The sequence below is a fragment of the Myxine glutinosa genome, chromosome 10 (genome assembly GCF_964187855.1).
Source record: "Myxine glutinosa chromosome 10, kmMyxGlut1.1, whole genome shotgun sequence".
NCBI lineage: Eukaryota > Metazoa > Chordata > Myxini > Myxiniformes > Myxinidae > Myxine > Myxine glutinosa.
Genome location: NC_136270.1, coordinates 100,675,132 through 100,963,489, shown reverse-complemented (window position 1 = coordinate 100,963,489; position 288,358 = coordinate 100,675,132). Strand labels below are relative to the sequence as shown.

At 44.8% G+C, this 288,358-nt stretch overlaps 1 protein-coding gene across 1 annotated transcript; it reads left to right on the top strand.

The window, feature by feature from the left end:
* Window positions 1–158,021: 158,021 nt before the first annotated feature.
* LOC137433392 (sodium channel protein type 8 subunit alpha-like) lies at window positions 158,022–286,884 on the top strand. Its single transcript, XM_078785219.1, has 15 exons — window positions 158,022–158,144; window positions 165,631–165,804; window positions 168,866–169,228; window positions 193,489–193,863; window positions 217,131–217,233; window positions 219,863–220,020; window positions 232,399–232,572; window positions 237,462–237,584; window positions 237,905–237,907; window positions 245,248–245,514; window positions 260,963–261,016; window positions 270,210–270,347; window positions 272,199–272,303; window positions 272,574–272,844; window positions 285,338–286,884. The coding sequence occupies exons 1-15, from the start codon at window positions 158,037–158,039 to the stop codon at window positions 286,882–286,884; spliced, it is 3,963 nt and encodes a 1,320-aa protein (XP_078641345.1). The 5' UTR covers window positions 158,022–158,036.
* Window positions 286,885–288,358: the final 1,474 nt, after the last annotated feature.

Sequence of the window (288,358 nt, the reverse complement as noted above, 5' to 3'; positions counted from 1 at the left end):
TCTGTCGTGCCCACCAGACAAGTGGTTTTAGCCAGCACACATGTGTATCAGGTAAGCTTGTGCTGAGTACATCATACCTGAACAACTCAGTGAGGCAGAACACAGCAGTGCACACCAGGGTGACCCCTTCAGTGCATAAACCAATTAACCTGTCCACTGCAGGGCATATAGAAATGAAGTTATTTTCTGCATATAATAATAATATAAGTTCAGTTCTATATAACAATTTCTGTTATCACCACTACCACTACAACTACCACTACTACAACTACCACTACTACAAGCTTTGTCTGGAATTTTGTGGACTAACAGACAAACAGACATACAGACAAGCTGGGATCAAAACATTACCTCCTTCCACCATTGAGTGTAGAGGTAAACATCATGGAAATTATATCATGCCCTAGATTTAATTCATGCTTACCCGTGTATTTGCTTCACTGGTTCACAAGGTCTTTTGCATACATGTAATTCAGACTCTCGTCTTCATTGCTGACCACACAATGTTGTCTAGCTGAGCCCAGATTGTATGTAATTAACTCATTTATGTGGAGTCACAAGGTGATTTAAACACAGCCACACACAAAGAACACAGTTGATGTGGGTCAACACACATGCAGCCTCTCTACTCTTTTATTTGGGTCAGGGCTGTGATTAAAGACATGTAGTGGAGTCATGTTTGTAAACATTGTTAAAGACATGCTACAGTGCATTGTTAAGGAAACAAGACAGATGGAAGCCTATACAAGAAATTTCTGTACTCTAGAAACACAAAAGATGGCTTAAAGGGTCTAGGAAAAGGGGATTATGCATGTTTGGTATTTATTGACAATATGAATGTAATGTTACATAAAATATGCATATGAAAAACACAAATGAATGGGTCACTTTGTTTCCTAATGGGATATGAATTTATATTTTAGACTGCCAGTAAATGGGATATGAGCTTGTCTGAGTTGTTACTAGTGATTTAGTATAGTTTTATTTATTTATTTATATTTACAGAACTAAGACATTCTTTTCAAAGTATTGTGTTGAATCCAATATTTGCCTAGATAATTTCCAAATAAAATTATATAACAGACTGTGATAGATAATATTAAGTTGAAATTGGTACCATTGGATTCCTTGCCCCCAAAAACATACATTTAGATACCAGAATCAAGTCAATAGCTGCATTACGTCCAGAGATAATAGCAAATGTAGATTTCAAGTGGCGGCCATTTTGAAATCCAATATGGCGGACATAAAGAGAGAATTTCAAGTGGCCCAATATCTGAAAATGTTCGCAACATATTGTTACAGACGCGGTTGTGGATGTTAGTTTACCGAGCGGTTTGGTATGACCGCGTCTGCACAGTTTACCCGATTATGCTCGAACGTTGACTAAGTCGCGCTATGCTAAATCAATGATGGAAAAGACACAACGGCTGGATTAAAATGACATGACACCAAGGGTTCAGTTCTCAAGACCTCCGGAGGAGGTTATATTAGGGCGGAAGGTCAGATTACAACGACAAGAGGGACAGCATAGGAAGATAGGCACTTAGACACAGTCTTATCTAGCCCCGACAGACGACAGATAAACGGGACAAAACTGACTCACACGGGGATTGATGGCAAGGAGGGGCAGGTCTTCGATGGCTCAAGGTGCACCTTGGCTCAGGGGCAAAATCGACCCGGTCCAGTCCAAAGATGCGGGAGGTCTCACTCAGCGCTCGGAGGTGGTGACTTGTCTTCTCAAGCTGGGGGCGCATCTCACGTCACGTCCGGTAAGTCGCTGCGTATATCCGGCGGGGAGTGACACGCCCTCGGCTAGTTAGCTCCGCCCCAGATGGAATCGGTCCGCCCTTCTTATTGGGTGCGGGGGGGTTACCGGCTCCGCCCCTGACGAGGAGCTGACAGCCGGCCCCTTCGTGGTAACCCCGTGGAGCGCATGGGCAATGGCGGCTAACCACGCCGCAGTGAGGACGCACACTCCCCGCGCCGCGCCGCCCCCAATCTCCTCTGTTGTTGTAGTTGTAGTTGTTGTTGTTGTTGTAGTTGTTGTTGTTGTTGTTGTAGTTGTTGTTTCATGGGGAAGATGGGAGGAGGTATGGGGAGGTCCTAAACTCACTACTGGTGCCATACAATCACATTCTGGTGCAACGAAGAGTCAGAATTAATGGAAACGAGTCCTTAACTGACATAGACTAAGAATAACTAGCAAGATGTCCGAAAGTTGTCTACGTGAGATGCGGTGGACCTGGGCACGACATTTAATGGGGGAAAAAGGGGAAGGTCGGTTCTACAGAGTGTTATTTACAGGCAATGGGACTAGGGAATGGGGGATTGGGGATAGTTGGGGAGTATTGGGGAAATAGGGGAGTATTTACAAGCGGATATTGAGGCCAAGTCCCATATCCGCAACATTGCACCCTTCTCTACCCTCGGGGCGTCCCGACCCGATAAATTTTTACCTATTTTAGTGTGGCACTCAGATGTAGTTCCCTCTACTATTAACTCTACCCTGAGTGCGACAGTTTTACAGATATTCACAAATGAGTAAATATGTCCCCCTGCGACGTTGCACCCTTCTCCTCACAGAAACACACCCACAGGATAACCGAATCCGGAAAGAATTCGCAAACTAAACATACAGCCGGTAGGGAGCATTATTTACAAGACTACGCTGATATTTACACTACGATCCAGGACCTGTTTTTGGAGGAACACATGCAGATGTTATGCATAGAGAGAGCACGCATGCCAGCATCGATACACCAACCCACGAGTGCTCTGTGGCCTACGGCCTTTAATAATGTGCAGAGCACCCCTTCCCAGCACCAAAAGCACCACCCCATCACACAGTCAGCACCACCCGGTGCAGTCACCATTGTTCAATGAATAAAAATAAATTCAACAACCCCTAACCCTGCAGGTGTCTCTTGCTCTTCGTGTGGTGCACTTGGCCTTCTTACTTTCTTAGAAAATAAAGAAAGGCGCCAACCGCGTCCATTTCCTTATTGTGGCCGTCAGGGGGCCAACTATTAGTGGTTCACCTGTTTGGCATAGGTGCCACGTTGACCCAGAGGTCCATCAATGGGTGGTGCTTGGCCGCAAAAAAAACTGCGGTCCATGGTGGGCGGCCACAAACATTGCGGTCCATATGGTGTATCGATCCAGGCAGCAAGCAGCGAAAGTGCAGGCCCACAACTGCGTAGCCAGCACCTCTCTCTCCTCTCTCTCTACCCCAAAGCCAGATCCTCGGAGGTGGGAGACAAAAGAAGAAGACAAGTGAGTAAGGTGGTAAGGGCGCAAAAGTGCACGCAATGCAAGGTAATGCACACTGGGGGCACATGGGAACCAGGTGAGACAGGTACGTTCCTACCGTACGCCCCCCCCCCCCCCACCAGGTAACCTACATGGCCCCTCCCTTACCCCTTACTGTATCCACAAAACACAACACTACCCATAAACATCTACTTTACAAATCAACAAACATCCCTACTGTCTTCCCCGTTCCTCCCATAAACCAAATTCGTCTTCTCTCCCTCCTAACCAATCAAATTTGCCATTTTCAACTTTCATCAAAATTTGCCATCTCCAACTGAACATCAAAATTTGCCATTACCAATTCATCATCAGTCCCTCCTAAGGAGGGAGAGATGGAATCACCCCAATGTCTCATCCACGTCGTGATGCGTCTCACAAATCCTCACAGCAATTCTCATTTCCTGCACACAGAACAAAGAAAACACAGGTGTGGAGTCATCATCATCACCTCAGGTAAGTGGCTGCGTATGGTGCGACAGGTTCATCAATCCTAACTATTTCCTAAATGACTTTAACAACTTTACACTACCCGGGGTCTTTCTCCGGCCAAACCATTGGCCCTCTTACACTATGGGTTCTAAAAACCAATTCCCATTGACCAAACTGTGGTGCTTTTCAATTTGGGGTCTCACTCCCCCGATTCATCTCCCGGTGCCCTCGCACAATTTCTGGGCTGTGGCGTGTACCTCTCCCAGCGGGTCTACCCACCTGCACACCTCCACCACTGCAGTTGCCTCCGAGCTTACCTGCTCCTTACCCTAACCTAACTACCTGGGGAAGGCCCTCTGGCGCTCTCCCCACTCGGTGCCCTCTCTGGCACTGGGCTACCCGGGTCCGTCCTCCGGATCCTCGGGCCCCACTGACACTAACGGCTCCCAGAGCCCACCTGCGGCCTCACCTGGCCGACATCCTCACAGTGGTGGAGTGCCCAACCAACTACACACACTAACAGGCTACACGCCCAGCCATTTCCACAACACTAATGCACCCATCCACAATACCATTCTGCAACCGCACCACAAATGCCAATATCCAACCACAATTTACCTATACCCTCTACCTAACACTTACACTACCCGCCCCGGGTATTCGTGAAAGGGGTCCACTCTTCCCCCATCCACACCTTCGCACCATGCACACCACTCCGTACCACTTACTCCAACTCTCTCCACACCACTCATTCCAATACTCCATGTATTCCACACACCTGTGCTCTCACACCTGGTGCCACCTGCACCCTTCTCTCCCCAAGCGCATTCGCGCTGATCCACACACTCATTACTCACACACTGCTCCACACACCTGTCCAGTTGCACACCTGTGCAATCACACCTGTTCAATTCTCACACACGGCATCATCTCAGCTAACTACTCCCTTCTGACACTTGCGCTTCCCAGTCGTCCCTTTAAACTATTGCGCTCCCACGTCATTATCATCCACACTAATCTACCTGCGTCCCCACTACAGGTATCAGTCACTTACTAAACTTAACGTCACCTAATGTCATCTTTCTAGATCCCTACAATATAACCTAACCCACCCGGGCTAGTTTTCACTGCCATACACCCCATAAGCTATTGCGCATTTGCCCCACATGGGAAGGGCGGCAGGGATGCCAGCCTTACCCACCGGGCCCATCGCTCACTACCAATTTTGCACATCAAATTTCAACAAATTAAAAATTTGCCAATCACTACCCATCATCTGCCAATCACTACTGCCAATCCTTTGCCAATCACCAAATTTTGTTTTTTTTCTAATTTTGGGGCCAAAACACTATCCTCATCACCCGTCTACTCACTAATACCTCTCGGTGCGCCAATTCCTGTCCAAAGCCCGGCTTCGTAAAGCCAAGCCATGAATGCGGGTTGTTCTGTGCCAGCGGCTGGATGCGTCCGGCACTCGGTGCAGGGACGGGGGCTTACCCGGGCCGAGATCCCACGCACCATCTCGGCGTGGAGCCATCCAATGTCCCGATCTCGACCTGCCGGACTGCCTCAACAAAAAGTGGTCGCCATGACGACCCTTTCTATCGGGCTGCCCGCTCCGCCTAGTGGAGCACGGACGCAGCCGTTCAAAACGAGGCCCAGCACGCACCGAGGGCCCGATTCGGCTAAAAGTCGCTCTAACCTCTAAACCAGTTACCGTCGATGCTTCACCTGGACGCTTACACCCCGCAGCCCGTTCCTTGCTCACACATCCAGCCGTTTCCATGCTCCTCGTACCTTTCCTTCCACACCCAGGTACACCCATTCCACTCACAGCCTTGGTCACACACCTGACCACCGAACACTTTGGCACACATTCGTTGGTCGCACACCTCACCAACACACCTCTTCGCGCCCCCTCCTCGGTCACCTCCTCTGTGACAATCACAGGTGTGCTCTCATTCGCACACCCAACCACGTGCCTCACTACCAACTCCAGCGTGCATTCCCACTCACGCTCTACCATTCCAGGTGTGCATCCTTCCATCCCAGGTGTACATCCTCGCTCACCTGTCACAACCAACTCACTCTCCTTGTCACTCTCACTACTCTCACCTCCATTCTTGACAGCGCACTCACCCTTACTCTTGACAGCGCACTCTTTCCTCATGCACCTGTCCGTCACACACCTTTCTCGCGCACACTCTCCCGTTACACCCTCTGTAACACTCACCACAGGTGGACACTCTTCCTTACTTCTGACAGCGCACTCTTTCCTCATGCACCTGTCCGTCACACACCTTTCTCGCGCACACTCTTGCGCACACTCTCCCGTCACACCCTCTGTAACACTCACCACACCGCGCTTCCACGTGCTCCCTCGCACACGCGCTACGACCGACTCACTCTCGCCAGCACCCTCACTCCTTGGCACGCACTTTTTCCTCACACACCCCAGAGTCGGACTTTCTCGCACACCTCCTCTTTCGCACACCAGACCTGTCGCACACTTCACCAACGGCCTCTCACGAACACCCGGGTCCATCTCGACCCCCAAGCTTCTTAAATCCCCTGGCGCATCATACGCACGACCATATTGGTCACCACTTACACCGGGTCCTCTTCCTCTTCGCTTCTCCTCCATCACCTGCGAATCCCTCATCCGGTTAATGAGCACATCATCACGATTTGAACACAGACTTTGGACCAATTCTTTTACTTCCTCCTTTATCTCTTTCTTATCCTCTCTCCGTCGCTTCTTAATTTCGCTCACCCCTTCTTCCACTTCTTCTAATTTCTGCTTCACCTCTTTTATTCCCCGGTACGTCTCCTCAAGCTCGTCCTCCAAGGCTACCTTGACCGTTTCCATGTGCGTCCTCACCTGCCGGTCCTTCGTCTCCATTACCTCTATCACCTCGTCCAACCTCGTTGTCAATCCCTCACGTACCATCTGACATTCCCTCTTCGTCGCTATCAAGTCATCTTTTAGTTCTTTCTGTGTCGCCTTTAACCCTCCTAATACCGCAGTGTTCCTTTGAACCTGCTCCGTTAGTCCTTTTTGTCCCTCCGTCAGCTGTTCCACCTCCTGCGTCAGGTCCTCTATGCCCCCTTGTAACTTTACAGTCCCCTTTCTCACCTCCTTCTCCATGTGCTCCTTACAGTGCCTCACCTCCTCGCGCACTCCTCCGACCTCCTCACTCACACCTCTTCTGATCTCTTCTCCCATCACTTGCATCTCCTGCCCAGATGCCACCCTCATCTGCTCCATTTCCTCCCTGTGAGCATCCAGTTTGGTTTCTACCCCCATTCTGACCCCCTCTATCTGCTGCCCCATTTGGTTAACTTCCCTTTCCGCTTGGTCCCTCATGTCCCTCAATTTGCCTTCCATACTGTTTTCTAACCCCTCTAACCCCTTTTGCATCACTTCCATTTGATTCTCTTGAGCGGCCATTCTGTTTTCTACCCCCTTTAACCCATTTCTCACCTCTTTTATCCCGTTGTCTAACCCCTCAAAATTATTGTCTAACTTCCCAAATTTCTTGTCTAACTCCTCAAAATTAGTGTCTAACTTCCCAAATTTCTTGTCTAACTCCTCAAAATTATTGTCTAACTTCCCAAATTTCTTGTCTAATCCCTTAAAATTATTGTCTAACCCCTCACCGGTACCCCTCGCTTCGTCCCTCATTACTCCCATTTGGCCCTCCAATCGCTCATTCTGAGCCTCCATCCGGTTCCCCATTTGTCCCATACTGCTTTTCAAACCTCTAATTTGGTCTCCCAATTGCTCACCCATTTGTTCCGTAAGGGCCCTCATTTGCAGGAGGAAAAGGTTCGAATCCACCAGGGGTGCTGCCACGGTCGCGGGCGCGGTGACCAGCGAGGCGCCATTTTGCGCTCCCGCAACGTCGGGCGCAACGACGCTATTTTGTGCGTCTGCTACCCTCACTGCTTCACTCTCCTCGCGTCCCTCAATTTGGTCCTGGACCGACCCTGCCTCACTCTCCTCTACCGGAACCCAGCTGTCTTGATCCGCCATAGCGCGACTTTCAAAATTCGGGTTTTTATATTTGGTAAAACACAATCGAATTTCGTCGTTATAATTTCGAGCGCGGGAAACGCGCTCCGGATCGAATTCTACCTCCCAACACCAATTGTTACCCTAGTGGTACAATTGGTGTTCCAAAATTTGGGCCTAATAAATTTAGTCCCAGGTCCGAATCCGACACTCCTGACACCAATTGTTACAGACGCGGTTGTGGATGTTAGTTTACCGAGCAGTTTGGTATGACCGCGTCTGCACAGTTTACCCGATTATGCTCGAACGTTGACTAAGTCGCGCTATGCTAAATCAATGATGGAAAAGACACAACGGCTGGATTAAAATGACACGACACCAAGGGTTCAGTTCTCAAGACCTCCGGAGGAGGTTATATTAGGGCGGAAGGTCAGATTACAACGACAAGAGGGACAGCATAGGAAGATAGGCACTTAGACACAGTCTTATCTAGCCCCGACAGACGACAGATAAACGGGACAAAACTGACTCACACGGGGATTGATGGCAAGGAGGGGCAGGTCATCGATGGCTCAAGGTGCACCTTGGCTCAGGGGCAAAATCGACCCGGTCCAGTCCAAAGATGCGGGAGGTCTCACTCAGCGCTCGGAGGTGGTGACTTGTCTTCTCAAGCTGGGGGCGCATCTCACGTCACGTCCGGTAAGTCGCTGCGTATATCCGGCGGGGAGTGACACGCCCTCGGCTAGTTAGCTCCGCCCCAGATGGAATCGGTCCGCCCTTCTTATTGGGTGCGGGGGGGTTACCGGCTCCGCCCCTGACGAGGAGCTGACAGCCGGCCCCTTCGTGGTAACCCCGTGGAGCGCATGGGCAATGGCGGCTAACCACGCCGCAGTGAGGACGCACGCACACTCCGCGCCGCCCCCAATCTCCTCTGTTGTTGTAGTTGTAGTTGTTGTTGTTGTTGTTGTAGTTGTTGTTGTTGTTGTTGTAGTTGTTGTTTCATGGGGAAGATGGGAGGAGGTATGGGGAGGTCCTAAACTCACTACTGGTGCCATACAATCACATTCTGGTGCAACGAAGAGTCAGAATTAATGGAAACGAGTCCTTAACTGACATAGACTAAGAATAACTAGCAAGATGTCCGAAAGTTGTCTACGTGAGATGCGGTGGACCTGGGCACGACATTTAATGGGGGAAAAAGGGGAAGGTCGGTTCTACAGAGTGTTATTTACAGGCAATGGGACTAGGGAATGGGGGATTGGGGATAGTTGGGGAGTATTGGGGAAATAGGGGAGTATTTACAAGCGGATATTGAGGCCAAGTCCCATATCCGCAACAATATTAATGTACATTTGTGCCAAATTTGGTGCTTGTATCACAAAATGCACAATTATTTTGAATATTTGGGCTAAGCCGCCCCACTATATAGTCTTATAAACAAGAACCATGCTATTAGAGGTCATAGAAGTACCCCTAATTATTGTTATCTTTACACGCAATTTACAAGAAATATAATATTTTGCATGAAATTTGTTATAACTTTAAATTTGCATCATTCTTTTGGGCTGAAATTTGGACAGGATATTCAGAATATCACTTCCTTTAAAATGATGAAGGCTTTTGTTTATAGGAGTAGCCATTGTGGATTTATTGAAGGACAACCAAGTTTTATCTGGTAATTGGCATAATTAGCTAATTAGTGAACATTTGACATAATTTCACAAAATCCTCTCATCAGGTAGTAGAGTAACACATGTATAATACATGTACCAAGTTTTGTGTGAAAAGAATGATAGGTGACATAGAAGATAGAAGTAGAAATGTGTTCTTTGTTTTTGCTTGTTTTTTATTGACGGTCTAATTTATGCAAATTATATGCATGTAATATGACAAAGAAGCGTTGAAACTGGTCTGAGTTAAAGCCAAGATTATATCTTTCAAGAAAAACTGAAAATTAGATATTAACTTGACTTTGTTTTTGTGTGAAGGCCTCTCAAAGGTACCTATGTAGTTTTCTCAATTTTTCACCAGTACTACACCCTTAAGCACTCAAGCAAGCACTCCAACGAAATGGGTGATAAGGAACGGCTGGCTTGGCAGGCGATAGCAAGCCGATTGCTTCTGGTTGAAATGGCCAAGGAATTTTAAAAACAGATCACAGGTACAGTGGAGTGACACACTATTCAATGGAAGTATGAATTAAGTTCAAATTATTATTAAATTAAATAAATAAATAACTAACCCCAAAAGGAGAATGACAGTCTCGCTTAAATAAATGCATATATACACTTAGTTATAAAATCATTAAATATGGTACATTTTGTCAGATTTCACTCCAGATTTGCATATTTATTTAGTCTACAGAATCCAATCCTCATATCCGAATCCAGATTTTCATGATATGCTTCAATTATGTAGTAATTAATCGATCGTGTTTCCAAGACGAGGCACGTTTGAGTAGGCCGAAACAAAATGGCGGCTTAAGAACCCAGCGATGCGATTGGCAGTGGGCTGACCAAGATGGCGGACTATCATATTGGTAAGCCACCACATCGGTTTTTTTTGTTGTTATGAGCACCTCATTAATCATCTTCAAAAAAGGTGTTATTGAAGGAGCAGCGCTCCTGCTTGAGACGGACGAAGTGACGGACAAGACACAAACTCGTCCGAGAAGATGTTTATTGTATAATCATCTCGGGAACTCTGAAAGCCCATTTATCGGGTTCGCATATATATATCCAAACCAAAAAGCATACATCAGAACCAAAGCCCCGCCTCTCAGGCGAGGCACGCTTTGGTGGTCATGTGACCGACAGGTGCAAAGGATTATAACCTCGGCGCCGCGGTTTGGCCGCCGGTTACGTCACCGGCTTGGGCCAGGAGATTCTGTTGCTGGTCTCGAGCTTTGGGGGACCCATGGGTCGCTACACACGCCCCCCCAGAATCGACTTGGTCCAGGAAGGTCAACCTGAGGGGGTCCGGATGACCCGACCGAAACGACCCCTGGCTGGTCGCGGGGGGGGGGGGGGGGGGGAGGGTCCGGTGTGGTGGCGGGTGGCCGGACGGGGGGTGCAGTGTGCAGTGGACGAGGGGCGGCCGCGCCGCGGTGGGAGAGCCAGCCGTGGCGGCTGGCCGACGTCCATGTGGGCCGGCTTGAGGCGGTCCACCGAAATCCGGTCCGCCCGGCCGCCGATGCTGACGACGAAGGACTTGTTGTCCCATTGTAGGACCCGGAAGGGTCCGTCGTATGGTGGCCGGAGCGGCCCCCGGTGCGCGTCGTGGCGCACAAAGACGTACTCCGCCATGCGGAGTGCTGGGGGGACGTAGGATTGGGGGTCGCCATGGCGGGACGTGGGCACCGGGGCGAAACGTTGGGCGGCCTCCTGGAAGTCCATGCGCTGGCGCGCGGCGGACCAGGGGCTGGTGGCGTCGGGCACGAACTCGCCCGGGACGCGGAGGGCCTGGCCGTACACCAGCTCGGCGGTGGACGCCTGGAGGTCCTCCTTTGGAGCCGTGCGGAGGCCCAAAAGGACCCACGGGAGCCGGTCGGCCCAGCCGGCGTCCTGGAGGCCGGCCATGAGTGCGGCCTTCAAGGAGCGGTGGAACCGCTCACACAACCCGTTGGCCTGTGGGTGGTAGGCCGTGGTGTGGTGCAGGGTAACGCCTAACATGCGGGCGACCGCGCCCCACAGTTCGGATGTGAACTGTGGGCCGCGGTCCGACGAGATGTCCGCCGGTGCACCGAAACACACGACCCAGGTGGCGATGAACGCCTGGGCCACGTCGGCGGTGGTGGTGGAGGCGAGGGGCATGGCCTCCGGCCACCTGGTGGTCCTGTCCACCATGGTAAGCAGGTGGGTGAACCCCTGCGATGGGGGCAGGGGACCCACCAGGTCCACGTGGACGTGGTCGAAACGTCGCTCGGGCACGGTGAAAGGAGCCAGCGGAGCCTGGGTGTGATGGTGGACCTTGGCCCGCTGGCAGGGTGTGCAGGCGTTGGCCCAGTCGCGGACGTCCCGTCGCAACCTGTGCCAGACGAAACGTGCCGACACCAGCCTCTGGGACGCCTTCCGGCCCGGGTGTGAGAGGCCGTGGAGCGAAGCAAAAATGCGCCGCCGCCAGGTGACCGGCACAACGGGGCGAGGTCGGCCTTGGGAGACGTCACAAAGCAGGACCGTGTCCGCGAAGGGGACGTCAGCCAAGCGGAGGCCCGTGTCCGCCGCCCGGAGCGCCTGCACCGTGCCGTCGGTGGCCTGGTCCGTCGCCATCAGGGCGAAATCGACGCCGAGGTGGATGGCGTTGGCGCCGGCTCGAGAAAGGCAGTCGGCCATGGCGTTGTCCTTTCCGGCGACGTGCCGGATGTCCGTGGTGTATTCCGACACGGCGGAGAGGTGGCGCTGCTGGCGGGCCGACCACGGCTCCGTGACCTTGGCCATGGCGAAAATCTATGGCTTGTGGTCGACAAAGGCCGTGAACGGGCGGCCCTCCAGGAGGTGGCGAAAATGGCGGACGGCCAGGTACAGCCCGAGGAGCTCGCGGTCGAAAGTGCTGTACTTCAACTTGTTGGGCAGGAGTTGCCAGCTGAAGAACGCGAGCGGCTGCCAGGCCCCGTTTACCCATTGCTCATGAACCGCGCCTACGGCGTAGTCGGAGGCGTCCGTGGTGAGGGCGATGGGAGCATGGGGTACCGGGTGGGCCAGCAGCGTGGCGTTGGCGAGGGCCCGTTTCGTGCCGGTGAAAGCAGCGTCCATGTCCGTGGACCAGACGACGTCGCGCTTCGCCGGCTGTCTGCGGAGGGCGGTGTACAAGGGCCGCATGAGTTGCGCAGCTCAGGGCACGAAGCGGTGGTAAAAGTTCACCATCCCGAGGAACTCCTGCAGCGCCTTGACGGAGCGGGGGCGCGGGAAAGCGGCGATGGCCTCGACTTTGGCCGGTAGCGGTACGGCGCCGTTCCGGGTGATGTGGTGGCCCAAAAAGTCGATCGTCGCCGCACCAAAGTGACATTTAGCCGGGTTGACGATCAGGCCGTGCTCGCTGAGGCGGCCGAACAGCGTCCGGAGGTGGAGGAGGTGCTCGGCTCTGGACGTGCTGGCGACGAGGATGTCATCCAGGTAGGTAAAGAGGAACAGCAAGTCGCGCAGCACGCCGTCCATCAGGCGCTGGAACGCCTGTGCCGCGTTTTTGAGGCCGAAGGGCATCCGGAGGAATTCGAAGAGGCCGAAAGGTGTAATAACGGCCGTCTTCGGGATGTCGGCCGGGCGGACGGGCACCTGGTGGTACCCCCGAATCAGGTCCACTTTTGAAAAAATGGTCCGCCCCGCCAACTGGGCGGAAAAATCCTGGATGTGCGGGACGGGGTACCTGTCGGGAGTAGTGGCATCGTTGAGGCGGCGGTAGTCGCCGCATGGCCGCCATCCGCCCCCCGGCTTCGGGACGATGTGCAGCGGCGAGGCCCAGGCGCTGTCGGAGCGCCGCACGATGCCGAGGCGCTCCAGCGCGGCGAACTCGGCCTTGGCGACGGCGAGTTTGGCTGGGTCGAGACGGCGAGCTCGGGCGTACACCGGCGGGCCCGTAGTGGGAATGTGATGCTCGATGCCGTGACGCACCACGACGGCTGAAAACGTCGGTCGCGTGAGGGCCGGGAACTCCGCGAGGAGACGCGCGACGTCATCTGCCAACGGGAGGATGCAGGAAAGCTCGGTGGGCGCGGAACGGCTCAAGGCGCCCGCCAGCGAGCTGAAAGTTTTGGCGTTGACGAGACGCCGACGTTTAACGTCGACCAGCAGCCCATGGGCGCAAAGGAAATCGGCCCCGAGCAAAGCCATGGGGACGTCCGCCGTCACGAACTCCCAGCGAAAGAGCTGGCTGCCGAAGCGGAGGGCGACGGTGCGTGGGCCGAAGGTGCGGATGGCGGAGCCGTTGGCCGCGATTAAGGAGGGGCCGCAAATGGCGGCCTGCCTGTCCTCCGCCGAAGCGGGAATGATGCTCAGCTAAGCGCCGGTGTCGCAGAGAAAACGCCGCCCCGACGCTTGGTCCGCGATGAATAGCAGGTTTCCGGAACGGCCGGTGCTCATGGCTGGTAGTGAGCGCCGGCCCGACCGTTTCCCGACTTGCCGAACGTGCACGGGGGTCGACATGATCGGGCCTGCCGCCCGAACCTGGCGTGGAAATAGCACCAGGCCGGGTCTGGCGGGGGCTCCGGTCGACGCGTCGGGACCGGGTGACGCGGCGTCGCCGCTGCCAGTCGCGCCGGCCCGGCGGCCTCCGGGAAGGAAGCTGCGTCGCGGGCGTCGGGCGGGTGGGCGGGAAACTGCGCCGCGGGCGCCGACTGGGCGGCGGGCGGGCTCCCGGCAGCCACCCCGACGAGCTGGCTCGCCGCTCCGATGAGCTGGCTTGCCGAATCGATCTTGTCGGCCTCCCTGGCGAGGTCGCGGGGGTTCGTGATGGTCGTGCTTGCTAGGGCGACCCGGACCTGGGCCGGGAGCTGGCGGAGAAAAAGCTCTTGGAAAAGGAAATCCGAGGGATGCTCGCCGAGCAACGCGAGCATGTAGTCCATACGTTCGGATGGGCGCGTATCGCCGAGCTCAGGAAGGTCGAGCAGGCGTCGTGCGCGTTCAGCCGGGGAGAGGGCGAAAGCGCCCAGAAGAAGTGCCTTGATGGCGTCGTACTTGCCGTCAGCGGGCGGGCTCTGGAGGAGGCTCAGGCAGCAGGCGGCGGTCACGGAGCCGAGTGCGGCGACCACGTAATGGTATTTCGTGGTGTCCTCCGTAATGCCACGCAGGGCGAACTGGGAGTCCGCCTGAGCGAACCAGACGGCGGCATGTGCTTCCCAGAAAGTGGGCAGTTTGAGGGACACTGCCGTGTCCATCGCGTGTCGTAAACTCGGGGTCACCAGTGAAGGAGCACCGCTCCTGCTTGAGACGGACGAAGTGACGGACAAGACACAAACTCGTCCGAGAAGATGTTTATTGTATAATCATCTCGGGAACTCTGAAAGCCCGTTTATCGGGTTCGCATATATATATCCAAACCAAAAAGCATACATCATAACCAAAGCCCCGCCTCTCAGGCGAGGCACGCTTTGGTGGTCATGTGACCGACAGGTGCAAAGGATTATAACCTCGGCGCCACGGTTTGGCCGCCGGTTACGTCACCGGCTTGGGCCAGGAGATTCTGTTGCTGGTCTCGAGCTTTGGGGGACCCATGGGTCGCTACATTATAACACACCCAAACACCCAGTTTTCATCATTGCAATCTGTTGGAGGTCCAGGTGTATGCAAGCAAAGTTTGGGGCCGCTAGGTTTCATGATTTTGGAGTTATGGAGTAGACGGATGGACGGACACCGCCTGGGGGTTGGTGTGTGTGTGTGTGTGTTTGGAGGGGTGTGTGTTTGGGGGGAGGGGTGTGGGTGGGGGTAGGGGGGATGTGTGTGTGTGTGTGTGTGTGTGTATGTGTGTGTATGTGTGTGTGTGTGTGTGTGTGTGTGTGTGTGTGTGTGTGTGTGTGTGTGTTGGGGGTTGGGGTGGGAGGATGTGTGCATGTGTTTGTGTGTGTGTATGTGGGTGGGGTGTGCACGTGTTTGTGTGTGTGTCTGTATGTGTGTGTATGTTGGTGGGGGGCAGGGGGAATGTGTGTGTGTGTGTGTGGGGGGGGGATGTGTGTGTGTGTGTGGGGGGGGGGGGGGCGGGGGGGATGTGCGTTTGTCTGGATATGTATGTGCGTGTGGGGGAAGGGGTGTGCAGGTCTTTGTGTGTGTGTGTGTGTGTGTGTGTGGATATGTGTGTGTGTTGGGTGTGGGGTGTGTGTGTGTGTGTGTGTGTGTGTGTGTGTGGGGGGGGTGTTGGTGTGTGTGTGTGTGTGTGTGTAGGGGGGATGTGTGTGTGTGTGGGGGGGGGTGTGTGGGGGGTTGGTGTGTGTGTTTGGAGGGGTGTGCGTGTGGGGGGAGGGGTGTGGGGGGTGTGGGGGTGGGGGTAGGGGGGATGTGTGTGTGTGTGTGTGTGTGTGTGTGTGTGTGTGTGTGTGTGTGTGTGTGTGTATATCGGGGTTGTATCCAAGGGGGTTGTGTCAAAGCATGTCCAATGAAAGTGGGGTTGTATGAAAAGTGGGGTTGTATCAAAAGTGGGGTTGTATCAAAAGTGGGGTTGTATCAAAAGTGGGTGCGAGTAAACCGGTCATCACTGCCAGCAGTTTTAAAGTGGCAGTTCTAGTTATTATAGATTGTTGTATTACTGTAATATGTTATTATTACTCTTGTTATGTATAACTGTTATTATCATACTCGTCAGTCGTCGTCCTCGGGCACACTGGAACTGTGCGGGCGACAGTCCCTGACCGAGCTTGCCGCCCGGGCTTCCAAAGCTCGGGGGTGCCCCGGCGGCCGGCAGGTGTGCCCCGGCGGCCGGCAGGTGTGCTTGCGGGCCCTGTCGGGCGGTGATTCTCATTGGCACACTGATTCAGGGAGCCGGTGCCTTCCTCGTCGGTGCATACGACAACAGAAGAATCTCGAGGGCCACAGTATGTCAATAATTCCACAGTAAAGGAATGGCTTCCGCTGGCTTCTGCTTCCGGTCCAGTATGAAGAGGACGCAGGCGTCACATGCTCGCCGCTTCTTCGACCGGGCCACTGTCAGTTGCTTTCTTTTTTGGTGGTCGTGCGGATTTTTTGGCCATTGAGTCTGCCCTCTGCATAGCCCCGGCTCTGCTCCCTACTTCGCCTGCCCCGCTCCTTCGCCTGCTCGCTGTTTCCTCGGGCACGCTCTCGTGGGTTGTGACCATCGCAGCGGTTTGGTGGCGGTTTCCCACCGTGATCTAGATTTGTAGCGGCGGCGATCGATTGCCGCTGCATTTGCCGCTTTGCCGTGATCAACCTTGGCCTCGTGATCGTCTCTTTGCTCCTGCCTGCCCTCTGCTTGGTCCCGGCTCTGCTCCTGGCTTCACCTACCTGGCTCCTTCGTTTCCTCGGGCCCGCTCTCGTGGGTTGGGACCATTGTTTCACCTCCTCAACCTTGGCCTCGTCTCGTCTCTCTGCTCCTACCTGGCATGGCTCTGCGGTACTCCGCCGCAAGGCTCCTTCTGCTCAATACCCGCTCCACCCCATCATGCATCTCTGCCATCAAATCAAATGGACTCCTCCGACGACCCAGGTACATTCACCGTGGCTCCGGTCGTAAGTTTGTTTATTTGCAATCAGCTCACTCCATCCCCGTCCTCTGGTCGGCTCAGCGCACTCTCACTCTTCGTCCCAGCGCACCTGGTCACAGCAACGCACACGATCGCACCTCCTGCCTACGAACCCTGGCTAAATCACCTGAATTCATCCCTGCTGTTCAAAACAACATCAAGCTCACCCTGTTCAACACCCGGTCCCTCAACAACAAATGCCTCATCCTGAACGAATACATCCTGGATAACAAACTGGACTTTCTCTGTCTCACCGAAACCTGGCAACAACCACTGGACTACTACACACTCAACCTCACCACACCCAATGGATATTCCTACGTCAATAAACCACGCTCGGAGGGCCGAGGTGGTGGAATTGCCGTTATCCACCGTCAAGACATCAAGACCAACCTCATCTCCATCTCATCTGCTCCATCATTTGAACACCTGGCTTTTAAACTCTCTGGTCGCACGCAGTCAGTCATGGCTGTCGTCTACCGCCCTCCCAAACCACACCCATCATTCCTGTCTGACTTCTCCTACTTTCTGACCCAGCTATGTTCCCTCTCCCCCTCAATCCTCCTCCTTGGTGATTTCAATAGCCACATGGACTCCACTGACTCCACAATAACCACTGACTTCACTGATTTACTCACCTGCTTTAACCTCACTCAACATGTCGACTTTCCTACCCATATCCGTGGTCACATTTTGGACCTTGTCTGCTCCACTGGATTAAATTTGCACCATCTCTCTGGCTCCGACCTCACCCTCTCTGACCACTTAGCCATCACTCTGACCATCAACATCCCCGCCCCAACACCAAGGCGTTATCGCACTATCAACTTCCGTAAGCTAAACGCTCTTTCACCTACCTCATTCTCATCCACCCTCTCTGAAAAAATGTCCACTTCTCCCTTCATTGACCTCCACACCCCTTCCGACCTCACTGACTACTACAACCACACTCTCTCCTCCTGCCTTGACCAGCTTGCGCCTGTAAAAACCAAAACAGTTTCTTTCACCCATTCTGCTCCCTGGTTTACCCCTGAACTCCGCCTGATGAAAACTCGTGCTCGCCAACTTGAAAGACTCCGCAATAAAACGGGTCTCACAGTTCACTCCCAAGCCTACAAGGACCACCTACAACACTACAAAGATGCCCTCTCCCGCGCCCGCTCCGCCTACTACTCTCAAATTATCCACTCTGGCTCCGGAAACCCAAAAGCACTCTTCTCGACAATAAACAAACTCCTCCGGCCCCTGAACACCACCACCCAGTCATTCACAGTAGACAACTGCATCTCCTTCCTCTCTTTCTTCCAACGCAAAATTGACAACATCTACAAATGAAGACAAATGAAGACAAATGATGAATTGCGAAAGATGATGGGAATATTGCCTGTGATTGATGCTGTGAAGAGGAACAGGCTGAGATGATTTGGTCATGTGTTGAGGAAGGATGAAAGTGACTGGTTGAGAAGAGTGATGGAAATTGATGTAGAAGGAAGTAGAGGACGGGGAAGACCGAGAAAGACTTGGCTAAAGATGGTGGAAGAAGAAATGCGGGCAAGGGGGTTAACAAGGAGAGATGCAGAAAATAGGGCAAAATGGAGAAGATTGTCATGGGGACCGCAAGGCTAACCCCCACTCTAGCAGGGAAAATGGCCTTAAAATGCATGTTGTTGTACAACAGCTTGACCACCGCCGCACCCGCTCCCCCTCCAACCACCTGCCCCCCCTTGTCCTGCCATCCCCTGTCTCGGTTCTCCCCAATCTCCCCTACTGACCTCTCTGAACTCCTCATAGGAATGAAAACTGCCACCTGCACTCTTGACCCCATCCCCTCCAGCTTTGTCAAGGCCTCCCTCCCTGCTCTCTCTCCACTTATCATTGCAACAATAAACTCCTCCCTGTCTACAGGCATCGTCCCACCTTCCCTCAAAATTGCTGCTGTTACCCCCATTCTAAAAAAACCTGGTCGAAACCCTGACACCCTAAACAACTTCAGACCCATCTCCAACCTACCCTTTCTGTCAAAAGTTTTGGAACGCGCTGTAGCCACTCAACTCAAACATCATCTCTCTGCCAATAACCTGTATGAAACATTCCAATCCGGATTCCGCTCCAACCACAGTACGGAAACTGCTCTCCTCAAAATCACCAACGACTTTCTCCTCTCCTCTGACGCTGGCAACCTCAACATTCTCGTCCTCCTCGACCTCAGCGCTGCCTTTGACACCATCGATCACACCATCCTCCTCACCCGACTTGAATCCACCTTTAATGTTACCGGCACTGCCCTCTCTTGGATTAAATCATACCTCTCTGACAGACGCCAGTTCATCTCCATCAATAACTGCAAATCCCCCACTGCTCCCCTCCCCCAAGGTGTCCCCCAAGGTTCAGTTCTTGGCCCCCTCCCCTTCATCCTTTACCTGTCCCCCCTCGGTCACTTAATCCGCCGTCATGGTCTCCAATTCCACTGCTTCGCCGATGACATCCAGCTTTTCATCTCCACCAAGTCCGTCTCCACCGACACCCACTCTATCCTGACAAACTGCATCACTGAAATAAAATCCTGGCTTCAAATCAACTTCCTCAAGCTTAACTGTGATAAATCTGAAATAATCATCATTGGCCCAAAAACGCTCACAAAATCAACCCATAACTTTGCCCTCAACATCGACGGTATCCCAGTATCCACCTCCCCTCACATCCGGAATCTTGGCGTCATCTTTGACCAAACCCTTTCCTTCGACAAATACACTAAACAGATCACAAAGTCAGCCTTCTTTCACCTGAAAAACATTGCCCGTCTCCGCTCATCCCTCTCCTCCACGGCTGCAGAAACCCTCAACCACGCCTTCATCACCTCCCGTCTGGACTACTGCAATAGCCTCCTCTATGGTTCACCCTCAAAAATCACCAATAAACTCCAATACATTCAGAACTCCGCTGCCCGTCTACTCACCCATTCCCGGACCCGTGACCACATCACCCCCGTCCTTTACAAGCTTCACTGGCTCCCCATCCCCCAGAGAATCCAGTACGAAATCCTCCTCTTGACATACAAAGCCCTCCATAAACTGGCCCCATCCTACCTGGCTGACCTCCTCTCCAGACACACTCCCACCCGCAACCTCCGCTCTGCTGGTACCAACCTCCTGACTCCCTCCATCCGGACCAAATTCAGATCCTGGGGGGACAGGGCCTTCTCCATCGCTGCTCCCACCCTCTGGAACTCACTACCTCACACCATCAGAGACTCCTCCTCACTCACCACATTCAAAACATCACTAAAGACCCACCTGTTCAACACTGCATTCAACATTCAACCCACAGCATTTAATAATAATAATAATAATTCATTTATTTTGTATAGCGCTTTTCCAGAAGCCCAAAGGCACTTTGACAGAGTGGCAAACATAATGCATAACAATACATGAAAACAACAATTGCAAAAAGACAAGAATCAATAGGGAAATATTTAAAGCAAAAGGAGGGAGAAGGAGAAGAGATAGTCAGGGGTTAAATGCTGTGGGTTGAATGTTGAATGCAGTGTTGAACAGGTGGGTCTTTAGTGATGTTTTGAATGTGGTGAGTGAGCCACATTCAACCCACAGCATTTAACCCCTGACTATCTCTTCTCCTTCTCCCTCCTTTTGCTTTAAATATTTCCCTATTGATTCTTGTCTTTTTGCAATTGTTGTTTTCATGTATTGTTATGCATTATGTTTTCCACTCTGTCAAAGCGCCTTTGGGCTTCTGGAAAAGCGCTATACAAAATAAATGAATTATTATTATTATTATTATCATAATATGTTATTATTCCTGGGGACTGTGGCTCACCCTGGTGAATGGTATGAACAAATCTTGTGTAAACAGTGAAATCGTGACCTCAGACTTATGATGACTCACCCCAGGTATAACTGAGTTTCTCCATAATCCTTTCCGATTTTGAAGAAAATTTTCAGTGGCTGAGTTTCTCTGTAATGTTTTCTGAGTTTGAAGAAGAAGAAGAAGAATTATCAGATGCAGAGTCTGTGTAATGTTTTCCGAGTTTGAATAAAAAGTTTCTCGTTGAGTTTGAAGAAGATCTGCGCGGAATATTTTGCCAAAACGCAGGGAATGAGAAAATGTTTTTGTTTTTTTGCAACTTGAAAAAATACCCTGTCTTATGGAGGTGTGAATTGGAGGACAACAGTGCAAAAGGAGAACTGCCTTGCTTACATAAATACAGTTAGTTATAAGAATGGCTAATGTTTTTACCTTTTTCAGATTTCATTCCAGATTTCGATACTTATTTAGTCTACAGGATCCGAATCTCAAATCCGAATACAGATTTTGAATATATGCTTTAATTAGTCCGTGAGAGTAAATAGTGTTTCCATGCCAAGGCACATTTCAATAGGCCAAAATAAAATGGCGGCTTAAGAACCCAACAATGTCACAGATGGCTGACCAAGATGACACACCACCATTTTTGGAAGGGGTTTTTTTTTGTTTGTTTTTGTTCTGAGCACCCCATTGATCATCTTCAAAAAGGGTGTTCCAACACACCCAAACACCCAGTTTTCATCTATGCACTACCTTGGAGTTTGAGAAGTATGCATGTAAAGCTGTATAGTTCAAGACGTATCCATGCGGATGCTGGATGGGGCAACTAGATCTAGCAGGGTCATCACGCCCAGTGTTGCGTTACCTTACCTGGTGACCTAGTTATCTCAACTGGGGGACTGCGCTCTCGAATCCCCACCCTGTCTACTTATTATGTACGGTCGAGTAAAACTGTGGTGGGAGGTCGGCTATCTAATGGAGTGAATAAATACGGCACAACTTTCCGTCTATTTGTTACACACGCTATGTCTAACCAATGGAGAAGAAGTAGGCAGAGACACAAAAAAGCAATTATTCCATAGCATGTAAAGATTCCCTTAAGCATTCTTATTTAGCTATGCACAGGACACACGTGCCACAATCATACCGGGAATGTAGAAGAAAGAGGGTGAGAGAGAGAAAGAGAGAAGAGAGAGGGAGATGGACAGAAGCGAACCATTTGTTTAACCCCACATTTCACTTTGCGTGTGTAGGGTAATTATGGACATAAACGTCATGGGTAGACAGGATAACAGATCGTAAACAAGAACGCCACTTGGTGGAGATCATACTTCCGCCAGGCTGAACAGCTTACGTTTTGTATCCCACTGATGGGGGATCTGGATCCAGACCTGAACCAAAATCTAATTTGCTTGTTCTTGTCACGTAACTAACTCATCCCAAATAGTGTTGTCATAAGTCATTCATAACTTTTTGAAATATCATGCTATATATCGTTTTTAGTGATATCAATCAATGGTGAAGAATCACTAAAATAAATTAAAATTCTCGTATCCAGATGCGTATTCGAATATTCATCAAAATTGAATCGATGTGTCCTTCACATACACCCAACCTTTCCACCAACTTTCGTCTGAATCTGTCCACAACATTTTGAGATATCGTGCTGTATATAGTTTTGCCCTATTTCTCAATGGTGAAGCATCACATAAACCATTATCGTATTAATATCCGAATCTTCACCAAAATCTAATAATTTCGCCCTTGTCACACACCCAACCTCTCCACCAAATTTTGTCAGAATCCATCCACCACTTTTTGAGATATACTGTTAACAAACAAACAAGACCAACCAATATACTTGAAGAATCTTCGATTTTGCAAGTAACAGACAGACAGGGGTGACGACATCACCTCCCCGTTTTTTGCCTCATATCTCAATGGTGAAGAATCATTTAAAAATTATTGGATCCAGATCCGGATCTGGATCTTCACCAAAATCGAATCATTCAATCCTTGTCACATACCCAACCTCTCCACCAAATTTCATCCGAATCCGTCCACAACCTTTTGAGATATCCTGTTCACAGACAGACAGACAGACAGACAGATAGGGTTGAAAACAACCACTGTCCACCTTTGGAGTCAGAGATAAAAGCACAACTGTCGGATGTGGGCTTCAGAAAACCCATGGAGTGTACACCAGTGTGCTCTGTGGAATTATGGCAAACAAATCATTGATCCGTACTTTTTGCGAGGATGATGAAGGTGAAACTCCAACAATGAATGGCGAAAGATCCCGTGACATGATCCAAAACATCCTCAGACTATCTTTGCCGGAAATGAATCAATGGCAATTGTGGTTTCAACAACATGGAGCCACCTGTCATACAGCAAGAGCAAAATAGCAATGTTGTGGGAACGGTTCCCAAACAAGGGTGCCTTTGTAATGGAGACATAAACGGGCTTCCATGATCATCACTGGGACAAACAGTTTAACATGGAAACAAAAACCAATGATGTGTGTGCAGCTAAAAGCTTCACAAATTACAATAAAATGAAAGAGTCTCGTAAACTACGATCAACCTAACACATCTCGTCAACTCTCGAGTCAGAGGTAGCGCACTCAATTGTCTTTGAGTGTTCTCAAGTTGCAACCTAATATTATATACTGTATTAGCCAAAGGTTGCATCAATCTTGTTATTTAATGGCCGCAACTATTCCCACGTTCTTGTGGCTTATGTCAGAGCAGGGTATACCATTTACATGCACTCAATGGTGGATGTTAATGAACCCATGAGGTCTTTTTACGAATAGGCCATCACATGCCAACACCCTCTAAAATTTCCTGCAAAGAAAGCTCTGCCCAAGAAACAAAATCAAAGCATTAAACCAACTCGCAGTACCGGTGTTCCAATATAGCTGCAGAATAATAAACTGTCCACAAGTGGAAAACAAACTATATATCAAAAGAAGGTAACTCCTCCACCAATCCACAAAATGTTCTTCAAAAATCAATGCATCCCGAGAATGTACCTGCCGAGATGAGAAGGAGGTGCGGCCTGATGGATCTCAACCAAGTGTACAGAATGACAACAGTACGATTGGCCGAATAAGTGAAAAGCTCAACAGACTACCGAATCCAATTTGAAAGCGAATACGAAGACAACAGAAAAGAAAAGGGATTCCTAGCCCACCTAGCAAAATAAATCCAAAGACATGTGTGAATAGAAGATGTCGAACATGAAACCGAAACAGCAACGAATACAGCCGCAACGATTTTTAAAAAGGCAAAATAAAAATATAAAACGAAATATCAACAGATATACACAAACAACTGGGAAAATGACAAAAGTGCAGGACAATATAAACGAGAACGACACTCGGTAGAGCACATACCTCCGCCAGGCTGAACAGTTTGTTTTGTATCCCAATGATATGCCGGATCTGGATTCGGACCTGAATCAAAATCTAATCAGCGTGTTCTTGTCACCGAACCAACTCATTCACCTAGTTTAGTAATGTCATCCATAACTTTTTTAAATATCATGCTATATATCGCTTTTCGCCAGATCCCTCAATGGTGAAGTATCACTTTAAAATTAAATAATTCTCGTATCCGAATTCATATTCAGATCTTCACCAAAATCGAATCGATTAGTCCTTGTCAAACACACAACCTGTCCAACAAATTTCGTCCAAATCCCTCCATAACTTTTTAAGATATCCTGCTATGTATCGTTTTTGGCATAATGTCGTAATGGTGAAGAATCCCCTTTAAAAATTAGACTAGCCGGATCCGAATCCAGATCTTCACCAAAATCTAATAATTTCGTCCTTGTCACATACTCTGCCTCCCTGACAAATTTCATCCGATTCTGTCCACAACTTTTTGAGATATCTTGTTCAATGACAGACAAACAGACACACAAACAGGGGTGAAAACATAACCTCCATCCACCTTCGGTGGCTGAGGTAAAAAGAGTTGGACAGATTGGGTATAGACAAAGAAGGATCACTGGAATGGCAAAGAAGAGGTCAGCTCAACTGGGACAGAGAAGAATCATTATTAATGGCCAATACCAAGGACAATACACCAATAGGTTTAAAAATATGGCGGAATTGAGTCAATCGGACCAGTGTAGGTTGTGCAAGGTAGAAGCAGAAAGTACGAGCCACCTCCTGTCGGAACCTATAATAAACCATTGACAAACTCAGGTTATCAGAGCAGATAAGCATAATGTTACATATGTCAACATCATGCCGAGCTGCTCTGACATCTTCAATATTCTCAGATATGTATCCGGTCCCAACACTCTTTCTTGTTTCATCAATTCCAAGAAAGACACCAACTAATGTGAAAGAAAACTAAAGAACAAATACCGGCAGATGGAGCACCCAATTTAACATCCACCTGAGGAATGACACACACACACACACACACATTAATGAATCACCCAGCCTGTGAAACATATGACACACACACATGTGGAACACATATGACATATGACATATGACACACACACACATTGATGAATCACCCAGCCTGTGAAACACCAGCATGACAGTTTTTTTTAACTGGGTCTGGATTCGATTCTAATCCAGACCAGACACCTTACAGACAAGTGTGCATACAGTCACGTGAAAAAGTAAGTACACCCCATGTAAAGTTTTGACTTTTTCAACATATTTCAACATACAGCTACTTGATCTTCATTTCAACAATATTGATAGATAAAGGTGATATAATATAACAAATATCATGAAACATTTACATTTTATAGTCCATTGTATAATTTAAATAAACATAAATGCAAATTTCGCATGTGGAAAAAGTAAGTACACCCCGACATTTATCACTACTTCAAATACCTAAAATTAGAATCTGGTGCACCAGCTCAGGTGCAAATGATTAAAACATCGTTAGAGAGGATCTTGGAGGAACATGTCTTATTTAAAACTCAGACATTTAGTTTGGTTTGCTCTTTGTTGTTGAAGTGTGCAGCGTCACCATGCCTAGATCAAAAGACCTCTCTGAGGCCTTCAGAAAGATGGTTATAGATGCCTACGAGTCTGGGAAGGGATTTAAAAAGATCTCCAAACAATTTGAAATCAATCATTCGACTGTCCGGAAGATCATCTACAAGTGGAGAAGATTCCAAACAACTGCCAACTTGTTCAGGCCAGGCTGCCCCAGCAAGTTTGGCCCGAGAGCAGACCACAATATGCTGAAAGAAGTCTCTAAGAACCCCAGAATGTCATCACGGGACCTCCAGGTAGCTCTTGCCACGGTTGATGTCAAAGTGCATGAGTCTACCATTAGAAAGAGGCTACACAAATTTGATCTACTTGGGAGGTGTGCCAGGAGGAAACCTTTGCTGTCCAGAAAGAACATCAGGGCAAGACTAAAGTTTGCCAATGAACACCTCGGCAAGGCCAGCACTTCTGGAACAATGTGCTCTGGACAGATGAGTCAAAGGTAGAGCTATTTGGCCACAGTACCAGAGACATGTTTGGCGAAAACCAAAGACAGCATTTGACCACAATAACCTGATACCAACTGTAAAGCATGGTGTTGGAAATATTATGGTTTGGGGCAGCTTTGCTGCATCAGGGCCTGGGCAGCTCACCGTCATATAATCCACTATGAATTCTTCATTGTACCAGAGGGTGCTTGAGGATAATGTGAGGCCATCTGTTGGAAAGTTGAAGGTCAACCAAAAGTGGACCTTGCAACATGACAATGACCCTAAACATACCAGTAAATCCACCAAGGAATGGCTAAAAAGAAAGAAATGGAGGGTTCTGGAATGGCCAAGTCAAAGCCCGGATCTAAATCCCATCGAGATGCTGTGGGGGGATTTGAAACGAGCTGTGCATGCAAGAAACCCCTCAAACATCGCGCAGCTGAAAGAATTCTGCATGGAGGAGTGGGCAAAAATTTCTCCCAGGCGATGTCAGAGACTCGTAGACAGTTATAAGAAATGCCTACTTGAGGTTGTTTCTGCCATAGCGGGCAATACCACCTATTGCAGCCAAGGGTGTACTTACTTTTTCCACATGCGAAATTTGCATTCATGTTTATTTAAATTATACAATGGACTACAAAATGTAAATGTTTCATGATATTTGTTATATTATATCACCTTTATCTATCAATATTGTTGAAATGAAGATGAAATAGCTGTATGTTGAAATATGTTGAAAAAGTCAAAACTTTACATGGGGTGTACTTACTTTTTCACGTGACCGTATCTCAAAGCCATCATATCAGCCATTACCACATCATACTAAAATACGCAATTTGGTGTCTGTCTGTCTGATGAATTTTTTGACCGCGATACATTCCGTCGTTACTTATCCAATCTCAACCAAACTTGGCAGGATGACTAAGGGTTACACAATGAAGGTTGTCGCGCATTCATTTGCCCCCCTCCCCAAAGGTTTTTTTTTCTCCCGAGCGGGTTTTACCCGCCATTGCCATCAATTGGGTTGTATGTTGAGGTGGATATCGATGTTAAGTTAGCTTTATTGTGGCATTTTCCAAGGCCGCTTCTAATAGCAAAACTAATGATAATAGCATAATATTAATGTTATTACAAAACAATATTAATTCCAATAATATCCCACCTCCCCAAAGGGTTTTTCCTACTTGAACAAACGTCAAGGCAACGTTGAAAATAGCTTATCATGGCGTTTTCGTGGGAGCAACGACCTCGACCGGAGGTAAAAATATTATAAACCACAAACACGTATGATTAGCTTTTTAAGCAGTCGCTAATGCTGTTTATAACACTAAATGAAGAAATTTGGAGGAATCCATACATCCGTGAGGTAAGTTTTACTTCCAGAACTGAGCGAAGATCTACAGTACTCTCTATACCCCGCAAGGGTTGGGTTAATAACACGGCCCTTCCTGCCGCTAACGTGGCGTTTTTCGTAGTGAACTTTTGAAACTTGCTCCTGCTGTTTAACATGAAACTGAAAGGGAGGAAGCCCAGATTGTGCTCATTTACCAAGCAGCTAGCTAGCGCTTGCCAAGCGAGCAGTTCCTCAAGGGTTTTGAATGGAGTCCATGCTCGAATGCTTTAACCACTTGGCGATCTCTCCACAAGAAACTTGGTAAACAAGCATTCTGAGTATTGCGCTACAATACATGTCCCCTACTGGCAGTCTGTCGTCCGGAAAACTGTTGGGGAAATTACCAAAGTTCAAAGTGCCATAATTTTGTCAAAAATTATCGAAACGTTGTGAAGTTCGAACTTGATCTGTAACTTATCATGAGGAAACCATGTACCAAGTTTGAAATCATTAGCATTAAGAGTTTAGAAAAAAAGTCCGGAAAACTGTTCTTTGCGTGACGGACGGACAGACTGACAGACTGACAGACTGACTGACAGACTGACAGACTGACAGACTGACAGACTGACTGACAGACGGAGGGACGGAGTGCAAACCTATAGTCCCCTCCGGTGTACACTGGGAGGGGACTAATAAATACACACCCAATGTTCTTGATACCCAACCATAGATCGTCTGTAATCTATATACCCCAAAGAGGAATGACCCTTCCTGCCGCTCCTTTAGTGAGCGGGTGTACTAGTGGTATTAAATACAAAAAAACATTAAACTTCTCTTTATTTCTTAAATTATACATAGCTTTGTCGAAAAACGGTGGTTAGACTGCAGAGACTAAGTAACTTGACTTTTTCTTAAAAAGGGGATTCTGAATTGTGAGATTACGTATGAGTGTTACTGTACGGCTTTCATTTATCATGGTAAAATGTGTATTTTTCATGCCACTCATTTTGGGAACTCAAATGGTTAGTGTCATGTTAAAACTTGATGTGAAGGTAGATCTGGTGATGATGTCAAGGCCGCCATTTTTACAGGGTTCCAGTGCCTCAAAATTTGGCATTACACGACAGCGTTGCTACAAACGAACTGCAGTTGGAGGCTGCAGTCCGGGGCTCGGTGATAATTCTCAATAGAGCGCTCGAAACAAAACTTTGAGAACAAGAAAACTTCACAACTTGGTCCATGAATCATGATCAGATCCCTCATCAAATCGGAGATGGATACTACGAGACATGGAGAGACTCAGTTCCACCTTCTGAGACCCGGATATATAGATAACGACACACACACACACACACACACACACACACACACACACACACACACACACACACACACACACACACACTTAATTAATTGTACAGTATCGGTTGTTCCTAGACTTAAATATAAATAATTTTGAGGATTGCTGTAAATGATGTTAATTTCACAACATCCCATATTCAACTTTATTGAAATTGTAAACCTCAAACATAGTTCCTCTACCCAAAGCAAGAAGCTTAACCTGGAAGCAATTGATTAGTTTCCCGACTGCACGGATCATCAGCTGGGCACCGTTCTTCCTCGAGGTTTCGATCCTTTCAGCCCAGGACCTCTCCCAACGGCGGATCCACAACCTCGATCATGGATCCACATCAATAGATGGTACACGGTAGATCCACAACCTCAGTTGTGTCCAGGCAGTCAGTCAACCCATCAATGCTACATCATTTATTCCTACTTTACTTGCTATAGGATTTAATGTATTATCATATATTTATAACTTTCCTTACACACTCGATAATTGCCAATGACACACACACACACACATACACACACACACACACACACACACACACACACACACACACACACACACACACACACATACACAAACGCACACACATACACATACACATACGCACAAACACATGCACACACACGCCACACACACACACACACACACACACACACACACATACGCACACACATACACATACGCACACACATACACATACACATACACATACGCACAAACACATGCACACACACACACACACACCAAATGCACACACACACACACACACACACACACACACACACACACACACACACACACACACACACACAAATATTCATATATATATATATACACACACACACACACACACACACACACCAAATACACACACACACACCAAATACACACACACACACACACTTTTCTAGTGCAATTTATTAAGCAAGGGTCGGTTTTATTTATTTATTTAAGAGTCCCCAATAGATATGACTTCGTGAATTTAACCGGCCCGTGGATGGCAGGCCATTTACATTTTACATTCAATTAATATCCCACAGGAGGGAAGAACAGCGTTTGGTTTCCGCCATTTATCATTAGCAAGAGTTGTTTATCACATGTCGTCTGACTTCGGAAGCTTCCTTCACACTTCACATCTGGTGGTCTCTATATGCAATGTAAAAGTTTACACTACTTACTGGTTACCGCTTGTTTAAAATGGTTTCATATTTCCCATCAATGAGGAAGGAACACACCTGAGAGACTGAAGTCTGGCATGATTTTAAGAGTCCGATAATAAAGCCCCGCCCCTTTCCAGCTGTGCCCCGCCCTTCCCTCGCAGTGCATTGCGCTCCTCCCTCAGCTTGCTCCAATCATTTCCCCCCTCCCTTCCCCCCCACCATCTCTCAACCCCCTTAATTTCCCAAGCGAGATATCTCGTTTTGTTCACCATTGCTTGTCCACATTTCACTTCGTGTTCCCGCCCTTCCATCATTTATCGGTGTGTGACGAAGACCCGCTGTGGTGCGCTTTAGGTGGAGACAACGAACGTCTGCAGCGCTCCCATCTCCTGCGCTGCATGGAGTGTCCGCCGAACCGGCGGGAAGACACCCACAGGTCCTTCATTCCCACCGGTACCAGTACCTGCACATCTTTCATGTCTTTAACTTGATCTGTCTGTGTGAATCCCGTCCGCGCTTCGTCTTCACTCTATTTTTTTTTTTTCCTCCGAGCGCAGATTTCCTCTCAGAGCTTTGCCTCGCTGTTCCGAACCTCTACCGCTCGTGAATCTCCTCGACAGATTTGACGTCCTCCTAACGAACGTAACGTCCATCCATATCTGAATCGAGGCTTTTGTTAACCATCATGAGTAAAACCACGCATTTCCAAGTGCCCGACGTCTCAGAGGATCCCCCGGGGCAGTCTAAGGCCCCCAACGCTCATGCGATGCCCCCAGGGCAGTCTAAGGCGCCCGACGCTCATGCGATGCCCCCGGGGCAATCCAAGGCGTCCCGTCTCCTGGGCCAACCTTGGGTGCCGGGTGTTTTCTTCCGCCGTTTTACCCCAGAGTTTCTCGTGTCATCCGAGGTGATGGACGTCGATGAGGAGTCTAAAATTGACGTCGAACCGCAACATCCACTCAGGTTCTTGGAGAACGGGCGTAAGCTACCAAAACTCTACGGAGACTTGCCCAAAAAGCTCGTTGGAGAACCCTTGGAAGACCTGGACCCTTTCTACCGTGACCACGAGGTGCTTCTTCCTGCCTTATTTCCTGTCACTTTCCTTCATTAAAAAAATCATTGAAATAGATAATTATATGATGCTAATTTTAGGCAGCTTCATCACCTTCAGGTTTGAGGTTACCTGGCAGGGTCCCACGTGGCACATATAGTCCACCACGTTTCTGGGATCATTCTTGGGATGAGGGGCCATATGTTTATTAATTACGTCAAAAGCAGAATTTCTAACCACCATTCCCTCTTTCCCCCTTCCGATCCCACACTATTCCTCATTTGCTCCATACACATCTCTCCGCTTACTCCGATCTAATCTCTCCATTCCCTCCCAACTCTTCACCATACTACTCCCATCCTCCTTCCCATTTACCATCTATTACTCGCAATTTTTTTTTTCTTCTCGGGTCAAGGCTCATACACAAGCTTATAAAGGCCGCCAGCTTCAGAAAGGGTATTGGGGATGGACATTCACAAAGAGGAAAGGAGGGATAACAAAGACTAGAAACAATAATGGCTCGGAGAGGAACGGAATGGGAAAAAATCACATAAAGATCACACCCACTTGCTGCTGATTGGAGAGTGACAATCCTTAGATATCCACTTCTTGCCTTGAGATGCCAATGGTGAAGGATTTAGTTCCCCCCTGTCCCCCGCCCCACAACCACACCACCTTGCATATGAGAAAGTATTCACACCCCGTGACTTTTTCACATTTATTTGCATTACAGTCTGGTGGAATATTTTTTTTCAAAAATTTTACAAATTAATTAAGAATGAAAAGCCCAAATATTTTGAGTCGATAAGTATTCAGCCCTTTTGCTATGACACTCCAGATTGAGCTCAGGTGCATCCAGTTTCCTTTGATCACCATTGAGATGTCTCTACAACTTCATTGGAGACCAGCTGTGTCCAATTCAATTGATTGGACATGATTTAGAAAGAAACACACCTTTCTGTATAAAGGTTTCACAGTTCACAGTTGACAGTGCATGTCGGAGGAGAAACTCTACCATGAAGTCCAAAGAACTGTACGTAGAACTCCGAGATAGAATTGTGAGGAGGCGTAGGTCTGTGGAAGGGTATAAAACAATTTATAGAGTGGTGAAAGTTCCAACGGGCACAGTGACCTCCATCATTAGGAAATGGATAGAATAGATATCTACCCAGACTCTTCCTAGAGTTGGCCATACGACCAAACTGAGCAACCGGGCAAGAAGGACCTTAGTCAGAGAGTTGACCAAGAACCCAATGACCGCTCTGACAAAACTACAGAGTTCCTTGGCTGAGGTGGGAGAACCTGCCAGATGTACAACATACACTGCAACACTTCACAAATCTAGGCGCTATGGGAGAGCCAGACAAAAGCCACTCCTGAGAAAAAAACACATGACAGCACACCTGGAGTTTTCAAATTGGCACGTGAAAGACTGAGAGCATGCGGCAAAAGGTTCATTGGTCTGATGAGCCTAAATTTGAACTCTTTGTCCTGAATGCAAAGTGCTACGTCTGGCAGAAACCGAGCACAGCTCATCACCCATCTAACACCATTTCTGCCATGAAGCATGTTGGTGGTAACATCATGCTATGGCGATGATTTTCAGTGGCAGGGACTGGGAGACTTGTAAGGATAGAGGAAACAATTAATGGAGCCAAATACAGGCAAATCCTTGAGGAGAACCTGCTTCAGAGTGCAAAAGACCTTAGATGGTGGCAAAGATGTACATTTCAACAGGACAATGACTCATTGACTCAACCATACAGCCAAAGCAACACTGGATTCTAGTCCAAACAACAAAAACAACAAAGCAACTCTAGCTTCAGAACAAGAACGTGAAAGTCCTTGAGTGGCCCAGTGAAAGCCCAGATTTGAATCCCATTGTGAATCTGTGGAAAGACTTGACGATTGCTGTTCACCGACACTCCCCATCCAACTTGACAGAGCTTGAGCAAATCTGCAAGGAAGAATGGGGGAAACTCATAAACGATCTAAATCCAGATGTGCAAAGCTGATACAGACGTACCCAAGTAGATTTGAAGCTGTAATCGCTTCCAAAGGCACTTATACGAAGTATTCACACAAGGGGTTGAATACTTATGTCAATTATATATTTCTGCATTTCATTTTCAATCATTTTGTAAAAAATATCGAAAATAAAATTCCACTTTCACATTGTGGGATATTTTGTGGAGATTAGTGAAAAAAAATCTCAATGAAACCCATTTTAAATTGCAGCTGGAACAACAAAATGTTTAAAAAAATAATGAATACTTTCTGAAATCACTAGCTCCTGAGAAAATGTGTTTTCAACGTGGCATTTGACTGAAAATGAGCAATTTGCATCTATGTTGGCTAAAATGGCTCTTATTAGGCTTGCTTAAAAAATAATTCCACAGGCAGGGGATTTTTTTCTTGTGGCCTTGGGGGTGTTGTTTGGGGGACAGGAATAGTAAATTGGAGATTCTGTATAAATGTGTAACATTGCCTGCATTTTGTGTAGAAATGGACAAATACACGCAGTGAGTTTACTCTTCGAATGCCAATATACCTATTTGCACCCAGTAGAAACTCAACGCTTTCATTGTCATCAACGAGGTAAAGACCATATACCGGATGAATTCGGATCGTGCTCTGTTCCTCTTTGATCCCTTCAATCCTCTCCGTCGCATCGCCATCAAACTCTTCACTCACTTATATCCTTTGTGGCTGTTTGACTATAAGAATTAGGGTGCATATGATTGATGAGTAGAGCTGTCCAAATATAAGAACTGCAGGCATGTATGTGACCGGCCAATGACAATTTCAACGGTTAATATTTAATACTGTATGTATATTATTTATAATATACACATAATATTATTAATATAACATCATTAATAAGGCTATATTGTTTGTTTATATAATATTAGCTGAAATACCCGGCGTTGCCCAAGGAGGAGGGAGGGGCGAGGGAGAGGAGAGGTATACTGCATATACATCTTTTGGGGGCTTTGACAGCCCCCTTCGTTTTATTTGGCTGGAGGGGGGAGAATGGATGGAGGACAAATTTACCCGTGCAAATAGCGATTTAACCTCAGCGTTGCCCAGGTAAAAAAAGGAAATTTTAACACCAGGTGGCACTACACGGTGCTTACGTGTACAATATACATATACATATGTATATCTATCTATAATTCCAGTAATCTCTGTATGTCTGTGTGTATGTCTGTGTGTCTGTGACCGCTGTTTCTCGACAACCACGGGTCCGATATACTTGAAACTTGCCAGGTATATTGCTGGGGACCCGAGGATGTGCCTTTTCAAGGTTTCATATTAATCGGAGAAGTAGTTACCGAGCTATGGCGATTTAGCCGTTCGCCGTTCGCTTTGGCTTTGCGAATGGACCAAACCATTTCATGTAAATAGAGGGGGGGGTTCTGTGGTCGTTGCGAATGGACCAAACCATTCATGTAAATAGAGGGGGGGGGGTTCTGTGGTCGTTACTGCCACGTGGTTTCAAAGTTTTTTTTTGTTGCTGTTGTTTGCACGCATGTTTTTTTGCACCCACGTACGGGCACGCCCTAGGATGTTTACACACACACACCCCTACACAATTTTTTTTTTTTTTTTTTTTTTGGCAAGGAACGGGCACCCACGTACGGGCACGTCCTAGTCTATCTATAATTCCAGTAATCTCTGTGTGTATGTGTGTGTGTCTGTGTGTCGTTTGTCTGTGACCGCTGTTTCTCGACAACCACGGGTCCGATATACTTGAAACTTGCCATGTATATTGCTGGGGACCCGAGGATGTGCCTTTTCAAGGTTTCATATTAATCGGAGAAGTAGTTACCGAGCTATGGCGATTTATTTACCAAACTCCGCAAGCCGTTCGCTTTGGACCAAACCATTTCATGCAAATAGAGGGGGGGGATTGTCACCGTACTCGCAAGCCGTTCGCTTTGGCTTTGCGAATGGACCAAACCATTTCATGTAAATAGAGGGGGGGGGATTGTCACCGTACTCGCAAGCCGTTCGCTTTGGCTTTGCGAATGGACCAAACCATTTCATGTAAATAGAGGGGGGGGGGATATAATTTTAGATATATATATAGTACGGGCATGCCCTAGTATATACAATATACATATACATACGTGTACACATTACACACGGCACACACCAGGTGGTGCATGGAGAACTTACACCCGCCTGCCCCCCAACCCCGCATGAGGCCACGGTCACAGAGCCTATGTTACCCCCACATAAAGTTGTATTTGTACCCGAGTTTGGAGTTTGTAACTCAATAGATGTGGCAATGCATAGCGAACAAAGCCACAGAGAGAGAGAAAGAGAGAGAATGGCGTTTATATATATATATATATATATATATATATATATATATATATATATATATATATATATATATATATATATGTATGTATGTATGTATGTATGTATGTATATATATATATATATATATATTCTACGTATATATATACGTAGAATGAATACTTTCGAAAGCAATATATCTAGCGATACTTTCAATACTGAAAGTATCTAGCAATACTTTCTAAGAATGAATACTTTCTTTGGACACACAGTTGTCACGAGTACATATATACATATATATATATATATATATACATTGTTACGGATCTCGGTTTCGGCACTCCCCTTACCGAAGGGGGTTCAATCCCCTCGTCTTTTAAGCTGGCCCTCCGAGTCCTGAAGCTACCCCGCTCCCCTGTGGGGGTGGGATTGGCCGAGGTGATTGGTCAAGGGATTCCCGTACACCTCCACCAATCCCTCCACAAAGCAGGTGGGTAACTCCGCTCGAATCCCGGACAAGATGGAGTTTGCCAAGCGGTTTAGCAATCCGGAATCCGAGCCGTTTAGCAATGGACTAAACCCGATTGTAAGCGGTCCGGCCAAAATCGCGCCACAGGAACTCAATGGGGAAATCTCTAAAGCGATCGGATGAGAAAGAAGAAATCAAAGAATGGAGGAACAGGTATTTATTAACTACTATTTACACAAACCAAAGAAGAGAAGAGATAAAAGTAATTTACAGGGAAAATGAAAAAGCAGATACACAGTGCAAATCCTTCACTTAAACAGGCTTACTTATACCCCAGACAACACAAAGGACAGACGACCGGCAGACTCACACGAATGGGGAATTGAAGGCAGGAATGACGGGAGGAAGGAGAAGGTTCAGCTGGTCCACAGAACGGCAGCAGGGAGGATGCGAGCGGCCGCCGACTTCCCCGCAATCGGGTTCGCACAGCAGGTTTTCCTCGAAGCAGCGCGTAAAAGCTTCACGCGGCTGGTCGAAGCGGGCTGGTTGAAACAGGGTCCCTCTTTTGTACCTCTTCACAGAACTGCCTCGTTCGTGCTCCCTCACTCATCTGCCTCTTTCAGCTGGATCACTCCTCACTCGTCTGGCTCCCTCAATCATCTGCCTCTTTCAATCATCTCCCGGTGGGGGCTTCCCGTAACGGGTTATATAGCCACGCCCTACCAAGCCATGCCCACCGATTCCTGGTTGGTCGTAAGGGCCTCCTGGCTCCACCTTTTGATGACGATGGGCGGGCCACGCCCTTCTTCTCCGAGCTGACCACGTGCGTAATGGAGTCTGAATGCTGTTGGAAATGTAGGCTTTGGGGCCATCAAAAAGGGGATCTATCTTATTTGATTTGATGCAACGCAAAATCAGCTCGTGGAAACAGATCCTTATACTGAACACATAATAAAGAAATAACTATTGAGAGATCCTAAGATTTGCTGCGTGTGTGCGATGGACTAACTAAAGGACGACCTTTGATCTTTACAACGAATGGAGGTATTTACAAGAATCATTACATTATTTACAAGGGGGTATATTTACAATCATTACACCGAGTGCACGGTTTCCCAAATCCGTTACACTGCCCCTCTTCCTCCTCCAGGCACGGCCCGGGCCGATAAAACTTTACTTAATGTGGCACGCAGGTGTAACACCCTCTATAATTAACCTGACCCTGAGTGCGACAGTTTTAAAACATAAATAAATATGTCCCTCCTATTGCGCTGCACCCTACCTAACAGATTCACACCCACAAAATAACCGAATTGTGGAATTAATTTTCAAAGTAAACATTGACGGTGGGGAGCATTATTTACAAGTGACATTATTTTGACTATTTACAAAAACGCAACCCAGGACCTGTTATTGTTTTTGGGAGACACAAAAAGAGAATCCTGTGGGAGGGAGGATAGAGACAGCATGCACTGCATCGATAGACCAGCACCAATAAACACCAAGAGCACCAAAGCACCAAAATGCACAGTCACGCACCATCCAGTGCGACATCACACAATAATAAAACAAAAGAAACACACTGATGGTCTTCTTCTTCTCTGCTCCGCTCCCTCTGCTGGCCGATGTTCTTCCTGATGTTGTCTTTTCTTGGTCTTCTGGCTTGCCGCCTATTTGCAATGATAATAAATAAAAAAGGCACACAACGTGTCCGTTTTTTAAAATTATGGCCAGCAGGGGCCGACTATGGTGGTCCACCTGCATGGCAAAAAGGGGCCACCTGACCGTGGTCCGCAAGCAAGATCTTTCTTGGGCCATCGTGGCTGGTCCCAGCAGAGGGGCTAGGCCCCAACACTTGGGGTCCATCAGTGGTGCTCGCCCACAGTACTGTGGTCCATAAAGTGGTGCATCGATGCAGGCAGCTAGCAGCGCACGCTCCCCCTCAGTGCCCAGAGAGCACGATCCATAGGTGTGGAAGGAAGACAAAGCAGAGTTAGCGGGGGTAAGGTCACAAGGGTACACATCAATAAAGGTAAGGCAGAGTGAGGCGCGTCTGGAGAGCGAGCGGAGAAAGCTCGTCCCTAACGTACGTCACCCCCCCTGTCACGTACTCTACCCCTGCCCTTACCCCATATTTACACAATTTACAATTCGTCACTCGGTCCTGTTTTCCCATATCTCCCCTAATCCAAATTCGTCACAATCCCAATGTCTAACCAAATTTGCCATCACCAATTCATCATCAATCCTCATAAGGAGGGAGAGATGGAACATCAAGCACAATGTCTCACCCACGTCATGATGCGTCTCACAATCCAAAACATTTGCACAGAAAAATAAAACAACAACACATGGCACGGTGTGGAGTTCTGTCATCACCTCAGGTGAGTGGGTGTAGATGGTGCGAGGAGATTTCAATCCTAACTACTTCCTAAATGACTAACATGCTTTACACTACCCGGGGTCTTTTCCTTGCCAAACCATTGGCCATCTTACACTCTATGCGGTTTTAAGAACCAAACTCCCATTGACCATCTGTGGCACTCACCAATTTGGGGTCTCACTCCCCCGGTTCAACTCGCCGTGCCTTTGCACAATTTCGGGGCTGAGTCCTGTGGCTCCCCTAACAGGTCTACTTACCTGTGCGCCTCCGCCACTGAAGTTGCCTCCCGAGCTTGCCTAGCTCCTCACCCTACCTATCTAATTGGGGAAGGCCCTCCCTGGCACTTACCCCCTCGGTGCCCTCTCTGGCACTGGGCTACCTGGGTCCGTCCTCCGGATCCTCGGGCCCCACTCACAACTCTACTGGATTCCAGAGCCTACCTGCGGCCTCACCTGGCCGACATCCTAACAGTGGCGGAGCGCTCAACCAACCATCCCTCTAACAGGCCACACGCCCAGCCATTTCCACGTCACTAATGCACCCATCCAAACACCATTCTTCCACACGCACCACAGATGCCAATATCCAACCACAATTTACCTATACCCTCTACCTAACTCTTAAACTACCCTCCCCGGGTATTCGTGATGGGGGTCCATCCTCCCCATCCACTGCCTTCGCACCAACCACACCACTCCACAGTTTCCACCATACTCACTCCACACCATCCATTCCATACTCCATGTATTCCATACCATTCATTCAACCATTCTCCATACACCTGTTCACCCACTTGCACACCTGTGCTCACACACCTGGTGCTTCCTGCACCCTCCTTCCTCCCAGGCTTCTTCATTCATTCAATACAATGCACAATCACCTCACACTTTTCACATTACGCTGCTGAATACTCTTTCTACACACACACACGGCATCATCTGATCTAACTACTCCCTTCTGAAACTCGCGCTTCCCAGTCGCCCCTTATACTATTACGCTCCCCCGTCATTATAATCCACCTAATCTATTCTACATCCCCTCTACAGGTACATGTCGCTACTTAATTCTCATGTCACCTATGGTCATGTCTAAGTCCCTATACATTTATCCAAACTCTCCCTCGGCGAGCTTGCACTGCCAAAAACCCCATAAATAGTGCTCATGTGCCCGGGTGATGTGAGGGATGGCAAAGTTGCCATCCCACCACATCGGAAATCTCTCACTATCATTCTTGCCCATCAATTTTGCCAATCATATTTGCCAATCATATTCCCTATTCCCAATTTCGAATCCAAAACACTGTCATCATCACAGTCCGTTATAACTGAGCCTCTCGGTACGTCATGACATCATTAAAACTCTGCTTCGCAAAGCCGAGCAATGAATTCGGGTGGTTTGGTCGCCTGCAGGTTGAGTCCGTCCGGCATTCGGTTCAGGGGAGGCGGCATGCTCGGGCCGAGATTCCACGCACCATCTCGGCGCGGAGGCTTTCGGTCTCCGGCCCGATGGCTCAATCTCGCCCGGCCGGAACGCCGCAACCACAAGGGGTCGCCGTCCTGACCCTTCCTACCTGTCCTAGAACCGGGCCGGTCGCCTTGCCCGGCAAGGCCCGGACTCGACCGTGCGGGGCGGGGCCAGGCCAGAATCGTGCACGACGCTCTGAAGAGAAGCGACGCAGCACCGATCCCCGCCGGCTCCCGCAATACCCACAGCCCGGCACGGACCAGGGGCTCGCGTTGGCTAACCGTTGGGCTAACCGCTATCCCGTTTAACGTCGATGCCTTACTCGCATGCTCACACGCATACGCGGCCCCTTTCACACTCGCAAAACCCGGCGTCTCGGCGCCCCCCGTGCAACCCACACACTCCGTCCATTCCACCACCGCACTCCCTGTAACACACCACACCTCTCGCGCACCTTCTTGCGCACACACGTCGTTCGCACACTTCCTTAACACACCTCCTCGCGCCCACTCCTCGGTCACATCCTCTGTGACAACCATGGGTGTGCACTCTTTTGCACACCCGATCACGCGCTTCGGTGCGCCCTCCCGCACACGCGCCACCACTAACTCAGGTGTACACTCTCGCACACGTTCCACCACCAACTCACTCTCCGGGTCACACTCCGTACACTCTGTTTCACAAAGACCCTCCGACGTGCATTCGCTCTCGCACTCGGTATCACTCCCACACTTTGTAACACACTCACTCTTCGTCGCACTTTTTTTCCTTACACGCGCGCCATTCTTCCTCACACCACACACCACAGACCTTCCACAAACGCCCAGGTGCCATGTCGACCCCAATCGCGCGACAAACCCACTCGCGCCAAGCACTTTTCCGAAAAAACCTTTTCGCACCAGACACAGTCCGTCTCACCTTCGGGGTTCTTCTTCTTCGCTCCACACACACCTGCAAATCTTTATAAGGATTATGCAGCACATCATGATGTGAGCACGGACTTTGTACATTATCCATCACTTTCCCCGATTTCATTCCTATCTCTGCCGTCTCTTCAATTTCAACTATTTCTTTATTCACCTCGACGACCGCTGGCTTTAATAAAATTCCTTCTTCTACCTCAGCGGTCGCCGGCTTCCCCAAACCCCGGGTTGCGATCTCTATACATGTCCAGTTACCCGCGCTTTGCTCCAACTCGCTCAACCGGCGCTTCTCAACCCGCTTTACCTCGTCGCGTACCCCCGCGACCTCTTCGCTCAACCCGCGGTCAACCTTCCTCTCAACCTCCTTTACCTCATATGGGGCCTTGTCCCTCGCCAACCCCTCATTTATGCCCTCCAATTTGCCTCCGAGCCTCCCTAATTTGGTTTTCCCATCATTTCCCATTTCCCCAATTTGATTTTCCATATCATGTCTCAATTCCCCAAATTGACTTCCCAATTGCTCACCCTGAGCCCTCGTCTCGTCCTTCTGGGTGTCTAACTTGGCCATTATCTGCATCATAAATACTCGCATGTACTCTGGCATCTCGGGCTCGGCTGCCGCGACCACGTGCGAGGCGCCGCCACCTCGTGCACCTGAAACCTCTGCTACCACATCCTCATTGCCTTCCTCCCGCATTACTCCCACCTCCTCCCTGGGGTCCTGGGTTGACTCTAAACCCTCTTCTTCTATCCCCACAGGCATCCGGTCGCCTTGATTATCCATGGCACGATTTAATTTGGAATATTAATACTAAATTTTGGCCGCTCGTAATTTTAACCAATTTTTTTTTTTAGATATTAAAATTTGGTTCGGGCCTCAAATCCCACTCCCCGACACCAATTGTTACGGATCTCGGTTTCGGCACTCCCCTTACCGAGGGGGGTTCAATCCCCTCGTCTTTTAAGCTGGTCGTCCGAGTCCTGAAGCTACCCCGCTCCCCTGTGGGGGTGGGATTGGCCGAGGTGATTGGTCAAGGGATTCCCGTACACCTCTGCCAATCCCTCCACAAAGCAGGTGGGTAACTCCGCTCGAATCCTGGACAAGATGGAGTTTGCCGAGCGGTTTAGCAATCCGGAATCCGAGCCGTTTAGCAAGAGACTAAACCCGATTGTAAGCGGTGCGGCCAAAATCGCGCCACAGGAACTCAATGGGGAAATCTCTAAAGCGATCGGATGAGAAAGAAGACATCAAAGAATGGAGGAACAGGTATTTATTAACTACTATTTACACAAACCAAAGAAGAGAAGAGATAAAAGTAATTTACAGGGAAAATGAAAAAGCAGATACACAGTGCAAATCCTTCACTTAAACAGGCTTATTTATACCCCAGACAACACAAAGGACAGACGACGGGCAGACTCACACGAATGGGGAATTGAAGGCAGGAATGACGGGAGGAAGGAGAAGGTTCAGCTGGTCCACAGAACGGCAGCAGGAAGGATGCGAGCAGCCTCCGACTTCCCCGCAATCGGGTTCGCACAGCAGGTTTTCCTCAAAGCAGCGCGTAAAAGCTTCACGCGGCTGGTCGAAGCGGGCTGGTTGAAACGGGGTCCCTCTTTTGTACCTCTTCACAGAACTGCCTCGTTCGTGCTCCCTCACTGATCTGCCTCTTTCAGCTGGATCACTCCTCACTCGTCTGGCTCCCTCAATCATCTGCCTCTTTCAATCATCTCCCGGTGGGGGCTTCCCATAACGGGTTATATAGCCACGCCCTACCAAGCCATGCCCACCGATTCCTGGTTGGTCGTAAGGGCCTCCTGGCTCCACCTTTTGATGACGATGGGCGGGCCACGCCCTTCTTCTCCGAGCTGACCGCGTGCGTAATGGAGTCTGAATGCTGTCGGAAATGTAGGCTTTGGGGCCATCGAAAAGGGGATCTATCTTATTTGATTTGATGCAACGCAAAATCAGCTAGTGGAAACAGATCCTTATACTGAACACATAATAAAGAAATAACTATTGAGAGATCCTATGATTTGCTGCGTGTGTGCGATGGACTAACTAAAGGACGACCTTTGATCTTTACAACGAATGGAGGTATTTACAAGAATCATTACATTATTTACAAGGGGGTATATTTACAATCATTACACCAAGTGCACAGTTTCCCAAATCCGTTACAATATATATATATATATACATATACATACATATATATATACATATATATATATATATATATATATATATAGGAGGAGTGTGTGTGTGTGTGTGTGTGTGTGTGTGTGTGTGTGTGTGTGTGTGTGTGTGTGTGTGTCTGTCTGGATGTCCGCTTATAACTCAAGAACTACACATCGGAGAAAAGTTTTAGACACAGATTCGGAATCAGCATAAAATCCCGGTGGTTTTAGGCTACGTTTTATTTTAATATCAATGGTTTAAAAAAACCGCACCACCTGCAATTCCATGGTGGTTTGTGGCGGCGCTAGACGTTTGGGGTGTATTGCAATGGTTTGTCGGGTTTGGCTGTGGGTCCAGAATAGCTCCCATTTCCTTATGTTCTGCCACTTTTATTTTGAAGCTTCTGTTACAACGCCTTCCTTATCTACCTTATATCCCCCCGACGAGGCCTCTACATAATTTAATGCGGCAGAATTTCGTGCATTTTGAGTGAAAGAAGTGAGACGAAGTTGTAGGAGGAAGAAGAGGCGCGGTCACTGTGGAGGGCCTCGATCGTGAGTGGAAATGGCGGGAATTGCGTTTGTATCGCAAAGTAAAGGATCTGCATTCATTTCTGAACTTGCATTGGTGGATTGTTATACATCTGCATTATTTTTCATTAAAAAAACTTTATGTTGAACTTGAAGGCTCCAAGCACAGACAATATATTGTTACAGACGCGGTTGTAGATGTTAGTTTACCGAGCGGTTTGGTATTACCGCGTCCGCACAGTTACTCCCCGATTAGAACCCTATCCCGCCCGATTCCACTCGACGTTGACCAAGTCGCGCTATGCTAAATCAATGAAGGAAAGGACACAACGGCTGGGATAAATGCAACGACACAAGGGGTACAGTTCTCAAGACCTCCGGAGGAGGATATAATATTGGTGATGCAGAAACGGGTAGATTACACGGTAAGAGGTAAAGCACAGAAAAGATGGGCACTTAGACACATTCTTATCTTATCCCCGACAGACCACAGACAAACGGGACAAGACTGACTTACACAGGGATTGATGGCAAGGAAGGGCAGGCAGTCGATAGCTCAAGGTGCACCTTGGCTCAGGGACAGGATACAGCTCGGTCCAGTCCAGAGATGCGGGGAGGTATTCAGCGCTTGGAGGTGGCGTCTTCTCTCTCCGTGGTGTGGGCGCATCTGACGTCACCTCCCTCTTCCTGCGCATGTCCAGCGGGGAGTGACACGCCCTCGGCTCGTTAGCTCCGCCCCAGATGGAATCGGTCCGCCGCTTCTATTGGGTGCGGGGGTTACCGGGCTCCGCCCTTGACGAGGAGCTGACAGCGAGCCCCTGCGTGGTAACCCCGTCGGAGCACATGTTCAATGGCGGCTAACCAAGCCGGAGTGAGGACGCACACTCCCCGCGCCGCCGCCGCTGTTGTTGTTGTTGTTGTTGTTGTTGTACCATGAGGAAGAGCTGCGGGGAGGTATTGGGAGGTCCTAAACTTTCTAACGGTGCCATACAATCACATTCTGGTGCAACGAAGAGTCAGAATTAATGGAAACGAGTCCTTAACTGACATAGACTAAGAATAACTAGCAAGATGTCCTATAGTTGTCTACGTGAGATGCGGTGAACCTGGGTGCGACATTTAATGGGGGAAATAGGGGAAGGTCGGGGCTACAGAGTGTTGTTTACAGAAAATGGGACTAGGGAATGGGGGATTGGGGATAGTTGGGAAGTATTGGGGAAATAGGGGAATATTTACAAGCGGATATGGATGGAGGCCAATCTCATATCCGCAACATTGCACCCTTCTCTACCTCGGGGCGTCCCGACCCGATAAATTTTTACTTACTTTAGTGTGGCACTCAGATGTAGTTCCCTCTACTATTAACTCAACCCTGAGTGCGACAGTTTTACAGATGTTCACAAATGAGTAAATATGTCCCCCCTGCGACGTTGCACCCTTCTCCTCACAGAAACACACCCACAGGATAACCGAATCGCGGAAAGAATCCTCAAACTAAACATACAGCCGGTAGGGAGCATTATTTACACAAGACTGCACTGATATTTACACTACGATCCAGGACCTGTTTTTGGAGGAACACATGCAGATGTTATGCATAGAGAGAGCACGCATGCCAGCATCGATACACCAACCCACGAGTGCCCTGTGGCCCTACGGCCTTTAATAATGTGCAGAGCACCCCGTCCAAGCACCAAAAGCACCACCCCATAACACAGTCAGCACCATCCGGTGCACCAATAAAATGTTCATAGTCACCGGTGGTGTCGCAGCCGGCCGATGTTCTGCCGCTGGTCTTGCCTTCTTGAAGCACTTGGCCTTCTAGCTTCCTTAAAAAATAAAGAAAGGCGCCAACCGCGTCCATTTCTGAATTGTGGCCGTCAGGGGGCCAACTAAAAGTGGTTCACCTGTATGGCATAGGTGCCACGTTGACCCATAGGTCCATCCACGGGTGGTGCTTGACCGCAAAAGAACTGCGGTCCATGGTGGGCGGCCACAAAAATTGCGGTCCATATGGTGTATCGATCCAGGCAGCAAGCAGCGAAAGTACAGGCCCACAACTGTGGAGCCAGCACCTCTCTCTCCTCTCTCTCTGCCCCAAAGCCAGATCCTCGGAGGTGGGAGACAAAAAAAGAAGACAAGTGAGTAAGGTGGTAAGGGCGCAAAAGTGCACGCAATACAAGATGATGCACACTGGGGGCACATGGGAACCAGGTGAGACAGGTACGTTCCTACCGTACGCCCCCCCCCCCCCCCACCAGGTAACCTACATTGCCCCTCCCTTACCCCTTACTGTATCCACAAAACACAACACTACCCATAAACATCTACTTTACACATCAACAAACGTCCCTACTGTCTACCCCGTTCCTCCCATAAACCAAATTCGTCTTCTCTCCCTCCTAACCAATCAAATTTGCCATTTCCAACTCTCATCAAAATTTGCCATCTCCAACTCAACATCAAAATTTGCCATCACCAATTCATCATCAGTCCCTCCTAAGGAGGGAGAGATGGAATCACCCCAATGTCTCATCCACGTCGTGATGCGTCTCACCAATCCAACCAGCAATTCTTATTTCCTGCAACACAGAACAAAGGAACACAGGTGTGGAGTCATCATCATCACCTCAGGTAAGTGGCTGCGTATGGTGCGACAGGTTCATCAATCCTAACTATTTCCTAAATGACTTTAACAACTTTACATTACCCGGTGTCTTTCCCTGCCAATCCATTGGCCAACTTACACTATGGGTTCTAAAAAACCAATTCCCATTGACCAAACTGTGGTGTTTCTCAATTTGGGGTCTCACTCCCCCGATTCATCTCCCGGTGCCCTTGCACAATTTCTGGGCTGTGACGTGTAGCTCTCCCAGCAGGTCTACCCACCTGCACACCTCCACCACTGTAGTTGCCACCCGAGCTTACCTGCTCCTCACCCTAACCTAACTAACTGGGGAAGGCGCTCTCGCACTCTCACCCCCTCAGTGCCCTCTCTGGCACGGGCTGCCCGATCCACACCCGGGATCCTCAGGCACCCACTGACACTAACGGCTCCCAGAGCCCACCTGCGGCCTCACCTGGCCGACATCCTCACAGTGGTGGAGTGCCCAAACCAACTACACACACTAACAGGCTACACGCCCAGCCATTTCCACAACACTAATGCACCCATCCACAATACCATTCTGCAACCGCACCACAAATGCCAATATCCAACCACAATTTACCTATACCCTCTACCTAACACTTACACTACCCGCCCCGGGTACTCGTGAAAGGGGTCCACTCTTCCCCCATCCACACCTTCGCACCATGCACACCACTCCGTACCACTTACTCCATGTATTCCACACACCTGTACTTGCACACCTGTGCTCTCACACCTGGTGCCACCTGCACCCTTCTCTCCCCAAGCGCATTCGCGCTGATCCACAACACTCACTACTCATACACTGCTCCATACACCTGTTCAGTTGCACACCTGTGCAATCACACCTGTTCAATTCTCAACCACACGGCATCATCTCATCTAACTACTCCCCTCTGAAACTTGCGCTTCCCAGTCGTCCCTTTAAACTATTGCGCTCCCTCGTCATTATCATCCATACTAATCTACCTGCGTCCCCACTACAGGTATCAGTCACTAACTAATCTTAGCGTCACCTAATGTCATCTTCGCTAGATCCCTATCAATATAACCTAACCCACCCGGGCTAGTTTTCACTGCCATACACCCCCATAAACTATAGCTCCTTTGCCCCCCCATCTGGGAAGGGTGGCAGGGATGCCACCCTTACCCACCGTCATACGGCGCGAGTGGGACCTTGTGGGACCACCTCGTATGTGAGTCGTTGCCCGCCTGCCGGACCCCGTGCGTCGCCCCTTGCGGGGTCAGCGCGGGGCCGAACCGGCCGGGCCCCCACAGTACATTACCCCCAAGGGGCTCTCGTGCCTCCCCTGTCCCTCTAAAAACTATGCCTGTTGGTGTCGATGCATGGGTCACACTTCCGCAACCCGCTACCCATTCCATACCACCACAACCTTGCTCACCCACACCTCGCACCTCTCCCATCACCGGACCTTCTCGCTCGCACCCTCGTTCCATACCCTCCGGACCAGCCATACACCTCACTCTTGGCCTCTCACGAACATCCGGGTCTATCTCGACCCCCAAGCTTATTAAATCACCTGGCGCATCATACGCACGACCATATTGGTCACCACTTACACCGGGTCCTCTTTCTCTTCGCTTCTCCTCCATCACCTGCGAATCCCTCATCCGGTTAATGAGCACATCATCACGATCCGAACACAGACTTTGGACCAATTCTTTTACTTCCTCCTTTATCTCTTTCTTATCCTCTCTCCGTCGCTTCTTAATTTCGCTCACCCCTTCTTCCACTTCTTCTAATTCTGCTTCACCTCCTTCATCTCCTCATGCGCCCCTTTAAGTTCTTCCTCTAACTCCACTTAATTTTTTTCTATGTGCTCCCGCACCTCCCGCTCTTTAACCTCCATCACCTCTACCACCTTGTCCATTTTCCTCGTCAGGTCCTCATGTACCGTCTGACACTCTTTTTTAATTACCCCTACGTCCTTTTTCATCTCCTTCTGTGTCGATTTTAAACCCTCTATTACCGCTGTGTTCTTCTTTACCTGTTCCCCCAACTCCTTTTGTCCCACTGTCAGTTGTTCTACTCCCAGCGTCAACTCCTCTATACCACCTTGCAATTTTACAGTCCCCTTTCTCACCTCCTTCTCCATGCGCTCCTTATAGTGCCTCACCTCCTCGCGCACTCCTCCGACCTCCTCACTCACACCTCTTCTGATCTCTTCTCCCATCACTTGCATCTCCTGCCCAGATGCCACCCTCATCTGCTCCATTTCCTCCCTGTGAGCATCCAATTTAGTTTCTACCCCCATTCTGACCCCCTCTATCTGCTGCCCCATTTGTTTAACTTCCCTTTCCGCTTGGTCCCTCATGTCCCTCAATTTGCCTTCCATACTGTTTTCTAACCCCTCTAACCCCTTTTTCATCCCTTCCATTTGATTCTCCTGAACGGCCATTCTGTTTTCTACCCCCATTAACCCCTCCTGTATTTCCCCTAATCTATTGTCTAATCCCTCTATTCTACTCCCTAACCCTCCGATCTGGGCCCCCATGTCCTCCCTCAATTTCTCGCTATTGGCCCCCATGTCCTCCCTCAATTTCTCGCTATTGGACCCCATGTCCTCCCTCAATTTCTCGCTATTGGACCCCATCCTTTGTTCTAACCATTGGCTATTGGCCCCCATGTCCTCCCTCATTGCCCCCATACTGTTTTTCAAACCTCCAATTTGGTCTCCCATTTGTCCCATAAGGGCCCCCATCATTCTGTTTTCCATTTCTTCATTATTCTTGTCCATAAGGGCCTTCATCTGCATAAAAAAAGGTTCAAATCCACCGGTGGGGCTACTACGGTCGCGGGCGCGGTCGCCGTGGCCATGTGCGAGGCGCCATTTTGCGCGCCCGTAACCTCGTGCGCGACGACGCTATTTTGCGAACCTGCCACCCTCACTGCTTCGCTCTCCTCATGTCCCTCAATTTGGTCCTGGATCGACCCTGCCTCACTCTCCTCTACCGGAACCCAGCCGTCTTGATCCGCCATAGCGCGACTTTCAAAATCGGGTTTTTATTTTTGTAAAACACAATCAAATTTCGCCGTTAACAATTTCGAGCGTGTGAAGCGCGCTTCGGGTCCGATCTCACTCCTCGACACCAATTGTTACAGACGCGGTTGTAAATGTTAGTTTACCGAGCGGTTTGGTATTACCGCGTCCGCACAGTTACTCCCCGATTAGAACCCTATCCCGCCCGATTCCACTCGACGTTGACCAAGTCGCGCTATGCTAAATCAATGAAGGAAAGGACACAATGGCTGGGATAAATGCAACGACACAAGGGGTACAGTTCTCAAGACCTCCGGAGGAGGATATAATATTGGTGATGCAGAAACGGGTAGATTACACGGTAAGAGGTAAAGCACAGAAAAGATGGGCACTTAGACACAGTCTTATCTTAGCCCCGACAGACCACAGACAAACGGGACAAGACTGACTTACACAGGGATTGATGGCAAGGAAGGGCAGGCAGTCGATAGCTCAAGGTGCACCTTGGCTCAGGGACAGGATACAGCTCGGTCCAGTCCAGAGATGCGGGGAGGTATTCAGCGCTTGGAGGTGGCGTCTTCTCTCTCCGTGGTGTGGGCGCATCTGACGTCACCTCCCTCTTCCTGCGCATGTCCAGCGGGGAGTGACACGCCCTCGGCTCGTTAGCTCCGCCCCAGATGGAATCGGTCCGCCGCTTCTATTGGGTGCGGGGGTTACCGGGCTCCGCCCTTAACGAGGAGCTGACAGCGAGCCCCTGCGTGGTAACCCCGTCGGAGCACATGTTCAATGGCGGCTAACCAAGCCGGAGTGAGGACGCACACTCCCCGCGCCGCCGCCGCTGTTGTTATTGTTGTTGTTGTACCATGAGGAAGAGCTGCGGGGAGGTATTGGGAGGTCCTAAACTTTCTAACGGTGCCATACAATCACATTCTGGTGCAACGAAAAAAAACAAAAAACATTTCCTTCTCTGTTCTCATTCGTTTATTCATTCTTATTCGTTCGTTCGTTCTTCGACCACGTGTTTCTCCCCCATTTCCCCAGATAGTTTTCACTCATTAACCTTCAATGTTTACACTTTCCCCTCAAGTTATGTATTCCGTCATATTTTATAACACCTTTTTCTTCTTCTTCTTTAAAAGGCTGCTTTCGACTTGCTCACCAAATCAATTCATCCCCAAAAAAATATCCATCTCCTATAGTGCCTTTTTTCTACATTCCCTAAACTCTCCTGCACTCCATCCTCCATCCAGCGTCCTTAAACGTATTTTTAACTCGAAGGTCACAAGAAACTCATTTTGCAATAAATGTTCGTTTCCCATAAATCGTACACTTTCAAAAATCCAATCTCACCCCTCCCCTCCAAATCTTCCCCATAACCCCTCCCCTCCAAATCTTCCCCATCACCCCTCCCCTCCAAATCTTCCCCATCACCCATCCCTTTCAAATCTCCCCCCTTGCCCCCTCCCTCCTAAACTACCCCCTCACCCCTCCCCGCCAAGACGCCCCCTCGCCCCTCCCCTCCTAGACTCCTGCCTCACCCCTCCCCTCCAAATCTCCCCCATATCCCATCCCTTTCAAATCCCTCCCCTTGTCCCTTCCCTCCCAAACTCCCCCCTCACCCCTCCCCTTCAAATCTCCCCACCCTCATTGCTTCTCAATTTCCCCCCTCTCACTCCCCCTCCTCAAAGCGTCCTCCCCGCTTCTTCCCCCTTCAAACTCTCACCTCCATCTCCCCCAACCTTCTGCCTCGCTCTTCCCCCTCCTCAAATAACACCTCATTGTGGCTCACCCAATCACCATCAAACCTTTTGTCCGCCCCATCCTTCCCTTTCTCCGAGCTATTCTGAAATCTCTGACACACCTTCAACAGCTCTCCCTACCTCTTCCACCTCTTCCACATCTTACCCTACCCCTCCTTCCCCCTGTTCTGTATCTGATGCTCCCCCTTCCTCTTCATTAACGGTATGGACCTCAAACATCCGGGGCCTTCGTTCAAACTTAACTGATCTCTCCATACAGGTTGCTTCTGTCAAACCAGACGTGATCTGCTTAACAGAAACTTTCCTCCTTTATGATGTCTCTGATTCCATAGTATCTCTCCCGGGCTACTCCCTCCTCCGGTATGATAGACCTGAGCCTCGTCCTGGAGGCGGGGTTGCTATCTTTATCAAAAACTCTCTTCCTCACTCGCCCTGCACTGCACTCTCTCCACCTCACCCCCAGGAATACCTCTGGCTACGGCTTCCCCTTCGCTCCCACCTCTTGTTCATATGTGTGTTGTACCGTCCACCAAACAGTGATGACTCCATCTACATCTCGCTGTCTGATGATATGGACCAACTTCTATCTACTCATCCCAACTCTCTCTTCCTCATATGTGGTGATTTCAACTGTCATCATGCCAGTTGGCTGGGTGTGGGTACCTCTCTCACCAGCCATGGCTCCTCAGCAAAGGACTTCTGCGACTCACTGGGACTGACACAATCTGTCAATTTCCCGACCCGGATCTCAGTCAACGGAACATCGTCTCTTCTGGACTTGGTTATGACTAACTTCCCTGAAAATGTCTGCTGCTCTTCTTCTGCTCCGATCGGATCATCTGATCATGTCCTTGTTAAAGTGGACATCTCTCTGACCATCCTCAGGGAGCCTGCTCAGCGTCGACGAGTCTGGCATTTCACTCAGGCCAACTGGCACGGTCTTCAAGCAGCCATCAATCATCTGGACTGGTCTCCCATCTCTACCACCTCTGACATCAACTCATCCTGGGAATTCTTCCAAAGTAAATTGCTCTCTCTCATGCACAGATTTATCCCATCTCGTCTTCAGTTGTCATACCCTTCCTCCCGTCCATGGTACACGGAATCTTGTGGTGAGGCTGTTGCCCAGAAACAACTTGCCTTCGTCTCCTGGAAAGCAAATCCAACGGAAGGAAATCTCATTTCCTTTCACAAAGCCCGAAACAAGTGTGTGTCCACCCTCAGGAGAGCCAGGAAACAATATCTCTCCGTTCTCAAGACCGAACTCTCTTATCTGTCTCCCTCTTCCAAATCCTGGTGGCGTCTGGTCAAAGCCGTTTCTGGTGTTTGTTCCCCCTCCATCCCCTCCCTTACCTCAAACGGCTACACAGCTGACTCCGCACGTGAAAAAGCTGATGCCTCAACTCTGTGTTTGCCTCTAAATCTTGTGTCCCAAACCCATCCCTCTCTGTACCCACCATACCCAGTCATACCCTGCTGCTCCTGGACTCCGTGTCCTTTCCTCCTGACAAGGTGGAAAAGTTTCTGTCAACCCTCGACTCTGATTCTGCAACTGGACCCGACGGCATCAGCCCACGGGTCCTAAAATCCTGCTCTGCTGCTCTATCTCACCCTCTCTCTGTTCTCTTCACCCTCTCATTTGCTCAAGGTCAACTGCCATCTGCTTGGAAATCAGCCAACATCACCGCTTTGCACAAAAAAGGTGCAAAAACAGATCCTAGCAACTACAGACCAATCAGCCTTCTCCCAATTATCAGCAAAGTCATGGAATCCATCATTGCTTCGGATATGAAATCTTTCCTCTTCTCCAATGGCTTGATCTCTGATCATCAATTTGGTTTCAGACCAGGTCACTCTACTCTGGACATGCTGCTTCTGCTGTCTCAACAATGGATGGAGGTCCTCAATGCCAAACAGGAAATTAGAGCTGTCTCCCTCGACATATCACGTGCCTTCGACACGGTCTGGCACCCCGCTCTGCTCACCAAACTCTACTCCTTTGGTATCCATGGAAATCTCCACGCATGGCTGGCGGACTTCCTCTCTAGTCGTAGTCAACATGTGGCCCTGAATGGGTTTCTCTCATCTCCTCTTCCTGTTCAGGCTGGAGTTCCCCAAGGCAGTGTTCTGGGCCCTGTGCTTTTTCTGGTCTTCATCAATGATCTCTCTGACTCTCTCGAAAATCCTCTCTATCTCTTTGCTGATGACTCCACTCTCTGCCGCTCCATTCCTCTTCCCTCAGATCGGCAGTCTGCTGCCTCCTCACTCTCTGAAGACCTGGACAAAATCACAGACTGGTCAAACAAGTGGAACATGTCTTTCAATCCTGACAAATCTCACACTCTTACTATGTCTCTCCGAAAAGATCGACTGGACAACCCTCCCATCTACTTTCTCAACAATCCTCTCCAAGAAGTTCTGTCGCTCAAGATTTTGGGTCTCACTATCTGCCATGATCTTTCTTGGGAAAACCACATTTCCAAGCTGGCCTCCAAAGCCAGTCGCCGACTGGGCATCCTCCGTCGTGCGAAGTCCTTCCTCGGCACACCTGAGCTCCTCACCACATACAAGGCTTTCATCCGCAGCTCAATGGAATACTGTTCTCCCCTATGGGCCGGTGCTCCTGCCTCACACCTAGCTCGGCTTCACGCTGTTGAAACCAAAGCTTTCAGAATTATTGGAATCTCCCGCGATGAAGCTATCTCTGAGGGCCTTTCACTCACTCACCGCAGGCAGGTAGGTGGTCTTTCTGTCTTCTACCGACTCCTCTCCGGCCTTGCACCCCCAGCTCTCTCTGTGCTCTGTCCCCCAAATATTCCTACAGGTCGCACAAGATCTGCCAGCAACCCTCTGATGGTTAAACTGCCGAAATCTCGGCTCTCTGCTCACCTTCACTCTTTCATTCCTCTTTTCTCCCGCCTCTGGAACAAACTCCCTCACTCCCTTCAATCCCACTCCTCCCTCCAGGTCTTTAAAACAGCTGTTCACCACCATCTCTTATCTTCCCCCATCCAAAACCTTGATCTTTCTACCCCCGCTAATTCACCCCAGATCCACCTTGTTTGAAATTCCAACTTCTTTCCTGGAAGTCCTGGCAGTGTCCATATGTTTTATACCTCTCCCACCGCCCCCTTCCATGCCCCCCCCCCCCCAAAGCCCTCGCCCTCTCTCAGATCTCTCGATGTCTCCATGTCTCTCGGTCCCTGCTCTCAAATGTTGTGTTTGTGTCCTTCCCCCTCTCTCCCCATCTTGTCTACCGCTCCCGATGTTATATGTTTTATGTGTCGGTTTGTCTTTCTGTGTGATTAATGTTCGCTCTTTCACGAGCCTCGATCTTGTATACAAAAAACAAAACAAAAAAAAAACAAAAAAAAACAAAAAAAAACGAAGAGTCAGAATTAATGGAAACGAGTCCTTAACTGACATAGACTAAGAATAACTAGCAAGATGTCCTATAGTTGTCTACGTGAGATGCGGTGAACCTGGGTGCGACATTTAATGGGGGAAATAGGGGAAGGTCGGGGCTACAGAGTGTTGTTTACAGAAAATGGGACTAGGGAATGGGGGATTGGGGATAGTTGGGAAGTATTGGGGAAATAGGGGAATATTTACAAGCGGATATGGATGGAGGCCAATCTCATATCCGCAACATTGTGGCGGCGCTCGACGTTTGGGGTGTATTGCAATGGTTTGTCGGGTTTGGCTGTGGGTCCAGAATAGCTCCCATTTCCTTATGTTCTTCCACTTTTATTTTGAATCTTCTGTTACAACGCCTTCCTTATCTACCTTATATCCCCCCGACGAGGCCTCTACATAATTTAATGCGGCAGAATTTCGTGCATTTTGAGTGAAAGAAGTGAGACGAAGTTGTAGGAGGAAGAAGAGGCGCGGTCACTGTGGAGGGCCTCGATCGTGAGTGGAAATGGCGGGAATTGCGTTTGTATCGCAAAGTAAAGGATCTGCATTCATTTCTGAACTTGCATTGGTGGATTGTTATACATCTGCATTATTTTTCATAAAAAAAACTTTATGTTGAACTTGAAGGCTCCAAGCACAGACAATATATATAGCCCTCATTGAGGTAAAAATAAAAGTAAAAATCCTGCTATCGCTTGCCAAGCTAGCCGTCCCCCCCCCCCTCCCACTTCACTCCCCCCTCCCCTCCCTCCTCCCCTCTCCTCCTCCCCCTCCCTCCTCTTCTCCCCTCTCCTCCTCCCCCTCCCTCCTCTTCTCCCCTCCCCCCCTCTTCTCCCCTCCCCCCCTCTTCTCCCCTCCCCACCCTCTCCTCCCCTCCCCCCCCGTTCCCCTCCCCTCCCCCCCCCATTCCCCTCCCCTCCCCTTCCTCCTCCCCCCCCCCTTCCCCCGCCCGGCAATGCCGGGTACTTCCCATGGCCAGCTGTACGTGGGCTGCTCGAGGGTTGGAAAACCAAGCAATCTTTATGTCTTGGCACCAAGTAAGAAAACCAGAAATGTTGTATACCAAGAGGTTTTGAGAAATTGAAAATTGACTGTGATATTTGACTGTGTATGACTGTGTTTGGGAATTGACTGTGAAATTGACTGTGAAAAAAATGGGAATTGACTGTGATTTCAATTGAAATTGAAAAGGAAATGTACTGTGATATTGCTCTAAAATATACATGTTCTTTTCATCATATATTTGTATTATTCTTATTCAACCCGGGTGAAGCCGGGTACCTCAGCTAGTGTATATATATATATATATATATATATATATATATATATATATATATATATATATATATACGTATATGTTTATATATATATATATATATATATATATATATGTTTATATATATATATATATATATATATATATATATATATATATATATATATGTATATATATATAAATATATATATATATATATATATATATATATATATATATATATATATATATATATATATATATATATAGTGTTGTGGTTTTTAGAACCCTCCACTTTGTAAATATTTGTAATATTCCCTTATAAATAATCCCCTGTAAATATTCCCATTTTTGGTGTAAAAGGTCAAAGGTCGCACACTAGTTAGGCCACGAGCAACACGTAGCACACCATAGGCTTCTTCTTTAGTTATTTCATGAGTATGTGTTTCATGTAAGGATCTGTTCCCAATAGTTGAATCTGCGTTGTATTAATTAAATAAGAGTAGGCCCCCTTGTCAATTCATATTGCAGCGTAGCCTTCCTCCAAATTGTGTTCCTGGGCTTGCCAGTAGCGTTCGCTGCCTGGCTCAGCCGCCATTGAACACTAGGTCAGGCTTGGAGAAGAAGGGGGCGGGGCGGCAAGAACGAGGTGTGGCCACGTCAACTCACCACCAGGGCGTGGCCGGTAAGCCCCCATCAGCCAACCAGAGCAGAGGTGAGCTTGTTAATAGGCGTGGCTCGATGAAGTGTGGCTTGATTTCTAAGCGGGTTATAAAAGCGCAAGCGCCAATCCCTCTCAGGGAGATGCGCGGAGGGAGGCCATTGATGACGGACTGCGCTGGGGGATGCTGATTGTGAACGAACTGCGCGGGGAGCGCTCAATTGATTGTCACGTTGTTGGAGCGACCTGCGCGAGGGTACCCTCTGAGACGAACGTTGGGAGAGAGAGAGTTGGCACAAAGATTACGTACGCGGCATCCCAGTCCCCCGCATAATTATAAGGTCGGTCGCGCGCCAACGACACGCGAAGCTGCCTGCCATTCTCCGCGGCGGACCCGGAGCCTGGAACCATCTGCTGGACCCTTCTCTTCCTTCCCACCATCACCACCCCATTCGTGTAAGTGTGTTTGTATTGTCCTGGGCGTGTGATAATATAAGACTGTTTAAGGCTGCCCTGTGTCACTGCTTCTTCTTCTTCTTCTTGTATATCCCCTTCTTTCATTTCCTCTTCGGGTTCTTGTACATAATTAATAAATTCTATTTGTTCTTGCCTTTACTTTGGTTCCTCTCATCCGATCGCTTGCGTCCTCTCCCCAATTGAATATCGGTGGCACGATATAGGAACCGCTCAGAATCGGGTTAGTCTTTCTGCTAACGGCTCAAGCTTCGGATTGCTAAACCGCTCGGCAAAATTCCATCTTGTCCGTGGCTCGGGCAGAAGTAGCGCCCTGCTTTGCGGCGAGGTTGGCGAAGGTATCTGGGAACCCATTGACCAGTCACCCTGGTCAATCTCAACCCCCCAAAGGAGCGCGATATCTTCTATGACTCGGATGGCCAGCTTAATAGACGAGGGGATTAACCCCCCCTCGGTAAGGGGAGCGCCGTAATCCGAGAGCCGCAACAACAATATGTATATATTGTTACTGATCGCGGTTTAGGATGTTGTTTGCCGAGCGAAGGCTCCGCGACCGAACAGTTGTTCCCCGACTCACCCGATTCACCCAGAACTTTGGCCGTATCGCACCGCAGCTGCCCAATCTGGAAAAGACTAAAACGACGAAATGCAAAGAGGAAAAGGAATAAGACGAGAAGACGGACAGAAGAGTAATTGGATTTATTATACACACAAGCAAAAAGACAGCAGTCACGTTTATTTACAACACATAAGACGCAGGTGACACAGTGCAAATACTAGCTTATACAGACTTAATTAAATACCCAGGGACAAGACACACAGAACAAACTCACGTACACAAGAAGGGTGGAAAGGCAGGAGGTGGATGGCTGGAGGGAGAGGAAGGTCCAAGGGGGTCCTGCAGCACGATCGGCGCGTTTAGCAGCCGCCGTTCCTTCGTGGCCCTGCTCAAAACCGCCGTCCAGGCCCCAAGCGGCTGTTGGGTGTTGTTGCTGCTGTGGCCGCCGCTTGCTTTGCCAGGACTCGTCTGACTCGTCTGGTCCAAACCCTCAGCTCAACAACACTCTTGCACGTCTCCCTGTCCAACCACTCTTTCTCTCTTGGTCCAACCACTCTTTCTCTTTCTTGGTCCAACCACTCTTTCTCTCTCTTGGTCCACTCACTCCTCACCACCGACCACCCCACGCTTCTTGCGCGCGCGCGCCTTTATAGCGCCTCCGGCGATCAAGCCGCCGGCCTTCAGGACACGCCCATCGGTGTGCTCACCTCGGCCCTGGTTGGTCACGCGACCCTCTGGCTCCGCCCTTGATGACGACGGGCGAGCACGCCCCTCTTCCCCGACCCGAGCACATGTTCAATGGTGGTTTTGGAGGGGATGTAATTGGCAATCGAGGCTTGGCAATGACGAAAGGGGATGTGAAAGGAAATGGAGATTTTGGGGATGGGAATGAAAGGGGATCTAGTCTCTTTCACTGGTGCAATGGAGTACTTCAATTAATGGGAGACACAGCCTTACCCTAAAACACAGAATAAGATATAACTATCGAACAGGGGTATTCTATTATTGGCTGACGTGTATGCTTGTGGACTAATTATGGGATGCCCTTTTACCTTTACACAGCTCCGGAGGCAGGGGGCGCAGAATAAACAATAATAATAATAATAAAGCACACAATCAAAAAAATACAGTCCTCATATCCGCAACACTGCACCCTCCTCCTCTTAGGCACCACCGGGCCTACAACTTTTATTTAGTGTGACACGTAGGTGTAGTTCCCTCTACTTTTAACCTGACCCTGAGTGCGACAGTTTTAAAACATAAATAAATGTGTCCCGCTGCTCCATTGCACCCTGCCTAACAGACTTACGCCCACAGTTAACCGAATTGCGGAATGGTCTTCAAACTATACACTGACGGTGGGGAGCATTATTTACAATGACGCTATTTTTATTTACAAGACTAACCCAGGACCTGTGATTGTTCTTTCTGGGGGGGAGACAGTCTGCTCTGCATCAATGCACCATGAACGCACCCAAAAACGCACCAATACACACCCAAGCACCAATCGGTGCAGTCACCATTGTTCATCAATGTTCAATCAAAATAAAATCAACAACCCCTAACCCTGCAGGTGGTCTCTTGCTCTTCGGCTCCCTCTGCTGGTTATTATTATTGTCTTCCAGATGTTGTCTTTCTTTCATTTTCTTACTGGCGGCCTATTTGCAATAAAGTGTGCCCAACGTGTCCATTTTATTTTCTTTATTTATGGCCCACAGGGCCGACTACGTGTGGTTCACCTGTGGGGCATCGGTGCCCTGTGGCCAAGGTCCGCCAGCAAGATTTCGGGCCCTCATGGCCGGTTCCAGCAGAGGGGCCATGCCCCAACCCATGGGGTCCATAAGTGGTGCTCGGCCACAGACATGTGGTCCATAATGTGGTGCATCGATGCAGACAGCTGGTTCTGAGAGTTCCGGGCGCACAATGGCCGACTCACGCACGCTCCCCTCGGCGCCCCACGGCGCACAGGTCATGTGGGAGACAAAAGGGGGACAAGAGAAATGAGCGAGGGGTAAGGTCACAAGGGTACACGTCAATAAGGCAATGCAAGGTGAAATGCGTACGGAGAGCGAAATGAGAAAGCTCGTCCCTACCGTACGTCACCCCCCTGTCACCTACACTACCCTTGCCCTTACCCCATATGTACAAAAATCTACACATTACCAATCCGTCGCTACCGTCATGTCTTCCCCTTATTTCCCTTATACCAAATTCGTCTTCACTCCCCCACTATCCAAAATTTGCCATCACCCAATTCGTCATCAATCCTCATAAGGAGGGAGAGATGGAATTACGCACAATGTCACACCCACGTCATGATGCGTCTCACAATCCAAAACATTTGCATTAATGAAAAATAATAAAACATGGCATGGTGTGGAGTTACCTCATCTCAGGTGAGTGGATGCAGATGGTGCGAGGAGACTCCAATCCTAACTATCCTCTAAATGACCTTAACACTCTTTACACTACCCGGGGTCTTTCCCTGCCAATCCATTGGCCACTTACACTATGGGTTCTAAAAACCAATTCCCATTGACCAAACTGTGGTGCTTCTCAATTTGGGGTCTCACTCCCCCGATTCATCTCCCGGTGCCCTTGCACAATTTCTGGGCTGTGACGTGTAGCTCTCCCAGCAGGTCTACCCACCTGCACACCTCCACCACTGTAGTTGCCACCCGAGCTTACCTAGCTCCTCACCCTAACCTAACTAACTGGGGAAGACCCCTCCTGGTTCTGTCACCCCTTGGTGCCCTCTGGCACTGGGCTACCCGGGTCCGTCCTCCGGATCCTCGGGCCCCATCCACAACAACTACCGGCTCCCAGAGCCCACCTGCGGCCTCACCTGGCCGACAACCTCACAGTGGTGGAGTGCCCAAACCAACTACACACACTAACAGGCTACACGCCCAGCCATTTCCACAACACTAATGCACCCATCCAATCACCATTCTTCCACCCGCACCACAGATGCCAATATCCAACCACAATTTACCTATACCCTCTACCTAACACTTACACTACCCGCCCCGGGTATCCGTGATGGGGGTCCACTCTTCCCCCATTCACACCTTCGCACCATCCACTCCACTCCACAATTTCCACCATACTCACTCCACGACCATCCATTCCAATACTCCATACCATTTATTCCATACACCTGTCCTCCATTCACCTGTCGTTGCACACCTGTGCAATCATACCTGGTGCCACCTGCACCCTCCTCCTCTTCCTGGACCAGTTGGTCAACACAACACACATCACCATCACTCACTCATACACTGCTCCACACACCTGTTCAGTTGCACACCTGTGCAATCACACCTGTTCAATCCTCAAACACACGGCATCATCTCAGCTAACTACTCCCCTCTGAAACTTGCGCTTCCCAGTCGTCCCTTTAAACTATTGCGCTCCCACGTCATTATCATCCACACTAAACTACCTGCGTCCCCACTACAGGTATCAGTCACTAACTAATCTTAGCGTCACCTAATGTCATCTTCGCTAGATCCCTACACACAATATCCTAACCCACCCAGGCTAGTTTTCACTGCCATACACCCCATAACTAGTGCTCCTTTGCCCCCCTCCGTGAGGGATGGTGGAGTTGCCATCCCACCACATCGGGGAGGTCCTACTATCAATTTGGCACACCAAATTTCAGCCAATTCAAAAATTTTCCCTTTACTGCCAATTCTACCCACTATTATAAATTTCGTATCAAATCACTACCATCATCATCACAGTCCGCTATATCCTAGCCTCGGTGCGTCATGACATCATTAAACTCGGTTCGTAAAGCCGAGCAATGAATTCGGGTGGTTTGGTCGCCTGCAGGTTGAATCCGTCCGGCTTTCGGTTCAAGGGAGGTGGTTTGGTTGGACCGAGGTTCCACGCACCATCTCGGCGCGGCACCTTGCGGTCCCGGGCCCGATGGCTCAATCTCCCCCGGTCGGAACCCCGTCCCCACGAGGGGGAACCGTTCCGCTTCCTCCCACTCGCCCTTGAACCGGACCGGTCGCCTCGCCCGCCAAGGCCCGGACTCGACCGTGCGGGGCGGGGCCAAGCCCGAATCGGCAACGACGCTTCGAAGAGAAACGACGCAGCTTCGATCCGCGCCGGGCCCTGCATCCAACAAAGCACGCCGCGCCCGGAGCGCTCGCATCGGCTATCCGTCGCCCTAACCGCTAACCCGGTTACCGTCGATGCTTCACTTGCATGCTCACACGCATACGCTACCCCTTTCACCCTCACAACACCCGGCGTTCCAACGCCGTCCGTACATTCCACCAACGCTCTCTCTGTTACACACCACACCTCTCGCGCACACTCTTGCGCACACTTCGGTCCACACCTCTCCTCCGTTACGTCCTCCGTAACACTCACCATGGGCGTGCACTCTTGCATCCACCCACTAACGCGCTCAGATGGGCTCTCCCACACTCGCGCTACCACCAACTCAGGTGTGCTTCCTCGCACACGTTCCACCACCACCTCACTCTCCGTGTCACACTCCGTACACCCCGACGTGCATTCTCGCTCGCACTCGGTTTCACACTCGTGCTCCGATGTGCCCTCCCGCACCTGCGCCATCACCAACTCACTCTCCGTGTCACACTCCGTACACCCCGACGTGCATTCTCGCTCGCACTCGGTTTCACTCCCACACTTTATAACACACCCACTCGCCGACGCACACTTTTTCCTCACACGCGTGCCATTTCCACTCACACGGGACCCCTCACCAACGCCCGGATGCTTCCTCGATCCCAAGCGCGTGAAAATTCTTTTGTCGCCAAACATCCTCTTACAAAATCTCCCCGCACAATATACAGCACGTCTCACCTTCGGGGTTCTTCTTCCTCCCTGCACCAAAACCTGCAAACTTCCATTCGGGTTAAGCACAGCATCGTGATGTGAGCAGGGACTTTGTACATAATCCATTTCTCCCTGCAATTCCCGGGCTACCTCCGTCATCTCTTCAATTTTAATTCCCAGCATTGCTTTTTCTTTATTCACCTCGACGACCGCTGGCTTTAATAAAACACCTTCCTCTACCTCAGCGGTCGCCGGCTTTTCCAAACCCCGTGTTGCGATTTCTACCCCCGTCATTGTACCCGTGCTTTCCTCCGCTTCGCTCAACCAGCGCTTTTCGACCCGCGTTACCTCCTCGTGCACCCCTGGGACCCTCTCGCCCACCATGCGATCCATGGTCTCCCCACATTTTTGCATGCGGTCACCCATTCTGTTGGTTATTGCTTCAATTTGGTTTCCCCATCGCTCACTGTTAGCCCTCCTTTTGTCCCTCATTACTCCCAATTGCTCACTATTCTTCTCCATCCGGTTCCCCATTACCCCCATTTGGTTTCCCAAGTCATTCCTCAGGTCTTCACTTGTCTGGACCATGAGCGCCTTTATTTGTTCCATAAATAGGCCCCAATCCATCGGCGGCGCTGCTACGGTCACGGGCGCGGCTAAATTTGGCGCCACAATAACCATGTGCGCGAGGCCGCCATTTTGTGCGTCTGATACTCCCTCAACCGCCTCCTCATTGCTCCCCTCCATTTGATCCTGGATTACTCCTAACCCCTCCTCTAGCTCACCCACCGGCATCCGATCGCCTTGACCAGCCATGGCGCGATTTCAAAATTCGGGTTTTCCTTTAAAACAAAATCAAATTTCGGTGACTTTATAATTTTGACCAAATTTTTTTCTAGATGTTTTAAAAAAAATTTGGTTCGGGCCTCGAATCTCACTCCTCGACACCAATTGTTACTGTAATAACACAATTGGTGTCCAAAATTTGGGCTAAATAAATTTAGTCCCAGGTTTGAATCCCACTCCTGACACCAATTGTTACTGATCACGGTTTAGGATGTTGTTTGCCGAGCGAAGGCTCCGCGACCGAACAGTTGTTCCCCGACTCACCCGATTCACCCAGAACTTTGGCCGTATCGCACCGCAGCTGCCCAATCTGGAAAAGACTAAAACGATGAAATGCAAAGAGGAAAAGGAATAAGACGAGAAGACGGACAGAAGAGTAATTGGATTTATTATACACACAAGCAAAAAGACAGCAGTCACATTTATTTACAACACATAAGACGCAGGTGACACAGTGCAAATACTAGCTTATACAGACTTAATTAAATACCCAGGGACAAGACACACAGAACAAACTCACGTACACAAGAAGGGTGGAAAGGCAGGAGGTGGATGGCTGGAGGGAGAGGAAGGTCCAAGGGGGTCCTGCAGCACGATCGGCGCGTTTAGCAGCCGCCGTTCCTTCGCGGCCCTGCTCAAAACCGCCGTCCAGGCCCCAAGCGGCTGTTGGGTGTTGTTGCTGCTGTGGCCGCCGCTTGCTTTGCCAGGACTCGTCTGACTCGTCTGGTCCAAACCCTCAACTCAACAACACTCTTGCACGTCTCCCTGTCCAACCACTCTTTCTCTTTCTTGGTCCAACCACTCTTTCTCTCTCTTGGTCCACTCACTCCTCACCACCGACCACCCCACGCTTCTTGCGTGCGCGCCTTTATAGCGCCTCCGGCGATCAAGCCGCCGGCCTTCAGGACACGCCCATCGGTGTGCTCACCTCGGCCCTGGTTGGTCACGCGACCCTCTGGCTCCGCCCTTGATGACGACGGGCGGGCACGCCCCTCTTCCCCGACCCGAGCACATGTTCAATGGTGGTTTTGGAGGGGATGTAATTGACAATCGAGGCTTGGCAATGACGAAAGGGGATGTGAAAGGAAATGGAGATTTTGGGGATGGGAATGAAAGGGGATCTAGTCTCTTTCACTGGTGCAATGGAGTACTTCAATTAATGGGAGACACAGCCTTACCCTAAAACACAGAATAAGATATAACTATCGAACAGGGGTATTCTATTATTGGCTGACGTGTATGCTTGTGGACTAATTATGGGATGCCCTTTTACCTTTACACAGCTCCGGAGGCAGGGGGCGCAGAATAAACAATAATAATAATAATAAAGCACACAATCAAAAAAATACAGTCCTCATATCCGCAACAATATATATATGTACTCGTTGGGTGTGCTCTTACACATTGTGTAAGCAATAACAAGTCATGCTTCGTACGTAGGTTCATAATAAATAGAAGATTTCTGATTGTAGGCAAGCATCACCGACCTACTGTTAGATATCAATTTAGCTTTTTCTTCTTGTTGTTTTTTTTTACGGACACGTTTACTGTTTGTACGTACATTTTCATTGAGATTTTTATTTCACAGTTTACAGTTGTAGAAATTACAATTTTCAAATGCCAGATATTGATTGAGGTTTTATTATTTTTTTACTTCATTTTTTTACACATGCATTTACGGTTTTTTTACATTGATGTTAATTTACGGACACTTTCCGTCATTTCTGGGATTTTCTGGGATTCCTGGCGGACCAGCTTCAATGTCCATCGGCACACCAAATTTTAGCTTTCTACGACATCCGGAAGGTACCGAACATTAATAAGTCATATATATATATATATATACATATATATATATATATATATATATATATATATATATATATATATATATATATATATATATATATATATATATATATATATATATATACATATATATATATACACATACATACATATATATACACATACATACATATATACATATATATACGAGGATAAAATAGAATCGATTACTGGGATGAAGGTTTTTATGTCTGTTGTTTCAAGTTCTTACACAATATACATATACATACAGTTTAATGTGTGTATTTTAATTTAAGGGTTACAAAATATGGAAATTCTAGTGTTATGCTTCTTCCTCAGCACTGTGTACTTTTCTTCCTGGGATTTCAGGAATCATTTATTTTCAGTAAATGTTGTATTTTATTTAATAATTTATTTAATAATGCTGTACGTAGTACGTTCACACAGACAATACATGTGTGCAGGAAACTGGAATATAAATTACATTCTGTCATCCTGCAGCGCAACAAGTGTATGGTGGGGGCAACGCAGAACTTTTATTCAATTGAAAGCTTCTTTTCTTCCCTTCTGATGCTCTGCCTGAAGGCATGACTGAACGTTCCAGTACTGCCGAATCAGCAGCATGGCTCGGAATACGCCGGGTTGTTTGCTTTTGCTTTCCCAGTGGCAATCAAGACAGGAATCTGGAAGTTAGCCAGGGTGCCGGCGATATCTCACCGACTCTTCATGAAAAACATCGTGGGATCTTTGACGCCCATGAACTAATGTCGGCAGACGGGACGCGCAGTTTAACGTTCACACAAGGGACGGAACACACATTGATGAATCTCTTTGCCAGTGAAACACCGGGATGACCGTTCATACCTGTGCTGAGATTCGAACCTAGGCTAGACAGTTCAAAGGTGAATGTGCATAACTCTAGGCAATCCTTACAGCTCTTATTCAAAGCTTAAGTGATGACATATTCATGATATGGGTTTGTAGACCAGCAAAGTTTTCAAGAAGCGCATTATAAAAGGTACTCTGAACAAATTGACGATTTCCAGTAAGCACTCTGCTTGCGACGCCGGCACACTTAGCAATTAACTACAATGGTGCCTCAAATTTGACCAGAATTCTTGTTTAACCTCGACCCTTGTAAGCTTGTACATCCCGTATATTACAAGAATGATCCGCGTATTACATTTCAAAGGATTCTCCCGGCTTTGGCTTTGGACACGCAGTTGTCACATCAGGGTGAAAGCTTTCGTATGTTTTTCTTTTTTTAGTGTACCAGTCTTTCAGGAATACGGGGCACAATTTCGTCAAAAACCATGGCCTTTAATACTGATGTTATTGACATGCAGTGATGGTATAAATCTGATCAGGCTTGATGTTCTCATTGACCTCGAAATTTTAGAATGAATCACTTCTTCTTCTTCTTCTTTTGTATGCAGCACAGGACTGCAGATAGCATCATTGGCGGAGGGTGCAGTTGTGCCACAGATGCAGTGCCCCTATTACCAGTACAACAGTACTTATTTCGCCGACCTTGGAAGGATAAGAGGCTGAGTCAATCCCACCTGATGTTGATTCAACGGCACGACAGAGGCTCAAACTCAGGCCCCGAGGCTCCCAAGCCAGTCAGCTTTACCATTAAGCCAACACCAGGCTTAATTAATCACTGTTTCGCTCTCTTTGTTATCTCATTGCCTTATTGATTTTCAGCACATGCATTAAAGGGATTATGAGTATTTAGTTCCAGCTCCATAAAAAGTTATTCCCCTCGAAAATGATTCATCTGCACACATTAAAACAAAAGTGCAGGTGGATATTTTGTACCTCCCTCGTTTGAAGAGCATGAAATAATTGCTCCAGAATCTAGAGTGTGCTTCAGCTCAGCAAAACGTCTCTCAATCACTGACGATTGTACTGATGGTTTGATAATAAAACTAGAACGGCACTCGGTAGAGCGCATACATCTGCCAGGCTGAACAGTTTATGTTTTGTATCCCACTAATAGGCTGGATCTGGATTCGGACCTGAACCAAGATCTGATCAGCTTGTTCTTGTCACCTAACCAACTCGTCCACCAAGTTTAGTTATAACTCGTCCATAACTTTTTGAGATATCGTGTTATGTATCGGTTTTAGCCCTATCACTCAATGGTGAAGAATCACTTAAAAATTAAATAAAACTCGTATCCGAACCCATATTCAGATCGTCAGTAAAATCGAAATGATTAGTCCTGGTCACACACCCAACCTCTGCACCAAATTTTGTCCGAATCCGTCCACAACTTTTTGAAATATCCTGCTATATATCGTGTTTGGCCCCATCTGCCAATGGTTAAGAATCGCCTAAAAAATTATACTAGCTGGATCCAGATACGGATCTTCACAAAAATCGAATAATTTCGTCCTTGTCACATACGCTACCTCTCTGCCAAATATCGTCCGAATCCGTCCACAGCTTTTTGAGATATTGTACACCACTCCTTTCCTATGCCATCCCCAGGTGCTGTATATCGATATTGCCGGGCACCGAAGGGGGCTCGGCAATGACGCACACTGAAAGGGAGTACTCAGTTTTCACTCTGTTTGTTGTACACCGCTCCTTTCCTATGCCATCTCCAGGCATTGCAAATCGTCATTGCTGGGCACCGAAGGGGGCTCGGCAGTGACGCACGCTGAAAGAGAGTACTCAGTTTTTACTCTGGTTGTTTGTTTTCTTGCTTTCTTTCTTTCTTGTTGTACACCGCTCCTTTCCTATGCCATCTCCAGGCATTGCAAATCGTCATTGCCGGGCACCAAAGGGGGCTCGGCAGTGACGCACGCTGAAAGAGAGTACTCAGTTTTCACTCTGGTTTCTTGTTGTACACCGCTCCTTTCCTATGCCATCTGCAGGCATTGCAAATCGTCATTGCCGGGCACCAAGGGGGGCTCGGCAGTGACGCACGCTGAAAGAGAGTACTCAGTTTTCACTCTGGTTTCTTGTTTTCTTGTTGTACACCGCTCCTTTCCTATGCCATCTCCAGGCATTGCAAATCGTCATTGCCGGGCACCAAAGGGGGCTCGGCAGTGACGCACGCTGAAAGAGAGTACTCAGTTTTCACTCTGGTTTCTTGTTGTACACCGCTCCTTTCCTATGCCATCTCCAGGCATTGCAAATCGTCATTGCCGGGCACCAAAGGGGGCTCGGCAGTGACGCACGCTGAAAGAGAGTACTCAGTTTTCACTCTGGTTTCTTTCTTGTTTGTTGTACACCGCTCCTTTCCTATGCCATCTCCAGGCATTGCAAATCGTCATTGCCGGGCACCAAAGGGGGCTCGGCAGTGACGCACGCTGAAAGAGAGTACTCAGTTTTCACTCTGGTTTCTTGTTTGTTGTACACCGCTCCTTTCCTATACCATCTCCAGGCATTGCAAATCGTCATTGCCGGGCACCAAAGGGGGCTCGGCAGTGACGCACGCTGAAAGAGAGTACTCAGTTTTCACTCTGGTTTCTTTCTTACTTTCTTGGTTGTCCGGGCGATATCTCAGCCATCCTTTGAGCTAGGAAGCTGAAATTTCGGCACAGTAGTGAGCAAGTCCTTTGTCAAATACGGTATTTTTTGTTTTTTGAATAATCAATTAATTGAGGAGTTATTTAATTATTAGCGTTTAATTAAGTACTTATTTAATTAATTAAATTTCATTTCTCTTCTGACCATTATTAACTCAAGCACCTTTTGAGTTAGGAAGCTGATATTTGGACATGCCAATGACCGGGTGATTTGGCTGCAAAGGATATTTTTGATTTATTAATTAATCAATTAATCGATTAATTATTTAATTATTCGATTAATGACAAAAAAATTTTTTTTTTTTAAGTTACAGATTCTGATGAAATAGTGGTAGTTTATGTGTTCTCTGACCAAATTGATTAATAATTTAATTTTTTTATGATTATTATTTATTTATTTTCATTATTAATCATTTATTTATTTTCTTTCTCATTTGGCCAATATCTCAGGCACCTTTTGAGCTGGGAAGCTAATATTTGGACATGAGTGACCAAGTGATGTGGCTATCAAGGATATTTTTGATTTATTGATTAATCATTTCATCTATTAAGTATTTATTGATTAATCGATTAATTATTTATTGAGTAATCAATTATTTAATTTTTTATAAATGACTTATTTAATTAAATTTCTAAAAGATACATCTTCGGATGAAGCACTACTGGTTTAGTTATGCGATTAGCCAATTGATTATGAAAATATTTTGTGATAATCTTTTATTGATTTTAATTATACAATTAATCAATCAATTAGTGTACACCTCTCCCTCCCAATGCAGCCTCAATGAGCTGCACTGCGGTATTGCCGGGTGCCGGAGGCGCCCCGGCAATGCCGCGCTGCAGCATATTTAATTATTTGGCATGGGGCGGTGTACTTTGAATGTATGTGTACTTGTTTGTTTTCTTTCTTGGTTGTCCGGACGATATCTCAGCCATCCTTTGAGCTAGGAAGCTGAAATTTCGGCACAGTCGTGAGCAAGTCCTTTGTCAAATACGGTATTTTTTGTTTTTTGAATAATCAATTAATTGAGGAGTTATTTAATTATTAGCGTTTAATTAAGTACTTATTTAATTAATTAAATTTCATTTCTCTTCTGACCATTATTAACTCAGGCACCTTTTGAGTTAGGAAGCTGATATTTGGACATGCCAATGACCAGGTGATTTGGCTGCAAAGGATATTTTTGATTTATTAATTAATCAATTAATCGATTAATTATTTAATTATTCGATTAATGACCCAAAAAAAAATGTTTTTTAAGTTACAGATTCTGATGAAATAGTGGTAGTTTATGTGTTCTCTGACCAAATTGATTACCAATTTAATTTTTTTATGATTATTATTTATTTATTTTCATTATTAATCATTTATTTATTTTCTTTCTCATTTGGCCAATATCTCAGGCACCTTTTGAGCTGGGAAGCTAATATTTGGACATAAGTGACCAAGTGATGTGGCTATCAAGGATATTTTTGATTTATTGATTAATCATTTCATCTATTAATTATTTATTGATTAATCGATTAATTATTTATTGAGTAATCAATTAATTATTTAATTTTTTATAAATGACTTATTTAATTAAATTTCTAAAAGATACATCTTCGGATGAAGCACTAGTGGTTTAGTTATGCGATTAGCCAATTGATTATGAAAATATTTTGTGATAATCTTTTATTGATTTTAATTATACAATTAATCAATCAATTAGTGTACACCTCTCCCTCCCAATGCAGCCTTAATGAGCTGCACTGCGGTATTGCCGGGCGCCGGAGGCGCCCCGGCAATGCCGCGCTGCAGCATATTTAATTATTTGGCATGGGGCGGTGTACTTTGAATGTATGTGTACTTGTTGTACACCGCTCCTTTCCTATGCCATCTCCAGGCATTGCAAATCGTCATTGCCGGGCACCAAAGGGGGCTCGGCAGTGACGCACGCTGAAAGAGAGTACTCAGTTTTCACTCTGGTTTCTTGCTTTCTTGTTTGTTTGGTTGTCCGGGCGATATCTCAGCCATCCTTTGAGCTAGGAAGCTGAAATTTCGGCACAGTAGTGAGCAAGTCCTTTGTCAAATACGGTATTTTTTGTTTTTTGAATAATCAATTAATTGAGGAGTTATTTAATTATTAGCGTTTAATTAAGTACTTATTTAATTAATTAAATTTCATTTCTCTTCTGACCATTATTAACTCAGGCACCTTTTGAGTTAGGAAGCTGATATTTGGACAGGCCAATGACCAGGTGATTTGGCTGCAAAGGATATTTGTGATTTATTAATTAATCAATTAATCAATGTATCGATTAATTATTTAATTATTCGATTAGTTACTAAAAAAAATTTTTTTCCCCCAGTTACAGATTCTGATGAAATGGTGGTGGTTTATGTGTTCTGTGACCGAATTGATTGATAATTTAATTTTTTAATGATTATTATTTATTTATTTTCATTATTAATCATTTATTTATTTTCTTTCTCATTTGGCCAATATCTCAGGCACCTTTTGAGCTGGGAAGCTAATATTTGGACATGACAGTGATCAAGTGATGTGGCTATCAAGGATATTTTTGATTAATTGATTAATCATTGAATCGATTCATTATTTATTGATTAATCGATGAATTACTTATTGATTAATCAATTGATTATTTAATTTTTTATTAATGACTTATTTGATTAAATTTCTAAAAGATACATCTTCGGATGAAGCACGAGTGGTTTTGTTATGGTATTAGCCAATTGATTAAGAAAATATTTTGTGATAATCTTTTATTGATTTTAATTATACAATTAATCAATCAATTAGTGTACACCTCTCCCTCCCAATGCAGCCTCTATGAGCTGCACTGCGGTATTGCCGGGCGCCAGAGGCGCCCCGGCAATGCCGCGCTGTAGGATATTTAATTATTTGGCATGGGGGCGGTGTACTTTGAATGTATGTGTACTTGTTTGTTTTCTTTCTTGTTGTACACCGCTCCTTTCCTATGCCACCTCCAGGCATTGCAAATCGTCATTGCCGGGCACCGAAGGGGGCTCGGCAGTGACGCACGCTGAAAGAGAGTACTCAGTTTTCACTCTGGTTTCTTGTTGTACACCGCTCCTTTCCTATGCCATCTCCAGGCATTGCAAATCGTCATTGCCGGGCACCAAAGGGGGCTCGGCAGTGACGCACGCTGAAAGAGAGTACTCAGTTTTCACTCTGGTTTCTTGTTGTACACCGCTCCTTTCCTATGCCATCTCCAGGCATTGCAAATCGTCATTGCCGGGCACCAAAGGGGGCTCTGCAGTGACGCACGCTGAAAGAGAGTACTCAGTTTTCACTCTGGTTGTTTGTTTTCTTGGTTGTCCGGGCGATATCTCAGCCATCCTTTGAGCTAGGAAGCTGAAATTTCGGCACAGTAGTGAGCAAGTCCTTTGTCAAATACGGTATTTTTTGTTTTTTGAATAATCAATTAATTGAGGAGTTATTTAATTATTAGCGTTTAATTAAGTACTTATTTAATTAATTAAATTTCATTTCTCTTCTGACCATTATTAACTCAGGCACCTTTTCAGTTAGGAAGCTGATATTTGGACATGCCAATGACCAGGTGATTTGGCTGCAAAGGATATTTTTGATTTATTAATTAATCAATTAATCGATTAATTATTTAATTATTCGATTAATGACAAAAAAAAATTTTTTTTTTAAGTTACAGATTCTGATGAAATAGTGGTAGTTTATGTGTTCTCTGACCAAATTGATTAATAATTTAATTTTTTTATGATTATTATTTATTTATTTTCATTATTAATCATTTATTTATTTTCTTTCTCATTTGGCCAATATCTCAGGCACCTTTTGAGCTGGGAAGCTAATATTTGGACATGAGTGACCAAGTGATGTGGCTATCAAGGATATTTTTGATTTATTGATTAATCATTTCATCTATTAAGTATTTATTGATTAATCGATTAATTATTTATTGAGTAATCAATTAATTATTTAATTTTTTATAAATGACTTATTTAATTAAATTTCTAAAAGATACATCTTCAGATGAAGCACTAGTGGTTTAGTTATGCGATTAGCCAATTGATTATGAAAATATTTTGTGATAATCTTTTATTGATTTTAATTATACAATTAATCAATCAATTAGTGTACACCTCTCCCTCCCAATGCAGCCTCAATGAGCTGCACTGCGGTATTGCCGGGCGCCGGAGGCGCCCCGGCAATGCCGCGCTGCAGCATATTTAATTATTTGGCATGGGGCGGTGTACTTTGAATGTATGTGTACTTGTTTTCTTTCTTGGTTGTCCGGACGATATCTCAGCCATCCTTTGAGCTAGGAAGCTGAAATTTCGGCACAGTAGTGAGCAAGTCCTTTGTCAAATACGGTATTTTTTGTTTTTTGAATAATCAATTAATTGAGGAGTTATTTAATTATTAGCGTTTAATTAAGTACTTATTTAATTAATTAAATTTCATTTATCTTCTGACCATTATTAACTCAGGCACCTTTTGAGTTAGGAAGCTGATATTTGGACATGCCAATGACCAGGTGATTTGGCTGCAAAGGATATTTTTGATTTATTAATTAATCAATTAATCGATTAATTATTTAATTATTCGATTAATGACAAAAAAAATTTTTTTTTTTAAGTTACAGATTCTGATGAAATAGTGGTAGTTTATGTGTTCTCTGACCAAATTGATTAATAATTTAATTTTTTTATGATTATTATTTATTTATTTTCATTATTAATCATTTATTTATTTTCTTTCTCATTTGGCCAATATCTCAGGCACCTTTTGAGCTGGGAAGCTAATATTTGGACATGAGTGACCAAGTGATGTGGCTATCAAGGATATTTTTGATTTATTGATTAATCATTTCATCTATTAAGTATTTATTGATTAATCGATTAATTATTTATTGAGTAATCAATTAATTATTTAATTTTTTATAAATGACTTATTTAATTAAATTTCTAAAAGATACATCTTCGGATGAAGCACTACTGGTTTAGTTATGCGATTAGCCAATTGATTATGAAAATATTTTGTGATAATCTTTTATTGATTTTAATTATACAATTAATCAATCAATTAGTGGACACCTCTCCCTCCCAATGCAGCCTCAATGAGCTGCACTGCGGTATTGCCGGGCGCCGGAGGCGCCCCGGCAATGCCGCGCTGCAGCATATTTAATTATTTGGCATGGGGCGGTGTACTTTGAATGTATGTGTACTTGTTTGTTTTCTTGTTTGTTTTCTTTCTTGTTTTCTTGGTTGTCCGGGCGATATCTCAGCCATCCTTTGAGCTAGGAAGCTGAAATTTCGGCACAGTAGTGAGCAAGTCCTTTGTCAAATACGGTATTTTTTGTTTTTTGAATAATCAATTAATTGAGGAGTTATTTAATTATTAGCGTTTAATTAAGTACTTATTTAATTAATTAAATTTCATTTCTCTTCTGACCATTATTAACTCAGGCACCTTTTGAGTTAGGAAGCTGATATTTGGACATGCCAATGACCAGGTGATTTGGCTGCAAAGGATATTTTTGATTTATTAATTAATCAATTAATCGATTAATTATTTAATTATTCGATTAATGACAAAAAAATTTTTTTTTTTAAAGTTACAGATTCTGATGAAATAGTGGTAGTTTATGTGTTCTCTGACCAAATTGATTAATAATTTAATTTTTTTATGATTATTATTTATTTATTTTCATTATTAATCATTTATTTATTTTCTTTCTCATTTGGCCAATATCTCAGGCACCTTTTGAGCTGGGAAGCTAATATTTGGACATGAGTGACCAAGTGATGTGGCTATCAAGGATATTTTTGATTTATTGATTAATCATTTCATCTATTAATTATTTATTGATTAATCGATTAATTATTTATTGAGTAATCAATTAATTATTTAATTTTTTATAAATGACTTATTTAATTAAATTTCTAAAAGATACATCTTCGGATGAAGCACTAGTGGTTTAGTTATGCGATTAGCCAATTGATTATGAAAATATTTTGTGATAATCTTTTATTGATTTTAATTATACAATTAATCAATCAATTAGTGTACACCTCTCCCTCCCAATGCAGCCTCAATGAGCTGCACTGCGGTATTGCCGGGCGCCAGAGGCGCCCCGGCAATGCCGCGCTGCAGCATATTTAATTATTTGGCATGGGGCGGTGTACTTTGAATGTATTTGTACTTGTTTGTTTTCTTTCTTGTTTGTTTGTCCGGGCGATATCTCAGCCATCCTTTGAGCTAGGAAGCTGAAATTTTGGCACAATAGTGAGAAAGTGCTTTGTCAAAAACGGTATTTTTTTTTTTTGATTAATCAATAAATTGAGGAGTTATTTAATTATTAGCGATTAATTAAGTACTTATTTAATTAATCAAATTTCCTTTCTCTTCTGACCATTAACTCAGGCACCTTTTGAGTTAGGAAGCTGATATTTGGACATGCCAATGACCAGGTGATTTGGCTTTAAAGGATATTTTTGATTTATTAATTAATCAATTAATCGATTAATTATTTAATTATTCGACTAATGACAAAAATTTTTTTTTTTTTTTAAGTTACAGATTCTGATGAAATAGTGGTAGTTTATGTGTTCTCTGACCAAATTGATTAATAATTTAATTTTTTTATGATTATTATTTATTTATTTTCATTATTAATCATTTATTTATTTTCTTTCTCATTTGGCCAATATCTCAGGCACCTTTTGAGCTGGGAAGCTAATATTTGGACATGAGTGACCAAGTGATGTGGCTATCAAGGATATTTTTGATTTATTGATTAATCATTTCATCTATTAATTATTTATTGATTAATCGATTAATTATTTATTGAGTAATCAATTAATTATTTAATTTTTTATAAATGACTTATTTAATTAAATTTCTAAAAGATACATCTTCGGATGAAGCACTAGTGCTTTAGGTATGCTATTAGCCAATTGATTATGAAAATATTTTGTGATAATCTTTTATTGATTTTAATTATACAATTAATCAATCAATTAGTGTACACCTCTCCCTCCCAATGCAGCCTCAATGAGCTGCACTGCGGTATTGCCGGGCGCCGGAGGTGCCCCGGCAATGCCGCGCTGCAGCATATTTAATTATTTGGCATGGGGCGGTGTACTTTGAATGTATGTGTACTTGTTGTACACCGCTCCTTTCCTATGCCATCTCCAGGCATTGCAAATCGTCATTGCCGGGCACCAAAGGGGGCTCGGCAGTGACGCACACTGAAAGAGAGTACTCAGTTTTCACTCTGGTTTCTTTGTTTCTTGTTTGTTTTCTTTCTTGTTTTCTTTCTTTCTTGTTTGTCCGGGCGATATCTCAGCCATCCTTTGAGCTAGGAAGCTGAAATTTCGGCACAATAGTGAGCAAGTCTTTTGTCAAAAACGGTATTTTTTTTTGATTAATCAATAAATTGAGGAGTTATTTAATTATTAGCGATTAATTAAGTACTTATTTAATTAATCAAATTTCCTTTCTCTTCTGACCATTAACTCAGGCACCTTTTGAGTTAGGAAGCTGATATTTGGACATGCCAATGACCAGGTGATTTGGCTGCAAAGGATATTTTTGATTTATTAATTAATCAATTAATCGATTAATTATTTAATTATTCGATTAATTACAAAAAAAAAATTTTTTTGTAAGTTACAGATTCTGATGAAATAGTGGTAGTTTATGTGTTCTCTGACCAAATTGATTAATAATTTAATTTTTTTATGATTATTATTTTTTTCTTTTCATTATTAATCATTTATTTATTTTCTTTCTCATTTGGCCAATATCTCAGGCACCTTTTGAGCTGGGAAGCTAATATTTGGACATGAGTGACCAAGTGATGTGGCTATCAAGGATATTTTTGATTTATTGATTAATCATTTCATCTATTAATTATTTATTGATTAATCGATTAATTATTTATTGAGTAATCAATTAATTATTTAATTTTTTATAAATGACTTATTTAATTAAATTTCTAAAAGTTACATCTTCGGATGAAGCACTAGTGGTTTAGTTATGCGATTAGCCAAATGATTATGAAAATATTTTGTGATAATCTTTTATTGATTTTAATTATACAATTAATCAATCAATTAGTGTACACCTCTCCCTCCCAATGCAGCCTCAATGAGCTGCACTGCGGTATTGCCGGGCGCCCGAGGCGCCCCGGCAATGCCGCGCTGCAGCATATTTAATTATTTGGCATGGGGCGGTGTACTTTGAATGTATGTGTACTTGTTTGTTTGTTTGTTTGTTTGTTTGTCCGGGCGATATCTCAGCCATCCTTTGAGCTAGGAAGCTGAAATTTCGGCACAATAGTGAGCAAGTCCTTTGTCAAAAACGGTATTTTTTGTTTTTTGATTAATCAATTAATTGATGAGTTATTTAATTATTAGCGATTAATTAAGTACTTATTTAATTAATTACATTTCATTTCTCTTCTGACCATTAACTCAGGCACCTTTTGAGTTAGGAAGCTGATATTTGGACATGCCAATGACCCGGTGATTTGGCTGCAAAGGCTATTTTTGATTTATTAATTAATCAATTAATCAATTAATCGATTAATTATTTGATTAATGACAAAAATTTTTTTTTTTTTAAAGTTACAGATTCTGATGAAATGGTGGTGGTTTATGTGTTCTCTGACCGAATTGATTAATAATTTAATTTTTTTATGATTATTATTTATTTATTTTCATTATTTAATCATTTATTTATCTTCTTTAGTGGGGCGGCTTAGCCCAAATATTCAAAAGAATTGTGCATTTTGTGATACAAGCACCAAATTTGGCACAAATGTACATTAATATGTTGTGAACATTTTCAGATATTGGGCCACTTGAAATTCCGTAATTTTTTTTTTCAAATTTTTTCAAATTTCGTAATTTCAAATTTTTCGGGTGACACCGTCACAATTTCGGTCTTCGAGGCCGGCCGATAGGCAAAGTGTGACCGGAAGGGACGAGGTTCTCCTGACCACGTGGCCCTCGATCTGGGAAGCGAGAGGCGTTCCATTAGTGGACGCGCCCCTCACGCCCGACTTTTGGGCGGCCCCGGCAGGCCGTTTGTTTTGACGTTCCGTGACAGGCCCCGCACCCCCACCTCCGGGCCGACCGGAAGCTTGTGCTGAGTACATCATACCTGAACAACTCAGTGAGGCAGAACACAGCAGTGCACACCAGGGTGACCCCTTCAGTGCATAAACCAATTAACCTGTCCACTGCAGGGCATATAGAAATGAAGTTATTTTCTGCATATAATAATAATATAAGTTCAGTTCTATATAACAATTTCTGTTATCACCACTACCACTACAACTACCACTACTACAAGCTTTGTCTGGAATTTTGTGGACTAACAGACAAACAGACATACAGACAAGCTGGGATCAAAACATTACCTCCTTCCACCATTGAGTGTAGAGGTAAACATCATGGAAATTATATCATGCCCTAGATTTAATTCATGCTTACCCGTGTATTTGCTTCACTGGTTCACAAGGTCTTTTGCATACATGTAATTCAGACTCTCGTCTTCATTGCTGACCACACAATATTCGCAACATATTAATGTACATTTGTGCCAAATTTGGTGCTTGTATCACAAAATGCACAATTCTTTTGAATATTTGGGCTAAGACGCCCCACTATATCGGCCGGCCTCGAAGACCGAAATTGTGACGGTGTCACCCGAAAAATTTGAAATTACGAAATTTGAAAAAAATTGAAAAAAAAAATTACGGAATTTCAAGTGGCCCAATATCTGAAAATGTTCGCAACATATTAATGTACATTTGTGCCAAATTTGGTGCTTGTATCACAAAATGCACAACAGGTTTGCTATGCTGCTACACTACTTTCTCATTTGGCCAATATCTCAGGCACCTTTTGAGCTCAGAAGCTAATATTTGGACATGAGTGACCAGGTGATGTGGCTATCAAGGATATTTTTGATTTATTGATTAATCAATTAATCAATGTATCGATTAATTATTTAATTATTCGATTAATTACTAAAAAATTTTTTTTTCCCCCAGTTACAGATTCTGATGAAATGGTGGTGGTTTATGTGTTCTGTGACCGAATTGATTGATAATTTAATTTTTTAATGATTATTATTTATTTATTTTCATTATTAATCATTTATTTCTTTTCTTTCTCATTTGGTCAATATCTCAGGCACCTTTTGAGCTGGGAAGCTAATATTTGGACATGACAGTGACCAAGTGATGTGGCTATCAAGGATATTTTTGAATAATTGATTAAATCATTTCATCGATTCATTATTTATTGATTAATCGATGAATTACTTATTGATTAATCAATTAATTATTTAATTTTTTATTAATGACTTATTTGATTAAATTTCTAAAAGATACATCTTCGGATGAAGCACAAGTGGTTTTGTTATGGTATTAGCCAATTGATTAAGAAAATATTTTGTGATAATCTTTTATTGATTTTAATTATACAATTAATCAATCAATTAGATGTACATCTCTCCCTCCCAATGCAGCCTCTATGAGCTGCACTGCGGTATTGCCGGGCGCCGGAGGCGCCCCGGCAATGCCGGGCTGTAGGATATTTAATTATTTGGCATGGGGGCGGTGTACTTTGAATGTATGTGTACTTGTTTGTTTTCTTGCTTTCTTGTTTTCTTGGTTGTCCGGGTGATATCTCAGCCATCCTTTGAGCTGGGAAGCTGAAATTTCGGCACAATAGTGAGCAAGTACTTTGTCAAAAACGGTATTTTTTGTTTTTTGATTAATCAATTTATTGATGAGTTATTTAATTATTAGCGATTAATTAAGTACTTCTTTATTTCCTTTCTCTTCTGGCCATGATCTCAGGCACCTTTTGAGTTGGGAAGATATTTGGACATGCCAATGACAATGATTTGGCTGTAAAATATATTTTTGATTTATTGATTAATCAATTAATAGATTAATTATTTTATTATTTGATTAATGACTAATTTTTTTTTTTTTTTAAGTTACAGATTCTGATGAAATGGTGGTAGTTTACATGTTATATTAGCGAATTGATTAATTATTTCATTTTTTATGATTATTATTTCTTTATTTTCATTATTAATTATTTCTTTATTTTATTTCTCATCTGGGCAATATCTCAGGCACCTTTTGAGCTTGGGAGCTGATATTTGGACATGACAATGACCAAGTGATTTGGCTGTAAAGGGGATTTTTGATTTATCAATTAATTAAATAATCGATTAATTATTTAATCGCAAATTGTTTGTCGTTAAAGGCGGCAAAAAGGGTTGGCGTCAGGAAGGGCATCCGGCCGTAAAACATTGCTTCAAAAAAAAGGGGACCGAAAAACAACAACAACCACGGTTCCCGAAAAAGGCCGACCCCTGCTTTGCGGGGAAAAATGGCCTCTAAAGGTGGTTTTTATTCGATGAATGACTTAATTAATTTTTTTTTTTAAGTTACAGATTCGGATGAAATGGTGGTGGTTTGTGTATTCTATCAGACAATTGATGAACTATTAATTTTTTTATGATTATTATTTATTTATTTTCATTATTAATCATTTATTTTTTATTAATCATTATTTATTTATTTTTTATTAATCATTATGGCCTCTAAAGGTGTGTACTTGTTTATGGCCTCTAAAGGTGGTTTTATTAATCATTTATTTATTTTCTTTCTCATCTGGGCAATATCTCAGGCACCTTTTGAGGTAGGAAGCTAATATTTGGACATGACAGTGACCAAGTAATGTGACTATGAAGGATATTTTTGATTTATTGATTAATCATTTAATCGATTAATTATTTATTGATTAATCAATTAATTTTTTTATTTTTTATTAATGACTTACTTAATTAAATTTCTAAAAGATACATCTTCGGATGAAGCACTAGTGGTTTAGTTATGCTATTAGCCAATTGATTAAGAAAATATTTTATGATAATCTTTTATTGATTTTAATTATGCAATTAATCGATCAATTATTGTACACCTCTCCCTCCCAATGCACTCTCTATGAGCTGCACTCGGTATTGCCAGGCCCCTCAGGCGCCCCGGCAATGCCGCGCTTTAGGATATTTAATTATTTGGCATAGGGGCGGTGTATTTTGAATGTCTCTGTATCTGTCTTGTTTTATTTTTTAGACAAACAAACAGGGGTGAAAACATAACTTCCATCCACCTTCAGTGGCGGAAGTAATAATAATGCTAACAAGAGGGAGAATTGCTTTACAATACATGTCCTCTACCAAGTTACAGTTGAATATGTCAAAGAGTAATGGGGAAAATTTTGGAAAAACTGACTTGTATAAAATGTGAAATTTTCTAAGTCCAAAACGGCCATAACTATGAAAAATTGGTGAAATGCCCCAAAACTCAAATTTGTTCTGCAACTTGTCATAATAAAGCCATGTACCAAGTTTCAGTTGAATATGTTAAAAGGTATGGAAAAAAGTCTGGAAAATCACAGAGACGGACAGATAGATGGAAAATTGGTAGGTCAGGCAGCTGGCTGTCTCTTCAAGCATCACATGAAACATGAAGAACGATACATGATGGGTAAAACTGAACAATAAATCCGTTCCTACGAATATAAACGCATAAATCAGAACTCTTTGGGTTTGTAAATACTGCCAAGGTATCCTCTATTTCTCTCTGTCTCTCTCTCTGATTTCCCAAGTTTCTTTGGCTAGAGAGCACAATCCTGGTCAGGTCGCCACTCCGATGCAGGTAGACAGGGCAGGGATTTGGAATTTGGCCAAAGCGCCGGTGATAGCTCGATAGGATATTTAACGTTCACCACCATCGAATGCGGGCAGATGGAATGCCCAGCTTACCATCCATAAAATGGACGATGCACACGTTGATGAATCACCTTGCCATGATGACAGTCTATAGCTAGCTGGGCTGAGATTCAAACCCAGGTTAGACAGCTTATAGACGAGTGTACGTACCTCTAGGCCAACCTGCCAGCCATAACGTACCCTCTATAATGGTGCATTGTTTCGGTGTTTTTTTTCTGTTTTCCTTAACAGGTTTTGTACGTTCTTCACATTCGTCATAATGTGCACCATTATCATCAACTGCGGTTTGATGGCGATTCAGTCTGAATATGCAATTTGGGAGTGAGTGTCCACTGCCATTTTTTGGTTCTCTTTACAATGGCATTGACTTCTGCTGTGTGCACCATGAAATGATTTGCAAAGATGCACTTTCTTATTACACACAATTACAATCTGTGCTCTTGTGCCAAGCCAGAAAAATTGAGTACTGTACTGCTGTTTTCCCTCCAATAGTCCATGTGGTGCAATGATAAAAATGGCTAATTCTGTTTTTCCTCTTTCCCCTCTTTTCATATAGGCACATCTTCACCGCAATCTATACATTCGAGCTCTGCATCAAGGTGCTGGCAAGAGGCTTTTTCATCGGAAAGTTCACTTTCCTGCGAGATCCTTGGAACTGGATAGACCTACTTGTCGTTCTCATAACGTATGTTTGATGAGCTTCTGTGTGGGGCGTGTCGGGGCTCCTGTGTATAATTTCTGCACCAGCCTGACGTGGCAGGGATATCCGGCACCATGGTTACAAAATGGGCCATCTGGAAATCGCCGAATATGGCATGATTAAAACGAGATAATCTTGCTTTTTTATTTCTACTCCATTCAGGGAATTCTTTGAGTGGCATTCCATTTTCATTGGTGGAATTTCATTACCCATCCTGACTTGCCCTGAGGGCATTGTGAGTCTACCATCAATCAATCAATATGGGCAGGGAGGATAACCTAGAGAAACGCACACACACCTATAAGCTGTCTACGCTGGGTTTGAATCTCGACCCAGCTATAAATGGTCATCCTCGTGTTTCGCATGCAGGGTGAAACATCAGTGTGTGTGTGTGTGCGTGTTGTCCCTCGGAAGGGATCTCACGCTATCCTTATCGCAGCCAAATTCTAAAAGAGTAAGCGAGCTATGGGCGGCACTCTCATGAAATTTCAAATTCCTCCTTGAACTATTACAAATTGAATTACAAAACTGAATTACAAATTCCTGCCTCACACCTAGCTCGGCTTCACGCTGTTGAAACCAAAGCTTTCAGCATCATTGGAATCTCCCGCGATGAAGCTAACTCCGAGGGCCTTTCACTCACTCACCGAGGCAGGTTGGTGGTCTTTCTGTCTTCTACCGACTCCTCTCCGGCCTTGCTCCCCCAGCTCTCTCTGTGCTCTGTCCCCCAAATATTCCTACAGGTCGCACAAGATCTGCCAGCAACCCTCTTATGGTTATGGTTAAACTGCCAAAATCAAGACTCTCTGCTCACATTCACTCTTTCATTCTCCTTTTCTCCCGCCTCTGGAACAAACTCCCCCACTCCCTTCGATCCCACTCCTCCCTCCAGGTCTTTAAAACAGCTGTTCACCACCATTTCTCGATTGTAAATCATCGATCATCATCATCTCGATCTTGTATACAAAAAAACCCAAAAAACTTACAGGGGCACTCCATCAGTGGCACAGCCAGGTCCCTGTAAGAACGGATGCAAACCCACAGGCATGCGCTGCATTTAAACAAACTAATCAATCCAGATGTTCTTCGTGACAATGAAAAGCTATTCAATTAAACATAACGTTTGGTGGGAGGGGAGGGGTCTTAGAAAGGGGGTGGAATTTTACTTCCAAAATCATAGTGCTGTACTTTTCAAGTGCCATTCCAGTCGCAAAATTCAGAAGCAAAGGTTTGGGACAAGGTACGCTGTCCGTTATTGTCATTTTTATCTTGCCAAAACGAAGTTTTTGCAAGATGTATTAGTCAGCTTGTATGTTTGTTTGTTTTTTTGTTTGTGGTTAATCATTTTTTTTTCACGTTTAGATCACTCTGTAGACCACAGTTATTATTGGAAACTCCTGTAACTTCGCATATCAGAGTCCTATAGAGATACCCTTCAGCACACAAAATTTTGAAGGTCAAGGTCAAAGGTCAAGGTCACTTTGTGGTCAATCATGGAGGTCGACGAAACACTAATTTTTTGAGTAACTTTGATCGGATCGTCTCCAAACTTCATGGGAATCTAGTATATGGTCCGGCGCTCAGCTGATTAGTTTTTGGTGGCGATCGGCCTTGACCTTCATGGTTAGCGCTGGAGGTCGAAAATTATTGACCCCAAGGTCAAATTTTGAAATCGTAGGTACCATATCGAGTAATACCTCATATGAATGCCCTTGATGAGTGCTTCCCAGATTTGTAAACAGTTTGACGCTATGACGTCATTTGATGACGTCATGACGAAAAAACGGAATTTTCACATTTTGGCAAGATACGGTTCACCCTGTGGGTGACATATGTTCATTTTTTTTTTTTTAATAGATTGTGGAGCTGGGTTATTGATGAGATGCATTTGGATGTCCAATAAATTGTTGCAGACATTGGAGTGCAAGGGTGTGTCCGTATATATAATCTACTGGGAAACTAGATTATTTGAGACGCTATTCATTTTGGGTTCCGATATGGAATCTTTTTCTTTTTAGACACTTTGTGTGTGTTACAGAATGCAGGGATCTGTATATTAACCTCAGATGTATGTTTTAATATTAAACATCGTTACACCGACAACGGCAGCTTTGTATGAATCAAAAGAAATTGTGCAGCATGTAGATCTGCACACTGTCCTACTTTTATATTAAGAATGTGTCAAACATATTATATCCTCTATACTCAATTATTCAGACCCAAAGAGATGATCGTTCAAAGTCTAAAGGAACCCAATGTGCCACAAGCCTGCAATAAGCGATGCATAATTGTGGGAATTGTGGTTATCATTATCACCATCGTCGTTGCAACAATAATCTTGCCAAAAGCAAGTGTGAAAGGAGCAGGATAAGAAAAAGGAAAGTCCAGCAAAGTAAATTATCCAGTTATTGATGAATTCGAATTTGAGGAAGAATCAATAATGAATGTATCTAATGCTGTGCAGTAAATGGTTGGATATCTATTTATTCCATACACGTCGTAGAGAGTTTGGTGGTTTTCGGTGGGGAATGTGGAGTGGGGTATAAATTGATAAAAGTGAGAGCAAAGGGGTCGAGGGAGATGGGGAGAGAGAGAAGAGCTGAGGTGGCAGGAAATCCAGCTGAGTAAAAGAGATTTGCTCGAACATATTGGAGGAGGACGAGGTTTGTCCAGTGCATGTGATGTAAACTTGTACAACACTTCAATTTTAATATTAAACTTGCAACACACGTTCTGCTAAGTTCAAAATGAGATTTTCCAGTAAATTAGCTCGGATAATCCAAGCACCTGGGATCAAATAAAGCAGTAGTTAAACGTAGAAATTATATATTTATCTCCACCAATGAAGGTGGATGGAGGTTATGTTTTCATCCCTGTCTGTCTGTGAGTAGGATATATCAAAAAGTTATGGGTGGATTCAGACAAAATTTGGTGGACATGGACAGGTTGGGTGTGTGACAAGGACGAATTGCTTGGATTGTGGTAAAGATCCGGATCCGGATACTCGAATTTTTTAAGTGATTCTTCACATTTGAGAGATCCGTATATATAATCGGATCCAAAACAATATGCGAGTATAACAAGATATTTCAAAACGTTATGGATGGATTCGGCCAAAACTTGGTGGACACATTGGGTGTGTGAAAAGGACGAATTGATTCGATTTTGGTAAAAATCAATATCCGGATGCTATAATTTTAAAACTGATTCTTCACAATTGAGAAATAGAGCCCAAAACGATATAAAACCACCGTTTGGAGGCCATTTTTCCCCGCAAAGCGGGGGTTGGCCTTTTCGGGGACCGTGGTAGTTGTTGTTTTTTGGTCCCCTTTTTGAAGCAATGTTTTACGGCCGGATGCCCTTCCTGACGCCAACCCTTTTTGCCGCCTTCAACGACAAACAGGGAATTACCAGTGAACTGGTACTCAATATCCAAATTCAAATCCAAATATCCAAACTCAAAAATCCAAATAGCCCAAAACGATATGTCGCACGATATTTCAAAATTTATGAACGGATTCGGATGAAACTTGGTGGACACGTTGGGTGTGTGAATAGACAAAATGATTCGATTTTGGTGAAGGTCTGAGTCCATATCCGCATTCTAGAATTTTCAAAGTGATTCTTCACCATTGAGAAATAGAGCCCAAAACGATATGTAGCACGATATTTCAAAATTTATGAACGGATTCGGATGAAACTTGGTGGACACGTTGGGTGTGTGAATAGACAAAATGATTCGATTTTGGTGAAGGTCTGAGTCCATATCCGCATTCTAGAATTTTCAAAGTGATTCTTCACCATTGAGAAATAGAGCCCAAAACGATATGTAGCACGATATTTCAAAATTTATGAACGGATTCGGATGAAACTTGGTGGACACGTTGGGTGTGTGAATAGACAAAATGATTCGATTTGTGATTCTGCACAATTGAGAAATAGAGCCCAAAACGATATGTAGCACGATATTTCAAAATTTATGAACGGATTCGGATGAAACTTGGTGGACACGTTGGGTGCGTGAATAGACAAAAATGATTCGATTTTGGTGAAGGTCTGAGTCCATATCCGCATTCTAGAATTTTCAAAGTGATTCTTCACCATTGAGAGATGGGGCCAAAAAGGATATATCGCATTATATTTAAAAAAAAAAGTTATGAACTGATTATGATGAAACTTGGTGGATGAGTTGAATATGTGACAAGAACACGCTGATTAGATTTTGATTGAGCTCCAGATCCAGATCCGGCCCATCGGTGGGACACAAAACCGAAACTGTTCAGCCTAGTAGAGGAATGCACTCTACCGAGTGCTGTTCTAGCTTTTCCTCTGTGTTAACACTGGAAATGACTGCATAGCTCATGGTAAGATGGATGCTTTGAAGATATTACAATGGAGAAAGTGCAGAACGAGTGAAAATATTAATTGTAGCATTATGTGACCTGGACGCACAATGCAAAGACCATGGATTTTGATTGTGTATCTCTATAGCCTGGTGTTGGCTTAGCGGTTAGGGTGCTGGCTTGGGATCCTAGGATCCTGGGTTCGAATCCCGATCGATCGCTGAATTAACACCAGGGGGGTTGACTCAGCCTGTCATCCTTCCGTGGTTGGCAAATTGAGTACAAGCTTGCTGGGATGAATGATCCCGGTGTGTATGCCGGTTTAGAATAGGTACACCGTATCCCTGCGCATCGTAAGAGGTGACTAAGCGTTGGTGTCAGGAAGGGCATCCGGCCATAAAAACATTGTGTCAAACAGGGAACCATGATTGTCATGGGGCCTGCAAGGCCAACCCCTGCTCCAGTGGGGAAAATGGCCTTTAAAACGATCATTCATTCATATTCATTTATCTCTATCCTAATTTTTGTCAATTTATCCACCTCCTCATGTTGTTATCTCTAATACAATACATTTTAAAATCCTATATGAGCTTTAGAAAATGTGCATGTTGATGAATTAATTGATGTGACCTGCCAACTGATGAGGTGGGAAAAAAGAAGAACTAAAACTAGATATCTGTGATTGCCATGGGTAAGCCTTACGCCGGTACCCACAATCCAATGATGACAATTTTTTTCTGACCGCTATTTCACATTGACCTTCGACATTTAGGTTTAGGGTGTAAATCTTTCGGGTGTAAATTTAGGGTGTAAATTAAGAAAATGTTTCCCCATTTATATTCTTTCCAAAAAAACTCAACATCAAAATAATTGGAGGAAAATTATTCAAATTATGATCAAAAAGGTGCTTTTTGTTCATTAGGTCACAATCCAAAAAGGTAGGTCAAGAACACTCGTCAATTAAAGAGTTTATAGAACACCGCACTCCACACAGTGTTAAAGTTTATAATTCACTTGAAATAAATGATGATTTTAAAGGTTGTATAAAAAAATCGAGACGTTTAGCGCAGTAATGCAGTCTGATACATCACCTTATTGAAATGTCCAAGTATTGCAAAACTGGTGGTTTTTTGGAAGCGATAAGAAGGCGATTTGTGTTCTCCAGTGTTCAAGTGTTTAGTTAAATTTAAATAATATTAAGATTTTAAAGGTCGTAGAAAAATTTTATTGTGGAAGTTTACCACCGTTGACGCAGTGTCTGTTACACCATCCTATCTAAAACATTACATTAGTTATGCATGCCTGTTGTTTGTTGTGTCCTTTATGACATCCTTAAAAACAGTAAGTTTCCTGTTTGGAATGATTTGCAATTTTGTTTGACTACCAGACAGGCAGACAGAGGAAATATATTATCTCACTCCTATCTGCACATGTGCAATCGTGACAAATTCTGAGCCAAAGTACTGCTAAATTACATGTTTGTTTTCCAATTCATGGTCCAATTTGTGTGCAAAATATAACATTCAATTGAAATCAAGTTGTTCCTATATCATAAACTGATGTTTGTGGATGGACGGACGGATGGATGGACAGACAGAAGTGAAACAAATGCTTAACCTCACTTTTTGCTTCGCATGCGCGGGGTAAATATCTGATGCATAACTTCAGTGCAGGTACATTATTATGATGCAAGAACATCTTGGAAGGCCAAGTAGTCTTTGAGATTCTGCTTTTACAAAATAAGAAATTTGTCAAAATTTGTCATTTATCAAATTGAAAATTTGTTAAATTTTTCAAATTGAAATTTGTCATTAACAAATATAATTTGTCAAAACAAAATTGACAAATTGACTGGAACAAACTCCCTCGCTCTCTTCAATCCCACTCCTCCCTCCAGGTCTTTAAAACAGCTGTTCACCACCATCTCTTATCTTCCCCCATCCAAAACCTTGATCTCTCCTACCCCCGTTAATTCAAATCCTGGAGGTTCTAGCAATCTAGCAGTGTCCATGTGTTTTATACCTCTCCACCCCCCTCCCCGCCTTCCCATGCCTCCTCCCCCCAAGCCCTCTCCCTCCCACAGATCTTCCGATGTCCCTGTTCTCTGCGGTTGTGCTTGTGTGCTTCCCTCTCTCCCCATCTTGTCTCCCGCTCCCTTTATTGTATGTTTTGTGTGTCTTTTTGTGATGTTAGCTCCTACACGAGGCTCGATCTTGTGTACAAAAAAAATATATATATATGTGACAAAAAACGCACTATTTTATTTTTCAGACCGCCATTTGACCTTGACCTTTAACTCAGAGGGTTATGATTTAATTTGAGTGTAAGTGCTGCTTGCAATGTAGGCTATCTAGAGAGGTCTAGTTCGTTCCTATCGGACAAACCTTAGTCAAGTTATGGTGAAAAATGCTAAAATGTTTATAATTGGGTCATAACTTTAAAATTAGGTCATGGTCAAAAATTATGTCAATCCCGCATACTTTTATTTTCATTATTGATGTAAATTTTTATTCCAAAAGTCCCTGCCGGCTCCAAATAACAGCTCGGCCATTGACAGAAAAAAGGAAAAAAACTTGTGTTCCTAGGGGGCTAAGAAACTCTGAGGGACCATTCAAAATTTGGGGCACTCATTGTAGAAACAAACCTACATCAACTATTATATTAGCCTGTCCACCTGCGTCATTATTTTGCCTTAGCTTTGTTTTGTAATGCTTATAATGGATATCATTAAATGAAAACTGATAAGATAAAAGCCCTCTTTTGTACAGTCATAGAGTAATGGTCCAAATGTTATCCTGCACCTCAATTCCCACGATCAGCTCTCAGTTGATAAAATTAATTTTTTTAACTCGTTTACCAATACAGATCAAGGTAAGTTTTCACGAAGTCTAGTGTGTTTGTGGATGGAGCCAAGTTTTCACGAAGTCTAGTGTGTTTGTGGATGGAGCCAAGTTTTCACGAAGTCTAGTATGTTTGTGGATGGAGCCAAGTTTTCACGAAGTCTAGTATGTTTGTGGATGGAGGCAAGTTTTCACGAAGTCTAGTATGTTTGTGGATGGAGCCAAGTTTTCACGAAGTCTAGTGTGTTTGTGGATGGAGCCAAGTTTTCACGAAGTCTAGTATGTTTGTGGATGGAGGCAAGTTTTCACGAAGTCTAGTATGTTTGTGGATGGAGGCAAGTTTTCACGAAGTCTAGTATGTTTGTGGATGCAGGCAAGTTTTCACGAAGTCTAGTATGTTTGTGGATGGAGGCAAGTTTTCACGAAGTCTAGTATGTTTGTGGATGCAGGCAAGTTTTCACGAAGTCTAGTATGTTTGTGGATGCAGGCAAGTTTTCACGAAGTCTAGTATGTTTGTGGATGGAGGCAAGTTTTCACGAAGTCTAGTATGTTTGTGGATGGAGGCAAGTTTTCACGAAGTCTAGTATGTTTGTGGATGGAGGCAAGTTTTCACGAAGTCTAGTATGTTTGTGGATGGAGGCAAGTTTTCACGAAGTCTAGTATGTTTGTGGATGGAGGCAAGTTTTCACGAAGTCTAGTATGTTTGTGGATGCAGGCAAGTTTTCACGAAGTCTAGTGTGTTTGTGGATGGAGCCAAGTTTTCACGAAGTCTAGTATGTTTGTGGATGGAGGCAAGTTTTCACGAAGTCTAGTATGTTTGTGGATGGAGGCAAGTTTTCACGAAGTCTAGTATGTTTGTGGATGGAGGCAAGTTTTCACGAAGTCTAGTATGTTTGTGGATGGAGGCAAGTTTTCACGAAGTCTAGTGTGTTTGTGGATGGAGGCAAGTTTTCACGAAGTCTAGTATGTTTGTGGATGGAGGCAAGTTTTCACGAAGTCTAGTATGTTTGTGGATGGAGGCAAGTTTTCACGAAGTCTAGTATGTTTGTGGATGGAGGCAAGTTTTCACGAAGTCTAGTATGTTTGTGGATGGAGGCAAGTTTTCACGAAGTCTAGTATTGCAATGCAGTTTTTTTTTCTATTTAGGACTTACCACTAAAACGCTACAAAGAATGACAAATTTTGTCTAAGGTTCTAAGACTTGTGCATATATCACATGCACAGTGAGGACATGAGAAGACTCCATTGCAGTTTTGGATGAATAAAAAGGACATAAGTATACAATTGGACAATTCAACACAGTATAGGGGATTTGAACCAGGATTCCACACCATTGAGAGCTCTGTGCTCAGATGTGATGATCAAACAGGCCAAATTAGGGGAAAGTGAGGTGATAATAGAAGGGAAGATTAGGAGTAGAAAGAGCCAAGGAAAGAAAAATTTACAGGACTTATGAGTGAAGATGACGTGAGTGGTTAAGGGGGAGGAAGCAAATTGTATTGTGCATTTGATGTAAACTATTTTTTAACTTCAGCATTAAACTATATTGGCAATACAAGGGCTGATAGGTTCATTTGAAGATGCAAAACATGATCTCAATAGCTCTCTTTGCATTTACTGAGTATTACATCGAACAAACCTGAATTATCTGTTAAATTTTCTGCCTCATCTCATCTTATCTTACTCCCTTTAATCCCGTGCCCATCCTTCCCTCTGTCTCCATCAGATATGCGACACTAATAGGAGGAAACTTGAAAAGGGTTCAAGCCCTGAGGATGTTCCGAGTTCTCCGAATATTGAAAACAATTGCTATTATTCCAGGTTGGTACACATTAGTATAAACACCAGATGGAGTGTATAAAATTAAATTGGTCAATCTAACGTGCTTCCTATTCGTGTCGATGAACTTGCGAGTTTAGGCCAGTCCATTAAGTGATGATAAAATAACTGTCACTTGATTGTAAAACTTTCTTTGTAGTATTTCTACCTTACTGACCTGTCTACCAGCACAACCTTTAACTGAAATTTCCTTGTTCTGAATTAAATTGCTGCAGAACATATTTAAAGGCTCTTTAGGATACAGTCATCTTTTTTTGTGATGCACACTTTCTGTTTGTACACAACTGGTCATTAAATATTGCACTCTGCACCTCGCCCACCATGTCCTCCTTCCTGTATTAATTAACCTCTTCTTACCCCTCATTATTTAATCTCGCACGTTACATAGTTTTCAAAATCAGCATGCATTTAAATTATTCTGGCTCTTGTATTGGTGATTCTTTGCTGCTGTTATTTCAGTGATGCTTACCATATATATCTCGGGAAAAATGCCAAAATGCCAAAATCTTGGGAATTGCCAATATATCCTCCACACCCCACCTCAAATGGCTGACAAGAAACTCGCCAACCCTTCTTCCGACATTCCACCTCCAGCTCACTGTACTTTCCTCTCTTCCTCTCGTGCACTTCCTCCATGTTCTCTTCCCAAGGTACAGACAATTCCCCTAAGATGACCTGTCTTGTTGCACCTGACCAGATGAAAGTCAAGCCGCAACTTTGTCACACAGTTCTACTCTGGGAATACCAATTGTGGCTTTAGGTCTGCCACCACCTGCCAAACTTTATGAGTGGGTGTTTGTGCATGAATGAATTTTTGCATGAGTGTGTGTGTGTTTTTGTATGTTGAGTGGTGTACGTTGTGAAGGTAGGTGGTTGGTTGGTGTTGTGTTTTTTGTGTTTGAGTGTGTGTGTGTGTGCATGTATGTGTATGTGTGTGTGTGTGTTTGTGTGTGTGTGTGTGTGTGTGTGTGTGTGTGTGTGTATATGTGTCTGTTTGTGTGTGTGTATGTGTGTGTGATCTGGTGTGTGCTTTGTTGGTGAGTTTTTTTTAATGAAGTTTATAAAGTTGGGTGTTTGAGTGCTCCACCATATTTACTTGTTTGGTGCTGTGGATTCTTGGAGTGGAGGCAGTTTTGTTGTTGTAGTCTATGTTCTCACTGGTTGGGGGTGGGAGTATGTACGCATCCAGGTGTAGTTGCTGCATGTGGAGGCGTATGTGTCCCTGCTGGTCCACCTTAGCTGACCGTATCGAGGTTGAAGGGCCAAAACGGGATGATGTGTTGAGGACCTCGACTGAGGACCCGGTCAGTGAGGCACACTTGTGACCAGGTGTGTTTTGAAATTATGTTATACATGATTGAATGAATGAATGAATGATCGTTTTAAGGCCATTTTCCCCGCTAGAGCAAGGGTTAGCCTTGCGGGCCCCATGACAATCATGGTTCCCTGTTTGAGGCAATGTTTTTATGGCCGGATGCCCTTCCTGGCGCCAACCCTTAGTCGCCTCCTACGATGTGCAGGGATACGGTGTACCTATTCTAAATCGGGGTACACACCGTGATCATTCATCCCAGCAAGCTGGTACTCAAATTTGCCAACCTCGGAAGGATGACAGACTGAGTCAACCCCCCTGGCGTTAATTCAGCGATCGACCGGGATTCGAACCCAGGATCCTCGGATCCCAAGCCGGGATATACATATATATAATTTTAAAGCAAAATGTGTGGCACTTAGGTGGAATTTGTTTTGAAAGTCATTAATTAGACGTACTGGCCGATGTATATTCCAAGTTTCAGCTAGCTTCAATGTGTAGCTTTTGCGATATGAGTGCCAACACATTTTTGGAGGACGGATGAACGGACACCAACGTGGATTCGAGGGTTTTCTAAATAAAACTCAAGAATGCGGAAACGGACATTGCTGCAATTTAGAACATATTATCTTGACGTACCAAGTATTTACTTCTGAAATTTGCAGCCAATTTCGTCCAGTAGAAGCCGAGCAACAAATTTTCAGTCCATATGTTGGATCCCTGGTGTTGGGCTAGCGGCTAGGGTGCCGGCTTAGGATCCTAGGATCCTGGGTTCGAATCCCGGTCGATCGCTGAATTAACGCCAGGGGGGTTGACTCAGCCTGTCATCCTTCCGAGGTCGGCTAATTGAGTACCAGTTCACTGGTAATTCCCTGTTTGTCGTTAAAGGCGGCAAAAAGGGTTGGCGTCAGGAAGGGCATCCGGCCGTAAAACATTGCTTCAAAAAGGGGACCAAAAAACAACAACAACCACGGTTCCCGAAAAAGGCCAACCCCCGCTTGCGGGGAAAAATGGCCTCTAAAGGTGGTTATATATATATATGTTAAAGTTGATACAGAGAAACGATCTCATATAAAGGGAGGGTTGCTTTGCGCTTCCCTTGACATATATTTGACTGTGCACTGCACCATGAGTTTTCATGAAAACGCTTATTTCTTCCACTTCATGCTAATGTTGAGCCCCTGCCACACTTCCTCTCCTCATTCTCTCCAGTCTCATATTTATTTATGTTTATATAGCTCCGGTCTCCTTTCGCGTAATGTGCAGTCATCTGCAAAAGAAAGAGAGGATTTTCCATACCATTGGAGAGGTTTGTATTGATGAGGAACAATATGACCGTGCTCAATCATCTGTAAGAAAGAGCAGAGGGTTCCATTGATAGCAATGTGTTCCTTTTCCAAGTCAGAAAGTCAGGTGTGAAGATGGCCCCCGTATTCCAAAGGCAGCGAGCTTCACAAGTGGAGCAGGATATGCCAGACTGTATCGAGTGGCCGAGGAATGTCCAGGGAGATGGTTCTGGCCTCTAATTTGAAATTTAGGACCTTCAGCCATTGCTTCAGTTGATTGTGATCAGTATGGAATGCAAACTGATGATCAGAGATCAGGTCATTTGAAAAGAGGAAAGATGATGTCAGCAGCAATGATGGATTTTCTGACTTGGCTCTTAATTGAAAGTAATTTACTGGTCTGTTTTTGAGGAAATCTGTCAGATAGCCACAGAGGAAAAACAGCAGAGGTTTTATGGAGAGTTCGTCATTATCAAGTCCAGAAAAAAAAAAAACCCACCGTTTAGAGGCAATTTTTCCCCGCAAAGCAGGGGTTGGCCTTTTCGGGGACCGTGGTAGTTGTTGTTTTTTGGTCCCCTTTTTGAAGCAATGTTTTACGGCCGGATGCCCTTCCTGACGCCAACCCTTTTTGCCGCCTTCAACGACAAACAGGGAATTACCAGAATCCATCAAGTCCAGAATCATGGAAAAATCCAGTTTGTTAAAAAACTGGGTCAGACACACAGATTTGCAGAAAGCCAGAGTTGCATTACCATGGCTGTTTTTTGCTGGGTTTACAAAAAGGCTGCACCTTGTGTCTATGTATTTATCTTGGATACAGGCTGGAGGAGGAGAAATCCTTTCCCCCATTTACGTCCCGCTGGAAAAAGGTTATTCTAGCACATCAGGATACCCTTAAGGTGGGTGGTTTGGTTCGTGTACAGTCTGTGCATGGCTGCTGGTTGCATCATTTTCTTGGGGCACAGCTGCCATTGATGCGAAGCCTCTCTATAAGCAGCCATCTAGTACTCATTTTGCCGACCTCAGAAGGATAACAGGCTGAGTCAACTCACCTGGTGTTAATTCAATGGCTTGACAAGGGCTCAAACTCAAGACTATGATCTCAAGCCCACCACCTTAACCGTTAAGCCAACACCAGGCTTGGCCTTAAGGTAGAATGTCACAAATGTTGCACTGGACAATAACATCACATGATACCATCACTCAATTATCTCACACTTCTCTATTGTGCACCGAGTGCTTTGTATTGCAAAAATGTACAAAAGCTTTACAATCGTGCTAAAATGTTCGGGAAAGTGAAAAGTGGAAGAACACCTTTTTAAGCATGGTGAGAGTGAGTTTGGGGGGAGGGTGGTGGGGGTATAGGGGTGGTCTGTCCTGTGAAACAAACGTACCTCGTGTCTGTCTCACGATCAATTCATTTTAATGGGTTACGCTTGCTTATTGATATGTCATGTGATGTTATATTGTCTTTAAATTAGAGCTGGGCAATGCTCAAGAAGGAGTTTGGATTTGACTTTTCATTTTTCAGTATTTGTCCTTTTGGGAGTGAAAGATAAGCCATTTGACTTTAATTTAGTGAGATCCTGATGACTAAACAATGTGTGCAGGGTTATTGATTGTAGATCAAGAGAGTTGTTTATCACAAGGTTTTCTTTTTTGTTATCAATTTTTGTAAAGATTATTACACACAATGATATTCAATTTCTATCCATGCTCTACATTTTGACCAGTTTCTAGTGAACGTGTTGCTCTGTACGTCATGAGAATGCCCCTATTTGTTCACAGTCCGAGTATGCATGGTGTTGTTGGTGTGTTGTGTACAGGCTTGAAGGTTATCGTGTATACCCTTATCAAGTCAATCAAGAAGCTTGCAGACGTCACCATACTAACTCTAATTTCCATCAGCATTTTTGCACTCGTTGGCCAACAGCTCTTCATGGGACACCTCAAAAACAAATGCGTCCGATGCTCTCCAACCAACATCTCAAATGAAGATTGGAATGACTGCATCACAAACACAAGTAATGCTCCATTTGCCTGGGTATCCATTATTTGTCTGCATTCTGTGGTCCCTTTACCTCACTCTCAATCTCCCCTCCATTTCCTTCCCATTCCACACCTGTAAAACTTAAAACTCGAAAGATCCTTTGGAAATAAATTAGCAAGGGAATGAATGAGCAGGTAAAGAGGATAGGAAACTTGGTAATCATCGAGTAAGAGTGTTAGGTTACGTATGACTAATGGCTTTACAAAAGATTATAAGTCTAATCTGTCTAATTATATGTCTAAATTATAGTTATAAGTATAAGATGCTGTCATAGGGTTTGGACCGGTTCAGGTCATACCAAAGACTTTTAAAATGGTACGTCCTGCTGTTTTATAAGCACCTGGTCGAACTCAGACAGTGTACAAGAGATTTATTAACTATAAATATAAAACATGCATGGAAGATGCTAAAGTGGCGTGTAGGACAGCAACGCCAGTATGGAGGACATCACAGTCATTATAATCATGCACAGCCCGCACCAACATCTCAGTCAGCACCAACCCGCATTCAGCTTAAAATACTTTCCCCAGCATTTAAAAAGAATAGCACAAGGCCAAACAACCATAGGTTGGTAAACAGTGCAGGTTTTATGGGCCTAATGGCCTCCTCCTGCATTGAATTTCTTTGTAAAGGAACTCATATTATAATTACTAGTGAGGTACCCGTGCTAAGCACGGGTGGGAGGCCAGAAGCAAATAGACAATGCAGAAACGGTGAATGCTAAAGCATGAAACCAATAAATTTCACATTCCTGTAGCACCTTCAGTCGCACGTCAGACATGGACAGCAAGTTCGTGAAGGACTTCCATGAAAAATGTACCAGTTCGCAAACAAACGGGTACGTTTGTTCCATACCCAGTCAATGGCGAATCTGCATATGGCGATCCGCGAATTTCACGTTTAGAAAGTAGAAACCATCACAGGATTCCATCATTCACCTGAACTCGATATCTCTTTTTTCATTCCAAACAGCATAACTCCAATCACAAATTAAATAACATTAATATAAAAAATAAACTTTTAACAACATTCGTGACATAAACAAATATTTAAATCCTGATGTGAAGTTCCGTACGGTTGGGTGAACACAATTACAAATTCAAAATCGTAATTGTATTCACTCAATTCCAATCATCAATTGATACTTTAACAAAACGATTAACATGATTAACGTTTAACGATTAAACATTACGACTGTATGACGGTTGTATTGGGATATTATCAAACCCGCGCATTGCTGTAATCTGTCCACTTCTGCATTCGCGGCAGGTTCATAATCCTCATCAAAATCTAAACAGTATTTGTAGAATTTCAATAAAAGTCAGATCACTGTTCATATCGGTAAATATTATTCCATCGTGTTTGGAAAAATTGGAAAACTTGGAAAAATTGGAAAAACAATATAGCCTATTTTACTCCAGGAGATCCCAGGATTACACACCCAAAATATCGTTGCGATCGGTTGAGCCGTTTTTGCGGTACCTTCGAACGGACAGACGGACAGACATTTGGTGAATTATAGTAAGATAGAGATTTTTCAGAGCAAAATGTTCCTTGTACATAATCATAACTTATATTCATAATAAGGCTTAGGTCTTCCTTTCTGACCTCTCCCTGCTTCCTGTTTAACATGCCTGAATACTATATGGATAATACCAATGTTTTCCTCTGTAATTCTGTTTTCCCACATTCGACAGGCCTGATATTCACTACCAATGTCTTTTCCAAGAGTTTCCATTGCCTCTACCCTTTTGCTTTTCCCAACATTTTCATCGTCAGCTGTGTCTGGTGCGCCCACTTGTGAACAATAAACTGAGCGGACAAAACATGTTTTGTCAAGATGAAAGCTTTAAACTAGAACAGCAGTCGGTAGAGCGCACACCTCCACCAGGATAAACAGCTTACATTTTGTATCCCACTGTAAGGCCGGATTTAGATCCGGACTTGAACCAAAATCTAATCGGCTTGGTCTCGTCACCTACTCAACTCATCCACCAAGTTTTATCATAACTCGTCCACAACTTTTTGAAATTTGCTATATATCGTTTTGGACCTGTCTCTCGATGGGGAAGAATCACATAAATAATGAAAGAAACCCTCGTATCCGGATGCGGATTCAGATCTCTACCAAAATAGAATCAATTCGTTCTTGTCACACACCCAACTTATCCACCGAGTGTCGTCCGAATCCATCCACAATTTTTTGAAATATCCTGCTCACAGACAAGCAGACAAGGGTGAAAATATAACCTCCATCCACTTTCCATAGCGGAGGCAACAACCATTTTATCAACACTCCAAAACCATAAAAAGTATAAAATATTTTGTAGATTCTGAAATCTTTGAAGCATCATCAATAACAAGTTACAGGAACTGTGCAGTTAACTGTTATTTTATATGATGTGTGCCCGGTATGCCTCCAGTTTTATGCCCTTGCTTAGACAATTTAAGCTTGCTTAAGCAAGGGTATAAAACCGGGGGCCTACCAGTAAAAAGCTCCCAGTTTAGTGTACCATATCTTTCAACATAATCATTAATCATGCAAGCAAGGTGCTTCCCCAAAATCTTTGAGTTTAATTATGCTGTAGAGATACATTATTTCTTTTTCTGCAATTTTATTGCACTTGGTATATTTGTGATTTCTTTTCTCTCTCTCCTCTCTCTGTCCCTCTCTCTCGCTCTTTTCTCTTTCTCTCTCTCTTTCTCTTTCTCTCTCTCTCTCTCTCTCTCTCTCTCTGAGGCTTATGGAAGAGCAAGGTTGAATTGACAATGTGGTAGCATGACAACAATTGGGCACAGCCAGGAAAAGGGAATAAATGCAAAGAAAGACGAAGAGAAGAGACAGAAAGTGAGACGCAGAAAGTGAGACACAAAATGTGAGACACAGAAAGAGAGACACAGAGAAAGACAAACACGCGTGTACTGAAAGACAGAGAGAGACAGAGAAGTTCTGTACTGAAGCAGACTTTAACGGAGATCGAATCTTCAAGTTATTCTCACATTGGCAGTATTGTGTGAATTGAGGTGGTGATTGTGCTGAAAAGTAACTAAAGGTGTATTGCATATGCTTATAATTTTAAGTTACCTCCATGTCATCATTACACCACACGTGCACCGCAAAGCGGAGTTAAGCAATTGGTTCACCCTGTCTGTCTGTATGACAGACGTCAGTCGATGATCGAGGAACTACTTAACTTCAATTGCGTTTTCTATTTTGAACACCGTAGAACACGAATCGGAACAGGAATCGGAACACCAACCTGCAGTTTAGCAATACGTACTTTGGCTCTGAATTTGGCAAATTGTACGGAGTCTCGTTCCGAGTGTGCATGCACACTCACGGTACAGCAATTGCTTCAGTCTGTCCGCAGTCAAACAAAATTTAAAATAATTCCAAACAGGAAACTTACTTTTTTGTGGACGTCATAAAAGACACAAACAACAGGCACGAATAACTAATTTAATGTGTTTTAAAAGAGGGCTCATCAGTGGGGGTAAACGTCCGATTCAATGCTGTTTTTGTTTGTTTGTTTGTTTTTCCACAGCCTTTAAAACTTTTATGTTATTTCAATTTAATTACATGTTTGAACAATGTAGAACACAAATCACCTTGTTTGCACTTTCAAAAACCTTCACTTTAGTTGTACTTGTGCAAAACTTTATGCCGTCTCAACCAATCAAAATTGCTGCGCGTTCTGCAGGTGGAGTAACAGTGAGATTCAGACAAAAATGGCGGCACAGCTAACTTCATTCTCAAGATTTGTTTGCTTAGTACTTTTTTTTGTCAAAGACCATTCCAAAATCGTCAGTTTCTCCAAGAAGACTTCGGCAGACATTCAACTCTGGACTGTTCCGTTTGACCCGTCTGCTTCATATGGTTGCGTAATCTGAGGTATCACGTCTGTTAAAAGTTCACGAACAAAGCTCTTGGTGATCATGCTCATAAATGCTAAGGAAGAGCTGAAAAGACCCTTCCCATGTCCTTATTACAAGACTTTGTGGGGTAAGGTGTTCAATGAACTCTTTCGTTACTATTTCAATGAAGTTTGATAAGCAAAACTTTTGGTACCACTCTTGCACACCGGCCATATTCACCATTTACCAAACTCACCAGTAACTTTTCCATCTAAACCCCCTACCTGTACCTCCCTCATGGTACCTAACTCCCCCTCATTGGATTCTTCCTGTTCCTCTTTTTCTGCTCACAGTTCCCCCCTCCCTCCCACAACCAACAACCCTCTTCGCGTTCCCCTTCTGTATGATATATTATAATTTGGTAAATGTGCGTCCTGATTAATCTGAGTTGAAGCTACTTTGCGGTGGAAGCATCTGACCTATGAGCGTTTATTCCGAAGTGAAATGTCAAGTTAATTGTGCTTCATTGGTTTTTAGCCATTTTGTACTGCTTTTTATTCAAATTTTTCTTTGATTTTTTTTTGAAAACTTGACTGTTCCCCATACTGTTATTAATCAAACACTGCCAAGAAAAGTAAATTTATCTTGAAAGCTTTGCTTGGATATTAGTCGTCGTATTTCCTACAAGCTGGTTGTTGGTTGAAAATGATGTCAACATAAAAAAACAGTTTGGTCGATTGTTTAAAGACTTATTTCATTCTGTACTGGCTGGTGTGTGTTCATTTCCCATTGCTGCTCACTATCACCAGCCCACATTTGTAAGCATGGCAAGTACGTCAAATCACCCCTCAATATCAGGTGAGGGACACCTTTGTCCTGCAGTGGACGAAGTGAAAGGAGCTGTTTTGAAGCTTTTTTGAGGCAAGAAATAATGAAGGACATATAAAAGTGTCTAAAGGATGTACTCTGATGGATATCCATGCAAAATGAATCTCTTGCCAATTTCCGTTATTTAACCTCTTCAACACTGCAAGAGTGAAGACCACTGTCGACCCCTTACCTCCCAGGAAGACTGATCATGGCATGTGTGAAATGGCCACAACAAATTGGACATTTGATTACATTTGTGAATCCTGTCTTTAAGAGATGGAGGGAATCCCAGAATCTATTTTCTTGGTCCAGTGCATGCCAATGTTTCATTTTGGTAACTGGTACACCCGTTCCCTATGGTAGCGGCAGGAAGGGGTCATTCCTCTCTGGGCTATATAGATTGCAGTAGATCTAGGGTCGCACCTCCAGAACATCAGGGGTGTGTTCGTTCACCAAGTTGCATGTAGAGCACTCACCAAGTTGTTTAAGCATTTGAGCAAGCCCTCCATTCAAAACCATTGATAAGGAACAGATGGCTTGGCAAGTGCTACCTAGCTGCTTGACAACTGAACATACCATGGATTTCCTCCCTTTCAGTTTAGTGCTAAACAGCAGTAATGACTGTTTGGAAAGGTAATCATATGTGTTTGTGGTTCATAATATTTTTTACTTCTGGTAGGGGTGCTCCAATGAAGACTGCACAACAAGATGTTTATACACGTTAACACAGCATTTGTTGAAGGAGGAAACACCCGTTTGGGAGACGGGATATTATTAGTATTAATATTGTTTTGTAATAAATTCATATTATGCTATTTCATTGCCATTACTATTACTTTTGTTATTAGAAGCAATCTTGGAAAAGCGCCACGATAAAGCTATCTTAACACGAACATACACCTCAACACGCGACTCCCTTGGCGGCGAAAACCCCTTAAGGGTGGATGGGAAGTTGAATCGCTACAACCTCCGTCATGTGACCCTTTGTCTCTCTGTCAAGTTTGGTTAAGATTGAAAAAGTAACGACAGAATGTATCGCAGTCAAAAATGGTCAGACAGACAGACAAATTTCGTATTTTCGTATGAACATGTGCTCATTAGTGTTGCAAGTTATGCAAGTTTTATTATTGTTGTCTTGTAGATCTTGAAAGAAAACTGAATTATTTTCGGTATACAAAATACTGTATAGCACTCTTAAAATCGTCATAGAAATCACTGCTCTTCTAAAACCCCACTTCTAAATGTGCAGATATACCTTTCCTAAGTCAGGGAAGTCGGCCCAAGTTGAACCATCGAATTAAATCAGGCATTTGCCGTCTTTTTTTTTGTTCGTCGTCTGTTCACGAGTTATGACAGAATTTCAATGGTGGTTAATGTGTGTATGTTTCTTTGCAGGTAATTACTACACATTTGAAGGCACATACCTCTTATGTGGAATCGCCACAAGTGCATTGTACGTATGCGATGAACCGAAATTGTACCTCAAAATGTCTGAAGTTTGGTTAAACATATGAATGAACAATGTACCACCATGTGCACACCTATTGTTACAAATATAACAGGGTATTTATTTTATATTTGCTCTGTTAATGATAAACAAATACAGGTGTAAAGGATTGACAGCTTCCTGGGAACTAAACTCTCCAATTGCTCTCAAGTGTATGCAGTTGACTTTTTCTATTTTATTTTTACTGTTGCTATTCTTTTTTCCTTTCAAAACGATCAGAATTATAGTACTTGGAGGTAAATGTTATTTATTTTTTAATAATTTAACGATTTAAAGGTAAAACTGTATGGTGCAGAGGTAACGCATTTGCCTCTGCGCTGTCTGATCTGGGTTTACTTAACCACCTATCGTCGTCGTCATTCGTTACTGCGGATTCGTATCAGTCTTTGCAGTTGCTGCTGATGCAGTGCCCCTGTAGGTTCGATCAGGAATTTAGAATTCCGCCAGGATGCAGACGAAATAGCTCACCTACTCTTCACGAAGGACGAGGTGGGATCTAGAACGCCCACCAACTAATCCTGGCAGATGAGACGCTCAGTTTAATGTCCACCCAAGGGACGGCGCACACATTGAGGCACAGTCTGTGAAACACCAGGATGACAGTTTATAGCTCGGGTGAGATTCGAGCCCAGGCTAGACAGCTCATAGGTTCGTGTGTGTCGACTATCCTGCCAGCCAAACCTGACTATAAAACTGTTGGATTGGTGTTTCACAGATTTCACAGATTGCATCAATGAATGCACTATCGATCAGATGTGATATTAAGATGGAGACCCGTCTACTTGTTTTCTACTGATGGGCATTAATGATCCCACAGTGTCTTTCGATGAAGAGTAGGCAAGTTATCCAGGGTTCGTTCACAATTTGACATGAGCATCCCAATGCTCTGTCAATGGTGTGAACATATTCTTTACCGTGACCTTCACCTTGAATACTGGTGGCAGGTGCCCGAGGAAGTTTAGTATAAAAAATTTAGTATCTCACTTCTTTTTTTTTCCCCTTTTTTTTTTGGTATACAAGGTCGAGGCTCGTGTAAGAGCTAAAACTTGTTGACTCTTGACATGTATTGGTTTCTTTGGTCATTATGTCGAAGGCAGTTACGGCTCTCATTTCTAAAAAAGGAGATGTGCATCCTTTGAATGTAGCTCGGGAAATTATCTTACTTATTGAAAATCATTCCAAACAGAAAACTTACTGCTTTTAAGGACATTATAAATGGCACAAACAACGGGTGCGAAGAATTAATGTAATGTGTTAGATTGGGTGATGTAATAGACCGTAAAACGCGGTGGTGAAACCTGGAATTAATTTATTTATGTACCTTTAAACCTCTTTAAGCCTTTATTTAAGTGTAATAATATACTTGAACACTTAGAACACAAACCGCCTTCATAATATACTTCCAAGAACCATGCTATACATCGATGTATAGCATGAGAGGGCGTGGCAAGTGAGGGGGTGAAGAAGAGGCCGTAGTCGATATAACTATGTCGATTGACGACGCTGCTGTCTATGCAGTGATCAATAAAGCCTCCATCTCCTAAAATGGCTCAACATCATCTTATTGCAGTGCATAAGGGTGGTGTATAAGACCGCTTCAGTAGCGCTAGACTTCCGGATTTTTTTTTTCAATCTTTAAAATAATTATTTTAAATTGAAGTACAGTATATACGTAAACACTGCACGGGGTATCGTGCTTTCTGAACTCTTGCGTTTAATTAATATATTTATGAATGCATGAACACTTCCAAATGGGGTATAACATACCGATGAGTGGGAAGAGTGACAGAAGGGATCATTCATATGTACTAGTACCCGACGGCAAAGCCGCAATGAGCCGGCGAAACCAAAGCCTCTTGCCACTATTTTACCCATCACTATGACTATGGCATCAGTAGGTTAGGTAGTTGGTAGTAGGTAGGTGTAGTAGGTACCCTACCTGGTAAGACTTGATAAAAGAGAAGAGCAGATAGTCCTCCCCAATACCTACATACAATAAATGTCACAAGAAGCTTAAGGAAGTAACTATACGACGTGCTAGCTTAGGGCCTATTTTAAGAAATTTTAACTGGGCTTAACATACGTTTTCACAGTATGTGTGTAGTCTTCTAACTTCAGTCGCTGTCAGGACTGGTTCTCTCCGGGCACTGCGGCTTCCTCCACCAGAAGAAGTTAGCTTGCAGTAAGATCAGTGCCGACAGATCAGACGATAGCGCCGTTTGAATGGCAATGTGTGACTGTCGTTAATCAAAATGTGTCGATGGCGCTGATTGGCTGACCTAAGCTGATCGCTGATTGGTCAGCTCACAAAATTTCGCAAATTCAGACCGAAAATGACACCATTTGCATTCTGGATGAGATTAAAATTGATAAAATTTACTTCTTGATTAATTCGGTGAATTCCGTCTCAACTTCGGATATTTCCGGCCGTGAAAAACTATCCCCTACGGCCGCGAGATTTCTAAAAAATAATTCTTCGTCAATTTTAGAATATTTGACGCCGTTTTCACCCTCCGAAACGCATAATAAGCTTTTTTGAAATATTTTTTTCAAATGCTCGAATCTCATTGGTTCCGGTGTTTGGTGACGATTTTCGGTGAAGATAACGAGGTTGGTCTTAATGTATTTTAATTACAAATTAGAGGTGCATAAAATTGTGAATCAAACAAAGATGGGTGAAACAAACTCCGATTGAACTTTTTCGCAATTTTTTATGAATACTTCCGCATCCGGAAGATGGCGGCCTCCATTGAGTGATTTGGTTTTTGAAATATTTTTTCAAATGCTCGAATCTCATTGGTTCCGGTGTTTGGTGACGATTTTCATTGAAGATAACCAGGCCCGTGTGGGCCGAGGTTGGTCTTAAAGTATTTTAATTACAAATTAGAGGTGCATAAGATTGTGAATCAAACAAAGACGGGTGAAACAAACTCCTATTGAACTTTTTTCAATTTGTTATGCATACTTCCGCATCCGCAAGATGGCGGCCTCCATTGAGCGATTTGGTGCGTCAAAGCTTCGAAATTCTCAAGCCAAGGGATCCAGCAAAATCTGGCTTTTCAACATAATACGTACGTCGTACGCGTTCATTGACAACACCGGCTTCGCCGGCTACTAGTACCCGACTGCAAAGCCGCAATGAGCCGGCGAAGCCAAAGCCTCTTGCCACTATTTTACCCATCACGATGGCATAAATAGGTTAGGTAGTTGGTAGTCGGTAGGTGTGGTAGGTACTGTAGGGCAAAGGGGGGCATTAAGCTCCAGGGGGCATTAGGCTCCACTACATTGTAAATCTTGAAGGTAAATATAATGCATTTACAATGTAGTGGAGCCTAATGCCCCCTGGAGCTTAATGCCCCCCTTTGCCCTACCTGGTAAAACTTGGTAAAAGAGAAGAGCAGACAGTCCTCCCCAATACCGACATACAATAAATGTCACAAGAAGCTTAAGGAAGTAACTATACGATGTGCTCGCTTAGGGCCTATTTTAAGAAATTTCAACTGGGCTTAACATACGTTTTCACAGTATGTGTGTATTCTTCTAACTTCAGTCGCTGTCAGGGCTGGTTCTCTCTGGGCACTGCGGCTTCCTCCACCGGAAGAAGTTATCTTGCAGTAAGATCAGTGCCGACAGATCAGACGATAGCGCCATTTCAACGGCAATGTGTGACTGTCGACGTCGTTAATCAAACCGAGCTTTCTTTCTTTAGGTAAACCGCTTATACCGTATTTCTAGCCGTGAAAAACATTCCCGGACGGCCACGAGATTTCTAAAAAATAATTCTTCATCAATTTTAGAATATTTGACGCCGTTTTCACCCTCTGAAACGCGTAATAAGCTTAAAATTTTTTTTTTTTCAAATGCTCGAATCTCATTGGTTCCAGTGTTTGGTGACGATTTTCGTTGAAGAGAACGAGGTTGGTCTTAACGTATTTTAATTACAAATTAGAGGTTCATTAGATTGTGAATCAAAGAACGACGGGTGAAACAAACTCCTATCGAACTTTTTCGCAATTGTTTTATGCAAACTTCCGCATCCGGTCGATGGCGGCCTCCATTGCGTGATTTGGTTTTAGAAATATTTTTTCAAATGCTCGAATCTCTTTGGTTCCGGTGTTTGGTGACGCTTTTCGTTGAAGATAACCAGGCCCGTGTGGGCCGAGGTTGGTCTTAAAGTATTTCAATAATAAATTGGAGGTGCATAAGATTGTGAATCGAACAAAGACGGGTGAAAGAAACTCCTATTGAACGTTTTTCAATTTGTTATGCATACTTCCGCATCCGTAAGATGGCGGCCTCCATTGCGCTTCGGAATTCTCAAGCCAAGGCATAATCTGGTTTTCGACATAATACGTACGCGTTTATTGACAACACCGGCTTCGCCGGCTACTAGTACCCGACTGCAAAGCCGCAATGAGCCGGCGAAGCCAAAGCCTCTTGCCACTATTTTACCCATCACGATGGCATCAGTAGGTTAGGTAGTTGGTAGTAGGTCGGTGTAGGTACCGTACCTGGTAAGTCTTGGTAAAAGAGAAGAGCAGACAGTCCACCCCAATACCTACATACAATAAATATCACAAGAAGCTTAAGGAAGTAACTATACGATGTGCTAGCTTAAGGCCTATTTTAAGAAATTTTAACTGGGCTTAACATACGTTTTCACAGTATGTGTGTAGTCTTCTAACTTCAGTCGCTGTCAGGGCTGGTTCTCTCCGGGCACGGCGGCTTCCTCCACCAGAAGAAGTTAGCTTGCAGTCAGATCAGTGCCGACAGATCAGACGATAGCGCCGTTTCAACGGCAATGTGTGACTGTCGTTAATCAAACCGAGCTTTCTTTCTTTATGTAAACCGCTTATACCATATTTCTGGCCATGAAAAACTATCCCCGACGGCCGCGAGATTTCTAAAAAATAATTCTTTGTCAATTTTAGAATATTTGACGCCGTTTTCAGCGTCCAAAACGCGTAATAAGCTTTAAAAAAATATTTTTCAAATGCTCGAATCTCATTGGTTCAATCTCATTCATCGAATCGAATCGAATCGAGTTCGAATCTCATTCAATTTGTTATGCATACTTCCGCATCCGCAAGATGGCGGCCTCCATTGAGCTTCGGAATTCTCAAGCCAAGGCATAATCTGGTTTTCGACATAATACGTACGCGTTTATTGACAACACCGGCTTCGCCGGCTACTAGTACCGACTGCAAAGCCGCAATGAGCCGGCGAAGCCAAAGCCTCTTGCCACTATTTCCCCCATCACTGTGGCATCAGTAGGTTAGGTAGTTGGTAGTAGGCAGGTGTAGTAGGTACCGTACCTGATAAGACATGGTAAAAGAGAAGAGCAGACAGTCCTCCCCAATACCTGCATACAATAAATGTCACAAGATGCTTAAGGAAGTAACTATACGATGTGCTAGCTTAAGGCCTATTTTAAGAAATTTTAACTGGGCTTACGTTTTCACAGTATGTGTGTAGTCTTCTAACTTCAGTCGCTGTCAGGACTGGTTCTCTCCGGGCACTGCGGCTTCCTCCACCAGAAGAAGTTAGCTTGCAGTAAGATCAGTGCCGACAGATCAGACGATAGCGCCGTTTCAACGGCAATGTGTGACTCGTTAATCAAACCGAGCTTTCTTTCTTCATGTAAACCGCTTATACCGGTAGGTGCAGGACAACATCATAAATCAGACAAACCTACTGAGCATGGGATTGAAGCCTAATTCGGCTTTTCAGGTCTACCACTAAAGAAGAGAAAAATTTCGAAAATGGTCCAGAGTGGTTTACTTTCCAATTACGTTTCGTGAGAACATTGTTTTTTATCGCGAAAAGAAGGTGATAGACGCTGATAGTGACCTGTAAGTACTCTTGAACATCCTCAACAACACATATATGCTGGTGCGAGCACTCAAAGGTCTTTAGACACTTTAGAGAAATTTAGCAGTGTACAGTTAAAGTGCAGACTTAAACTGGTAATTGAAACAGTGTAGATTGTAACCTGGTGAATAAGCAGGAGTCACATGACACTTTCTCACGAATTAGCTTGGGTACCCAAGACTTGGGTACATTTATGTCGTGGTTAAGCATAAACGTCGTCCTTCATGCCACATCTGATAGGTCAGTGTGGCGATGAAGAATGGAGGCGAAACATTGTTCCTCGTTTTGGCTTTGACCGAGTGACATGGCGTTTTGCAGAATCGAGTCGAAAAACACGTTGTTCAAGTGCTCGTACTTTTTCGCTGTGCAGTAAGCGAGTGACTTGATACGTTTCAGTTCATCAGCTCTAGCCCACGTTGTTGCAGTATTAATAACCATGCACATGCGGTCGTCATTCAACAAGTAGTTAGGATTCCAAGCGAAGTCCGGAATGGTGTCATCGTCACCAGCATATTTTGCACGAGATAATGCGACGAATAGTGCTCCTGGATTGAGACTTTCGAATTTCGCTCTCCCCGGATGAATAACGATATATCTGTTAGGTTCGCCAACACCCACAGTAATTCCTTGACAGCGATGAAAAGTGGCTGCCCATCCAAGTCTCGGAGGTAATTGCGTACGTTTGCAACAGTTGCAATCAATACGACGCTCAATGGACACGATCGGCACGAGCTTTGGATGATCCTCCAAAAAAGGAGGACCCATATATTTCGGAATATTAACGATGACGACGTCTGGTAATCCATCTTTTGGTGAACGACCATTTTCGTAAATGATGTCCTCAATATGACCCGTAGCTCCGTTGTAGAGACCGTGCTCAACAGACAAATTGGAAGTAAGACAAACTTTGGCCCCTTTGCAAAGATACAATAATCGAGGTAAACCTTGGGCCTTGTCACTCTCTGCCACCCTGGCGTGTGGTCCAGTGTTATTTGATGTGAATTTCGCTACAGGCACATCACGATTGGCGGTTTGCAGTTGACGCTTATTGTGTGCCCATTCGAGCTCATGGGTAGGAAAAACGAATACAGCATTATCAGCCATGTATAACATTTTTTCCGTCCCATATTTCCGTTTTAGTTCGTCCCATTGGAACGTCCTCCACCATCTTGCTTCCTGTGGAGTTGTCTTGTATTCTCTCAATGACAATAAAGCACTCTTCAGTTGTGACTTGTCTCCTGCTTGTCTGATTGATTGCCCCAAGACAATAACCTCGTTAAATTCTCTCCAAACCATCACTCCATGCAACTTTGCAGGACTTTCTACGGTAATTTCTGTAATTTCTACGGTAATTTCTACGGTCACTCTTGTTTTTGTTAGAAGGAGGCATGTACACCGGTGAATCGCAAACAGGGGGTACACAACAGTGCCCAAAGCAATGACGATTTAGCTTAGGAAATTTGAGCATATGATGAGAACTATTTCGAGCAGCATATGCTTACGCGTGATTTAGTTGTTTTGCACCAACCTCGTTCCCGGCGTCGTAGACGACGCCCTGGTAAGATGTCCTGTGTCGAGGGCGCTGATTGGCTGACCTAAGCTGATCGCTGATTGGTCAGCTCACAAAATTTCGAAAATTCAGAACTAAAATGACACAATTTGCATTCTGGATGAGATTAAAATTGATAAAATTTACTTCTTGATTAATTCGGTGAATTCCATCTCAACTTCGGATATTTCCGGCCATGAAAAACTATCCGTATTTCTAAACTAAATATGTAAACTGCTTATACCGTATTTCTGGCCGTGAAAAACTATCCCCTGACGGCCACGAGATTTCTAAAAAAGAATTCTTCGTCAATTTTAGAATATTTGACGCCGTTTTCACCCTCCGAAATGCGTAATAAGCTTTTTAAAAATATTTTTTCAAATGCTCGAATCTCATTGGTTCCGGTGTTTGGTGACGATTTTCGTTGAAGATAACGAGGTTGGTCTTAACGTATTTTAATTACAAATTAGAGGTTCATTAGATTGTGAATCAAAGAACGACGGGTGAAACAAACTCCTATTGAACTTTTTCGCAATTGTTTTATGCAAACTTCCGCATCCGGTCGATGGCGGCCTCCATTGCGTGATTTGGTTTTCGAAATATTTTTTCAAATGCTCGACTCTCATTGGGTCCGGTGTTTGGTGACGCGTTTCGTTGAAGATAACCAGGCCCGTGCGGGCCGAGGTTGGTCTTAAAGTATTTTAATAATAAATTAGAGGTGCATAAGAATGTGAATCAAACAATGACGGGTGAAAGAAACTCCTATTACTCAGGTTCACTATGTCAATAAATTATATTTCGTTCAAAATCATGGTAGATTAGCAAACCTATACATTTTTGGAAAGGTTATAGCATAAGGAAACTAAAAATCAATGTTTACATTTGGAGTGATACCTGTATGGCGGCCATTTTGGATTTTCAAAATGGCCACTGTAAAATACATATTTTGTTCTATTTCTGCCTCTAATTACCCTAAAAACTTTTTAAAATATACTAAACCTATATTTTCAGGGACAAGGAATCCAATGAAAGTATCAAATTAGTGCTATGGGGAATGGTAAGACACGAATCAAAGGTTTTGAATTGCAAAATACTGTCTTTATATTCGCGATAAGTTGCATAATCAAATACATGCTATCATTTTGTACAGGCAGTTAATAACATCAAAATGTGTCACAATAATTCATATCACCAAACATACACAGGCAGTCAGCAAAATCATATATACACATGCAGTCAGTATAACTTCACATCTACACAGGCAGTCAATGACAAAATATACACAGGCAGTCAATGGCATCAAACATACACGATTACAGAATATGCCATTTAGAGTTCGTCATCACTGTCCTGTGTGTCGTATCTGACAATATAGTCCACATCGTTTTCACAGTCCGTTCCACACAAGCAAAGGTCGGTCAAATTGATTGGCAAATCGAATTGGTCGAATGTTCGAATGGTCGATCGAAGCGATTGGTCGAATGGTCGAATTGGTCGAATGGAATTGGTCGATTGGTCGAATTGGTCGAATCGAATTGGTCGGAATTGGCAAATGTAAACATTTATTTTCAGATTTTCCATGTAATAACGTTTCCAAAAATGTATAGGTTTGCTAATCTACCATGATTTTGAACGAAAAAACATAGTGAACCTGACTATATTGAACGTTTTCAATTTGTTATGCATACTTCCGCATCTGCAAGATGGCGGCCTCCATTGCGCTTCGGAATTCTCAAGCCAAGGCATAATCAGGTTTTCGACATAATACGTACGCGTTTATTGACAACACCGGCTTCGCTGGCTACTAGTACCGACTGCAAAACCGCAATGAGCCGGCGAAGTCAAAGCCTCTTGCCACTATTTTACCCATCACTATGACATCAGTAGGTTAGGTAGTTGGTAGTAGGTAGGTGTAGTAGGTACCGTACCTGGTAAGACTTGGTAAAAGAGAAGAGCAGACAGTCCTCCCCAATGGCAATACCTGCATACAATAAATGTCACAAGAAGCTTAAGGAAGTAACTGTACGATGTGCTAGCTTAGGGCCTATTTTAAGAAATTTTAACTGGGCTTAACATACGTTTTCACAGTATATGTGTAGTCTTCTAATTTTAGTCGCTGTCAGGGCTGGTTCTCTGACTCTCCGGGCACTGCGGCTTCCTCCACCAGAAGAAGTTAGCTTGCAGTGATTAATTCGGTGAATTCCGTCTCAACTTCGGATATTTCCGGGCGTGAAAAACTATCCGTATTTCTAAACTAAATATGTAAACCGCTTATACCGTATTTCTGGCCGTGAAAAACTATCCCCGATGGCCGTGAGATTTCTAAAAAATCATTCTTCGTCAATGTTAGAATATTTGACGCCGTTTTCAGCGTCCGAAACGTGTAATAAGCTTTTTTAAAATATTTTTTCAAATGCTCGAATCTCATTGGTTCTGGTGTTTGATGACGATTTTCGTTGAAGATAACGAGGTTGGTCTTAACGTATTTTAATTACTAATTAGAGGTTCATTAGATTGTGAATCAAAGAACGACGGGTGAAACAAACTCCTATTGAACTCTTTCGCAATTGTTTTATGCAAACTTCCGCATCCGGTCGATGGCGGCCACCATTGAGTGGTTTCATTTTCGAAATATTTTTGCAAATGCTCGACTCTCATTGGGTCCGGTGTTTGGTGACGCGTTTCGTTGAAGATAACCAGGCCCGTGCGGGCCGATGTTGGTGTTAAAGTATTTTAATAATACATTGGAGGTGCATAAGATTGTGAATCAAACGATGACGGGTGAAAGAAACTCCTAATGAACGTTTTAAATTTGTTATGCATACTTCCGCATCCGCAAGATGGCGGCCTCCACTGCGCTTCGGATTCTCGAGCCAAGGCATAATCAGGTTTTCAACATAATACGTACGCGTTCATTGACAACACCGGCCTCGCCGGCTATTATGTATGCAAATACTTTATTGTTCTATTCTGGCAGCAAGTGGAATTTCAGTGTCCACCGGTGTTTCAACATCCACCAGTGAAATTATTTAATGTCCACCAGTGGAAAGCAAGCAGACAGGGTATCAAGATTAACGTGCCATCCGACGTACAGTGTGCTCATTGATGCAATGCCCTGTCTGTGAAACACCAATCCAACAGTTTCATTGTCAGGTTGGGCTGGCATGATAGTCCAGACGTACGCACACTCACTGCTGAGCTGTCCAGCCGTCTATGCTTGAATCTCGGCCGAGCTATAAACTGTCATCTTGGTATTTCACAGGCAGGACAATTCGTCAATTTGTGTGCCATCCCTCAGATGGGTATTTAACTGCGCGTCCCATCTGCCAGCATTAGGTATTGGCGAGAAGTGATGTAGGTGGGATACATTTTTTGCTATTTTTGTGCATATAATATGTAGTGTACATGATACATCTTTCCACTTCGTCCATTTTAATCTGTAAACCAGGCAAATATTATTGTTGCCCTGATGGACGAATACGATGGTGCGAGTAACCTATGTACGAAGCATGCTTTTCACAGAACAGATGTAAACCTGCCACCTATGCTGCACATCATATTAAAGCCCCTTGTGTAAAACATTTGCTCTTATGTTCTTCCAATTCATGAGTGTCTGGAGTCAGATCATTTTGGACTAAAGTCACTTATTTGCTGCTAAAGCTATACCTCTGGTAAGTTAAAACGTTTGTTTTATTGATTTAGTCCTATTCATGATTCAAAGGTCCTTGAGAAATACAACTATTTAGCCATCAATGCCTGTTAAGTCGAGACATTATACTGTTTCTGCACAATTTACTGTGTTAAAGGCATGTGGCCATGCAATGTTAATGTCATGGTTAAATACAAGGAGGCAGAACAGTGAGATGGTGTCGATGTGAATGTGTTTTAATACAGTGACTGCCCAGAAAGTTATATTTGTGTTCGAGTTGGGAGCAACAGCGTCGAATATGGCTATACAAGTTTCGACAACTTTGCCTGGGCATTCCTGTCACTCTTCCGCCTCATGACTCAGGACTCCTGGGAAAGTCTTTACCGCATGGTATGACACTTCAAGATTGCTATCATGTTATAATATATCACAGTCTGTTTAAGGGCCATATATTTATCATGCGCACATGGGAGGGTGTAACTTGCACCAGTGCCTACAAACTATGCCTGCGTGATGGTGGATTGAATATTTCCAATTTTATTAACAATGCATTCCCCAATTTTCTCCTCTATTTTTTTTAAGTGTTGCTTTAAAAAATGGTCGAATAAGAAGAAGAACCACTCCTTTTGCCTCTTCAGACACATGGCTGCGAGGCAGGTTTTCCTTGGCTCGGACGGGTCACCACTTTGACAGAAAAAAAACAAAAACAGTATTGTCCCAATGTAATCTTAATTCATATGAAGCCGGGTAGCATCGTGCATTTGCTGAGGGCACGCCTCTGCTGCTGATGCAGTGCCCTTGTTGTATAACAATGACAGCCCACACGCTCAACCAACAATTCTTCAGCTCGACTTTTTAATGGCGTCTCCTTCTCCACTCCTCGCCCAGCTCGTACACGTCACTACCGGTCACGCCTCAGCCTTTCCGGTTCATCAGGCATTCATTAATATTCATGTAACTCCCAATACCACAGCCCTCTACTGGTTAGGGCAGGAATTTGTAATTTGTTCATGGCAGCTCGCCTGCCTTTTGCAAAGGACACCGTGGGATCTTTAACGTCCACCATGTAATGCTGGCAGACGGGATGCCCTTTTAACGTCCATCCAAGGGACAGCACACACATTGATGAATCACTCGACCTGTGAAACACTGGAATGACAGTTTATAGCTGTGACGGGATTCAAACTCAGACTAGACAGCATAGAGGCAAGCCTGCACACCTCTAGGCCATCTTGTAAGCCACTCCCATTGTAATTAACACTCGTTATAATGAATATCACTATACCGATTGGAACCTGTGCTGATCAATCATGTTTAATGAATTAATTTCAAACTGGTGAATTTCAATTTCAAGGAACAACTAGAACGGGCACTCGGTAGAGCGCATACCTTCGCCGCAGCTACTGTTCTGTACTTGGCATGGGAGTGTAGGGAACAGAACAGTGAACAGTTTGGTGCTGATTTCATGCAAATCGGATAAGAATTGACCGAGTTATGACAAAAAACGCACATTTTGCAAGGTCGTGACCCCCCTGACCTTTGACCCCCAACCGCTAACAAGGGTAATGTCTTCACTGGGTCATGTCGTATATCACAAGATCGGGCATTGAATTCTGAACATTTTGGCATTAGTTGCATGCCAATTGGATAAAAATTGACCGCGCTATGGTAAAAATACGATTTTGACCTTTTCGTGACCTTGACCTTGACCTTTGACCCGATTGCTCCCAAAATCTAATCAAATGTGTCCCGTATAATAACCAATCATCCCACCAAATTTCATGCAATTCGGTTGAATACTTTTTGAGTTATGCGAATAACATACACACACACACACACACAGACATACAAATAAATACACAGCGATCAAAACATAACCTTCCGCTTTTGCGAAGGTAAATACTGAAATATATGTTTTTAAAAAATTAAATTAAATTAAAAAATCTGTTGAACCATTGTCAAAAAGGGGTAGTCATCATTATAGTTAATTGGTTAAGTCTTATTATGACCAACCAAGAACTTCAGCTCGAACCATATTAATGGCATGTCATGCTGTCATGTCATGTAACTGCATGTCACACGTATGAACTCTGAATGTCAGAAAGCCCTTTTTGGGGGTGGGTAGAGGGTGAGTGGTGGCAATGGAGGCTGAGTTCTTGTATAAAATTTCAACACCATATGACCATACATGAAATACACATGGAATGTGCCTTTGTTGTAATGAAACACTACAAGTGATATTTATTGAAAAATCAGAAGATCAAGTATCACATTCAACTCATTTGCATATGTAACAAGAAAAAGAGCAATCAGAGATTGCAAACCCTTGCCAGGATGTATTTTCAGTGGTTTTTTAAGGCTTTTGTGTTAAAACAAATATGGCGGCCGAACCACGTGACTGATGACGTCATCGTTATTTTTTTTTCCCCACCAGTTTATGCCAACATGGCGCTCAAGAAATTTCATCTTGATTGGATGAAGTTTTGTACTTGTCGAATTATGACGTCATAATGGAAGCACCTATGACATCATCATTAACATATTTAATTCCCCATGGAGAGTTCTTTACAATGAGCCATGTCTCAATTTTTTCTATTCAGCACTTTCAGAGATATCAAAGTGCAAAGTTTTTCGGTTTTTCAAAGATGGCGGCCGAACCACGTGACCTATGACGTCATAATTATCATTAAAAAATTATACAGGTGGAGTTGCACCTATGGTGAAAATTTCCTGTCAATCGGACCAACGGTTGCAGAGAAAATCATATTTATTCTGTGCGGACAAACAGACAAACAGACAGACAAACAGATGAAAAGTCACCCATAGAGCGACACTTGGCAAAACAGAACAAAGTGGAATGGCACTCGGTAGAGCATCCTTTTAACCTCAAAAATAGTTGGTGGTTGAATTCAGTTGGCTGATATGAAAATCCTCTTCAAATTTCAAGTCTTAGAAAAAAGCGGTTGACCTTGGGCCTATGTTGACCTTTTGGCCTATGCTGATCTCAAAAATAGTTGTTTGTTGAATTCAGTTGACTGATGTGTATATCCCATTCAAATTTCAAGTGAATCGTATGAAAATTGAGGATTTTAGAAATTTTAAATTGTTGTTGACTTTTGGCCTATGGTGATCTCAAAAATAGTTGGTGGTTGAATTCAGTTTGCTGATATGTAAATCCCATACCATTCAAATTTCAAGTGAATCGGATGAAAATTGAGGATTTTAGAAATTTTTAAAAAGTGGTTGACCTTTGGCCTACGTTGACCTTTTGGCCTATGCTGATCTCAAAAATAGTTGGTGGTTCAATTCAATTCGCCGACATGTATATCCTATTCAAATTTCAAGTCAATCGGATGAAAATTTAGGATTTAGAAATTTAAAAAAAGTGGTTGACCTTTGGCCTACGTTGACCTTTTGGCCCAAGCTGATCTCCAAAATAGTTGGTGGTTGAATTCAGTAAGCCGATATGTAAATCCTATTCAAATTTCAAGTCAATCGGATGAAAATTGAGGATTTTAGAAATTGGAAAAAGTGGTTGACCTTTGGCCTTTTTTGACCTTTTGGCCTACGCTGATCTCAAAAATAGTTGGTGGTTGAATTCAATTCGCCGACATGTATATCCTATTCAAATTTCAAGTCAATCGGATGAAAATTGAGGATTTTAGAAATTGGAAAAAAGTGGTTGACCTTTGGCCTTTGTTGACCTTTTGGCCGACGCTGATCTCAAAAATAGTTGGTGGGTGAATTCAGTTTGCCGATATGTATATCCTATTCAAAGTTCAAGTCAATGGGATGAAAATTGAGGATTTTAGAAATTTGAAAAAAGTGGTTGACCTTTGGCCTATGTTGACCTTTTGACCCCAAAAATATATAGCATTTTGTCGGACCACGAACTCTACCATTGGGTAAAGTTTCGTGAAAATCGGTTTAAAATTGTGACCTGTAGGCAAGTATAAGTGAGCGGACAGACAAACAAACACACACACACACACACACAAACACACAAACCGGAGTGATCAACATACATACTTGCAAAAATGTTTTTTTTTTTTTTTGCCAAGTAACAAACAAACAGACTCAAATGCAATACCCTCTCCTCTGGCGAGGGTAATAAATGGATGACCCTTTAACCCAAAGCAAATGTATCCATATATGATGCAGGAATATATTCCAACCATGATAAACTCTGTTTCAGTGGAATACATCAGTTTCTGACCATCAACACAATTACACATCAAAATAAATCTCAGATGGTTAAAGGTGTACGGTAACCTTCTGGATACCCACTTAGTTAATGATCTATTCATCTATTGAAACTTGAGGTGACGGTTTAAATAACCTGTGTGTCGGTATTTTTAGCTGTGCTTGCGTTCCCAAAGCTTATTACCATCACAGCACCAGGATTCATTGCTTGATCGGTCACCGATGTAGGTAATGACCAAAGCTCCACCACCCCCCAGATGAAAACAAGTTGTTTGAGCTTCATTGCCAAAGATCAGTTGTTCTCGAGGGTCCTAGTCATGATGTTATATTCTCTCATCTCTACCTCCACAGACACTACGTTCTTCGGGACACGTTTATGTGATCTTCTTTGTAGTTGTGATTTTCCTGGGCTCTTTTTACATCATCAACCTCATCCTGGTAGTGGTTGCGCATAACTATGAAGAGCAGCAGCATAATATTCAACAATTGGTTCTGCAAAAGGAGAACGAGTTTCAAGAGATCATGGAACAGCTTTTGATGCAGCAGCAGGAGCAGGAGGCTGAGGTAGGAACCATTGGGACCACTCAATCGTTTGTCGTATTTGTTTTTGTAATATCCTTTTATTTTCCTTGTGCCATCAATAGTGTGATGTCCGGTTAATGGCTGTTGAAAATATTAAACCACAAGGGTTACACTGATTATTTTTTTTGATTTTTTTTGTATACAACATCGAGGCTCGTGAAAGAGCTAACATTAATCACACAAAAAGTCAAACCGACACATAAAACATATAATAAGGAGAGCGGTAGACAAGATGGGGAGAGAGGGGGAAGGACACAAACACAACATTTGAGAGCAGGGCCATCGAGAGATCTGTGGGAGGGAGAGGGCTTGGGGGGAGGTGGGAGAGGTATAAAACACATGGACACGATGCAATCTAAAACACATGATGCAATCTTTAGTTTGTGTTTTGCTTATTTGATACTTTAAAATTAGAAGAAACGTGCATGCATGAGTGTGTTGCATACTTTGCTAAAGTGTGCAAGTGTGACAATAAGGGTGACGTGACCTTTGGGGGATGCAGGCTGCAGGCAAACCTCGCAGGAGGAGCCGTGTACGTTCCTGTACACATTCTGAGAACAGCCAACGGAGTCAGTACAGCTGGCAGCGCACCCAGTCCAATGTCCTTACTGAAGAGGTCAAAACAACATCCAAGGAGTCGTTAAACAACACTACAAGGAGGCTTTACATGGTAGAGCCACCACCAAGTCCCGAGAAAGCTGAGGTGATTGGGGGAATATTTATTTAACCTTCTTGGACATTACCTTACCTTTTCTCTGATTCTTCTTTGGCATTTTTTTCTCCTTCTTTTCCTTCCTCTGAAACTTGTTCATAAGCTGCTTGTCCTTTAATCTTCTCTTTCAATATATCTTCTGATATTTTTTGACACTGACCTGAGCATTCCAATAAAAGACACTGATGACACTAAAAGTAAGGGCTTTGACACCATAGTAGTCGACCAGCGGCATAGCTCTTTATTTCAGAAGAATTGTGCACTTTAGTATACAAGCACCAAATATGTTCAAGAAGCTATACCACGTAAAATTAGATATAGAGGCATTCTGTAAAATCTCCCTGGGTGGCCATTTTCCAAGATGGCTACCATGTGTAAACATGCTTATCTTTTTCGATTCCATACCTTTTGAAAAGTTTTGTACAATACAGTTGGCATTTTTCAAAATGGCCACTAAGATGACTTCCAGATCTAAAACTTGAGCAATTTGACTGTTGCAAATATGCCTCCGCATAGTCCCTGCTGAGTTAGATCTAGATCCCATCGTTCACTGTCCTAAAAATAAACAAGTTTGATTTAAATCCCTTCAGCTGTTCTCAAGTACCACATTTTTACCAGACATGACAAGTTTCACATCAATCGGTGGAGCGGTTTTGGAAAATGTTTTTTTTTTTCCATATCAGCTTTCAAGTTAATATGGCTGCCAAACCACGTGACATATGACATCCAAAATGTACACTCTGCATATGTATGGGTAGGGGATCACGTTTTGAAGTTTTGTGTTGATTGGATAAGGTTTGTTTTTTTATCCAAATGGCTGCCAAACCACGTGACCTACAACATCATTTTCAAACAATGCAGCAATGCTGCTAGATGGCATTTGTAAAGTTTCGCATCAATAGGGTAAGCGGTTTCTGAGATATAATTATCTAATATTTTCCTTCAATCCAATATGGCTGCTACACCATGTGACTGATGACGTTTTTGTGATTAACTTTTAATCTCCATGCCTAGTCGATGACACATGTAAAGTTTTGAGTCAATTGCTTCGGTGGTTTGGGAGGTGTTTTTTTTTAAGGTTTTAGGTTAAATCCAATATGGCTGCAAAACCTTGTGACCTATGATGCTATAAATTTAATATTTCAATACAAATGGGTCATTGATCATGTGCATGTAATTTCAGATTTTTTAGGATAAGGCATTAGATTAAAACATTTATGGCTGGTATACCACTTAACTAATGATGTCATCACTATCGTGCCTTTATTCCCCATTGGGAGTACTTGACAATGTACCAAGTTTCAATTTTTTCCATTCAGCTGTTTCTGAGAAATATATTTTTTATTACTTGCGTTTAATCCAAGATGGTTGCCATACCACGTGACCTATGATGTCACAATTATCATAAAAATATTCTGCATTGGTGTCACTCCAACCCTGAAAGTTTCGTCTTGATCGGACATGTGGTTGCTGAGAAAAATGAGGTTTAGCCCGTACGGATGGACGGACAACCCGAAAACATAATGCCTCCAGCCACCTTCGGGGGTGGAGGCATAACAAGCGTATTCACAAATTTTCCTGTGGGCTACAAATTAATCCAGTTTTAAAGAGTAGAAATAATATTTCCATTGACAAGCTCTGATATAAGACTCCTGAAATTAAGTCTGATTTTTGAAGAAAATATTCCTCCACAGGAACACGAGCTGAGCATTCGAGTGCTGCTTTTTTGCGTTTGCATCGTGAAGACCTGCGTCCTTTTGCAAACCCACAAGAAATCATTTCATGACAGGTTTTTGAGGCCTCAGGTAGCATTGTCCAGAGAGGCTGGTATAGACCGATCCGACGGAGGGTTCAATGGACAGGCGCCCTCTATAGACACCGCCATAGCTGGGAGGCGGCCGCTTCATTCGGCTTGATCTCCAGCGTTCAGATTACATGCAGTTACCGGTCTCAGTTCACTTTGCCGAAAGAATATCGATACAAAATATACGTATTTGTTTGTTAGATTCATCAGAGAAGATGGAATCGTGGACGATACGACCGGTCCACCGAGCTATACGACCGGTGAGGAGCCGGTGTGGCGGCCCGCGCGGAGGTGCACTCTGAGGGAAGAATGCATGCGGGGCAGCAGTGATACACTCGCCGTGACCTGGCCGTATGGAAGAGTCGATGAAGCGATAAGGAGCTGGTGAGGCGGCCCACGCGAAGGGACGGAGGCCCAGTTGGGTCTGCCAGACAAGTCGCGACCCAAGTGATCAAGGAACTTGGGGCTCGGCAGCGGCCACTCGGGGCCTAGCCATAGTTGCCAGAGGTGGCCGGCCTGGACGGAGGTGGACTCTGAGGGAAGAATCCATGCGGGGCGACTGTGGTACGGCCGCCAAGTCCTGGCCGTATGGAGGAGTCGATGAAGGGACGGGCACCTAGTCGGGTCGGTCAGAGGAGTCGTTACCGTAGTGGTCGAGAAACTCAGGGCGAAGGCGGAAGGGGGCTCGGCATGGCATAGCATAGGGTACGCGGTTGCTAACAAAATAGGTTTGGTGCAGGTGGAAGTGGAAACCGGGTACCCCCAGGTGCCAGGTGCCTTCAGGGCAGTATGGCCGTGCGCCTTCGGCGCCCGGCGATATCGCCGAAAACGGGGTTTGTATCGTGTGCCTTCAGGTGCCAGGTGTCCACGACCACTCCACACGTATAGAGAAACACTTGAGAATGATTATCACGGACACTTTTCATGTACGATCGCGATGATAGTTGTGCTGGCGCAGCCAGCTGGAGTTAAGTTTGGATCGGGACGCCCCCCAGTAATGGCGGACGCAAGAGCGCCGCTTATCGGCGAAGGGGGCACGATCGTCCTTATCGGATCGGTCTATAGCGGATGGCCAATGAGAGGGACTAATCCTCTTGATTCCTGGTCCAGCCCTACCCAGAGGACGGACAAGGAAGCTCGAGATGAGGAATGAGTGCTTGACCACACTCGTGTCCACCCTGATATGCCACCCATCTGACGTGCTGTTCAAGCGCAGCTTTTGTCGGGGGAATCTGCTCAACTTAATTATTCATGACAAACAATTTTCTTCTTGCAACATCTACATCCAGGCAGTTACTTGTCCTGTTGTACAGACGAATTACAAACGTCTCAATTGTCTCATGCTCTCCTCCAGAATGTATTACATTGGATAGGCTCAGAAGCGCCCTTTCTATTTTGCTCCGACAAAGGGTAAGGCCCAAAACGTGAGCTTCTCTTTCATTCACGGCGGATCAATTACTATTTAAGGTATTTTTTTTACTAGATTTTATGAGTGCTGTGTTAAGTTCTGACAGAAATGTCCATGTCATTCATGCCATTTCTTTCGCCTCAAAAATAACTGCACATCACTCTTCGTGGAGATCAGATTTTGTTTGCCTTTTTCAGCTATTTTGGTTGAGGGGAATCCAAAAGAGAAGAACTTGTTTCTCGTGATGTAATCATGAATGGAAACTGTTCTCTCCATGACGCGTTCCTCGTTGAAAGCATCAAATTGCTCCTTTCCTGTTGCATGTGTCTTTTGCACGGTTGTTACCACATAAGGGTCAGCAATCTCCTCTGTATCAAGAACGATAATTTTGTTACTTTCCTCATTAAATGAATTGATAAGTTCTTCCTTCACATCTACGAGTCCATTGACATCTCTCAATTTCAATATCCACATGGACTCCACTGACTTCACTGATTTACTCACCTGCTTTAACCTCACTCAACATGTCGACTTTCCTACCCATATCCGTGGTCACATTTTGGACCTTGTCTGCTCCATTGGATTAAATTTGCACCATCTCTCTGGCTCCGACCTCACCCTCTCTGACCACTAAGCTATCACTATGACCATCAACATCCCCACCCCAACACCAAGACATTATCGCACTATCAACTTCCGTAAGCTAAACGCTCTTTCACCTACCTCATTCTCATCCACCCTCTCTGAAAAAATGTCCACTTCTCCCTTCGTTAACCTCCACACCCCCTCCGACCTCACTGACTACTACAACCACACTCTCTCCTCCTGCCTTGACCAGTTTGCGCCTGTAAAAACCAAAACAGTTTCTTTCACCCATTCTGCTCCCTGGTTTACCCCTGAACTCCGCCTGATGAAAACTCGTGCTCGCCAACTTGAAAGACTCCGCAATAAAACAGGTCTCACAGTTCACTCCCAAGCCTACAAGGACCACCTACAACACTACAAAGATGCCCTCTCCCGCGCCCGCTCCGCCTACTACTCTCAAATTATCCACTCTGGCTCCGGAAACCCAAAAGCACTCTTCTCGACAATAAACAAACTCCTCCGCCCCCTGAACACCACCACCCAGTCATTCACAGTAGACAACTGCATCTCCTTCCTCTCTTTCTTCCAACGCAAAATTGACAACATCTACAACAGCTTGACCACCGCCGCACCCGCTCCCCCTCCAACCACCTGCCCCCCCTTGTCCTGCCATCCCCTGTCTCGGTTCTCCCCAATCTCCCCTACTGACCTCTCTGAACTCCTCATAGGAATGAAAACTGCCACCTGCACTCTTGACCCCATCCCCTCCAGCTTTGTCAAGGCCTCCCTCCCTGCTCTCTCTCCACTTATCATTGCAACAATAAACTCCTCCCTGTCTACAGGCATCGTCCCACCTTCCCTCAAAATTGCTGCTGTTACCCCCATTCTAAAAAAACCTGGTCTAAACCCTGACACCCTAAACAACTTCAGACCCATCTCCAACCTACCCTTTCTGTCAAAAGTTTTGGAACGCGCTGTAGCCACTCAACTCAAACATCACCTCTCTGCCAATAACCTGTATGAAACATTCCAATCCGGATTCCGCTCCAACCACAGTACTGAAACTGCTCTCCTCAAAATCACCAACGACCTTCTCCTCTCCTCTGACGCTGGCAACCTCAACATTCTCGTCCTCCTCGACCTCAGCGCTGCCTTTGACACCATCGATCACACCATCCTCCTCACCCGACTTGAATCCACCTTTAACGTTACCGGCACTGCCCTCTCTTGGATTAAATCATACCTCTCTGACAGACGCCAGTTCATCTCCATCAATAACTGCAAATCCCCCACTGCTCCCCTCCCCCAAGGTGTCCCCCAAGGTTCAGTTCTTGGCCCCCTCCTCTTCATCCTTTACCTGTCCCCCCTCGGTCACTTAATCCGCCGTCATGGTCTCCAATTCCACTGCTTCGCCGATGACATCCAGCTTTTCATCTCCACCAAGTCCGTCTCCACCGACACCCACTCTATCCTGACAAACTGCATCACTGAAATAAAATCCTGGCTTCAAATCAACTTCCTCAAGCTTAACTGTGATAAATCTGAAATAATCATCATTGGCCCAAAAACGCTCACAAGATCCACCCATAACTTTGCCCTCAACATCGACGGTATCCCAATATCCACCTCCCCTCACATCCGGAATCTTGGCGTCATCTTTGACCAAACCCTCTCCTTCGACAAATACACTAAACAGATCACAAAGTCAGCCTTCCTTCACCTGAAAAACATTGCCCGTCTCTGCTCATCCCTCTCCTCCACGGCTGCAGAAACCCTCATCCACGCCTTCATCACCTCCCATCTGGACTACTGCAATAGCCTCCTCTATGGTTCACCCTTCAAAATCACCAATAAACTCCAATACATTCAGAACTCCGCTGCCCGTCTACTCACCCATTCCCGGACCCGTGACCACATCACCCCCGTCCTTTACAAGCTTCACTGGCTCCCCATCCCCCAGAGAATCCAGTACAAAATCCTCCTCTTGACTTACAAAGCCCTCTATAACCTGGCCCCATCCTACCTGGCTGACCTCCTCTCCAGACACACTCCCACCCGCAACCTCCGCTCTGCTGGTACCAACCTCCTGACCCCCTCCATCTGGACCAAATTCAGATCCTGGGGGGACAGGGCCTTCCCCATCTCCATCGCTGCTCCCACCCTCTGGAACTCACTACCTCACACCATCAGAGACTCCTCCTCACTCACCACATTCAAAACATCACTAAAGACCCACCTGTTCAACACTGCATTCAACATTCAACCCACAGCATTTAACCCCTGACTATCTCTTCTCCTTCTCCCTCCTTTTGCTTTAAATATTTCCCTATTGATTCTTGTCTTTTTGCAATTGTTGTTTTCATGTATTGTTATGCATTATGTTTTCCACTCTGTCAAAGCGCCTTTGGTTGGGCTTCTTGAAAAGCGCTATACAAAATAAATGAATTATTATTATTATTATACCTCGTTCAAATGCTAGCTGTCTGATCATGATGCTGAGTATCCATGTCCCCATTCTTCTGAAGAAGAGCATTCCCATACTCACCTATCGCACGGGATACCTCCAGACCAGTGACTGTCCACCTGTTTTTATTTACTTGAGAACCATCTAGGTGCCGTCTTGGAAAATGGCCACCATTAAGTTATATCAATATGCCTCTATATCTAAAATGATTCGAAATACTGGTACATTTCTTAACACATGTGCAAAGTTTGGTAATTGCAAACAAGGTGTACAATTATCGTTCTCGGCCGTTATTCTATACTGAGGTATACAATCACAAGAGTTACATCCCATTCCATGATGGAATAAGGCCTAATAATGAAGAAACTCTTGCTTGGTAATCTGCAAGGTTTTATATCAACCGATACTTTGAGAATGAAGAACTAGTCTTGCTGGAGAAGGTTCGTGTCGATCTGCAGTCCTCTAACATTAAATCATCGAGCAAGTAATGTTTTAATAGTGATGTTGAATTTATGGGTTCACTGACTGCCTGGACACAACTGAGCTTGTGGATCATCTGATGTTGGTAATCTACTGATGTGGATACATGACTGAGGTTGTGGATCCACCTTTTGGACAGGTTCTGGCCTGAAAGGATCGAAACCTTGAAGAAGAACGGTGCCCAGCTGATGATGCATGTACTCAGGAAATCAGTTAATTGCTTACAGGATTAGGTTCTTACTTTAGGTAAGGGAACTATATTTTGAGGTTTACTATTAGAATATACTGTAGTTAAATATAGGATGTTGTGACATTAACATCATTTACAGCAATCATTGAAATTATAATAGTGTCGGACCCCGCTATTCGAGGTTCCGCTATTCGCAGGGTCCACGTATTCGCAGGTGATAAAATGCGACCTATTTCTCTATTCGCGGAAAAGTGTCCCGCGAATACACGGTTTTTTTTCTATTTGCGGCCGTGTTCCGCGAAATCGTGTTTTTTTTTTTCCTATTTGCGGCCTGTTCCGAGAAATCGTGGTGTTTTTTTTTCCTATTCGCGGCCGTGTTCCGCGAAATCGTGGTGTTTTTTTTTCCTATTCGCGGCCGTGTTCCGAGAAATCATGGTTTTTTTTTTTTTCCTATTCGCGGCTGTGTTCCGCAAAATCACGGTTTTTCAGGGGCATTGAAACAATGCCGCGGCATACATTCATGGGCTTTGCCTCGCCATTCGTAGATTTTAACTCACCATTCGCGATTTGGTCCTCTCCATTCGCGGATTTTCGTGACTCGGGAACCTATCCCCCCTTTTTCCATTGAAACAATGCCCCGCTATTCGCGGTTTCACTATTCGTGGATTTTCCAGGACCTTATCCCCTGCGAATAGCTGGGTCCGAGGGTATTATGTTTTCGGAATAGCGGTACTATACAATAAATAAATAGAATTGTGAGGAACAGACCTGAAAAAACGAGTGTGTGTGTATTTTTTTACCTTTTAGTTTGCCACATTCTTGGCATGTACACAACGTGCCAGTCTTCCAAGTACCAACAGTTTCATGGAGGGCCCTGGTGCTGAGGAGGAGCGTTTGAAACTTGCGGCAAGGAAGGGAAGCATCACTGAGCTGGCATGGCAAAAGAGACACTTGGAAAGCTGCAACAGCCAAGGCAGTGTAAGGCACATTCGGGCTGAGGGAAAAGCAGAGTCACATAGGGGTGGGTTTTACAAACCTGATTACAAAGGGAAGATGGTGTTGAAATCTCTCCCAAATGGACAAGTAATTTTGATTTCTGTGTTCTGAAAAAATGGGCTTCCGCTTCTGGTCCCTCGAGCGAGGAGGCTTGCTTCGATCTCTCCACGACATCAAAGTTTGAGTCTTTTCCCATTCGTGTCTTTGTCAAATTTCCACTGGTTATTTTATTGTGTATGTGTTATTGTGTGTTTCTATTTAGTTTTGGTTTTGTAATTATTGCAATTTTGTGTGTAATTAGTCGTTTTTTGTTCGCACCTCATGCGCGGCCTCCAGGCTCCCTCCCCCCCGTCAGTATTTTGTGAATATAAGTTCTTTCCTTCATAGTATTTGCTTGTTTCTTTGATTTTCTTTTCTCCCCCCTACCTCTCACGAACATCTTACCCTTTGTCCAGCGTTTTGAAAACAGAACAAACAAATAAACAAACAAAAAAAATTCTATATTAATTCTTTCTCTTCTCCCCGACACGTGCTTGTTCGCTCTCCTCCTCGTCTCGACTTGTGCCACGCCCCCTATATCTCGTTTTTCTAGCCACCTCTGCTCCTTCTTTCTCAAATCCACGTCCTCACTTAGAGACTTTTCCCAGATTATTTTTCATGGTTTTGTTTAAATATTATTTAAATATGTTTAAACCGCAGACGTGATGCTGATGCTGCCCTCCGCCCACACCCCCCCCCCCCCCCCCCCAGAATTTCCATGTTTTAAACGTTTCCCAGTGCATACCCTGGATTAGAATAGGTACACCGTATCCCTGCGTGTCGTAAGAGACGACTAAGAGGGTTGGCGTCAGGAAGGGCATCCGGCCATACAAACATTGCCTCAAAAAGAGAACCATGACAATTACAACTACATATGGGCAGGGTACAGCCCGAAGTGGAGATCGGTTTCTGAGGTTTGGGACATGGAATGTAGGGCAAATGACAGGGAGATCAGGAGAAGTGGTGGAAGTATTGGTCAGAAGAAGAGTGGACATATGTTGTGTGCAAGAGACGAGATGGAAGGGAAGTGGTGTGAGAATGGTGAAGGGTAGGCAGGGACAGAAATACAAGTTTATGTGGCAAGGGTGCCTGGAGGGCGTGAATGGTGTTGGTGTCCTGTTTTCTGAGGAGTTTGTAGACAGTGTGGTGAGTGTGACTAGAGTGAGTGATAGGTTGATGATGGTGAAAATGATGATTGGAAAGCTCTTGGTGAACGTCATCTCGGGATATGCTCCGCAGGTTGATCGGAGCGATGAAGAGAAGGACAAGTTCTGGTGTGCGATAGAGAAGCTGATGGAAAACGTGAAAGATGAGGAAGTTGTTGTGGTAGGAGGAGACCTAAATGGACATGTGGGAAGGAGTATGGATGGTTTTGAGGGAGTTCATGGGGGTTACGGATATTGTGTGAGAAATGGAGAAGGTGAAAGGATTTTGGAGTTTGCTGATGGAGCTGATTTGTTGATTTGTAATACTCAGTTCCAGAAAGAGGATAATAAGCTTGTTACATACACGTCAGGTGGGTCGACGACAACCGTTGACTACCTGATGGTGCGTAGGCGAGATAGGGGGCACCTCCGGGACACAAAGGTTATCCCGGGGGAGGAGGCTGTTTCACAGCACCACTTGGTTGTCTGCGACATAAGGGTGAAAGGTGCGAGGAGAGCTCGGCGGGTGAAGTACCAACCGAGAATGAAGGTGTGGAGGTTGAAAGAGGTGACAGTAAGGGAGGCATTAAAAGAGAGGCTGAGTAGGGTAGAGGATGATGTGGTTGAGCTTGAAAGTGGTTGGATGTCAATGAAAGCTAGTCTGTTGGGAGCCGTTGGTGAGGTATGTGGATGGACAAAAGGACCACCGAGGCACTCGGAAACATGGTGGTGGGATGATGAAGTTGGAAAGAGGATTGACGAGAAGAGGAAGAAGTTCAAGGAGTGGCAGAAGGTGAAGGGTACGGGAGCAGAAACAGCAGAGCATGAAAGTTATAAGGCAGCCAAGAAGGCTGCAAAGAAAGAGGTAGCAAAGGCGCAGGAGGCATGGAGGAAAATGTTCGGAGAACGCTTGGATTCGGAAGAGGGTCAGAGAGCAGTATTCAGGATTGCAAAGCAGATAGCGAAAGAGAGGTGTGATGTGATGTGGGTGAGTTGCTTGAAGGATGAAGTGGGACAAATCGTTGTCGACCCAGATGGAATTAAAGGAAGATGGAAAAGATGTATGGAAATGCTGTTGAATACAGAGAATGAATGGAATGGCAACATAGAGAGTAACCCAGTTTTAGGACCGGCAGAGAAGATAACTGAGAAGGAAGTTGAGGAAGCGATAAAAGCAATGAAGAGTAGAAAAGTGGGAGGGCCGACGGGAGTTGTGGGAGATATGTTGCAGGCAGCAGGCAGTTGGGGTGTGAAGAGAATGACAGAGATCTGTAATCTGGTGGTGAAAGAAGGCCGCATTCCAGTGGATTGGGAACTGAGTACCCTCGTCTCTCTATACAAGGGGAAAGGTGACCCTCTGGAGTGTGGCTCGTACCGAGCGATAAAGTTATTGGAGCATGGAATGAAGGTATTGGAAAGGGTGTTGGAGAGGAGGATAAGGAAGAAAGTGAAGATCGACGAAATGCAGTTGGGATTTATGCCAGGAAGAGGAACGACAGACGTGCTTTTCATTGTGAGGCAGTTGCAGGAGAAGTACATGGAGAAGAGGAAGAAGTTGTTTCTTGGGTTTGTTGATCTGGAGAAAGCATTCGATAGGGTTCCACGCAAAGTATTGACATGGGCATTGAGGAAGTTAGGAGTGGAGGAATGGTTGATCAGAGTAGTGATGGCAATGTACAAAAGAGTGCGCACAGCTGTAAGGACGAAGGACGGGAACAGTGGTGAGTTTGAGGTGAAGGTGGGAGTGCATTAGGGGTTGGTACTAAGTCCACTACTATTTGTAGCTGTGATGGAGGTGCTGGCTCAGAACGTAAAGGAGGGTTTACTGTGGGAGTTGTTGTATGCAGATGATCTGGTGTTGATTGCGGAAAGTATGGATGGACTGAAGGAAAAGATGAACAAGTGGAAGGAATGTATGGAGACAAAAGGTCTGAAGGTGAATATCGGAAAGACGAAGGTGATGGCATGTGGTGAGGTGGAAAGAACTGGGAAGTGGCCCTGTGCTGTGTGTAGGAAGGGTGTCGGAGTGAACTCCATTCAATGTACAATGTGCGCTGAGTGGGTTCATCAAAAATGTAGTGGTCTGAGAGGGTCATTAACCAGTGTGGCAGCTACATTCAAATGTAAGGTGTGCACAGAGGGAGCTGCAGATGGAGGAAATGTTGAGTTGGATCTTGGAGATGGCGTGAAGCTGGAAGGTGTGAAAACATTTTGCTACCTCGGAGTCATGCTGAATGGAGAAGGTGGATCAGACTCGGCAACGGTTGCAAGAGTGAGATGTGCATGGAAGAAGTTTCGGGAACTGAGTGGCGTGCTGATGAGGAGGGGAGTGTTTTTGAAGCTGAAGGGAAAGGTGTATGCTGATGAATTCCATGAAAATCGTCACCCACGTGTGATTCCGTCACATTACCTTGTCTGCCTCACTGAGAGTAGTACTCGTCTGTAGCCATGTGACAGTTCTGGTTCAATACATAAAATTGAATTCTCTCTGCTCTTCTTAGCATTCAAGATAATTACCTTATATGTTTAAAATTAGAGTGCACATGGTGATTCCGTCACGATGGAATTCATGTGCTGCATGTGTGAGCAGTGTTATGATTTATGGGAGCGAGACATGGGTCATGAATGTAAGGCAGCAAAGAAGGTTGGAAAGGGTGGAAATGCGAATGGTTCGACGGATGTGCGGAGTATTGTTGAGGGAGAGGAAGACAAATTATGAATTGCGAAAGATGATGGGAATAGAGCCTGTGATTGATGCTGTGAAGAGGAACAGGTTGAGATGGGTTGGTCATGTGTTGAGGAATGATGAAAGTGACTGGTTGAGAAGAGTGATGGAAATGAATGTAGAAGGAAGTAGAGGACGGGAAGACCGAGAAAGACTTGGCTAAAGATGGTGGAAGAATAAATGTGGGCAAGGGGGTCAACAAGGAGAGATGCAGAAAATAGGGCAAAATGGAGAAGATTGTCATGGGGACCGCAAGGCTAACCCCCGCTCTAGCAGGGAAAATGGCCTTGAAAATGCATGTTGTGTTGTTGTTGTTGTTCTGAAAAATGGTGACATTGTGACAAACTGCCATGACGATTTGAAGATAAATGTTTTGAAGGTGGCGCAAGCTCAGGTTTGGCCATGCCTAAGTTCACACAGGTTGCAAGTGTTCAAAGAAAAAAAAAGTCGATGTTTGACTGAACGTTGTTGCGAATCTAAAATTCGCAGCCAAGTTTCCCTCCCCATCCCAAATCAAGAGCGAAACTCATCATGTATCTCTTCTTCTTCACCTTCTGTCATATGTAGCACATGGCCGCCGGAAGCATAATTTGCTGGGAGTGCCGCTGTGCTACCGATGTAGTGGCCCCTGTAGCCCAGAGCAGGCATTTGGAATTTGGTCAGGGTGTTAGCGATAGCTCACCTACTCTTTCTGAAGTGCACAGTGGGATCTTTAACATCCACCTACTAATGCCAGGAGACAGAACGCCTAGTTTAACGTCTATCCAATGGACAGCACACACATTGATACCTCACCCTACCTGCTAAACACCTGGATGACAGTTTATAGATGAGCCAATATTCAAACCCAGGTACAGCTTAGAGGTGAGTGTGCATTCCTTGAGGCCACCCTACCAGCCCATTGTTACATTTGTGGGGAAAGGGGGAGGAGACAATTATTAGAATGAAGCCATTGAACCCGTCTGTGTTCACGTAGTGTATATGCTTTTTCTGCCTCTTTTCTGTTTGTTTGTGTGCTGCTGGGTGATGGCTTATAAGCCCGAGTGGCGAGAGAGAGAGAGAGAGAGAGAGAGAGATAGAGAGAGAGAAAGAGAAAGAGAAAGACAAAGAGAAAGAGAAAGAAGAGAGTGAGTGAGAGTGAGTGAGAGTCATTAAGGGTGTTCTGTTCTGTCTCCCTTTTTGTCCTTTTTCTCCCCTGTCAAACTGAGCAATTATGGGTGAGTTAGGAATGGTGATACAGCGTGTCCCTCCCACCTACGAGGAAAGACTGCTCCTCCTCAACAGTTGTCCATTATTGGTAGGATGTGTGGGCTGGTGATTGCTTTGTGGTCGCCAGGGTGGAGACTCATAACATAGGGTGGCATAGAGGAGCATTGGGTACTGACTTTAGCTCTGGGACTTGAAACAATTGGTTTTGTGTGGGATTCGGCAACAAGATAGGGTTCCCTCGTGACCTCTGTGACATGACCAGGGCAAAATGCTGCCTACTACCAGTATCTTGCTTGAATGCTATTGCTTCCTCTTAGGGCCCTCTCTGCTCCAAACAATTTGGGATGCACCGCCTGATATTTTACCCGCTCTCATGGTTCAGTGTGCATGCCTATTGTGTGTTTGGCACCTTCGGGTGGGTTAATTTCCCTGTTTGTTGTTAAGTAGCACATTTATTTTTGTTATCTTCATGCAAAATTGTTGTTTGTTCTGTCTTTGCTTATTACATTATTTATTTACTCCTAACCCAATGTGCATGCCAGTCCTTGTCATTCTTTAATGCGCAAACCATGTTGATTTCATTGATATCTCCTGGGGTAATTAAATTGGGTTAATTACCCCAATTTATTACAGACTCAAGTTTGGAGTGCAAGGTTCATTTGCGTCAAATTGCTTTAAACATGTTTATTGTCGTAGTTAATCTCCTGCATGTTCACACCAGCTGTCGTTGCAGTTGTAATTAAAGCTGCTGATGTGGGGGTGGAACACATGATATTTATATACTTTTTTTAATATTTTTTTTATATACTTTTTTATATACTTTTTTGTATATATATATATATACATGATATACTTTTTTATACTTTTTTTATACTTTTTTATACTTTTTCCCCCCAGATTGTATTGACCACATGTCCGCGATTTTTTAATTCAAATTTCGCATGCGTCATCATGACGTGTCGCGCACGTTGCCTGCATGTTGTCCGTCATATTTACGACTCGTGTTCGTGTCTTTGCTGAAATATTTTAAAAGTCGACTTCAAATGCTTTCTGAATCTAATGGTGGACATATTTGACGCATATTAAACGTGAGTTTTTAATTTTTGAATGAAATAAAGCCTTTGGTTGGATTTTCATCCGATTGAAACTTCATTTCATCTTTGGGGAAAAAAAGTACCACTTATTTTGCAACACCCCTTATATATATATATGTATATATATATATATATATATATATATATATATATATATATATATATATATATATAATTATATATTTATATATATATAATTATATATACTAGGGCATGCCCGTACTATATATATATCTAAAATTATATCCCCCCCCTCTATTTACATGAAATGGTTTGGTCCATTCGCAAAGCCAAAGCGAACGGCTTGCGAGTACGGTGACAATCCCCCCCCTCTATTTACATGAAATGGTTTGGTCCAAAGCGAACGGCTTGCGAGTACGGTGACAATCCCCCCCCTCTATTTACATGAAATGGTTTGGTCCAAAGCGAACGGCTTGCGAGTACGGTGACAATCCCCCCCCTCTATTTACATGAAATGGTTTGGTCCAAAGCGAACGGCTTGCGGAGTTTGGTAAAGAAATCGCCATCGCGTGCACAAACGCGCAGGAAAGCGAATGAATCGCAAATTAGTTTTAATTAGTTTTAAAACATAGTTTAACGGCAACATAGTTTTCCAACGTGAAATAAATGAATACGCTCTCAAATGTGCCGTCCGAGGCAGAGTCTGTTCGCCACGTTCGGCACACGTGATAGCTCGCTGCTCTCTGATTGGTTGAATCGTTTTTTGGACATAGCTCGGTAACTACTTCTCCGATTAATATGAAACCTTGAAAAGGCACATCCTCGGGTCCCCAGCAATATACCTGGCAAGTTTAAAGTATATCGGACCCGTGGTTGTCGAGAAACAGCGGTCACAGACATACAAACATACAAACATACAAACATACACACAGAGATTACTGGAATTATAGATAGATATATTGTTACGGTTTTTAGAACCTTCACTTTGTAAATTTAGTATTAAATTTCCTGTGTACATTTCCTCTTAATTGGCTGTTAATTGAAATAAGTGCACCTTAGGTAGTCCATGTACAAGCACGTAGCAAATCATAGACTTCCCTCAATAGTTATCTCTTTATTCTATGTCAGTTTAAGGCTCTGTTGCCCATTAGTTGACTCTGCATTGCACCAAATGAAATAAGATAGATCCCCTGTTCAAATTGCCCAAAACCTCCATCCCCTTTCAATTGCCAACTGCATTTGCCTCCATTACGGCGTGGTCAGCTCGGGGAAGAAAGGCGTGCCACCCATCATCATCAGGGGGAGGAGTCGGCCAAGCGCCAGGAACAAGGCGTGGCTTTGCCAACGCCTCATCAAGGGGCGGGATCGGTGAGCCCTCGCAACCAATCAAGGCCGAGGCGAGCTCACCGATGGGCGTTTTCCAAAAGGCCGGCGGCTTGATCGCCACGCGCCTCATAAAAGGAGGTTGGGAGGGACTGCTTAAGAGATGAGTGAGAGAGCCCCCACCAGAGAGTCGTTGAGGAGTTCCGTGGCAAACAGTTCTGTGAAGGGAGGTGCTTGAACAAGCTCCGAGGGAGGTGTGCTGAACCGAGGGAGACGCTGTCCCAACCAGCCTTGCCACGACAAGCTCCGACGCGTTGCTGCAAGCATCCCGGCGGTGTGGACCCGAGGGTGGAGAGCCGGCGGCTGCTCGCTCCCGGCCCGGCCGTTCTGTGGACCGCCTGAACCTTCTTCTCTCTCCAGCCATTCCTGCTTCATTCCCATTCGTGCAAGTCTGACTGTTGTCTGTTTGTCTGTGTTGTCTGGGATTTAAGTTAAGCCTGTAGATAAGCTAGAATTGCACTGTTTTCTTCTTCTGTAAATTATTTTCGTTTCTTTCCTTCTCCCTTGGTTTCTTTGATTTGTACATAATTAGTTAATAAATCCCTGTTCTTCCTACCTTTGCCTTCTTTCCTTCACATCCGTTCGTTTTAGAGGTTTCCACATCGAGTTCCTGTGGCACGATTTCGGCCAACGGTTCTAATCAGGTTAGTCTTTGTTAATGGCTCGAACCGCGGGCTGCTACAACCGCTCGGCAAAATAACATCTTGTCTGTGGTTTCGAGCGGAGTTACCCACCTGCCTTGTGGAGAGGGGTAGCTTCAGGATTGGAGACGGCCAGTGCAAATAGAAGGGGGATTAACCCCCCCCCCCCGCTAAGGGGAGCGTCGTACTCCGTTTCCGTAACAATTGGTGTCTGGGACTGAGATTCGGACCCGAAGTGGGCTTAACGCACTCAAAATTACGAGTGGCCAAAATTTTATTTAACATCCTAAATTTAAATCGTGCCATGGAGTATCAAGGCGACCGGATGTTGGTAGGGGAGTTACAGGGGGTAGAATCGACCCAGGACCCCAGGGAGGAAATGGAGGAGGAGAGCAATGAGGATGTGGTAGCGGGGGTTTCAGACGCACAAAATGGCGGCCTCGCGCACGAGGTTTCAGGCGCACAAAATGGCGGCGGCTCGCACATGGCTGCGGCGGCCGCGCCCGCTGCACAAATAGGGGGAATTGATGTGCGGGACCTCATGGCGCAGATTAATGCAGCCATACTAATGGGGAATATAGGATTGGAAAACCGAATGGGGAAGCGATTGGGAAGCCAAATCTGGGAGTTGAGAAATGACATGGGAAATCGAATCGGGGGGCTAGGAGCCAAATTTGAAGGTTTAAACAACAAATGTGAGTCATTAATCGGCAAATTGGGAGGAGTAGGAAACAAGTTGGGAAGCAAATTGGAGGGATTCGGAAGCAGATTAGGCGACAAACTGGGGGGCATAATTGGCCAAGCCAAATAAATTAATGAGGGGTTGGCGAGGGGGCAAGCCACATATGAGGTAAGGGAAGCGGAGAGGGACAGAGACCGCAGGTTGGGCGAGCAGGTCCCAGGGGTACGCGACGAGGTAAAGCGGGTCGAGAAGCGCTGGTTGAGCGAGGTGGAGCAAAGCGCGGGTAAAATGACGGGTATAGAGATCGCGACCCGGGGTTTAGGGAAGCCGGTGACCGCTGAGGTAGGAGAGAAAATTTTAATAAAGCCAGCGGTCGTCGAGGTGAATAAAGAAAAATAAGTAGTGGGAATTGAAATTGGAGAGACCGGGGGCTTAGAAAAGCACTCGCGGCAGGGAGAGATGGATTATGTGCAAAGTCCGTGTTCACATCCTGATGCCATACTTGCTAATCCTTATAAAGATTTGCAGGTGCGCGAGGAGCGAAGAAGAGGAACCCCGAAGGTGAGACGGGCTGTGTATGGTGCTAAGAGGTTTTTCGGCAAAGTGTTTGGCGCGAAAAGAATTGTCGCGTGATTGGTGTCGATATGGCACCCGGGCGTTAGTGGGAGGTCCGTGGTGCATGGTGTACGAAAGAATGGCACTCGTGTGAGGAAAAAGTGTGCGTCGGCGAGTGAGTGTGTTATAAAGTGTGGGAGTAAAACCGAGTGCGAGCGGGAATGCACGTCGGAGTGTACGGAGTGTGACAGAGAGTGAGAGCGATACGGAGTGTACGTGCGAGGGTGAGAGTGACCCGGAGAGTGAGTTGATGGAGGAGCGGGTGCGAGGATGCACGCTTGGGATGGACGGCGAGAGTGTGCGAGAAAGCACACCTGAGTTGGTTGTGGCGCGGGTGCGGGAGAGCCCATTGAAGCGCGTGAGTGGGTGGATGCGAGAGTGCACGCCCATGGTGAGTGTTATGGAGGACGTAATGGAGGAGAGGTGTGAAACGAAGTGTGCGAACGACGAGTGTGCACAAGAGGGTGCGCGAGAGGTGTGGTGTGTAACAGGGAGTGCGGTGGTGGAATGGACGGAGTGTGTGGAATGTACGGGCGGCGTTGGAACGCCGGGCTTGGTGAGTGTAAAACGGGTCGTGTATGCGTGTGAGCAGGCGAGTAAGGCATCGACGTTAAACGGGGCAGCGTTTAGGGCGATGGATAGCCGACGCGAGCACTCGGCGCGCGGTGCGCTTTGTTGGATGTGAGGCTCGGCGCGGAACGGTGCTGCGTCGCTTCTCTTCGAAGCGTCGTGCACGATTCGGGCCTGGCCCCGCCCCGCACGGTCGAGTCCAGGCTTTGCCGGGCAAAGCGATCGGTCCGGTTCAAGGGCAGGTAGGAGGGACCGGAGCGGCGCCCCCTTGTGGTTGCGGCGTTCCCTCAGGATCGAGCCATTGGGCCGGAGACCGAAAGGTTCCGCGCCGAGATGGTGCGTGGAAGCTCAGGCCGAGCATGCCGCCTCCCCTGAACCGAATGCTGGACGGACTCAACCTGCAGGTGACCAAACCACCCGAATTCATTGCTCGGCTTTGCGAAGCCGAGTTTTAATGATGTAACGACGCACCGAGGCTCACGTTTAATGGACTGTGAAGATGATAGTGTTTTGGATTCGAAATTGGGAATAGGGAAAATGATTGGCAGTAATGATTGGCAAGATTTGATGGGTAAGAATGATTGGCATTGCTTGGCAGAAAAATTGGATGGGCAAAATTAATAGTAGGAGATGCCCGATGTGGAGGGACGGCAAATCCACCATCCCTCACTACACCTGGGGCACATGAGCACTAGTTATGGGGTTATGGCAGTGTAAGCTCGCCGAGGGAGGGTTTGGATAATGTATAGGGATCTAGAGAAATGACCATAGGTAACGGTAGAGGTAAGTAGCGACATTGTACAGGTAGTCGGGGACTTAGAGAGGTTAGATTGGTTGTTAATGACGTGGTATGTGCTTAGTTTAAAGGGAAGATGGGGAGCACCAAGTTAGAAGGGCACCAGGTAGCTCAAATGAGGCCGTATGTGTGAGAATCTTGATGTTGAGCAAATGAGGAATTGCTAGGCAATGCTCGGGAGAGATGTGTGTATGATCGTGGGAGAATTTGGGTGCCTGAGGCAATGGTTTGGAGAGTTAGAAGTGTATTGTGAAAAGTGTGAGGTGATTGTGAGTTGTATTGAGCGTGGAAGTGTATGGAGCAGCGTATGAGGAATAATTGTGATTGTGCATTGTATTGAATGAAGAAGCCTGGGAGGAAGGAGGGTGCAGGAAGCACCAGATGTGATTGCACAGGTGTGCAAGTGAACAGGTGTATGGAGAATGGTTGTGTGGAATAGCTGGTATGGAATACATGGAGTATGGAATGGAAAATGTGGAGTGGAGTGGTTGGTGCGAAGGGAGTGTATGGGAAGGATGGACCCCTATCACGAATACCCGAGGAGGGTAGTTTAAGAGTTAGGTAGAGGGTATAGGTAAATTGTGGTTGGATATTGGCATCTGAGGTGCGTGTGGAAGAATGGTGTTTGGATGGGTGCATTAGTGACGTGGAAAAGACTGGGCGTGTGGCCTGTTAGAGGGATGGTTGGTTGAGCGCTCCGCCACTGGTAGTCTGTCGGCCAGGTGAGGCCGCAGGTAGGCTCTGGGAGCCAGTTAGAGTTCAATGGGGCCCGAGGATCCAGAGGAAGGACCCGTGTAGCCCAGTGCCAGAGAGGGCACCGAGGGGGGTAAGCGCCAGGGAGCGCCTTCCCCAGGTAGGTTAGCGAGGAGCAGGTACGCTTGGGAGGCAACTTCAGTGGCGGAGGCGCACAGGTAAGTAGACCTGTTAGGGGAGCCACACGACTCAGCCCCGAAATTGTGCAAAGGCACAGGGAGTTGAACCGGGGGAGTGAGACCCCATATTGATGAAGCACCACAGTTTGGTCAATGGGAGTTTGGTTCTTAAAACCGCAAAGAGTAAGATGGCCAATGGATTGGCAGGGAAAGACCCCGGGTAGTGTAAAGTGTGTTAATGTCATTTAGGAAGTAGTTAGGATTGAAATCTCCTCGCACCATCTACATCCACTCACCTGGGGTGACAGAACTCCACACCGTGCCATGGTTTGTTGTTTTTATTTTTCTGTGCAAATGTTTGGATTGTGAGACACATCACGACGTGGGTGTGACATTGTGCTGATGTTCCTTCTCTTCCTCCTTTTGAGGAATTGATGAGGAATTTGGGTGATGGCAAATTTGGTTAGAGGGATTGTGACGAATTTGGTATTAGGGGAGATATGGGGAAGACGTGACGCCAGAGACGAATTGTAAATTGTTGTAAATATGGGTAAGGGCTAGGGTGGAGTAGGTGACGGGGGGGGGGGGGGGGGGTGGCGTACGGTAGGGACGAGCTTTCTCACTTCGCTCTCCGTGCGCACCTCACCTTGCATTGCCTTTGTTGATGTGTACCCTTGTGACCTTACCCCTCGCTAACCTGTCATCTCTGTCTTCCTTCCCCGACCCGAGGATCGTGCTCTCTGGGCACTGGGGGGGGGGGGGGGAGCGTGCGGGAGGCCGCGTCTGTGAACCCGAAATTTCCACAACCAGCTGCCTGCATCCACGCACCAATTATGGACCACAGTCTGTGGCCAAGCACCACTTATGGACCACAAGTTTTGTGGCATGGCCCCTCTGCTGGGACCGGCCAGATTGGCCAGAGGAAGATCTTCCTTGCGGACCTCGGTAACGTGGCACCTATGCCATATAGGTGAACCACCCCTAGTTGGCCCATGTGGGCTCTAAATAAAGAAAAGTGGACACGTTTTGTGCTTTTTATTATTATGTCCAAATAGGCCGCAAGCAAAGAAGATGAAGGAAGAAAAATAACATCAAGAACAACAATGGCCAGCAGAGGGAGCCGAAGAGCAAGACCACCAACAGTGTGTTTGTTTTATTGAACTGAGGTGATGGTGCTTTGGTGCTCTTTATTGGTGCTGGTGCGTCGATGCAGTGCAGGCTGTCTCCTCCCCTCCCACAGCATTTTCTTTTTGTTTCCCCCAAAAGAAATCACAGGTCCTGGGTTGCGTTTTGTAAATAGTCCAAGTAACGTAACTTGTAAATAATGCTCCCCACCGTTCATGTTTAGTTTGAGAATTAATTCCGCAATTCGGTTATCCTGTGGGCGTGCATCTGTTAGACAGGGTGCAATGCAGCAGAGGGACATACTTATTTGTGTTTTAAAACTGTCACACTCAGGGTCAGGTTAATTGTAGAGGGAATTACACCTGCGTGTCACACTAAGTTAAAGTTTTATCGGCCCGAGCCGTGCCGTGAGGAATGAGGGTGCTGTGTTACGGTTTTTAGAACCTTCACTTTGTAAATTTAGTATTAAATTTCCTGTGTACATTTCCCCTTAATTGGCTGTTAATTGAAATAAGTGCACCTTAGCTAGTCTATGTACAAGCACGTAGCAAATCATAGGCTTCCGTCAATAGTTATCTCTTTATTCTATGTCAGTTTAAGGCTCTGTTGCCCATTAGTTGACTCTGCATTGCACCAAATGAAATAAGATAGATCCCCTGTTCAAATTGCCCAAAACCTCCATCCCCTTTCAATTGCCAACTGCATTTGCCTCTATTACGGCGTGGTCAGCTCGGGGAAGAAAGGCGTGCCGCCCATCGTCATCAGGGGGAGGAGTCGGCCCAGCGTCAGGAACAAGGCGTGGCTTTGCCAACGCCTCATCAAGGGGCGGGATCGGTGAGCCCTCGTGACCAATCAAGGCCGAGGCGAGCTCACCGAAGGGCGTTTTCCAAAAGGCCGGCGGCTTGATCGCCACGCGCCTCATAAAAGGTGGTTGGGAGGGACTGATTAAGAGATGAGTGAGAGAGTCCCCACCAGAGAGTCGTTGAGGAGTTCCGTGGCAAACAGTTCTGTGAAGGGAGGTGCCTGAACAAGCTACGAGGGAGGTGTGCTGGACCGAGGGAGACGCTGTCCCAACCAGCCTTGCCACGACAAGCTCCGACGCGTTGCTGCAAGCATCCCGGCGGTGTGGACCCGAGGGTGGAGAGCAGGCGGCTGCTCGCTCCCGGCCCGGCCGTTCTGTGGACCGCCTGAACCTCCTTCTCTCTCCAACCATTCCTGCTTCATTCCCATTCGTGTAAGTCTGACTGTCATCTGTTTGTCTGTGTTGTCTGGGATTTAGGTTAAGCCTGTAGATAAGCTAGAATTGCACTGTGTCTTCTTCTTCTGTAAATTATTTTTGTTTCTTTCCTTCTCCCTTGGTTTCTTTGATTTGTACCTAATTAGTTAATAAATCCCTGTTCTTCCTACCTTTGCCTTCTTTCCTTCACATCCGTTCGTTTTAGAGGTTTCCATATTGAGTTCCTGTGGCACGATTTCGGCCAACGGTTCTAATCGGGTTAGTCTTTGTTAATGGCTCGAACCGCGGGCTGCTACAACCGCTCGGCCTTAAATAACATCTTGTCCGTGGTTTCGAGCGGAGTTACCCACCTGCCTTGTGGAGCGGGGTAGCTTCAGGATCGGAGACGGCCAGTGCAAATAGAAGAGGGATTAACCCCCCCCCTCCCTCCCCCTGCTAAGGGGAGCGCCGTACTCCGTTTCCGTAACAATATATACAGACTTGGCATTTAATATGGAATTTTTTTTTTCTTGACTTGGGTTTACATTGTTAACTCAGTATATCAATCTGGTGAGTTTCTTTTACACTTTGGTGATTTATTTGTTAAAAGAACCATGTCACTGATTGTCTGTCGCAGCAAGAAGTCAACAACAGGATTATATCACAGGTGGCGTGGCAAAATGTACGGACAGGTGCATTTGATGATTGGCTTCACAGTCGGGTATACAAGGGTTGTTGCGTTCTGTATTAGTGGAAAACAACTGCTGCACATCTCCAAAAGTTATTGCCGCTTCCTCTGGAGATGGTCCGTCAACTCGACAATGCTGTTTGTCATGGAGTGGTGGCTTTACGAAATTACGCCATGAAACAGCGTGCTATTGCTCGGCAGTATGACATCACTCAAGGTCAGGTGTCAAAGATCCTGAAAGGAAATGCTCAGAGGGGTGTCCCTACTCCAATACCGAGGCCAGAACGTCCCCGCAGAACCACAAGGAGGGATGATCGCCAGCTTCACCGGTTAGTCTGCAATGGCCGTACCAAGTCAGCTAATCGGCTTAGGGCTGAGTGGCAGCAACTGACAAATGTGCCTGTATCCAGAAGGCTAGTCAACCAACGACTGGTATCGTGCCAGGCATCCCCTGAGAAAGCCACGCCTGACCAGACACCACCACCAGCGCCGATTGCAGTGGGCCAGAGAGCACCGTCAATGGCAGCCAGGACACTGGAATCACGTGATCTTCAGTGACGAGTCTAGATTTTTTTTTATTTTTTTTATTTTTTTTTGTATACAAGATCGAGGCTCGTGAAAGAGCGAACATTAATCACACAGAAAGACAAACAGACACACAAAACAAATAACATCGGGAGCGGTAGACAAGATGGGGAGAGAGGGGGAAGGACACAAACACAACATTTGAGAGCAGGGACCGAGAGACATGGAGACATCGAGAGAACTGTGGGAGGGAGAGGGCTTTGGGGGGGAGGCATGGGAAGGGGGGGGGGGTGGGAGAGGTATAAAACATATGGACACTGCCAAGACTTCCAGGAAAGAAGTTGGAATTTCAAACAAGGTGGATCTGGGGTGAATTAGTGGGGGTAGAAAAGATCAAGGTTTTGGATGGGGGAAGATAAGAGATGGTGGTGAACAGCTGTTTTGAAGACCTGGAGGGAGGAGTGTGATTGAAGTGAGTGTGGGAGTTTGTTCCAGAGGCGGGAGAAAAGAGGAATGAAAGAGTGAAGGTGAGCAGAGAGCCGAGATTTCGGCAGTTTAACCATCAGAGGGTGGCTGGCAGATCTTGTGCGACCTGTAGGAATATTTGGGGGACAGCACAGAGAGAGCTGGGGGAGCAAGGCCGGAGAGGAGTCGGTAGAAGACAGAAAGACCACCTACCTGCCTGCGGTGAGTGAGTGAAAGGCCCTCAGAGATAGCTTCATCGCGGGAGATTCCAATGATTCTTAAAGCTTTGGATTCAACAGCGTGAAGCCGAGCCAGGTGTGAGGCAGGAGCACCAGCCCATAGGTGAGAACAGTATTCCATTGAGCTGCGGATGAAAGCCTTGTATGTGGTGAGGAGCTCAGGTGTGCCTAGGAAGGACTTCGCACGACGGAGGATGCCCAGTCGGCGACTGGCTTTGGAGGCCAGCTTGGAAATGTGGTTTTCCCAAGAAAGATCATGGCAGATGGTGAGACCCAAAAGCTTGAGCGACAGAACTTCTTGGAGAGGATTGTTGAGAAAGTAGATGGGAGGGTTGTCCAGTCGATCTTTTCGGAGAGACATAGTAAGAGTGTGAGATTTGTCAGGATTGAAAGACATGTTCCACATGTTTGACCAGTCTGTGATTTTGTCCAGGTCTTCAGAGAGTGAGGAGGCTGCAGACTGCCGATCTGAGGGAAGAGGAATGGAGCGGCAGAGAGTGGAGTCATCAGCAAAGAGATACAGAGGATTTTCCAGAGAGTCGGAGAGATCATTGATAAAGACCAGAAAAAGCACAGGGCCCAGCACACTGCCTTGGGGAACTCCAGCCTGAACGGGAAGGGGATGAGAGAAATCCATTCAGGGCCACCCGTTGACTACGACCAGAGAGGAAGTCCGCAAGCCATGCATGGAGATTTCCATGGATACCATAGGAGGAGAGTTTGGTGAGCAGAGCTGGGTGCCAGACCGTATCGAAGGCACATGATATGTCAAGGGAGACAGCTCTGATTTCCTGTTTGGCATTGAGGACCTCCATCCATTGTTGAGACAGCAGAAGCAGCATGTCCAGAGTAGAGTGACCTGGTCTGAAACCAAATTGATGATCAGAGATCAAGCCATTGGAGAAGAGGAAAGATTTCATATCCGAAGCAATGATGGATTCCATGACTTTGCTGATAATTGGGAGCAGGCTGATTGGTCTGTAGTTGCAAGGATCTGTTTTTGCACCTTTTTTGTGTAAAGCGGTAATGTTTGCTGATTTCCAGGATGCTGGCAGATGACCTTGAGCAAAGGATAGGGTGAAAAGAACAGAGAGAGGGTGAGATAGCGCGGCAGAGCAGGATTTTAGGACCCGTGGGCTGATGCCATCTGGTCCAGTTGCAGAATCAGAGTCGAGGTTTGACAAAAACTCCTCCACCTTGTCAGGAGAGAAGGTCACAGAGTCCAGGAGCAGTTTGGTTCGACTGGGAAAGGTGGGAACAGAGAGAGATGGGTTTGGGACGAAGGATTTTGAGGCAAACACAGAGTTGAGGCATTCGGCTTTGTCACGTGCGATGTCAACTGTGTGGCCATTTGAGGTAAGGGAGGGGATGGAGGGGGAACAAACACCAGAAACTGATTTGACCAGACGCCACCAGGATTTGGAGGAAGGAGACAGGTTTGAGAGTTCATTCTTGAGTGAGGAGAGATAGTGCTTCCTGGCACTCCTGAGGGTAGACACACACTTGTTCCGAGCTTGGTGGAAGGAACTGAGATTTCCTTCAGTTGGATTAGCCTTCCAAGAGGCAAAGGCAAGTTGTTTCAGGGCAACTACCTCACCACAAGATTCAGTAAGTCTAGTCTAATTCAGTAAGTCTAAGAGTCTAGATTTCTGGTCTATCGTCAAGATGGCCGCGTCCGAGTGCGCAGACAAGTGCATGAAGCCTACAACAAAGATTGTATAGTGCCAAGAGTCCAAGCTGGAGGTGGTGGGGTGACCGTTTGGGCTGCTTTTCATGCAGGGGGCAAAACTGACCTGGTTGTTCTGAATGGAAACCTGAACCAGTTCAAGTACAGGGCCATTCTGGAAGAAACATTGCTTCCATTTGCTCGTGCAGCCTTTCGAGGAAACTTTGACTTCCAAGATGACAATGCACGGCCTCATCGTGCTCGCATGATCCAACACTTTCTTGCTGACCGTGGTGTAGAGCATATGGAGTGGCCTGCCATGTCCCCAGATATGAATCTGATAGAGAACTTGTGGGCAGAATTAACGCGTCAAATCGACCACTTGGACCAGCAGCCGACCTCTGTGCGTGAATTGCAGCAGGCTATTGTCACTGCATGGCAAGCGATTCCTGTCCAAACCTTGGCAAATCTCGTGAACAGCATGCCTCAACGTGTACGTGCTCTCCTGAATGCTCGTGGGGGTTACACGACGTACTGAACTGTAATTTTACTGTCCGTAATCCCAGTCGTAATTTAACTTTTGTTTTTGTTAAAAAAAAATTTGGCTAATGTGCAAAATAAAGAGATACTTCTGGAAAATGTACAGAAGTTTAACACAGTACTGTCCATGAATTGAGTTCGATATCAGTTTACATCTCTTTCAAGGATCAATTTATTTGTTTCGAAATGTCAAAAGTGGTTTTTGTTTCTTTTAAAGGTCACATTAACAAAATCTAGAATAATTTAAACATAATTCCAATGAACTTTTGGTTCTAAGACATCTTGAAAAGTAAGTTCACCCCCACAAAAAAAAATTCCATATTAAATGCCAAGTCTGTATATATGCACAAGCTTTTGGCCAAATAGACCTTCTTCTTGGTCTTCCTTAACGAGAGAGTCCCGAGTTAGTTATCTGGTTAATATTTGTATTTAGATAGCCCCATCCATCATTTAGGGACATGGGAAATATGCGTTGCGACAGATATAGAGGTATTCTTCCTTCCTCTCGATGCCCTTCCTATTCCCTGCTTGATGTTATTCTTCCTCCCTCCTCTTGTCTATCACCCATCCATTCACAGCACTATTTTTAGTTACCATTGCAAATTTTAGACACAGTATTTAATTTGGCTTCTTCTCTTTCCATACACAGTTAGACACAGCTCCAATTCGGTTCCTTTACCTATCCAGACAAAAGAAACACCTATAACAAACCAAATGCATTTCATAACAGTACCTGCTTTGCCCACCATTCATACATCCATCCATCACATTTATTAAACACTTCACACACCAACCACATAACCACAAGGGAATAGGAGCAGGAACTTCCTCCTGTTTGAATTAACTTGGCGGGAAAGATCGTTGAGGAACAGCCGCATCGGACTCCGGAACAGTATTGTGCACGCATATCACCTGCTGGGAGCACAAGAGTTCTGCCGGCAAGAGATGAGTGACAGAAGAGAAAGGTGGTGCTTCTGGGAGAGCACCAATCCAAATGCTCTGTGTGGGATCAGAGGTGAAGTTCCGAATTTTGCTCCCCGAGGGCCTGCCAATCTTGCCCTTTGATCACACCAGACTCCACCCCGCTCAAGTGAGATAAAAGACTGAATGCGACAGCTCTTTTCTGCCATCACACTAAATCACAGATCTGCTGCCACCGAGAGAGAGGAGAGAACCTGTTTGCAACCCGGACCAGAGAGGGGCTCATGACGCCGAAGTCCGGGAGACATTGCGTGGTGATTGGGGCGACACGGATCTCTAAGCGTCAGATAGTGGATCCGAGATGCGAGACAGCACAGGCAGGCAGAGATCTCTGGAGAGGAACGAGGCTCCATATTGACGTGCACATATGTCCTTGCTATCCCCTTTATAATTAACACTTCTAATTTGTCTCCCTTGACACACAAAGAGCCTGCTGACCATAGAGCTAAAAGAGAGTTACCAAAAAAAGAGAAATCGACCACCTGCCTGTCCCTTGGTCTGGACGGGCATACTAAGTTACACCTCTCACCTTTTCTCTCTGCACACACCACACCCACCTGCACCACAATAACACACTTACCTTCACCCCCCCCCCCCCCCCCCCTTACTGTACCAGAATTGGTACCCATCCATTGACAGTGCCTGGGTGAGCCCAGTGGCCGAACCTAAGCCCTGAACTTGACTCTCCCTGTCCTCTTTTCTTCCTGTCTCATTTCCTCAGAGTGTTTCTGCTGGGCCCATGTCATACGTTTTAGATAAGTAAGGTTTCAGATGGGTGGAAGCGTTAAGCGGGATAAACATTTTGGGGGTAATTTTTGACTGTTTGCTTGTGCGTTTTTGATAATTGTAAATGTGTTGCTTGATTGTCCTTTGTAAATACTTGCGTGCTGCAATTCTTTGGTAAACCGTTGTTTCCAACCTGCCTGTTTAGTCTTTTTCCTATTGACTCGATTAAGGTGTGTTAGTGATAGATGGGATGTTTTACCCCCAACAAATTGGCTCCATAACCTTAATTGATACGTAGTTGGCAGCTCCGCTCGGCTGCACCTTATTACGTCGATAAGATGAATATGTATCGAGGGTGCGAGCCCCCCTTAATATTGCCAAACCACCAGAAAGGTAACACATGTAGCAGCATGGACCCTGCCAGGTTTTGCAGTATGAATCGACATTCGTGGTTGACTCGCAACCTGCCAGCCCGCAGTTATCCATAGTCGGTGGCCTCGGACTCCTCCGGAACTCCCGGACCTGAGAAGTTCCTCTTGTGGTAAACGCCGAAACCTGATTCCGTATTATATATAAAATTTACCCTTCTCTTTCTTTAGTATTGAGGGACACAGTGTTACGTGTCAGGTATGGGGTACCATGGGATACACAATCATACCATGGGGTTCATAATGGTACCACGTCCTAAACCCTTATGTCTGACAGTTTCATTTACTGTCTAGGATGGAATTCCCTTTGGGGTAAGTGAAAGCTTACACCCGAGTGAGACTCACCCTTTCGTTATGGACGGATGATTATTCTTGCAGGATATTTTGTCTCAGAAGCACTTGAGTTTGGATCACCTTTCGGATATTTTTGAATGCAGCACACAAATGCGACATGACACCACAAATGGCGGTGAGTTTCCCAGCGCATGCACTTTACCTGTTTTGAAATGGCTGCACACATACTTACCCATACTTAACTTTATCATTCGGAGAAGAGATTGCCATTTGAGCAGACAAGTGTTCAGTAACTATTGTAACTAGATTCACTTGCGGTTCCAGATCTGAGCGGATGTGCCTCCTTGTTCTCATCAAAGTTAAGCTTTCCAGACCACAACCGTCATCTTTCTGTTGTTGTTTGATCCCTGCATTGTTGTGTTTCCATCCAATACACATGAAACATAAAATAAAGGAAACGGGAGACGAGAGAGAGAGAGAGAGAGAGAGAGAGAGAGAGAGAGAGAGAGAGAGAGAGAGAGAGAGAGAGAGAAAGAGAAAGAGAAAGAGAAAGAGAAAGAGAAAGAGAAAGAGAAAGAGAAAGAGAAAGAGAAATAGAAATAAAAGCACAACAACAGTAGAGAACAGGGACATTGGGAGATCTATGGAAGTACAACTTTCCTCTGTGCCTTCCCACTCATTTCACCCCTCTCGTTATGTCTCTCATTGTGTATCATGGGAAATCCAGTTTGCAGAGATTGCCTGCACGTGCTCACCAACTCCCCTTCATGCCCACTAATGGTTTCAAACCTTTCCACATCAGTACCCTCGCCCTAGTCTTCAATCTCGTTTTTCCCTACAGGGTTTCAAGACAGCTGTTCACCACCATCTCAGCTCATCCACAAGCATGATATTTTCCATCCCCATTAACCGTCCCCAAGCCCACCCATTTCCACGTTTAACAGTTTTTAGCTCACCTGGAACGAAGTTCAGGGGAGCTTGTGCGATGGCGCATTGTCCGTCAGTCCATCCGTCCTTAAACACTTGAAGCTTCTTCTCTGAAACTGCTGATGGGATTGTGACCAAATTTGGCACAAATTATATTTGTTGTGTTGTCACTAAAGTTTGTTCACGGCATTTAAAAAATCGGGATCTAAGGAGGTTTACTGGGGTCTTTGCTCTTTCCTCTGAAACTACACACACTATTTCGATGAAACTTGACCACAACCTTCATCACCCGTGATGTACCGAAGTTTGTTCATGGCACTAAAAAAAAATCAAAGTCTAAGGAGGTTTACGGGGGTCAAAGTGGGTCCAGGTTTGAATCCCCCAAAATAGGTATTTGATTTATTTTCTGAAATTACACACAATTTTGATGAAACTTGACCACAACCGTAATCACCCATGATGTACCAATGTTTGTTCAAGGCATTAGAAAAATTGGGGTCTTAGGAGGTATGTGGGGCTAGGGGAGGGAGGGTTGCCCCCCAAAATAGGTATTTGTTTGTTTGTTTAAAGTCTTCTGATTATGTTAGTGTGACTCTACATGCTGCCCTGTCTTTTAGCAACCATTGAAATTGGTTTGAAATACCGTTAGTCGATGCAGTATACTGTTTTTTCTACCAGGTGAGGGCGAGGGGTATTGCCCCTATGTTTTTATTATCCCATCCCCCATAGCGGGAGACAGGGTATTGCAATCACTTCTGTGTGTGTGTGTGTCTGTCTGTGTGTGTGTCTGTCTGGGCCATAATTTTTTTTACCATTTGAGCTTTTGTCATCAGATTTTCAGCAAAGCTTTATTATGAGAATATGGAGAAGAGAAATTACTAATTCAGTCGAAAGGTCAATGTTGTGGAAAACCATTCAGGTCCACACAACTTTAGTCCAACGGTTTGGTTTAATTGCATTTAGATCATCACATCATTCCTGTAAGTAGAAATACACAATAAGCATACGATGCGACATCTCATAAAGCCATTCATATCAGTCAATGCAAGCAAGCTAGATATTCTATAAAGGCGTACCATTAACGAGGCTACCGATGTAACATGTCACAAGGGAGAAGTCTCGGAGCACTGACACAGCAACGGGTCTTATAGTCACGCCCCTAGCGGGGACAACAATGACAGCGAGCAGCGAGCATCCCCACCCGGGTTCAGTACGGATACGATTTCACTACATTCACCCCCCCCCCCCCGTCAGAATTATACGGCCGCGTGGCTAAAAGCGAGTGAGCGTCAGCATGAATAGGGCGCGGAGTATCAGTCGGCCCAACCGTATCGGGCCGGGCGGCGAATTTCTCTGCCAGCACGCGTTCGAAATTCCCCGGGTACGGCGTCTCGTAACCCTGTATCCCCGGTGTCAGAGGCGTCAACAGGGTCGGGTGATGAAGGGGGTAACGCCAAGTCGTCGGACCCGGGCAGTCTCGACGGGGGGAGGGTCGGTGGACTGTCGGCGATGGGAGCGTCGGGAGAGGCCATAGTCTCATAGATGGGTTCGACCGGTTCGTCCGATTCCCTACTAAGGTCGTCGACCCCGCAAGGGGCAAGATGACGAACGGAGACAGTAGTCTCACGACCATCAGACGTCATCACACGAGCATGCTCAGGATTAGCCTGGAGAATCTGCACTTTGTCCACAAGGGGGTCGTACTTGCTCGCGCGAACCGCCCGTTTAAGGTAGGCCGGCCCGGGCCCAGCGAGCCAACTGGGCAAAGACCGTATACACCCCGAGCTCCTGGGGTGGTGGAAAAGTCGCTCGTGGGGAGTTTGGTTAGTTGCCGTACTCAGGAGTGCCCGGATTGAGTTCAACGCCGCAGGTAGCGACCAAGCCCATTTATCGAGGCCCCGGCCGTGGGTCCGGAGATGGAGCATGACGGCCCTCCAGATAATCCCGTTGAAGCGTTCGATCTGCCCATTAGCCTGGGGTCTGTACGGCGTGGTGTAACTAGACGCAATGTTGTTTTGGAGCAGATAGCCGCGCACCTCCTGAGACAAGAAGACTGCACCCCGGTCGGTATGGACATAGGCCGGGTAACCGAACATTGAGAACAAGTTCTGTAAGCATCGCATCACCGTGGCAGCAGTCATGTCCGCGCACATATAAGCAAAGGGGAATCGTGAGTACTCATCAACGATAGTGAGCAGATAGCGAGAGCCGCTCGACACCGGCAAAGGGCCCTTGAAATCCATCGCCAAGCGTTCCCACGGGCGTGTAGCCTTCACCAGAGTCCCCATAGGGGGGTTATAGAAACGCGGTTTGATTTCCGCGCAGATAGCGCAGTCGCGACAGATACGGCGGATATCGTCAATCGAGTAAGGGAGATTCCCACTCCGCACGAAATGAGCGAAACGCGTTACGCCGGGATTAGGCTGGGCCAAATCAGGGGTGATTTTCAATTTTTCATACTACAAGGTTGTAATTTACCTAAAAGTTGTGGCTGGTAACAGAAACAAAACCATGAAATTTATTTTCAAAAATATTGACGTCTTACGGTAAAACAGCCCGTTACCATAGCAACCGTTACAGACGACTCAAAAAAGTCTTAAAATCGATGATTTCTCAGGCTGTGTGTGACCCCCAGAGTTGATTCTGGTACCAAAAGATTCAGAATTGAAAGCCAAGGATGATTGGATAGCTTAACAATGTCTGTGACACAATTCAATACAACTTTTATCCCAAAAACTCATTTTTATCTCAAATTTAAGGCATTTGTTTGAAAAAAAAATGAAAATTTTGCTTTTTAATCATAGGATAATCATTAATCAGAGCTATAGTCAAATTAAATGTACTTTAAATTAACTTTTGTCATTGATTAAGCTTTTTTGTCTCAAATTTAAGGTCTGACATTGAACATTGATAACAAAATAAAAAACCTAGTCCCAATTGTAATCAATGGAGGCCAATGACTTCTTAGTCACAACCTCAGTGGATGTTTCCAGTCCATGCAGCTTCTCCCTGACGCCCTTCACAACCCTGTATAGAGCCTGGAGCTGCGCCTCAGATTTGGGGGCCTTGTTAGTGTTCAAATCTGTGGCGAGTCCAAGTGTCCGCTCTGCTGCGTCATTGACAACTGGGAGTTTGGCCACAACTTCCTTGCCATGACGATAGCTGTCTGAGGTGGGCCACTGTGCAACGGGGAGCTTGACAAAACTGGAGTCAATACCCAAGAGTTCAAACATGCTCCAAGAGTCGTAACCAACAAAGTCTTTGAGGGCTTTACTCCCCAATTGCTGTGAGGCTGGCATCTCCTGTATCATGTTATGTGCAGTCCCATGGTACCTGAGCATAGCCCTTCTCATAGTCTGCTTGTCAGATGACGTTCTGTCCGAGAAGAGTGCCAAAGAGACCAATCTCTCTGAGAGGTACCACAAATGGTTTTGTAGCTTCTCTCGGGCCACAGTCACAAAGGACAGAAATTTGGCAGGCCACTTTGTTGGATTCTTTGCGATACTGGCCTCAGCCTTGAGAAGGTTCTTCATCAGGTACATGTCGTTAGATGGTGCATCTGCAGCACTGGTACATGTCAACCACGCTTTAGTGTAGAAGACTGACATGAATGCAGCGAGACTGGTTATGTCTTCCAGCTCTTCGGGTGTGTAGATATCTCCCAGCTGCCAACGGAAGAGTGCCACCTTTATAGTGTATAAAGTCTTGCTCATCCAACGGGCGTGGTGGAATGCCCCAGGAGCTTTGATAGTGATGGTCCTCATACCATCAGGGACAGTCCCTCCAAGAAACAGCAGTGTGAGGTGTGCCAGCTCCAGGTAGTCGTGTCGAAGAGTCTCCTTTGTGCTATTGTCCATCCACGTCTGAAGGAAGGTGATGGTGGCATGTACATGGCCAGCCAGCTCTCTCTGTTGAGCAGACACCTCGACCAATGTGTAGTTGCCCCGGTCCAATTCACTCCAAGTGTTGAGCAGTCGCTTGAACAGCTGTTCATTAGGTCCTGTGGTGGGGCCATACACTATTGAGCAAGACGCCCCTCCAACCAATTCGTGGATGTGGTGCCGACACGCCAGTTGCAGAAGACTCCTGCCAAACTCAGTCTCCAGTCTTACTACGACTCCACTCTTGACCCCAGAGTTCACTGCCGTTGTATCGAAGACAAGAGCGCCTATCCTTGATGTGTGCAAGGGCGCCTTGAACGCCCTGATGAATGGTTACAGTAACAACCGAAAGCAGGCATTAAAATTAATGATTGTAAGCTGCTTTTGTTAACTTTTTTTTTATTGAAATGAAGATGGCCAAATTTAAACAACGTTATAACAGTTATAAAAACTGGACAATACAAGGTTGTAAAAGACAATTTAAAGTAAATTTAATCTGATTAATGGTTATCCTATGATTAAAAAGCAACATTTTCAATTTTTTTCCATAAATATGCTTGAAATTTCAGACAAAAATCAGTTTTTTGGATAAAAGTGGTATTGAATTGTGTCACAGACATTGTTAAGCTATCCAATCATCCTTGGCTTTCAATTCTGCATCTTTTGGTACCAGAATCAACTCTGGGGGTCAAACACAGCTTGAGAAATCGTCAATGTAGGCATTTTTTGAGTCGTCTGTAACTGTTGCTATGGTAACGGGCTGTCTGACCGTAAAACGTCAATATTTTTGAATTTTTTTTTCATGATTTTGTTCCTGATACTCACTCACAACTTTTAGGTAAATTACATTGAATTAGGAAAATCACCTCCGATTTGGCCCAGCCTAGCCGGGATGGCCCGCAGTAGCATGCAGCACCCGTAGGCCCTCCAACGAGGTGATACCAGCACATGTAGTCGGGCGTGATAAGGCATCGGCGGCCTGGTTATCCTTCCCTGGGCGATATTTGATGGTGTAACAGAAGTCGGCGAGTTCGATACGCCAGCGAGTGATTTTCTCGTTCTTAATGCGCTGGGCGTGTAAGGTGTCGTACATGAACGCAACGCTTTGCTGGTCCGTGATGATTTGGAAGCTCCGCCCGAGTAGGTACGGGCGCCATCGCCGAATAGACTCGACGATCGCATACGCTTCCTTTTCAACGGACGAGTGCCTCCGCTCAGCGGAGGTAAGAGTCCGTGAAAAGAAAGCCACGGGACGTCCCCCTTGGGAGAGGGTCGCCGCGATGGCCTGATCCGAGGCGTCACTTTCGAGGACGAACGAGCCGCTCTCGTCGATGGTCGCTACGGCGGCTCGGGCGATGTCGGTCTTAAGACCTTCAAAGGCCGTCAAAGCGGCCGAACTCAGGGGAAAAGTGTCGCAGGCCACAAGGGGGCGAAGTTTCGCGGAGAAATTTTGCACCCATTTGGAGTAATGGGCGAACAGCCCAAGGGCGCGTTTCAGGGACGCCCGATCGCAGGGAGGGGCCATGTCGAGCAAAGGTCGCAGACGTTCCTTATCCGGAGAGACAGAGCCATGGGTCACGGTGTACCCCAGAAGATCTATGGTGCGTAGGGAGTATCGGCACTTATCCTCGTTCATAGTTAAGTGATACCGTTGCGCGACCTCAAGGAAGCGCTTCAGATTAGCGTCATGGTGCCCTTGGTCATATCCACAAACCGTAAGGTTATCGAGGTAGACGAAAACATCGGTTAAGTGCTCCCGCGCAACGAGGTCATCCATGGCCCTCTGGAAACAAGCGACCCCGTTCGTCACCCCAAAGGGCAATCGTGTAAATTGGTACAACCGCTGCCCCGACTCGAAAGCGGTATAGATACGATCCGCCCTAGAGATAGGGATCTGGTGGTACGCACTACGGAGATCGAGAGTACTATAGACCGAATACTGGGATACCTGTTGCACTAGCGCGTCCATCCCCGGAAGGGGGTAGGCATCCAGCTGTGTAAAGCGGTTAATCGTTTGGGAATAGTCGATTACCATGCGTTTGCGATGGGCCTCGCTGCGCACCACTAAGACCTGAGCGCGCCACGGCGACCTGCTAGGTTCTATGATGCCGTCCTTCAAGAGCTGAGCCGTTTCGTCCGCAATGAATTGCATGTCCGCGCGAGAGTAGCGTCGCGATTTTACCGCGACGGGGGTACAGTCGGAGGTTAGATTGGGGAACAGCGAAAGCGGCCGGACGTCCATTTGCACTAGGGCGCACACCGTTAGCGCGTCGTCCGGCCCCACAACAAGAGTGTCAGGCCCACCGAACTCCATTACCAGACGTCCATGCAGCTTAAGAAAATCGTGTCCTAGCAGAATATCAGCACATAATGCGGGTAAAACCATAAGGTGTACATCAGGGAAAACCCGTCCCTTTAGCACGAGTTTCAATCGGCATTCCCCTTTCGTGCTGAGCCGCAGTCCCTGGGAAGCCATGAAGATCCGTCTCGTAGACCGCCCGATCCGCCATCCATGCCTGAGCACAAGTCGTTGGTCGATAAAACTATCCGTAGATCCGGTATCCACCAAGGCCTGAACACAATGGCCCTCAACCATAAGGGGAATAAGGGCTTGAGCCAGGCCAGACGAGGCAGCTGGGAGCGGGACTGAGCCCCCCGAATGGGTCGGTCCAGCCTCGCGGGTGGATCCTACACCAGCAGCAGTTTTGCGAGCGTGGCCGGAGGCTGTGTTGGCCATGGGGATCCCATTATCGTCATCAGAGGGCTTTCCCCAGCATTCCGGTGTTTCGCGATTCAAAATCCGACGAGAAAAGGCCTCCGTAGTATTTGACATTGCCTTTTGACACTCCTGGCAGATAAAGGCTTCCGTAGTATCCGAAATCGCCTTTTTACATTTTTGGTCGCTTTGACAAGAGGCTTCCGTAGTATTCGAAATTGCCTTTTTACATTTTTGGTCGCTTTGACAAAAGGCTTCCGTAGTATTCGAAAGTTGCCTTAACTCTTTTGACGGGGCGGGGGCCGCCGTTAGCTCGTGGGCGACTCGAGGAGTACGAGGGGCTTGGTGAAGTGTGGCCCGTGGTTTGGCCAAGGACGCGGCCTTTGTCCCCGATGGAGAATGAGACGGTGGTGGCTGTCCGGTGGCGCCAATCAAGGTCGTCTGAGCGCCCAGCGGGCCGCAGAGAGCGGCCCTCCCCTTCGAAGTCGGGTAAGGCGCTGGGCTCGTGGGTTCTGCTACGAGCCCGTTCAAGGTTGCTGCGCCCGCGCGGCCGCGGCTGCGCGAGTCGAAGGGCCGCGAGCCGCGTGCCGTTTTCTTGCACACTTTCGCGTAATGTCCCTTTAGCGAGCACAAATGGCAAATAGCGTCACGTGCCGGACACACGACTCGGGCATGACGAGGCCCTCCACAAAAAAAACATGCGGCCCCGCGCAAGGCCTTGGGTCTGCTGGTCGTAACGGCAGCTGTCAGGGTAGGGTCATCCTCCGGAGCATCCCGGAGTTCAGCAGGCGGATCCACGTCCTCGTCAGTGGTACTCTCCGGCCGGGCGTGTAGTGAGGTGCCCGCCAAAAGGCGCGTGCGATCATAGGCGTTCGATTGCATCCGCGCTTCGGTATACACCGTCGCTTGCTCAACCGCCGTAGCGAAGGTCAGGTCGGTCTTCTCCAAGAGTTTGAGACGTAGTTCCTGGGAGGAGACCCCTGCTATGAAGGCATCTAAAAGTCGATCATCCTTAGCCTGCTCGGGAGTCCGTGGCTCCTTGACGCTGTCCAGCATGAGCTGCCGGAGCTCCTGGGCGTAATGATCCATAGGCTCGTTGGGCTGCTGCCGTCGCGTCTGCAGCAAATAACGCGCATACACAGGGCTTTTTTCTTTTATGTAAAGCCGCTTGAGCTCCGCGATGGTAAGATCATACGTCGTGCATTGAGCGACCGCGTGGTAGACCCGGTAGTCGATTTTTGAGTGTAATATCGCCAGCTTCGCGGCAGGCGTCGGAGCGGTCTCAGGCTCATCAAAGAGATGCTCCAGTTGTCGGAGCCAGTGCTTGAGTTGCAAGCCTCCGTCCGTGGCTTGTGGGTCGGCGCTGAAAATGGACACCGTCAACGTCTTGTTGCCAGCCATGTCAGCAGATCTTAAATGCAATTAAGTGTTGTGGAAAACCATTCAGGTCCACACAACTTTAGTCCAACGGTTTGGTTTAATTGCATTTAGATCATCACATCATTCCTGTAAGTAGAAATACACAATAAGCATACGATGCGACATCTCATAAAGCCATTCATATCAGTCAATGCAAGCAAGCTAGATATTCTATAAAGGCGTACCATTAACGAGGCTACCGATGTAACATGTCACAAGGGAGAAGTCTCGGAGCACTGACACAGCAACGGGTCTTATAGTCACGCCCCTAGCGGGGACAACAATGACAGCGAGCAGCGAGCATCCCCACCCGGGTTCAGTACGGATACGATTTCACTACAGTCAACATCACCTAAAATAGGCAATTTTCATTCATTTGACCTGAAATTTTAAGAATTTGCATATTGGGTCACTGAATTGTTTAATGTGACTGAATTGTCACTTTGTAAGTGACTATTGTAAGTGAATTGTAAGTGAATTGTAAGTGACTGGATTGTCACGACCAATCAAAAGATAAAGCCTTTTTTTTTTTTTTGATCAAAAGGTCAAAGGTCAAGTTTGCATAAATTTTCATCTGATTGATTGAAATTTAAGCAGGATTTGCATATTGGGTCACTGAAGCCTATTGCTTTTGAGTTCAAAATGTCAAGGTCACCTAAAATTGTCAATATTTTTGTATTTTTAAGCTGTTTTCGTCCTGTTTAGCATATAGAAGAAGAAGAAGTCTGAATCTAATGTGGATGTGGATGGGCTTTGCATTGTCAGATACTTTCTAGTTTTATTTGAATGTATATGTTGAACACTTTCCAAACTCGGATTGCTCAGGAACACTTTGCCACTTGGTCATGCATTCATGCTCTCGAGATTCCATGTCATGATATCATTTTTAGCTCTGGTAGTTGTACCATGGCAGTTATACCAAGACAACTGGTAGTTGTAACAGGTGCGTTTTCACAATATTTTCTCTTTCTCAGAATATATAGTTAATAGTACCCGACTGCAAAGCCGCAATGAGCCGGCGAAGCCAAAGCCTCTTGCCACTATTTTACCCATCACTATGGCATCAGTAGGTTAGGTAGTTGGTAGTAGGTAGATGTAGTAGGTACCGTACCTAGTTCAAAATGACACCATTTGCATTCTGGATGAGATTAAAATTTATAAAATTTACTTCTTGATTAATTCGGTGAATTCCGTCTCAACTTCGGATATTTCCGGCCGTGAAAAACTATCCCTGACGGCCGCGAGATTTCTAAAAAATTAATTCGTCAATTTTAGAATATTTGACGCCGTTTTCAGCGTCCGAAATGTGGTAAAAAGCTTTTTTGAAATATTTTTTCAAATGCTCGAATCTCATTGGTTCCGGTAATTGGTGACGATTTTCGTTGAAGATAACCAGGGCCTGTGTGGGCCTGGGGAATGAGGTTGGTCTTAAAGTATTTTAATTACAAATTAGAGGTGCATGAGATTGTGAATCAAACAAAGACGGGTGAAACAAACTCCTATTGAACTTTTTCGCAATTTTTTTTATGCATACTTCCGCATCCGGTCGATGGCGGCCTCCATTGAGTGATTTGGTTTTTGAAATATTTTTTCAAATGCTCGAATCTCATTGGTTCCGGTGTTTGGTGACGATTTTCGTTGAAGATAACCAGGCCCGTGCGGGCCGAGGTTGGTCTTAAAGTATTTTAATTACAAATTAGAGGTGCATAAGATTGTGAATCAAAAAAAGATGGATGAAACAAACTCCTTTTGAACTTTTTTCAATTTGTTATGCATACTTCCGCATCCGCAAGATGGCGGCCTCCATTGAGCGATTTGGTGCGTCAAAGCTTCGAAATTCTCAAGGGATCCAGCAAAATCTGGCTTTTCAACATAATACGTACGCGTTCATTCACAACACCGGCTTCGCCGGCTACAAAAGAAGTCGTTTCACTGCTTTCATCATTTTTAAAGCACTAATTCCTCTTACGTTGTGAATATATCTAACATGTTACCACCAAAAGGTGGATTACGTGACATTTGTGCAGTGCAAGTTTTTGGTTGCCTGTCAAAGAGTATTTGCACGGGTGCATACTATTGGTTAGAAAATAGGTACCAATCTGTTGGAGGACCTCATGCTTCTCTGTAGCCAAGTGCCGCTCACTTTCCATCTGTTTTTGTCTTATTCTATGATTTTTATCATCATGCTGTTCTCAAATATCTTTGTGTTTTCTATTTTTCTGTTGCAGTAGCCAAGTCAAAGTCACGATGTTCAAAATGTTGCAATTCTTTTTTACGCACCACCCTCATCTGGAACTGCTGTTCCAAATGGGTTTGGCTCAAAGGAAGGTTTCGACTGCTGGTGGAAAACCCTTTCATGGACATGTTCATCATGATGTGCATTGTCCTCAACACCATCTGCATGGCCATGGACCACCATAAAATGGATGGTGCATTTCTGTCATTTTTGGACTATAGCAATAAGGTCAGCACCTCGTAACCTGTTGTTAACCTGTCCCTAGATATACAATTCAAAAAAATGCAATGAGTGTAGCTCATTGATGAGATAAGATGAAGCATTTGATTTGCACCTGATTTCATCCGCATCTGCTCATAAGATGTTTTGAGTGACATTATTCCATCTACCCTTTCAGTAGTATTGTGTGATAAAACCGAATACAGGTAGTATTTAACAGTAAAAAATACTCATGCGGTGTTCATACATGTCAATGCGCTACTTCTTTGCAACATCTGCTTGTTACCAAAAATTTATCTTCTTTGGCCCCTGCAAGTCAATTGCTTAGTAAGAGCAGAAGTTACAGCTTTAGCAAATTCCTAAGGACATGCCTTCAAAAAGAAAGACCATTAGGATGAATTTAAGACCATGTACACATTTTTGTGACTGCACCATGAAACATTTTCATGCTACTAATGACAAATTCCTTTATGATCTACATCAGCCATTGAAGGCCACGACCAAAGACCGTTTGGTTCAATTTCAGACAATTATCTATCGATGCGCCAACTTGGGTAAATGTACAATGAACAGTCTTCGCACTACATACAGTGCAATGTTAGAACCTGATAATTAAGGGTCAAGGTCAATAATGAACCCAATAAACCCAATGAAATCCTGTACCCTTCTCCTGCAGTTCCTTTCTTTGTGCTGTCGTCCATCCATTTGATGTTTTCCCACCATTTTCCACTTACCCCATCGTGTCTGTTCCTCCATTATGATATCCCCATATTCTTCTGCTCTTCCAAGAGCTTCGATATGCGAGCTATCGCTGCTACCTTGGCCTAATTCCAAACTCCTGCCCTGACTGCTGGGAAGGCAATGGTAAACTAGAGTCCCTGTATAAAGAGAGTTGCGCCATGCGCTGACCCGAGATTTCTGGTCACGTGATTTCGTGGCGCCATTTTGTGTCTAACTTCACCGTGCGTGAACGTCAGCTTGGTACAGGAATGTTGTTTATTGCCAAACAAAATGACTGGTTGTTCTGCTTTTGGTTGTTCAAACCAATCTGGGAAATATAAGATGTATAGATTTCCAAGTGATAAAGTCAGAAGACAAATTTGGGACATTTTTGGGAAATTAAACAAGTTATGGTGAATACGACGTCTTATCTGTGCTTTTCCATATCTGTTCGACTAGACGAACCGTGCACACTGCAGGTATTTTTTAAAGTTTTTTCTCTGTTTAATTACGGCTTGGCGCAGTCGAAAATTAAGTGTTAATTAAGTCGCCAGCTATGAAACATTAATCGATCAGGCAATATCCATCAGAGTTCTGGGCAAGGGTGTAGTAATAAATGAACGTTTCAATCTTACTAGATGCCGATGACGTTTTCCTTATGTCAGAGACAGAAGCTGACTTGCAGCTTGTTAAATCATTACAATGGAAATTGAATATAAATGTCGATAAAACTAAAGTTGTACACTATAGAAATACGGCAATACCACGTACAGAATTTGTTTTAAGTGTGTTAGACTATATGTCGGCTGGAAGTCCTACACCGGAATTGCTCTCGGCACCCTTTTAAAAATATTGGATATGCCCACACTCCTTTCTAAAAGTTATTAAAATTCAGAGAACGACAGCATTGGTTTGTCTTACTTATAATGTTAGCTCTTATATGCAGTGTTGGCTTGTAATATGCATTGCCATACCACTTTTAATATCACCACACAGCTCTTTTTCACGGCAATAGCTGAGTTTTTGACAAAACAAATATCACCTGTATGTAATAATAAGACTAAATATGTGTAGTAGTTTTTTTTTTAGCAGGTTTAGAATATATCACCCCATATCGCGAATGTACATGTATATCTAATCCGACACACTTAGACACAAAATGGCGTCCAAATTTGAGTTGACACAACTCTCTATATACAGGGACTCTATGGTAAACCAACCAGCATAACCCATACCTATGAAGAAAATTATTTGGCAGCGTCTCGATCTATTTAGTCCCTCAGCTCTGCGTTTCTCAGTTTAGCGATTCTCAGCTGATCCTCAGTTCTGCGATTCCTTTTGTATTGTTGCTTCCTAATCAATTCTGTGTTCTTGCATCTTCTATGAACCTTGACTTTACATATAAGACAATAATGCAGGACTGCGCAGGCACTGTGTGTACGACGTAAACTGGAAGCGCCGTTGTGCTGCCGATGCAGTGCCCCTGTTACCAGTAAGCTGGTACTCATTTTGCCGACCTCGGAAGGATGACAGCCTGAGCTTTTTTTTTTTGAGATGACAGACTTTTTTTTTTCGAAATTCCAACTTCTTTCCTGGAAGTCCTTGCAGTGTTCTTATGTTTTATACCTCTCCCACCTCCCCCCAAGCCCTCCCCCTCCCACATTTCTCCCGATGTGCCTGCTCTCAAATGTTGTGTTTGTGTCCTTCCCCTCTCTCCCCATCTTGTCTACCGCTCCCCTTATTTTTGTGTTTTATGTGTCGGTTTGACTTTTTGTGTGATTAATGTTAGCTCTTTCACGAGCCTCGATCTTGTATACCAAAAAAAAAGAAAAAAAAGAAAAAAAAAGGACAACATGAGGATTCCACTAACTAAGGCCAGCAGATGGGACGCCCAGTTTAACATCCATCCGAGGGACAGCACACACATTGATGAATCGTTCTGCCTGCGAAACACCAGAATGACTGTGTTCTGTGTTCCATTTATAGCTTTTTTCATAGTTTTCATAGTTCATAGTTTCATAGTTCATAGTTTCATAGTTTCATTCAAAGCATAGTTTCATCATAGCTGGGTCGGGATTGCAAACCCAGGCTGTACAGCTCAGAGGCGAATGAGCATAGCTCTTAGGCTATCCTGCCAGCCCGCTGTCCATTGGTGGAACATTAAACCTGGATGTCCTGTCAGTGTGCTATCATTAGTTACTGGACATCAAATATCCCACATTATCTTTCACGAAAAGGAGGAAAGCTAATAGTCTACTTGCCAAGCCTATAGAGCCCTCTTGTGAACCCGGAAATGTTGAGTACCCCAACGTTTTCAGTTAGAAATGTACAGTATGGGTCCCCAGCACTTAGAAACTGCCGGATGCTAACTTGCATATGTTGGGCAATTAGCAAAATTAGCATTAATAGCATTAACCCTCTCAAACATAGGCCTGGGACACTGAAATTTCTGTTTCGCTCTATTGCTCCGTTTGAATGCTTCGTGTGAGCAAACTATTTGAAGGATCTGTATGAAATTTGGACATAATACACTTAGACAGATATGCTTTCCGTGAGTGTTCTTATAAAAAATTTCCTGCGATCAAAATTTCATGTGAAAAAAGGGATGTAAAAGCCGTGAGTGGAGACATGTTTGGGGAGCAGACACGCATCAAGCAAGGGAAGGGAGTAGGAGGCATGAAGGGCATCTCCACCAACCCTGAGCAGGTCGCCGTGTGGATCCAATCTTTCGGCATCTGCTCCTATCTCTCCAAGTCATTGGATGAGATTTACGACGATGCTGAAGCACCGGATAAGACAATGAAGCCCAACAGACACAAAGAAGAGGGTAAATGACGGCGGGAATTGGACGCGGAGGACCGGGCTAAAATCCTGAGAGTGCTACAGGAAAACTCCCAGCCACTCACCATGGAGACCGCGACCCTCCACCATATCATAAATGGCCAGGTGGCAGATGAAAAGGTGAATGTGCAAGATGCATTGAAGATCGGACAGGACATGAGCACACTGTTCTCTTCATCACTTCCTGAGAGATTTCTTGCACCCATCTCAAATAAGGTGGTGACAATGACATTCACCAAAAAAAGAGTGAAGGTCAATGCGAAGATCATATGTGACCTTGAGGCGTTGTTTGCTCGGCTGCTGGTGGTGGGGAGCAAGAGAAGAATGGAGCTCTCTGCCCTCTTTGACTACGAGCTCGGCCCGGTCCCTGCATCCATCATCGATGAGTATGGATGCCTCAGGAAGGGTAACAAGTCTGTGATCGCCCAGCGTCTTGGAATCCTTGCCCCCAATCCTCACCCATCACATGTTGTACTCGTTGATGCATCGCAGCTCATCTATCACGTGGTGTGGCCATCGTCAGGCACTGTGGCTGACCTCGCAGCCAGCATGGGGCGCCGGCTTAATCGCTACATCACCGAAACATTTGTCATCTTTGACCGGTATGAGCAAGTCTCTGCCAAAGACCACGAGAGGCAGAGAAGAGCTGGGGAGAGCTCAACAGAGTACCGACTCTCACTGACAACCCCTCGACCTAGCCGCGACAAAGTGATGAAGAACAAGACAAACAAACGGAGACTGGGTGAGCTCCTGTGCACACACAGCATAGGAGATCACATCAAGATGGTCAGCAAAGCAGACAGTATTGTCACTCATGACGAGGCTGACGTCTCCCTCATCATGTTGGATGCAGCCAGTCGCGGAGCTGAAACTGTCCGCATTCTCAGCGACGACACTGATGTTTTCGTACTCATGGTCTATTGGTGCTGGAAGGTGGGTATCACATGTAACCTGCAGATGGAGAGATGGGATGGCACTATTCTCAACATCAATTCGACAGTAGAGAATCTCGGTGAGCAGTGTCGCTCCATCCTGGGTATGCATGCTCTCTCCGGACGTGACACCACCTCCTATCCCGCGGGGAAAGGGAAGGTGTCCGCACTCAAGGCCATGAGAGTAGTACCTGGTGACCTGCTTCACTTCATCGGAGAGGAGGGAGCTACTGATTTACAGATTACAGAGGCAGTGAGTGGTTTCTTCCTGGCTCTGTACAACGAGAGGGAGTCGGCATCTCTGAACGTCGCCAGATATGACATCTATCTATAATTCCAGTAATCTCTGTCTGTACGTTTGTTTGTCTGTGACCGCTGTTTCTCGACAACCACGGGTCCGATATACTTTTAACTTGCCAGGTATATTGCTGGGGACCCGAGGATGTGCCTTTTCAAGGTTTCATATTAATCGGACAATTACTTACCGAGCTATGTCCAAAAAACGATTCAACCAATCAGAGAGCAGCGAACGATCGCGTGTGCCGAACGTGGCGGGCACACTCTGCCTCGGATGGCACATTTGAGAGCGTATTCATTTATTTCACGTTTGCAAACTATGTTGGCGTTAAACTATGTTTTACAACTAATAAAAACGAATTTGCGATTCATTCGCTTTCCTGCGCGTTTGTGCACGCGATGGCGATTTCTTTACCAAACTCCGGAAGCCGTTCGCTTTGGACCAAACCATTGCATGTAAATAGAGGGGGGGGATTGTCACCACTCGCAAGCCGTTCGCTTTGGACCAAACCATTTCATGTAAATAGAGGGGGGGGATATAATTTTAGATATAGATATAGTACGGGCATGCCCTAGTCTACCGAAAGCGCAAAACCCCCCCAGCACTGAAGACACTGCCTCCTACAGAGCGCAACGCTCTCCTCCATGGACGGCGTGCCCATCTACAGGTGCTGCTTTGGAAAGCAGCAGACTGCCCTGACCCACCAGCTGTGGACATAACAGAGTTTGGATGGAATAAGAAGGAAGGCGAGAAGGGAGAGGAAGTCATCATGCCCATCCTGGATGCAAGCCCCGTTGCTCCTCCTGCCGTGTTGGAAATGATCAGCTGTAGCTGCAAAGCTGGGTTAAAGCCCTGTTTAACAGCAAAGTGCAGCTGCGTAGCTGCAGGCCTGGCCTGTACCAGCTACTGCTTCTGCAAAGGCTCTGATAGTACATGTTGCAACACACTCACACACTCACAGCAAGGGGAGCAATATGACAAGAATGTAGAGTCAGGAGAAGAAGATGAAGACGATGAGGATGAGTTTTATGATGAGGATATGCTTTATAACAGTGCAGAGTAGTAGAAGTGCAAGACGCTCTTTCTTGATGGAAGTTTCATGTTATGTAACTAGTGCACATATTTTTCAGCTCTGATTATTTTGGGTATACTTGTGTTTTAATTTTGAGGATATTATTTACCCATAGTCATATTATTCTAGTTTGGTATGGTACTTGCCTTTGTTACCTCTAATACCTGTGAATAAAAGTGGAGCAATAGAGCGAAACAGAAATTTCAGTGTCCCAGGCCTATGTTTGATAGGGTTAATGCTATTAATGCTAATTTTGCTAATTGCCCAACATATGCAAGTTAGCATCCGGCAGTTTCTAAGTGCTGGGGACCCATACTGTACATTTCTAACTTAAAACTTTGGGGTACTCAACATTTCCGGGTTCACATTGCTGGCAAGTAGACTATAACGCCAACACCATGAACAAGTTCCAAATTTCTGCCCAAATGTGCAGGGGAACTGCATCAAGGGCACAGCTGATCCTCAGTGATGATGCAACAAGTGGTCTAAACTAAAAAGTGAATCCCATTCCAAATGCATTTGCTAACAACCACAGCACTATCCAATGCTATTTTAAAGTAATGAAAGCAAATGATAACACATTATCTGGTGCAATATCTGAATACATCTTCACTGAGACTTTCACATATACTGTTGTCTAGGTTTATGTAGCCATACAGGAGGTCAACATTTGTGTAGCACATGTCCCAAAAGGGGACATTAAGCTGGCTATCTAGTCTCCATTCATTTGGATTTTAAAAAGATCACATTGTGCTTTTTCACCAAGAGTAGGCCTTTCGATCGGTATTAGGGCCAAATAGGTTTTGCCTTTAAGGAATAAATAATTTGTTTCAGGCTTTTATTGTAACATGCATGTTATGAAAAATGGAATGTGGGTGTGACTGACATAGTGGGGCATCATTTAAGTTGTGTCCTTTACATTCTTGTGTTGTTTACATGAAATGTGCACCTTGCACAATATGAGGTTGATGGGTTTGGGTGGAATGTTGTTAAGGAAGGACAACCATAGCTAACAGTAGTCATAGATGGCTCTTTGATAGAAAGTCTGATTATCCTTCATTTCTTTTTAATAGCTTAAAATGACTGTGCAAACAAATTCTGATGTCCAGGCCTATTTCATTCATCATTAAATAAATAATTAATCGGATTTCCTTGACCTCAAAAGACAAAGAGGAAGACAAATGATGAATTGCGAAAGATGATGGGAATAGAGCCTGTGATTGATGCTGTGAAGAGGAACACGTTGAGATGGTTTGGTCATGTGTTGAGGAAGGATGAAAGTGACTGGTTGAGAAGAGTGGTGGAAATGAATGTAGAAGGAAGTAGAGGACGGGGAAGACTGAGAAAGACTTGGCTAAAGATGGTGGAAGAAGAAATGTGGGCAAGGGGGTTAACAAGGAGAGATGCAGAAAATAGGGCAAGATGGAGAAGATTGTCATGGGGACCGCAAGGCTAACCCCCGCTCTAGCAGGGAAAATGGCCTTAAAATGCATGTTGTTGTTGTTGTTGTTGTTGTATTTCCTTGACCTCAATAATGAGTCGAGAAAGCATCATCTGGAATGACATTTGAATGAAAAAGTGTTTGATTCATTGAATCCATTATGAGAAATCCATATGTGTGTCTGTGTGCAGTTTTTCACAGCAATCTTTACCTGTGAGATGTTGGTGAAGGTGATTGCACTAGATCCATTCTTCTACTTCCAGGAGCGGTGGAACATTTTTGATGCATTCATTGTGCTGCTGAGCTTCATTGAGATTGCAGTTAGTAAAATAAATGGTCTTTCTGTGTTTCGCTCCTTACGCCTGGTAAGTTGTGTGTGTGTGTGTGTGTGTGTGTGTGTGTGTGTGTGTGTGTGTGTGTGTGTGTGTGTGTGTGTGTGTGTGTGTGTGTGTGTGTGTGTGTGTGTGTGTGTGTGTGTGTGCGTGCGTGCGTGCGTGCCATGCAGTGCATTCAGAAAGTATTCAGACCCCTTCACTTTTTTCACATTTTGTTATGTTGCAGCCTTTTGCTGAAATCGTTTAAATTCATTTTTTCCCTCATCAATCTACACTCAATACCCCATAATGACAAAGAGAAAAAAGGATTTTAGAAAGTTTTGCAAATTTATTAAAAAGAAAAAACTGGAATATCACATTGACATAAGTATTCAGACCCTTTGCTATGACACTTGAAATTTAGCTCAGGTGCCTCCCATTTCTCTTGATCATCTTTGAGATGTTTCTACACCTTGATTGGAGTCAACCTGTGGTAAATTCCATTGATTGGACATGATTTGGAAAGGCACACCTGTCTATATAAGGTCTCACAGCTGACAATGCATATCAGAGCAAAAACGAAGCCATGAGGTCGAAGGAACTGCCTGCAGAGCTCAGAGACAGGATTGTGTCGAGGCACAGATCTGGGGAAGCCTACAAAAATGTTCTGCTGCATTGAAGGTTCCCAAGAGCACAGTGGCCTCCATAATTCTTAAATGGAAGACGTTGGGAACAACCAGGACTCTTCCCAGAGCTGGCCGCCCAGCCAAACTGAGCAATCGGGGGAGAAGGGCCTTGGTAAGAAAGGTGACCAAGAACCCGATGGTCACTCTGGCTGAGCTCCAGAGATCCTGTGTGGTTATGGGAGAAACTTCCAGAAGGACAACCATCACTGCAACACTCCACCGATCTGGGCTTTATGCCAGAGTGGCCAGACGGAAGCCTCTCCTCAGCGAAAGACACATGAAAGCCCGCTTGGAGTTTGCAAAAAAGCACCCAAAGGACTCTCAGACTGTGAGAAACAAGATTCTGTGGTCAGATGAAACCAAGATTGAACTGATTGACCTCAATTCTAAGCGTCATGTCTGGAGGAAACCAGGCACTGCTCATCACCTGCCCAATACCATCCCAACCATGAGGCATGGTGGTGGTAGCATCATGCTGTGGGGGTGTTTTTCAGCAGCAGGGACTGGGGGACTGGTCAGGGTTGAGGGAACAATGAACGGAGCAAAGTACAGAGATATCCTTAATGAAAACCTGAAACAGAGCGCTCAGGACCTCAGACTGGGCCGAAGGTTCACCTTCCAACAGGACAATGACCCTAAGCACACATCCAAGACAATGCAGGAGTGGCTTAGGGACAACTCTGTGAAGGTCCTTAAGTGGCCCAGCCAGGGCCCTGAGTTGAACCCAATCGAACATCTCTGGAGAGACCTGAAAATGGCTGTTCACCAACGGTCCCCATCCAACCTGACAGAGCTTGAGAGGATCTGCAGAGAAGAATGGCAGAAAATCCCCAAATCCAGGTGTGCAAAGCTTGTCGTGTCATACCCAAGAATACTCGAGGCTGTAATCGCTGCCAAAGGTGCTTCAACTAAGTACTGAGTTAAGGGTCTGAATACTTATGTCAATGTGATATTTGAGTTTTTTCTTTTTAATAAATTTTCAAAACATTCCTAAATCCTGTTTTCCTCTTTGTCATTATGGGGTATTGAGTGTAGATTGATGAGGGAAAAAATGAATTTAAACGACTTTAGCATAAGGCTGCAACATAACAAAATGTGAAAAAAGTGAAGGGGTCTGAATACTTTCTGAATGCACTGTATGTAAATATAAAAATTTACACACACATCTCGTTTTTTTCATTTATTTTCCTCACAATTCTGTCGCTCTCTTATTCACACACACACACACACACACACACACACACACACACACACACACACACACACACACACACACACACACACACACACACACACACACACACACACACACACATCTTGTTTTTTTTATTTTTGTTTCTCACAATTCTATCTCATGATTTTCAATTCTTATTTCTCTTTTTCAATTCTTATTTAAAAATGCATTTAATTAATTGTGCAGTATCGGTTGTTCCTAAACTTAAATATAAATAATTTAAAGGATTGCTGTAAATGATGTTAATTTCACAACATCCCATATTCAACTTTATTTAAATTGTAAACCTCAAACATAGTTCCTCTACCCAAAGCAAGAACCTTAACCTGGAAGCAATTGATTAGTTTCCCGACTGCACGGATCATCAGCTGGGCACCGTTCTTCCTCGAGGTTTCGATCCTTTCAGCCCAGGACCTCTCCCAACGGCGGATCCACAACCTCGATCATGGATCCACATCAATAGATGGTACATCAGTAGATCCACAACCTCAGTTGCGTACAGGCAGTCGGTCAACCCATCAATGCTACATCATTTATTCCAACTTTACTTGCTATAGGATTTAATGTATTATCATATATTTATAACTTTCCCCAAAATAGGTATTTCAATAAAAAAATAGGTGTCTGCCGTATATATATATATATATATATAGTGTGTGTGTGTGTGTGTGTGTGTGTGTGTGTGTGTGTGTGTGTGTGTGTGTGTGTGTGTGTGTGTGTGTGTGTGTGTGCGTGCATGCACCTGGTGCTATTTTACCATTTTATGTGTTGTATATTTTTTTAATCAGCACTTCCTTTCTGCTCGAATGAGGGTCAGTCAAGTATTGGTGTACTTGAGTGTGAGCCCCTGCATATATTGATCAAAGTAGTAAGTACAATGTTAGAGTTAGGCTTTGCATGGTGTGTGACCATCCTATTTGGCCTATGAATCCCATTTACTCATTTCATGATGGCCAAAAGTCTTGGAGTCAGGAAATGTATTAATGAATGCACTTACACCAACATAGGTTGATCTAGTGGAGGTTGTCCAAGGGTTATCCCCCCCCCCCCCCTCCCTCTTCCATTCCTCCAAACTTCTCTTTTTAAAACCTGGATCAATGCTCTGTTGTGTCAATCAACAATTATCATTATGGAAAATGAACATCAATATCGGATATACTCATAAGATACCTGTTTGTTTTTCCCCCTTCAGCTGAGAGTATTCAAACTGGCGAAGTCATGGCCAACAATGAAGTCACTAATGAAGATCATCGGAAACACAATAGGCGCTCTTGGAAATCTCACAGTTATTCTCGTTGTCATTGTGTTCATCTTTGCCATCGTCGGTATGCAGCTCTTTAAGGAAATATACAACGATGAACATGTGAAAGCTATTTTGCCAGAAAAGGTTCCTTTGCGTTGGCACACGAAAAACTTCTGGCACTCCTTCCTCATTGTGTTCCGTATTTTGTGCGGCGAGTGGATTGAGAATATGTGGATATGCATGAAGCTTTCTGAAAATGACTACATCTGCATCATATTCTTCTTGGTGGTTTTGGTGTTTGGGAACTTGGTGGTGAGTTGTTTTTTTTACCTTTTTTTTTACGGCACAGCCCATCGGGCAGAGCTGTCTAGAACAGTGTTTGTCCATCTGTATGTATGTATGTATGTATGTATGTATGTATGTATGTCCCCTCAAACGTCTACCAATCAGAGCTGAGAATCTGGTCACATGACATGGTGATGTGATTACGTCTGATGTCATTACGGCGGTGCTGCGGCTGACCCTCCACGCACCGCCATTTTTGATATATATGCCGAACATATTGTCGAACCTGTCATGTATCACAATCGCCATGCTCTACCTTTACGTTTTTCATTCAGTGTGAAACACAAACAAACCGATTGTTAAAATGACCATCAAATATCGAAAGCATCGACGTTACGTCTCTTCCAACAATACGGTACGTATCGGCCTTAGACGTTATGACTCACCGTCCGCTTCGGACAAATTAAACACAGGTTTCTTAATACAGTGGTGTCGTTTCAGTAGTATCGTTTTCGTAGTAATAATAATATTATAGTAAATACAACCATAATACTTTAATCCCAATGTCGTGAATGGAAAGTTGATTGATTGAAGCGGTGTAAAAGCGGAAGTAAGGAATTCAGCTTGGTTTTAAAAAAATAATAGAATTTTCGTAATAATAACGTAACGTTATTATTATAGTAAATTTAATCGTAACACGTCACCCTTTGTAGTGACTGCAAACGTACTGGTTGTTAAATATATATCTTAAATATATATAAAAGTAGCGGAACTTTTGTGTCCGGCCGTCATGCTACTTCATTACGTATATGATGTCATTACGGCGTAAACACCCGTTCACTTCGATAGCGGCAGGAAAGGTCATTCCTCTTTGGGGTATATAGATTACAGTCGATCTATGATCGGGTCTCAAGAACATTTTGTGTGTGTTCATTTACCAAGGTTCTTGTGGAGAGATCGCCAAGTGGTGAAAAGCATTCGAGCAAGCACTCCATTCAAAACCCTTAAGGAACGGCTGGCTTGGCAAGCGCAAGCTAGCTGCTTTGTAAATGAGCACACCTCCGTCCCTTGTGGGGTATATAGATTACAGTAGATCTTCGCTCAATTCTGTTTGTAAAACTTACCTCACGGATGTCGGGATTCCTCCAAATTTATTTGTTTGATGTTTTAAGCAGCATTAACGACTGTTTAAAAAGCTAATCATGTGTGCTTGTGGTTTATCATATTTTACAAGCCCGGCTACGCCGCCGTTAGACTTTTGGTCTTGTTTTAAAGTGACATTTTGACAATATACAACATTGTCAAAGTGACAGAGGGTACAAGAAAGAGGAACATTACCTCATTAGTGAACCAGCTCGGTCTTACCAATGTTATGACGATGGCATAATCATCATTGCCATCGTCATCGTTTGTATGCAGACAATGGCTGTGGGTTAGCATCAGTTCATACAGGGGCCTGGCAGTGCTGCTGATGCAGTGGCTGAGATGCCTTTTGGCTGAGAGACCTGGCAGGAGTAATGCCCTGCTGGTGGATTAAGGGGTCTTACTCCTATTAAGAGGAGTGGTCCCAATTGTATGACCATGCATTGTGGCCCTTCGGGGGCATGATGCATGCGTTTGAATGACCATGTGCCTTGGGGTTGAGGCGCATGTGTATTGTTATTGGGACAGCCTTGTTGACGTTGTGCCTTGACCATGGGGTCAAGGTGCACGTCCGAGGCTGTTCAAATGTTTGGACTTTTTACCTTTTTTCACATGCAAAAAAGGCAGGCCTTGACTGGGGCCCTAAAACAGTCTCCTCTGTAGGTTACAGCAGGAATTAGTAATTCATTCAGGGTGCCAGCGATAGCTCGCCTACTCTTTGTGAAGGACACCATGGGATCTTTAACGTCAACCAACTAATGCCGGTAGATGGGATGCCCCGTTTAACGACAATCCGAGGGACGGCACACACATTGATGCCTCGTACTACATGCGAAACACTGGGATGACAGGTTTTTTGGGGGGTTTTTTGTATACAGAGTCAAGGCCATGAGAAGGGTACATGGTATAAAACAAATTTGCACTACTAGGAATTTCAGGAAAGAAGTTGGAGATTGAAAAAGGTGGATTTAGGGTGTTTTAACGGGGGTAGAAAAGATCAAGGTTTTGGATGGGGGAAGATAAGAGATGGTGGTGAACAGCAGTTTTAAAGACCTGGAGGGAGGAGTGGGATTGAAGAGAGTGTGGAGTTTGTTCCAGAGGCGGGAGAAAAGAGGAATGAAACAGTGAAGGTGAATAGAGAGTCTTGATTTTGGCAGTTTCACCAGAAGAGGGTTGCTGGCAGATCTTGTGTGTCCTTTTTTTTGTTTGTTTTTTGTATACAGAGTCGAGGCTCGTGAAAGAGCTAACATTTATCAAACAAACAAATCAAACAAACAAGCAAACAAAGTATATAAAAAGGGGAGCGGTCGACAAGATGGGGAGAGAAGGGGAGGAAGCACACAAACACAACATTTGAGAGCAGGGACATCGGGAGATGTTTTTGGAGGGAGAGGGCCTGGGGGGAGGCAGGATAGGTATAAAACGCAAGGACACCAAGGACTTCCAGGAAAGACGTCAAAAGTCACCTCAAAAAAGTGGATTTGGGGTGAAATTAGCAGGGGTAGAAAAGATCAAGGTTTTGGATTGGGGAAGATAAGAGATGGTGGTGAACAGCCGTTTTAAAGACCTGGAGGGAGGAGTGGGATTGAAGAGAGTGAGGGAGTTTGTTCCAGAGGTGGGAGAAAAGAGGAATGAAGGAGTGAAGGTGAGCAGAGAGTCTTGATTTTGGCAGTTTAACCATAAGAGGGTTGCAGGCAGATCTTGTGCGACCTGCAGGAATATTTGGGGGACAGAGCCCAGAGAGAGCTGGGGGAGCAAGGCCGGAGAGGAGTCGGTAGAAGACGGAAGACCACCAACCTGCCTGCGGTGATTAAGTGAAAGGCCCTCGGAGATAGCGTCATCGCGGGAGATTCCAATGATTCTGAACGCTTTGGTTTCAACAGCGTGAAGACGAGCTAGGTGTGAGGCAGGAGCACCAGCCCAGAGGGGAGAGCAGTACTCCATTGAGCTGCGGATGAAAGCCTTGTATGTGGTGAGGAGCTCAGGTGTGCCAACGAAGGACTTCGCACGACGGAGGATGCCCAGTCGGCGACTGGCTTTGGAGGCCAGCTTGGAAATGTGGTTTTCCCAGGAAAGATCATGGCAGATAGTGAGACCCAAAAGCTTGAGTGACAGAACTTCTTGGAGAGGATTATTCAAAAAGTAGATGGGAGGGTTGTCCAGTCGGTCTTTTCGGAGAGACATCGTAAGAGTGTGAGATTTGTCAGGATTGAAAGACATGTTCCACTTGTTTGCCCAGTCTGTGATTTTGTCCAGGTCTGCAGAGAGTGAGGAGGCTGCGGACTGCCAATCTGACGGATGAGGAATGGAGCGGCAGAGAGTGGAGTCATCAGCAAAGAGATAGAGAGGATTTTCAAGAGAGTCAGAGAGATCATTGATGAAGACCAGAAAAAGCACAGGGCCCAGAACACTGCCTTGGGGAACTCCAGCCTGAACAGGAAGAGGAGATGAGAGAAACCCATTCAGGGCCACACGTTGACTACGACTAGAGAGGAAGTCCGCCAGCCATGCGTGGAGATTTCCATGGATACCAAAGGAGGAGAGTTTGGTGAGCAGAGCGGGGTGCCAGACCGTATCGAAGGCACGTGATATGTCGAGGGAGACAGCTCTAATTTCCTGTTTGGCATTGAGGACCTCCATCCATTGTTGAGACAGCAGAAGCAGCATGTCCAGAGTAGAGTGACCTGGTCTGAAACCAAATTGATGATCAGAGATCAAGCCATTGGAGAAGAGGAAAGATTTCATATCCGAAGCAATGATGGATGCCATGACTTTGCTGATAATTGGGAGAAGGCTGATTGGTCTGTAGTTGCTAGGATCTGTTTTTGCACCTTTTTTGTGCAAAACAGTGATGTTGGCTGATTTCCAAGCAGATGGAAGTTGACCGTGAGCAAAAGAGAGGGTGAAGAGAACAGAGAGAGGGAGTGAAAGAGCGGAAGAACAGGATTTTAGGACCCGTGGGCTGATGCCGTCAGGTCCAGTTGCAGAATCAGAGTCGAGGGTTGACAGAAACCTTTCCACCTTGTCAGGAGGAAAGGACACGGAGTCCAGGAGCAAATGGGTACGACTGGGTATGGTGGGTACAGAGAGGGATGGGTTTGGGACACAAGATTTAGAGGGAAACACAGAGTTGAGGCATTCAGCTTTTTCACGTGCGGAGTCAGCTGTGTAGCCGTTTGAGGTAAGGGAGGGGATGGAGGGGGAACAAGCACCAGAAACAGATTTGACCAGATGCCACCAGGATTTGGAAGAGGGAGACAGATAAGAAAGTTCGGTCTTGAGAACAGAGAGAAATTGTTTCCTGGCTCTCCTGAGGGTGGACACACACTTGTTTCGGGCTTTGTGAAAGGAAATGAGATTTCCTTCCGTTGCATTTGCTTTCCAGGAGACGTAGGCAAGTTGTTTCTGGGCAACAGCCTCACCACAAGATTCCGTGTACCATGGATGGGAGGAAGGGTATGACAACTGAAGACGAGATGGGATAAATCTGTGCATGAGAGAGAGCAATTTACTTTGGAAGAATTCCCAGGATGAGTTGATGTCAGAGGTGGTAGAGATGGGAGACCAGTCCAGATGATTGATGGCTGCTTGAAGACCGTGCCAGTTGGCCTGAGTGAAATGCCAGACTCGTCGACGCTGAGCAGGCTCCCTGAGAATGGTCAGAGAGATGTCCACTTTAATAAGCACATGATCAGATGAGCCGATTGGAGCAGAAGAAGAGCAGCAGACATTTTCAGGGAAGTTAGTCATAACCAAGTCCAGAAGAGAAGATGCTCCGTTGACTGAGATCCGGGTCGGGAAATTGACCCAGTGAGTCAGTCCCAGTGAGTCGCAGAAGTCCTTTGCTGAGGAGCCATGGCTGGTGAGAGAGGTACCCACACCCAGCCAACTGGCATGGTGACAATTGAAATCACCACATATGAGGCAGAGAGAGTTGGGATGAGTAGATAGAAGTTGGTCCATATTATCAGACAGCGAGATGTAGATGGAGTCATCACTGTTTGGTGGACGGTACAACACACATATGAACAAGAGGTGGGAGCGAAGGGGAAGCCATAGCCAGAGGTATTCCTGGGGGTGAGGTGGCGAGAGTGCAGTGCAGGGCGAGTGAGGAAGAGAGTTTTTGATAAAGATAGCAACCCCACCTCCAGGACGAGGCTCAGGTCTATCATACCGGAGGAGGGAGTAACCCGGGAGAGATACTAAGGAATCAGAGACATCATGAAGGAGGAAAGTTTCTGTTAAGCAGATCACGTCTGGTTTGACAGAAGCAACCTGTATGGAGAGATCAGTCAAGTTTGAACGAAGGCCCCGGATGTTTGAGGTCCATACCGTTAATGAAGAGGAAGGGGGAGCATCGGATACAGAACAGGGGGGAGGAGGGGTAGGGTAAGATGTGGAAGAGGTGGAAGAGGGAGGGAGAGCTGTTGAAGGTGTGTCAGAGATTTCAGAATAGCTCGGAGAAAGGGAAGGATGGGGCGGACAAAAGGTTTGATGGTGATTGGGTGAGGCACAATGAGGTGTTATTTGAGGAGGGGGAAGAGCGAGGCAGAAGGTTGGGGGAGATGGAGGTGAGAGTTGGAAGGGGGAAGAAGCGGGGAGGATGCTTTGAGGGGGGGAAATTGAGAAGAAATTAGGGTGGGGAGATTTGAAGGGGAGGGGGGAGTTTCGGAGGGAAGGGACAAGGGGAGGGATTTGAAAGGGATGGGATATGGGGGAGATTTGGAGGGGAGGGGTGAGGGAGGAGTCTAGGAGGGGAGGGGCGAGGGGGAGTCTTGGAGGGGAGGGGTGATGGGTAGTTTAGGAGGGAGGGGGCAAGGGGGGAGATTTGAAAGGGATGGGTGATGGGGAGGATTAGGAGGGGAGGGGAAAGGGGGAAGATTTGAAAGGGATGGGTGATGGGGAAGATTTGGAGGGGAGGGGTGATGGGGAAGATTTGGAGGGGAGGGGTGAGATTGGATTTTAGAAAGTGTACGATTAATGGGAAACGAACATTCATTGCAAAATGTGTTTCTTGTGACCTTCGAGTCAAAAATACGTTTCAGGACGCTGGATGGAGGGGTGGAGTGCAGGAGAGTTTCGTGAATGTGGAAAAGAGGAACTGTAAGAGATGTAATATTTTTTTGGGATGAATAGATTTGGTGAGCAAGTCGAAAGCAACCTTTTAAAGAAGAAGAAGAAAAACGTGTTTTAATATATGACGGAATACAGAACTTGAGGGGAAAGTGTAAACATTATAAAGTTTAACAGTGAAAACTATCTGGGGAAATGGGGGAGAAACACGTGGTCGAAGAACGAATGAATGAATAAGAACGAATAAACGAATGAGAACAAAGAATAAGAACAGAGAAGGAAATGTTTTTTTTTGTTTTTTTGGAGTTGGGATTTACACAAGGAAGTAGGCTATGGGGTGAAAAGACTGGGAAAAGCAGAGAACGAAAGTTATTGGAGCACAAAACGACGGACCGCTGAGAGAAAAACAAAGCCTCAAGGTTGTACACTGTACAAGGCCTCAAGACACGACACGAATTAACACGATTTTCTATACAGGTATGGAAGATTTGCACCAAAAATCTTCCTTGGGACACAATATACGTACACACACCATAACATAAATACAGTTATAACGAAAATACAAATGGGAACAATTACTTAACTTCAATTTTGATGTAGAGCGTGGACAGCTGTGAAAAACGGACTTGCAGGAAAATTTGGGGAACAGAACACAGACAGAGCAGGGGGAGCAAGGCCGGAGAGGAGTCGGTAGAAGACAGAAAGACCACCAACCTGCCTGCCGTGAGCGAGTGAAAGGCCCTCACAATCAGCTTCATCGTGGGAGATTCCAATGATTCTGAAAGCTTTGGTTTCAACAGCGTGAAGACGAGCTAGGTGTGAGGCAGGAGCACCAGCCCAGAGGGGAGAGCAGTATTCCATTGAGCTGTGGATGAAAGCCTTGTATGAGGTGAGGAGTTTATCGCTGCACTGAGATTCGAGCCCATGCAACACTACTGATGGCATGATGATTCCCCATGATAGTAGATCTGTATCTTGAGCTTAGATTGCCTGATCTTTAATGGCTCGGCCTTAAGCCAGATTTTAACCCACAACATTTAGGGTGCTTGTTCAGTTGTCACCATCATTAGGGCATTGTCGTTATCATAAATACATTGAAACCAAGTCAAGATTTAACACAACAGAATGTGAAATCTTTTTACACAACAATATTAAAATGTACCACTTTGTGGGCAAAGTGGTAATCAAAGTATAAAATTTGATGCAATTATTCCATCCTCGGTATTAGATTTCCTTTCCTGAAACACTTTAGACAAAGCAGCGACAGCTGTTACAATGAGGTGCCCGGGTCTGGCAAAACCTGGAAGCCATCACCATTCCTAATGCGGTTAACATCGACTTGCAGCAACAAAACTAGAACGGCACTCGGTAGAGAGGATACCTGCGCCAGACTGAACAGTTTATGTTTTGTATCCCAATGACAGGACGAATCTGGTTTCGGACCTGCACCAAAATCGAATAGGCTTGTTCTTGTCACCTAACCAACTCGTCCACCTGGTTTTGTCATAACTCGTCCACAACTTTTTGAAATATCATGTTTTATATCACTTTTCACCCAATCTCTTAATGGTGAAGAATCACTTGACAAAATTAAATAATTCTCATATCCGAACGCACATTCAGATCTTCACCAAAATCAAATCGATTCGGTCTTGTCACCCACCCAACCTGTCCACCAAGTTTCGTCCAGATCCGTCCATAACTTTTTGAGATATCGTGCTATAGGTTTTGGCCCTATCGCTCAATGATGAAGAATCACTTCAATAATTCTCAGATCCAGATCCGGATCTTCACCAAAATCTAATAATTTCGTCCCTGTCACATGAGCAACCTCTCCGCCAAATTTCGTCCGAATCCGTCCATAACGTTTTGAGATATTTTGTTCACAGACAAGCAAACAGATATACAGGGGTGAAAACATAACCTCCATCCACCTTCAGTGGCGCAGGTAACTAGAACGGCACTCGGTAGCGCACATAGCTCCACCAGGCTGAACAGTTTATGGCTTGTATCCCTCTGATAGGCAGCATCTTCAACTGGGCCTTAACCAAAACCTAATCAGTTTGTTCTTGTCACCTACCAAAGTCATCCATCCAAATTTTATCATAATCCGTCCACAAATTTTTGAAATATCATTCTGTCGATCGATTTTGGCCCCATCTCTCAATGCCGAAAAATCACTTATAAATGAACATATTCTCGTATCCGGATGTATATCTTCATCAAAATTTAATCAATTTGTCCTTGTCACACACCTAACCTGTGCACCAAGTTTTGTCCGAAATCTGTCCATAACGTTTTGTGAAATCTTGCTCACAAAGAGACAGGCAAACAGAGATGGATACATAACCTTTGGTGGCAGAGGTGAATATACTTCTTAAATATACGTACATCTACTAGCATCTTTTAACGGAAATGTTAACCATAAATATTACCTGTTATGTTAACCATAAATGAAATGTTAACCACAAATATTACCACCATAAAAAAATACCTTATCTTTTAACGGAAATGTTATCCATAAATATTACCTGTTATGTTAACCACAAATGAAATGTTAACCACAACTATTACCACCATAAAAAAATACCTCATCTTTTAACGGAAATGTTATCCATAAATATTACCTGTTATGTTAACCATAAATGAAATGTTAACCACAAATATTACCACCATAAAAATACCTCATCTTTTAACAGAAATGTTAACCATAAATATTACCGGTTATGTTAACCATAAATGAAATGTTAACCACAACTATTACCACCATAAAAAATACCTCATCTTTAAACGGAAATGTTAACCATAAATATTACCTGTTATGTTAACCATAAATGAAATGTTAACCACAACTATTACCACCATAAAAAAATACCTCATCTTTTAACGGAAATGTTATCCATAAATATTACCTGTTATGTTAACCATAAATTAAATGTTAACCACAAATATTACCACCATAAAAAATACCTCATCTTTTAACAGAAATGTTAACCATAAATATTACTGGTTATGTTAACCATAAATGAAATGTTAACCACAACTATTACCACCATAAAAAATACCTCATCTTTTAACGGAAATGTTATCCATAAATATTACCTGTTATGTTAACCATAAATGAAATGTTAACCACAAATATTACCACCATAAAAAATACCTCATCTTTTAACGGAAATGTTAAACATAAATATTACCTGTTATGTTAACCATAAATGAAATGTTAACCACAAATATTACCACCATAAAAATACCTCATCTTTTAACGGAAATGTTAAACATAAATATTACCTGTTATGTTAACCATAAATGAAATGTTAACCACAACTATTACCACCATAAAAAATACCTCATCTTTTAATGGAAATGTTAACCATAAATATTACCTGTTATGTTAACCATAAATGAAATGTTAACCACAACTATTACCACCATTAAAAAAACCTAATCTTTTAATGGAAATGTTAACCATAAATATTACCGGTTATGTTAACCATAAATGAAATGGTAACCACAAATATTACCACCATAAAAATGCCTCATCTTTTAACGGAAATGTTAACCATAAATATTACCTGTTATGTTAACCATAAATGAAATGTTAACCACAAATATTACCACCAGAAAAAATACCTCATCTTTTAACGGAAATGTTAACCATAAATATTACCTGTTATGTTAACCATAAATGAAATGTTAACCACAACTATTACCACCATAAAAAATACCTCATCTTTTCACGGAAATGTTAACCATAAATATTACCTGTTATGTTAACCATAAATGAAATGGTAACCACCATAAAAAAATACCTCATCTTTTAACGGAAATGTTAACCATAAATATTACCTGTTTTGTTAACCATAAATGAAATGGTAACCACAAATATTAGCACCATAAGAAATACCTCATCTTTTAACGGAAATGTTAACCATAAATATTACCTGTTATGTTAACCATAAATGAAATGTTAACCACAACTATTACCACCATAAAAAATACCTCTTCTTTTAATGGAAATGTTAACCATAAATATTACCTGTTATGTTAACCATAAATGAAATGTTAACCACAAATATTACCACCATAAAAAATACCTCATCTTTCAACGGAAATGTTAAACATAAATATTACCTGTTATGTTAACCATAAATGAAATGTTAACCACAAATATTACCACCATAAAAATACCTCATCTTTTAACGGAAATGTTAACCATAAATATTACCTGTTATGTTAACCACTAATATTAGCACCATAAAAAATACCTCATCTTTTAACGGAAATGTTCACCATAAATATTACCTGTTATGCTAACCATAAATGAAATGTTAACCACAAATATTACCACCATAAAAAATACCTCATCTTTTAATGGAAATGCTAACCATAAATATTACCTGTTATGTTAACCATAAATGAAATGTTAACCACAACTATTACCACCATAAAAATACCTCATCTTTTAAAGGAAATGTTAACCATAAATATTACCTGTTATGTTAACCACAAATATTACCACCATAAAAAATACCTCATCTTTTAATGGAAATGTTAACCATAAATATTAACTGTTATGTTAACCTTAAATGAAATGTTAACCACAAATATTACCACCATAAAAAATACCTTCATCTTTTAACGGAAATGTTAACCATAAATATTACCTGTTATGTTAACCATAAATGAAATGGTAACCACAAATATTACCACCGTAAAAATACCTCATCTTTGAATGGAAATGTTAACCATAAATATTACCTGTTATGTTAACCATAAATGAAATGGTAACCACAAATATTAGCACCATAAAAAATACCTCATCTTTTAACGGAAATGTTCACCATAAATATTACCTGTTATGCTAACCATAAATGAAATGTTAACCACAACTATTACCACCATAAAAAATACCTCATCTTTTAACGAAAATGTTAACCATAAATATTACCTGTTATGTTAACCAAAAATGAAATGGTAACCACAAATATTACCACCATAAAAAATACCTCATCTATTAACGGAAATGTTAACCATAAATATTACCTGTTATGTTAACCATAAATGAAATGGTAACCACAAATATTAGTACCATAAAAAATACCTCATCTATTAACGGAAATGTTAACCATAAATATTACCTGTTATGTTAACCAAAAATGAAATGGTAACCACAAATATTACCACCATAAAAAATACCTCATCTTTTAACGGAAATGTTAACCATTAATATTACCTGTTATGTTAACCATAAATGAAGTGGTAACCACAAATATTAGCACCATAAAAAATACCTCATCTTTTAATGGAAATGTTCACCATAAATATTACCACCATAAAAAATACCTAATCTTTTAATGGAAATGTTAACCATAAATATTACCTGTTATGTTAACCATAAATGAAATGGTAACCACAAATATTAGCAACATAAAAAATACCTCATCTTTTAACGGAAATGTTAACCATAAATATTACCTGTTATGTTAACCATAAATGAAATGGTAACCACAAATATTAGCACCATAAAAAACCTCATCTTTTAATGGAAATGTTAACCATAAATATTACCTGTTATGTTAACCATAAATGAAATGTTAACCACAACTATTACCACCATAAAAAATACCTCATCTTTTAATGGAAATGTTAACCATAAATATTACCTGTTATGTTAACCATAACTGAAATGTTAACCACAAATATTACCACCATAAAAAATACCTCATCTTTTAACGGAAATGTTATCCATAAATATTACCTGTTATGTTAACCACCAATATTACCACCATAAAAAATACCTCATCTATTAACGGAAATGTTCACCATAAATATTATCTGTTATGTTAACCATAAATGAAATGTTAACCACAAATATTACTACCATAAAAAATACCTCATCTTTTAATGGAAATGTTAACCATAAATATTACCTGTTATGTTAACCATAAATGAAATGGTAACCACAAATATTAGCACCATAAGAATACCTCATCTTTTAACGGAAATGTTAACCATAAATATTACCTGTTATGTTAACCATAAATGAAATGGTAACCACAAATATTACCACCATAAAAAATACCTCATCTTTTAATGGGAATGTTAACCATAAATATTACCTGTTATGTTAACCATAAATGAAATGTTAACCACAAATATTAGCACCATAAAAAATACCTCATCTTTTAATGGGAATGTTAACCATAAATATTACCACCATAAAAAATACCTCATCTTTTAATGGGAATGTTAACCACAAATATTACCACCATAAAAAATACCTCATCTTTTAATGGGAATGTTAACCATAAATATTACCTGTTATGTTAACCATAAATGAAATGTTAACCACAAATATTAGCACCATAAAAAATACATCATCTTTTAACGGAAATGTTCACCATAAATATTACCTGTTATGTTAACCACAAATATTACCACCATAAAAAATACCTCATCTTTTAATGGAAATGTTAACCATAAATATTACCTGTTATGTTAACCACAAATATTACCACCATAAAAAATACCTCATCTTTTAATGGAAATGTTAACCATAAATATTACCACCATAAAAAATACCTCATCTTTTAATGGAAATGTTAACCATAAATATTAACTGTTATGTTAATCATAAATGAAATGTTAACCACAAATATTACCTCCATAAAAAATACCTCATCTTTTAACGGAAATGTTAACCATAAATATTTTCTCTCTGAAGTCACAACTGCTCTATCATAACCTCCATTCCTAACGGTGACTGCTCCTGGAATTTCCTCCACAAGAGGCTAATTTCTCTTCTTCACAAGTTCATTCCATCCCGCATTTTTTTTATGTCAATCGTTTCGCTGTTGGTACTCCAAATCATGTACCTAGACCACCGCAAGAAAAACTAGAACGGCACTCTGTAGAGAGCATACCTCCACCTGGTTGGCCATGTCACTCAATGGTGAAGAATCGCTTAAAAAATTCTACTCGGTGGATCCAGAACCGGATCTTCACCAAAATTGAATCGATTCTTCCTTGTCACATACAATACCTCTCTGCCAAATTTTGTCCGAATCCGTCCACAACTTTTTAAAATATTTTGTTCACAAACGGACAGACAAACGGACAAACAGGGGTGAAAACATAACCTCCATCAACCTTTGGTGGCAGAGTTTATAAAGCTAGCAAACGAATTGTGATAGAGTTTATGTTTCAAAACAAGTGACACTTCTTGCTCTTTTCTTAAGCATCGCCATTAGTCCAAGATTTTGGAAATCTGCTTTATGTCATGATTCTCTGGATTCTTCCTTTACAAATGTCAAATCAATTGGTTGTAGGGTATATGGGTTAGCACTGTATTTTTAGTACAGTTACATGCATTCGCACCATTATTTACATGTGGAAATCTGCTTTATGTCATGATTCTCTGGATTCTTCCTTTACAAATGTCAAATCAATTGGTTGTAGGGTATATGGGTTAGCACTGTATCTTTAATACAGTTACATGCATACGCACCATTATTTCACTCTTTTGCACAAAAAAAAAATATATATACATACAATCCTAACAATACGCTGGTATACACGGTGTGTACATACAACCCTAACAATACGGTGTGTACCCTGGTTAGAATAGGTACACCGTATCCCTGCGTGTCGAAAGAGGCGACTAGGAGGGTTGGCGTCAGGAAGGGCATCCGGCCATAAAAACATTGCCTCAAAAAGAGATCCATGACAATTACAACTACATATGGGCAGGGTACAGCCCGAAGTGGAGATCGGTTTCTGAGGTTTGGGACATGGAATGTAGGGACAATGACAGGGAGATCAGGAGAAGTGGTGGAAGTATTGGTCAGAAGAAGAGTGGACATATGTTGTGTGCAAGAGACGAGATGGAAGGGAAGTGGTGTGAGAATGGTGAAAGGTAGGCAGGGACAGAAATACAAGTTTGTGTGGCAAGGGTGCCCGGAGGGCGTGAATGGTGTTGGCGTCATGTTTTCTGAGGAGTTTGTAGACAGTGTGGTGAGAGTTGGAAAGCTCTTGGTGAACGTCATCTCGGGATATGCTCCGCAGGTTGGTCGGAGCGATGAAGAGAAGGACAAGTTCTGGTGTGCGATAGAGAAACTGATGGAAAACGTGAAAGATGAGGAAGTTGTTGTGGTAGGAGGAGACCTAAATGGACATGTGGGAAGGAGTATGGACGGTTTTGAGGGAGTTCATGGGGGTTACGGATATGGTGTGAGAAATGGAGAAGGTGAAAGGATTTTGGAGTTTGCTGATGGAGCTGATTTGTTGATTTGTAATACTCAGTTCCAGAAAGGGGATAATAAACTTGTTACATACACGTCAGGTGGGTCGACGACAACTGTTGACTACCTCATGGTGCGTAGGCGAGATAGGGGGCACCTCCGGGATACAAAGGTGATCCCGGGGGAGGAGGCTGTTTCACTGCACGACTTGGTTGTCTGCGACATAAGGGTGAAAGATGCGAGGAGAGCTTGGAGGGTGAAGTGCCAACCGAGAATGAAGGTGTGGAGGTTGAAAGAGGTGACAGTAAGGGAGGCATTAAAAGAGGATGAGTCGGGTAGAGGTGGATGTGGTTGAGCTTGAACGTGGTTGGATGTCAATGAAAGATAGTCTGTTGGGAGCCGTTGGTGAGGTATGTGGATGGACAAAAGGACCACCGAGGCACTCGGAAACATGGTGGTGGGATGATGAAGTTGGAAAGAGGATTGACGAGAAGAGGAAGAAGTTCAAGGAGTGGCAGAAGGCGAAGGGTACAGGAGCAGAAAAAGCAGAGCATGAAAGGTATAAGGCAGCCAAGAAGGCTGCAAAGAAAGAGGTAGCAAAGGCGCAGGAGACATGTAGGAAAATGTTCGGAGAACGCTTGGATTCGGAAGAGGGTCAGAGAGCGGTATTCAGGATTGCAAAGCAGATAGCGAAAGAGAGGTGTGATGTGATGGGGGTGAGTTGCTTGAAGGATGAAGTGGGACAAATCGTTGTGGACCCAGATGGAATTAAAGGCAGATGGAAAATAAATATGGAAATGCTGTTGAATACAGAGAATGAATGGGATGGCAACATAGAGAGTAACCCAGTTTTAGGACCGGCAGAGAAGATAACTGAGAAGGAAGTTGAGGAAGCGATAAAAGCAATGAAGAGTAGAAAAGCGGGAGGGCCGACAGGAGTTGTGGGAGATATGTTGAAGGCAGCAGGAAGTTGGGGTGTGAAGAGAATGGCAGAGATCTGTAATCTGGTGGTGAAAGAAGGTCGCATTCCACTGGATTGGGAACTGAGTACCCTCGTCCCTCTATACAAGGGGTTAAGGTGACCCTCTGGAGTGTGGCTCGTACCGAGCGATAAAGTTATTGGAGCATGGAATGAAGGTATTGGAAAGGGTGTTGGAGAGGAGGATAAGGAAGAAGGTGAAGATCGAAGAAATGCAGTTTGGATTTATGCCAGGAAGAGGAACGAGAGACGCGCTCTTTATTGTGAGGCAGTTGCAGGAGAAGTACATGGAGAAGAGGAAGAAGTTGTTTCTTGGGTTTGTTGATCTGGAGAAAGCATTCGATAGGGTTCCACGCGAAGTATTGACATGGGTATTGAGGAAGTTAGAAGTGGAGGAATGGTTTATCAGAGTAGTGATGGCAATGTACAAATGAGCACGCACAGCTTTAAGGACGAAGGATGGGAACAGTGGTGAGTTTGTGGTGAAGGTGGGAGTGCATCAGGGGTCAGTACTAAGTCCACTACTATTTGTAGCTGTGATGGAGGTGCTGGCTCAGACCATGAACGAGGGTTTACCGTGGGAGTTGTTGTATGCAGATGATCTGGTGTTGATTGCGGAAAGTATGGATGGACTGAAGGAAAAGATGAACAAGTGGTAGGAATGTATGTAGACAAAAGGTCTGAAGGTGAATATAGGAAAGACGAAGGTGATGGCAAGTGGTAAAGCGTGTGGTGAGGTGGAAAGAACTGGGAAGTGGCCATGTGCTGTGTGCAGGAAGGGTGTCGGAGTGAACTCCATTCAATGTACAATGTGCGCTGAGTGGGTTCATCAAAAATGTAGTGGTCTGAGAGGGTCATTAACCAGTGTGGCAGCTACATTCAAATGTAAGGTGTGTATAGAGGGGAGCTGCAGATGGAGGAAATGTTGAGTTGGATCTTGGAGACGGCGTGAAGCTGGAAGGTGTGAAAACATTTTGCTACCTCGGAGACATGCTGAATGGAGAAGCTGGATCAGACTCGGCAACGGTTGCTTGAGTGAGATGTGCATGGAAGAAGTTTCGGGAACTGAGTGGCGTGCTGATGAGGAGGGGAGTGTCTTTGAAGCTGAAGGCAAAGGTGTATGCTGCATGTGTGAGAAGTGTTATGATTTATGGGAGTGAGACATGGGTAATGAACGTAGAGCAGCAACGAAGGTTGGAAAGGATGGAAATGCGAATGGTTCGGTGGATGTGCGGAGTGTCGTTGAGAGAGAGGAAGACAAATGATGAATTGCGAAAGATTATGGGAATAGAGCCTGTAATTGATGCTGTGGAGGAACAGGTTGAGATGGTTTGGTCATGTGTTGAGGAAGGACCAAAATGACTGGTTGAGAAGAGTGATGGAAATGAATGTAGAAGGAAGTAGAGGACGGGGAAGACCGAGAAAGACTTGGCTAAAGATGGTGGAAGAAGAAATGCAGGCAAGGGGGTTAACAAGGAGAGATGTAGAAAATAGGGCAAAATGGAGAAGATTGTCATGGGGACCGCAAGGCTAACCCCCGCTCTTGCAGGGAAAAATGGCCTTAAAATTCACGTTGTTGTTGTTGTTGTATATATATATATATATATATATATATATATATATATATATATATATATATATATATATATATATATATATATATATATATTGTTACGGACGCGGTTAAAGATGTTATTTACCGAGCGGTTGGTATTACCGCGACCGAACAGTTATTCCCCGACTAATACCCGATTTGCCCCAAACTTTGGCCGGATCGCGCCACCGCTATTCAATCGGGAAAACTCTAAAGCGACCGAATGCAAAGAGATAAACGAAGGCAAAGAAAGGTTTGGAAATACTACTAAATTTATTTACTATTCACACACATAAGCAGAAAGACAGCAGTCATGTTTATTTACAAGCACATGAGACGCAGGTGACACAGTGAAAATACTAGCGTATACAGACTTATTGTTACTACCCAGGGACAAGACAAAAGACAGACTACGAGCACACTTACACGGGGAATGATGATAGGGATGGCAGGTGGGTGGCTGGTGGATGGCTGGCGGGATAGGGAGGTCCAACTAGTTCTGCAGCTGATCGACTCGTGGGCAGCCGCCGCTCCTTCGCGGCCCTACTCCAAACTGCCGTCCAGGCCTCACGCTGCTGTGGCTGCAGTTTCGGTGGCTCGAGCTGCAGCAAGTGCAGTTTCGGTGGCTCGAGCTGCAGCGAGTGCAGTTTCGGTGGCTCGAGCTGCAGTGAGTGCAGTTTCGGTGGCTCGAGCTGCAGTTCAACCCTGGACTTCTTTCGCAGTTTCTCTGTCGTCAAAGCTCATCTCCCTTGTCTGCCTTGGGAACGCCCTGCCTGCGGGTTATATAGGCCCCACCCCTCAACCTTCGCGAACCTCCTCGATCTTTCTTTCCACACCCTCTCCAAGTCCAACCCCTTGTTCGTGGTTGGTTGAGTGGGGCTGACTCACACCTCCCCTCTATGACGAGGTGGGGACCCGCCTTTCTTCCCCAACCCTGCCTCGTGGTCAATGGCGGCAATTGGAGCGGAGGTAGTTTCCAATCGATGAAAGGGGGAATGGAGGTTTTGGGAATGGGAATGAAGGGAATCTATCTCTTTCACTGGTGCAATGGAGTATTTCAATTAATGGGAGACACAGCCTTACCCTAAAACACATAATAAGATATAAGCTATCGAACAGGGGTATTCTATGATTAGCTGTTGTGTGGATGCTTTATGGACTAATTATGGGACGCCCTTTGACCTTTACACAGCTCCGGAGGCAGGAGGCGCAGACTAAACAATAATAATAATAATAAAACACACAATAAAAAAAAATACAGTCCTCATATCCGCAACAATATATATATATATATATATATATATATATATATATATATATATATAGTTGCGGGTCACCGACGTCGGCTTTCCCCTTATCAAGAGGGGGTTAATCCCCTTGTCTCTTATCTGGCCGACGCGATCCTGGGGGTTATAACGTCCTTCCCGGGCAGCGTTAGGTAGGGTTTTTAGGACTAGGGATTCGCTATTACCTAAGTACTAACGCTGACCGGAAACGAGGAGATAACTCCCGCTCGAATCACGGATATTGATGGAAGATTGCCGAGCGGATAGCAATCCGCGATCCGAGCTGTTAACCAAGACTAGACCCGATTCTAAGCGGTTCCTAATGGTGCCACGCTTACCCAATTGAGAAAAGACTAGGACGACCGGATTAAGGAGAAACCAGAAAGAACAAGGCAATTTATTTACAATGTACAAAGAAGAGGAGGAAACGAAAGAATGTACAAGAAAGAAAGAGGAAGGAAAAGTACAGAGGACAGTCTTAAACAGTCTTATTGTATTCCCTGGACACGGGCCCGATCGCTCTCAGATTCGGTCTCAGACTTCAGACTCACGCGGGGGGTGTAGATGGTAGGGTGGAAGGTCTGGCGATGGCGTCCAGGCTCCGGTCTGGTTCCGGTCCTCGACCCGTACCAGCAGACGAAACCCGGCAGGCAGCTCTCCACATAGTGTAGCGCGAGCAGACAATTATAGTGACGGGAAAGGTAAGCTGGGCTATTGGCGTACGTAATATGTGCACCGGCGCTTTTGTACTCGCGCTACCGGTCTTACTCGCTCCAAGCGCCCCCTCCCCAATGTCCTTCAGCACGTTGCAGTTCTCCGCAATGCGTGCCGCGCGCTCGCCCAGTCAGCCCTCTCCTTCAATTCCTTCAAGTCTTTATCACGCGAGTCCTGTTCATGCGTGAATCGTGCCAGTCCTTTGTAACACCAATCTTGGCTTCAGTCCTTTCGCAATGAGCGCTGCTCCGTAACTCCTTTACACACTGCACTTTCCTCACGAGTCCACTGAATGTCAACCTTCCCCGGCGAGTCCTTTGCAATCGCATCGGTCCTTCCAAGTCCTCTCGAAGTGCTTTTGTGCGCGCTTTTATAACCAAGCCAGCGAACGCTCTGGAAGCCCAAAACCACGCCTGTCAGGCGATCTCACTCCAGCCCTGGTTGGCTGGTTATGGTTTACCGGCCCCGCCCTGATGGCTGTTTGACGTGGCCGCACCTCCGTCCTGGTGCTCCGCCCCCTTTTCGGGCCTTACCTCGTGGGTTTCTGGGCTGGTTTGGGCGGAAGCCCAGCGGGGTTGCAAACGCTGCTGGCAAAGGCGCGTAACCAATTGGGAGGGGCCATGGGGCACAGACTGGGGAGCGCTTAATGGCGTCACATGGAAGGGAGGCTGCCAAAATGAACGGAAGGGCCTACTCTTATTTGTTTGACGCAACGCAGATGCAACTATTGGGAATGGCCTTATCTAACACATACTAAGAAATAACTGACGTCCTATGGTGACCTACGTGTTGCTTGTGGCCTATCTATGGGGTCCTACCTTTAACCTTTAATGATGTTATACTTACAAGTGTGGGTTCTCAAAACCGCAACACTGCACCCCTCCTTTTGCCAGGCTCGGCTCGAGCCGAAAACTGGGCCAGGACTACCTTTACAACTACATGTGACACTTAGGTGTGGTTTCCCTCAACATTTAACCTCACCCTGAGTGCGACAGTTTTAACACTAGATATGTCCCACCTCCTGCGTTGTGTCCTACCTAACTGACTCACGCCCACAATTAACCGAATTACGGAATTATTCGCAAAAGAAACATTTAAGCCGGTGGGGAGCCAGTTATTTACAAGACGCTACTAATTATTTACAAACTACAACCCAGGACCTGACTTTTGTGAGAAAAAGAGGAACTTTCTGATAAGAGCCCACGACAGAACTTCCCACACTCTTACTATGTCTCTCCATAAAGATCGACTGGACAACCCTCCCATCTACTTTCTCAACAATCCTCTCCAAGAAGTTCTGTCGCTCAAGCTTTTGGGTCTCACTATCTGCCATGATCTTTCTTGGGAAAACCACATTTCCAAGCTGGCCTCCAAAGCCAGTCGCCGACTGGGCATCCTCCGTCGTGCGTAGTCCTTCCTCGGCACACCTGAGCTCCTCACCACATAAAAGGCTTTCATCCGCAGCTTAATGGAATACTGTTCTCCCCGATGGGCTGGTGCTCCTGCCTCACACCTTGCTCGGCTTCACGCTGTTGAAACCAAAGCTTTCAGAATCATTGGAATCTCCCGTGATGAAGCTATCTCCGAGGGCCTTTCACTCACTCACCGCAGACAGGTAGGTGGTCTTTCTGTCTTCTACCGACTCCTCTCCGGCCTTGCTCCCCCAGCTCTCTCTGTGCTTTGTCCCCCAAATATTCCTACAGGTCGCACAAGATCTGCCAGCAACCGTCTGATGGTTAAACTGCCGAAATCTCGGCTCTCTGCTCACCTTCACTCTTTCATTCCTCTTTTCTCCCGCCTTCTGGAACAAACTCCCGCACTCCCTTCAATCCCACTCCTCCCTCCAGGTCTTTAAAACAGCTGTTCACCACCATCTCTTATCTTTCCCCATCCAAAACATTGATTTTTTTCTACCCCCACTAATTCACCCCAGATCCACCTTGTTTGAAATTCCAACTTCTTTCCTGGAAGTCCTGGCAGTGTCCATATGTTTTATACCTCTCCCACCTCCCCCCTTCCCATGCCCCCCCCCCAAAGCCCTCTCCCTCCCACAGATCTCTCGATGTCCCTGCTCTCAGATGTTGTGTTTGTGTTCCTCCCCCTCTCGCCCCATCTTGTCTACCGCTCCCCATGTTATGTGTTTTATGTGTCGGTTTGTCTTTCTGTGTGATTAATGTTAGCTCTTTCACGAGCCTCGATCTTGTATACAAAAAAAAAAAAAAAAAAAAAGAGGAAACACCATTGCACTGCACTGCACCGATACACCATACACCCATATGTACCACAATAAATGCAGCATAATAAAACAAATGCATGAAAAGCACCATCACCCAACATGCACAAAAACAAACATTTTAAAATAATCCGTGATGTCTTGTGCTTGTCTTGACTGCTGGGCCGATGGATCTTGGTTGCATCTTGCTTAATCTTCTTCTTTGATGGATTAATTAATAAAAAGGGCACAAAACCGCGCCCGTTTTTTTTTATTTGGCCAGCAGGGCCAGCATAGGTGGTTCGCCTGCATGGCATTGATGCCACTTAAAACACAGTGGTCCACAAGCAGGATGCTGCTGGCAGCAATGGTCTGTCCCAGCAAAGGTGCCAGGCCACAGAACATGTGGTCCATATGGTGTATCAGTGCAGGCAGGCAGGCAGGCAGCAGGGTGCAGGCAGCAAGAGTGCGGCCGCACTGATCAGGGCACCTGCACACTCCCCTCGCACAAAAGACCATAGGTCCATGAGTGGGGAAGGAAGACAAAGCAGAGGTTAGCGGGGGAAAATGGCGCAAGGGTACACATCAAAACAAGGCAATGCGACATGAAGGGCGCGGGAGAGCGAGCTGAGAAAGCTCGTCCCTACTCGTTCGTCACCCCCCACGTCAGCCTACACTACCCTTGCCCTTCCCCATATTTACACAATTTACAAATCCGTCTCTACTGTCTCGTCCCCCATATCTCCCCTAAACCGAATTCGTCACCCAATCCCTCCCCAGAAGGAAGGGATGGAATCAACACAATGTCAAACTCCGTCATGATGCATCTTACATTCTCCAAATATCCGCAAAACCTGGTGTGGAGTCCTGTCACCTCGGTGAGTGGATGTGTATGGTGCGAAGACATTTTATCCTAACTATCTTCGAAATGACATTAACACAGTTACACTACCCGGGGTCTCGCCCTGCCAATCCATTGGCCATCTTACACTATGTGGTTCTAAAAACCCATTCCCATTGACCATACTGTGGTGCTCTCCCAATTTGGGGTCTCACTCTTCCCATTTTTCTATCTGTGCCCTCGCACAATTTCGGGGCTGGGTCGTGTGGCTCTACCAGCATGTCTACTTACCTGCGCACCTCCGCCACTGAAGCCGCCTCCCGAGCTTGCCTGCTCCTGACGACTACCTAACCGGGGAAGGCCCTCCCTGGCTCTTACCCCCTATAATGCCCCCTCAGCATCGGGCAACCCGGGTCCTTCCCATGGATCCTCGGGCCCCACTGAACTCTACACAACTCTACCTGGCTCCCAGAGCCTACCTGCGGCCTCACCTGGCCGACAGACTACCAGTGGCGGAGTGCTCATTTAACCATACGTACCAATTAAGCCACACGCCCAGCCAATCCACAGTCTTATGCACCCCTCTAAGCACTTATTTCTACTACACGCACCACAGATGTCAATATCCAACAAATTTACCTACTTCCTCTACCTAACTTTAAACTACCCTCCCCGGGTATTCGTGAAGGGGTCCATCCTCCCCCCATTCACTCCTTCGCACCATGCACTCCACTCCACTCATTCCACACACCATTCACTCCACACCATTTATTCCACACCACCAAGCTCTCTTGCACACTCTTGTGCTCTCATTCCTGTTTCCCACTTGCACCTTCTGCAAGTCATTCACACAACACAATTACACACATCCTCAATACTCCACTCATACAGTTTTACACACACACACATCATTCATGAGCATTGCCTCTCAATTCCTCATTTGCTCACCAGTACCACCAAGACTCTCATTCCAATTCCTCATTTCAAGCCCATGCACATGGTGGTTCCCACAATTACACACACACAGCATCATCTGACTATCTCCTTCCCTCTAATACTAGTGCTCCCCGTCATCCCTTATACTAAGCACATCCCTCGTCATTATCATCCAACTAATCTCTCTACGTCCCCACTACTTGTACGATGTCTCTACTTAAATCTTGGTCTCCTATGGTCATCTCTAAATCCTATCAATTATCCTAGCCCTCCCTCGGCTAGTTTATACTGCCAAACCCCATAAACTCTACTGCTCATGTGCCCAATATGAATGGTACAACTACCATTCCTATCACTACCACTACTAGTTGTCCATTAAACTTGAGCCTCTTGGGTGGGAATGCATTTTTACAGCTCGGCTTCGAAAACCCGAGCAATGCATACGGGTGGTTTGGTCTCCTGTTGGTTGGGTCCGTCCGGCATTTTCGATTCTGGGGAGGAGGCATACTCGGCCCGAGGTTCCAGGCGCCATCCCTGCGCGGAGCCTTTCGGTCTCCGGCCCGATGACCCAACCTCCCCCGGTCGGAACACCGCGCCCGCCAGGGGGCGAAGGTCCGACCTGACCTATCTCCCCCGGAATCGTGCCGTTCGCCTTGCCCGTCAAAGCGCGGCACCGACCATACAGGGCGGGACCCGGCCCGAATCGTGCACGGCGCTCCACGCAAGAGCGCCGCGGCAACGATCCCCGCCAGCCCCCGCAGCACACAAAGAACACCACGCCCTGAGAGCTCGCGTCGGCTATACGTCGGCCTAAGCGCTGCCCCGGTCAGCGTCGATGCTTGGATCGCATTCTCACATCCATACGCGACCCTTTCCATACTCACAAAACGCGGCGCTCCAGCGCCTCCCATACACTCCACACATTTCGTCAATTCTGCCACTGCACGCTCTCATAATAAAAAGGGCCTACTCTGCCACCGCAAATAAGGGCCTACTCTTATTTGTTTGACGCAACGCAGATGCAACTATTGGGAATGGCCTTATCTAACACATACTAAGAAATAACTGATGTCCAATGGTGACCTACGTGTTGCTTGTGGCCTATCTATGGGGTGCTACCTTTAACCTTTAATTATGTTATATTTACAAGTGTGGGTTCTCAAAACCGCAACAATATATACATATTATAATATATATATATATATAATAAAAATGATCAACAGCTTTTAATTGATGTGACACTCATCCTTCTTGCTGTCTGTATAGGTCTTAAACCTCTTTCTGGCACTGCTTCTGAGCTCTTTCAGTGCAGACCTCTTCCAAGCGGACGATGACAAGGAAATGACAAACCTTAAGATGGCCATGAAACAAGTCCGTTCTGGCTTCAGTCATGCAGGGGCCTCAGTATCTGACGTTGTCTGGCACATCATCTACGGCCGTCCATCACTTCCTTCAGAAAACGGCCTGGACATGGAGGATGTCAAGGCACCGGCCTGCAGGCCCACCGATGGCTTGGCGCAGCAAGACGTCAAGACACTGGCCAATATGCAGTGCATGACCAACGGCATGGGTGTGATGCAGTTGGCCTTGGGTGGCAGGCCCAGTCTAATGAACGTGCCAATCGCTCAACCTGAAAACGATGTAAGTGAAATTTCCCTGATTAAGGTTGAGGTGCTGCTTTGTTGCTGTCATTGTAGATCACATGAAGGCATACAATTGAATTATCTCAGTGGTATCACGAATTTGTCCTTTACAAAAACGAGACGACGATATGCTGGTTGCCATTTCTCCGATAACTTTCTAATGGATTGTAAAATGTCAGAGAATCTTTTAATGAACAAAACTCTATTTAACTGATGTTGTGGGCAAATAATAACGTTCAGCTTCACATTTTTTTTAGATCTCGCCTGTAAAGAATCAACGCTCACCTGATGGTACAATTTATTCTGCAGTTTTGGTTTCAATCAAATCTAGCAAAGCTCATCATTGATTTCTCACAGTGGCCAAGTTCCCTTTACACGACTTATAAAATTGTATGTTAACTCAGCAGTATACACTGAAACCCCATACTACGCTTCTATCCTTTGTAAATAAATAAATAATTGTGTTGCCTTCAGGATGCATGGTCCATTAATTTTTTATTAATCCACTGCAGGCCAATTGCCGACATGGTCCATTCTATTCCATTCAACGCAATTTGAATCCATTATACTTCAGTTAAAATTCTAATTTCATTTCTCCATCGGGGATGTTTGTTTTACCTCTGCTTCTCCCAGGGGCTTCTCTGCTTTTTACCTCTGCTGCCGAAGGTGAACGGAGGTTACGTGTTCACTCCTGTTTGTCTGTTAGTCTGCAGGATATCTCGAAAAGTTATGGACGGACTTGGGAAAAACCTGGTGGACAGGTTGAGTGTGTGACGAGTTGATTATATTTTGGTGAAGATGCAAATCTGGATCCGAATAGTGGAATTTTAAAGTGATTTTCAGCATTGAGAGATCGGTTCGAAAACGATATAGTGCACACTATCTAAAAACGTTACGGATGGGTTATTACAAAATTTGGTGGATGAGTTGGTTCGGTTCGATTTTGGTACAGGTCCGCTTTTCTTGTTACGTGTCTCGCCCAGTTCCATTGGATAACCCAAGTCCTCTAACTGGCAAGTTACTGGTCATATGCAACCAGCGCACGCATGCAAAAACGGAACCAAAATACTTGCTGAAAATTGTGATTCTGCAATCGGACGACATCTGCTGAATGATCCCGAGTGCGCTGATTACTTTTGAATTGTGATCGTGCGCAGAGAGGAGTGAGATCTATTTTTACTCTGTTTGCCTGTCTGGCATCAAACAAAATTGAAAATCATTCTAAACAGGAAACTTTGTTTTCAGCGACGTCATTAAGGACGCAAACAACAGGCAGACATAACTAATGTAAGGTGTTAAATAAGGAGGTGTAAATGACACTGTATCAACAACGGTAAACTTCCAAATATATATTCATATTATATTTTAAAATCTTTATTTTATTTCAATTTAATTATATATTTGCACACCATAGAACACAAACCACCTTTTTGGCACTTTCAAAAACTTTTCATTTAGCAGTACTAAGACAAAATATTACGGCATTTTACATCATCTCGACCAATCAAATTTGCCGCTCACAGACTCCGCCCATATCTTTGGTTATCAAGGCTGTCTGGGTAAGGTGTTCTATGAATTGAGCTTGTCCGTCATGATTTTTAGTTCTTCATCAATGTTTTTAAAACCATTATCAGTAAACCATAGGTGGTTTGGTCTTTCACCATAAAACACCAATCTAGCTGTTTGGTGAGATTGTGTCACCCTGTCTGACACCTGCTCTCGATCTCTAACCTCGCCACGACATTGGTGCAGTTTCTAGATTGCGATTCCACCATTGTATACCTCGCTTAACGTATTGTTGTCTTTGGAGTTAGCATTTATGTGATGTTGAGCTTGTATGACTGCATTTGTTTCCACAATACAACAACACAACAACAACATGCATTTTAAGGCCATTTTCCCTGCAAGAGCGGGGGTTAGCCTTGCGGTCCCCATTTCAATCTTCTCCATTTTGCCATATTTTCTGCATCTCCCCTTGTTAACCCCCTTGCCCGCATTTCTTCTTCCACCACCTTTTGCCAAGTCTTTCTCGGTCTTCCCCGTCCTCAACTTCCTTCTACATTCATTTCCATCACTCTTCTCAACCAGTCACTTTCATCCTTCCTCAACACATGACCAAACCATCTCAACCTGTTCCTCTTCACAGCATCAATCACAGGCTCTATTCCCATCACCTTTCGCAATTCATCATTTGTCTTCCTCTCTCTCAACGATACTCCGCACATCCACCGAACCATTCGCATTTCCACCCTTTCCAGCCTTCGTTGCTGCTCTACGTTCATTACCCATGTCTCGCTCCCATAAATCATAACACTTCTCACACATGCAGCATACACCTTTACCTTCAGCTTCAACGACATGTCTTCCACTTCCACAATGTTGAACGACTTCTATAATGTCGAAGGCTTTTTCATAATTAATGAATGTGAGACGCAAAGGAAATTTATATTCTGTTGATTTTTCCAGAAGCTGATTTATTGCATCAAGGGGATCCAGTTGTTGAGTGTCCATTTCTAAAACTAACTTGCTCCCATGCACTTACTTGTTGGTTATTTTCCAGTTAAAACCTGTGTTTGTTATTGAGAGTTTTTATGAATATTTTATAAATACTGGACAGAAAACTAAATGAATAGTTATTCCGTAGGTCCATCCCTATCTCCTTTGTAGTGGATCAGTTGCAGCTGAGAGGTCTTCCAAGTTATGGGGATTTTTCCATCTTTCAAACACTTCATAATTCGTTTTGGCTTTTGTGGCAAAACTTTGGATGTCCTTATTGACAGAATGCACAAAAGGTAAACATTCAGATCCATTTGCTCACATTCGCCTCTAAGCTGTCGAACCTGGGTGCGTATGTCGTCCCTTGGCTGGACATTAAAAATGGGCATCCCGTCTGCCAGCATTAGTGCTCAGTGTGCATGGGCAGAAACCACCAGCAACGGCAGTCATCAGGGCAGGGACCTTATATCGTGTGTGCCAGATAAGGATTGTTACCTAAAATGACTCAGAGTTTCTAAAAGAAGACGAAAATACTTGGAAAGGAGCAAGAGAGAAGAGGGTGGGCCTTTGCACAACGAAAGATTTGGATAACTTTCTGATCAACTTGCCCAAAAACTTGAAACCTTGCATACAGCACTGCAAAAATTCCCGACGATATGGGCCGGGGCAAGGATCGTGGATGGCACATTCTGCCCGAACTTACAAAACATCTCTGCCAGTGAGTGGACTTTGAAGCTTGCAGGATTACCTCATGTGAACATGGCAGGTTTGGTGATTTATTTAATGGATTGTCCAACATTAATCGTGAATGGATCGTCCAACATTAAATCAGTGAGTCCATTAATCGTCCAATACTTTCTAAAATCCCAATTAACCCCTCCCCTCCTAAATTCCCCCCTCGCCCCTCCCCTTCAAAATCTCCCCTCTCCCTTTAAAATCTCCCCACCCTCTATTTTTCTCCAATTCTCCCCTCTCCCCCTTCCTCCTCAAAGCAGCCTCCTCCCCACTTCCTCTTCATTCCAACACATACCTACATCTCCTCCAACCTTCTTCCTTGCTCTGCCCCCCCTCAAACAACACCTCACTGTGCCTCATCCAATCACCATCAAACCTTTTGTCCTCCTCATCTTTCACTTTCTCCTAGCTCTTCTAAAATCTCCGACACACTATCAACAGCTCTCCCTACCTCCTCCTCCTCTTCTTCCTCATCTTACCCTACCTCTCCCCTCCCCTGTCCTGTATCCGATGCCCCCTCTTCCATAACGGTGTTAACCTCTGCAACTGGACCAGACGGCATCAGCCCATGGGTCCTAAAATCCTGCTCTGCCGCTCTTTCACACCCTCTCTCTATTCTCTTCACCTTCTCCTTTGCTCAAGGTCATCTGCCATCTACTTGGAAATCAGCCAACATTACTGCTTTACACAAAAAGGTGCAAAAACAGATTCTTGCAACTACAGACCAATCAGCCTGCTCCCAATCATCAGCAAAGTCATGGAATCCATCGTTGCTTCGGATACCAAATCCTTCCTCTTCTCCAATGGCTTGATCTCTGATCATCAATTTGGATTCAGACCAGGTCACTCTACTCTGGACATGCTGCTTCTGCTGTCTCAACAATGGATGGAGGTCCTCAATGCCAAACAGGAAGTCAGAGCTGTCTCCCTTGACATATCATGTGCCTTTGATACGGTCTGGCATCCCGACCTGCTCACCAAACTCTCCTCTTATGGTATCCATGGAAACCTCCATGGATGGCTTGCTGACTTCTTCACCGGTAACAGTCAACGTGTGTCCCTGAATGAAATTCTCTCATCTCCCCTCCCTGTTGAGGCTGGAGGTCTTCAAGGCAATGTTCTGGGCCTTGTGCTTTTTCTGGTCTTCATAAATGATCTCTCTGACTCTCTGGAAAATCTTCTCTATCTCTTTGCTGATTACTCCACTCCCTGCCGCTTCATACCTCATCCCTCAGATCGGCAGGCAGCAGCCTCCTTACTCTCTGCAGACCTCTGCAGCTTCTTACTCTCCTAGCAGTGTCCATTTGTTTTTTCCTCTCCCACCCTACCCCCCACCCCCTTCCCATGCCTCCCCCAAAGCCCCCAAGCCCTCCCCCTCCCATAGATCTCCCGATGTCCCTGTTCCCTACTGTTGTACTTGTGTACTTCCCTCTCTCTCCCCATCTTGTCTCCCGCTCCCTTTATTATATGTTTTATGTGTCCGTTTATGTTTTTTTTGTCATTAATGTTAGCTCTTACACGAGCCTCGATCTTGTATACAAAAGTAAATAAATTATATTATGATGGGGTTTGAAATCGGAAAGATGATGCAGTCATCACCAACATTCATTCCCAGAGGCAGACAGACTTCCCAGAGGGAGACACCGTATCCGGTGTGGGTGCTTCTCAACGCCGTTGGGAAGGTTATATCTGGAGCTTGTGAATGCACAGGGTTCATTTAAAATGATGATATTACTCATAACATGTTTGGGAGGATATGGGGTGGGGGGTGGGCGGGAATGGAGGCAGGAGTTATATGGGCTGTGAGTGCCATTATAAATATATGTATATGTTTGGTTCCGAGGCCACAAGATAATAGTCCTTGAGCCAGACCAAAAGTAATGCTCCGGCGGGGGGAGTAATTCTCATTATGATTTTCCATTAGACCAATCAATGTCTCAAGTGTCAGAAAAGGTGTGATGGACATCTGAGAACGGTAGCTTAGTGCCCGGATGGACGCCATCTTTGAAACCACCCAGCTCGAAAATGCCCATTTGGTGGGGTACATTGTTGCACGTGTATCTGGACTTCTATACTAGCTATCGATGTGCGGTTGACGACTAAATATACGTCCGATGTGTACCGTCTAAATAAAAAATAATATGAAGCATTTTGTTTTAGATTAATTATTATAAAAATCAATTATCGAAAAAAAATCATATATTTTTCAATATTTTATTATTAGACTTGTACTTTTTTTAGTGAAACAACACTGGTATGATTTTCCAAATTATGCATTGTGCTACACCGTTTATCTGTCTATAAAAATAACTCAAAAACTAAAACATATCATCCACCACGAGTTTACAACAAATAAATGTAAAGAGGCATAAAATGACTTAGGCCGCCGCTGGCATTATCTATTCTGACGATAACGCAAGTTAGGAATGTCGTACGGAGAGGATTTTAACACCATACGATATCTAATAAGCAGGCGGAAATTGTTACATAGGAAATCTGCACTTTGGTGGCCATCTTGGATTTCAAAATGGCCGCCAATTATATTAATTATTCATTACTAGAGTTTGGAAAGACGTATGGAGCTGATTTTAACACCATACGATGTATATTCCTAATAAGCAAGCGGAGGTATCATTGAACATGTCATGTTTTAGTCAAATAACACCGGTATGATCTTCCAAATTATACATTTTGCTAAACCGTTTATCTGTCTATAAAGGTTTTCAGGCAATTTGGCCTGCATTATAATAGAGAACAACATATGCTATACAATATACAGTGCACACAAAGTTAATCATCAGAGTCGCCATCAGAGTCATTGGCATCCTGAGCCACGATAGCATCATCCTGCACCATGTTGGAGCATCCCTGCAGCTTACACACAACAGTGCACTTCAACCCATTCAGTATGCAGGAGCAATCTGACGGTCGACACGTCCTTCTGCATGTGCATGAGATGAGATTCAAGACGACATCTGGAGCTGGTAGACCCGCCATCCATCGGATTGTGAGCGAACCGCCATCATCGAGTTCCCAACCATGTCCTGCTGATGGTGTTGGGACGTCTGGTAGGTTTTCAAGGCTGCGTCGCCAGATAGCCGCCTGATAGTTGGCCCTAAGCGTATGCTGCATCAAGGAGTCTTCACAAGGCGGCAATTGTCCAGATTCGATCTGGCCCTTCTTTGCACAGAACATGTGATAACGGAGCGAATTAACACCGACGATCTTCGTGTTCTTGGCGTACAGCTGACACGTGAAGGCCTGAATGCTATTGAAGACGTCTGTTGGTACATTCCATGAAGATCCCAGATCTGTGAATGCTTGAAGATACAGCTCATTCGCTTGCACAAGCTTCAAAGCCTTTATCTTTCCTTGGCTAGCCAGAGCACTCACAGTGTCACACCCGCTCCATGCATGAAGCCCTGGCAATGCACTGCAAACTCCAGACCCCAATACCGCAGCCAACTTTCCAACGTCGATCATTCTGACTCGAACCTTTGTTCCTCGTCTGATGAAGAGCTGACTATCGATGGTTCTGCTGAGATGAAGACTGATGATCAGAACGTCGGTGTCATCTGCCACTAAGATGATCGTCTTGTAGTGGGTAGCGGCGTGCTTTGCGTGGAGAAACATACGCGTGTCTGCTTCCTCGTGGCTACATTCGAGTGCTTGCACCAACTTCCACCTATCGCGGGTCAGTACCAGACATTTTTCACCACAGGTGACATACAGTGTTCTGTTGCCTAGCTTTTCGCGATTTGTTTCATGTTTCCACGACTCCGCCAGAAACACAACCAGTTTCTCCTTTGTCTGGCTGCAAGCAAGGAGACGCCGCCAGTTCATGATTTTGTGTGCGGGTCTGATCTCGCTGAAACTGATGCCTTCATTTGAACCGCGGTTCACACGCTCAGCTGCTTTGATGGATTCTTCTGTGTATGTGTCAAAGACAACATCGATGCGCTCACTGCCTTGACCAGCGTGAAGCGCTGCAGCAAGGATGCGGTCAGATAGTTCTTCGAACGTGTCGTTCTCGCCATGCATCTTTTGTATGAGAGCCATCGCATCAATTATTGTTGCACTTCGCTTGTCAACGTTCTCGGCTGGTTCCACAAGACCTTCCATGTGTTTCGCAAGTGCAGCTTTGTTCGTTTTTTTCATTGACCCATCAACGTTTGCCAAAGACCATGGTAACGGCCCTAGTGGGTGACAAAGGACAAGTTGCATGTCGAGGTTCCTTGTCTTGGCGATGAGTATCATGGTGGCAAACAGTTGTCTGTCAGCTCTCAGGACGATCTCCTTGTTTGTGCCCTTCACAACTTTCTGCTTGATCTTACCAAAGGTCTTCAAGTTTAGCTTGTTCAATGTGTCATGAAAGCCTGTTTCCTCTTCAAGACGTTTCTGGAAGCTTTGATACGCCGCTTCCCCCTTTTGCAGGGTGTTGAGTAGGTCATTAGAAACGTCCTCCCTCGCAGCCGCTCCGGTAGATATACTGAGAAGACATGACGGATCATCGGCGAATGGATTGGTCCAGTCATTTTCCAGTAGATCACAGATAGCTGTGACGCCAGACTCATCACGTTTGATGCGAGAAGTAGACAAGTCAGGGTGCTTGGCGTGAGATGTGTCGCTGCCATTCACAAGGATAGTTTCTCGTAGTTGCCTCAGTGCAGTAGCCCGATTTTCTGCAGTTAGATAGTATCGTGACACAGCCCCTTGTCGAAGACTAAAACCTCGTGTTCCTCCAGCTGTTTGCGTATCTTTGTTTACTGTTTCTTCTGTTGTCTGATCAACAGCGATTCTGGCAAATGGATTCCCTGGTCTAAGCTGTACGGAGAAGTAGCCTTGATTGAAATGCCTGTACAACTCGGGGCATGTTTCGTGGAGTTGCGTCATCTGTGCATAGTACACTGGTAGATATCTAGCATAGTTCACCTTGTTCATTGCGAAACACCAAGGGATCACTCTTCTGACACAAGCCAAGTGAAGCATCCAGTCGCCTTCTCTATCCGCACGAATCAACCCCAGCAGGGTCTCTACCATATCAATATACATCATCCAGAAGCGAGCCAGGTCTCCATGTTTGGTTCGCAGAAAATGTAGGTATTTCGCAAACATGTCAAAGCTCTGTACACATGAATCATCATCGAGAGCAGCAGCGAGAGTCTCGTGGCAAACATCCTCCTTGATGCTGCGAATTTTGAGGTCAGTGCTTCGAATCTGGGGTTCCTTGTCAGGATGATTGCTTTCTATCCACACCTGGAAGCCCTTCCAAATGATGCGCATTAGTGCCTCGTACATCAACTTGTGGAGTCGCACAGCACGGTTGTATTGCTTGCCTTCCAGAACCCTGTTGATGGAACCTTCAGCGATTACTCCTGACTCAACAGCTACATCCCGAAGGCCTGCATCTCCAAACATTTTCCCAATGCTCGACATGAAGTTACAGATGGTATGGAAGTTCCCCATCATGAGCACGATTCTTCCATATCGATCGACATCTTTCCATGCTATTTCGGTCGCCTTAGCAAATAGTGCCTGGTCTAGCACCACCGGTATACGCTCAAGCTGAAGTGATGACATGATGTTCAGAGCTTCTCTGAGGATTTCTTGCACTGTTGCCATATCTGTGGCAGGCGCGTTTATAGTCGGCAGGTAGCCAACTACATCTTCCGTCACCTGAACACGATCTCTAGTCATGATGTTGAAACCAGTCCACGAACTGATTGTCTGGTCGCATGGTTCCAGCATGCGAGTCATAATCCATACGTGATTTCGGCGCTGCGCAAGGGATGTTGCGCCTGCAAGAGTGTCAGAAAGATCTGCAGGCTTGATTGCAGGTGGGCCCTCTCGTTTCCCACCGCTGTATATTGGAACTAAATCGCTGGATGACGGGATAGATCGCTTCTTATCTGCTTTGGATACTGCCGATGGAGGTTGGGGCGGCAAACACGACTGCGACTTCGGTTGGACGATGATACCGTTGACGCGATGCGATGTTCCGCCACCACTCAGCGATTCCTCTAGCCTGTCGATGTTATCGAATGCTAATACAGTCGGGACCGAAGGGTGCACATGTGACGGAAGTGGTACTGTATCTTTCTCCACACTTGCTAATTTGTCTATGCATAGCGCTGTCTCGATTTCTTCCAGAACTGTGTACGAACATCCGTGCCCGAGTCGATTCAATATTCTGATGACCTCTGTATTACCGGTGAGCGTTTTCATGACCCACGGAAGTAGGACATGCTTCGATGTTCTGATGGTACCCCGGTGTACAGCATTGATGATATCTTGAGCCATCGACCATACCAGTGTGTCGGCACGCGCAGAGCTACCCCCACTCCCGCAAATCAAAGTATGCAGAAATACACGAAGAGAATCTGGTATCTTCACGTAATCTGAAGTGAGTTCTGCTGGCTGAGGCGGCCAACGTTCATTGTAATGAGCATCTTTGATCTGGTGTCGCAGTGAAGTAGCTGCACGCACAATGTTACTTTCACCGTCCGTTCGTTCAAATGCTTTCACTTCTGCTTTCAGGTTTACGCACTCTGCAGCAATCTCTCGCTTTGTCAGATTATCGGGCATCAAGTATACACGGTGTTTCACATTGAAGAAGATGAGCGATTCTCCAAACTCTCTTTGTAATGTGCGCTGCAGATTCTTCTTGATGGAGTCACGAACATCAACTGAAAATGTATCTGAAGACAGGATATCTGTTGCAACATCAACTATTGGAACAATCCTCGGGTTCAAGAACAAGTCAGTGCGAATGAAATTGAATATACATCGTATCATTTCTTTTTTCTCGATATTATCTTCAATGTCAGTTTCTACTTGAGGTTTTTGGGGCCGTGTGTAGTTTCTATAGCAGGAGAAGTGGTAGTGAGCCTCAGCTGCAACCATATCTCGTGTAGTCAATGCCAAAACTCTCTCATCATTGCGAGCTGTCGCAGCATCTCTTATTGTCTTATCTGCTCGAAGTTCAACAGCCAAGACAACTGTTTCACGGGTACGACTGCCTTTTATGAATTTTGAAGCACGCTGGCAAAAAATGCATTTATCATCGTAGACCGTTGAAGTTGATCCTGTCTCTTCCCGTGATGATCGCCGTCGCACCGCATCGCCAGTATCAACTGAAGAACTTCTAGCTGCATTGGTCAAAGTAGCTAGGTGGTTTTTGTGAGTGAAGTCTGATCTACAAGCCCTATGGTATAATATTGGAATATTAGGAAGTTCAACTGCGCCTTCTTGGACTAGCTTTAGAATTGGATAAAAGTTTCTAACTGCGGCTGCGTCACACAATGTCTTCCAAGAACTGTTGCCCGCTGCCTTGCTTAGTTCAGAGAGTGGCGACTTCTTGCTGCACAGGATGCACGTTCCGGACTCAGGTTCAATAATCGCCCGTTTCGCCTCGACACCGGCCATCTCAGCTGAAAGAACAAAAAGACTGACGTTAGATTACTCCGATATCCGAAAAGCTCGCCAGCTTACATAGACATACTCATCCAAGTCAGTGAACATGTTAGATGGCGCCACAATACAACTCTATAATAGAGTTGTATGTGGCGCCATCTAACATGTTCACTTTTAGTTCTTAAGCCACCCCCTCCCCCCCCCCCCTCAGAAATTAATCAGGTCACCGCAACAAATCTCAGACTGAGATATAGAATATAGAATATAGATATAGAATAGACTGACGTCACTTTCGGCACTGGGTTCTGTGGGTTGATTATCGGCGGGAAATTCCAACTGACATAGTTTCGGTTTGTGGAAAGTGCATGCCTTTTCATATATTTTTTGTGTACACTCGTGGTGGATGATATGTTTTAGTTTTTGAGTTATTTTTATAGACAGATAAACGGTGTAGCACAATGCATAATTTGGAAAATCATACCAGTGTTGTTTCACTAAAAAAAGTACAAGTCTAATAATAAAATATTGAAAAATATATGATTTTTTTTCGATAATTGATTTTTATAATAATTAATCTAAAACAAAATGCTTCATATTATTTTTTATTTAGACGGTACACATCGGACGTATATTTAGTCGTCAACCGCACATCGATAGCTAGTATAGAAGTCCAGATACACGTGCAACAATGTACCCCACCAAATGGGCATTTTCGAGCTGGGTGGTTTCAAAGATGGCGTCCATCCGGGCACTAAGCTACCGTTCTCAGATGTCCATCACACCTTTTCTGACACTTGAGACATTGGTCTAATGGAAAATCATAATGAGAATTACTCCCCCCCCCCCGGAGCATTCACTTCAAAAAATGGCCGGTTGGCTCAAGGACTATAAATCATACTCGATTTTTGCCTATTTTGGTAAGAACAGAGAGAGCATGTGTGTGTATGTTATATCCACTGCTACTGCTCACTTGTATTAACAGGAAATGGTACGGACACCTCTCATCGGGGAGGGGTTACCCTGAGTACTACCAACACGTATGTGAAGCGGGGCGGGGTTATCCTGAGTACTACCAACATGTATGTCAAGTGGGGAGGGGTTACCCTGAGTACTACGACCACATATGTTGAAGCGGGGGAGGGGTTACCCTGAGTACTACGACCACATATGTTGAAGCAGGGGAGGGGTTACCCTGGGTACTACCAACATGTATGTGAAGTGGGGAGGGGTTACCCTGGGTACTACTAACATGTATGAATTTTTTTTCTGGAGATCGAGCCTGCCTTTTTATTTCCATGATTATTAGACGTACGTGCATACATGGCGGAAATTGCCTTATTTAATATAGTAGGATTTCCGTGCGTCCGATTTGCATTCAGGAACAGAACGATTATTTTGAAATTGCCACTCTTTCATCTAATTGCTGAAAATTATGTTTAAAAGATTATTTGAATCACAGATTTCACGCTAGCAACGGCAGGTTGCCCGGCGAGCAGAACCGAGTCAGTGAAAACACTCACACAGCGCATGCGTACAAGGACACATTAGCATTCATGTCAATTTGATAGTTGTCCCCCGTCGCACCGCGGAGCGAAAGGGGGACTGTGGTTTTCCCCTCCGTCCGTGTGTCCGTCCGTCCGTCCGTCCATCCGTGCGTGCGTGCGTACGTGTGTGCGTGCATGCATGCGTAAGCGAAGGACCGCATTCGAATTTGGTGTGTGGGTGCAACCCACGTCAAAATCCAAGATGGCCGCCGCCATGTATGTCTGATGCCATGTATGTCTGAACCTTGTGAGCAGAATATCTTGAAAAATAAGCGAAGTACCAACTTCTAATCTGGTGTGTGGGTGTATCTAGGCACAAGGAAGAACGCTATTGAAAATTGGGTCGCCACGTCAAAATACAAGATGGCCGCCACCATATATATGTCTGAACACTGTGAGCGAAATATCTTGAAAAATAAACGAACTACTAACTTCTAATCTGGTGCGCGACTGTATCTCGGCATAAGGAAGAACGCTATTGAAAATTGGGTATCATATCATAGCATGTTTTCTGCGTCTTCCACTTTGTCAACTCACATCACTTCCCGAACGGGGGACCTAGGCGTAACGCTTGTTCCTCATTATCTTTTATCATAAACATCTGTATTTTATGTATCTTATTTGACTCTAAGATTCTGCTCATTTTCTTCACTGTGCTGAGAATGCAAACTGTACCATTAGCAGCGTTAACACATATTACAAACGGTATAGTCTTGCACCTTTAGATCTGTTTGAATTCCCTTTCTATTGATCTGTGTGATTTTTTTTGTTAGTATGTTACAACTATGGTTAAACCACCGTTTAGAGGCCATTTTTCCCCGCAAAGCGGGGGTTGGCCTTTTCGGGGACCGTGGTTGTTGTTGTTTTTTGGTCCCCTTTTTGAAGCAATGTTTTACGGCCGGATGCCCTTCCTGCCGCCAACCCTGTTTGTCGCCTTTTTACGATAAACAGGGAATGTTACAACTACAACATGTTAATGTTACAATGTTACAATAGTTACAACTATGGTTAATGGTAGTATATTACTGCAACAAGGTAATGGTATTTCTGTATTTGTAATATGTATATGGCCACAAAGTTGTGAATACAGTGGATGCCTGCCAAAGGAAGTTTTGACTTTTGAGGTTTGTTAAAGTGCAAAGTTCCTTTTTAAAGGAAGGGATCAACCTTGCCAATGCTATAAAGCACCGAGTGTGTGCAGAAAAGGACAGAGGGAGTTCTCACAGAGCCATAATCATGAAACTTCATCCATCAGAGACATTTATGGCCTCATGGGACATTGAAGGCTTTTAAACAGCCAGTCGTGAACACTTTTTATCTTTGCATTCCACTTAATGGCATGACATCCATTTTGCTACAAGCATTGGATAGGGGATTGACATTACGTATTTTCAATACAATTATTTGATTGTGTAAGTGCATTAAAATGTTTTCAGTCCTGGTCTATCGTGTTAGCCATCTTGCAAGGTTTTCTGCACGGGCCCTCAAAACTCTCCATGACAGCTGGGTGAGCACGGAGGAAGGTGGAAGAAAATAATGGACTTTCCTTGCTCTTCCCCTGATCCCACAGGATTCTCCCCTTGATCCCACGACTGCAGCATAAGTAACCAATGTGGATTTGGGGCATGGCAAGAATGGAGGAAGTGGTGGGAGTTAATCTGAGTGAATGGGGCTCTGTCTTCTCTTTGCAAACAACTATTGTAGAGAAAGGTTGATCAGGTGATCTGCTCATATGCGGAAGCATTCCTTTTGGATCTGGAACTCAGGGATTCCCCATGCCAAAGCTGGTTAAACGGGATTGGCTGGGGAATGTCTTAGATGTTCATTTTGCTGGAAACTAAGCACATTCCACGTGTGGCTGTTCTGTCACGTTGATTGTACTGAGAGTACATTAAGAGCTGGTCTTGCGTGTGCGTCTGCTTGAGTCGACCTAGACTCGGAAACAGGTGTGTCAAAGGGCATGCTCCTTGTTGCACTCCTGGAGTGTCTTAGGTTTACCGAGACAGGAATCCTGCCTGCTTCTGTGAAGAGGATCGTGGATGGGCATGAGTGGGAAAAGGAGGTAGAGATGGGCAGGACATATGAAAGAATGAAGTGGGGAGGATGAGACATTGGACACAGGGAGATGATTCCACAGTGTGGAGAATAGGGCACGAATGAATCCAGGTGGGCAACAAGTGTAGACTTTGGGAGGGTGAGCACGTGAGCGTTCCTTGACAAATGGGTATGGAATAGGGTGGCTTGAAGAAGGCGGATGTTGAAGAGGGCAGGAGGAACAAGGCCAGACATTAGCTTGTATAACATTAAGAACCCTCTTGTATAACATTAAGAAATTAACATTTTCAGTTGTCATACCCTTCCTCCCGTCCATGGTACACGGAATCTTGTGGTGAGGCTGTTGCCCTGAAACAACTTGCTTTCGTCTCCTGGAAAGCAAATCCAACGGAAGGAAATCTCATTTCCTTTCACAAAGCCCGAAACAAGTGTGTGTCCACCCTCAGGAGAGCCAGGAAACAATATCTCACCGTTCTCAAGACCGAACTCTCTTATCTGTCTCCCTCTTCCAAATCCTGGTGGCATCTGGTCAAATCTGTTTCTGGTGTTTGTTCCCCCTCCATCCCCTCCCTCACCTCAAACGGCTTAACGGCTGACTCCGCACGTGAAAAAGCTGAATGCCTCAACTCTGTGTTTGCCTCTAAATCTTGTGTCCCAAACCCATCCCTCTCTGTACCCACCATACCCAGTCGTACCCAGCTGCTCCTGGACTCTGTGTCCTTTCCTCCTGACAAGGTGGAAAAGTTTCTGTCAACCCTCGACTCTGATTCTGCAACTGGTCCTGACGGCATCAGCCCACGGGTCCTAAAATCATGTTCTTCTGCTCTTTCACTCCCTCTTTCTGTTCTCTTCACCCTCTCTTTTGCTCAAGGTCATCTGCCATCTGCTTGGAAATCAGCCAACATCACCGCTTTGCACAAAAAAGGTGCAAAAACAGATCCCAGCAACTACAGACCAATCAGCCTTCTCCCAATTATCAGCAAAGTCATGGAATCCATCATTGCTTCAGATATGAAATCTTTCCTCTTCTCCAATGGCTTGATCTCTGATCATCAATTTGGTTTCAGACCTGGTCACTCTACTCTGGACATGCTGCTTCTGCTTTCTCAACAATGGATGGAGGTCCTCAACGCCAAACAGGAAATTAGAGCTGTCTCCCTTGACATTTCACGTGCCTTCGATACGGTCTGGCACTCTGCTCTGCTCACCAAACTCTCCTCCTTTGGTATCCATGGAAATCTCCACGCATGGCTGGCGGACGTCCTCTCTGGTCGTAGTCAACGTGTGGCCCTGAATGGGTTTCTCTCATCTCCTCTTCCTGTTCAGGCTGGAGTTCCCCAAGGTAGTGTTCTGGGCCCTGTGCTTTTTCTGGTCTTCATCAATGATCTCTCTGACTCTCTTGAAAATCCTCTCTATCTCTTTGCTGACGACTCTACTCTCTGTCGCTCCATTCCTCATCCCTCAGATCGGCAGTCTGCAGCCTCCTCACTCTCTGCAGACCTGGACAAAATCACAGACTGGGCAAACAAATGGAACATGTCTTTCAATCCTGATAAATCTCACACTCTTACGATGTCTCTCCGAAAAGACCGACTGGAAAACCCTCCCATCCACTTTCTGAATAATCCTCTCCAAGAAGTTCTGTCACTCAAGCTTTTGGGTCTCACTATTTGCCATGATCTTTCCTGGGAAAACCACATTTCAAATCTGGCCTCCAAAGCCAGTCGCCGACTGGGCATCCTCCGTCGTGCGAAGTCCTTCCTTGGCACACCTGAGCTCCTCACCACATACAAGGCTTTCATCCGCAGCTCTATGGAATACTGCTCTCCCCTCTGGTCTGGTGCTCCTGCCTCACACCTAGCCCGTCTTCACGCTGTTGAAACCAAAGCGTTCAGAATCATTGGAATCTCACGCGATGAAGCTAACTCCAAGGGCCTTTCACTCACTCACCGCAGGCAGGTTGGTGGTCTTTCCGTCTTCTACCGACTCCTCTCTGGCCTTGCCCCCCCCAGCCCTCTCTGGGCTCTGTCCCCCAAATATTCCTACAGGTCGCACAAGATCTGCCTGCAACCCTCTTATGGTTAAACTGCCAAAATCAAGACTTTCTGCTCACCTTCACTCCTTCATTCCTCTTTTCTCCCGCCTCTGGAACAAACTCCCTCACTCTCTTCAATCCCACTGCACCCTCCAGGTCTTTAAAACAGCTGTTCACCACCATCTCTTATCCTCCCCCATCCAAAACCTTGATCTTTTCTACCCCTGCTAATTTCGGTCCCCTTGTGTTTTATACCTCTCCCCCCCGCCCTCCCCCTCCCACGCCTCCTGCCCCCAAGCCCTCTCCCTCCCACACTTCTCCCTGCTCTCAAATGTTGTGGTTGTGTGCCTCCCCTTCTCTCCCCATCTTGTCTTCCGCTCCCTCTTTTTGTGTGTTTTGTTTGTCTGGTTGATTTGTTTGTGAAATAAATGTTAGCTCTTTCACGAGCCTCGATTCAGTATACAAAAAAAACAAAAAAAAAACACAACAATGCCACCTGTGGGACAGTGACAGTCCATCGAAATCCGTCTCCTACCTTACTTAAGATTGCCAATGAAGTTATTATTACTTTAAGGAGCCTGCTTCAGAAAAACTCGTAACACTATTAATCGAACACCCCTTGAACTCCGACAACCCTATATTTGCAGATTAAGTTTGTTCTTAAGACAGCTAATTGTTTTTTTTGGGGGGGGGGGCAGGGGGGCCTTTGGCATAAAGAGAAAAAATGCGATAATTCAGAAAAATTTGATAAACCACATGCATTTCAAATTGAGCCACAGTATGCAATAAATCCAAAATTATCGACATAGTCTTTGTGTTATAGGCCTTCTTCGGTCATGCAGCACCTGGCTCTTTTGATGGGGGCACAGCTCTGTCACTGATTCAGTGCCCCCTGTAGGTTGGCACGGGAATTTCGAATTTGTTCATGGTGCTGGCAATAGCTCTCCTACTCTTCATGAAGGACACTGTGGGATCTTTACTGTCCACCAACTATTGTTGGCAAAGCAGTTTAATGTCCATCTGAGGGATGGGCCACACATTGATGTTTTATTTAAAATAGGGTGTTTCTCATGGGGGATTGCAATGGATTGGGTGGCATCTTAACTGAGGGTAAAACAAATTCACTGTGGTAATGGCAGAGGGCAGGGATGGGGAAGATTGGAGAGAAGGGAAATTGGGAGGACAGATGGGAAATAGTCAGTGAGTGGGAATGCGGGGCACCAAAAACCTGTTTTTATTTTATTTTTTTGCTGTTTTTTGCATATGTGTTTTGTAGATGGCCTTTAAATGAAAGTTTTTTTTTTTTACACAGATTAAAGTAAAATCTGCATTTAAAATGTATGTTTTACTCCTTTAATTTGGAAGTCCTGGTGTTGGCTTAGTGGTTAGGGTGCCAGCTTGGGGTCCTAGGGTCCTGGGTTCGAATCCCGGTCTAATCGCTGAATTCACATCAGGGGGGTTGACTCAGCCTGTCATCCTTCCGAGGTCGGAAAATTGAGTACCAGCTTGCTGGGATGAATGATCACGATGTGTACCCCAGCTTAGAATAGGCACATCGTATCCCTGCGCATTGTAAGAGGCGACTAAAGGTTGGCGTCAGGAAGGGCATCCGGCCATAAAAACTGCCTCAAGCAGGGAACCATGAGGTCATGGGGCCCGCAAGGCTAACCCCCGCTTTAGCGGGTGTTACGAATTCCGGATTTATGTGAATTACTATTCAGGTCCTTTCTTATTAATGTTTATTCTATTAATTTTTATTGTGGTTAAATGTTGTGGTTAAATGGTTAGAAGCGCTCCTGGTAACAACGAGACCGGAAACGGGATCGTAAACCGGAAGGAAAAAGGAAGACAAGGTCTGGAGAGAAAAGCGGCCATCTTCTTCGACCAGCGGACGCGGGTCAAGTCGCCTTTTACCTGCGGCAGAACGCTGAGTTGGAAAAGCCGGTCTGGCGCGAGGAGTTACCTGCGCGGGGTAATTACCTGTTACGTGTCCGGTTGCCGGGGGTTCCTGGACGGAACCAAGCGTCCGGCACAGTTCGCCTCAACGTCTATGAGAACGAGTACGGGGGCGCCTGGGGCTTCGCGCGCTTGGCGAGCCGTTCACCGCCCAGAGGCCGCGATCACGGGCTCCGACCTCGGTGGCTTGCCGAGAAGGGGTCCGCTGCAGCAGCTGTTCCCATCACGGAAATTGCACGTTTGGAGCACGTCAGGAAGGTGTCTGTTCAACCGCCCGCGTGCGGAGATCGAACTATGGGGGCGCAGGGTCGGCGCGAACATCGCCATCCTAGTCGACCTTGTTCGGCCATTGACTTGAGATCGTGATTCGCCGGCGCGAATCGACCTTCACCGGGGTCGGGAGGGGCCCAGAGACATTGTGAGAGACATTGACCATTGAGGGTGCCGTAAGTAGGGGGCAAGGTGGGAATATATAAGATGGCCATCTTAGAAATATTGTTGGAATATTCATACTGAGCTTTGAAGTATTGTGTTGTTGTTGATTGTACTCAGGGGTGAATATATTGTTGATTGATCCAGATCCTTGGTGTGGTTTCCTTATTGATTTGGATTGTTTCCTTCGTTGGTCTACTAGTACTGGAGGGTTTACTTAGTATTGATTGCGTTGCGAAAGCGTATAAATCATATATCTTTCTGGCGGGGTTCCTCTCAAGGTCCGGGGGTCACCGAGACCAGGTGGTCACAGGGAGGACCACGTAACAGAATTGGGGGCTCGTCCAATTGAATCGTCCGGGATATAAAATTGTATAAAATAATAAAATAATATTTTTATTAATTAATATTAATTAATTAATTATTAATTAGGAAAATTATAAGATTCCCTGAATTTAGTCTGGTAAAAATTTTTGGGAAATTGTGGTAAAGTCTTGTGTGAAGGTTAACAGGTGTTACCAGTAGTCACCATGGCGTTTGTTGCACTGAACTTTGCGGTAACCCCTAGTGAGGCACAGTTCCGAGCATTACTAAAATCGGACCTCTTGAAATTGGCCAAACATTTTAACTTGGAGGTCCGAACTAATTTGAGAAAGGCAGAGTTGCAGACCACGGTGATACAGTCTATGGTGGGATTAGGAACATGGGACGAGTTAGCCTGGGAGTGGCTACCCGAAGAACCAGAAGATGTTGAGCTCCGGAAACTGGAGTTGCAATTACGGAGCCAGGAACGGATCAAAGAAGAAGAAAGGAAAGCAGAAAAGGAAAGAGCAGAAGAAGAAAGGAAAGCAGAAAAGGAAAGATCAGAAGAGGAAAGGAAGCAGAAGAAAGGAGAGAAGAGAAACAAGCAGAGGAAAGGAGAGTGGAACGAGAACTCCAGGAAAGGTTAGAAGGGAGAAAAGCAGCGGAGAGGAGAGCTGCAAGGGAACTCGAAGCCGAGGAGAGAAAAGCCGAAAGGGAGTTAAAGGAACGTGACATGGCGCTTCAGCAAGAAATTAAATTCAAGGAGCTGGATTTAATGAGAGAACGGGGAGAGGTACCACCCTTGCTGACTGGGCCGACACCTAGCCAGAACACCTGGGATGTGGGCAGACATGTGAGGCTGGTTCCACCCTTCAGTGAAAAGGAAGTCGCTAAATTTTTTCCACACTTTGAGAAAGTGGCTCGACAGTTAAACTGGCCGGAGGAGTCCTGGACCATACTAGTGCAAAGTGTGCTGGTGGGTAAAGCTCAAGATATTTATTCGGCGCTACCAATGGACCAATGTGCAGATTATGAGGTATTGAAGAAGCACATTCTCAAAGCCTATGAGTTGGTTCCTGAAGCTTACCGGCAAAAATTCAGGAATGCCAGGAAGAGGGAGAGTGAGACCCATGTGGAGTTTGCCAGAGTGAAAGAAAACATGTTTGATCGGTGGTGTGAGTCAAAAGGAGTCGGGAAAGACTTCGAAGCATTGCGTGACTTGATCCTGGTGGAGGAATTTCAACAGTGTGTCCTCGAGGACATCAAAGTGTACCTGCAGGAAAAGAAAGTACCAAAGTTGTGGGACGCAGCTACCATGGCAGATGATTATGCCTTAACACACCGGATAGGGGTCCACAAACCTAACTCCTCGCCTAGACTTCAGCAGGGGAGTTATGGAACATCCGGTGCGGAGAACGACAATACATGGCAGCGGCCTCGAGATGATTATGGGGACAACTCTGATACCCCAACTGCTCGAAATCAGGGGGCTACGGGCCCAAGACAAACTTATTTTCTGGGGGGCCCGAGGCAGACCACGAGTTTTTCCTCCGGGCCTACTTGCGCTTTTTGCAAGAAACCTGGACATGTGATGTCCCAATGTTATGCCCTGAAAAAGGAAAATCAGCAGCGGAGGTCGACTAGTACGACTCCAAATGCAATGGCCATTGTGAGAAATCGCCATCAAAAGGGTTACCAACCATTTATTTCAGAGGGGTTTGTGTCACTGGATGGAGCCTCGACTAACCAGAGACCGGTTAGGATATTGAGGGACACAGGAGCACATCAATCTTAATGCTGGAAGGCATCTTGCCATGGTCCGAGGAGACGGCAACGGGGGATAGTGTTCGTTTTCAGGGGATCGGTGGCTGTGTTAGTGCTCCACCTCATGTCATCCATTTGGAGTCCGATTTGGTGTCAGGACCGGTCACCGTCGGTTTACAAGCCATGCTTCCTGTAGAGGGTGTATCTGTGGTTATCAGGAATGATTTGGCCGGGGGACAAGTTTATGGTAACCCGAGGGTTGATAAAGAGCCCAGCAGGGAAAATAACACCACACCAGCTCGAGATGGCGACAAAAGTACCAAGTTATTTGTAGGGGGACTGAACTTCAAAACAGAGGAAGAAGTTCTGACCTCTGTTTTCAACGGATATGGGCCGCTGGTGGAAGTGCGGTTGGTAAAGGACAGGGAAACGCAACAGTCAAGAGGGTTCGGCTTTGTCACCTTTGCAAGCACAAAGGATGCCAAAGAGGCAGAGAAGAATTGGAATGGCAAGGATTTGGAGGGTCGGACCATAACAGCAGGGAAGGCATTTCGTAGGCGTCGAGAGGTCTACAGAAGAGGACAACTTGGCGGTAGTTTTGGTGGTTTCCGCAGCCGATATTACTATGGAGGCTCCCAGAGTTACGGCATCTCCCGAAAGAATGATTATCAGGGTAGCAGCCGAGAGGGAGACCGCTATTCCCGTGACTACTGTGACAAGTGGTCCCACCGTAATTATTAGGAGTCCAGAGAAGTTGAAGCACGGATTGCGGCGGAGCCGCCGAGCCCAGATTCCTACACGGACTAACCGTGAACGCCACGTTCCTAAAGGCGTCCAGGTAGTGAACTTTCCTGCACGGACTAACCGTGAACTCCACGTTCCTGAAGGCGTCCATGTAGTGAACTTTCCTCCCCGGACTAACCGTGAACTCCACCTTCCTAAAGGCGTCCATGTAGTGAATACTCAGCTTGGCCTCCGGGAAAAAGGGCTATCGAGATGCGTAACTTTGGATTTTTGATCAACCCCTTAACCTTCATTCACAAGAAACTGACAGTCAAAGTCAGAGGGTCATGAGATGAAGTTTGGCTTGGCAGGAGTCCCACGGGAAATTGAACATGTAAAGGGCAGGGACAATGTCGTTGCTGGTGCTTTGTCCAGAGTGAATTACCTTTGGAAATCTCTGGGGGTTTTGTGAAATTTTGTTGCTTTATTTTTGAGATGTAATAATTGTTGCCCGGGGGAACTGATGATTTGGGGGTGTGAGTTATCTTGTTTGTTTATCAAAGTTGGCCTGCAAAGAAAGTTTTCGCGGTGTTCAAACTTTCTTTCTTGAAGGGGGGGAGTGTTACGAATTCCGGATTTATGTGAATTACTATTCAGGTCCTTTCTTATTAATGTTTATTCGATTAAAGGTTGTTGTGGTTAAATGGTTAGAAGCGCTCCTGGTAACAACGAGACCGGAAACGGGATCGTAAACCGGAAGGAAAAAGGAAGACAAGGTCTGGAGAGAAAAGCGGCCATCTTCTTCGACCAGCAGACGCGGGTCATGTCGCCTTTTACCTGTGGCAGAACGCTGAGTTGGAAAAGCCCGTCTGGCACGAGGAGTTACCTGCACGGGGTAATTACCTGTTTACGTGTCCGGTTGCCATGGGTTCCTGGACGGAACCAAGCATCCGGCACAGTTCGCCTCAACGTCTACGAGAACGAGTACGGGGGCGCCTGGGGCTTCGCGCGCTTGGCGAGCCGTTCACCGCCCAGAGGCCGCGATCACGGGCTCCGACCTCGGTGGCTTGCCGAGAAGGGGTCCGCTGCAGCAGCTGTTCCCGTCACGGGACGTGCACACGTTTGGAGCACGCCAGGAAGGTGTCTGTTCAACCGCCCGCGTGCGGAGATCGAGCTACTAAGGCGCAGGGTCGGCGCGAACATCGCCATCCTAGTCGACCTTGTTCGGCCATTGACTTGAGATCGTGATTCGCCGGCGCGAATCGACCTTCACCGGGGTCGGGAGGGGCCCAGAGACATTGTGAGAGACATTGACCATTGAGGGTGCCGTAAGTAGGGGGCAAGGTGGGAATATATAAGATGGCCATCTTAGAAATATTGTTGGAATATTCATACTGAGCTTTGAAGTATTGTGTTGTTGATGATTCTACTCAGGGGTGAATATATTGTTGATTGATCCGGATCATTGGTGTGGTTTCCTTATTGATTTGGATTGTTTCCTTCGTTGGTCTACTGGAGGGTTTACTTAGTATTGATTGCGTTGCGAAAGCGTTTAAATCATATATCTTTCTGGCGGGGTTCCTCTCAAGGTCCGGGGGTCACCGAGACCAGGTGGTCACAGGGAGGACCACGTAACACGGGGAAAAATGGCCTCAAAAATGATCATTCATTCATTCACTCCTTTAATTTGGAGTGACCTCATCTTTTCTTTCCCATCCCAGCTCCTTCATGGGTTTTATTCATTGTAAAGAACAAAAATGATATTATACATTTCGGCATGACTGCCAATTGCAACATTAATTCCCTCAGAGCCTGGATGATGAAGAGAAAATGCCACCTGAGCAGATCTCCAACACGCATTATATTACTGTGGCCATTGATGCTCCGAAGCCTGACTGTGACTTACTTGAAGGTGAGTGGACAGATGGATGGAGTTTGAACTTCTTGCTGATTGTTTGTGTCTTTCTTTGACTTCTATGCACTCCTGAACCGCTAATGGAATGAGTTGAAAACCCATGGTTGTAATTAGGGTGTTGGTTTTAGGCGGTAAATAAAATCATAACTTTAGGCAATGGGCTTGTCCTTTTCCTCCATGTACTATCTATAAAAATATGAACACCAAACTGCTTCTAATCTGACACAAATTGTCCAATGACATGTAGCAACATGTCATGTTGAGGGATTTTCAATGCCTTTAGCTCATTTTTGACTGTGGTTTTAAAAATCATTTTCGTGAGATATATAATTATTTCTATTGTAATAAAACTCGGGATACAAAACCTGCCAATATTTTCATTGTTCTGAAAATAATTTATTAATGGTACAAACTATTGTTAATGCCTCGAATAGCAATATTTTGACAACAACAATTAGTCAGCACTATTTCGATGAAACTCGACCACAACCTTCATCACCCGTGATGTACCGAAGTTTGTTCACGGCACTAAGAAAATCAAAGTCTCAGGGGCTCTACGGGGGGGGGGGGGGGGGGGGTCAAAGTTGGTCCCTGTTTGACTCCCCAAAATAGGTATTTGCTTTCTTTATTGAAACTACACACGCAATTTCGATGAAACTTCACCACAACCTTAATCACCCATGATGTACCAATGCTTGTTCAAGGCATTAGAAAGATTGGGGTCTTAGGAGGTATATGGGGCTAGGGGAGGGAGGGTTGCCCCCCAAAATAGGTATTTGTTTGTTTGTTTAAAGTCCTATGATTATGTTAGTATGATTCTACACGCTGCCCTGTCTTCCAGCAACTATTGAAATAGGTTTAAAATGCCCTTAGTCGGTGCAGTATACTGTTTATTCTACCAAGTGAGCGCCATGTGTATTGCCCCGATGTTTATATCATGTAATACAAAAAAAATTTAATCAAATCTGTATTTTCTGAACAAAAGTTCAGAATATTGGAATACAAGAAATAGAAAAACATCGATGTTTGAGGAAGCCATTTAATCAATCATTTCTCCACTATCCTCACCATGTTAATTCAATCTATTAGTTTACTATCTATCAGTTTATTTTCATTAGGAAGGGGGAAGAGTTGGGAAGAGAACCTGGCACAAGGACATTACCAGGGTGGTTTGGGAGGGGGGCGGAAGTGGTGGGGAGTGGGATGAAGAGGATTGTAGAGTGAGGAATGAACAAACACTAACAACACATTCAAATAAACAAAGGAGATGTTCATTTTTGCCCTGAATGAAATTTTAAAAAAGCCAAATCAATTATTCAAATAAAAGTTTAAAATGCCGATGATATTGTTGATATAAGCTGGGTGTTGGCTTGACAGTTAAGGTGGCTGGCATGAGGCCTTGGGGACAATCATGGCGAAACCTGTGGAAGAGAGACTACCATTCGTGGTTGGAGATATTGAGTGATGTGTATTATTCCTTTCCATGTACAAATTTGTTCATTGAAAGTAACCTTGTTTATATTCTTTCTTTCAACATGACAATGTCGTTGCGATTTGCCATGCTGAGATGCGGCTCCATCGACCCTCCGCATTTACATGAACCACGACATGATTATGTGCACAAGTATATATATATATAATACTCTCCACTGGCAATCTTTATGATGTACCATACAGAGAGTCACATCGACTGATTAAAACATCCCATAGTTATGTCACAGGGTAAAGGAGGACAGGCTGAGTGAGTAGTGGGAAAGATGGGAGCTGTGTGTCGTCACTGTCAGGAAATCCCATGTTGAACATTAGCCCGACATTAGTTGGTGCCATTCTAACAAGCCGCAGACATGCCAATATGATTCAAGCAATGCATCATGGTTAAGATACACTACGCCAAGCACATCTGTGGAAAGAGTGGACTTCATATTAGGTTAGAATATGTCAGTGTTGATACACCTTTGCTGTATTCAAATTTGCGTATATCAAAGTGTTCTGGGCACTGAGCAATCCAGAGAGGAGGAAGGGGAGGGTGTTGAGAAAGGAGAAGATTGAACATTCACGGCGGGTTTGAATCCAACATGTTCCAAAATTGCATCACTTCTTCATTTTTCTGACCAGCTGACCAGCTGGTAGGAAACTTTAGAGAGTGATATTTTGAACTGGTATGTGAAAGGGGATTAATGGGTATCCTTACTATATTTCACGGACTGGTGTGTGTTTGTGTGTGTATGTTTGTGTGTTTTTCACGCTACTCCTTACAGTTCTGGGTCGATTACATCCAGTCTCACTACATCGGATCAGCATGACCAATTCGTTCATAGGGGTGTTTTTATATTTGCCGGTGGTCTTGGGGGCGGGAGAGTGACAGTGCAAATTCTCTATGTAAATGTGTATCATGTAGCGCTGCTGCAGGTACGAGAGGGTATTACAAGTCCCCACCCTTTACAGAAGAGTATTCCTGTCCCCACGTTTTCAGTGCAGTAAGGTGTTTTGAATTACGCAGCGAGAGGTATTTTGAATTGCAAATTTGAATAAGGATAATAGCATAGCCCCCCCCCCCCCCCCCCCCCATATGGAGTGGGTGCTTCTAGTATTAAGAACATGCTGGTACTCTTTGCCTGATCTGCAGGTGTTACTGCCACATCGATGTGCAGATGTGTACCCGATGTTGGCAGAATGTCTTCTCATGTGTGGATCACCTTCCGAAAGACATGCTATGTTGTGGTGGAGCATCAGTGCTTTGAAACCTTCATCATTTTCATGATCCTTCTCAGCAGTGGAGTGTTGGTAAGTGCTGGAGACCATTTAAGAAGATGGTATGACCTCCAGTTGAACAGCTTATATACCTTGATAATAGTTAATGCTGTAAATAACAAGATTAATTGGCAGGATTTATTTTTACATAATGATGTGGTGATATGTTGCAAGTTATAATTTAAAAAAGTAGAGAAAAGGTTGGTATTTTGGATCAATGGCTAAATTAAAGGAGTCATGCTTTGCCAAAACTAAATGTGACATTTGATTTGATCAGCTGTACAACACACCATAAGCATATTCCAACTGCAAAAGGAAAAGTCAGGTCAGGTACTATAACTATATAACTGACGATTATGGTCTTCGTTGGTGAGATTTATGAATGGTATGTCATCCTGACGGGAGCAAAATAAGCCCTCATCGGGACGGCGTGGTGTTGAAGTCATGGGGTCTCACTCCTATGGAAGAGTGATCCAATTGTATGACCATGCATTCTGGCCCTTCAGAGTTGGAATGTGTATGTTTTGATTGACCATGCGCTTCAGCCATTGGGCTGAGGTACATGTTTATGGGACAGTCTTGTTGGACTGTGGCCTTTGGCCATGAGGTTAGAGTGCATGTCCCAAGTTTAAATGTTTTGGATTTTTTTTTAACCTTTTTTGACATAAAAGGCACTTTAAAGGGAGAGAAAATAAGCTCAAAATCCGGATAGGTGGCCTCAGATGATGTTTAACCAATGACCACCATGAGAATCCCAATGCAAGTTGAGTGACCGGGCTGAAACCTCCAGGTCGGAGGCTCTTGTGAGAGAGAGAGCGAACACAAAAAACATAAACGGACACATAAAACATATAATAAAGGGAGCGGGAGACGATAGGGGGAGAGAGAGAGAGAGAAGCACACAAGCACAACAACAGTAGAGAACAGGGACATCGGTAGATCTGTGGAGAGGGAACACGGGTATAAAACAAATGAACACTACTAGCAATTACAGGAATGAAGTCGGAGATTGAAAGAGGTGGATTTGGGGTGTTTTAACGGGGGTAGAAAAGATCAAGGTTTTGGATGGGGGAAGATAAGAGATGGTGGTGAACAGCTGTTTTAAAGACCTGGAGGGAGGAGTGGGATTGAAGAGAGTGAGGGGGTACCACTGAGTCTGGCCAAAACGATTTCTTCTGGTTTGATTGAAAAGGATTTTATGGTCAGAAATTATGCAAATTTTGGGGTAAAAAAAATAGGCCATACAGATTTTGTTTTACATCTCAAATAAATATGGGTAAATCTTTATCTATGTGACTATGAGAACAGAATTTAAGATTACTTTTGAAACTAGTTCAAACCATGTATTAAAGAGACAAGTGGTGATGTCTTTCCGCATTGATAAAGTATTTTCAAAACTGAAATTCATGAAACTTCAATAGAATGTGAATTGTATGTTTCCCTGTAAAAAAAAAAAAATCTTTTTAAAGACATCCTCCAAGACTTGGATTTACCTTTAATACCTTGCATTTCCAAATTAAAATCTGATGGTGCTAGAAACGAAGGTTCAAATCACACATACGTTGGTGATTTGTCAATTTCTACCTGCGCTAATTTCACCCCAGATCTACGTTTTTGAAATGCCGACTTCTTTCCTGGAGGTCCTTGCAGTTTCCTTGTGTTTTATACTTCTCCCACCTCCCCCCCACCCCTCCTGCCTCCCTTCCCATGCCCCCCCAAGCCCTCTCCCTCCCACAGATCTCCCGATGTCTCTGCTCCCAAATATTGTGCTTGTGTGCTTCCCTCTCTCTCTCCATCTTGTCTCCCGCTCCCTTTATTATATGTTTTATGTGTCAGTTTGTTTTTTGTTTTTTGTTTTTTGGGGGGGTTTTTTTGGATACAGAATCGAGGCTCGTGAAAGAGCTAACATTTATTTCACAAACAAATCAAACAGACCAACAAAATATATAAAAAGAGGGAGCGGAAGACAAGATGGGGAGAGAAGGGGAAGCGCACAAACACAACATTTGTGAGCAGGGACATCGGGAGATCTGTGGGAGGGAGAGAGCTTGGAGGGAGAGAGAGAGAGAGGAGGCGTGGGAAGGGGGCGGTGGGGGTGGGAGTGGGAGAAGTACAAAACACAAGGACACCAAGGACTTCCAGGACAGAAGTTGGTATTTCAAAAAAGTGGATTTGGGGTGAAATTAGCGGGGGTAGAAAAGATCAAGGTTTTGCATGGGGGAAGATTATAAGAGATGGTGGTGAACAGCTGTTTTAAAGACCTGGAGGGTGGAGTGGGATTGAAGAGAGTGAGGGAGTTTGTTCCAGAGGTGGGAGAAAAGAGGAATGAAGAAGTGAAGGTGAGCAGAGGGTCTTGATTTTGGCAGTTTAACCATAAGAGGGTTGCAGGCAGATCTTGTGCGACCTGTAGGAATATTGGGGGACAGAGCCCAGATAGAGCTGGGAGCACAAGGCCAGAGAGGAGTCGGTAGAAGACGGAAAGACCACCAACCTGCCTGCGGTGAGTGAGTGAAAGGCCCTTGGAGTTAGCTTCATCGCGGGAGATTCCAATGATTCTGAACGCTTTGTTTTCAACAGCGTGAAGACGAGATAGGTGTGAGGCACGAGCACCAGCCCAGAGGGGAGAGCAGTATTCCATTGAGCTGCGGATGAAAGCCTTGTAGGTGGTGAGGAGCTCAGGTGTGCCAAGGAAGGACTTCCCACGACGGAGGATGCCCAGTCGGCGACTGGCTTTGGAGGCCAGATTTGAAATGTGGTTTTCCCAGGAAAGATCATGGCAGATAGTGAGACCCAAAAGCTTGAGTGACAGAACTTCTTGGAGAGGATTATTCAGAAAGTGGATGGGAGGGTTGTCCAGTCGGTCTTTTCGGAGAGACATCGTAAGAGTGTGAGATTTGTCAGGATTGAAAGACATGTTCCACTTGTTTGCCCACTCTGTGATTTTGTCCAGGTCTGCAGAGAGTGAGGAGGCTGCAGACTGCCGATCTGAGGGATGAGGAATGGAGTGACAGAGAGTAGACTCATCAGCAAAGAGATAGAGAGGATTTTCAAGAGAGTCAGAGAGATCATTGATGAAGACCAGAAAAAGCACAGGGCCCAGAACACTGCCTTGGGGAACTCCAGCCTGAACAGGAAGAGGAGATGAGAGAAACCCATTCAGGGCCACACGTTGACTACGACTAGAGAGGAAGTCCACCAGCCATGCGTGGAGATTTCCATGGATACCAAAGGAGGAGAGTTTGGTGAGCAGAGCGGGGTGCCAGACCGTATCGAAGGCACGTGTTATGTCAAGGGAGACAGCTCTAATTTCCTGTTTGGCATTGAGGACCTCCATCCATTGTTAAGAAAGCAGAAGCAGCATGTCCAGAGTAGAGTGACCAGGTCTGAAACCAAATTGATGATCAGAGATCAAGCCATTGGAGAAGAGGAAAGATTTCATATCTGAAACAATGATGGATTCCATGACTTTGCTGATAATTGGGAGAAGGCTGATTGGTCTGTAGTTGCTAGGATCTGTTTTTGCACCTTTTTGTGCAAAGCGATGATGTTGGCTGATTTCCAAGCAGATGGCAGATGACCTTGAGCAAAAGAGAGGGTGAAGAGACCAGAGAGAGGGAGTGAAAGAGCGAAAGAACAGGATTTTAGGACCCGTGGGCTTATGCTGTCAGGTCCAGTTGCAGAATCAGAGTCGAGGGTTGACAGAAACTTTTCCACCTTGTCGGGAGGAAGGGATACAGAGTCGAGGAGCAGCTGGGTATGACTGGGTACGGTGGGTACAGAGAGGGATGGGTTGGGACCCAAGATTTAGAGGCAAACACAGAGTTGAGGCATTCAGCCTTTTCACGTGCGGAGTCAGCCATGTAGCTGTTTGAGGTGAGGGAGGGGATGGAGGGGGAACAAACACCAGAAGCAGATTTGACCAGACGCCACCACGATTTGGAAGAGGGAGACAGATAAGAGAGTTCGGTCTTGAGAACGGAGAGATATTGTTTCCTGGCTCTCCTGAGGGTGGACACACACTTGTTTCAGGCTTTGTGAAAGGAAATGAGATTTCCTTCCATTGGATTTGCTTTCCAGGAGACGAAAGCAAGTTGTTTCTGGGCAACAGCCTCACCACAAGATTCCGTGTACCATGGACGGGAGGAAGGGTATGACAACTGAAGACGAGATGGGATAAATCTGTGCATGAGAGAGAGCAATTTACTTTGGAAGAATTCCCAGGATGAGTTGATGTCAGAGGCAGTAGAGATGGGAGACCAGTCCAGATGATTTATGGCTGCTTGAAGACCGTGCTAATTGGCCTGAGTGAAATGCCAGACTCGTCGACGCTGAGGATGCTCTCTGAGAATGGTCAGAGAGATGTCCACTTTAACAAGCACATGATCAGATGAGCCGATTGGAGCAGAAGAAGAGCAGCAGACATTTTCAGGGAGGTTAGTCATAACCAAGTCCAGAAGAGAAGATGCTCCGTTGACTGAGATCCGGGTCGGGAAATTGACAGATTGTGTCAGTCCCAGTGAGTCACAGAAGTCCTTTGCTGAAGAGCCTTGGCTGGTGAGAGAGGTACCCACACCCAGCCAACTGGCATGGTGACAATTGAAATCACCACATATGAGGAAGAGAGAGTTGGGATGGGTATATAGAAGTTGGTCCATATTATCAGACAGCGAGATGTAGATGGAGGCATCACTGTTTGGTGGATGGTACAACACACATATGAACAAAAGGTGGGAGCGAAGGGGAAGCCATAGCCAAAGGTATTCCTGGGGGTGAGGTGGAGAGCGGGCAGTGCAGGGCGAGTGAGGAAGAGAGTTTTTTTAATAAAGATAGCAACCGCACCTCCAGGACGAGGCTCAGGTCTATCATACCGGAGGAGGGAGTAACCTGGGAGAGATACCAAGGAATCAGAGACATCATGAAGGAGGAAAGTTTCTGTTGAGCAGATCATGTCTGGTTTGTCAGAAGCAACCTGTATGGAGAGATCAGTCAAGTTTGAGCGAAGGCCCGGATGTTTGAGGTCTATACCCTTAATGAAGAGGAAGGGGGAGCATCGGATACATAACAGGGGGGGGGGGGAGAGGGGTAGGGTAAGATGTGAAGAGGAGGAAGTGGTAGGGAGAGCTGTTGAAGGTGTGTCAGAGATTTCAGAATCGCTTGGAGAAAGGGAAGAATGGGGCGGACAAAAGGTTTGATGGTGATTGGGTGAGGCACAGTGAGGTGTTATTTGAGGAGGGGGAAGAGCGAGGCAGAAGGTTGGGGGAGATGTAGGTGAAAGTTGGAAGGGGGAAGAAGCGGGGAGGACGCTTTGAGGAGGAGGGGTGAGAGGGGAGTCTAGGAGGGGAGGAGCGAGGGAGAGTCTCGGAGGGGAGGGGTGTGGGGGGAGTGTGGAAGGGAAGGGGAAAGGGGGGAGATTTGAAAGGGATGGGTGATGGGGAAGATTTGGAGGGGAGGGGCAAGGGGGAAGATTTGAAAGGGATGGGCGATGGGGTAGATTTGGAGGGGAGGGGTGATCGGGAAGTTTTGGAGGGTAGGGGTGATGGGGAAGTTTTGGAGGGAAGGGGTGATGGGGAGGATTTGGAGGGGAGGGGCAAGGGGGAAGATTTGAAAGGGATGGGTGATGGGGAAGATTTGGAGGGGAGGGGCAAGGGGGAATATTTGAAAGAGATGGGTGATGGGGAAGATTTGGAGGGGAGGGCCAAGGGAGTAGATTTGGAGGGGTGGAGTGATGGGGAAGATTTGGAGGGGAGGGGTGAGATTGGATTTTAGAAAGTGTACGATTAATGGGAAACGAACATTTATTGCAAAATGAGTTTCTTGAGACCTTCGAGTCAAAAATACGTTTGAGGACGCTGAAGGAGGGGTGGAGTGCAGGAGAGTTTCGTGAATGTGGAAAAGAGGAACTGTAAGAGATGGAATTTTTTTTTGGAATGAATAGATTTGGTGAGCAAGTCGAAAGCATCCTTTTATAGAAGAAGAAGAAAAATGTGTTATAATATACGACAGAATACAGTTCTTCAGGGGAAAGTTTAAACATTTTTAACAACCTGATAACGTGATCACGAACAACGTGATCGAAGAACGAACGAACAAATAAGAACAACGAATAAGCGAATAAGAACAGAGAAGGAAATATTTTTTTGGTTTTTTTTTTTTTTAATTGCGATTTTAAACAAGGAAGTATGGGGTGAAAGACTGGGACAAAAACAGAGCACTAAAGTAATTGCAGAGCAATCGACAGACCGCTGAGAGAAAAACAAAGCCTCAAGGTCAGACACGGTAGCCTACTAGGCCTCAGAATACGCGACACGAATTAACCGACGATTTTGTATACATGTATGAAAAATTAACACCGAGAATCTTACTAAAGACACACTATAGGTACACACACCGAAAGATAGATACAGTTTCGACAAAAACACACTTGTGAAAAATTACTTAACTTCGAAAGCGTGAGCGCATGGACAGCTTCGACAAAGACGTGACCTCCAATCTTGCGCATGCGCAAAAGCCGCATTTTTGTGATTAATGTTAGCTCTTTCACGACCCTCAACCTGTATAAAACCACCTTTTAAAGGCCATTTTTCCCCGCAAGCGGGGGTTGGCCTTTTTCGGGAACTGTGGTTGTTGTTGTTTTTCGGTCCCCTTTTTGAAGCAATGTTTTACGGCCGGATGCCCTTCCTGACGCCAACCCTTTTTGCCGCCTTTAACGACAAGCAGGGAATTACCAGTGAACTGGTACTCAATTTGCCGACCTCGGAAGGATGACAGGCTGAGTCAACCCCCCTGGCGTTAATTCAGCGATTGACCGGGATTCAAACCCAGGATCCTAGGATCCTAAGCCGGCACCCTAGCCGCTAGCCCAACACCAGGGACTGTATACAACCTGTATACAAAAAAAAATTAAAAAAATTGGCTACTATATTCTTCGAAGTCCTGTTCAGCACATTAATGTCTCATTTCTTGTTCATGCATGTGATTTATGGCCAAATCCTAAGTGGGCCTTAGATCATAGTGACAAAAATAAGAAACAATAAATGGAGAAGCAGGTCAATTTTTACCTCTGCCACCGAAGGTCAACTTATTGCTGTTGTCGAGTTGGTTTCTGCAATTAGTGCCCCCAATTTTTAATGGTGCCACAGAGTTTCTTCGACCCCTCAGAGTACTTAACCACCATTTTGAAAAGTATTTTCCTTTTTTTTTCTTCCTGCACTTCCACGACTCCAAATTTCCGAGCTGTTTCTCAGAGCTGGCTTGGACTTTCGGAATGAAGTTTTGCATCAATGATGTGAATAGAACATATATGTTGTTAATGTTTTTTAACCTTGACCTCATTTTAGGTCTTGACCTAATTATCGGCATTTTAATATTTTCACCATAACTTGAATAAGGATTATCCGATCAAAATGAAATTGCCCTCCTTAGATAGCATAGAGCGAGGTGCATTTATAGTTCATGCACATCATACACCTCCGAGTTAAATGTCAGAGTCAAATGGCGGTCTGAACAAAATGTGTTTTTTGTCATCGCTCAATTTTGCCAATGGGGAATCTCATTGATAATTGCATCATAAAATATTGGAATGTAACTATTAGATCTTTAGACATCATTGACTTTTTAGACCTGTCACAATCCTTTAGATCCCTTAGATCCTTTAAAGAGCCTTTAAATCCCTTACACCCATTATACCCCTTCATACTCATTTAGACCACTTATACCCTTTAAAGACTCTTTACACCCCTTAAACCTTTACACCCTTTATACTTCTTAGACCCCTTCATACCCACATAGACCCTTTAAAGACCCTTTAGAATCCTTAGACAATTAAAAAAACCCTTTAGACCTTTAAATGCCTTATATCCTTTCATCCACATTTGGACCATTTTAAGACCCTTTAGACCCCTTAGATATTTACACCCTTTAGACCCCTTCATACCTATTTTGACCCATTAGAGACCCATAGACCTTATTCGACCCTGTAGGCACTTTTCAGACCTATAAACCTTTTAAGATCCTTTAGACAATTTTAGACCCTTTGGACACTTTAAGACCCTTTGGACACTTTACATCCCTTTTGTTCTTTAGACCCCTTAGACCCATTCAGACCCCTTAGACCAATTTAGACTCTTTAAGCACTTTAGACCACTTAAGACCATTAAGACGCCTTTGACTTTTACACGCTTTAGACCCTTTACTTCCCTTACGCCTATAGACCCTTGGACCATGCTTAAGCACTTTTAGGCACTATAGACCCTTGGACCATGCGTAGGCAGACCCCTTTAGACCTTTTATGATCCTTAAGACACTTTAGACCCTTTAGAAAATCGTTTTGGTGACCGTTTTGTGCACCATTCACATCGCATCACAAGTTGAAATGGCACATCAATACTGATAACCCAAAGCGAAACTGATGTTTGAAAGTGAAACTGAAACTACTGATCTACAGACCATCGAATGGGAAACCAGAATGAAATACTGTGAGAAATACCGATAGTTAGGGAATTTTAGCAAATTGTATTGACCATCTGTGAAAAAATTGCTTACCAAAAAATTTCTTCACTAACGTATTCATCTAGGTGTCTACTAACACCTATCAATTAGTGCAAACCCAAATCCTTGTGGAAAATTCTGGGGAGCCAATCAAAGTTCGGGTGCTCAGAGGGCCTGCGCGAAAAAATCGGAAAATTAACTTTTGCCAATATTGACTTGTGGGATGTCTAACTAGGGGTTTTTTGGGGTGCTGAATTGATTCCAACCATTATTTTTGAGAAAAAAACACTCCATGATCATATAAAATGTATTTTATTGACATTTTTACCAGAACTGTGCTCAATGGAAATGTTGCTTTGTCAGCTTTTACAACCTTATTCATCAAACTCCCCAGTATCTTCCTCACTCCTCTTGTCATCCAGCTGGTTTATGTTCAGGCAAGAGTTACCATGACAGATGCCGCAAGCAGAAATACACTTGACTCCTTGCTTTTTACAGCAGAACCTGAGTGAGCTGCAGTCCCCCGCACAGTTGCAGCTGGCAAACGTCAGGAGGTAGTCTGGTGCAATGGGGTCTGTAGAAGGGACTGGTGCATATCCTTGCTCAGTGAGTTGCCATCCATAGTCCCGGGCATCCAACGATGGACTTTGCAGCATTCAAGTAACAATACTTGTAGCGATGGAGCTCAGCATATGACTCAGAGTATCCTAAGTGATGACAACGGTCAATCAACCACTTGGATCCAAACATGTGGTCAAGTTGTATCGTGAGTCCGAGTTGAGAGGGCATCACTCCTGATCGAGGGCGGTAGGCTTTCAGTAGGTTCTGGCCCCATACTGCTACCTTTTCATCTGATTTCACGATTGGTTTCAGTAGCTTCTGTAGGCTGTTGGGAATCAGAGCAAGCTGGTTCTGTGTATTGGTCATGCTCTCCACTGAAGGGTACTGCTTCTGGTCAAGTGGGACTCTTTCCAAGTCTCCGCAGATCAGGTTGATGGCAGTTGAAATGGTGAGCTCTTTCAGTTCAGCATCGTCCAGGGTTTGCGAGGGGTTGAGGACCTGCTGACGGTAGTCTCGAAGGATTACGTTTGTCATGTCTCTCAGACACACATTATCTGCTCTTCTCTCATCTGATGTGAAGTAGAGAGACTCCCCATACTGTTCCTGAAGCTTTATTTTCAGATACCGTGGACTGTATGCCAGACTTTTGTCCTCGCTGGGGTCAAGCTCTTCCATCTTCCTGTGGATCTCTGCAAGAGTTGTAATACCATGCTCCACCCCTTCATCTATCCATAAGCACAGTTTCTCAAACAGCAACTGTCTCTCTTCATCAATAAGCCGTCCGACCTGAGGCCAAAAATATCATTTTTAATTAAAATTATTAGGTTAACGAATTTCCTCTAGTCAGGTAGCCTACTTCTAGTCTTTAAAATGTCAGTCAGTGATCCAAAGAGGTTATTAATTTAGGAAGTGAAGATTGTGCACATTTATGAAAGATTGATATGGCTCGAATGACCAAGGGTAATATTTTAGTTGCAATGCGTAGCTGAGAATATTTGTGTAGTAAATAGAGAATACATAAGTGCATTGCTATTATAATTATCCCAGGGTTTGTAAACGGGTGCTCGAATAGGGTCCTGCACCGAAGATGATAAAACGCCTCTTCTGCTACCAAGTCTATGATCCCAGACAGACGACCGGCAACCTCACGTCCCCAGGCATCTCCTCGTTTCCCAGCTGTCTCCATCAAATTTCTTTTCAGTCGGTCCTGGTAGCGATAATTGTCAGGCGCACGATACAACTTCCGGGCTCTGCCTGGATGATGCCACATATATGCATGATTAAAGTATTTGACTTTGAGTGGTACAGTGAAGAGAAAAAAAAATTGAAAAATATACATTTGAACTTGTGCAGGACTCAGTAAACGCGCAACTTACCAGGGTTTCGTTCCAATGTTCCAACGTTGATGCCTTCATCACAGAGTATGCAAACATCATGGTAGATAAGATGCGCTGATGGTGTTTGGGAAGTAGAGCTGGAGCCAGTTGAGGTACTTTGCACAGATGATATCCGGCGTCTTTTCGTCATGTCTGAGCATCGGCCCTCCTCATCTTGTTCTATGGAAATAAAATTATTGTTTAGAAAGCAAATTTGAGATTATTATTGTCGTTTTTATTTGCAATGCTACTTCCTTTGAATGATGAATAAAAAAAACTTACGATTAGCTGTTTCAGTTGCAGTGGATATACTTCTCGCACGACTGTACAACTCTGTTTTACAATCCACATGGTATCTCAACTTGCTGTCTTCTCCGTTGTTCCAGTCCTCATTTAGTCTCGCGATCAACGCCGCATCGCCCACAAGCTCAGAATGTGATAAGATCCGTGGGTGGCCTTTATTGGAGACTTTTGAGAGCGTATGCTTTTCAATCCCGGAACCACCACAGATGAAACACCTCAAGCCAGATTCAGTCACATCCTTGTCCATACTGTCCTAAAAAATAAGACATTTTTTTGTAAACAACAGACAGGACATGAAATTTTGACTAAACAATACACATTATTATCAGTTAAAACGAATAAGGTAAGTCACAAACCATGTGCAAAACTTGTGTCTTCACTATTTGTTCATTTATCAAGGTATGTCGCAGCACCACAACACTACACCGCGTTGGCAGCAACCCATAGCGGCAGCAACACACACACCTTCCTGCCACCGCGTCTAGACACACACTGGCAAGTGAACTGGGCGCATGTGGGGGAGTGGTACAGCGGGGGACGGGGGAGTGCAGCATGTGGGGGAGTGGGGGACGGGTGAGGGCAGCATGTGGGGGGAGTGGGGCAGCGTTGTATGCTGGTTTCAGCACAATTTGAACAATCTGAATCAATTGAGCCAAATTACCGCAAAACACAGTCTGAGATATCTAAAAATGTATCATATCAATATTTTACGGCCAGGGATTCATTTTTCCTCAAATCTAATGGTTGGAATCAATTCAGCACCCCAAAAAACCCCTAGTTAGACATCCCACAAGTCAATATTGGCAAAAGTTAATTTTCTGATATTTTCGCGCAGGCCCTCTGAGCACCCGAACTTTGATTGGCTCCCCAGAATTTTCCACAAGGATTTGGGTTTGCCTAGATGAATACGTTAGTGAAGAAATTTTTTGGTAAGCAATTTTTTCACAGATGGTCAATACAATTTGCTAAAATTCCCTAACTACGAATGGAAATTGCTGAAAGCAAAGCAAAATGGCAAGGGATAGCTGCCTGGAGGTAGTCGGTTGGCATGGAAAGAACTTTGGTGTTCTTCATTCGGGCGGTAGACCCAAAAAGTGCCAAGATTAATTTCCCAGCCGAGCTTCCATAATTCAATAATGACCATTGCTTTTGTTCGTGCTTTTAAATGCATGCTTTATTGTTGGTAAACTGCTTTCGAAACTGCTCGATTGTCTTTCTTTCATTGTTTTGACATTGTGTGTAAAGATTAGATAGATGGGAAATTCTGCACCACTGAATGGCTACACTGATTTTGTCAATATCCAACCCACAGTTTAGCTCAGCCGTAATAAGTAGCCAGATGGGCGTTGAGGATACGGTCCCCAATTGGGATCACCAAACCACTAGTAAGGTAACGCGTTAATAAAGGAGCGAGAACCCTGCTCGGTTTTGTGGTTTCAATCGGCGTCCATGGGTGACTAGCAACCTGCCGGACTGTGGAGTTATCCATTACCAGTGGCCTCATGTCTGGAGGTCGGGGAGCGAGAATGAGGCACCTCTTCCTGGTAACTGCTGGCTCTGCTTCAGTAACAATATACATATGGGATGGAATTGTAAATTATGTTGAGGTGAACTGTATAATGTACTCTTTCATTGAAAATAGAATGCATCGTGAGTGGATTGTGCTGTGATCTTTCTTTTGTAGGCCTGTGAGGATGTTTACATTGAAAAGCGGAAGGTTCTGAAGACTATACTTGTGAAAGCAGACATCTTCTTCACATATATATTCCTGCTTGAGATGCTTCTCAAGCTCATAGCTTATGGGTTTCACAAGTATTTCAAAAGCTTCTGGTGCTGCCTTGACTTATTCATTGTAGTGGTCAGTCACACATTGTGCAAAGACACCTCATGATAAAATGGAGCACATTTTCATTTCATTTATTTTGCTTTTTTTGTTGAAGCTTTACTGCAGAGAAAAGTCTTTTCACAAACCACATACATCAACCAAACTTGTGCACTTATTGACTGTCCTTACTAGGTTTTTTATTATATTAGTTTAACTTTGGTAATATAAATGATGCATTACTTTATTGGCACCATTTCCTTGTCCATCTCATGTTGCCTTGAGCATTTAAGAGTCAACCATAAAGTGGGCACTCGCATCAGAGGTAGATGAGACCAAGTGGGAAGGCCGATGAGCTCCTCCTTGAAATTACTTACAATTGTTTTTCCTCTTACGTTTTACAATTACCTCCTCATGTTTTTTTATACTGAACATGTTATAGCAAGTTTCTACGACTTTTTTTGTGATAGACTCTGGCCTAAAATGGCCAAAAACCTCCTCAAACTTAATGCTGGGTAGATACTAGATATAATAGATTTGGAGCTGCTCGCTCCCCTAAAATAAAACAAAAGCTTGGGTAGCGAAGAGCCCTCTGTGATTTTAATTACAAAATGTTTTTATCTCCACAAGATCAAGGCTCTTGGAAGAGAAAAGTGATGGAGAGTATGAACTGACAGTGGGGCGACTCTTGGTCATAATAAACAATTGAATGAATTCACAGGAAAAGAAGAAAGAAGGAAACATTGCAAACTCTAAGATAATTGGGTTTGCTAGGATTAATGGGAGTAATAAATATTATGAGTAAGGATGAGGGATGACAGGAGAGGTGTGCAGTCAGCTTGGATTTTGCAAGTTTAACCAGAAGGGGGTTACGGAGGAATGTGTGCATCTTGGATTTGCTAGGGAGGGTCAGAAAAGAGAGGACAGAGGGAGGATAGAGAGAAAAAGGGAGGACAGAGAGAAAAAGGAGCTAACTGGGGCAGAGGCGGCAAACAACACAGAGACCTGCCTCACATATGAGACAATGAGAGCAAGAGACCTGGTGCTTCGGTCTCATTGTAGGAGATTCCAATAAGTCGAGAGATTTAAATTACAGAAAATCTTGTTTATACACATATAAGTTCTTTTATTAAATGCAAACTTCCCATATACTGTATATAAAGGTGTGTGTGTGTGGTGAAAACCGCGAAATGGTGTCGCATGGTAAAGTTTTATGACATTGCAGCATACGCGCCATGTCACATGGTTGGCTGCTTTACACACTATACCGTTTTTTACACATCTATTAGCGGATTGTATCTATTTTATTCCACATCTATGAGGTTATGAGAGGTTCACACATCAAGCCCCAATCCCCAGCACCATTCACCCACGTTTATCGATGGGCAATAACTGACTGCCCTGCCTTATCCTACATTCTTCCAATCTTATTTTCAAATTTCTCCCAGTTTCACCAACGAATGATTCACCACAATCCTTGCAGCAGTGCAATATAACAAATTATCACCAATTGGGATTTTGTCTTTTAATTTTGTAATAAAGCGGTGAAGAGTGCACAGCGTTTTATATGCCATTCCAATTTGTGCACCACGCATCTTTTTTTTTTTCCAAGAAGTTAGGTTAATAAGGTGGTAGGTACACCGTCCAATCATATCCAACTCCACACATTGATAAATTGGAGGATCTATTTGTGGGCCAAATGCCAAGATCAAATTAGAGCAGTGTTTCTCAGCCGGATTTGCCAGACGACCCACCAGTCCTGGTATTTGGTTGCCGCGACCCCCTGTTAAAGACAAATATAACACTTCGTCTGATCAATCGAGTAGCCTTCAATGGTTGGAAAAAAAAGACAGGAATGGGGATTTTGAAAAAAAAAACCCACTTTACTGGAAAAATACTGGGTTTATTCAAGTTGGGGGGTTTTAAGCCAGGTGGGGAAAATGAGGCTCGGTCAATTAGTGTCATCCCTCACTACATGATTAACTCAACATCGATCAGCTTGTTCCTGGCTTTAGTTTTGATCATTACTAAGCTTGAGAATACAAGTTCAAATTGGTAAGTCGTTGGGAACATCTCTAGGAGTTGTGTAACTACTTGGCACAGATGGCTTTCGACCCCTTCGGCGGTCATGACCCACCGTTTAAGAAACATTGAATTAGAGGATATCGTATATTGGGGTGGCATGGTGTGTGCTAAAGGGAATGGGTCTCTCTTCTTTTCAACTGCTTGAAGGATATAAATAAAGGAAGCAAATACTAGTGCAGTAGGTCCAGGAAATACTTCTTATATGGTGGGGCAGTCTCTGTCTTCTCCAGCCATTATGCTTTTGCATTCCACTGGATAGAGACCATTCAGACTGAGAGGGTGTCACATGCTACAGTGTGCGATTACTGTGATACCGGTAGGTAAAACCCTAGTGCACGTGCGGTGAAAGTTTGTTGGCATTGGGGACATTGTCTGAGTAGCTCGGAGCCATTAGTCAGAACTTCACACATAGTCAGTCTGAGTGGGAAGGCCGGGAGTACACTGGAGAACGCCAGCTACTCACGGTCCTGCTCAGAGGACCCAGCAGTCCACAGAAGACAGAAAGATTAATTGGTTGCGGAATATGTGTTTAATTGCATTTGCATATTTTTTTGTTGTTTCTGATATATTTTGTTATATACTGTACATCCATGCAGTAGAAGAGGTGTGTTTGAGATGAACATATATGATGTGTACAGTCACGTGAAAAAGTAAGTACACCCCATGTAATGTTTTGACTTTTTCAACATATTTCAACATACAGCTATTTGATCTTCATTTCAACAATATTGATAGATAAAGGTGATATAATATAACAAATATCATGAAACATTTACATTTTGTAGTCCATTGTATAATTTAAATAAACATAAATGCAAATTTCGCATGTGGAAAAAGTAAGTACACCCTTGGCTCTTATAGGTGGTATTGCCCCCTTTGGCAGAAACAACCTCAAGTAGGCATTTCTTATAACTGTCCACCAGTCTCTGACATCGACTGGGAGAAATTTTTGCCCACTCCTCCATGCAGAATTCTTTCAGCTGTGCAATGTTTGAGGGGTTTCTTACATGCACAGCTCGTTTCAAATCCCCCCACAACATCTCGATTAGTCAGGGCCCTTAGGGATATTTTGGTTCAAATTCTTCCAAAAGCAACAAATTTGGCGCAGATGTTGCCCATGCCATACTCTTTCGATTTTTGACGAGCCCCAAGGGCGGTATGATCCGGGGACCATACCGGTCCATCCCGCCATGTCACCTGACCTATGACGTCATAATTAGGATATGCATCCAATCACATGGCGTACTATAAGTGGTCAAAGTTCAAAATGAATCGATCGAAAAATGAAGGCAGGGATCCATTTTTAAGGTTTTCATAAAATCCAATATGGCCGCCAGGTCACATGACCTATGACGTCATATTTATCACATGTATACAATCATGTATACATGAACCCGGATCATGATCGCACAAAAATTAAACACAAGGATATGGCATACAGTTCATAAAACATCAAAATCCGTACCTTTGTAATTAGACTGATGAACTGCATATGCCTGAAAATTAGGAAATAGACATGTAGATATTTCCTATAATTGTCAAAAATAAGGTCAGAGTTCATTACCCAACCCAGAAACATAAAATGGTGAACCTCGCGTAAATCTTGACAAAAAACTCAAAAACCGACATGTTTGACTCAAAAATGACCTTTAAGATGACCTTGATGGTTGACCTTGACCTCGAATCATCAAAATAACATCATAATTGGATTCCTCGACCTCGAAAACCCCTGAAAAGTGGTATCATACATGATTCCAACCCTTTTGGTTATTTAACTGATTTTCCTCTAATCCAGGTGGCGGCCATTTAGTATTTCGCCAATATGGGGCCCCCGGGGGGGGGGGCGCCCGTCTTGGCGCCCGTCAAAAATCGAAAGAGTATGGCATGGGCAACATCTGGGCCAAATTTGGTGCTTTTGGAAGAATGTGAACCAAACGGCCCCAAAATATCCCTAAGGGCCCTGACTAGATGGGATTTAGATCCAGGCTTTGACTTGGCCATTCCAGAACCCTCCATTTATTTCTTTTCAGCCTTGCCCTGATGTTCTTTTTGGACAGCAAAGGATTCCTCCTGGCACACCTCCCATGTAGATCAAATTTGTGCAGCCTCTTTCTAATGGTAGACTCGTGCACTTTGACATCAACAGTGGCAAGAGCTACCTGTAGGTCCCGTGATGACATTCTGGGGTTCTTAGAGATTTCTTTCAGCATCTTGCGGTCTGCTCTCAGTCTGAACTTGCTGGGCGGCCTGGCCTGAACAAGTTGGCAGTTGATTGGAATCTTCTCCACTTGTAGGTGATCTTCCGGACAGTCGAATGATTGATTTCAAATTGTTTGGAGATCTTTTTAAATCCCTCCCCAGACTCGTCGGCATCTATAACCTTCTTTCTGAAGGCCGCAGAGAGGTCTTCTTGATATAGGCATGGTGACGCCAACCACTTCAACAACAAAGAGCAAACCAAACTAAATATCTGAGGTTTAAATAAGACAGGTTCCTCCAAGATCCTCTCTAACGATGTTCTAATCATTTGCACCTGAGCTGGTGCACCTGATTCTAATTTTAGGTATTTGAAGTGGTGATAAATGTAGGGGTGTACTTAATTTTTCCACATGCGAAATTTGCATTTACTGTATGTGTATTTAAGTTATACAATGGACTACAAAATGTAAATGTTTCATGATATTTGTTATATTATACCACCTTTATCTCTCAATATTGTTGAAATGAAGATCAAATAGGCGTATGTTTAAATATGTTGAAAAAGTCAAAACTTTACATGGGGTGTACTTACTTTTTCACGTGACCGTATTTATGGATCCATTGTGTGTGCTTGTACACAGATTTCCGTCACCTCCTTGGTTGCCCACTGGCTTGGAATAGACAAACTCAGTGCCATAAAGAACTTGCGCACTTTGCGAGCGATTCGCCCACTTCGAGCACTCTCTCGTTTTGAGGGCATGAGGGTACGGCATCAAATATTGACACATTATGTTGGCTTATTTCGTATTCCCTTTTCTTTTTAAACTTTTTGCAATATGACATTTCCTTCTATCGATGTGTTTTTAATTTGGGAATCATAATTTCCCTCAAATTTTCCCATGAAATAGAATTCTGTGGAATAGTCTGAAATTTGATCTTCTCATTCCTCACTCCATTGTGCTTTTCCTTCTAGTCCCACAAGATAGCAGCCCAATCCATGTCTCTGTAGTAATTTTGCATAGAGTTATGCTGTGGCTCAAGTACTTCTTCCACTCAGGTCTTTAAATGTAACGTGTTCAATAAGGTGGTGGAAAAGATGCTGAATCAACAGCGGTAAACTTCTGAAAAATTATTTTATTTAAATTCAATTATATACTTGTACACTGTGGAGTACAAATCGTCTTGTTGGCACTTAAAAAACGCTTTCGTTTAGCAGTACTTTACAGCATTTTACGTCATCTTGTCGAATCAAATATTCCGCTCGCAGGCCCCGCCCATGTCTTTTTTTGCCGCGTCGCAGACGCTGCTCATAGAGTGCCCTCTGCTGTTGTTGTTGTTCTTCTTCTTCTTCTTGTTCTTCTTGTTCTTGCAGAGAAGACAAAACCTCAAAGCTCCACCCATTCTGGGAACCATAGCTCCACCCATTCTGGGAGAGCCTTCATATAAACAAATATCCACCATTTTATTAACTCGCATAGCTTTGAGGCCTGTTTTGTAGGCTCGTGGTGTCTTCCTCTCTCACACAGTTTTATTTCAAATCAAATTCGATATATCATTTCATTTTTCACAGTCGCTAACATAGTTTTAGACTCGGTTGAAAAAAAACGGGAAGAAAATCCGATGAAAGTTGCCCTTTATAGAACGAAATGAATTCTCAAAGGCCTGTAACTTCAAGTCCATTGAGATATTTTTTTTTTAAATCGCAGCATGGTCAGTCATACACCGCCCGAAATAAGAGACGGGAAAATGCCGAGATATATATATTTTGTTTAAATCGCGGCATGCTCAGTCATACACCGCCCGAAATAACAGACGGGAAAATGCCGAGATATATATATTTTGTTTAAATCGCGGCATGGTCAGTCATACACCGCCCGAAATAACAGACGGGAAAATGCCGAGATATATTAAAAATTCGTCCATTTGATGACAATCGTCACGATGAAATATTTAATTTATACGTCGTCACAATAATGTGGAGAGAGGAGCATAGCTTCGTTCACGTGTCGCCACACACGGGAAATTGCCGAGATATATTTTCACTTTGCACAAAAATAACATCAAGTAATCGAATCAATAGGAATGTCCTGTGCCTATAACATCGACGTTATAGGCACAGCTGCATCTAGGCATTGTGTAACATCGACGCGGCTTTTGTTTTAATTAAAACTTTTTGTACTTGTTTTCTCAAGACTGCGTGAGGTGAGGTGTTCGTTCTATGGACTCTCCATTTCTATTTGTGCTGATGTATAGTTTGACCCTCTGTCCCTTTTCTGCCTACTCCTAACCACCCAGTTGTTTATGTTTGCATGTCTTCAACAATGGCCGTGCGGAGAAGTGATGAAAGGATCTCTACATCTATTGGGTTAATTTTGCGCAAATTGGTGTTCAAGAACACATGACCGTGGCGAATCTACCGACAGGAGTAGCTGAGTGGAGCTTTGTAAGCAATACGCTAATGGTGGCGTCATTAATGAAATTAACGTGATTAAAAAAAAAAAATTAAGGAAATTAAATGATTAATGAAATAATTAACGTAAACCCTAATTGTTCGTCGGTTTAATATGCTAATTCTCCTAAAAACACCACAGAGCCCGCTCCCAATGGCCATAAAATGACAAATGTTTCATTGACAAGAAAGGATTTATTAACAAAGACGAAGCGGTGCAGAGGAAGAAGAATACTGTAGCACAGCGGCAATCGCACACAGTAACTGATATCGATACGATAAGAGGTGTGTGTGTGTGTGTGTGTGTGTGTGTGTGTGTGTGTGTGTGTGTGTGTGTGTGTGTGTGTGTGTGTGTGTGTGTGTGTGTGTGTGTGTGTGCGCGCGCCACCATTTTTCTCAGAAATGGCCAAACAGATCCTGGCCAAACTTTTAGAGATTCATTAGGATTAGAGTGTCGGGGGTATGTTTAAGAGAAAAAAATTGACAAGGATTTTTATGTTCTTAAATCGCTTAATAGTGCCTAAGCCTTTGTAACTATGTGAAAGATAATATTAAATGATCCCAGGCCCCATTCCTTAGTAGGTGTAGGGAGGTGTTCTACACCCCACCCAAAAAATAAAAATAGGAAATTTGATTTCTTCAAAATGCCAACAGCACAGCACTGGGCAATGCCAGGTACCCCTGCTAGTTATAAAGAAATTATGCATATGCGGCCCCAGGACCACAATGTCTTCGACAAATAATCACTTAATCCGTTCACTCAGGGAGGATGAGACAGATTTATTACTTTTATTTTTTTTGTATACAAGATCGAGGCTCGTATAAGAGCTAACATTAATCACAAAAAGACAAGCTGACACATAAAACATAAGATAAAGGGAGCGGGAGACAAGATGGGGAGAGAGAGGGAAGCACACAAGTATACTGGAGAGCAGGGACATCGGGAGATCTGTGGGAGGGAGAAGGCTTGGGGGGGGGGAGGCACGGGAAGGGGGAGGGGTGGGAGAGGTATAAAACACATGGACACTGCTCGGACTTCCAGGAAAGAAGTCGGTATTTCAAAAAAGTGGATCTGGGGTGAATTAACGGGGGTAGAAAAGATCAAGGTTTTGTATGGGGGAAGACAAGAGATGGTGGTGAACAGCTGTTTTAAAGACCTGGAGGGAGGAGTGGGATTGAATAGAGTGAGGGAGTTTGTTCCAGAGGCAGGAGAAAAGAGGAATGAAAGAGTGAAGGTGAATAGAGAGTCTTGATTTTGGCAGTTTAACCATAAGAGGGTTGCTGGCAGATCTTGGGCGACCTGTAGGCATATTTGGGGGACAGAGCACAGACAGAGCTGGGGGAGCTAGGCCGGAGAGGAGTCGGTAGAAGACAAAGACCACCAACCTGCATGCGGTGAGTGAGTGAAAGGCCCTCGAAGTTAGCTTCATCGCGGGAGATTGGAATGATTCTGAAATCTTTGGTTTCAACAGCGTGAAGCCGAGCTCGGTGTGAGGAAGGAGCACCAGCCCAGAGGGGAGAACAGTATTCCATTGAGCTGCAGATGAAAGCCTTGTATGTGGTGAGGAGCTCAGGTGTGCCAAGGAAGGACTTCACGCGACGGATGATGCCCAGTCGGCGACTCGCTTTGGAGGCCAACTTGGTAATGTGGTTTTCCCAGGAAAGATCATGGCAGATAGTGAGACCCAAAAGCTTGAGTGACAGAACTTATTGGAGAGGATTGTTCAGAAAGTGGATGGGAGGGTTGTACAGTCGATCTTTTCGGAGAGACATAGTGAGAGTGTGAGATTTGTCAGGATTGAAAGACATGTTCCACTTGTTTGACCAGTCTGTGATTTTGTCCAGGTCTGCAAAGAGTGAGGAGGCTGCAGACTGCCGATCTGGGGGATGAGGTATGGAGCGGCAGAGAGTGGAATCATCAGCAAGCGTTGGAGAGGATTTTTCAGAGAGTTGGAGAGATCATTGATGAAGACCAGAAAAGCACAGGGCCCAGAACACTGCCTTGGGGAACTCCAGCCTGAACAGGAAGCGTAGATGAGAGAAATCCATTCAGGGCCACAGTTGACTACGACCAGAGAGGAAGTGCGCAAGCCATGCGTGGAGATTTCCATGGATACTATAGGAGGAGAGTTTGGAGAGCAGAGCGGGGTGCCAGACCATATCAAAGGCAAGTGATATGTCAAGGGAGACAGCTCTGATTTCCTGTTTGGCATTACGGACCTCCATCCATTGTTGAGACAGCAGAAGCAGCATGTCCAGAGTAGAATGACCTGGTCTGAATCCAAATTGATGATCGGAGATCAAGCCATTGGAGAAGAGGAAGGATTTGATGTCAGAAGCAATGATTGATTCCATGACCTTGCTGATTATTGGGAGCAAGCTGATTTGTCTGTAGTTGCAAGGATCTGTTTTTGCACCTTTTTGTGTAAAGCGGCAATGTTGGCTGATTTCCAAGCTGATGGCAGATGACCTTGAGCAAAAGAGAGGGTGAAGAGAACAGAGAGAGGGTGAGATAGAGCGGCAGAACAGGATTTTAGGACCCGTGGGCTGATGCCGTCTGGTCCAGTTGCAGAATCAGAGTCGAGGTTTGACAAAAACTTCTCCACCTTGTCAGGAGAGAAGGACACAGTCCCTGGAGCAGCTGGGTTAGACTGGGAAAGGTGGGCACAGAGAGAGATGGGTCCGGGACACAAGATTTTGAGGCAAACACAGAGTTGAGGCATTCGGCTTTTTCACGTGCGGTGTCAGCTGTGTAGCCGTTTGAGGTGAGGGTGGGAATGGAGGAGGAACAAACACCATAAACAGATTTGACCAGATGCCACCAAGATTTGGAGGAGGGGGACAGGTTTGAGAGTTCAGTCTTGAGAGTAGAAAGATATTGTTTCCTGGCTCTCCTGAGGGTCGACACACACTTGTTCCGAGCTTTGTGAAAGGTACTGAGATTTCCTTCAGTTGGATTAGCCTTCCATGAGGTGATGGCAAGTTGCTTAATGGCAACTGCCTCACCACAAGCTTCAGTGTACCATGGACGTGAGGAAGGGTATGACGACTGAAGACGAGATGGGATAAATCTGTGCATGAGAGAGAGCAGTTTACTTTGGAAGAATTCCCAGGAAGAGTTGATGCCAGAGGCAGTAGAGATGGGAGACCAGTCCAGATGATTGATGGCTGCTTGAAGACAGTGCCAGTCAGCCTGAGTGAAATTCCAGACTCGTCTACACTGAGGAGGCTCTCTGAGAATTGCCAGAGATATTCACTTTAACAAGGAAATGATCAGAAGAACCGATTGGAGCAGAAGAAGAGCAGCAGACATTTGCAGGGAAGTTAGTCATAACCAAGTCTAGAAGAGAAGATACTTCATTGACTGAGATCCGGGTCGGGAAATTGACAGATTGTGTCAATCCCAGTGAGTCGCAGAAGGCTATTGCTGAGGTGCCATGGCTGGTGTGAGAGGAACCCACACCCAGCCAGCTGGCATGATGACAGTTGAAGTAAAACAGAAAAGACAGAAGTAAAACAAGTAAAAAAGAAACAGAGAAGACGAGATAAAAAGAAACCTGCTCCAAGCTGCAATGTCTGTGCGTGTGGTGTCAGTCCTGTTGGCATGCTGCGGTCTGGTGCAAAGCCTGCCCTTGTGGAGCCCTGTGTGCCCTTACCAACCACATTCCCAACACCATGAACCTGATGAACTCTCCACTGCAGTGTACTACCAACCAACCATTAACCCAGCACCAACAACCATGCACTCAGCAGAAACAGCAACGTCGGTCAGAAGCACCGTCTGAGCATGATGTATGCGTTTTCATTGCCCTGAGGGGATCCAGTGGACCATCATTAGCACGTCCTCGTTGGTATTTGGTCCAACAGTTGGTGACTTATGGTGTGTACCCATTGGATGCTTGGCGAGTAAAATTCCATACCTTTTACAGGTGGTGATTGATGGCCTTGTCTTCCAGATCTTTTTATGGCCTTGAGAAGAGAGATGGTGACTTATTGTCTTGGCTCAATGGTTGGGTAGCATATGGAAGCTCCACCCTTCTTCAGACGATGATGGATGGCTTTGTTTATTGTTCATCGGGTGAACTTTAGTTCACTTTGCCATCGTTGTCGCGAGCCGTGCTGATGGGCTGCTTGGAATGGAAAAATACATGAAGACAGATGTACAACCAGGAAAGCTTAATATTGTATGGAGGGTTAGGTAGGGCTTAGATAAATACACTTGGGTGGCAGGACTAGATCCCTCTAAATATGTGCTCGACACATTTTATTAATTACAGGAATTACATCACACCTGTTCTTGTATGCACTATGAAATAACTATTCAATCTATCCCTCATTGTACCAGATCCGTATAACAGTATAATGAATGACCTTGCACCTTTTGTTGTCCAGCTCTTCTATTAGCCTAACACCCCGAAGACCCTTTGAGATGTCTAATCTGGGTTTGATTTCAATCATGACTGTAAACTGTATGTATTACCCCGGTGCTTTGTAGGCAGCATTTCATCAATGAGTGCATCCTATGTCGGAGAGGACATGAACCTGTAGTCCTCTCTTCCAACATTTTTTTTTGTTGTTGTATACAAGATCGAGGCTCGTGAAAGAGCTAACATTAATCACACAAAAAGTCAAACCGACACATAAAACACAAAATAAGAGGAGCGGTAGACAAGATGGGGAGAGAGGGGGAAGGACACAAACACAACTTTTGAGAGCAGGGACATTCCTGGTTGAGTTTAAGGATCCCATAGTGTCTTGCAAGAGTATGCCATTGGGTTGCTGATATCCAGGCCAAATTACAAATTATTTCCCTTGCCTACAGGGGCCGTTGCCTCAGTTGCACTGCTATGCTTTCAGAAATCAATCAGTAGCCAAGTGTTGCGCACAAATAAACGAATAAGGCTTACCGTATTTTTCGGCCTATAAGTCGATGTGTATAAGAAATAATAAGAAACCTTCTATATCCCTTCGTCTGCTCTTCCAAACCTCCTTTCCCCATTCCTGTGTTTATATGTCCCTAAAATATAGATGGTCCCAAATCCGAGACCCAACGGTCTGCTTCTCCCCCTCTGTAAACCCTCCACCCTCGCCCCCCACACCCCTACTCCACACCAACACTTCTCCTGTCCCAATAAGAAATCTCAGCACTACATTTTGATGAATACCCCTGTAATTGTTCACTTAATTGTCCTTTTGTGTTCTTTATTGATTCTTTTAACATTTGTCTCCGATATGTAGTTATGTGAGGTGATGTTTGTGTGACCGAAAATGTGCCCGAAGAACTCCCCGCCCTGCCCCCACCCCCACCTCCCTAATCCCATCATTATAACATGATCCCCATCATTATAACACTATGTCCACGCATGGGAATTTCTTGTAGGCTTAACATTGTTTTTCTTAACATTGCACTTAACATTCTCGGAACGCTCTTCCACGAGCCTTGACTATGTATGTGTACAAAAATGTATGACTGTGTACACAAAAAAACGCTTGCTGTAGTGTGTTTTAAATAAAAAAATTATGCAATTTCTTTCAGAAAGAATCACACTTTGCAAAAAAAAAAAAAAAAGTATGCAATTACTTGTCTTAAACCATGGATAAGTTGATTTTGAGTACAAGTCGAGGCCTGGACTAATGGGGAAAAAAGTATCAACTTGTACACCGAAAAATACAGACACTTGTGCAGAGAAAAGTATTTATCACTGCTATTAGCATCATGTGCTCAGATTTGAATGCCAAACAGGATAGCGATTGGTAAAACGACACTAACTTGTACTTAGTCATACTTCAACCCCGATTATTTTCTGCAATATATGCAACAGCCTTCTATATCCCATCATCTGCTTTTCCAAGTCCCTTTCCCCCTTCTCCTGTGTTTATAGGTACCTAAAATACAGATGGCCCATAATTCTGCATGAATGCTTGTGTCTAAAAATCGACGATGAGTTTCAAAGTCAAATCTTTTTCCTTCTGTCCAGGTGGTGGTGAACGCACTGGTGGGTGCCATTCCTTCCATTGCCAACGTGCTGCTCGTCTGCCTCATCTTTTGGCTTGTGTTCAGCATCGTGGGTGTGAACAGTTTCAAAGGACGTTTTCACAAATGTGTTGATGAAGCGTTCGTGCCCTTGAACTCCTCCATCATCAAAAACCGGACGCAATGCATTCAGCACGGTGGCTATGAATGGATCAATGCACCTGTCCACTTTGACAACGTTTTGTATGGTTACCTGGCTCTCCTGCAAGTGGTAAGTTGACCAAATCCTGTGCCACGATATCAGTCTCGGAACAAAGTGCTCAATATCTCAAAAGACTATATGTCCAGTGGTTTTATCTACATATATAAAAGAAAGTTTTTGTTTGTTTGTTTGTTTGTTTGTCTGCGCGTGCTAATCTCCTGAACGGTGAAAGATGGGAGGAAACCTCTAATACAAAAAATGTCGGGACGGGCCTCGGGAAGGTTTTAGGCTAGGTGGCGAGGCCGGTCGAGGCCCACCTCGGCCGGGCTGGGCCCATTTCGCAATTAAAAGCTGAGCTGAATTATAGTAGTCAATCTTCTACGGCCGCGAGTAAAAGCTGAATTATAGTAGTAAATTCATTCAAAAAGAACCCAGGCAACGCCGGGTGCTTTCCGCTAGTATTCTCTAATTTATCCTTTATCCTCAAAACTCACAAAGTTTCCAAAACTCATTAAAAAAAATAGGCGGTGTATACTCTGTATAGCCTGGCGTTGGCTTAGCGGTTAGGGTGCCAGCTTGGGATCCTAGGATTTGGGTTCGAATCCCGGTCGATCGCTGAATTAACGCCAGGTGGGCTGACTCAGCCTGTCATCCTTCCGAGGTCGGCAAATTGAGTACCAGCTTGCTGGGATGAATGATCACGGTGTGTACCCCGATTCAGAACAGGCACACTGTATCCCTGAGCATCGAAGAGCGCAACCAAGGGTTGGCATCAGGAAGGGCATCCGGCCATAAAAACATTGCCTCAAACAGGGAACCATGATTGTCATGGGGCCCGCAAGGCTAACCCCCACTCTAGCGGGGAAAAATGGCCTTAAAACGATCATTCATTCATTCATTCATACTCCATACTCAGGGAGCGAGGGGGAAAGTGCTAATGGGATATTCATCACAGCCTTTTTAGATGCTCCATTACGAATAACAGACACACAAAGAGGAAGATCAAAATATAAATAATTTCTCACCCTCCCCTCTTTTTTCGATTGATCAAACTGTCTGGGGTACGTATTAGGCATGGGCCATGGAAGGAAACAAACTCTGAGGTCCCCTCGTCTCTGCCTTTGCGTGAATGCTAAAACTAACTTGGCTTTCCATTTCTTCGGCATCGTTGCGATGGCTAATCTATGGAGCAAGAACAAGAAAGTATTCCTGGGAGATTGTGCCCTCTGTGCGGGCATAGCCAGTGGCGTAAGTCGTAGCATGGCTTAATGAAAATTTTTGTAAATGTCATTACTGGGTGGACAAAAGTGCCAAATTTTCCATGAATGTTCCTCGCATCGTAATGATTAATTTCAGAAGGGGTAGCCACCCAGAAATACTACAATGAGACCTCAGTTGTGGATACTATAATTCAACATAGGATATTATCCACACCTATGACATATGTCCTCAGTAGGTCTTTTTATAACAGTTCTTGGGGAAAACAATAACACCAAACAGTCAAAAATGCATATAATTAAACTGATATAGATGACACCTGTACATTTATTGTCCCCCGTCGCACAGCGGAGCGAAATGGGGACTATGGTTTTCCCCTCTGTCCGTGTGTCCATCCGTCCTTCCGTCCGTCCTTGCGTCCGTCCGGGCGTGCGTGTGTGCGTGCGGGCGTGCGTGCGTAAGCGACGGACCGCATTCGAATTTGGTGTGTGGGTGCAACCCACGTCAAAATCCAAGATGGCCGCCGCCATGTATGTCTGATGCCATGGATGTCTGAACCTTGTGAGCTGAATATCTTGAAAAATAAGCGAAGTACCAACTTCTAATCTGGTGTGTGGGTGTATCAAGGCATAAGGAAGAACGCTATTGAAAATTGGGTCGCCACGTCAAAATCCAAGATGGCCGCCGCCATGAATGTCTGAACCTTGTGAGATGAATATCTTGAAAAATAAGCGAAGTACCAACTTCTAATTTGATGTGTGGGTGTATCTTGGCATAAGGAAGAAGGCTGTTGAAAATTGGGTCGCCACGTCAAAATACAAGATGGCTGCCACCATATATATGTCTGAACCTTGTGAGCGAAATATCTCGACAAATAAGCGAAGTACCAACTTCTAATCTGGTGTGTGGGTGTATCTAGGCACAAGGAAGAACGCTATTGAAAATTGGGTCGCCACGTCAAAATCCAAGATGGCCGCCTCCATGTATGTCTGAACCTTGTGAGCGAAATATCATATCATAGCATGTTTTCTGCGTCTTCCACTTTGTCGACTCACATCACTTCCCCGACGGGGGACCGAGGCGTAACGCTTGTTCACTTTAAATTAAACAAGTCAGGAGACAACGATGGTTCACGAGCGAGCGGTTTTCAATGACAAAGGACGGACTGTGACCGAAACAGGCCCGGACAGGCCAGCCCCAGAAATGTCAAAACGATGCTTATTGACCTTGAAATGAGATAGAAAATAATGTATAATCAGTTATGAGGTTAGTTAGCTGCACAATAGAGAAAATGCGGTAAAAAATAAAATGGGGAAAAAAAAAATGAACAATCGAGTGATGACACATGACAGACATAATGGGGCTGGACACATGACATTGGCCTAACCAAATATTGAAACCCCTGTCGGATTCCACCAAACCCCTCGGAGAAGATGTAGCTTGAAATTGCTTACGCCCTAAAAAGACATCTTTTTCGGGCGTGGCTCCGCCCACAATGGGCGCAATACGCCCACAGGAGGCAGGACACAACTAGATCATGATATCAACCTCCCACCCAAGTTTCACCAAAATCGGATAATATCATCGGGTGGTTATGCTGCGGACAGACAGACACCCTGACAGACGCACACACATGACGAATATAGTGGTCACTTGATAACTCGTGAACCAACAAGTCAGGAGACGATGATGGTTCACGAGCAAGCAGTATTCAATGACAAAGGACGGACTATAACCGAAACAGGCCCGGACAGGCCAGGCCCCAAAATGTCAAAATGAAGGTTACTGACCTTGAAATGAGATAGAAAATAATGTATAACCAGTTATGAGGTAAGTTAGCTTCACAATACCGAAAATTCGGTAAAAAAATGAAATGAAAAAAAAAAAATTGAAAAATGAAAAATCGAGCTCCGTGGGGCTAGACACATGACATTGGCCTAACCAAATATCAAAACCCCTGTCAGATTCCACCAAACCCCTCGGAGAAGATGTAGCTTGAAATTGATTACCCCCTAAAAAGACATCTTTTATGGGCGCAATACGCCCACTCTAGGCAGGACACAACTAGATCATGATATCAACCTCCCACCCAAGTTTCATCAAGATCGGATGATATCATCGGGTAGTTATGCTGCGGACAGACAGACAGACACACACACACACACACACACACAGACAGACGCACACACATGACGAATATAGTGGTCACTTGATAACTCGTGAACCAAAAAGACAGTGTCCAATGCTTCATATGTGTTGGCTGTAAATAGGGGGAACAATGGCGGACAATATCGCTTGTAGTCTTAATGTTTTGGACAGTTTTATTCATACTTACTCTTCAATATTTCAATTATCTTGGACAAAATTTGGAGCGTAAATAATAACTGTGATTTATAATATGTATGAACTAATCATATATATATATATTGTTGCGGAAACGGAGCACGGCACACCCCTTAGCGGGGAGGGGGGGGGGGGTAATCCCCCTTCTATTTGCACTGGCCGTCTCCGATCCTGAAGCTACCCCGCTCCACAAGGCAGGTGGGCAACACTCCGTTCGAGACCACGGGCAAGATGTTATTTTGCCGAGCGGATTAGCAGCCCGCGGCTCGAACCATTAGCAGTACTAAACCCGATCCTAAACGTTGGCCAAATCGTGCCACAGGTATTCAATGAGGAAATCACAAAGACGATCGGACGAGCATGAATAAGAAGACGAAGGTAGGAAATAACAGGATTTATTATTTATTATGTACAAGTCAAAGAAACCAAGGAGAAGGAAAGAACACAAAAGTAATTTACAGAAGAAGAAGAAGACACAGTGCAATTCTACTTATCTATACAGTCTTACTTAAACCCCAGGACAACACAGACAAACAGACGACAATCAGACGTACACGAATGGGGAATAAAGGCAGGAACGAATGGCTGGAAGGGGAGGAAGGTTCAGGTGGTCCACAGAGCTGGAAGGATGCGGGTCCGGTTCGTGTAAACGACAAGGCTCGAGGTGAGCGGCCACCGACCCTCCTCAATCTCATTCGCACGGCGGCGTTTCTTCGTAGCAGCGGGTCGAAACTGCCGTCAAAGCTCAACTCAACTGCGGTGGACTCAGCTGCGGTGGATTCAGCTGCGGTGGATTCAGCTGCGGTGGACTTGGCTGCGGTGGACTCAGCTGCGGTGGACTCCTTACTCATCTCTTTTAAGCAGTCCCTCCCAACTTCCTTTTATGAGGCGCGTGGCGATCAAGCCGCCGGCCTTTTGGAAACGCCCATCGGTGAGCTCGCCTCGGCCTTGATTGGTCGCGAGGGCTCACCGATCCCGCCCCTTGATGAAGCGTTGGCAAAGCCACGCCTTGTTCCTGGCGCTTGGCTGACTCCTCCCATCTTCCGCTCCGAGATGACCTCGTGTTCAATGGAGTCTGAGGCACTGACAATAAGCCAAAGCAGTAGTGGTGAACGCCGCCGTACTGGCGCTTTTTAGGAGGCCATGGGGGTGTCGGAGGGATCCTATCTTATTCGATTCGGTGCAATGCAGTGTCAACTAATGGGCAACAGAGCCTTATACTGACATAGAATAAAGAAATAACTATAGAGAGGTTCTATGGTGGCCTACGTGCTTGTACATGGACTAGCTACGGTGCACTCATTTCAATTAACAGCCAATTAAAAGGGTAAATGTACACAGGAAATTTAATACTAAATTTACAAAGTGACGGTTCTAAGAACCGTAACAATATATATATATTGTTGCGGATCTCCCGAAGCCCGTTCCCGTTATAAAGGGGGGATTAAACCCATTTTTGTCCCCCGTCGCACCACGGAGCGAAAGGGGGACTATGGTTTTCCCCTCCGTCCGAGCGGGCGTGCTTGCGTGCGTAAGCGAAGGACCGCATTCGAATTTGGTGTGTGGGTGCAACCCACGTCAAAATCCAAGATGGCCACCGCCATGTATGTCTGATGCCATGTATGTCTGAACATTGTGAGCTGAATATCTTGAAAAATAAGCAATGTACCAACTTCTAATCTGGTGTGTGGGTGTATCTAGGCACAAGGAAGAATGCTATTGAAAATTGGGTCGCCACGTCAAAATCCAAGATGGCCGCCGCCATATATGTCTGAACCTTGTGAGATGAATATCTTGAAAAATAAGCGAAGTACCAACTTCTAATTTGGTGTGTGGGTGTACCTCGGCATAAGGAAGAAATGTATTGAAAATTGAGTCGCCACGTCAAAATCCAAGATGGCCGCCACCATATATATGTCTGAACCTTGTGAGCGAAATATCTTGAAAAATAAGCGAAGTACCAACTTCTAATCTGGTGTCTGGTTGTATCTGGGCACAAGGAAGAAAGCTGTTGAAAATTGGGTCACCACGTCAAAATCCAAGATGGCCGCCGCCATGTATGTCTGAACCTTGTGAGATGAATATCTTGAAAAATAAGCGAAGTACCAACTTCTAATTTGGTGTGTGGGTGTACCTCGGCACAAGGACGAAAGCTGTTGAAAATTGGGTCACCACGTCAAAATCCAAGATGGCCGCCGCCATGTATGTCTGAACCTTGTGAGATGAATATCTTGAAAAATAAGCGAAGTACCAACTTCTAATTTGGTGTGTGGGTGTATCTCCGCATAAGGAAGAACGCTATTGAAAATTGGGTCGCCACGTCAAAATCCAAGATGGCCGCCTTGCGTCTTCCACTTTGTCAACTCGCATCATTTCACCGATGGGGGACCTAGGCGTAACGCTTGTTCCCCCCTGGGTCTTCGTGTCCACGAGGCCGAATCGCCACTTCCGGAGCAAGCATGAAAAAGGGTATCGGGTCAACGTCGCATGTACATTTAACCCACGCTGCCACGAAAGCGGGGACCGAACCTCGCACAAGCCACGCTTAATCGAGTACGCCCGAGCGGTATGCGTATGACGTGACTCGTGCCGTTACTTTTATGGAACCCGATTCGAGCAGTTCTAGTCGTACCATGTGAGGCCAATCAATGGAAGGGACAGGAACGGTCAAATCAGAGGAAGAACACAATTTATTTACACTGTACAATGATTCACAGAAGGAAAGGGGGCACAGAGCAGAAGTGTAACCAATCTAACTAAATCCCAGACACAGGGCCCATTCACGCACACGGGGAGAAGAAGAGAAGAAGTTCGCGTGCCAAACACGCTTTGCCGTCGGTCGCTCCGGGGCAGCTCGCCCGGCGTGGCTCTCTGGCGGTCACGGCATGTATGCGGGAGAAGGCAGGCAGGAGGAGATCGCGCGTCTGTGGCCTGGCATGGGTCGTCTTCTCGAGTGCGGTTAATGCAGGGCACGGGGCACGGGGCAAGTTCGTGTATAATCACGATAACCGGCAATTCAATGCACTCGTTCGGCGGTGCGTTCTCTTGCGTTCTCAAGCTCAACTCAACTCTGACTCTCACAAGGGCTCCGACGCTACTGAACTGAGAACTTGAACTCCACTCAACTCATGACTCAAACTTGAACTCAACTCATCTGACATGGGGGGGGGGGGGCTCGGAGCAGGGTTTTATGGCTCCGCCCCGGCCTTACTCGAATGTTCCAAACCCCACCTCTCATCGTCGTGGTTAGCCACTCCCCTCGAGCCCTGATTGGCGGCTCATTGCTTACCGGCCACTCCCTCCTGCAGCGCCTCCCTTCGGCCTCGCCAGACTTGTTCAGGCCTGCCACGTGGCATGCTATCGCCAAAAGACGCCCTACTCACGGGCCTGCTCAACGCAAAACTATCACAGGACAGGACTACGCTTACATTCATGAAGAAATAACTGAACTATCGCGAGGCTTCATGTTGTGGTGCGTCTACCTACGGGGGAGAATTATCCTTTATTCCAAAACCACAACAATATATATATATATATATATATATATATATATATATATATATATGTACATACATACATACATACATACATACATACATACAGTCACGTGAAAAAGTAAGTACACCCCATGTGAAGTTTGGACTTTTTCAACATATTTCAACATACAGCTAATTGATCTTCATTTCAACAATATCTATAGATAAAGGTGATATAATATAACAAATATCATGAAACATTTACATTTTGTAGTCCATTGTATAATTTAAATAAACATAAATGCAAATTTCGCATGTGGAAAAAGTAAGTACACCGCATGAAATGTTTTTTTAAAATCTTTTTAACATATGTGGACATATCAATATTTGATCTTCATTTAAACAGTATCTATAGATAAAGGTGATCTAATTGAACAAAAAACAATGAAAAGTTGACTTTGCAATAATTTATTCAACAAAAAATTAACAGAGATGCCATTTCCTTTTGTGGAAAAAGTAAGTACACCCTTGGCCCTAATAGGCGGTATTGCCCCCATTGGCAGAAACAACCTCAAGTAGGCGTTTCTTATAACTGTCTACCAGTCTCTGACATAGACTGGGAGAAATTTTTGCCCACTCCTCCATGCATAATTCTTTCAGCTGTGCGATGTTTGAGGGGTTTCTTGCATGCACAGCTCGTTTCAAATCCTCCCACAACATCTCGATGGGATTTAGATCCGGGCTTTGACTTGGCCATTCCAGAACCCACCATTTCTTTCTTTTCAGCCATTCCTTGGTGGATTTACTGGTATGTTTAGGGTCATTGTCATGTTGCAAGGCCCACCTTCGGTTGAGCTTCAACTTCCGACAGATGGCCTCACATTATCCTCAAGCACCCTCTGGTACAATGAAGAATTCATAGTGGATTCTATGATGGTGGGCTGCCCAGGCCCTGATGGAGCAAAGCTGCCCCAAACCATAATATTTCGACCACCATGCTTTGCAGTTGGTATCAGGTTCTTGTGGTCAAATGATGGCTTTGGTTTTTGCCAAACATGTCTTCTGGTACTGTGGCCAAATAGCTCTACCTTTTACTCATCTGTCCAGAGCGCATTGTTCCAGAAGTGCTGGTCTTTGCCTAGGTGTTCATTGGCAAACTTTAGTCTTGTCCTGATGTTCTTTCTGGACAGCAAAGGTTTCCTCCTGGCACACCTCCCATATGGATCAAATTTGTGCAGCCTCTTTCTAATGGTAGACTCGTGCACTTTGACATCAACAGTGGCAAGAGCTACCTGTAGGTCCCGTGATGACATTCTGGGGTTCTTAGAGACTTCTTTCCGCATCTTGCGGTCTGCTCTCGGGCTGAACTTGCTGGGGCGGCCTGGCCTGAACAAGTTGGCAGTTGTTTGGAATCTTCTCCACTTGTCGATGATCTTCCGGACAGTCAAATGATTGATTTCAAATTGTTTGGAGATCTTTTTAAATCCCTCCCCAGACTCGTAGGCATCTATAACCTTCTTTCTGAAGGCCTCAGAGAGCTCTTTTGATCTAGGCATGGTGACGCCACACACTTCAACAACAAAGAGCAAACCAAACTAAATGTCTGATGTTTAAATAAGACAGGTTCCTCCAAGATCCTCTCTAACGATGTTCTAATCATTTGCACCTGAGCTGGTGCACCTGATTCTAATTTTAGGTATTTGAAGTAGTGAGAAATGTAGGGGTGTACTTACTTTTTCCACATGCGAAATTTGCATTTATGTTTATTTAAATTACACAATGGACTACAAAATGTAAATGTTTCATGATATTTGTTATATTATATCACCTTTATCTATCAATATTGTCGAAATGAAGATCAAATAGCTGTATGTTGAAATATGTTGAAAAAGTCAAAACTTTACATGGGGTGTACTTACTTTTTCACGTGACTGTATAGCACTTCATCTGATCAGTATGAACAAGCATTCTGAGTAGTGCGCTGCAAACATGTCCCCTACCGGCATTGGGTAGCACTGTCATAGACGACAGTATTATGACTTACCGCACTCCAAATTATGGTCCGGAAAACTGTTGGGGAAATTCCCAAAGTTCAAAGTGCCATAACTTTGTCAAAAATGATTGAAACGTCGTGAAGTTCGAACTTGATCTGTAACTTATCATGAGGAAACCATGTACCAAGTTTGAAATCTTTAGCATTAAGAGTTTAGAAAAAAAGTCCGGAAAGCTGTTCTTTGAGTGACGGGCGGACAGACTGACTGACGGACTGACGGACCGACAGACGGACTGACGGCGTGCAAGCCTATAGTCCCCGACTGTGTCCACCGGTAGGGGACTAATAAGGGGAAAGGTAGGTGGAGGGTAGAGGCAAAGGAGGGTGGGGGTTGGGGTGGGATCTGAGGTGCAAGACCGGGTAATGGGGAAGGGGGAGAGGCGAGAAGGACAAATTCAACTGTGCGAAGAGTGCTTTAACCTCATCATTGCCCAGGTAAAATAGGAAATTGTAATATCCTTTACTACCACTACCAGTTGGCGCTACACAGTACACAATTATATAGACAATTTATTCCCCCCCCCCCTCTCCCTCCCCCCTCCCCCACCCCCGCTCCCCACACACCCGCGTGAGTCCGTGGCCACCTGGCCTATGTTACCACCCACACAAAGTTATATTTGTACCCTGAATTTGGAGTTTTTAACTTAAAAGATGTGGGCGTTTTTTATAATACTTGCGTGGATCGGCCACGTCGCTACTGGGACACAGGCTTGTTAGTCCCTTACCGGTGTACACCGGAGGGGACTATAGGTTTTCACTCCGTCCCTCCGTCTGTCCGTCTGTCAGTCCGTCAGACAAAGAACAGTTTTCCGGACTTTTTTTCTAAACTCTTAATGCTAATGATTTCAAACTTGGTACATGGTTTTCTCATGATAGGTTACAGATCAAGTTCGAACTTCACGAAGTTTCGATCATTTTTGACAAAGTTATGGCACTTTGAACTTTGGGAATTTTCCCAACAGTTTTCCGGACTATAATTTGGAGTGCGGTAAGTCAAAGCTGTTAATATTCCTTGTTTATCAACCGATTGCTCCAAAACCTGATATAGCCCTTCTTCTGGATGGCCCGCACAATCGCCCAGGCTTCGATTTTTCGATTTCGGATCATGGGGTCTCCCGGGTGGGGGTGCGGAAGGGGGGGAGAGGGGGAAAGAAAGAGGGTTACCACCTTAAACTTCGGATCCCTACTCGTCCCTTATTAGTCCCCTACCGGTGTACACCGGAGGGGACTATAGGTTTGCACTCCATCCCTCCGTCTGTCAGTCCGTCACGCAACGAACAGTTTTCCAGACTTTTTTTCTAAACTCTTAATGCTAATGATTTTAAACTTGGTACATGGTTTCCTCATGATAAGTTACAGATAAAGTTCGAACTTCACGACGTTTCGATCATTTTTGACAAAGTTATGGCACTTTGTTTATTCTGGAGTTCTCCTCAAGCCGCACCACGTGCCCTCAGCCTCGTCTCGCGAACGTCAAAAGCGCGACACAGCGCGTGCTTTCCGGAGGGGCGGAGCCAACCCGAGCAACATATATATATACACATCGATCATTGATCGTGAACCGGAAAATATAATAAATTACTGATATTTAGCGACTCAAAAGGTTCTTTATCAACAACTTATTTTCTCGTGCTTCTGCTGACCTGTCTGCAAGGTGTATAAATCGAAGTCCCGAGTGCGAATCACAGGTGAGCCCGTCCTGAGGTAATTAGCGATTGGGAACGATTCAGAACCTGTGGATAAATAACCCTTGGTAATTTCCCCAACAGTTTTCCGGACGACAGACTGCGGGTAGGGGACATGTATTGCAGCGCGATACTCAGAATGCTTGTTAGTATTAATATTGCGAAATCGCTACAACCTCCTTGTGTAACCCCCTACTGTTAATAGTAAGGGCATTTTATGAGATATTTCACAAATCTGTTAACTAAATTGTTACCCAAAAATTTCTTCACCAATATGTTTGTAAAGGTGTGTAATAACATGTGTTAAAATGTTGAAGTTCAACTCCCGTGGGAAACCCAGAAAAAAAGCTGTTGAATTCGGGTACCGAAAAATTATTTTCGAGAATTTTTATTTTTTTAAATCGGCCCTTAAGTAACTTATGAGGGGTCAAATAAGGGTTTTTCATGATTCTGAGTTGATTGTTAACATTTATATTTTCACTTTTACATTTACACACAAAGTAGCTTTTATTTCACATACATATATAATACTCAAGAGTTATTTCTCATTCACAATGTCAGAAGTTTCAACAGTCATTGTCTATGTCTTCTTCAGACTCAACAACATCATGACTGCAGTTTCTGCATGTAATGCCATTACAGACTCCACAGGCCGAGATGCACGTGACCCCAACCTTGGAATGACGGGTAGATTTGCCTGCTTTATTATATTCACAGCCTTCAGCCAAATCGGAAGATCAAAGGTCACTATAGCGACCCCAGCGCGCCGTATGCACTCTTTCAGAGTGGTGAAGATGGTGTTGAGGTCATTAGGGTCTCCTTCAATAACTGGGAGGAACTCGATCTGTGTGCTCTGCTTTGCATCATTAGCATGGATTCTCTTCATCCAGCCATTCCAGTTGGAGTGTGGGAACTCAGGATCGTTGGCTTTGATCACCCACCCCGCTGCCCAGAGTGTGTCACCTGGAGTGAGGAGTGGCTGATCATGAACCAGGGAGGAGGAAAGCTCAGCGAGGGGGAGAAACATGATCGCGTTCGTTCCTATCTGTTTCCTGTTCGTAAATGGAATAATCTTTACTTCAGTTCCTCTCAGGATCTTAGCTTTGTCGAGTGCCTTCAACTTCACCCGGGGGAAAGCTGCTGTTGTCTGTGGATCTGGCAAAGGTGGTGCCGGAGAGGTGACTTCGATCCAACCCATTGAGTGAAACGGAGTGTTTCCGTGAATAGAGACAATGTTTAAATCTATATTGTCTCCAACAAACTGAGTGACTGCATTGTTTGTTTCCCCAACCTCCATAAAGACCACCTGATCATTACTTGACAATTCACTTTCACTGGCTGGCACTTTGGCTGTCATCACTGATTGATCCTCAAGCGCAGCATCAACCGCAACCTCATCATTGATCTGTTCATCGGTTTCCTCCACAATGGTGTCAAGAGTGCCAGAAGTATCTGGAACATCATCTCCACTCCTACTATTAAGGAAGCAGTATTTGTAGTTTTGTGTCTCCGTGTAAGACTCAGTGTATCCCAGCCGGTGGAACTTGTTGAGCATCCATTTTGACCCAAATCTATGATCAAGTTGTATGGCAAGCCCCATTTGGTGTGGCAATACTCCAGACCGAGGTCGACAGGCCTTAATAAAATTCTGCCCCCAAACGGCAACTCTTTCGTCTGTCTTGACAATCGGTCTCAAGAACATCTGAAGGCTTGCAGGAACAAGTGTCAGCTGACTATCGATGTCAGTCATACTGTGTGTGGTGGGGTATGACTTTGGACCTAAATCAATCAAGGCAATATCATTGGATATGAACTTGAGTGCCGTCTTTATGATCTGAGTCTTCTCATCTCCATGGTCAAGATTAGCATGATGCTCTCGCAGAATATTGTCGGTGCCATCTTTGAGACAGAGTACATCTGCCCTTCTTTCCTGTGTTGTGAAATACAAGGTGTCTTCGTATTTCTCTAGAAGTTTTATCTTTAGCCAATGCTTTGAATAAGAAAGGCTCTTCTCTGGTGACTGATCAAACTCCTGCAGCGTTTCATGGACTTGGTCCATGTTCATTACCCCATGCTCTAATTCTGAGTCTAACCATTCGCAGAATTCAATAAAAATTGCCTCTCGCTCCTCATCAATACTCCTCTGTCCTCTCTTCCTTTTTCCTTCCTCATCAGTCTTGCACAAACTGTCACCTCTCGCAAACATAAGTTTGCATCGCAAATGGTACAGTGTTTCTTCTGCTACCAAGTCGTTGATCCCTTCCAGGCGTCCAGTGACTTCAGTGCCCCAGTCATCCCCGCGACTCCATGCTGTCTTCAGCAAGCTTGCCTTCAGTGTATCTGCAGTCAAATTATCTGGCACTCTATTTCTTTCTAGCTTGTGCTGGATTATTTTTGTAGAGCTGGGCTGGTTGGTTGCAAAGAATGCATACATCCTTATACAGGAGGTCAACTGACTGTGATCTTCTAGAACTGCAGCCAATTGATGAACTGAACTCACAAGTAGTGCGTCTTCTCTTCAACTTTGATGACTCTTTCTCTGCCTTTGATGCTTGAGCTGACTTCTTGGTGGTTGCAACAAAGTTGTTGTACAGATCATTTTTACACTTCTGGTGGTACCTCAGTTTTCCTTCCTTTTGAGCCTCCTTCATACGTTCCACAACAGTAACATTTTCGACAGTTTCTGCTTGTTTCAATAAAGTTGAGTATCCCTTTGGAGTTGCCTGTATGAGCCTTTCAGCTGGTGTATCCGAGCGTGCACAGATGAAGCAATTGAGCACAGGTGGAGTAACGTCTTCATCCATATTGCTAGACTCCATGTCCTGCAAAGTAGAAAATGAGATATATTATTTAGAAATTATTTTTCCACAAAGGAGTGTCTGTGGTGAAATATAAATGTTAACAATCAACTCAGAATCATGAAAAACCCTTATTTGACCCCTCATAAGTTACTTAAGGGCCGATTAAAAAAAATAAAAATTCTCGAAAATAATTTTTCGGTACCCGAATTCAACAGCTTTTTTTCTGGGTTTCCCACGGGAGTTGACCTTCAACATTTTAACACATGTTATTACACACCTTTACAAACATATTGGTGAAGAAATTTTTTGGTAACAATTTAGTTAACAGATTTTCATATGTTTCCCTTACTATAAGTTTGGTTGCAATTGGATAAGTAACGGCCAAATGTATCTTGGTCAAACAGACAGACACCAAATTGCGTATTGATATGTAACCCAGTGCGACCTGCCACTTGGTCGGATTGTCGGCATCAAAACTGTCACCCCTCACTAGCTTTGCAAGTGGGAAGGGTGACTGTGACACCCTGCCAGGAATAAAAGCAACACCTGACAAAGGGCAGATGAGCTCCCTTTGGGTGTCAATGGCCATCCAGTGCGGAGATGGTGTCTCCTAAAAAACACCCAATCGGGTAGGAAAATGTGTTTTTTCTGCCTGGCCTAGCTACCCCCTCTTGCACTGTGGTCCTGTGAAGTGGTTTCCTTGTTTCAGGACTAGGTGTAGGTTTTGCCAGTTTTTGTACGCCGCACCTTTCCTCTGCCATCTCCAGGCGCTGCATGACGTCATTGCCGGGCACCGAAGGGGGCTCGGCAGTGACGCACGCTGAAAGGGAGTACTGTGCTCAGTTTTCACTCCGGTTGTTTTCTTGTTTGTTTTCTTGTTTTCTTTCTTGTTTGGCCGGGCGATATCTCAGCCATCCTTCGAGCTAGGAAGCTGAAATTTCGGCACAATAGTGAGCAAGTACTTTGTAAAAAACGGTATTTTTTGTTTTTTGATTAATCAATTAATTGAGGAGTTATTTAATTATTGGCGATTAATTAAGTACTTATTTGATTAATTAAATTTCCTTTCTCTTCTGACCATTATCTCAGGCACCTTTTGAGTTAGGAAGCTGATATTTGGACATGTCAATGACCAGGTGATTTGGCTGCAAAGTCTATTTTTGATTTATGAATTAATCAATTAATCGATTAATTATTTAATTATTCAATTAATGACTAAAAAATTTTTTTTTTTAAAGTTACAGATTCTGATGAAATGGTGGTGCTTTATATGTTCTATGACGGAATTGATTAATAATTTAATTTTTTAATGATTGTTATTTATTTATTTTCATTATTAATCATTTATTTATTTTCTTTCTCATTTGGCCAATATCTCAGGCACGTTTTGAGATCGGAAGCTAATATTTGGATATGACAGTGACCAAGTGATGTGGCTATCAAGGATATTTTTGATTTATTGATTAATCATTTAATTGATTAATTATTTATTGATTAATCAATGAATTATTTAATTTTTTTATTAATGATTTATTTAATTAAATTCCTAAAAGATACATCTTCGGATGAAGCACAAGTGGTTTAGTTATGCTATTAGCCAATTGATTAAGAAAATATTTTATGATAATCTTTTCTTGATTTTAATTATACAATGAATCAATCAATTATTGTACACGTCCCTCCCAATGCAGCCTCTATGAGGTGCACTGCGGTATTGCCGGGTGCCGGAGGCGCCCCGGCAATGCCGCGCTGTAGGATATTTAATTATTTGGCATGGGGGCGGTGTACTTTGAATGTATCTGTACTTGTTCCTCTTCTTTTTCTCTATAGCCCTTCACATTTAGTGGCTCTCAGCCTTGTTTAGGGCAAATTTCAACAATAAAAGAAAAAAAAAGCACTGAATCATTACATTGCAAAGAGAACAATTGTCTTTTTCTGCAGGCAACATTCAAAGGCTGGATGGAGATCATGTATGATGCTGTTGATGCTACGACGGTAAGAAACAAACTTGTACTCAGATTTTTTTTCTTTTCAATTCAGTCATGGCAATATGGTTGGTACTTATTTTTATACAATGTGGGTCACTTGATCAAAATCAGTCTATTTAGGTTTTAAATAAAACATCAGCATTGTTGTTCACACAAGTAGCAAAAATTAACTCTGGAGTGTAACATGGAAATAATATAAAATAAAAATAACCACCTTTAGAGGCCATTTTTCCCCACAAAGCGGACAATCCCTGGTGACAATTCCTGGCGGGGGTTGGCCTTTTTCGGGAACCGTGGTTGTTGTTGTTTTTTGGTCCCCTTTTTGAAGCAATGTTTTACGGCCGGATGCCCTTCCTGACGCCAACCCTTTTTGCCGCCTTTAACGACAAACAGGGAATTACCAGTGAACTGGTACTCAATTAGCCGACCTCGGAAGGATGGTTTACAGGCTGAGTCAACCCCCCTCGCGTTAATTCAGCGATCGACTGGGATTCGAACCCAGGATCCTAGGATCCTAAGCCGGCACCCTAGCCGCTAGCCCAACACCAGAGTGTAACATGGAAATGATGAGCCAAATTACCTCCTCATCTCCTTGTTTGAGATTGTATGACGGAGGAAGTTTTCTGTAAAGGCACGCAGGATCGTGCGAACACTCGTTACACTCAGTGTAGTCATGTGAAAACTTAGGACCATTTGTATGTCATTTTCCATTCTGCATATGGAAAATAAATAGTTAACAGCTGTAGGCTCGAGTCCATACAGAGCATCAACCTTCGAACGTGCAAGCGCGGTCCAAACTCCCCACCGAGGGAGGCTCCCGATGTATGACGCTCGATTGCCCAAAGCGCCATTATTTCATGTTTATACAGTACATCAATGTAATTAAGTATTGAAAGTTTTTATTGGAACGTTGACACTTCTGCATGTGAAAATAATGTGGTACTGTAAATTCCATGGGAATTGGCCCACGGGTTTCGAAATGTATAAGGAGCAAACAATCTCAGAAACAGACCATCCCAAAGTGCCATGAGGGCATTAATCATTAAATTTAAAGTGAAGACTGAACCACGAGCTGGCAGGATGGCCTAACGGTATTCACGCTTGCCTCTGAGCTGTACCTAGCTTGGTTTATAATTTCGACCCAGCTATAAACTGCCATCCTGGTGTTTCACAGGCAGTCTGATTCATTATCATTATGTGATGGGAGGAATCATGATCATCGGCTGTCCGTCGAGGGTTCGACAAAGACTGGAGGGTAGTTTCAGGAAGGGAAGGAAGACTGGAGGGAAGATTGAAGACCTGTGTTTGAAGCGAGAATCAGCAGCGAGACCAGCTCTGTTTACACATTTCCTCCCGCAATAAGGGGCAGATCAAGGTGCCAATAAGGGGCAGATCCGTAAACTGCCTTCTCGAACTCTCCTGCGTTCTTGCTCTCTCTTGGTGTCCACAATTTTTGGGATGGCAGAGAGTAAGGCTCGCCAGGATTTGCGATTTAGGGCTTCCTGCTCCCAATCAGCAATTGCGATATTTGACATAAGCAGGTGACTCTTCAAAACATTCTTGAATCGGAGTTTCTGCACCCTCTTACGGAACGTTTACCACGTGCTAGTTTTCCGTACATAGGTATCTTTGGGAGCCTATCATCTTCCATTCTGACCACATGGCTTATCCAGCACAGTTGGGCTGTGATGATAAGGGCCTTTGTGCTGGTCAAGATGGGAGAATTTTTGGAAATTTGGTAAGGTTGGCGAGGAAAAAGCACACGCAAGAGAACACTAGCAGAGGGGAGCAGTGACCAAGTGAGTAGGGACAGTTTTTTTTTTTTTAATGGCAATGAGCTGGCCCTCTCTGCCAGTGTGATCACATTTCTATAAACGCAGTTTAGCAATGCGGAGTCAAGCATCTCGACACTGCGTGAGGGTTGCTTGAGTGTTTCAAGTTGGTAAGGACTGTACGTTCCAGTTGGGAGGTCTTACATGGCTGTGCTATTGAACCGGGGACAGCGAGAGTGTTGGAAGTGTAAGAGAAGGTGAAAGGAAAGGACATCACAAGGAATTGTGTGATAGAAGATGGGGAAGAGGCTGGAGAGTACGGCATGTGATTTTCATCCCCTTCTCAATCGTTTCATGGTAAATATTTCATAATCGAAACCCACTGGCAGGAACACGTGACTTCATTGTCTCGTGAATAGTCATTTTGTCGTGGGACACATTTAAGCTGTTGAGATGAAACAATATGATCTTAAGTCTTACAAACAAAACACGCTACCTTCCCCAATACCATAATACTTTCAGCAAATTTATAGATCCGTTTGGTTGTGCAATAAATATATTTAGAACGCTTTCAATAACCTCTTCGAAATTTTTGAATTATGAGCTATCTCGCATATAGTTAACACAGAGGCAAAATATTTTAATCCATCCCACCTTCCCCCATTCTCCTTCCCTTCTTCCCCTTTTCAATCAGCCTCTACATATTTTGTCTCCCTTCCTCCTGTCCTTCTCACCCTCTAAGTTCCCCTCATTTTGCTCATTTTTTTCCTTAATGCTTTCCAATGTCCCCCCCAAAACCTCACTACTCTGTGTACGTAAAATGTACATTGCCCCATAAATAAAATTAATAAAATCAGAAATACATTTTCACTTTCGACAGCCTCTATGATACCCTCATCACCCTTATCATGTGATAACACCCTTATCACGGGTGTTATCACGGGGTTTCTAACTTGCTGCGTTCACTTGAATTAATCTACTCTTTACCGTTCTCAAGGTCGCCCAAATGGGCCAAAATTGACAGCAACACGCATAGTCATATAGGAGGTAGATGGATCGAACACGTTTCTTACCTTTTTAAAGGTTTATTTATAAAACAATATGGGGGAAAAGGTGGACAGGACGAAAAGTTCAGAACAAACCATGTGAATCAACAGACACAGAGGAAGAAGGGGAAAACGCAAACTTTTATACAAATAAATAAATAAAGATGAAATTCTAACCCACACTAGATGCCACAGATCACACTTGCACAAACATTAAAATTGCAGGCGAGAACTTCCTTTTAGCGATGCGTGGAGTGCAGAGCGATGGTGTAGCTCGGGAACGGTGTCCCCATTTATGAGAGCCGTCCTTCCCGAGCAACGACAAAACAGAGCCAGTGATTAAATTAACCAAAAGGAGTGACCCCAAAGACCAGACAAGCCAGCCACAAGGAGCGCTAGCGACAAGAGGCACCCAAGATGACAAGAGCCAACGATCAGGAGCACCATAAAACAGGGAGTGATCTGCTTCTCCCAAAGGTTCCACGATATGCAGGATATGCTCCCAGAACCAGCCCTCATGACCCTCTGTTCTTTCCACCACACCTCCTCTCCACACCTCCTGGACTGCCCTCCGTACTCCTGGGACCTCTTTTGTGTCCTCTCTCTTCGCCCCTCTTCATTCTTTCGGGTGAAGTCCTACAGGCCTTCCCACTCACGAGGTGGCCCCAACAAAAATAAAAGTCTTTCCCTGCTTCTGGGCTCCACAGCATGCTATGCCACTGTGGCTGGCAAACACTGGATAGACTTATCATGATGGTCCTTTCTGGAGCGTGTAATGCTTTCTCAGTGTACCTTTTTGTAACGAAATCCTCACCTGGCCCCACCCACATACAAGAGGTATTTACTTTTACAATATTACCCTGACTGTCCTTTCTATAAATTACATATGCTGCCTCTTGTTACATATTTATGTGAATGTATGTGAATTACCATGCAGGTCTTTGCTTCCGTGTGTAGTATATTAAGTTGTTGTGTAGTTGTTGTGGTTGGAGGGTCAGGAGCCCTTCTGAAAGAGTGGCAGGAAACGGAAGTGGCCGGAAGCGGAAGTGACGGGAAACGGAGGAGAAAGACACGAGGGAAAGGAAGGTTTCTTTTTCCTCGCCCCGCTCCGACGAAAGGTGGAATCGACCTTGCGCTGCGTGGAAAACGCGCCGGTTCGAAACCCGTCTGGCGAGAGGAGTTACCTGGGCGGTAAATACCTTTTGACACGTCCAGTCACCGTGAGTTCGTGCACGAAACCAAGCGTCCGGGACAGTTTGCCCCGTCTACAAAGACGCGTACGGGTCCGCACGTTGGGCCTCGCGCCCGTTGGAAGCCGCGCTGGGTTTTTGCCCCGTTGCTTGGCAAGGAGGTGTGCGCTGTAACAGCTGTCCCGGTCCGAGACGGCACGTTTAGAGCACGTCCGCCCGGGGCTCGTTCAACCGCCCGTGTGCGGAGAGGAGAGACATTGACCACGGAGGGAGTCAGGAGTGGGGCTCACGTGAGGAATGTATTAGTATAAGATGGCCATCTTAGAGTTTGTGTAGATGAGTTCACATGGTTGTAATATTGATTGTGCCTGGTTGTTTGTTGTCGATTGCTCGGGGAAATATCCGTGATTGTATCCTTGACCTTGTATAATATCCTTACCCTGGAAATATATCCTTGAAATCAGTTTCTCCTGGGTGAAATTCCTATGGATTGCGTGGCGAACGCGCCTATATAATAATACTTGCTGGCGAAGGTCCTCTCCCGGTCCGGGGGTCACCGAGACCAGGTAGTCACTGAGGGGACCACGTAACAGAATTGGGGGCTCGTCCAAATTACGATTTGCGGTTTCGCAATTGGGTCTACGTCCGGGATCTAAAAGTGTATAAAATAATAAAATAATAATATTTTTGTTAATTAAAATTTATTAATTAATTATTAATTGGTAATATTTTTTTTTTGGGAAATTGGGGTAAAGTCTTGGGGTGAAGGTTAACAGGTGTTAACGATAGGCACCATGGCGTTTGTGGCACAGAACTTTGGGGTAACCCCGAGTGAGGCACAGTTCCGAGCGTTGCTAAAGTCGGATCTCTTGAAATTGGCCAAACATTTTAACTTGGAGGTCCGAACTAATTTGAGGAAGGCAGAGTTGCAGGCCACGGTGATACAATCTATGGTGGGATTAGGAACATGGGACGAGTTAGCCTGGGAGTGGCTACCCGAAGAACCAGAAGACGTGGAGCTCCGGAAACTGGAGTTGCAATTACGGAGCCAGGAACGGATCAAAGAAGAAGAAAGGAAAGCAGAAGAGAGAAGAGAAGAGAAGCAAGCAGAGGAAAGGAGAATGGAACGAGAACTCCAGGAAAGGTTAAAAGAAGAGGAAAGGAAAGCAGAAGAGAGGAGAGAAGAGAAACAAGCAGAGGAAAGGAGAGTGGAACGAGAACTCCAGGAAAGGTTAGCAGAAGAAGAAAGGAAAGCAGAAAAGGAAAGAGCAGAAGAAGAAAGGAAAGCAGAAGAGAGGAGGGAAGAGAAACAAGCGGAGGAAAGGAGAGTGGAACGAGAACTCCAGGAAAGGTTAAAAGAAGAAGAAAGGAAAGCAGAGGAGAGGAGAGAAGAGAAACAAGCAGAAGAAAGGATGAAAACAAGGGAACTCGAAGCAGAGGAGAGAAAAGCGGAAAGGGAATTAAAGGAACGTGACATGGAGCTTCAGCAAGAAATCAAATGCAAGGAGCTGGAGTTAATGAGAGAACGGGGAGAGGCACCACCCTTGCTGACGGGGTCGACACCTAACCAGAAAACCTGGGATGTGGGCAGACATGTGAGGCTGGTTCCACCGTTCAGTGAAAAGGAAGTCGCGAAATTCTTCCCACACTTTGAGAAAGTGGCTCGACAATTAAACTGGCCGGAGGAGGCCTGGACCATACTCGTACAAAGTGTGCTGGTGGGGAAAGCTCAGGAAATTTATTCGGCATTACCAATGGACCAATGTGCAGATTATGAGGTACTGAAGAAGCACATCCTCAAGGCCTATGAGTTGGTTCCGGAAGCTTACAGGCAAAAATTCAGGAATGCCAGGAAGAGGGAGAGTGAGACCCATGTGGAGTTTGCCAGAGTGAAAGAAAACATGTTTGATCGGTGGTGTGAGTCAAAAGGAGTCGGGAAAGACTTCGAGACATTGCGGGACTTGATCCTGGTGGAGGAATTCCAGCAGTGTGTCCACGAGGACATCAAAGTGTACCTGCAGGAAAAGAAGGTACCAAAGTTGTGGGACGCAGCCACCATGGCAGATGATTATGCCTTAACCCACCGAATAGGGGTCCACGAACCTAACTCCTCGCCTAGATCTCCGCAGGGGAGGTGGGGAACAGCAGGTGCGGAGAACGACCATACATGGCGGCGGCCTCGAGATGATTATGGGGACAACTATGATACCCCACCGGTTCGAAATCAGAGGGATGCGGGCCCAAGACAAACTTATAGTTCGGGGGGCCCGAGGCAGACCCCGAGTTTTTCCTCCGGGCCTACTTGCGCGTTTTGCAAAAAACCTGGACACTTGATGTCCAGTTGTTACCTCATGAAAAGGGACAACCCAGAGCGGAGTCCGACTATTACAACTCCGAATGCGATGGCTAGCGTAAGAAATCGCCATCAAGAGGGTTACCAACCATTTATTTCCGAGGGGTTTGTGTCACTGGATGGAGCCTCGACTAACCGGAGACCGGTTAGGATATTGAGAGACACAGGGGCCCATCAATCTTTAATGCTTGAAGGCATTTTGCCATGGTCCGAGGAGACGGCAACGGGGGATAGTGTTCGTTTACAGGGGATCGGGGGCGGTGTTAGTGCTCCCCTTCAGGTCATCCAGTTGGAGTCCGATTTGGTGTCAGGACCGGTCACCGTCGGTTTACAAGCCACGTTTCCTGTAGAGGGTGTATCTGTGGTTCTCGGGAATGATTGGGCCGGGGGTCAAGTTTATGGTAACCTGAGGGTTGATAAAGAGCCCAGCAGGGAAAATAACACCACACCAGCTCGGGATGGTGACAAAAGTGCCAAGTTATTTGTAGGGGGACTGAACTTCAAAACAGAGGAAGAAGTTCTGACCTCTGTCTTCAACAGATATGGGCCGCTGGTGGAAGTGCGGTTGGTAAGAGACTGGGAAACGCAACAGTCAAGAGGGTTCGGCTTTGTCACGTTTGCCAGCACAAAAGACGCCAGAGAGGCAGAGAAGAATTGGAATGGCAAGGATTTGGAGGGTCGGACCATAACAGTAGGGAAGGCATTTCGTAGGCGTCGAGAGGTCTACAGGAGAGGACAACTGGGCGGTAGTTTTGGTGGTGGCCGCAGTCAATATTATTATGGAGGCTCCCTGAGTTACGGCCGCTCCCGAAGGAAGAATTGGCAAAGTAGTGGCCGAGAAGAAGACCGGTATTCAGGGGACTACAGGGACCAGTGGTCCCACCCTAATTATTAGGGACGTTCTGAGAAGTTGAAGCACTGAAGGCGGCGGAGCCGCCGAGCCAAGATTCCTACACGAATTAACCGTGAACGCCGTTCCTAAAGGCGTCCATGTAGTGAACTTTCCTGCACGGACTAACCGTGAACTCCACGTTCCTCAAGGCGCCCATGTAGAGAACTTTCCTGCACGGACTAACCGTGAACTCCACGTTCCTCAAGGCGCCCATGTAGAGAACTTTCCTGCACGGACTAACCGTGAACTCCGCGTTCCTAAAGGCATCCATGTAGTGAATACTCGGCTTGGCCTCCCGGAAAAGTGCTATCGAGTGGCTTAACTGGCTTTATTTTTAAGTGATAACTGTGCCCGGGGGGGACTGATAATGTGGGGGGGTTGAGTTATCTGGTTTGTTTCTCCAAATTGGCCGGCAAAGAAAGTTTTCGCTGGGTTCAAACTTTCTTTCTTGAAGGGGGGGAGTGTTACATATTTATGTGAATGTATGTGAATTACCATGCAGGTCTTTGCTTCCGTGTGTAGTATATTAAGTTGTTGTGTAGTTGTTGTGGTTGGAGGGTCAGGAGCCCTTCTGAAAGAGTGGCAGGAAACGGAAGTGGCCGGAAGCGGAAGTGACGGGAAACGGAGGAGAAAGACACGAGGGAAAGGAAGGTTTCTTTTTCCTCGCCCCGCTCCGACGAAAGGTGGAATCGACCTTGCGCTGCGTGGAAAACGCGCCGGTTCGAAACCCGTCTGGCGAGAGGAGTTACCTGGGCGGTAAATACCTTTTGACACGTCCAGTCACCGTGAGTTCGTGCACGAAACCAAGCGTCCGGGACAGTTTGCCCCGTCTACAAAGACGCGTACGGGTCCGCACGTTGGGCCTCGCGCCCGTTGGAAGCCGCGCTGGGTTTTTGCCCCGTTGCTTGGCAAGGAGGTGTGCGCTGTAACAGCTGTCCCGGTCCGAGACGGCACGTTTAGAGCACGTCCGCCCGGGGCTCGTTCAACCGCCCGTGTGCGGAGAGGAGAGACATTGACCACGGAGGGAGTCAGGAGTGGGGCTCACGTGAGGAATGTATTAGTATAAGATGGCCATCTTAGAGTTTGTGTAGATGAGTTCACATGGTTGTAATATTGATTGTGCCTGGTTGTTTGTTGTCGATTGCTCGGGGAAATATCCGTGATTGTATCCTTGACCTTGTATAATATCCTTACCCTGGAAATATATCCTTGAAATCAGTTTCTCCTGGGTGAAATTCCTATGGATTGCGTGGCGAACGCGCCTATATAATAATACTTGCTGGCGAAGGTCCTCTCCCGGTCCGGGGGTCACCGAGACCAGGTAGTCACTGAGGGGACCACGTAACACTCTGCAGAGTCACTTGAAAAACGATGTGCTCAGACAGGTCCCTGTTACATGACAATCAAATCTACTCGAAACACACAGACCATGTTACACTTACCACATTCTAGCTATGTATCCCCCCTCCCTTCCCCCTTTCCATGTAACAATGACATTTGTTTGAATGGGAGCGAAAGGTAAATGCAGACCTGAAATTGTGCAGTGTTCATTTGTCATCAGTTGTATTTTCCATTAAAATATACACCAATTGTAGCTCATTTCAAAATTGAAACAGTGATGTGCTGAGATGTAGTCATGTAGGTCAGAGGTAGGTGAACCCTTTTGTGAAAGCTACCATGTTATAAACTAATACCCATGCTGAACAACTCCATTGCAGAGGATAAGTTGTATAATGTGAAACAGCCAGAACCAAATTTGTATCTGCATCAATATGGCCATCAAGCGTTAAGAAAAAAACAAAAACATCTTTGATTAAGATTGGAAAGATTTTATTTTTGATGAAAATGTGATGGTTTGTCGATGATAGAGTTCTTGTGGAATTGTTTTATTTCATGATCTTCGTTTGATACATTTTTCTGCCAGTTACGCATCCCCATCTTTCACAGGTGGAGGAACAGCCAGAATTTGAAAAAGACGTATATTATTATGCCTACTTTGTCTTCTTCATTGTCTTTGGAACATTTTTCATACTCAACCTGTTTATCGGCGTCATCATAGACAATTTTAACCAACAGAAGAAAAAGATAAGTAGATTTGACAAACTGGCCTGCGATATGGCAGCCTGTATGTGCATGGCTTTTGTTACTCCACATCACTGACCCCCAACTCGACTACCACCATGCTCTCACTAGGTACCTCATTGTTCAGTTCTTTGTAAGATTATGTTTTCACATGGTTCGCGCAAACATGGAAGACCAAATTTCCAGGATATTTCCAAGACAAAAAGGTTTTTTTCCAGGACCTTTTATACAAATGTTTTATGTCACAAATGACATTGGAACAAATCACAAAAATAATAATGAAACCTTGTTTGTTTGCTGTTATTCCATATTCCATTGAATATTTCAGTAACTACAAACACCCACTCCCTCTGGGAGTGGGCTGGGGTAGGGTGGGGGGAAAGTGGGGGAGATGGGGCAAATATAGTTTGTGCCATGGCTAATAATCCCCCTTGTCTGCAGCTGGGGTCAGTAAACCACTTGCACTGTGGCACGCATACAGGTCTGGACTGAGAAACCATTTTTGGCACGCTTTAATGGGAAATCCCTGGGGGAGGTTAAAGTTGGTAATGGTCTGCTGTGTTCTCTTCAAGAGACTGATGGAATTAACAATTTTGGCCGGGTGGCGGATCATTTGAATTTGCACAATTTTAATCAGGACCTCTCCATAAGCACTTGCGTAATGTATGCATGACCTGACGTCATGTCAGAAATCTATTCAGTTGCATGTTCCCACCACATTTGGCACGCCAATGTCCCTGGCACCTCTACAACTTCATCCCGCTTCACTTTATCTGCTATCTCTTCACCTACTGGATGCTTCACCTCTCCACTGGGTGCCACAGTTGTGGGCTAAAGACATGTTTTTGGTGAAGCATTTTCAATCCCTGATATATCTTTTAAAAGACCTCTCAAGGCACCTTTTATTGTGTGCTAATGGCCATTTTGATTAGGTTTTATTTCCTTTATTGTGTTTTCGTTATATCGGATCGCGAGTGTGCTTTTTTTTTTTACTTCTCTGCCCGTTTGCGTGTCTGTCTATCTTTTGTCCAGGGATTCTCCATTTTCGTCATCATTTGCCTTCTTGTAATGAACTATTCCGTAAAAGCACGTTTCATGTGGTGACCCATCATTGTAGATTATGCATGTGAGAGGCCATTTTGGCTCAGCTTTAATGGTAAATCCTTGGGAGACGTTATAATTGGTAACGTTCTCTGAAAGGGACTAGATTATTCATATTTGTGCCATTTTCTCGATTTTCCAGGAGTTTCATAGATTTGGACAAGTTTTTTTTAGGACTTTCCAGTACTGGAAAATGCTTTTTCATTTTTCCAGGAATTTCAAGGAGTTTCAAGGACTGTGCGAACCCTGTGTTAGTTGCATTATACTTGTTTCCGACTGCACCAATGTGTACCGGTATTTTTTGTCCTTGTGTTAATGCCAAGGTCTGCTGTCACTTGTTTTTTTTGAGTATTAGGGAATGTGGCGCATGTTTGTTGTAATCGACTCACCGATAGATTGATTAACTGTAATTAAATATTGATTTGCTACAATTTCTGAGTTTATTTATTGTTTTTCTTTGTTTCTTTGTTGAAATGTTTCATACCCCTGGTGTTTTGGCATGTGTTAACTGTATGAACAAAAAGTTCAAGAGTTTACTTGACACCACCCTGTGTGCATTTGACAAGCGGCATGAAGGTGCTGCATTGCTTGAGGTGCCAGCCAATGCAATGTCACGACCCCTGCATGTGCCTCACTCCAGCACTCCTGCCTGCTCCGTTGCTTGATGGCTCTTTCTCGATCCGTGTAGTGTGGAAAAGTGCCGAGCTAAAGAGTGAACTGAGCTCGTCTGTCTTTCTCTTATGGATGCTGCACTTTGGAGGAGAGGATATCTTCTTGACAGAAGAGCAAAAGAAATACCACCATGCTTTGAAGAAACTTGGCAACAAAAAACCTGTGAAACCCATTCCACCACCAAAGGTATGCACCATTTATCAGATGTCTGGAGATGTGGTATTTAGAAGTGTAATTTTCCTGTTAAAATACTTGTTTTTTTTGGCAGTACAGGAATGTTTGTGGTATCATTTGAAATGTGTTTTGGGACCGGAGATTGAATTTGTGTAATTGTTGATAATGGGTGGTTTGCATTGACAGTGGTTACTGTGGAGCGCGTGTTACAACAGTTCGCTTGATTGCCTGTTCGTGTGCATTACCGATCCTAATGGTGTGCCCAACCTTGACACCCTGCAGAACAAGCTCCAGAGATTGATATTTCATTTAGTCTCCAATCAGAAGTTTGAAATTACAATTATGGTTCTCATCTTCCTGAATATGCTTACCATGGTGGTGGAAACGGATCCTCAGGCCAAAACCAAGGAGGATGTTTTGTACTATTTCAACATGACATTTATTGGGATCTTCACCATGGAGTGTCTGCTCAAATTGATTGGCCAACGACAGTACTTTTTCACCTTGTCCTGGAACATTTTTGACCTCGTAATTGTCGTCATCTCAATATTTGGTGAGGCACTTAGTTGGTTAAGATGTGTTTCACTGATATCTTGTCTGCTTCGATTGTCGTACCGGTATATTGTTTCTTACATTAGTGCACCAGGTTGTTGTTTTTGACACAGGAGAGAAACTCATGAAGAGTCAGGCAGAACTGACAGTGTGACAAATATTAAGCGAAAGAACGAACAGGAAAATAATGGAGGGAGGAGGGGAGGAAACACTGAAACCAGCAAGTAAGATGGTTGAGTTGGGAAAGGTTAATGGGGATATAAAGATCATGATACAGAATTGAAGATGACAAGAGATGGGGTTGCACTGATGGCCTGGAGGGAAGAGTGAAACAGAATAGCCTCTGGAAGGTGGTTCCATAGACATGAGAAGCGAGGATTAAAGCAGTTGAGGTGTGCAGTCAGCCTGTATTTGGCTGGTTTAACCAAGAGGGGCTTACTTGTATTCTGTATTCTGGAATTGCTCAGAAGGGTCAGAGGACTGAGGGCCGAGGGAGCAATATTGGAGAATAGACACTGGAAGACAGAGACCACTGACCTGCATGCAATGTGAGTGCAATGGACCATGTGTTTTAGCCTCATTAATGGGAGCGTTATATTTTACAGAATCCAGGAGAGACAACTGTGATTCTGGGGCACCAGCTCAAAGCAGAGAGAAATACTCCATTGAGCTAGGGGCAAAGTATTTGTAGATTGTGAGTACCTCTGATTTCCCAAGGAAAAACTTTGATTGATGGAGGATGCCCAGTCTGCAGCTGGCTTTGGAGGCCAAATTTTCCATGTGGTCAGCCAAAGAAAGTTCATGGCTAATGGTGAGGCCTAGAAGTTCAAGACACTGAACCTCTTCCAGTCAATGACAATGGGAATAGATAGGTGGTTTGTTGGTCTCGACTCAGCGACTGTGTCTTAGACAGTGAACAAACGTTGTAGGTTGGTGTAATTTTCAGCCATAGTGGGGTTGTCACTGACTTGAAACCTTTCTCTCGATTTACTGCGTGTTTTCCTGTGTGTTCAAACCTTATGAAGTGATGCAATTGGAGTGGAACCGAGTGAATGCATAATCGATCAAAATTAAAACTATAACAGCACTCGGAGAGTGCATAGTCTCACCTCACATGCTCATTCTGAACAAAGATACCATCTTTAACTGAACACGCTACTATTATGGCCCATACACCCATATCATCCGTGCACCCTATTATGTCACATACATTGCCATTAATTGTAGCTTTATTCATTTTTCATTTATCATTAGGATATTCAACAAACTACTTTTGTGCCTATTAAGGCTGCATTGCATCAATGAAGGTGAAGAAAAAACAAATTCAAACTATATTCTCCATGGCTAGTCCATCATACAGTCACGTGAAAAAGTTAGTACAACCCATGTAAAGTTTTGACTTTTTCAACATATTTCAACATACAGCTATTTGATCTTCATTTCAACAATATTGACAGATAAAGGTGATATAATATAACAAATATCATGAAACATTTACATTTTGTAGTCCATTGTATAATTTAAATAAACATAAATGCAAATTTCACATGTGGAAAAAGTAAGTACACCCCGACATTTATCACTACTTCAAATACCTAAAATTAGAATCAGGTGCACCAGCTCAGGTGCAAATGATTAGAACATTGTTAGAGAGGATCTTGGAGGAACCTGTCTTATTTAAACCTCAGATATTTAGTTTGGTTTGCTCTTTGTTGTTGAAGTGTGGGCATCACCATGCCGAGATCAAAAGAGCTCTCTGAGGCCTTCAGAAAGAAGGTTATAGATGCCTAAGAGTCTGGGAAGGGATTTAAAAAGATCTTCAAACAATTTGAAATCAATCATTCGACTGTCCGGAAGATCATCGACAAGTGGAGAAGATTCCAAACAACTGCCAACTTGTTCAGGCCAGGCCGCCCCAGCAAGTTCAACCCGAGAGCAGACCGCAAGATGCTGAAAGAAGTCTCTAAGAACCCCAGAATGTCATCACAGGACCTACAGGTAGCTCTTGCCACTGATGATGTCAAAGTGCCCGAGTCTACCATTAGAAAGAGGCTGCACAAATTTGATCTACATGGGAGGTGTGCCAGGAGGAAACCTTTGCTGTCCAGAAAGAACATCAGGGCAAGACTAAAGTTTGCCAATGAACACCTAGGCAAAGACCAGCACTTCTGGAACAATGTGCTCTGGACAGATGAGTCAAAGGGAGAGCTATTTGGCCACAGTACCAGAAGACATGTTTGGCGGAAACCAAAGACAGCATTTGACCACAAGAACCTGATACCAATTGTAAAGCATGGTGGTGGAAATATTATGGTTTGGGGCAGCTTTATGCATCAGGGCCTGGGCAGCTCACCATCATAGAATCCACTATGAATTCTTCATTGTACCAGAGGTGGCTTGAGGATGATGTGAGGCCATCTGTCAGAAAGTTGAAGCTCAACCGAAGGTGGACCTTGCAACATGACAATGACCCTAAACATACCAGTAAATCCACCAAGGAATGGCTGAAAACAAAGAAATGGAGGGTTCTGGAATGGCCAAGTCAAAGCCCGGATTTAAATCCCATCGAGATGTTGTGGGGGGATTTGAAACGAGCTGTGCATGCAAGAAACCCCTCAAACATCGCACAGCTGAAATAATTCTGCATGGAGGAGTGGGCAAAAATTTCTCCCAGTCGATGTCAGAGACTGGTACACAGTTATAAGAAACGCCTACTTGAGGTTGTTTCTGCCAAAGGGGGCAATACCACCTATTAGAGCCAAGGGTGTACTTACTTTTTCCACATGCAAAATTTGCATTTATGTTTATTTAAATTATTCAATGGACTACAAAATGTAAATGTTTCATGATATTTGTTATATTATATCACCTTTATCTGTCAATATTGTTGAAATGAAGATCAAATAGCTGTATGTTGAAATATGTTGAAAAAGTCAAAACTTTACATGGGGTGTACTTACTTTTTCACGTGACTGTATGTATGAAATTTTGCATCAATATGTTGAGGAGATCTGGAGAAGAAAATTATTTTACGCTTTTATTTTCAATCTAACATGGCCACCAGACCACGTGACCGATGATGTCATAAATTTAATTATTCACTCATCTCGTCGTAGATCACATACAGTGCCTTCAGAAAGTATTCACACCCCTTGACTTTCTCACATTTTGTTGTGTTGCAGCCTGAATAAAAAATCAATTAAGACTAGATTATTTGTTCACTGATCTACACATAATACCCCATAATGTCAAAGTGGAAATATGTTTTAGAAATTTTGACAAAATAGTTAAAAATATAAATATAAAAAATAACCACCTTTAGAGGCCATTTTTCCCCGCAAAGCGGGGGTTGGCATTTTTCGGGAACCGTGGTTGTTGTTGTTTTTTGGTCCCCTTTTTGAAGCAATGTTTTACGGCCAGATGCCCTTCCTGACGCCAACCCTTTTTGCCGCCTTTAACGACAAACAGGGAATTACCAGTGAACTGGTACTCAAATAGTTAAATAGTTAAATAGTTAAAAATGAAAAGCTGAAATGTCTTGAGTGAATAAGTATTCAACCTCTTTGCTATGACACACCTAATTGAGCTCAGGTGTATCCAATTTCATTTGATCACCCTTGAGGTGTCTCTACAAATAGATTGAAGTCCACCTGTGGCAAATTCATTTGATCGGACATGATTTAGATAGAAACACACCTTTCTATATAAGGTCCCACAGTTGCCAGTGCATGTCAGAGCAGAAACTCTACCATGAAGTCCAAGGAACTGTCCGTAGAACTCCGAGATAGAATTGTGAGAAGGTATAGATCTGGGGAAAGGTATAAAACAATTTCTAGTGTTAAAAGTTCCCAAGAGCACAGTGAGCTCCATCATTAGGAAATGTAAAGAATATGGAAATACTTCCTAGAGCTGGCCGTCCGACCAAACTGAGCAACCGGGAAAGAAGGACTTTGGGCAGGGAGGTGACCAAGAACCCAATGGCCAATCTAACAGAACTACAGAGTTCTTTGGCTGAAATGGGAGAACCTGCCGGAAGGACAACAGTCTCTGCAGAGCTTTATGGGAGAGTGGCCAGACGGAAGCCACTCCTGAGAAAAAGGCACATGAAAGCACACCAGGTGTTTGCATAAAGGCACGTGAAGGACACTGAGAGCATGAGGCACAATATTCTGTGGTCTGATGAGACGAAAATTGAACTCTTTAGCCTGAATGATCTGGTGGAAACTGAACACAGCTCCCATCTAACACCATCTCGACCATGAAGCATGTTGGCGGTGTGGAGGAATATGCAAATGATTCAAGGCCCCTCCAAGAAGATTGTCGTTCAAGAAGTTTAATGGAGACAGTAAAGATACACGTCAAAGAAATATAAAGACACACCAAATACACCAGCATACACAATATTGACAGCCAAGTGAAGTTCTGAATTTTGTAGCCATAGCAGGTCCCTTTATACTGGCTGGAGGACAAAACAAATGGAATTGGGAGGGGCAAGTAGAGGGAGGAGCAAAGATGGGATTGGTCGAATGAAGTGAAAAGAGGGGAAGAGCAGTGGGATTGGTTGAGTGGAGTATAGGGGAGAGGAGTGATTGGTCGAGTGTCGAGTGAGGTGGGAGGAGAGGATAGAGATCCGGGGCCGAGAGAAAAGGATAAGATTTGCATATGTGTTTTTTTAATGAGGGACATCTGTTTTCTCATTGTCCACGTCAGACTGTGTGGAGCCAGAACTCTTTCATTATGTTTGGAGACTTCAAGGACATAGGAAGGCCATTCACTTACCATCTCAATGTAAAGCCTTTTCAAACTTTATTTGTACACCTCACAAGTAAAGGGAACATATCTTTAACTCATTATTTGCTTATAGAACTTTAGAAATACCTGTATGAGTTTTGCAAACACATGTCTGTAATTCATTAATCTTTTAACATTATTGTTCTCAGGATTTGAGCATTTTGCTGGTTGACCAGTAAGAGTTATCATATTATATTGCAAATTGACACATATAGTAATATGAGAACTTAATAAGTAGTGATACAACTTTCAATCAACCAAGATTCATGTTAAAACTTCAAACTTGCATGAAATTAAATAAGAAAGTCCTTATTTAATTTATTACTGCATCAATTACAGGTATTTATTTCCCAATTGTCATATAAGTTGTCTATATGGCTTAATAAATCACTCAAAGCAAAACTGCATAATTATTTATATGAAAGACCCACACGCAATTTTTCAAGATTTTACAACCCAGCCAAAAGACCAGGCACGTGGAATTGCATTTGCCTCACGGAAACCATAAATCATTATCCACTCGGTCATCATGGCAACCACATTCCTTTTCTTGACCACAAACTAAATTCTTTTTTCATCATTTTCCTAAAACGATGGTCAGCTCATGAATAAAACTCTCAATCAATATTAGGCCATCAATAACAGCTAATTTTGTAAATAAGAAACTTGATTATTAGTTGGGTATATGAAAAAGTGTATTTATTTTAAAACTCCAACGAACTAGATTCTGTAATCAGCACTCGTGCTGCCTTATCAGCTTATCTCCATGGAAATGCAAACAGCATGTGCCTTTTATTACCTAAGGCGCCTGTCGTCTTGTCCAGGTGGAAGGTCTCCATGCAGGCAGCACGATCCTATTAGTTCCCATATATAGCTTTATATACAAGCACTTGCTATTTGACCACTAAATCCCAAGGAATTATCATACAGAATATATGGGCAAATAGTTTAAATTTCTTGCTGTAGTCATATTTTTTAGTAAATAGCCAATTATAATTGAAATATACTTCCAAAGCAGCAGCATCATGCTATGGGGATGCTTTTCAACAGCAGGGACTGGAAGACTTCTAAGGATAGAGGCAACAATGAATGGAGCCAAATACAGGCAAATCCTTGAGTAGAACCTGCTTCAGAGTGCAAAATACCTTGGACTGCGGCAAAGAGTTATGTTCCAACAGGACAACGACCCAAGCATACAACCAAAGCAACAATGGAATTGCTTCAGACCTTCAGACCGGTGTGTACCCCGGTGTAGAATAGGTACACCGTATCCCTGCGCATCGTAAGAGGCGACTAAGGGTTGGTGCCAGGAAGGGCATCCGGCCATAAAAACATTGCTTCAAACAGGGAACCGTGATTGTTATGGGGCCCGCAAGGCTAACCCCTGCTCCAGCGGGGAAAATGGCCTTAAAACGATCATTCATTCATTTTATTCTTCAGACCAATGCAATCGCTTCAGACCAACCAAAGCAACAATGGAATCGCTTCCGACCAATAATGTGAAACTCCTTGAGTGGTCCAGCCAAAGCCCAGACTTGAATCTTATTGAGAATCTGTGGAAAGACTTGAAGATTGCTGTTCATCAACAGTCCCCATCCATCTTGACAGAGCTTGAATGCCTTCAGAAAGTATTCACACCCCTTGACGTTTTTCACATTTTGTTGTGTTCAGTCGTTCGCACCAACCGGAGCTGTTTTCGGATGACGTGCTGATGTCCTTGGACTTCGCGCCAGGCTCTGGGCCGACCGGGCCGACGTGGTGTGTGGTGCTGATATTTTGAGAGGCTTGATTTAATACCCCAACCTCTCAACCCCACCTCCTTTTCTGTTACCCCGCCGTTATTATTTGCTAGTATTTTTTTTTTTTTTTAGTGAAAGCCCACAATATATTATATCCTTATATATATGTGCACATTATATATATGTACAGGGGGCTGCAAAAGTAGGTATACAGTAATGAAAAACAAAACGTGCGCACAAAACGTATTTTATTGATTATACAAGCATATCAATAATAGCATATCAATAACAGCATATCAATAATGGCATATCAATAATAAACATATCAATAATAAACATATTAATCCCTCAAATGTTCAAACTGTTTGCCCCCGGCATTCACACACTCCACTAGTCGAGTATGGACACCCATGCACACTCTGGCACAAAGATCTTTATCAGCATCAATTTCCTGGCAAGCCTCCCGTATGAACTGAATCATGGCATCAACAGAACGTGGCTTGCATGCAAAAACCCTGTCTTTCACACATCCCCAGAAAAAGAAGTCCATAGGGGTGAGATCCGGCGAACGTGGTGGCCAGTCAACGGCTCCCCGACGTCCAATCCACCTGTTGGGAAATTCTTTGTCAAGTAGCGCACGCACAGTGAGTGCGAAGTGCGGTGGCACCCCATCCTGCTGAAAGTAGAAGTCGTCCTGCTGCTGTTGTTCGCATACCTGTGGTATGATTGTATCCGTCAGCATGTTCAGATACACGTGTTGTTCGACAGTCCTGTGCAGAATGATAGGTCCAACGACACCTTTGCAGGACAGGCCAGCCCACACTGTCACCCCAGGTTGATTGAGCTGTTGCTCAATCGTGACTTTAGGGTTTTCAGTTGCATAGTACACACAATTGTGCTGATTAACGGCACCCGATAGCTTAAAGTTTGCTTCATCGGACCACACGATTTTGCGCAGAATGCTGTCACCCTCTCGTTCCTCGTTCAGGATGGCTTCGCAAAATTGTAAACGCCGATCCGAGTCATCCTCTAATAAACCATGTATCAATCGTGGCACGTACATTTTCAGTCCTGCACCATGCATCAAACGACCCAACGATCTGCGTTCAATACCCAATTCAGATGACGCCCGGTTTTTCGATTTCTGAGGGCTCTGGGTAAATGCCAGGGCGACTTGCATTGCATTCTCTGGCGTTGTCACGGTGACTGGTCGACCACTCTTCGGCGAGTTGTGGATAGACCCCGTCCTCTCAAATTTGTCACGTATCCGGTAAATCGTGAGCCTCGTTGGTGGAGGCGATGCAAATGTTTCTCGCCACTGCTCTCGCACACGTTCACTATTCTCTGTCTTCCAGTACTGTTTCAAAATCCATTTGCGCTCCTCATCCGTTGAATTACCAGCCATCGTTAAATTTCCACTTCACCTGCAAATAATAGATGTATTATAGAAAAAATTACGAAAATAAAAATATAAAAAATGGTAATAATGATTTTAATGAATTAAATGAATTCTAGTATTAAATGAATCCTAGCACCACGATTATAATACTGGTAATACTGGTATAATCCTTACTGTATACCTACTTTTGCAGCCCCCTGTATATGGACCTCCGCTTCCGGTCCGCTCGAGCAAGCAGGCTTGCTTCGATCTCTCCACAGCATCGAAGTCCTATCTAAGGGTGTGGTGCTGACCGGGCCACCGTGGTGCTGACCTGACAAACGTGGCGTGGTGCTGACGGGCCCCCCGCAACCATGATGCCCCCCCCCCCCCCCCCCAGAATTTCCATGTTTTAAACGTTTCCCAGTGTATACCCTGGATTCGAATAGGTACACCGTATCCCTGCGTGTCGTATGAGACGACTAAGAGGGTTGGCGTCAGGAAGGGCATCCGGCCATAAAAACATTGCCTCAAAAAGAGAACCATGACAATTACAACTACATATGGGCAGGGTACAGCCCGAAGTGGAGATCGGTTTCTGAGGTTTGGGACATGGAATGTAGGGACAATGACAGGGAGATCAGGAGAAGTGGTGGAAGTATTGGTCAGAAGAAGAGTGGACATAATATGTTGTGTGCAAGAGACAAGATGGAAGGGAAGTGGTGTGAGAATGGTGAAGGGTAGACAGGGACAGAAATACAAGTTTGTGTGGCAAGGGTGCCTGGAGGGCGTGAATGGGGTTGGTGTCCTGTTTTCTGAGGAGTTTGTAGACAGTGTGGTGAGTGTGACTAGAGTGAGTGATAGGTTGATGATGGTGAAAATGATGATTGGAAAGCTCTTGGTGAACGTCATCTCGGGATATGCTCCGCAGGTTGGTCGGAGCGATGAAGAGAAGGACAAGTTCTGGTGTGTGATAGAGAAGCTGATGGAAAACGTGAAAGATGATGAAGTTGTTGTGGTTGGAGGAGACCTAAATGGACATGTGGGAAGGAGTATGGACGGTTTTGAGGGAGTTCATGGGGGTTACGGATATGGTGTGAGAAATGGAGAAGTTGAAAGGATTTTGGAGTTTGCTGATGGAGCTGGTTTGTTGATTTGTAATACTCAGTTCCAGAAAGAGGATAATAAGCTTGTTACATACACGTCAGGTGGGTCGACGACAACCGTTGACGACCTGCTGGTGCGTAGGCGAGATAGGGGGCACCTCCGGGACACAAAGGTGATCCCGGGGGAGGAGGCTGTTTCAGAGCACCACTTGGTTGTCTGCGACATAAGGGTGAAAGGTGCGAGGAGAGCTCGGCGGGTGAAGTACCAACCGAGAATGAAGGTGTGGAGGTTGAAAGAGGTGACAGTAACGGAGGCATGAAAAGAGAGGCTGAGTAGGGTAGAGGATGATGTGGTTGAGCTTGAAAGTGGTTGGATGTCAATGAAAGCTAGTCTGTTGTGAGCCGTTGGTGAGGTATGTGGATGGACAAAAGGACCACCGAGGCACTCGGAAACATTGTGGTGGGATGATGAAGTTGGAAAGAGGATTGACGAGAAGAGGAAGAAGTTCAAGGAGTGGCAGAAGGCGAAGGGTACGGGAGCAGCAACAGCAGAGCATGAAAGTTATAAGGCAGCCAAGAAGGCTGCAAAGAAAGAGGTAGCAAAAGGCGCAGGAGGCATGTAGGAAAATGTTCGGAGAATGCTTGGATTCGGAAGAGGGTCAGAGAGCAGTATTCAGGATTGCAAAGCAGATAGCGAAAGAGAGGTGTGATGTGATGGGGGTGAGTTGCTTGAAGGATGAAGTGGGACAAATCGTTGTGGACCCAGATGGAATTAAAGGAAGATGGAAAAGATATATGGAAATGCTGTTGAATACAGTGAATGAATGGGATGGCAACATAGAGAGTACCCCAGTTTTAGGACCGGCAGAGAAGATAACTGAGAAGGAAGTTGAGGAAGCGATAAAAGCAATGAAGAGTAGAAAAGCGGGAGGGCCGACGGGAGTTGTGGGAGATATGTTGAAGCAGCAGGAAGTTGGGGTGTGAAGAGAATGACAGAGATCTGTAATCTGGCGGTGAAAAAAGGCCGCATTCCAGTGGATTGGGAACTGAGTACCCTCGTCCCTCTATACAAGGGGAAAGGTGACCCTCTAGCGTGTGGCTCGTACCGAGCGATAAAGTTATTGGAGCATGGAATGAAGGTATTGGAAAGGGTGTTGGAGAGGAGGATAAGGAAGAAAGTGAAGATCGACGAAATGCAGTTTGGATTTATGCCAGGAAGAGGAACGACAGACGTGCTTTTTATTGTGAGGCAGTTGCAGGAGAAGTACATGGAGAAGAGGAAGAAGTTGTTTCTTGGGTTTGTTGATCTGGAGAAAGCATTCGATAGGGTTCCACGTGAAGTAGTGACATGGGCATTGAGGAAGTTAGCAGTGGAGGAATGGTTGATCAGAGTAGTGATGGCAATGTACAAAAGAGCGCGCACAGCTGTAAGGACGAAGGACGGGAACAGTGGTGAGTTTGAGGTGAAGGTGGGAGTGCATCAGGGGTCGGTACTAATTCCACCACTATTTGTAGCTGTGATGGAGGTGGTCGCTCAGAACGTAAAGGAGGGTTTACCGTGGGCGTTGTTGTATGCAGATGATCTGGTGTTGATTGCGGAAAGTATGGATGGACTGAAGGAAAAGATGAACAAGTGGAAGGAATGTATGGAGACAAAAGGTCTGAAGGTGAATATCGGAAAGACAAAGGTGATGGCAAGTTGTAAAACATGTGGTGAGGTGGAAAGAACTGGGAAGTGGCCCTGTGCTGTGTTCAGGAAGGGTGTCGGAGTGAACTCCATTCAATGTACAATGTGCGCTGAGTGGGTTCATCAAAAATGTAGTGGTCTGAGAGGGTCATTAACCAGTGTGGCAGCTACATTCAAATGTAAGGTGTGCACAGAGGAAGCTGCAGATGAAGGAAATGTTGAGTTGGATCTTGGAGACGGTGTGAAGCTGGAAGGTGTGAAAACATTTTGCTACCTCGGAGACATGCTGAATGGAGAACGTGGATCAGACTCGGCAACGGTTGCTAGAGTGAGATGTGCATGGAAGAAGTTTCCGGAACTGAGTGGCGTGCTGATAAGGAGGGGAGTGTCGTTGAAGCTGAAGGGAAAGGTGTATGCTGCATGTGTGAGAAGTGTTATGATTTATGGGAGCGAGACATGGATGATGAACGTAGAGCAGCAACGAAGGTTGGAAAGGGTGGAAATGCGAATGGTTCGATGGATGTGCGGAGTATCGTTGAGAGAGAGGAAGACAAATGATGAATTGCGAAAAATGATGGGAATAGAGCCTGTGATTGATGTTGTGAAGAGGAACAGGTTGAGATGGTTTGGTCATGTGTTGAGGAAGGATGAAAGTGACTGGTTGAGAAGAGTGATGGAAATGAATGTAGAAGGAAGTAGAGGATGGGGAAGACCGAGAAAGACTTGGCTAAAGATGGTGGAAGAAGAAATGCGGGCAAGGGGGTTAACAAGGAGAGATGCAGAAAATAGGGCAAGATGGAGAAGATTGTCATGGGGACCGCAAGGCTAACCCCCGCTCTAGCAGGGAAAATGGCCTTAAAATGCATGTTGTTGTTGTTGTTGTTGTGTTCAGCCGGAATTTAAAATGGATGAAATTGAGATTTTTTTTGTCATTGATCTACACATGATAATACCCCATCGTGTCAAAGTGGAAATATTTTTGAGAAATATTTTCAAGATAATAAAAATATCTAATTTTGTTTCCTTGTCGAGAAATATCTAATTTACATACATATTCAACCCCCTGAGACAATACTCCATAGTAGCGCCTTTGGCAGCGATTACAACTTTGAGTCTTCTTGGGTATGTCTGTATCAGCTTTGCACATCTGGATTTTGTTTGTTTCTACCATTCTTCCTAGCAGGTCCGCATCTATGAGTATGTATTTTCGATTTGGAAATGGTTTTCTCCACAACCGCTTGTCTGTTTGATGTGAAACTTTAAATATAGGAGGACTCCCCATGGAGAGCATTTTATTGCTAACTCTGACATCATAGGTCACATGGTATGGCAGCCATATTGGATTGAAGGAATTAAATTGGAATTTTTTTTTTTCCAAAACCACTCAATGGAAAAAAAATTGAAACTTGGCATATGTCATCAACTCCCCATGGGATATGTAAGGTGATAATGATGTCATCGGAGAAGTAGTATTCCAGCCATAATTGATTGAATGGAAATCTTTATCGCAAAAATCTGAAACTGCATACATCTCATCTATGACCCGATGTGAGTCAAAAATTATATATATGACGTTCATTATAATCAATGTTAAGAAACTATGTGACATAATGCGATGCATGGATAATAAGGGTTTATGAGCCATAATAGCATTAGTAGCGTGTTCAGTTAACGATGGTATTTTTGTTCAGAATGAATGTGCCATACTGGGTGCCGTCCTAGTTTTAGAGTGGTTTTGCATTTTTAAATGGAAAGGAAAAAATCTAACTTTATGTTCACTTTTTCCATTGCAGACTTGGCAATGGAGAAAACTTTGGAGTTGTTCACGTTAGAACCAACAATTTTCCGCGTCATACGACTTTTTCGTATTGGCCGCATCCTACGACTGTTCCGTGGAGCACAGGGCATTCGCACATTGCTCTTCGCACTACTCATGTCCCTCCCAGCTCTCTTCAACATTGGTCTGCTGCTCTTCCTCATTATGTACATTTTTTCTATATTTGGAATGTCTCAGTTTTCTCTGTTGAAACACAGACATGGTATCGATGACATGTTCAACTTTGAGACCTTTTGTGGCTCGATGCTTTGTCTCTTCCAAATCACGACGTCAGCCGGATGGGACAAGCTTCTTCTTCCAACCCTCGACAAGAACTGCGATGAAAACAAACACCACGCTGGTGTCACTACTTATGTGGGAGATTGTGGCAAGCCTGCCATCGGAATCGCCTATTTTGTTAGCTACATTATCATTTCTTTCCTGGTTGTTGTTAACATGTACATTGCTATTATCCTGGAAAATTTCAATGTTGCCAAGGAGGAGAGTAAGGAGCCACTAAGTGAGGATGACTTTGAATTGTTTTTTGAAACTTGGGGAAAATTCGACCCGCAGGCCACAAACCTTATTAGTTACTCAAAGTTGCCAGATTTCCTCGATAAGCTGGAACCTCCACTACGTGTACCCAAACCAAACCAACTCTTCATCGGTGCCAAGGATCTGCCCATGGATGCCCAAGATTGCATCCATTGCTTGGACATTATCTGCACGTTAACACAAAATGTACTTGGTGACAGCGCAAACAATAACGAGCTACGGCAGGAGATGGAGAAGCGTTTTGCAGGAGAAGACGAACAAAGCATGGCACGGCAGATTGTAACATCCACTTTCCAGCGGCAGAAATATGACAAAGCTGCCATTATTATCCAAAAGGCAGTTCGCAAAAGACAGCTTGTGGCAAAGCTGGTTGCTTTGGCTAAGAAACCAAATATTGCAAATGATCCTTCTAAGCTTATGCTGTTATGCCAAAGCCAGGGAATAAACATTATTGCAACAGCTGCCTCACCATCAGGATCAGAGGGTGATGGGGCAGCCATTTCATCTCCATGTTCAAGAGATGATATACCACCGACCACACAGTCAGGTACCGGTATACAAAAGAAACAGGCAGACATCTTGCTTTCAAACGTGGAACATTGTCAGACAGATATCTCACTTTCAGATTCAAAAAATGGGTCATTGGAAGAGTTACAGCACAACAGAACAACTCCCTTGTCATCAAAGTTGGAAAATGGTGAAACAGCTTCTTCATTGTCAGGAATAATGGAAGAAGGTAGGAAAACCACTTCGTCAACAGGGTCAGAAGACCATACAATAATCAGCTTGTCAAGAGAATCGATGGATAGCAGCACAGTGACTTCACCATCAGATTCAGAAGACAGCACAATCCCTTCATCATCAGGGTTGGAAGACAACACAATAACTAGCTTGTCATCAGAATCAAGTGACAGCAGCATTGTCAATTCACCATCGGGATCATCAGACAACAGCACCGTTTCTTTATAATCAGGATTAGAATACACTACAATAACCAGCTCATCATCAGATTCCAAAGGCAGCACAACAATTGGCTAATGATCAGGACCATAAGTCAATTGAAGAGCCAATTTGCTGCTTGGAAAGACGACGATATGATGTCTGCTTCACCATTATGTTCCAGAAATGATCGTTTCTCAGCTGTGGCCCATCAACAAGATTTGGGAGCAGGATTGGTGAGAAATTTCAGGTGAATTTTGTTCTTCATCACCGAAAGCAAATAAACTACTGAGCAGCTGTTTGTGATTTGTGAAGAAGAGAGGCTTTAGGAAACAGGCCTTTGCACACATGGAAACGGAAATGTTGAACATCACTTCACATCACAGCACGCTCGTCTACTGGACTCCGATCCGAAACAAAGCCTTCAGATGGGAAACGACCTTGATCCAGGAGGAAACGAGCTTTTCAACAGTGTCGAGTTGTGCTCTTTTTTTTCGTTATGGTCTCACGATGCCGTTTGTTTGCAAATGCAAAGCTGTTGGTGGAATTAAAATGGTTGAAAAAGGGAAGCAGCTTTCGCTCTTTCCTTGACACTCGAAGGAGAATCCTTGATGCATGTGCTCGATCGCACCCTTTGTGGCTTGGCAATGGCTGCTACATCCACAGGACTGTGCTCTTGCAAGATGGAAGTCGCTTAACTTTTCCGTGTTTATTCAGTCAGGAGCATGGGGGGCTGGATTTCAGCATTAAGCAAGAGTGTGCGAATCTGAGAAAGAATTCCCTGCCTTATCCTTCTCACACCATCATCCTCCATCACTCCTCCCTTTGAACACATCTCAACGGAGTTGGCTACAAACTTCACGGAGATGTCAACCATTTTTGCCTTGGCGAGTCGAAAGCCATTTTGTTGACTTTAAACAAATGACTGTTTCTAAAATAGTTTGAGAAATGCTTTGCTTTATTTCCAGTGAGTAATTCAACATTGCAACAAGCTTACATATTTACAGACAATGCACAGATATATGCGCGTAACGTAAATGGTGAAAAAAATATGTTATCTCACTATATAAGGCCTGTTTCCGATTATCAACCTTTTGATCTCTCTCCTAATTTGTTATTGCCTCTTTTTTTTAAATGTTTTTTTTATACAATGCATATTTTTCCACACTTAAATAATGCTGAACGAAAACGGGAAAGTGAAGGAAAAAGTTTGGATTTTTTTTTTGTATACACAGTCACAGGGCTCTTGGATGATAAACTATGTATGATGATTTATCATTCACGTAAGAGCCCTTCAATCATTCAATTTGTGAAATTTGAGAAATATCGTCTGAACAAGAGTTGCTTATTTTGGTAAATGTTACGCAGTTGAATCTCTTAGTTTGTAGACAAATAAATCGGTGTTGACCAATGTCCAGTGCATATTTTTCACCTGTAATGACACCTTTGCTTTTCTACAGTGTAAACAAAATAGTGTCGTGTGATTCCCTCAGGTGAACACCAC

Coding starts and splice junctions, on each gene's coding strand:
- LOC137433392 (XM_078785219.1), top strand. CDS start 158,037: ATGGACATGTTCATCATGATGTGCATTGTCCTCAACACCATCTGCATG. Junction 245,515..260,962: donor ACCTGGCTCTCCTGCAAGTG/GTAAGTTGACCA, acceptor CTTTTTCTGCAG/GCAACATTCAAAGGCTGGAT. Junction 261,017..270,209: donor ATGCTGTTGATGCTACGACG/GTAAGAAACAAA, acceptor CATCTTTCACAG/GTGGAGGAACAGCCAGAATT.